Genomic DNA, 285,746 nt, shown 5'->3' with positions numbered 1-285,746 from the left:
ATATAGATGCAAAAAATTCTAAATAAAGCACTAACAAATTCATCAATATGGTAATATCATAACTGCCAGCATTTACTGTGCACCTCTGTTTAGAATTTGCCCGTGACCCCTCAGCTAGTAAGTGGTGGAACAGAAAGGCAGCTCAGGTCTGCCTGACTCCAGAGCCCAGGATGAGGATGCATTTGTGAGTTTGTTGAGAAGGTAATGATGGACCCATAAAGAAATCTACTGATATGGTACATCACATAAGTTGGTCAAAAGGGAACAGAAACAGACTCAAGAGTCTCTCATAAATAATAAAGTATTTGAAGGTGAAAGTCAATATTTATTATTTATTTTTAAAACTCCCCTAGTAACTTAGGAAAGAAAGAAATTTCATTGACATGATAAAATGTCTTCTGAAACAACACCTAGCATCATTTTTAATGTTGTCGGGTGCAAGACAAACCTGAGTAGTACTCCTCAACAGTGTCCCGAGAGGTCAATCTAGCCAATGTAATGAAGCAAGGTAAAGGGGTTACTACTGGAAAGGAGACACAGTTTTGGGCTGCAAACTAAATAACCTAGAAATCTGAGCATAATAATAAAAAAACAGACCTAAGGAGACAGCAGCAAGGATGTCCAGTAAAATACATAAAACTTCTAAAATAGCTTTCTAGTACAGGTAATAGTTGTGATTGGGTGAGGAAAAAGGTCATTCACCCTAGCAACCAAAAGTATAAACTACCTTGGAACAAAATTAACAGGAAGCATGCAGGACTTACATGAAGAAAACTAACTGCTAAGGTTTACAGAGGGACACAAAGAAAGTAAATAGACAGGTAAGCTATATTCCATGAGGGAAGACTTACTGCTTAAAAGATGTTAACCCTTCTTTAATCCATAAACTGAAATTAAATCTACAAAAATATTTTATTAACTAAAATATTTTAAAATTTATCTGGCATAAGTGAAATAATTATTTTTTAAAATTGAAAGAAGAATGTTGGGAGAAATTTTATTACCAGATAACTCGTATTATAAACCTATGTTAGAATAATATCGTACTGGCGGAGGACTAGATTAAGAATTTGCAAGCTTCATTGCTGAAGGAGAGAAGACTTAAGTTGCAGAAGTCCATAAAACTCTAAATGAGCGGTGTCAGATTTCCAAACCATATTCTTTTTAAAAAATTGTTCCATTACAGTTGTCTCCATTTTTCCCCCACGACTCTCCTCTGCCCTTCCCATTGCCCACCTCCTACATTCAACCCTCCCCCTCGTTGACTTTGTCCATGGGTCTTTTATACAGTTTCCTTGACCCTTCCCCTTCTCTCCCCCATTGTCCCCCTCCTCCCTCCCCTCTGGTCACTACCAAACCACATTCTTAACCAAAATGCAATACTGCCTTCTGAAAATATACACAGATACATCCACTAGTAAAAAGTCTGAGAAGCAAGTATACCAAAATGTTAATATTAGTTATCTGTAGTTATGATCTTTTCCCCTCTATACTTTTTTTGAATTTGACAAATACTCTACAGAGAACACGTATTGCTTTTATAATTGGACAGAAAGGACATTTCTAATATTTTCAGAAACCAAAGTTCCACTGCCCTGTCAGTGTGGGAATCTAGCCATGACCTTATTCTTGGACAGCATCAGTGGAGGGGCCTTGGGAATGCTCTTGGGCACAGCCGCAGAGGCATGTCATATATGGAAAGCTTCCATGAGGATGACCTCACCACTGGAACCCATTCAACATAAACCTTGCCTGCAAGAGCTGGCGGAGATCTTTGGCCAAAAACCTGGAGGGTGGAGGGCTGAGAAAGAGCTGACCCAAGGGGAACTGCTGGGCTTGGAACCTGAAGAAGTTCAGTGTGTCCATCTGGCCTTAGTCAGTCTCTTCTGTGATGAGTGCTAGGGAAGGATTACTTTTCCCCACCTCCATGTCCTCCAAAAAAGAACCCCCACACTGGCGCAGGGTTATTCCTTTTTCCCAGGCCTGAGGGAGAACATGAGATGTTACTGTCATTGGACAGTGGCAATGGGTTACTGGTGGGTGAAAGAAGTGGGAACACCACCTAGACTAAAATAAGAAGAGACCATTCTTAGATAATCCTAAATCATTCTCTGTAACTGGCTTCTCCATCCTTGGCAGCCATGTCTCTCCACTTCACCTTTAAAAAGCCAACAGCAACGTACCCAAGTACATTTCCACCAAAATAGGGTCCAGCCTTGGACAGCTCTGAAGTCCCCGGGCCCACCACACTTCAGCATCTGTGTCCACAGCTTCTCTCCCCTCTCATTACCAACTCTACAGGTAAAAAGTCCCCCACGAGTGCTGGGCATTGAAGGGCCGTAACAGGTCTCTAGTCAAAGACTGGCCTCACACTTATAAAAATTGGGGCAGTCGACTTGTGTGGAGCACTGAAGGAGGTACACTGCCTAGGTGCCATCCAGTGTTCGCCTCACGCAATCTCACCTCCCAGGACACATGCTGAAATGCCACTTCCGGAGTCTGCCCTCCTTGATGAATTCCCTTCTCAGCACGAGGTGTTATCAAAGTCATCTTTTTAAGACTGAAAAATGTCTGAACTCTAACTTTTATGAGGTCCTGTGTGGTCTTCTCCTATTTTGGTCTTTCACCTTCTTCACTGGACTTGTTCAAGGGTATCTGGGAATGTCTTCTTTCCTTTTTCAGGATATTTTCAGAGGGTGTGTAATTATAAATTGCATCTATTTTCATTCAGCGTTTTAAAAGTGTCATTCCACAGTGAAAAGTGGGCTATAAGTCTTATTGGTATTCTTTTGAAAGTAACATTTTCGCCCCAATACTTCAAAAATGTTCTTTTTAGTCCCTCCCCACACACACCCCACTTACCATAGTTCCAGTATGATATGCCTAGAATTGTTTTCTTTGTATTTATCCTATTATGATACAAGGTATTTTTTCTTTGTATTTATCCTATTTATGATTCAAGGTATTTCTTAAATCTGTAGCTTAATGTCTTTCATCAGTTTTGGAAACTTCTTGGCCATTATTTTTCAAATATTCTTTCTGTCCCATACTTTCTCTCTTCTCCTTCTGGGATTGCAGTTACAAACATTTTAGACTTTTTTTTCCATATTCCACACTTCTCTTTTGATATTTTTTATATTTTTCCAAAATATAAATTATCTGTGGTCTATTTTTATTGTTTTCTTTTTTCTCTTTCAGTCCTATTTTCTGGTTTTTCTGATAATTTTTAAATTAAATGCCAGATTTAATGGTCCCAAAATTTGTAAAGGCTCTTACTAGTATTATCTTCCTTCAGAGAGGATTTACTCTGACTTTGTCAGGTAGTTAGAGATCACCTTGTTCCAATCTGGAACTGAACTTATTCAAAGCTGAGCTCATTTCCTTTTAGAGCCTGTTGTATTTCTTGCTTGTCCTTGCTCCTGGAGCACATTTTTTAAAGGGACCTGTATCAGTCAGGGTTGTCTAGAGAAACTATATATATATATATATATATATATAGAGAGAGAGAGAGAGAGTGTGTGTGTGTGTGTGTGCGCCCAGCCAGCACGCGAGAGACCCAGGGAATAGTTGCCATTTGAGTCCAAAGGCAGTCTGTTGGCAGAATTCCCTCTTCTCCCAGGAAGATCAGTTCCTTTCTATCAAGGCCATCTACTCATTGTATGAGACCCACCCACACATCGAGGATAATTCATGCTGCTCAAAGTTCACTGATATAAAGGCGAATCACGGAAACATTAATATTTGACTGAATATTTGGATACTGAGGACTAGTTAAATTGACAATAAAATTAACCATCACAGGTCCTGGTGGAAAGCCTGGAATGTTCCCAGGGCTCCTCCACAGAGTGCTCTGAACTCCAGTATTTTTCTGCCCAGCCCCATACGTCTGCCAAATGTGCCATGAGCTTCTCAGTCTCTTACTTACTGCTTCTTGCTCAACTTCTTGGCCTCTGCCCTGTGCAGCATTAATATTGAAAGATGTTTCAAGAGGAAAATAGCTTAGAATGTCAGGTTACCCAAATGACTCTTCTCTCTCTAGAAACCTGGCCTCTCACATCCTCTCTACACGGGCGGTTCTCTGGTGCCTTCAAACACTTGTTTTCTCACATTTTATGCTAGAGGGGAGGTCATTGAGATGCTGGAAAGGCATTTTTATTAAATTAATTTAATTTAATTCCCAGTTAATAACTTAATACATCTAGAATAAAATTACACTTCCTTAATGTAAAAATAATGCATATTATATAGAATAATACTTAATGGGGACACACTACAGCAGGGTCTTCAGTGGGGTATTAAGAGAGGATGAGAACATGCCTCGGTACTATCTGTGTGACGAACAGAAGAGATGCCTGGGTCTCATCTCAGGTTTGTGAACTAGAAACTGGGAGGGTGGCAGGAGATGGGGTTACGAAGAATAATTAGATATAGTCTCATTAAAGACAAGGATGCCAACTATAAGGGTTCAACATCAAGCATTGTTCTAAAAGTTCTCAATAGTAACATAAAAATAAAATAAACAAATAAAAGGCAGAAATATTGTTTAAAATAAATATTATTCCCAGATGATGTTATCTACCTAGAAAGAAAAACATCAAACTGATGAGTTAGCAAGATGACTAGGTATGTGTGTATAATAATGTATTATACATTATGTATAATATATTATATACAAAATATAATAATATACATAATACATTGTGTACAATATATTATATTTTGTATATAATATATTATGCTATATCATATATACAATATATGATATTATACATTGTGCATATAATGTATATATTTTCTAATTGTCAGTAATCATAAAATATAACAAAAATGTTAATGTAGCAGCAACAAAAAATATAAAACCCTAATTTTAAAAAACCAGAACTGCGCAGGATCTACATGATGAAAACTTTGAAGTGTTACCGAGGAACTTAAGGTCTTAAACAAATGAAAAGACACAAGTGGAAAGTTGAACAATACAAGAATATGAACATTTTCTAAATTAGAATATAAATTTGAAGCAAATGCAATTGTGATCTAAATTTTTTCAGAGTATGTGATGACAGAATTCCACATAATGATTTTAAAGTTTGCCTGGAAGAATAAATGTGCAATAATAACCAAAAAATGTTGGAAAGAGAGTGATGGTGCAATATGTACTTCGGCAGATATTAAAACCTAGAGTTACATTTAAAATGGTGAGAATCTGCTGCTACAGAAGTAAACGGACAAATAAAGGAAGACAGCAGAGTATAAGAAGAGGGAATGTTTCAAATCATGGATAGAGTGTTGACTAACTTACAGGCAATGTTGGCTAATTAATGGATGGTGTTGGGAAGCAGCCCCTGAGGGAATAGAGAAGGGAGGAGAGTTTGATCCCTACCTCGTTGTTTAAAATACATTTAAAATACATTAGAATGCATGTCAGCTGAATTTCAATATAATATATTAAATTATCGAAGTGCCAGAATGACATGTAGGTGAGTATTTACATCATTATGAGTTGAGGAATGCTTTTCTAAAGATAACTATCATGAAGGACAGAGAGATGTTATTGTGATAAAAGGTAAAACCTTGTCAGAGCGGTGTTTACCTGGGGAGGAGAACTGACTGGGAGAGGTCACCTGAAAACCTGGCTTACGCTGTGGCTGTGTAGATATAAAGACTCATTACACAGTTAAATTTGTGTACTTTTCTCCCTCAATTTAAAAAAGTAAGTAAAACTTCTATTTGGGAAAAGATATTATGAAAATAAAATAAAAAGAAGTGACAAACTAGGAATAAATATTTGCAACATTTGTAACATACAAGAGGTTAATTACTATCTTACTATATAAAGAACTATTGTAAATCAATAAGAAAATATTAAGCACTCTAATAGAAATGCAAAAAGCCCAAACAGGCAGTTCACTAAAGAACAGATACAAATGAACAATAAGTAAGAAAAGATGCATAACGCATTAATAAACAAAGAAATGCAAACTAGAACCTAGTGCAGCACTGTTCTTATGTATTAGATTACAAAGATCAAAAAGGTTTGATGCTCTCTAGCTGGGTTGTAAGGAACTGAACGCTCCCGTACCTGAGTGGGAGAGTGGATTGGTTACTTCCTGGACATTTGGCTTAGCAAAATGATTTATAATTAAAAGGGCCATTCTACTTGACTAAGAAATTTCTCTTCTTGAAACCATCTAAGGAGATAATCCCAGATACACAGACATAAGTAAAAACATACTCATTACAGTATTGTCTACAATAGTGATAAATTGGAAACCACTCACCCAGCCAATCAGTAAGGGACTGGTTCAATTAATTGAAATATATGCAGCCAATACAATAAATCAAGCAAACCTACATTCGTGGGCACAGAAAAAAGAATTCTAACACATTTTAAGTGATAAAGTGGAATTTACTTACTTCTTCACACAGCAGATACTGAGTACCCATATGTGTCAGACCCCCTCCAGGTGTGGGGGACAGAGCAGAAAGCAAAAAGGAAAGAAATGACTGTTTCTGGAGCTGACATTCTAGTGACAAAGATGGGATAATAAAAATGAAGAGCCCTACTGGTTTGGAGAGAGCGGGTGACTCATGAGGGCACTTTTCTCTCCTTCTCTCCTTCCCTTCCTCTCTAAAGATAAATAAATAAAATATTTTTAAAAAATGAAGTAAATTGTGTAGTATATAAAGTAGTATTTACACTAAGATACCATTTTTTAAATATGTGTATGTATTGAAAAATGTCTGCAAAGGTTTTAGTTCATGGTGGTTATCTGGATGGTGAGGATATTTATTTTTTTATATATTTTATTGATTATGCCATTACAGTTGTCCCACTTCCCCCCTTCGTTCCCCTCCACCCTGCACACTCCCTCCCACCCACATCCCCCCCCTTTAGTTCATGTCCATGTGTCTTAAGTTCTTTTTTTTTTTGCATTGGTTAATTTGCATTAGATTTTATTTTATTTTATTTTTAAATTATTTTTTGAGTACAGTTTTCTGCCTTTTACTCCCTTCCCGGCTCACCCCCCGCCCCCGTGCTCCCCACTTCCCTCCGATTTCCACCCTTAAGTTCTTTAGCTTCTACATTTCCCATACTATTCTTACCCTCCCCCTATTTTCTACCTACCGTCTATGCTACTTGTTCTCTGTACCTTTTCCCCCTCTCTCCTCCTCCCACTCCCCTGTTGCTAACCCTGCATGTGATCTCCATTTCTGTGGTTCTGTTCCTGTTCTAGTGGGTTGCTTAGTTTGCTTTTTTTTTTCAGGTGTGGTTGATAACTATATGTTTGCTGTCTTTTTACTGTTCATGTTGTTCATGCCCTTTTTCTTAGATAAGTCCCTTTAACACTTCATATAATAAGGGCTGGATGAGGATGAACTTCTTTAACTTGACCTTATCTGAGAAGCACTCTATCTGCCCTTCCATTCTAAATGAAAGATTTGCTGGATAGAGCAATCTTGGATGTAGGTCCTTGTCTTTCATGACTTCAAATACTTCTTTCCAGCCCCTTCTTGCCTGTAAGGTCTCTTTTGAGAAATCCGCTGACGGTCTGATGGGAACTCCTTTGTAGGTGACTATCCTCTTATCTCTTGTTGTTTCTAAAATTCTCTCCTTCATTTTAACCTTGGATAATGTAATTATGATGTGCCTTGGTGTGTTCCTCCTTGGGTCCAACTTCTTTGGCACCCTCTGACTTCCTGGACTTCCTGGAAGTTTGTTTTCTTTGCCAGAACAGGGTAGTTCTCCTTTATTATTTGTTCAAATAACTTTTCCACTTGTTGTTCTTCCTCTTCTCTTTCTGGTACCTTTATAATTCAGATGTTGGAATGTTTGAAGATGTCCTGGCTGTTCCTAAGCCTCTTCTCATTTTTTTGAATTCTTGTTTCTTCGTCCTTTTCTGCTTGGTTGTTTCTTTCTTCCTTCTGGTCTGCTCCATTGATTTGAGTCCCAGTTTTCTTCCCATCACTATTGGTTCCCTGTGCATTTTCCTTCATTTCACTTAGTGTAGCCTTCATTTTTTAATCTAATTTGCGACCAAATTTAGCCAATTCTGTGAGCATCCCGATCACAAGTGCTTTGAACTATGCATCTGACAGGTTGGCTATCTCTGGAAGTATTGGCTCTGGGGCTTTGATTTGTTCTTGCATCTGAGTCCTTTTTTGTTTTTTGGTCTGGTCGTGCCTGTTAGGTAGTGAGGGTTGGAGCCTTAGGTGTTCACCAGGGCGGGGCGACTCAGCTGCTGGCATGTGACACTATATGTGGAGGAGGGGTCAGATAGGGAACAATGGTGCTTTCTCTGCTCTCTCTCAGATTTCTGTCCTCTCTGCCACTTCCCACAAGCAAACTGGGACCCTCTGGTGTTGGTTCCTGGGTGGGTGGGCTTGTGTATGTTCTAGGACCCTGTGGGTCTCTCTGACAGACTCTCCTGTGAGGCTGGGAGTCTCTCCTGGCACCTCGATCCCCACAAGTGTTTTTAATCGGTGCTTTTAGGCTTTATTTCTCAGCACTAAGGCCCTGGGTTGCATGGTCTGTCTTGTTGCCCATTTTTGCCTGGTTTATCTGTGTGCAAATGTGTGACTGCGGTCTGCCAGCTATCTTATGCACCTAACTGGGTCTTCTAATTGCTTCCCCACATTAGGGGTCTGCCAGCCACCACTTGCATGCCAACTGCCACTTTTTCCTGCCATGACCCTTCTCCGCTGGCTGCCAACTGTGCCCCTCTTACCAATCTGGATGAATGGTTGTTGGTCTTCTGCACAGTTCACCTTTCTGTCTGTTGGTTGTTTTTTTGTTTCTAAATTTTTGTTGTCCTTAATTTTGGTTGTGCAAGGAGGCACAGTGTGTCCACCTATGCCTCCATCTTGGCCAGAAGTGGATATTTATTCTTTACTTTACACTTTTTTTCTGAAATATTTTGAATGCATATTCCTTTTAAATCAGAAGAAAATAAATGAATTTCTATTTTGACAAAAATAAACTGACACATTTTTAAGTGTTTGAATAATTGATATATGCCATTTTCTTCTCTCAAAGAAATTAAAAGATCAACAACTGTCAAGTGGGAGAAATTTTCTTATATTAAAAAGAACTGTTTAAATGCAAATCGAAACCACAAGATGGAATAACAGAAACTCTCGTACATTGCTGAGGGAATGCAAATGGTACAAGCACTTTGGAAAATAGTCTGGAAATTTCTTATAAGACTAAATACACTCTCACCATATGATCCAGAAATTGCACTCCATGGTAGCAACTAAGATGCCCTTCAATAGGTGAAAAAAATGAATAAATTGTGCCACATTCAGATAATGGATTATTCAGCACTGAAAATAAAGGAGTTATCAAGCCATAAAAAAATGAAGAAAACTCCAATGCATATTACTAAGTGAAAGAAGTCAATCTGAAAAAACTATACATACTATACAATTCCAGTTATATGATGTTCTGGAAACATAAAATCTGTGGAGACAATGAAAGACCAGTGATTGCCTGGGGTTGCTGTGAGTGGAGAGGTGATGAATAGGTGGGGCAGAGAGGAATTCTAGAGCAGTGGAACCACCCCGTTGATACTATAACAATGGACAGAGGTGGCTGTACATTTGTCAGAACCTATGGAATGTCCAACACAAGAGTCAACCCTGGTGTGAACTATGGACTTCGGATGATACTGAGGGGTTGCTGCAGGTCTGCAGACTGTAAAACATGTGCCCCTCTGGTTGCGGAGCTTGATGCTGGGGGAGGCTGTGCGTCTGACGGCGGGGAGTAGGAGGCATATGGGAAATCTGCATTTTCTCCTCAGTTTTGCTAGAAACCTAAAACTATCTTAAAAAGTAAAACCTATCTAATTTTTTAAAACCACCTCATACCCATTAGAATGTCTACTATCAAAAAGAAGCAAAGAGAAAATAACAAGTGTTGGTAAGTTTGTAGAGAAATCGGGGCCATTGTGCCCATTGGCTGCGATGTAAAACAGTGCAGTCACTGTGGAAAACAGCGTGGGTGTCCGCAGAAAATTAGAAACAGAATTGCCACAAGATCCAGCAATTCCACTTTGGGGTATATACCTAAGAGAACTGAAAGCAGGGGCTCAAAGAAATGTCTGTACACCATGTTTATTGAGGCATCACTCACAATAGCCAGGACATGGGCACAACCCAAGGGTTCCTGATGGGTGAATAAGTGAGCAAAATGTGAGGTATACATGTAATGGAACGTTACTCACCCTTAAAAAGAAAATAATGTCTAAAGGGGGAAGTGGCACTATTGTTCAATGGGTACAGAGTATCAACTTTTTTATGCGCTGGATTTAGAATTTGAATTAAATGTATGGGACTGACATTGGTTAATAAAGTTATATAGGTGGCAAGTGTACAATTCTATAATACAGCATCTGTATATTGCATTGTGTGCCCACCAGAGTATCAATTTTCTATGATAAAAAATGTCTGGATATTGCACAGCTGAGTACACTTGACACTGTTAAACTGAACCCTTCAATGGTTGAGGTAGCAAATTTTATGTTACGTGTATTCTACTTTTTAAAAAAGAAGTGCTTGTCTAAGGATGTTAAGAAACAGACACCAGAATGGAAAGACATTTGATTAAACTTCAGTAACATGAATGCTACCAGACAAGATAGAAAAAGCAGTAGTTAAATCAGTGGGCTGGAATGGGGAAAGGGAGAATATTCACACCTTTGTCACAGGAAAAGGCTAAGAGGACCTCGAATGTGGTGTGCTGAGAATGCTTCTAACTCTACGAGGAAAGGGTAAACAAGCTAAGAGAAGAACGAACCAGCCACTCTCAGAGAATGACAACAAAAAAAGTTAATAAAAGCCAAACATGTCCACTCGAATTAGTTAGCAAATCATGTGAATTTTTAATTTTAAATAAGAAAATGCTAAGTGTCTTCTTTTGGATTAGAAACAGATTTAAAAGATAATTTAAATTTGGATAATTGGTGATGTTTCACATCATTCTTTCAGGCACAGAGAGAGACAGCTGAGCACTGTGGCTCAGTGGTCATCTATTTTCTTTTTCTTTTTTAAATATATCAGGTGTATTACTTTTACAATCAGGGAAAAAAATCTAAACAATGCTTAGGTGGTGAGTCATGAAAATCGACATGCTTCCAAATGTAATCAACACATTGGACACAACCAGGGACTAATTTGTCTGAAGGGTGTGAAGAATAAGGCAGCCACACATGTCGCCGGCAGAAGGGTAAACTCACACAACCTTTTTGGAGGACAGTTTGGCAGAGTTCCTACCAACATTTCAAATGTTCTCGCTTTAACAAACCATTTCACTTTAATTTACCATATAGATACACTCACATGCACAGAGGCACATGTAAGTTTTACGAATCGCGGCCATGTTTGCATAAGTAAAAAACTGGAAATGACCGAAGAACCTGTGAGTAGGATATTGGTTAAAGGATTCATGGTGTACCCCTATTGTGGAAAACTGTGGTTGGGATTTACAAAGTATATCAACTGATTTGGAAAAACATCCAAGAGTGTTGTTAAGAGAACATGGCAAGCTCTGGGACAGTTGTAAAAACATGTTATAATATGATCTCATTTTTATAAAGTTTTATATATATATATATGAAACATATAAAGTAATCAAAAAGTGATAGAAAAATCTGGAAGACTACACATCATACTGGTAGTCGTGGCCATCTCTGCACAGGCCTGTGTGGGAGTGCAGGAGACATTTGCTTTCTAAAATAAACATTTTCCTGTTCTTTAAATGTTTGCATTGATTTTTAAAACCAGGGGCGTGGTGGGGGGAGAAAGAAAGAAAGAAACATCAAAGGTGGTTTGCTCATATGAGAAAAAATAAGAGTACTCTGGCACCTGCCGTAAGCCTCCTCTCTGTCAAAGTCAGGGCGGACTCCTGCCCCCACGCGTTTCCCAGCAGGGGTGTCCAACCCGCGGGCTGTGGGGAGCACGCAGCCCAGGATGGCTATGAATGCAGCCCAACACCGAACCATACATTTACTTAAAACACTACGAGTTTTTTTTGTGATTATGTGTCACAGTGTATTTAATGTGTGGCTCAAGACAGCTCTTCTTCCAGTGTGGCCCAGAGACACCAAAACTTTGGACACCCCTGCCTAAGGGTTTCATTTTACTCAGACAGCCTTCCGTTCTGATCTCTAGGCTCTGTGGACCCCGAATGACAACCACCCCCCTTGGTTACAGGCTCTGCTGTTTTTCAGCTGATGGTACCGACCATGGTGTGAAAGTCCTCCTGGCCACAGAGTGGAATCATTAGAAGGCAGTGGAGCCGACGGCGACACAATGGCGGGAAATATACCCCTCTAGGTCCCTGACCAGGGCAAGAGAGACTGGCACCCTGTCCCCGCCCGCCTGAGGAGGGCTACTGTGGGGAGGGGACTCACGATCTGGGCACTAGCTCTTAGCAGCCTTGGCCAGTGCGGACTGACAGCACTCCGTCCCTGCTGGACAGCTCCCACCTCAGCGGCTGCGCAGGAGGCCCCCATCAACCACGGGAGGGCTCGTCCAAAGACCTGAGAGGCTCGGGAAAGCTTCCCAAGAGGCCTGGAGTTTCGGCTTAAGTCTAAGCACTCAGGGAAGTGGTCAAAAGATGAGGAAGCACCTGTCATGATAGCTACAGTGTCCCTTCTCTAAGGGGACGAGCACTAGCCCTCATGTAAAGCCTTCTCTAATCTTTCCTCTGGGCTCTCTCTGCACCGGGCACCCCTGACCTATACCTGCGCCCCCCTCAGCCCCAGTTAATGAGAAAGACACACCTGCACCAAGCCTTCTTTCCAGACACCCCAAACCAGCCAGAACTCCCATGCAGTGTCCCCAAACTGGGTGCAGCTGTGCGTGTCTGCCCGAGGGAAATGCCACCCATACCTGGGGAAGAAATCCTGTGTCCTGCTCATGGGCTGTCCCTCACGCAAGCTCCGCCCCTGACTGAGTCCGTAGGGTCCCAAGACACCTACAGCAGGTGTCCAGTGCATCTTTCTTCTGGCGAAGGGTAGATATTCTGGGCACCAGGGTGGGGCAGTTTTGTAAAACACAGATAGCTGAGACCTACAGACCCCCAGGACTTGGGGTTCAGTCCGTCCCAGTAAAGGCCTAAGAACCTGTGTTTCTGACACCGTCCCAGGTCATGTTGCTGCCTTCCAACCAATGGGCCTGGAGAACACACTTGGGGAACCACTGGGTTTGAAGATGGGACAGAGTCAGGAAGGCCGGTCAGGGAGCCGTGGTGGCTCCGAGCCAGACACAAGCAGAGCCTGAAGCAGGACAAGGCCAGCAGGGATGTACCAGAAGGGCCAGAAGGGAGGATGCAGAGCTGGAGGTGTTTCTACGTGGAGGGCCACCAAGAAAGCTGCCCGGGCGTTTGTGGAGCGTGAGGGGCAGCGAGGAGTCAGACTGACTCCAGGGTTCTAGCTTAAAGGGCCAAGGGGCAGGACTCCGAGGGTGGGAACCAGGGAGGCTCGCCCACAGTAACGGCAGGGCAGCGTTGTTTTGGAGCATCCTCTGTGTGGAGATGACCGCCGGACAGTCAGTAATTTTAGTCTGGGCTGGGCGAAGGGTATTGGGACTGTGGGAATGTGGAATTGAAGGTAGTTGCCATAGAGCTGGTAGCTGATGGAGTGAGAGAGGCGATAGCCACTCAGGAAGAGTACGTGAATTACAAAAAAAGAAAAAAAGCAAGAACTACAGGGCTGTGGAAAGTTCTACAGGCTTCTGAGTCTTGCTAGCTGTGCGTCAACCCTAAGGTAGCTCCCTTGGTCTGTAACTCCCTGTACTTAGGGGCTGGTAGAGGGAATCCGGAAAGGAAAAGTAGGAGGCAGTGAAGTTCCAGGGGCAGCTTAAGGTGTCCTAGGACCCCAAGTGAATTAGCCCAGGGCTTAGAAGCTTGCGTGAGGGGCAGCAGGTAAATAGGACACAGGGGATTTCTTTTCCAGGTGTGGATGGCATGTCCCTTCAGCTGTTAGCTGTCCTGGGCTTTCACCGGAGCAGGCGCAATTGCATCCACTGTGGGGACGCTGCACAGGTGCCCCAGGCTGACCCAGAACGGCAGGCTTCGGGGCCTGAGGAACGGAGGAATGGAGGGAGGAGGCCCGCTGCCATTCTTGGTATGGTTCTCTCTCCAGGAGCTGGGCTGCATCTAGCCTCACTCTGGGCAGCTTATAAGGCCTGGTGTGAGACTTGTTTATGTGAGTACAGCATAAAAGGAACAAATCCACCAGCACCAGGGGTGTTGCCACTCAAGTCCTTCTGCATACATTTTTCTAATGATAATTCACTCTACCCAGCCCCCCGTCCCCTCCCCCCAAGGCCGATTTATTGAAAAAAACACCTTATATGGTAATATTGCTAACACACCGTCAGCTGGCCTTTTTAGGGACTCTGTTTAAAGAAGATCCGCCTCTGGGGTTTTATATTGCTCTGGTACTTATGCCAAAGTCACACCAGCCCTCAGTCACTGGAAGAAGGACCTCTCGTACATTCGGTGAGTACAATACAGCTTCTGTGGGCTTTCTGCCTGGGGCTGCCTGGCCTCCTGGCTGCAGGAGGCGCCTCCATTGGCCTGGCCCCCGTGACGTGACGCTGGCCCAGGTCACACACGTCAAGGCCCTCAGTGGACAGCGCGGTGCCTGCAGGCACCCTGCTGCCTGTCAGGGACGGCCTTTCTGGCCAACGGGCACTCTGGGGCAAAAGCTTTCTGGGGCTAGGTGGGTGCTCCCTGCCCTGGTAACTGGGTGATGGGTGGGCTCTTACACCTGCTGCCTCTACTCATCCGCTGCCAGGAGCAGTGCGGATCTACACTCTCGCGTCCTTCATCACAGCTCCAAATGTCCGGGAGAGACTGTCTTAGGTGAGCAGGTCTTTTTAAAAAACCTGCTTCTTCTGAGGGTGTTTGAATCAAAGCTAACGATGGCCCCAGTGTCTGTGAGATGTATGAGCTGGGAATAAGAGAGTATTTTCTTCAGCCCTCTGTGGGTCACACTGGCAATGCAACATCTGATTTGTGCTTGGCCGAGGTGAACAGAAGCTTTTCTCAGGCCTTGAAGGCTCTGGGGTCATGGGGTGGAAAGTCAGGGGTGGGGTAGGAGCGAGTGCTCTGTGACATCAAGCAGATTGAAGGTTGGAGGGAACATAGGAGCCACTGCATTCACTCTGATGAGGACACTGGAGAAGTCGAGCAGCTTCTCCAAGCCACACGCCCAGCTGTGAAACTGCCTGCCAATGCCCCGCGCACACGCACGCATGGACGGACACGGGCGCACAAATAATTAAGAGTAAAATGAGACCAAGGGGCTGCAGGGAAGGACTCTGAGGTGGGGAACCCAGGAGGCTTGCCCGCACTGGTGGCAGGGCAGGCTCAGTGTCGGAGCATCCTCTGTGCGCTGATGTCCAATGAGCCATCGGTAATGTTAGCCTGGCAATTTCCACTCTGCGATCAGAGTCGCTGCCATCTCTTCATGGCTGAGGCAGGTGGTTTAGTGGTGCAGGCCTTGGGAGCAGACTGCCAGCTACCAAATTTACTAAGTGACCTCAATTTACTCTCCTGCAAAATGGGAGCGATAGTAATATTACCTACCTGGTAGCACTGTCGTGAGAATTAAATGAGATAATACATGTATAAAGTGCTCAGCTCAGTGCTGTGAGGGCCTGATGCCGATTGCTCAAACTTTAAAAATCACCTGGACCTCTGACTGGTGTGGCTTAGTTGGTTTGGCATCATCCCACAAAGCGAAAGGTTGCCAGTTCAATTCCCAGTCAGAGCATATTGTGGGTTCAGGGCACTTATAAGAGGCAACTGGTCGATATTTCTCTTTCATATCGATGTTTCCCTCCCTCTCCCTCCCTTCCTCTCTCTTTCTCTCTAAAACAAAACAAAAACACCTGGAGAGCTTGTTAAAACACAGACTGCCCTACACCCCCCCCCCCAGATTCTGATTCAGAGGGCTGGGGCAGGGCCCACTAATTTGCGTTCCTAAAAAGCTCCCAGGTGATGCTGAGGCTGCAGGTCTGATACCACAATTCCCTTAGGGAGGCCCTGAGTGCTTGCTTTTATTTATTTTTTTAACGGGTTTAGACTTCAAGGTTATCCGTTGGGCTGAAAAGAGAGCTTCCCACCTTGTGACAAAGAAGCAAGTGTGCTGGAGAAACTGTAATGAGCAGTGATTCTACATGTCAGGCCTGGGAAACCAAGATGGGCAGCGTGACATCCTGACCTTGAGGAGTGATCTTTCCCCTCCTGCCCCTTGTTCATTCCAACATTTACTGAGCATTTACTATGTGCAAGACACTGTCCTAGCTCCTTAGGGACAGTATAGGGGCTTCTTTAACCATTGGGAGAGGCAGAAAAACAGAAGAGAAGTATGGAGTAAATAATTACATAAAGGTCTCTAGGAGAAGCCTTTCACCCAGCCCAGGAGTTATCAGGGAAGGCTTCCTGGAGGAAGGGGTACCTGAGCTGGGTCCTGGAGTTGGGGTGGTGCAGGTAGAGAGGAAGCATGGTCTTTGGGATCCTTCAAGCAGCTAAACTCTACTGAATTGAGACTTCAAGTTGGGAAGCAGAGAGAGATAAGGACAGAGCGGTGGGCAGGGCTGGATTATCAGGGCTTTATACATTACGCTGAAGGACTGGGCAATGGGGGACTACAGAAAGGCGACAGCAAGAGATGTGCCTTTTGAAGGGTCTGCTCTGGAAGCTGTGAGGATAGGGAACTGGAACAGGGCAAGAGTGCAGGCCATGTGCAGTGGTCCGAGGGTGTCATGCAGGGTGGCATGCAGATAGAACTAAGACACCCTGGGGATTGGTTGGGAAGGAGGAGGGAGGAGTCAGGGTATGGGCTCCAGGGTGGGTGGTGCGTTTCACTGAGGGGCAGTCTGGGTTTAGAGGGCAGTCATGAGGGGGGCAGTCCTGGAGGTGGAGTCGAGGTGCCGGGGGCATGAGTTGCAGGTGCCCAACGGGAGCCCGGGAGAGGGTCTGGACTGAGCCAGGAGAGCAAACGAGAGGCCCGGGGAAAAGCCTGCAGAGCAGGTCCAAACAGCGGAATCCTGAGAACCAGAAATATCACTCACTAGTCGTTAAATTAAATGTAATTAGTATATATCAATGAAGCCCAGATGGCCCAAAGTTAGTTAGAGGTGCTGCTAGAGTTTTCCGCTGAAGGGATGTTTTTGGTGGAATGATTTCGCTCCGCCGGGCTTTTCGATCTTATGAGCGTATGTGTGTGCGTGTACATTATAATAGGCTCCTGCTGCTTACATGTTATTTAAAGTCTTCACCCCCAAATATTTCCCCAACTACTGTTTGAAGTCTCACCATCATAGAGGCCTTCCTTTTAGGGTTTAAACTTCCTGTTAATTACCAAAATGCCTTTGGAAACTGGCATAAATCCGACTTTCAAGCATCATGGATTTGTGAGGTGGCTCATTCAACTCCGTCCAATATTCAACAGACCTCATCCAGGGAGCAAGTTCCGGTGCAGACAAGCGGGAGAGATACAAGAATTATTTTTGCAGCCTTTTCCAACAGAGACTGACAAACTTTTCATGAAGAGGGCCTGATAGCAAACACATTAGGCTCTGTCAAAACCATTCTTGGGCCACGGGCCACACACAAACACTGATTTACAGCAGTTTGCTGACACTGATTTACAATGTATAAGTCACTTTCGTTTCCATTATTTTATTTGGTCCATCTGCTTGAGAGATAGATGTGAGGGTTTCCATTTCATAGTTGAGGGAACTGAAGGCCAGAGCAGGAAACACGGGCCTGGGCCGCGGCGGGGGAGCGTCTGAGGAGGGGAGAAGGGCGCAGAGAGGAAGGCGGAGGCGCCGCTGAGGCCAAACCCCTGGAGTGGCAGGGAGGGGATTTGAATGCCTCTCTCTTCGTAGTTGCCTAGAGGAGAGGGGCAGGAGATAAGTGAGCGGGCAAATTCTTTTTCTTTTTTAATTTTTATTTACTGATTTTAGAGAGAGAGAAACATCGTTTTGTTGTTGCACTTAGTTACACGTTCATTGCTTGCTTCCTGTATGTGCCCTGACGAGGGATCAAACCCGCGACCTTGGCGCACACTCTAACCAAAGGAGCTACCTAGCCCGGCCTAGCCAATTCTTCATGCTCATTCTGTGTTTGGGTTTTGGCCACCCTTGGGGAGGAGCGGGGAGCTGTGTTTCTAAGTTCGTGAAATCCTCAATGAAGCCCAGATGTAGTACATGCTGACAGAGCCAGAACGTTTCACTCAGCTCTCTGCCAGCGCGAAGCGGTTGTGACCCCGGGAGACCACAGTGCCTTTGGCTCTGGTTCAGCTGACATGCTCGAGTCTAGCCCCAAGTTACCAGCAGGCAGCTGAGGAGGGTGTCGAGTTTCTCCGACAGAGACATTCCAGGAGAGTCTGGCTGCGTTAAAACCCTTGTTCCCAGGGCAGCGTGGGGCCCCGCGGAGGCTCCAACTCCAGGCCGGCAGCCCTGACCCCGCCTTCGCCGCCTCCCTACTTTTTCATCTGGGTCTGCCTTGGAGAAAGTAGCTTTAAATCCACCCAAGTGCTGCAGAATGGCATTGCTGACAACTTTAAGTTGCTTTGTGGCTTGTCTCTGCTGCTGGGAAACAAGGTCCAACACTCTCTTTCTGTAGTGGGGGGGAGGCAGGAGGAGACAGAAGGGTTCACTGAAAAGCCAGACAGGCTTGACCTATAAATCACACGTGAGAGAGAGAAATGTTGAGGGGACCCCAGAGCAAGACAGCCACAGAGGTGTGGCCTTGCCTCTTGGCTACCTACTAGTTTTCAAGGTTGCTTTCCCCTCAAGGTGGACCCCTGCTAGAATGTGGAAACATTAACTGTTTGCCGAACAGCTTCTGTAGAGAAAACAGTCCCCGAGTGGCTTTAAATCAGGCCCATGTGACCACGTTGTTGTGATACTGGACTGTGGGAACCCGGGGACATCAGGGGAAGCACAGGCCAGGCCTGGGACCGGGGCACTCAGGTGGTGAGGTTGTCATCCAACATTCATTGAGCACCTACTGTGTGCAAAACACTGAAATAGAGGCAGGGGCTAGAAACATAAATGTAGACACAATCCTGGCATCGGAGGGGCCCAGAGAGTCAGAGAGAAACAAGAACACAGACCTTTCTGTCTCAGGGCATGTGCTGCCAGCAGCTCCAGAGAGACAGAGAAGCAGAAGCGAAAGCACCAAACATGGAGAAGTTATGAGGGTTTCACTGAGGTGGAGAGGAAGGTGCAAGTCCGGGCTGTGGGGTCCGCCAGCCCCGCCTCTGCCTGGCGAGGAGACGTTAGGTTACGTTCTTTCCCTCCGCAGAGACTTGGCTTCCAAATCTGTAAAGTGGAACTAAAGACACCTCCCTTCAGGGTTTTGAGAGGATTAAATAGATAATATATGTGAAGGGCCCCCGTTTTCTAATTAAGAATACTTTTATTTTTTAAAAAGGGAAAGAGAACATTTATTTTCCAAAAATGGAAACAGGAATACGCTGCCGGGTTTCACTTAACAAAGCAGCTGGGCCTCTCCCGTTGCATTGCATCTTCTGCTCTCTCTGTCGCATGGAGGCTTCTGGCAATTAGTTTACAAATCCGTTTATCATTCAATAACTTTTCAACATTAAAGTTGTTTCTCATCTTGGTGATTTTCCACAAAGCTGTGGTAAACTGGCTCCTGGCCAAATCGTTCTGCTTACCCACCAGTGCTTCCCAAGGGGAAGTCCCTGGACGTGTCTTTGTAGGGTCAAAAGACATGCACATTTTTCTATCAAAAGATACGCACAGTTGTTCATATGGAAAGTAGTACAATAACTAATAAATAATAACACAAGAATAAACTCTGGGTTTCACATACTCACAACTGTAAACCTCCTTTTGCCCACCCTGTACATGATACGCAAAAAAATACATGTTCATTTTAAGGCTTTGAATGGTGCTTACAAATTCCCCTTCTAAAAAACTGTACAATTTGACGCATCAGCAGTGAATACGAGCCACTTCCCCACGCGTTTCCCGTTACGGGCGTCCCCAGGCTCGGGACACGGCTCTCCAGCCAGAGGTGGGGTGAGCTTTCGCTGGGGCCACAGCACACTCCCGACTGTCAGCGGAGCACCAGGTCCTGCTCACAGAGGCTGAACAAGAGCGTTCACAGTTTGGTCATTTAGACTCACGGGCAGAACCTCATGTTTATCCCGTTAAATTTAATTGTACTGGACTTAGCTTATTTTCTCTGCTTTTTGAGATCTGCTTTGGATTTTGGTTCTCCCTTCCAACGTATTTAATACTACTCTCTCCTCAGTCTGTCTTATGTGGGAGTTATCAGCATGTGCTCTGTATTTTCATTGAGCTTATTTATTAAAATGTCACATAAAAAATAAATCAAGAGTAGGGCCTAAGACATATCACTGTCTCCAGGTTGATGTTGATCCATCAATTAACACATTTCAGTGACTAATTTAGGCTGCTACAAATATGCCTGATTGATTTACTGTTCAGCCCACTTGGCTTTATCAATAGGGATGTCACAGGAGACTTTGTCAGATGCCAAGATCCAGTGAAGGTCAGTGTCTTCCACCTTCTCCTGCCCCGTGGTCCTGAGAGAAAATGGAGGGCTGTTACTCTGAAGACATTGGCTCTTGGTGAACGATTACCAAATATAAGAAACCACGGCTTCTTTAAAATTGCCTCTTTAACAGTGCCTCTGGAAACCTAACTCACTTGCATATCAGGATTACCTGAGGTTTCAGAGATCTGCCTTTTTTTTCCTTTTTGAACATTAAACAACATTTGCCCATCTCCTATCTCCGACCGTCTCCTCACTTCTCCATTGTTCCCAGATGGTAGGAGGTTGGGGGAATCTTCTCCGCAATCCAGGAGCTGTTCAGACCCAGAGACAGGACTGTTCTGAGTAGCTAAGTGCTTTCCTTCAATCACCACTTCACCTCAGACCTTGATTCCTCTTACCAATGTTTGTCCTTCCTTTGTTCTGAAAACCTTTCTCCTTGACAGCCATTGATTCATTCATTCATCCATTTTGATAACAAACATTTAAGAGTCCACTCTGTGCCAGATATTATGTTCGGCACACTGAAGAATCACTGGGGAATAAGGCAGACCCAGCCTCTGTCCTTACACAGCTGTGCGTGAGCCAGCATACGCAGAGCTGAGCATTCCCCATGCAAGTTCAAGGTGCAGTGGGGCAAAGAGGAGGGGTCACTAACTAAGACCACTGGCCAGAGAGGCCTCATGAAAATGCAGTGTTAACACAGAGGTCTGACAGCTGACAGGAGTAGCAAACAGGTAGGGAGAGGATCTTCCAGACCTTGTGTGTTAAACTTCAGAAGAAAGAGGAAGTGACACAGTTCATTGAATGGGGCTGGGACCCTCCATATGTGAAAAGCATGAGACAGGGTGGGGGGTCAGATGAGCCTGGAGACACAGGCCGGGGCCAGACCCTGATGGGCCCCGTGGGCCAAGCTGAAGAGCTGAGACTCGATCTCCGTGGCCAGCAGAGTTTATAACGATGAACAGAGACAGAAGCAGAACTGGACTCAGTAGTCACAGTGGGCCTTTCCCCCAGTGTGCACAGTGCTTCAAACACAACAGGAAAGGGCTTCTTTTTAGTCTCAAATTTTTGTTAATAAGCTTCTGCCCAGTCTCTACTTAGCCCTTCTGACCTCATGTTCACGGGCCTGTGGCCAGGTCTCCTCTTTGCTTTGGTCATCGTCTTCACTGTCCATTTCAGCATATCGCCGTTGATGGGCCAAGGCCACAGGTTCCCATAGAGCCCATCTTCTTCCCCTCCTGCGGCCTCACATCCTGCATGAAGCTTGACTGGGGCTTCCTCTGCCACTACCACCTTCTCCTTCCACGCCTTGGGCCTCTTCCCTGGACTCCTGAAAGCTGGCCTTTCCGTCCCCTTAGCTAGGACCCTTCCCATTTCCATTCACACTTTCCCACCCAGCACTTCCCAGGCTAGAAGGCCATCTACTGTCTCCTGAGTGTCCTTTGCTTCTCTTTTGTCACTAAGTGCCAAAATGTTGTCAGAGGTTGTCTTTCAACCTCCCCCCCCAAAAAAAAGAAAACCTTCAACAGATGTTGGAAAAATGAATTCCCTCCTCACTCAGCAGCGGCCCCAGGTTCCCACCTGAAGCAGCAGCAGGGGCAGCGAGGCCCGTGCGGGTTAACTCGTCTCCTCTCCTCTCGGCTGCCCCCTCCGCCCCAGGGGAGCCCCTCCTGGCTCCCTGCTACACTTAGGATTGCATGCCATCCCCATACCTACTACATTTTTTCCTTAGTGCTATATTATGTTGATTTTAATTGTAAACTATTCATGAATAGAGTCTCCCTGTAAAAATTGGAAACACTCCAGCTGCGACCCAGAGCCTCCTCTCACAGCTCCTTCCCGCCTCCGGAGGTGATCACCAAAATCAGTCAGACTTTTTTCCAGGACTTTTTGCTGTGTTTATATCCATAAATAGAACACTGTGGAAAATACACAATCTTGGGGTTTGTTTGTTTGTTTTAAAAGAAGGTACAGAAATGGTTTTATGCTATACATTCTAGAATGGTTGAGAAATCTAGCCACGTTGACTCCATAAACATAGGCCTGGCTCTTCTCTTAACTTTAGGACAGTAACCATACTTTGGACTTTTGGGTAATTTCAAATTGTGTGTGTCTCCTAAGAGTGCCAGTTTCTCCATACTTTGGCCGACACCTCTTATAAAACTTGGAATCTTAACACTCTGATGGGTAAAAACGGTCTTCCTTCACTGCATTTCCCTGATAACTAGAGAGGCTGTGTGTCTTCTCACACAGTCGTTGGATGTTTGCATTTCCTGTTCTGACAGTTACATATTCATCATCTTTTTTTCTTTTGAGCCATTTACTTCTTCCTTGTTGACTTATGCGTTTTTTATATAAATCCTTTGTTATATATTTTGCACATTTTTTTAAACTCCTTTCCTGACCTTCCGGTCTTTTAAGATTCTCTCTGCTGGATTAGAGCTTTGTAGCCATTTCAGGTCTCAAGAGGCAGGCAAATGAGTTGCTAAAACTGCCATAACAAACTATCACAGACTGGGTGGCTTAAACAACGGAAATGTATTTTTTCACAGTTCTGGAGGCTAGAAGTCCCAGACCAAGGGTTTGGCAGGGTTGGTTTCTTCCGAAGCCTCTCTCCTGTCTACGACCATACCACCCTGAACGCGCCCGATCTAGTCTGAAGCCTCTCTCCTGGGCTTGTCCATGGCTACCTCCTGGCTCCTTCTTCACGTGTCTTCCCGCTGCACATCTCTGTCCCAATTTCCTCTTCTTATAAACACACCCACCCTATTGGACTAGTTACACTGGATAAATGGCCTCATTTTATTTGAATTACCTCTTTAAAGGCCCTATCCCCAAATACAGTCATCCTTCGGGTTACTGCAGGTTAGGATTTAAGCATATGAATGTGGGTGTATACAATTCAGTCCATACCAGCACAGCAGAGGGAAGAGGCCCAACTGCCAGGGTCTGGGAGGCTGGGTCCACACTTATGTCTCCTGAAACTGGGCGCTGGCTGCAGGTGGAGTCAGCTCTTAAGTCAGAAGACTGTCTCCAGCATGTTTTTGACAATTGGCTGACTAGTTCTCTTCTGCTCCAACCCCCAAGGTGCTCCAGCCCCCAGTTCCCTTGGCCACACTCACCATGTGTGAAGAGGAAACCACTGCACTTGTGTGTGACAATGGCTCTGGCCTGTGCAAGGCTGGCTTTGCAGGAGATGACGCCCCCCGAGCTGTTTTTCCTTCCATCGTGGGCCGCCCTCGCCACCAGGTGTGTGCTCATCTGGACACGAGGATTTGAGCTGCTAGGAATAAGCACAGCATTGTGGAGACAATGCTGAACTGTTTATGTGTGTGTGTGAGAGGGTATGAGTGTGTGTGTGAGTATAAGGGCATGCGTGTGTGTTGAGGGTAGGGTCCTCTCTTCCGATTAACTAACAGAGAAGGCCCCTTTAAATAGAAATACACAGAACCAAAACATCCATCAGACATCAATGATGGTGTTATATCTGGCTTAAGTCTTTGGGATTGCTAGGTTTGGAAGAAACCTTTACAAAATATATATGCAATTAAACGAGTCCCTTGCCTTTAAGCAATTTATACTCTGAAGATACACCCACAACTAATTTGAGATCATACATAGGCTGAACTAGAGGCAAAATATTTCACCAGGAGAGGGAGAGATTAAATCTGAATGGAGAGACAAAGGAAGGGGAAGACTTTGCAGGAAAAAGGCAGTTGAGGCTAAAGAGGATCTAAGCATTTGGAAAGAACAGCAGGAGCAAAGATTTGGGGGTTTAAAATGTGAGCATAGGGTGTATGAGGAGGGCAAGTATAAGGGGTGTGTGTGTGTGTGTGTGTGTGTGTGTGTGTGTGTGTGTGTGAAGTAAGCAGAGGAAGTGCATGGGGGGAGCCTGCTTTCTCTGTCTCAGAAAGTGACGTGGTCTTAGGTGAAAGAAGAGAGATAAGCCCACAAGATATCCTCCACTTTCTCTCCTTATCACATCTTTATTCAATGTTATCTGCCTCACCCTTATCTCCTGCTGTTCTGCTTCCTGGGGAAGGACAGTTTTCCTGTCTTCATCTTTCTTCAGAAACCCTCTGATGCATGAGTTCCGCTGAGGGGAGCCCTCAGCCAATTCACATCTCTCCTCCTTTGCGTTGCAGGGTGTAATGGTGGGAATGGGCCAGAAAGACAGCTACGTGGGCGATGAGGCTCAGAGCAAGCGAGGGATCCTGACTCTCAAATACCCCATTGAGCACGGCATCATCACCAACTGGGATGACATGGAGAAGGTATTGGTGAACTCCCCCTTTAACATGCTTATTTTAATGGCAATACATCATCGTGACCCTCATATCCCACAGTCCTCTGTGCCCTATCAGCTTAGAGGGCACAGAGGGCTGTGGGATAAAATGTTTTTATCTAAAAAAATGTTTTTTGCACACTTCTTTTCTTCCTGTCTGTCCCAATAGCCATATTCAGTCAAGATATTGCATAGTACTCTTGCACTGGCTTCGTAACCGATTTCCTTGTCTCCTGTCTCACTCACCCAGTCAATTCCCTACACTGCTGCACCGCTTATCTTTCCAGAAATAAATCAGATAACATCATTTACCTCCTCGAGAATCTTCAGTAGCTCCTCATGAGCCAACATCAGGTTCCGAACTTCCTGCCTGGCCTCTGAGTGTCCGGTCCTGCCTAGTTCCCAGCTTCATCCTTCCACAGGCCTCCTCTCAAGCCAGTGCTTATGCCTTCTTTCAGACGCTGCTGCTGCCCCGAGAGAGGCAAATAGCTTCTCTCCTTTTTGTTTTCTCTGCCAGGACCTCAGATAGGTGCATTGATGCTACATTAGAGTGATGGTTCCCTAATGAAAATTCTAAGTAAGAATCCATCGGGGTTTCTAGAAGCCTTTTTGTGTCAGAAAATGTGAGCAAGGGACAATTTTTAAATGGCAGTTTGCGATCAACAAAATCATGTGTGCAAAATGCTAATAGAGCCTTTTTAATATTCTTTTGATAAATTCTGCTGACAGTTGTCTGAGAGTGCTTGCTTTGCAATGATTGCCTTTTGAAATGTAATAGAGGCTTATTGAGCACACTGCCACTGGGAATAAAGAATGTTGATTTTAAATCTGTGGTTCAAAATACTCTTCTCTAAACCCTAGATTCAGGCACTCTGGATGTGAGATAAATAGGTAAAATAGAATAACGTTTGCTTCACACAGCAGAACCGTTAACAACACAGACACGAGTCAATGACAGGGAGATCTGGGAGCAAATTCTTCCCCCTAAGCCTTGTCTTCCTCATTTGTGGAGATAAAAGTAGTTTCCTCACTAGGTTGCTTTGTAGATTGAATTAGGTGAATATTTAGTATAATCTCAAGGCATGGAACATACTTAATGTTCAATAAATGGTATATACAACTTGTATATATCTAGCAATGTACAATTAAAAAATGTGACAATTCATAGTAGTAACTATATGAACTCTTCAAAGAAACCCCTAAAAATATATTATGTGCCTTAAAAGAAAAATGGAATAAGATAAAGCTGTCAAATCTTCTAAAATTAATTCATGGGCTCATTGCCGTTTCAATAAAAATCTGACAATTTTCAAATTGTATGCCTTTAAGGTACACAATTTGATGACTTGAATATATATATGTATATGTGTGTGTATACATGAATATATGTATATATGTACATATATATATTCAAGTATATATAGTGTACCAGTCACCACATTCAAGCTAATTAACATTCCTGTCACCTCACATAGTTATTTTCTGGTACTGAGAACAACTGATTTTACGTTCTTAGCAAATGTTAAGTATGTAGTGTAGCATTGTCACCTGCAGTTGCCAGGCTATGCATTAAGTCCCCAGAATTTATTTTCTCCTATATCACTGAGACGTTGCTCCCCTTGACCAGCCTCTTCACTGGTTCCCCAACCCCCCCCACCTCCCACTAACTCTTGTGCCATTTTATGCTCTGCTTCTATAAATTTAACTTCAAAAAAATCACAATTTTTAATTATGTAAAATAGCCATAAGGTACATTCAAAGAAAGAAATAAGACAAAATTTGTCAGAACAAAATGAATAAGAAAACTATGAGGACACTTGCCATATTCGATTATTAAAATATAGAGTTATAAAAATAAAAACAACTTGGTAGCAGCGCAAAGGAAAAGAGAAAATGCATGATAAATGAAATTTCTAATACCAGAAAAAGATTACTCAATGAATTATTCTGGGACAACTGATTACTTATCTGGAGGGTGAGGAATATTGTTTATTGCCCTTACCTCACACTATTCCACCAAACACGTATCAATTGAATATAAAAGTTAAATATAAAAATTCAAATATTAAAAGATACAATATAATAAGTGTATTTATCAAATTTCTAGTGAAAAAAGTCAGAGAGAAAAAGAATGATGAATGTGATTTCTTAAAAATTATAATTTCTGCCCTGACTAGTGTGGCTCAGTGGATTGAATGCTGGCCTATGAGTCAAAGGGTGGCTGGTTCGATTGCCAGTCAGGGCACATGCCTGGGTTGCAGGCCAGGTCCCCAGTAGGGGGCATACAAGAGTCAACAACACATTGATGTTTCTCTCCCTCTCTTCCTCCCTTCTCCTCTCTCTAAAAGTAAATAAATAAAATCTTTAAAAACAAAAACAAAAAATTATAATTTCTAGCCTGTAAAAAACAAAACCAAATTTTAAAATGCAAACAACAAAATCAAAAATTTTCACAAATGCATTGAAGATTTAATATAAATGGCTAGTGCAAATTGATGAATAAAGATACAAAGTATCCACCAAACAAAGGGTATAAACAGATAATTTCCCAAATAAAAATTATAAAAAAATGCAAATATGAAGAAATTTAAACTCTTTTGAAACAAAAAAAAGTCAAAGTGAAACTAGATATTATTTTTATCTATAAAATTATTTCATATTTTAAGAGCAAGAGCACTGAACACAGGTAAGGATGAGATGGGCACTTTCTTATTCTGGAATAAAGAGTAATTTAACCTCTTTGTTGGTAGTAAAAATCAGTAAGTTGTACAATTGCCGTACTCTTCGGCCCAGTAATCCACTGTTAAAATTCTTTTCTTTGGAAAACAATCTGAACAGAAAAAGGAAACTGTAACCTGCACAGAGATAGTTATCACAGGACTATTTATAAATAAAAATGGAAGAGATCACATAAATAGTAACATGAGTAAGTATATGATGATATATGCTGAAATATTATAGCGGATTAAAAATACATGTTCAATGGATAAAAAATTTTTACTATGAAAATATATTTATGTTATATTAACTAAAAAGTGGCAGGAAACAAAATTGAATATAAAAGTACAATAATAGTATTTTTTAGTCCTCACCTGAAGATATGCTTATTGATTTTAAGAGAGAGGAAGGGAGTGGGGCAGAGAGAGAAACATCAATTGGTTGCATTCCACATGCACCCTGACTGGGGATCAAACACACAACTTTTTGGTGTATGGGACAAGGCTGCAACCGACTGAGCCACCCAGCCAGGGCTAATAATATAATAAATAAATAAATAAATAAATAAATAAATAAATAAATGCAAGCATATGAAAATACATAGTAACAGGAATACGTTTGAAAATACATAAAAGTAAAAGATTAGGAAAAAGAAAAAAACCCAATGTTACCTGTTTATTATTTGGTAACTGAAACATGGGAGGTTTTTATTCGTCTTAAAATTTTTTTTGTCTAACTTTAACTTTATTAATATCTTTTTTAAACTAATTTATTAAAACACTCCAATAAAATGAAATGCAGATGTTGAGGTCCAACACTCAAAGAGTCTGAGTGATGGGTCTGGATGTGCCTCGGGACCTGCATCTGTAACAGTTATCTCAGGTGATGCTGACAGAAGGCACCTGGGGACCACATTTGAAGAAAAGCTGACATCATCACCTTATTCAGACTGTCTCTTCCTTGCTGTCGCTCGTGAAACTTCCACAGTCCAGGGCCTCTGCTTGTGCCATTTGCTCCTCCTTGGGTGCCCTTCTCAGCCTCTGCAAAATTCCTTCACCTTCAGGGCACGTCTAAATCCACCAGTGAATGAACTGCTTCTGACTCGTCTTCCGCTTAAAGTGCAGATGTCTTTGTGTATTGTCTTTTTCCCTGTCTTTCTCCCCTCCAGACTTTGGAACTAAGATCTAGGAGCCACGTCCGTTTCATATCTGCCCTTCTCACATTTAGCTCTGTCCTAACACAAAGCCAGGGATCCATAAATATGTGGGTGCCATGGAATCAAATGATCCTGTGCCCCACCTCTGAGATCACAGCAGTACATCTCTGACACTTTGCCAAATGCTGCTGAAATTAGAACAAACAAACAACAACAAAAAACACTCCTGTTTTGTGATCCTGGATCACTGAAGAGGGACCTGACTCAGGGGGAAGGAACGCTTTCCTTTAGAATGGTGGTCCTCCACTGGGGAGATTTTGCCTCCCAGAGAGCATTTGGCAAAATCTGGAGACATTTCCTGCCTGTCACAAGCTGGAGATCTGGTGGGTGGGGGCCGGGGATGCTGCTATGCATCCTGTAAAGCTCAGGTCAGCCCCCTGCAACAAGGGACTATCTAGCCTAAACTGTGCTGAGGTCAAGAAACCCTGCTCTAAACTACCAGCCAAATCAATAATACACATATACAGGGAAGGTTCAAGTGGGACTGTCCGTTTCCCCACCGGAGACAGCATACACTTAGTTGGGGCTTGAGAGGTGTGAGCAGAATTAAGGGCCCAGAAAGTGATGCTGAGGCACCCAACTACTAGCAGGAGAGGGAAGCTTTTACATACTTCATGTTGCAGGGGAACAATTTCACTAAAACTTTGTGAGAGCTGGGGTCCTGAGAGAGGGGCCACCAAACAGGAACAGCACTCAAGAAAGGCCAGACTATTTCCAGGAGAAACCCACTCACCTCTCTTCCTCCTCCCACTCTCCAGCCTCTTGCTGGTATCTTCTATCAGCCAAACATAGAAGCCAGAAGGCCAGGAACACAGATGTGACCGGCCTGGCCCCCCAGGGCACAAAGCTGGAGAGAGAAGGGAAGTTCAGACAGAAATAACACCTGAAGTAGAATAGTCCCAGTTCTGAGTCCTGTCTAGGGCCTCATTGAGAAGGAACATAACCTCTGACCTTCAGTCAGAAATTCCCAGGGCTGATAGTTCTCACCTGTGCCCTACTCCCCTCGCATGGGCATGCCAGCTGGGATTTTCTACCCACTGGGAGTCTGCTGGACTCATCCGACTTTTGTCCCAAACAGATCTGGCACCACTCCTTCTACAATGAGCTGCGGGTAGCACCAGAAGAGCACCCCACCCTGCTCACAGAGGCCCCCCTAAATCCCAAGGCGAACAGGGAGAAGATGACCCAGGTAAGCCAGGCTTGAGCACTGGCACAAGAATGCAACATGGATGCTCAGCCAGGTCCTTTCTCTCACTCATACATCAGTGTGACAGAATTTCTTTTGAGGACCTGTTATGTGCATAGTCCGTGCCAGGCCCTATGCAAGGAAGGAGGGGGGTGAACAGGCATATCTCCTGCCCTTAATAAGATTCCAAACTACTCTTTGGACCGAAAGGTGCTGCTGTTTCTGCCAGTCTAATTCTGCCTTGTCCTTTCAGATCATGTTTGAAACCTTCAATGTCCCTGCCATGTACGTCGCCATTCAGGCTGTGCTCTCCCTGTATGCTTCTGGCCGCACCACAGGTGGGCATCCATTCCCTTTCTGACTTCAGAGGTAGGAAGGAAAGAGGTTTCTGCTCAGAAGAATTAAAGGGACAGCCAAAGTCCAGGGAAAGCCTTGCTTTGGGACAACAAAAAGGAAGCCATGTGGTTGAAAGTACGCCTGGGACAGATGGAAAGAGTTCACATGAACAAACCGTGACTAGTACATTCATCAAGGGCCATTTCCCTCATAGTAGTCAGTCCTAGAGCTTATACACACCTTCCAACAACGGTGGAATGTTTCTGCTCAGGAAGCAGCAACAGCAAAAACTGTGATGGTGAATATGCAAGTACGTGTCCTTGGTATGGAAAGGTGCTCGGGAAAACAGAGGGAGCTTCAAAATAAAAGTTTTTAATTGGGACTTCACAGCTTCCATGCACATCATTGCAACATGTATTTTTTGTCTTTGTTTTTTACTAATATTCACTCATGTGTTCATAGATACGTCCATTCATTCATTCATCCATCCATCAATATTTTCCAATCCTGCCCACCATGTGCTGAGCACTGCACCACTGACAGGACAGACCCTGCCATTATGGAGCTAACAGACTAGTGAGGGAGAGACAACAGTAAAAGATCCTTTCACTGCAGGCGATAAGGACAGTAATAAGGAAGTACGGGGTATATATGGTTTTGCATCCTGTGCTTTGCATTTGATTTTGTTGTGAACATCATGTTGAATGGCCCCGTGGTAATATAACGATTGTATGATGATTCCATAACTTATTTATTTACTTTACCATTTGTCAATTGCTGGGCCTGTAGCTTGTCTCAATTTTTTTATTATAAAATATGCTATGATCAACATCTTTGTACAAGAGTAAGTTACTTGTCCCTGGATATTTATTTTACCTCTGCCCCTATAAAACCATCTTACTAGCTCTAATCATTTTTTATTTGATTCTCTTGGGTCTTTTAGGTAACAACCACATCATGTATAAATAATGATGATTCTGTTTCCTTTTGATAATAATACTTTTTATTTCCATTTTGTGTCTTATTGCATGGGCTAAAACACCCATGACTATACTAAATAATAATAATAAAATAATGGTATTATGTTTCCCCATCAATTGTGATGTAGTTGTAGGATCAAGAGAGATTTCTTATCAAGCTGACAAAGCTTATTTCCCTTTATAGTTTACTAAAACTTTTATTAGTAGAGAATGTTAATTTTTTTCAAATTGGCTGGTTTTATAGTCTCTTTAAGATCTAACATTCCACGTGCATGTACACATATGTTTTATACCTGAAAGATGTACAAATTATCCTGTCTCATTTAAAGAATGTGTACCTCAGATGCAAACTGACAAGTGTGCATCATCATGAAAGTGTTTCAAGTAGTGTGAGAAGAGGAGACATTTTACTCGCTTTCCAGTAGGGTGTAGTCTCATTTGGGAGAATCAATTGGTGTGTACAAAAATATGATTGATTATTCTGATGGAGAATGAATTTTCTCAGCTACTAAAGAAAATGTGGTAATTGAAGCTCATTGGTAAATGGTCCCAGAAAGAGATAGATGAGAGACAAGAAAGGTTTTCATAGGTCCTATCCCTCTGTCCATAGGCATTGTCCTGGATTCAGGGGATGGCGTCACCCACAATGTCCCCATCTATGAAGGTTATGCACTGCCTCACGCCATCATGCGCCTTGACCTGGCAGGCCGCGACCTCACAGACTACCTCATGAAGATCCTCACAGAGAGAGGCTACTCCTTTGTGACCACAGGTATCCAGCCCCTTTCCTGATTCTGAGCACAGCTCAAAGCACCAAATCTGTTCGAGGACCAGAAGTTCCAGGACTAATGAGAAGGCTGTGGCTCTGTATCCTCCAACTATCTTAGGGTAGGTGGGGAGGCCCTGGCCTAGGGCTGGGCCTCTGGACAAAACCAGAAAGTCAAGGTAACCGTGTTCAAGGAGGACTGTTCCTGAGCAATACAAGGCTTAGGCCTACTCATCCTAAGCAGCACTCAGCTGAGCTCTCTTCAAGTGCCTTTTCACAGCACCCCCTTCTTCCCGAGGGACCTGCTACCCCTGTCTTTGTCCATACCAGATAGGAGCTAGTTTTTAATAGTGCTGAATGGTAGTAAGATCTGGTTATGCATTTCATTAACAAGAGGCATTTATAATTTGTCTGAGGACACATAGAATACATAAGGTCTGAATATCTAAGGGGAAGGTATCATGCCTCAATGGTCACCCTGGGAAAGAGTATTAGGTAGGGGCCTTCCTGGATTCTGTGAGATCACAGCATATAAGCCTACATTGAGACTGGAAGTGTGTCCTGCCAGGCCCTCAGGAAGGCCTGCAGCGTGGTCAAGGCAGAGTGAAGACAGCAAGGAAAAAAGCCTATGCAATGTTTTACTTGGGAATCAAGACTATGACCTCCCACTTGAGGAACAGAATGAAAAAAATTAACATTCATCCTGGCTGGTGTGCCTCAGTGGGCTGAATGTCAGCCAAGAACCAAAGCGTTGCTGGTTCAATTCCCAATCTAGGGCACATGCCTGGGTTGCAGGCCAGTCCCCAGATGTGGGCACATGAGAGGCAACTGATCAATGTTTCTCTCTCTCTCTCTTCCTCCCTTCCCTTCTCTCTAAAAAATAAATAAAATATTTTTTAAAAGAGAGAATTAACTTTCATCCTAAGACTGAATCCAAAGAAGGAGGTTTTCATAGAGATCAAAATGGGACAACCAAACTAACAGAACTGCGTATCTACTCTCTGTCATTTCCACTCTTTTTAGCTGAACGAGAAATTGTGAGAGACATCAAGGAGAAGCTGTGCTATGTGGCCCTAGATTTTGAGAATGAAATGGCTACAGCAGCTTCCTCTTCCTCCCTGGAGAAGAGCTATGAGCTGCCAGATGGGCAGGTCATCACTATTGGCAATGAGCGCTTCCGCTGCCCTGAGACCCTCTTCCAGCCTTCCTTCATTGGTGAGGTGCTGCCCACAGTCCTGTCAATCAGGAGGGCGTGGGGCAGCAGGGTGGGTGGGCAAGGAGTGGAAAGAGAAACAACCCGAGTCATGCACAGGTTCATTGTTATATGTAGCCCATATTTCTCCAGGAAGAGACAAAAATATATAAACAACTAGATAAAATCTAATTTTAAATAAAAGAGTAAGGAAATCAAGATAAAGCAAGAGGGGTATATAATATGAAACTAAGAATGAGGTTAATAAACAAAACACTTCTTGGATTGGTCAGCATTTAGGTCATGTGGTTGAAGTTTATAGTAGTAAACAGGACAGGCTTGGGGGTCAGACCTGGTTTTAGGTCCTTACTCTGCCTCTTCAAGCCCTGTCATTTTGGACATGTGACCTTCTTTAACCCTCAGTTACCTGATTTGTAAAGTGGAAGTAATGATAGCACCTACTAAATAGTATTGCAACAAGAATTAGATAAGAGAATAACATGAGGACAACTCTTCCTTGAGGAGTGTATAAGGGCCTGTAAGCAAATGTTGATTTGCTATTTACTAGTGGTAAATAGCAAACTAGACAGAGTGCTATAGGCCTAAGAAACCAGGGAGGGCTTCTTAGGGAAAGTGAATATTTGAACAGAAATGTGAAGAATGAGTATCATTTTATTTTATAGTATCTGGGGATGGAAGAAGTGCAGAGTAGGGAACAGCATACAAAGGCACATAAGTGTGAAACGATTTGGGACATGATGAAAAAGTTCTCTGTGTGTGCACATGTGTGTATGTGTGTGCATGTATGTCATGTGTTTGCACACACAAGAAACTCGAGTGAATAGCTGGACCACAAAAAGAATGTGTGGTTAATCATATCAGCAATGAATAATCCCCTGAAAGCTTTTAAGCAGTGGTGTAGCAAGGTCAAATTTGCATTTTAGGGAGATTCTTCTTTCTATTGTGTGGAATTATATCACATGGACAAAAGACTGCAGGAGTGGGCCAGTAGGTAGTTTGGCATGTGGGAAGATCTTAGGTGGTTTGGCATGTGGGAAGACTTTAGTGCCAGGGTAAGGAAGTTAAATGTCAGCCTGTAGGCACCAGAGGACTATCAAAGATGATGTAATGGATCATCCACACAGTGGGATATTATCTGGCAATAAAAAAGAATGAAGTACTGACAATGCTATAACATGAATGAACCTTGAAAACATGCTAAGTGAAACAAGCCAGACAAAAAAGGCCACAGAGTACATGAGTCCATTTACATGAGATGTCCAGTGTAGGCAAAGCTATAGAGACAGAAAGCAGAGTAATGGTTGCCTAGAGCTGGGGTAGAGGTAAAGGGGGAAATAGGGAGTGTGCACTAATAAATACGGGGCTTCTTTTAGGGGTGTTGAAAATGTTCTAAAATTACATTGTGACAATAGTTGCACAGCTCTGTGGTTATACTAAAAACTTCTGTACACTTTTAAAGGGTGAACATTACAGCATGTGAATTATATCTCAAAAAAGCTGTGAAAAGAGATGATGCAATGCAAGTGGTCCTTTAGAAACATTCCTCAGGCACCAATGTGGAAGATCAATCAGAACAGAGGGAAACTAAAGGCAGGATGTTGACTAGTTACAGGGTCTGATCTTGTAACCCATTTGGGAGTTAATTAGGGTCTGAACTGGGATAGTTGCAACAACTGAAGGGTCACTTGAGGAGCTGAAGGCGCCGGTGTTTGTGAGGAATGGATGTTGATTATGTACTGTGATTTCTACTAGGCATGGAGTCCGCCGGAATTCATGAAACAACCTACAATTCCATCATGAAATGTGACATTGACATCCGCAAGGACCTATATGCCAACAATGTCCTCTCCGGGGGTACTACCATGTACCCTGGCATTGCTGACAGGATGCAGAAGGAGATTACAGCCCTGGCCCCCAGCACCATGAAGATCAAGGTGGGCCTTCACCCAGTTCCCTCCATCCTGTTCTTTGTACAGTGATCTGTCTACTTGTGAGATGCTCAGATTGGAGCTGATAGGCCTGTAGCTCAGCAGTCTCCTGGGTTCGGCATCATTCTGGTCTGGGACATTTTGCCTTGTGGAGTTACATCCCTTGGGTGTGGATGAGTCGGAAACACTCTTAGTATGAGCTGTCAAACATAGCCACCTGATATCATGTAAGAAGGGGGTGAAAGAATTTAGGGTGAAGAGAATATGGAGCTGGTCGAGGAGGAAATCAAGAGGAGAGGAATAGAGGGGAAGAAAAGAAGGAGGTGACACTACAGCTTCTTCAAACTTTAAAAAGGAGTTTGGTGTTACCCCAAAGGAGGGTGAAATTTTCAGAGAGATCAGGTCTGGCCATGGGGCAGGCTGTTGGTTCCAATTCATCAGGACATTCCTCGATTCCTGGGCAGTCTGTTGGCCCAGCTCAGCCACAGCCCTTTCTGAACTGCTTCTCACTAGGGTTTCTCACCTCGCAGGCCTTGGCAGAACAGGAGTCCACTTTTCTTACTGCTTCTACCAAGTCTCTGATCCTGAAGCAATCGATGACATAGTCCTTTTTCAGGGCTTCTAGAAACTTAGCTGCTAATGAGTTTAGAAAGAGTTGGGAATAGAATAGAGATAACAAATAGGTTGAAAGTTACAGAGTGTCACAATAAAGTTGTTCTCTGGGGAGTAGACCTGATCTGAGGAAGTATATTCTCTATGTCAGTATTCTAAGAACCTTCTTTGCTAAGGAAGGGCTGCCCCAGATTTTCCTTCTGCCTAGGAGGTTGTGCTCAGCACAGGGAAGCAAAGCAGGCCACCAGAGAACAGGTGAGAACCTACGGGCTTCTTCCTCACCTGAAGATACTGAAGCCTGCCACATGTGGCTTTTGACCAGAACTGTGTGTCAGGATACCACACCTAGCCTCACCCCCAGATTCCAGTTCATCAGGTCTGAGGTTGAGGTAGTGGTAGTCCCACAACCTACAATGACAAACGAACACCTGTGATTTGATGCATATCCCAATTTGTGAGCCACTGACCTGAGTTTAATAGTATTCTCCAGTCCTCAAGGAGTCTAGGATCTAATTAGTAGACATGATTGATCAAAGGGTGACTTAAATGAGAGGAGGGGAAAAGGCACTCCATGCAGGGGAAATAAAGTGAACAAAGGTGCTGGGGGTGGGTGGGGAGTCTCCATGTATCAGCATCCCAGCCAAATTGGACAGCAGGATTTGTGTAGGAGAATTACAGAAGAGGAAGCAAGGAATGTGAAAAAAAGGAATATAGGGTGGGGGTGGGGGGCTGAGATTGAGGACCTCTAGCCCAAGATAGCCCCGAGTTTTCTCACAACTAGAACTGCCCAGCAATAAAATGACTTACCTTCTTAGTGTCTGTGCCAGTCCTTCAGGTATCTATTCAAGGAGTGATGGGGTGGCTTTTGTCTGCCTAAACAAGATAATTTCTAAAGTCCTTTTCTATTCTGCAATTTCATGGCCTCTGTAAATTAAGAAATAGAGAGGGAGATTTTAAAGAGTCAAAATAATCTATTTAATTTCTGGATTGTTCTAGCACTGAATTCTTAGAGCCTTCAGAATCTAAGAAATTAGTTAAAGAATCTCAGTCCTGGATCTACTTTTAGGTGGAAGTCAAAGGTGTCTGACAGGACAAACAATTTCTAAAGGCTGAGCTCAGTGACAAGAATGAATAATGTATGCATGAGTTTAAGAACTTCTCAAATGCAAGTGGCTGTTGATAGATATAGCTCAAGACAGGGTCTGAGTAGACTGGCTCACACTCAGGAATGGAGGGAGTCCAACCTGAGCTGCTCATGCATGCAACTCCAGGCAAGAACAGTACAGTACTTTCCCTGTAGATGTTTGTATTAGTCAGCTATTGCTGAGTAACAAGCAACTATGAGATCATAGGGCACATAACAATTAGCATGTATTGCTCATGTACCTGCAGGTCCGTTGGAAGTCAGCTGATGTAGGTCAGGCTTGGTTAGTCAGCTCTGCAGATCAAATCAGCTCAGCTCAGGTCCATATCTCTCATTATGGGACCCAAGCTAAAGGTCCAGCAACTTCCAAAGGAAGTTCTTTTCATGAAGTTGGCAGAGGCACAAGAGAGTATGCCCAGCTGCATGCCTAAAGCACATTTCAAGCTCCTGTTTGGGTCACATCTGCTAACATTTCGTTGGTCAAAGCAAATGCAGAACTGAACCCCAAGTCACGTGGTGGAACACTACATTCTTCCTATGTGGGTGGGGGTAGTGAAGATTTGAGCAATCATCAAATCTATCACAAGTTTCACCCTGTTACTTTCTGACTGACCACGGAGTCTGTCCTTTTTCTGGGGCAGCCCAGTAGTGTGATGAGATGATTCCCAAGTCATCTGCCTATTCCCTTGGGGACTGATCCTTATTCACCACATTTGCTCTTTGCAGATTATTGCTCCCCCAGAGCGGAAGTACTCAGTCTGGATTGGAGGCTCCATCCTGGCCTCTCTCTCCACCTTCCAGCAGATGTGGATCAGCAAGCCAGAGTATGATGAGGCGGGGCCCTCCATTGTCCACAGGAAGTGCTTCTAAAGTCAGAACAGATTCTCTGGGGATCTCCTTGAGACTGCTATTACCAATCATGAAACATTAAAACCTGCAAGTTTTACTTCTCTGTGTGGAGCTCTTTCCCCCTCTCCACCCCATGCTGTGTCTCACACACAGTGTGAATGGCTTTTCACACCTTATTTCTAATCCACACGTAAACCTGTAAGATAGGTACTATTATTTTATTAACCCCATATTACAGATGAGGAAATTGAGGCTTAGAGAAGTTAAGGATTTATTGAAGATTACCCAGAACCAAGATTAAACTCCAAACGTACCTGACTCTAAACTTAGTATTCCTATTACTAACCTTGATTCCTTTTCCTTGAACATGAGTATAAGGCTAGATGATGGGGATGCTGGGGGTAAGAAACAAGGGCTCTCAGAGATGTGAGTCCTTGTACTCAAGGGTGATGTGCAGAGAATACAAATAGAAAGAGAAATAAACACAAGCTTATCAAGAAAGCAGTAGCACATTTAGAAAGATTAATTTTTTTCTACTCTTCGTATCCTCTTCCTTTTTCTTCCTCCTCTGGCTGTCTTTTCATAGCTTAGTTCTATTTTGGGGGCTTTGATCTGTTCTTTTACTTGGGATATATATATATATATTGTCTTTGTATGCCTATTACATTGTAAGGAGCAGAGCCTTAGGTATTCATCAGGGCAGGGCAACCCTCTTTGCTGCCTGGTGGTGTTACATGTGGGGGAGGTGTCAAAAAGGAAACAGTACTGCTTGCTCAGCTCTTGGCCAGCTTTCAGTCACTTCCCCTGCTACTCACAGCAAACTGGGCCCTTCTGGTGCTGATTCCCAGGTGGGTGGGTTTGTGTACATTCTAGGACCTTGTGGGTCTCTCCAATGAACTCTCCTGTGAGGCTGGGAGTTACTCCTGCCGCAACCCCCACAGGTTTTTACTGCTAGAGGTTTTGAGGCTTTATTTCTCAGAGCCAGAACCCTAGGTTGCAGGGTTTGTCTCTCTCCCCAGTTGTTCCTCCTGGTTATCCACATGCAAATGTGGGACTGCCTGTGGGACCACCCATCTGCTAGCCTCCTCCTTGTGCATTCTGTCTACCCTGGCTGCCCATCTCTGCCCCTCCCACCTGACTGAATGAGTGTTTCTTCTTTAATTCCTTGGTTATGGGACTTCCATACAGTTCTATTTTCTGGCAGTTCTGGTTATTTTTTGTTTTTAAATTTGTTGTTGTCCTTTTGGTTGTGCAAGGAGGCAAAATGTATCTACCTACACCTCCAGCTTGGCTGAAAATCTCCTTCTTCTCCTTCTCCTTCTCCTTCTTCCTCTTCCTCTTCCTCTCCCTCTCCCTCTCCCTCTCCCTCTCCCTCTCCCTCTCCCTCTCCCTCTCCCTCTCCCTCTCCCTCTCCCTCTCCCTCTCCCTCTCCCTCTCCCTCTCCCTCTCCCTCTCCCTCTCCCTCTCCCTCTCCTTCTTCTTCTTCTTCTTCTTCTTCTTCTTCTTCTTCTTCTTCTTCTTCTTCTTCTTCTTCTTCTCTCTGTCTCCCTCTCCCCATCCCCACCCCCTGACCTTGGTTAATTATGTTTAATGAATTTCACAAGTATTTACTAAATTTTTGGTAAATAAATCCATAATTACTGGGTAAGGCCACATGGAATTTATGTAGTACCCCACGAAGACGATTTCACAGTCTCACTGCATAAAGTGGAAGACAGACATATACATATAAGACAATGATTTGAGGTGAAACAGAAGCGCACACAAAATAATATGAGAAAATAAAGGATAGGGATAATGGCTAACATAGATTGAGTGTTTACAATATGGTAGGCACTAGATTAAGATCTTTACATGGATTTCCTCATTTAATCCTTACCACAGCCCTATGAGGAAGGAACTAGTATCATTCCCATTTTACAGCTACTTTACTAGTTAACTCTGTCACCTAGCTAGTTAATGGCAGAACTAGGTTCTCACTTCTGCCTGGTGTACTTTTCCCTCTCTCCACCTGTCCAAGTCCCATTTTGGATGCTCCTGAGCTGATCCCAACTGGTCTGTGAGCCGTCCCAGGAATACCTGTTTGGAGACAGTGGAGCCCAGTGGAGGGGCAGCTACCTCAACATCAGACATTCCTCCTCCACCATCTCTGCAATTTCCCTCTGGAGATGAGGGGGAGAAGGTTTTTGTTTTTTTTTCCACACACCCCTCCCCCCAGAGGATTTATTTGCATGTCTCAGGAAGGGCTTCCCAGAAACAGACTCTAAAATAAGGATCCTTGTGCAAGTGATTTATTGAGGAAGTACTTGAAGGGGAAACCCGTGAGCAGAGTGGAAGAGGCACGACAGGAAAGGGGAGGAAGCTCAGCAGGGGACCTCTCAGGCATTGTTTTAGCTGTCCCCAGTGAGCTCTGAAGGATAAGCCTAACTGCAAGCCAAGAGCTGGGATTTCACAGCCACCTGTCAGTGAAGGTACAACCTGGACATAAAGTCCCAGGCTTTCCTCCTGTGAAGGGAAAGAGCTCCAGTGGGCTTAAAACAGTCCTGCAAAAAAAGAGCTGCAGGCACCGGCTCTTGGGAGAGAAAGCACAGGGAAGAGGTTGGAGGGCACGGGCAGGCACACAGGGAGCCATGGAGATGCGGAGCACTGATCCTCCCTGCTGTAGAGGGGCACACTGGAATCTCCATACAGGAAAGAAGGGGAAGCTGACTGGACATGCCCTTCCCTCCTCCATCTGGTCTTGCCCCACTTCAAGAAGTACTTTATTATTTACTGGATTGGCTACAATAGCTTAAGAAGAGTGAAAATCCAACAGGAAGTCTACCAAAAATAAATAGAAGTTATGTCCTGGGCACTGAGGGCCCAGATGAAGGAGCCATTACCTATTATATAATGTCTATTGGGTGGTAGCTGTGTGGCATGCATTGTGTTAAAAAGCTGCCTGTGAATTATCTTTCCTAATCTTCACCCCTGGCTGTCTGAATCCAGAGCCCACACTCTTAATCACCTCCTTGTATATCTCTCTTTATGATGAGGTCTATCGGTCAGAGTTCATTCAGGGGGGTAGAGCCACCACACACATTGCAGAAATAAGGGAGTTATTAGAAATATGACTACTCAACTCTGGCTGGTGTGGTTCGGTGGATCGAGTCCTAGCCTGTGAAGCAAGAGGTTGCCAGTTTGATTCCCAGGCAAGGCATATGCCTGGGTTGTGGGCCAGGTCCCCAGTTGGGGTGCATGCAAGAGGTGTGAGAGGCAACTGATCCATGTTTCTCTTTTGCATTGATGTTTCCTTCTCTTTCTCCCTTCCCCTCTCTCCAAAAATAGATAAACAAATAAATAATCTGTAAAAAAAGAAATGAGACTACAAGGTGAGAGGAGCTGGGGAAGTACAGGTCGGGAGGGAATTGTGGGATGATTAGAGAGGAGTCACTAAAGTCTCGGGGACTAGCCGGGATCTATCTGCAGGCGCATCTGTCTGCCACAGCACCTCACAACAGAGATCTCCCAAGAGGAGTTGAGGAGGCTCCCATACACCTTCCAAATACCACTAGGTCCTCTTTTGGCCAACTCCAACTCACAGCCAGCCCTGTCAGGAGGGGGTTCTGTAAGTGTACTGCCTAGCCTCACCAACCTGAGTTAGCATAATCCAGTGTTAGGGTGGTCAGTGATGTGGGCTGTGAAAGAATTCACAAAGAGAAGAAAATGCAAAGAATAAGATTTTTATTCACTCTCCAAGAAAGGAGAGGGGCCAGGTGTGGAGTACACACCAGCACTGAGGGGTGGGGCTTCGAGCTTTTATTGGATTATAATTGGATTAAAAAGGGTGAGGAGGTTGATGTTGTGTAACCCCTGGGCTGTTAGGACATTGTAACAGGGGCTGCAGTTTATTCCAATGTTTTCTTTTACCTATGGCTATAGGGAACAGTTTGTTCTGTTCTTGCTTCCAGTTATTCCTAGTCCTGAGGACATAAGCTCAGAAGAGTAACATGGCAGTCATGTGTAACCAGGTCATAGGCCTGCTAGGCAAATGGTGCCACAATAGCAAATGGCTCTGGCTTTACCCTTTCATCCAGCACATCAGAATATCTTTAATGTAGATGACAATATAACCGACCAGACATCCAAGCAGCAGAGGAAAGTCAGGGTCACATTTTTAACATCTGCATAAGCATTTTTGTATATATTTGTCACAACAGCACTTACAACAGTATTTTACTTACAGTATTTTATTTGTCACAACGGCACTTACAACATTTGAAAATAATAATTTCTTCACAACTGTACTCCATGGACTAAGCAGAGTGCATGGTATGTAGTACTTGCTCAGTAAATATTAGATGAAGGAGTGGTACCGAATGGCTAGAGTTCTTGTAGGACAATCAGCTCTTACTCATAAACTCCTGCAGATATCTGACAATCCCTCGGGAGCAGGAAATGGGCCCGTTCCTCCAGGCAAGTGGGACATAATTCTGCTTACCGAGTTGCCACTTCTTTCTGACCTCTGGCCCTCAACTGAGGTGGGATGACAACACCCTGTTTACCACGACTAGGAGAAGCTGATCACCATCCTTTTTAGGTGTCTTCCTTGCTCACAATGATTCCTTTGTTTTTATTTTTAAAATATATATTTGATTGATTATGCCATTACAGTTGTCCCATTTCCCCACCTTCATTCTCTTCCACCCTGCACACCCCCTCCCACCCACATTCCCCGCCTTTAGTTCATGTTCATGTGTCGTAAGTTCTTTAGCTTCTACATTTTCCATACTATTCTTGCCCTCCCCCCATCTATTTTCTACCTGCCATCTATGCTACTTATTTTCTGTACTTTTCCCCCCTCTCTCCTCCTCCCACTCCTCTGTTGCTAACCCTCCATGTGATCTCCTTTTCTGTGGTTTTGTTCCTGTTCTAGTTGTTTGCTTTTGTTTTAGGTGTGCCTGTTAATAACTGTGAGTTTGCTGTCCTTTCACTGTTCATGTTTTTTATCTTCTTTTTCTTAGATAAGTCCCTTTAACATTTCATATAGTAAGGGCTTGGTGATGATGAACTCCTTGAGTTTGACCTTATCTGAGAAGTACTTTATGTGCCCTTCCTTCCACTCTAAATGAAAGCTTTGCTGGATAGAGCAATCTTGGATGTGGGTCCCTGCCTTTCATGACTTGGAATACTTCTTTCCAGCCCCTTCTTGCCTGTAAGGTCTCTTTTGAGAAATCCACTGACAGTCTGATGGAAACTCCTATGTAGGTAACTCTGTAGGTACCTCCTTTGTAGGTAACTCCTTTGTCTCCTTATCTCTTGCTGCTTCTAGGATTCTCCCCTTCATTTTTATCTTGGCTAATATAATAATGATGTGCCTTGGTGTGTTCCTCCTTGGGTCCACCTTCTTTGGGACTCTCTGAGCTTCCTGGACTTCCTGGAAGTCTATTTTCTTTGCCAGATTGGGGAAATTCTCCTTTATTATTTGTTCGAATAACTTTTCCACTTGTTGCTCTTCTTCTTCTCCTTCTGGTACCCCTATAATTTGTTTTTCTTTGGAACATTTAAAGATGTCCTGGAGCTTCCTAAGCCTCCCCTCATTTTTTTTTTTTTGAATTCTTGTTTCTTCATTCTTTTTTGTTTGGTTGTTTCTTTCTTCCTTCTGGTCTGCTCCATTGATTTGAGTCCCAGTTTTCTTCCCATCACTATTGGTTCCTCATGCATTTTTTTTTCATTTCACTTAGCGTAGCCTTCATTTTTTCATCTAATTTGTGACCAAAATCAACCAGGTCTGTGAATATCCTGATTACCAGTATTTTGAATTGTGCATCTGATAGGTTGGCTATTTCTTGGTCGCTTGTGGAGTTTTTGCTGTGGAGTTTTGATCTGTTCTTCCATTTGAGCCATTTTTTTTTTCATCTTTTTTCTCCTGTTATGTATGAGGGGTGGAGCCTCAGGTGTTCACCAGGACAGGGCAACCCAGTCACTGGGTTGTGACGCTATATGTAGGGGTGGGGTCAGAAAGGGAACAATGGCACTTGTTCCACTGTGAGATATCAGTCCCCTCCGCCACTTCCTCCAAGCAAACTGGGCCCTTCTGGTGCTGATTCCCATGTGGGTGGGCTTGTGTACATTTTAGGACCCTGTGTGTCTCTCCAACAGACTCTCCTGTGAGGCTAGGAGTCTCTTCCAGCACCTCAACCCCACAGCTGTTTTCACCCCGTGTTTTGAGGCTTTATTTCCCCGCTCTGGGGCCCAGGGTTGTGTGGTCTGTCTCGCTCCCCAGTTTGTAGTTTATCTGCACATGAATGTGGGACCGCCCGGTCAGCCAGCTGCCTTGCACACAGTGCCTTGCTTCACAATCGCCACCTCACTGGGTCTGCCCGTTGCCACCCCATGCCCTGGGTCTGCCAGCCATGCCATCCTGTGCACCCCGGGTGTCTTGTGTGCCCAGGGTGCCACCGCTTTTTGTGCTGTGATCCCTTTCCACGCAGTTGCCCGACTCCACCCTTCCTACCAGTCTGAATGAATGTGTCTATCTCTTAACTCCTTGGTTGTCTAACTTCTATACAGTTCTGGATGTTGTTTTGTTTCCAGATTGTTTTTGTCCTTATTTTGCTTGTGCAAGGAGGCACAGTGTGTCTACCTACACCTCCATCTTGCCTGGAAGTCCCCTTAATTTTTGTAAAGGTTTTATTTACGTTTAGAGAGAGGAAAAAGGAGGGAGAAAGAGAGGGAGAGAAACATCAATGTGAGAAACATCTATTGGTTGACTCTTTTATGCGCCCCCAACTGGGGACTGAACCTCAGTCCAGGCATGGGCACCAACCAGGAATCAACTGGGTGGCCTTTTGCTTTGCCGGATGACACCCAACAAACAGAGCCACATGGGTCAGGGAACAAAGATCCTTTTAATTGCCCTTCTTCCTCCCACATACAGGTGGGGACCTAACACTCCTGTTTGTTCCATGAGACCCTATCTCTTGGGCACAGCTGGGCCAATCAGTTTCTCTCTTCTGGGAATTTGGAATTAAGACCCAGAAAGATATTAAATTTTTATGTATGGTATGCCATAATAAAAGAAGCATAAAGAAATGAAGGGGAATAGAAGAATTACTACGAATATTGAGATAACTGACAGGCAGTTCAGGAAAAAAGCATTTTAGTTCCTTACTTTATAAAATACATAAAAAAATAAAGCTTTTAGAAGCAAGAAACAGAGGGAAAACATTCAGACAGGACTCATATGCAAAATATATAATGAACAATAACAGTGAGTAAAAGACAGTAGAAAAATAGGCACAGGATTTGAACAGGTCCTTCAAAACAGAGGTTACTAAAATGGTCAATAAACATACGAAAAGGTGTCTTCCTTCATTACTCATCAGGAAAATGTGAGATAAAACTATAAAAAGATATCATTATGTACAGCAGAATAAATAAAATGAAAAAACAAAAGCTGACAATACCAACTGTTGCTAAGAATGTGGAACCAGAGCATGCACTCAGTCATTGCTGGTAGCGCTGTCAACTGGTACAATCACTGTGGAACTATTTCTTATTTAGGAGGATTTACTAAAGTTGAGCACACAAATAGCCTATCACACAGCAATTATGCTCATAAGTATGTACCCAAGAAAACTATTTATATTTACCACAACCCATATTTAAGAATATTCATAGCAATGCTATTCATAATAACCCAAATCTAGAAACTCTCAAATGTCCCTCAATAGTAGAATGGATAAAAAACATTGTGGTAGAGAGACATCGTGAAATACTACCCAGCAATGAGAATGAATGAACTACAACTACAGGTTGATAACGTATAGAAATCTCACAGATATTACGTTGAATGAAATTAGTACTCACTACATAATTTCATTTATATAAGGACCAGGCAGAACTAACGTGTGCTGTTAGAACTCAGGCTATCTATTACCTTTGGGTGGGGGAGGGGTAGTAACTGGCTAGAAAACGAGTTGTGGGGATGCTGACAGTGCTCTATTTCTTGATCTGAATCCAGGTAACAAAGGTATGTGTAAAGTTTATGAGATTTTTCATTAAACTGCACTTACGATACAGGCTCTTTTCTTCACTACATACTATATACTTCACTAAAGTTTTTAAGAAATAGTAACTAAGGAGCCGGTTAGTTCCCTGTCTGCACATAAATCTGCTGACAACTTCCTCATGTAACCTTCAGAGAGACCCGAGGGCAATGAAGCAGTGAAAACATAGGGGCCCAGAGAGACTCTCCAACTTTTTTTGATGAATATTTTCCAAGTCTGGGTTTACATAGATTAAAAAAAATGTAAGTAGTAATTTTACACAGAGGTGGCTGTGGAAGGAGGAGTGAGGGATGGGACAGACTTCAGCGCTCCACCCAGGTTATCCTAAATAAATTTACGATCTATGTTTAAAATAATGTTTTTAATATATGTCACTTCAACCATTAATGTAAACATCAATACAGGAAAAAGGAGTTGATTCCCTGGTTGTGCTTGCTATGCAAACAGCTTCAAGACAGGTGTCCCAGCTACTCACCTCTCCCCACCCCTTCGCACCCAGGTGGCTGTTTCCTAAAAGCTCCCACCTCAGAGTGGTGCCTGAACAGGGGTTTGCCTGTTGCCTCTAGTGGTTTAAGCGTGAAAGGTGTAAACACCCCCTAACAACATGTCGTCAATCTGAGGTTGTTGAGACATTTGGGTGGGGCAGGAGAAAGCCAATCAGGGCCTCACCCAATGGCAGCAGCTCAGAAACGGCCCTGCTCCTCCGCAGAGCAGTTGTCCACCGACAGGACACCAGTTTCGTACACCAGCTTGTTAGTTTCCCTCTACCCAGACTCTTCCTTTTACAAACCCCGTTCAGAATCCCATCACTTCACACCCGCCCCGCTCCTCACCCCCGCTGTTGTTCACGCCCATAGAACCCAAGCTATCAAGTTTAAACCAGTTCCAGTCACATCCGAGCCTCCACCCACTTTATTCTAATGGCATTTTTGGCTACTGTGCAAATCGGTTGAGCTAACGTTTATTTATTCACTCAAGAGACAAAGTAGAAGGTGGATGTTATCGAATTCTTTTGTTGCTTTATTAAATAATGTGCCAGCACTGTGCTGCAGCATTGCAGGGAATGGGAAAAAGTTAATTTGTGTAATTTATCACTTTGCATCATTTTCTTACTTAAAACAGTCCAACGTTAATAAACACCAGACCACACACACCTGGGGGGAAAAATAGCTTGTTTGAAATTACAATCATTTTGTCTTTACTTATGAAAATTATTTTAAGTGAAAAAAATGCAAAGAGGATGGAATTATTATAATTTTTCTGAAATGTTATTTTCTAATGAGCAAATATACCAAGGTTAATTGCAAGTCCAGTTATCAGCAAACTTTTCCCTCATTCCAAACTAAACTTTCTCACAACGCTCGCCTACAAACAACGCGAGAACACAGAGGTTCCTTTGGCCCCACCTTCTCAGTCAGATCCACCCCACCCACTTCCTCCGTGACTATATCTGACGTCAGAGATGCGCCGAAGCGCGCGGGCGGCAGTAGCAGGAGCGGAAGTGCTCTCGGCGGAAAAGCTGGTTACGCGGTTCCCGGGTAGGATGGTCTCAGGCAGGCAGATTGTAAAGCTGCTGCGGGCGCTCTGCAGTTCCATGTCTCAGACCCACCTTGAGGGCATGCCCCTCTCCAGGGGCCTGCACGCGGGGCGCGAGCCCCGAAGGCTCTCCATCGAAGGCAACATTGGTAAGGGCCGGAAAGGGGCTGCCAAGCCTTGGCCACCGCTGAGCAGGTGTCTGAAAGGTTGGGAAAGGGAGCTGGGCCCGGAACCCCTCCCCTCTTCCCGCCTCCTTACCTCCTCCCCCGGTCTGATGCGGCGGGGCTGCTAGTCCTGAGTTGCCAGGGCAATTCACATCCCAAATGCCCTGTGGACCTCTGTCTCTTTGATATTTAGAACATCCTTCCTCACTGCTGCCCCACAGGGACGTAAGAGCCACGCAGTTTGTAGATGGGACAAGAGTTCAACTAGCCGGTAGGAATAGAGCTAAATGAAAGCGACAGGAAGCTCGAAGTAACTTCTTTGTTCGAGGGTTGTCAGATTTAGGAAAAAGCAAAACACAAAAGGATGCCTATTTAAAATAGGTCTTCACATAAGGAATAATTTCTTAGTGCAGTTGTGTGCCATGCAATATTTGGGGCACACGCTAAAAAAATTGTATGTAACTGGGTGTCCTCTATTTTATCTGGCTATTCCACCCTGAGAGAGTTCTTAACCTTCAGTCATTCGGGCACCACTTTAACTATTTTTGCCATGTTTCTATTAGTCTCACTGTAAATTATTAATGTTTTTCTTTAAAAGAAACTCACTTTTTAACCTTAAAAACATGTATTAAGTTAAAAACTGTTACAAGAGCATACAGAAACTCAGTATCTTAAAAAGTAGTTAAAAACCGAATGAAAGCAAAACATTTTGGTTTAATGTTACTAAATTCTGACTTAATACTTTTTTTACCTGTGAACTTACTGACACCTAGAAGAGGATTAACAGTGGTGTTCAGTGTGGAAGGCACACTAGCAGTAAACTGAGAATTTCTCCGTTTATTCATTCATCCAGTAACCCTTGAGCCATGTCTACATGCCAGCACTGTTGGTGGCCCAGAGGGTACAGCAGTGAACAGAACAAATACCTGTTCTCATGGAACTTAAGTAGGGGGAGACTGACAATGAACAACATAAATTAAGCAAAGTAAACCATATAATAGTAGTCATGAGTATGATGAAGAAAATTCAGAGATTGAGGAACGTTGCAATTTTAAGTAGGGTAATCAAGATAGTCAGGACTTTGAAAGTGACATTTGAGCCACACCCTGAAGAAGGTGAGGGAGTGAACCATGTGAATAACTGGGAGGAGAAGCTTCCAGGCAGAGAGAGGACTGAGTGCAAAGGCCCTGAGACAGAAAGTGTGTTCACGGAACAAGAGAGAAGCCATTGTGGCTGGAGTTCAGTGAGTAAGAGGGAGAGAGAGAGAAGGGAAGGGGTGGCCATACTGGATACAGGCTTTGTAGTCCTTGATGCGTTTTTATGCTGAGTAAGGTGGGAATCCTTTGGAAGGTTGGGATAGTCAAGTGATGTGATTTGACTTGTTATAAAAAGATCAGTCTGGCACATATGTTGAAGGTAGAAAGTGTCAGGAGGTTATTGAAATGGTGAGTTTCAGTGAGTTGGACCAGGGTGGTAATAGAGGAGGTGGTGAGAAGTGATTGGATTCTAGTTATGTTTTAAGGTAGGGCTAACTAGATTTGTTAACAGACAGACATGGAGTGAGATAGAGAGGGTTCAGTGCTGACTGCAGTCATTTTGGCCTGAGTAGCTTGAAAAATGGATTTTCTTCAGTGGAGGAGAATGGGAAGAACAGATTTGAGGCAGGGAGTGGTTTCAAGATTTTGTTTTTAGGCATGTCAGGATTTTGTATGATGGTTAGATATCTAAGTGGAGTTGTTGAATAGGCAGTTGGATATGTGAGCCTGGAGTTCAGAGTCTCCCCAGACTGGAGTTATAAATATAGTATATATTTACATCCAGGAGACCATGTGTGTTGATGGAAAGGACCAAGCCCTGGGTACACAAATGCTAAAGAGATTGGGGAGATGGGGAGGAACTAGCAAAAGACGCTGAGAAGGAATCCAGCCACTGAAAAAACAAAAGAGAATGATATCCTAGAAGTCAGCTGAACCTGTTTGAGGGAGGGAATCATCAACTGTGTGATGCTCCCTTAATGGAGCTCTTTGGTGAACTTGAACAATTTTTAGGAACAATAAAGGTGAAAGTCTGATTGGCTTAGGTTCAAGGAGAATGGGAAGTAAGGAATTGGAGACAGTGGGTTATGCAGTGGTTTGGAAGCTTTCTTAGGAAAGACATGGGTGGTAACTGAAATGGGAAGAGGGTTTCAGACCTTTTTTTTATTTTTGTAAGAAATTATATCATATTTGTAAGCTGGTGGAAATGGTCTGGTAGAGAGGGAGAAAATGGAGAGACAGGAGAGAGGAGAGAGTTGCTGGAGTGATGTTGGTAAGCAAGAAGGAATGGAGTCTATAGACCAAGCGGAGCAAGGCTGGTTTTAGTTGGAGGCACAGTTCATGTCTAATAATGGAGAGCATGGCAGATAAGTGAGTACTGACTTAAGTAGCTGTAGTGGGAACTTATAAAAGGTCTTTTGGTTGTGTATGTTTTCTCGGGGAAATGGGAAAGAGTGAGTGTGGGGAGCGTGGAAAGACATGAAGTATCCAGTGAGTGAAAGGGAGAAATGTAGAATTACTGGACAGCACTAAGGACCCATCTGGACTTTGTAGTCAAGAATTTAAAGTGGGACCAGTCACCTCGGCGATGTGTGTTTCTCTAGCCAGATCAGAAACATTGAAAGGAGAAGGGAGGGTCCTGCTACCTGCCTGATGGTGTTATCAAAGATGTTCTGTACTGTACTTTGAGAAATATGCCCTTAAAGGAAGCTTTACCTTAGAGCTCAGAGAGGTACAAAGTACTTCACAAAATAAGTGCTTCAGACAGGCCATCAGGTGAGGTGTGAGCTGCTGTCCCGATTTTCCTGACCTTTGCTTCTTAACATTTCCAGATTTCTATGCTTGCTCGCTCTTTCTTTCTTTCTTTCTTTCTTTCTTTCTTTCTTTCTTTCTTTCTTTCTTTCTTTCTTTTCTTTTCTTTTCTTTTCTTTTCTTTTCTTTTCTTTTCTTTTCTTTTCTTTCTTTCTTCCCTCCTTCCCTCCCTCCCTCCCTCCCTCCCTCCCTCCCTCCCTCCCCCCGCTCACTGAGTGTGTCCTAGGAAGGGGAACTCATGTGTAATACAACTCCTGTCCTTTAAGGAGCTCACAGGCAAGTGAAAGAAGCTAACCTCTAAACATGATTTCTATACCATGTGATGAGCGCTGTGTTTGGGCATGGAAACTTGGACTCTCAGGGGTAGGGATTCCCAGGGGGGAAAGAGGAAGGGTGTTCCAGGCATAGGAAGTAACCTTTGCCAAAGCAAAGCCTGAAGAAACATGTAGTTTTAATAACAGAGAAGTAGATGGATGGGCTTGGAGTTTAAAGGGCCTGTGAGAAGATGCCAGAACAAGAGGTTGGAAGGACAGGATTTGCCAGATGTTGAACTTCCTTATGGGCCATGCAAGGAGTTTTGCCTGTAGGCAGTGAGAGGCCACTGAAGACTTCAAGCGGGTATGTGCTGTGACTAGATTAATTTTAAAAAGAAAATCAGCTAGAGTGAGCAAATAGGAAGAAAGGTCCATAAAGCTGGCACTTTCTTTGCATGTCTTGTTTACTGTAGTACTCAGTGCCTTGCATGCAGTTGGTTGAATGATTAAATAAAAACAGTTTGGAGTAGATAGACTAGTTTTGTGGCTCTTAACAGTAGTTGGAGGGAGGAAAGATGCAGGCTTGCACGGGGGATTGGAATTGGAGAGGCAGAGAAGTAAGTGCTGGTTTGAGAGAGATTTTGAAGTAGGATTTTGACATTTGAAGATTTTGAAGTTTGAAGGCCTTGGTAGCCACTTGAAGGTGAGGGATAAAGAGGCATAGAAGATAGCAATGAGGTTTATACTTTGGACACTGACTCTGAAAACTGAGGATGGGAATAAAAGAAGAAGAAATCTGGGGAAGGAAGAGAGATATACAGGGTCCAGCAAAAATAATGCCCCCTGTTTCATTATAAACTCTTATTACAAAGTCATAAGCATGTAATTCTGTAACATAACAACATCACACTCAGTCACACCATATGATATTTTAGGTGAAATGTTCAAATTGCTGTCCATCTCATGCGAGACATTCGCATGCCCTACCAACCACACACAAGCAAGCCTTACTTCCGCTGAACCCTGTATTTTATATGAGATGCCTCTGAGACATACAGAGATAGGTGTTCTGAGGGAGGTTAGAATATGTGCCCAGGGTCAGGAGAGTTGGAAGCTGAGGTTTCATGTATGGAAGTTGACCATGGGGTAGTTGTCGAAGCCTTGGAAGTGACTGCAGTTGCCCAAGGAAAGTGACTAACATGTGGACTGGGATATCCTTTAATCTGGCGCTCTCTCTATTTCCTGTTACTCTCCATCATCCCACTCACTCTGATGACTCTCCCCAGGCAAAATTAGTCACTGCCTCCTCTGTATGCTCTCATAACATTTTGTACCCACAACTGCCTGTAGCACTTGAGTTCTGTTGAGATTGTTTGCAACATTTAACATCTTCCCTGGTCTGGCCACTTAGTGTCTTGTTCATCTTTCCGTCACCAGAACCTGCCCCCCTTCTTGACCCATTGTACTCATTCAGTGTTTACCAGATGCTTGAATCCTATGCTGTAATACCCATATGGAAGTTAGTCATTGGTACCCACAAAGGAAATATTTTAAACTGATAGTATAATCAAATGAGTTTTTTGGCTCTCTAATCACAGGTGGCATCATTAAACAAATCAGAATGAGAATACCCATTCAGGAAATGTGAACAGAGCAAGGCGAGCCCCTGCCCTAACTGAAGTTAGATATCTTTAGAGTGCCTTTTTAAAAATATTTTATCTATTTGTAGAGAGAGGAGAAGGGAGGAAGAAAGAGGGAGAGAAACGTCAATCGGTTGCATCTTGTATGCCCCCAACTGGGGACCTGGTTCGAAACCCAGACATGAGCCCTGACCGGGAATCCAACCGGCAGCCTTTCGGGTCCTAGGCCACACCAGCCAGGGCTGGAGTGGCTTTTCTTGTATTGTAGCGCTACTTCTCTACATCTTGCTATTTTGACCCTGCAGATGTGGATAGCAGCAGCTGGCTGGTAGAGCAGCATGTATAAAGGAACCGAGTCAGTGAGGTAACAACTAACGGCATTTAGCATGAGTCGTGAAGCAATAGGGTTGTGTGGTTAGGCCTATGGCTAGGTTGTAAGTGAAAAGCTTTATACCTAGACTTCCTTAAGATCTAAAAAATAAAATAGCCTATCTTTTTAAAGTATTTTATGATTACAAACCTAAATTGAAGAAAGGAGTGTTCTTTGAAATATTGTCAGAGAGTCATCTCAGGCTGTTCTTACTTTGATTTGAAAGATCCCACCAGGAAAGAGGAAGCTATTTTGTACTTTTGCAGTGTAGAGACTGGGACATAAAGCAGTGGAGAGTTTCTCTATAACATGTGTCCTCTGGCATTCAAGGTTAGTGATTTAAGACCACTAATACACATCTAACTTTATTGAGTATAAACAGTTGGGCAAAGAATCCAGGGGGTGGGGGAGTGACCAATTTATTCCAAACATCATGAATTGGAGTCTGCTGTGATCCAACTCATTCCATGCATCCATCGCCATTCTTTGTACCTGGCTAGATACTCAGGATGTAAAGAGAATAAAGTCAGTCTGTGTCTTCAAAAAGTGAGCTTCCAGCCTAGCCGGAGAGAGCGATGAGTCAACAACAATTACAGTGTAAAACCTTGGTAAACTAGAGCAGGCAGTAATTAACTTTGCCTAGAGATGAAGGAGGTGGAGACAGTTGGAGAAGGCGACAGTGAAAGGATGAATCAGCTAGTGGGCAGAGTGGAGGAGGCGGGCATTCCAGATCAGGAAGGGTTTCAGGGAGAATGGATGAGTTTGGGATGTACTCGGAAGCGGTGAGGAAGGGTGTTTTTTGTTTTTGTTTTTTGTAAACATAGTTTCCCATGAACAAGAATCAGGGCAAAAATGTACTAAGTTTCATTTCAGTTGCTGCATGATTTTTGAAAGTATTCCCAGAATGGCTATAGTCTCAGAGCCTATGTGATCCTGGGTACTTAGATTCAGGACTGAAGTATAAGTCCCTAAAGGGCAGGATCTCAGCCTGGTCCATCATTTTAGCTGTAGTACCTACCACTTAGTAGCTACATTTATTGATTGAATGACTGAGTGAATGAATGCAGCATCAAATGAAGTTGCTGAAATAAAGTTTGTAATTTTCTTTGAAGAATTTTTGTTTAAAGATAGACCGTTTTATATTTATGGCCATTGGTTTGTTTGTTTGTGTGTTTTGTATAAAGTTTCAGAAGTGGATTTTTCCTGTGTTTTTAATTTTGTCTTAGAGAAGAAAATGCTTGGAAGTGATATATTTAAGAGGCTCCCATGAGATACAGCTGTATTACACTTAAAGTAATAGATTATTTGGGTTGTTATATCAGATACTATCTTACTACTAGATTTTAGCATAATGTTTTTATAGCAGGTGTTGTAGTGCATAGAAAAATTTGTAGGAGGAAGAAACCATGATTTAGGAATAAGATGGACATTAACAATGGAACTCTTTGGTCCAGCAGGTAGATTGACAATTCCAGTGCTAATAAAAATCAACACGTTGAAGTAATGTACTCTCAAAAAGTCGCTCCCACCCCTTTTCAAGTCATGGTACATTAAGTAAGGTACAAGGATAGCCAAGGCCCCAAGGGAAAGTTTGATGCTGAGATCTGGTAACTCCCAAATTTTATGATATTAAAGAGTATAGTGAAAGGTAACAGTAAAGCTAGGGTATAATTAAATTGCAATAATAGTATCATAAGAAGCTGGTGCTTTGCATAGAGACCAAGTGAAGGAACTTGTCGGTTTGCCCAGTGTGACGTGGAGAGGAGTGGCTTCCAGTGGATGTGAGTGTTTTGGTCATGAGGAGGAGGCCAGCATTGCAGTGGAGAGCCAGCCAGCACCACCAGAAACGCCACTGGGAAGTCCCTGGGAACACTTTAGACACATTTATCTAAAAATCAAAACCCAAGCAGGAAGAAAAAAACTATTATGATGAGGTATCACAGCACTAAAAAGAAGTTATGCTGTATCTGGTTTTAATATAAACATGTAACTTCGATTTTTTAAAATTAGTATTTCACACGTGTGGACGGTGCCTGACACAGCCGAGTTCCATTGCAATGCAGTGGAAGAAACTCCGTGCTGTGGTAAATGACCCAGGTTCTCCAAGCCCCGCAGCAACACGGTTGGCACAACTCTTGGGACCTCCCACCACCACTTACTGCCATCCTTTGCTGAAGCCATGTTCTGATTACTAACCTGGCTTCCAGGAGCTTTGGAATGGGGAAGGGGTGCAGGGTGGAGGTGTTGCTCTGATGTGATTGTTCCAGTCATTGGAACTGTGTATTTCCCATTACATCTAGTTTGTTGGCATTCCGGGTTTTGTGTGTTTAAATGGCATGAGTCAGGTTCTGAAAGTCCCGACTGCTCTTAAATGAACTAACAGTGTATGACCTCACAGGTACAGATGGCACTCCCTATCCTGCGGGGCCCTTTCCATATGCAGTAGTTTCTGCAGTAATTGTTTTTCTTTTTTAATGGTTGTGTGCATGTCTTTTTTTTTTATTGATTTTAGAGAGAGAAAGCAAATGAGAAACATTGACTTGTTGTTCCACTTATTTACGCATTTATTGGTTGCTCCTTGTATGTGCCCTGACCAGGGATCAAACGTGCAACCTTGGCTGATGATGCACCAACCAAGTGTGCTACATGGCCAGGGCCATAATTGATTTTAATTTTTAATAATTTTAACAGTTATTCAGCATCACTCAGATAACAAGTACCTTCATCTTTTAATATTAAAATAGCTTTTCAGCTGATAGCAGGGAGCATGTTTTAGACTTAAATCAACAATATGCAATCTAAATATTGACCATCTTTCCCAGATATTTTTTTTAAAGATTTTATCCACTTATCTTTAGAGTGGAAAGGAAGGAGAGATAGAGAGAAAATCAATGTGTGGTTGCCTTTCATGAGTCCCCTGCTGGGAACTGGCCCACAATCCAGGCACATGCCCTGACTGGGAATCAAACCACTGTTGTTTGGTTCACAGGCCTCTGCTCAATCCACTGAGCTACACCAGTGGAGCTACACCTGGTGGAGCTACACCAGGGCTTAGCCAGATATTTTTAAATTTTTATTTTTAATATATTTTATTGATTATGCTATTACAGTTGTCCCATTTCCCCACCTTCATTCTCTTCCACCCTGCACACCCTCTCCCACCCACATTCCCCCCCTTTAGTTCATGTTCATGTGTCATAAGTTCTTTAGCTTCTACATTTTCCATACTATTCTTGCCCTCCCCCCGTCTATTTTCTACCTACTGTCAATGCTACTTATTTTCTGTACTTTTCCCCCCTCTCTCCTCCTCCCACTCCCCTGTTGCTAACCCTTCATGTGATCTTCATTTCTGTGGTTTTATTCCTGTTCTAGTTGTTTGCTTTTGTTTTAGGTGTGCCTGTTAATAACTGAGTTTGCTGTCCTTTCACTGTTCATGTTTTTTATCTTCTTTTTCTTAGATAAGTCCCTTTAACATTTCATATAGTAAGGGCTTGGTGATGATGAACTCCTTGAGTTTGACCTTATCTGAGAAGTACTTTATGTGCCCTTCCTTCCATTCTAAATGAAAGCTTTGCTGGATAGAGCAATCTTGGATGTAGGTCTTTGGATTTTATGACTTGGAATACTTCTTTCCAGCCTCTTCTTGCCTGCAAGGTCTCTTTTGAGAAATCCACTGACAGTCTGATGGGAACTCCTTTGTAGGTAACTGTCTCCTTATCTCGTGCTGCTTCTATAATTCTCTCCCTCATTTTAATCTTAGCTAATGTAATGATGATGTGCCTTGGTGTGTTCCTTCTTGGGTCTAACTTCTTTGGGACTCTCTGAGCTTCCTGGATTTCTTGGAAGTCTATTTCCTTTGCCAGATTGGAGAAGTTCTTTATTATTTGTTCAAATAAGTTTTCCACTTGTTGCTCTTCCTCTTCCCCTTCTGGTACCCCTCTAATTCAGATGTTGGAACATTTAAAGATGTCCTGGAGGTTCCTAAGCCTCTCCTCATTTTTTTGAATTGTTTCTTCATCCTTTCCTGTTTGGTCATTTTTTTCTTCCTTCTGGTCCACTCCCTTGATTTGAGTCGCAGTTTCCTTTTCATCACTATTGGTTTTCTGTGCATTTCCCTTTATTTCAATTAGTTTAGACTTCATTTGTTTCTCTAATTTGTGACTAAAATGAACCAGTTCTGTGAGCATCCTGATCACCAGTGTTTTGAACTGTGCATCTGATAGGTTGGCTGTCTCTTGGTCTATTAAAAGTATTGCCTCTGGGGCTTTGAGCTGTTCTTCTTGAGCCATAATGTTTTGGTCTGTTCACGCTTGTTACATATGAGGGGTGGAGCCTTAGGTGTTCACCAGGGCGGGCCAACCCAGGTCACTGGGTTGTGACGCTGTATGTGGGAGCAGGGTCAGAGAGGGGCAACAGCGTTTGTTCTGCTCTCTCTCCAATTCTGGTCCCCTCTGCTGCTTCTTGCAACCAAACCGGGGCCCCTGGTGCTGGCTCCCAGGTGTGTGGGCCTGTGCACCCTCCAGGACCCTGTCGGTCTCTCCAGCAAACTCTTTGTGAGCCTGGGAGCCTCTCCCGGCACCTAGAAGTTTTTCCAATTGGTGCTTTTAGGCTTTAATTGTCATTGCTGGAGCTCTAGCCTGTGCGGTCTGTCTCACTGCTCGCTCCTTCGCATGATTTATCTGCATGCGATTGTGTGACCGGGGTCAGCCAGCCGCCTTATGCCCTCACTGGGTCCACCTGTTGCCGCCCCACACCTGGAATCTGCCAACTGGCGCCGCCTGGGTCAGTCTGGCAGATCTTTCCTGCCCGACCCCGCTCCTCCAGCCGCTGACCCTGCTCCTCTTACCGGTGTGGATGAATGGTTTGTTTTTGTTGGACTTCTGTACAGTTCAACTTTCTGTGTTTTGGTTGCGTTTTTGTTACTAAAACTTTGTTGTCTTTAAACTTGGTTGTGCGAGGAGGCACAGTGTTTCCACCTACGCCTCCATCTTGGCCAGAAGTCCTTGCCAGATGTTTTAAACTAGGGGCTTCTCAGGGTGGGCAAGTATCTGATAATATACAAACTCAACCAACTTGTAATTGATGTTTTTCTCTCACATAGATCTTTGTCTCTGTCTGTCTGTTCCTTCCTCTCTCTCTAAAATCAATGAACACATCCTCAGGTGAGGGTTAAATTTTAAAAATTATAAAAATAAGTATGTACCAGGAGCACTTGGGGCATACTTTAAAAATGTGCATGCCAGAGGCCCAGCCCCAGAGATTGAGATCCTGTTAGGAAACCAACACTGAGATGAATGAAATAATCAAAACAATTACATGCTAAACAAATTGTAGGTCATTAATAAATATATCTTCTTTGATTCAACTGCCCAGTATGGTAGAAATTTGGTGTGAGTTAGAGAAGTCCTGAACTTATGGAAGAAGTGAGACCTTGGACTTGGTAGGGAAGAGGATTTAGACACAGGCCTAGTGGAGCCGGGAAAGGCGTTTAGTCAGTGGAGTGTGGGAAGAGCAGAGGCTGAGCACATGTGCAGAGACGCTCAGAAGTTTGGTGGAGTGGGAGTGAGAGATGAGCATGACTGTGCCAAATGCATAGATTCATGTTGTTTGTTCCTAGCCTGTGAGTTCAGAGAGGAGTTGGAGTGGTGTGTGAGAAATGTCACTTATTGGATGTGTGGGCCCTTCTGCTGAGACAACTCTTCACTCCTGATCAGGACCGTGAGTGGCTGATAAAATCGACTGGAAGCATGCCTTCCTCTCTTCTCTTGGTTCTATTGGGTTGGCCAAAAAGTCCATATGGTTGGTTTTTTCCAGAAAATAAAAGACACATTTTTCATGTTCACCAATAATTTTATTGATCTGGATATTCTGAGTATGTCAGCTATCTCCTGCGTGGTAGAACGCCGATTGTTCTCAATTACTGTCTCGATTTGATCTCTTTCAACTTTAGTTGGTCTTCCTGACCGTGGAGCATCATCAATGAGAAATCTCCAGCCCTAGCTGGTGTAGCTCAGTGGATTGAGCACAGGCCTGTGAAGTAAAGGGTCACTGGTTCGATTCCCAGTCAGGGCACATGCCTGGGTTGCAGGCCAGGTCCCCAGTAGGGGACACATGAAAGGCAACCACACATTGATGTTTCTCTCCCATTCTTTCTCCTTCCCTTCCCCGCTCTCTAAAAATAAATAAATAAAATATATATAAAAAAAGAAATCTCCAGCATGAAACTTCGCAAACCATTTTTTAAATATATTTTATTGATTATGCTATTACACTTGTCCCATTTTTTTTCTTTGCTTTATTCCCCTTTGCCCTACACTGTCCTTCCACCAGCATCCCCCCCCGCTTAGTTCATGTCCATGGGCCATACATATAAGTTCTTTGGCTTCTCCATTTCCTATACTATTCTTAACCTCCCCCTGTCTATTTTATGCCTACCAGTTATGCTTCTTATTCCCTGTACCTTTCTGCCCCCGTTCTCCCCCTCCCCGCTGATAGCCCTTCATGTGATCTCCATTTCTGTGACTCTGTTCCTGTTCTAGTTGTTTGCTTAGTTTTTTGTTTTTTAGGTTAGTTGTTGATACTTACGAGTTTATCATTTTACTGTTCATAGTTTGACACGTTCAAAGTCACAGCACCTTATCCATACACTGCACAGATCTTTTGCGTTTCACTTGTGTTTTTACTTTTCTTTAAATAACAAAGCATGATATGCCAAAACTGTTGCTTATTTTTTTCCATCTTCAATATTAAAATGGCTACACAAAAATTCACTGATTTTGATAAGTTTTTTTAAAAAAGAACCAAAGACACTGAAATAGAGAACAGGCTGACAGGGACCAGAGGGGGGAGGGGAGGGAATTTCAAGGGAAAAGGGGAAGAAGGGTTTATAGGAACAAATATAAAGGACACATGGACAAAAACTAAGGGGGGGTGGGCTGGGATGGGAGTAAAAGACAGAAAACTGTACTTGAACAACACAAAAAAATTTTAATTTAAAAAATTTATAAAAAGCAAGCTGATATGACAGGTGTCACAATAAAATCTAACAAAATTGTTTCGAATAAAATTAAAGACAGCTAAGTGCTACTAGAGCCATCTTATTGGAAAAAACAAACTCTTTGGCCAACCAAATATTTGGATTTATCCCAAGAGTAGAACTTATTTAAGAAAAATCAACTCCAATAGAGAAGATTGAGTTCCAAAAGTACTCTTAAGGTTTATTTTATTCTTTAAAAAAATTAAATTTTCTATAGAGGGGAAAGAGAGAGAGAAACATCGATGTGGTAGAGAAACCAGCTGCTTCTCGTACACTCCCCAACTGTAGGCAGGGACCAAATCTGCAACCCAGGCTTGTGCCCTTACTGGGAATTGAACTGGTGATGTTTTGCTTTGCGGGATGATGCCCAACCAACTGAGCCACTCTGGTCAGAGCATTCTTAAAGTTTATTTTTGATATTTAACAAAGGTAGGTTTCAGAGGGAACTAAAATTAATAATGTATTAAATGTTTTACTCATTCAGTCAGGTCATTGGCTGGGCTTTGGTTCCTGTCCTGGGGGACCCCTGTCTTGTACCTGGAGAAATATCATTACAATGGCAGTGATGGAGTCTTACCCAGAATGCCAGGTCAAGCATGAAGGAGGATTAGCTAATTGAATAGAGGTATCAGGGTCTGGAAAAGCTTCACATAGAAGGCATATCTAAACATTCTTTTTTTTATCCTCACCCAAGAACATTTTTTTCATTTTTTTTTTTTTTTTTTTTTAGAGAGAGAGGAAGGAAGGAAGAAAGAAATATCAATGCCAGAGAGAAGCATCGATTGGTTACCTCCCATATGTGTACATGCCCAGACTGGAGATCTTATGTGTGCACAGACCCGGGGCCCAGGAATCCTAAGCGCCTGGACCGGGGATCTCACATGCACAGACAAGTGAGTGAACCCAAAACTTAGGTATGTGCCCTGACCGGGAATCCTTTGGTTATGGGATGACGCTCCAACCAACTGAGCCATACCAGCCAGGGCCTGAGCAGATTCTTGAAGATTGAGTTGGAGTTGGCCAGCTGAGGAGAGGAAGTGTACCAGGAAATGGTAAAGTGTATGAACAGTCAGATTTGCAGCAGAAAACGTGGCATGATTGGAGTTGGAAGGAGTTTGGTCCAGAAGGAGCTCAGGATGCCTGAAATGAAGCTGAGGCCGGAGAGGTATATGTAGGGACTAGATCATAAAGTCTCGCAGGTTGTGTTAAAGGGTTGGGTTTTATTATGAAGGCAATGCAGAGCTGTCAGAGAGTTTTAAGCAATGTTGTTTTGTGTTCATTGTGGCTGCAGTATGAATGATGGATTGAAGAGGACAAGGGCAAAGTTGGAGAGGCAAGAGATGTTGAAAGGCTGGTCTTGAGCAGGAGGTGAGAATAGAAAAGGACAGATGCGGGGAATTTAAAAGGCAGGTACCAAAGCACGTGGTGGCCACTTGAGGTTTGGTAGAGGAGAGAGTTCTGACAGTGAGTAGATGGTGGGATATGGAAAACAGGTGGGGAAGATGGTGAGTTCATTTAAGGAATATATTGACGTTGAGGTGTTTGTGGGACATCCACGTGAGATGTCCAGTGGACTCTTGGAGAGTGAAGTCTGGAGCTCAGGGAGGTATGGGCTAGACAGTGGTGTAATGGGAAAAGATGACTTCAGTGTTGTGGTCCTAGGTTGACTTAATCTCCAAAGCATTTCTCAAAGCATCTGCTATTTTCTACACCTCTCCTATCACCTTGGTTCAGGCCACTATTGTCTTCTAACTGGTCTGTCTACTTCCATGATCTTTTAAAAATGAGATAGAAATTTGGCATTTCCCTGCATAAAACCCATCACCACTGACTTCCCAGTGTCCTTCCAGTAGATTCAGATTTCTTCCCATGACTACGAGGCCCTTCACCACCTCATCCCGGCTGCCTGCCTGCCTGCCTCTTCACACACATCTTGAGTCACACTTCTCCCTCACTGTAGTTGCACTGGCTTCTTCAAGGCCACACATAGACTTCTCTGTTTTATTGTGTACCTACTTCTTTCTCTTTTCCCACCTTTGTTCGTGCAGATATCTCTGCCTGGATTGCTGTCCCCTAGCCCTTGGCCTGGCTAACTAATCTTTCAGATTTTACCTCAGATATTTTTCAGAGGAGCCTTCCCTGACCTCCTAAGCAGTATTAGAGCCATCCTGCATTTTTCTTTTCTAGCACTTAACACAATTTGTTATAATTTCCTTCTGTGTTTGTTTAGTATCTATCTCGATATAAGCTGTGAGGGCAAAGTTGATCCTGTGTTTGTTTATCATTACACCCCCAGGGTCAGACAGTCCTAAGCATTTGGTCAGATTGTTAAATGAATGAAGGTCATTATCTATTGTGAAAAAGTTTCGATTTTTACACCATCACAGAATAAATAGGATTGTGATTCAAGCTTTACAACATATGTAGCTGATTTCATCTACTTTTGATATTCTATTACATTTTTAAAAAATATTCTTGTTATCCAAAGCCATTTTTGTCATTGCTTTTAGAGAAAGAGGAAGGGGGAGAGAAACATCAGTGTGTGAGAGAAACACTGATTGGCTGCCTTGTCTGCGCCCCAGCCTGCTGCCTGGGTATGTCCCCTGACCAGTAGTCAAACCCGAGGCCTTCTGGTCTGTGAGTTGACACTCCAGCCAACTGAACCACACCAGCCAGGGCTGGACTATTACATTTTTTTTACTATTGTTAAATACTCTTTGCCTCTGGGAGGTTGGGACATTAAAATTTCAGATCAAATCTTAGGCGTATTTTTCCTCCCTGTTGTGTACATTCACTAGGGTGACTCCAGGTAGCAGGGCCTGACCCATTGTCAGTCTTACAGTGGATATGACTGTTGCTGGGTTTGAAATTGTCAAAACTGATCATTGTCTCCATGAGTTGGGCAGGATAGCCGCCTTTTCCTTCAGCCCCGATTTGGGAAATGTCCCAACACATGCTGTTTGCATTGCAGCTGTGGGAAAGTCTACCTTTGTGAAGTTACTCGAGAAAACTTACCCCGAGTGGCACGTAGCTACAGAACCTGTAGCAACATGGCAGAACGTCCAGGCTGCTGGCACGCAAAAAGTAAGTTTTTAGTTGTGTGGGTACTTGGCAGGCATGAGCGAGTAAACTAATTGTAGTAGTCTGATTTTCTCTGAGGGGTGAGATAGCCCAGTTTCGTCTCCTTTTTAAAATACCTTCATTCCAGCACGCAGACCGCATATGGAAGAGAGAATATAACTTGTTTGAATATGTTTAGTGTTCATTTTTGTGGTTATTACATGTCTACATAAATGACTGCTTCTGTTCTGTGTGGTTTCTCAAAGCATGTCCAGCCATTCAGGCTTTGAAGATTAATTTTGTCATTCCTGCCTGTAAGTATATTAGTGAGGCTCACCATCAAGATCAACAGTTAATTAAAGTGATTTTAACTATTTATGAAGTCTTAAAAATTGGAAAGGACCTTAGAGAGCACCTTATCACACTTCGAGTCAATGCAGATGTAACTAACATTTATAAAGCACCTACTATGTACCAGGCACAATATTGTGTCGAGCACCGTACATTTCATTTATACATCATGGCTTAGACCTTCGTTGCAGGTCTGCTGCTTTGGGAAAGGCCGTGGGGCTGGTTTCAACACCAGCCACATCAGTATGCGTAAGGAAATACCAGTCTGGACATGAACTTTAGAGGTAGCCAAGGGAGCGGTAGCACCATGCCTCAGTTGCCACAGGCTCCTCCTCTAGCCAATGGGAGCATTCACTGAGTGGCTCATTCTGATTTTTAACAACTAATTATTAGAAAGTTCTTGTATGAACCACTTTGCATACCTGAGACTGACTCTGAGTCATTGGGTCAACTTTTGCTTCTTAAGCCTCCTAACTTTTCCATGTGGCAACTCTTCATAGTTAGTTGAAGGCAGTGATTTGCCTCTTTTTTTCCCCCCTTAAATCTTCTCTCTTTCAAGCCAAACACCATGTTCCTCCAGATTATTCTTTATTCTGAAGTTACTTTGTCCAGGTGAGCCCTAGTTTGTTAGTTTTCCACTGAAAGTCCACACATTGTTTGATACTTTGTCCTTTAAGAAATGAACCTTAATTCTCTCCTTTAGTGTGGGCCGGACTTAGTAATTTGCTTCTAATGACTAGAATGTGGCATGAATAACAGAGTGTGACTTTCTGCATAGACCAGAAGCAACATTATATCTTCAGTCTTGTTCTCTCCTGATCACTTTTGGCTCTGAGGATGCCAGCTACTCTGTGATGAAGCATCCCCTGCAGTGAAGAGGCCCACACAGCAAGCGTCCGAGTCCTGTGTGTTGTCATCACAAAGCTGACAACAGCTGTGTGAGTGAGTCTTCTTGGAAGTGGATCCTTATTCCTGGTCAGGTCTTCAGATGGCTGTACCCTCAGCCAACACCCTGACTGCAACCTCATGAGAAACCGTAGGCCGAACTGCCCAGCCAACCTGGGTCCCAAATGCCCTGCCTACAGAAACCGAGGTAGTGAGTGCTTTCAAGCCACTAAGTTTCGGCACAACTTGTTATGCAGCAGCAGGTAACTAATACTCCCATAATCCCATTATCCAGAGGTAAAATTAGATTACATTTTAGATTCTAATAGAATCAGATTAGATTCTAAATCTGTCCTTTTAGATTTTTTCCTACAGAGGAAAAAAATGTATATTTACATACACTTACATAAATGTATAAAACTTTACTCTCTTTAATCAAAAATGTGATTGTCACCTACACATCACTTTATATACAAGGTCATCCTTTCATAGTAATGTTTTTAATGGTGGCAGTATTATACTGCATAATATGATATACTCTCAGTTATCCAGCCTTTTATTTTAAATATTTAGTTTTTTTATTTCTCCCTATTACAAACAATGTTACAGTAGTTAATATCCTTGTAGCTACATTTTTAAAAAAGATTTTATTTATTTCTTTTTAGAGAGAGGGAAGAGAGGGAGAGAAACATCAGTGTGTGGTTGCGCCTCACGTACCTCCCACCAAGGACCTGGCCCACAACCCAGGCATGTGCCCTGACTGGGAATCAAACCAGCGACCCTTTGGTTCACAAGCTGGTGCTCAGTCCACTGAGCCACACCAGCCAGGGCTTTATTCTTTTTAATAGCTAAATTTTGTGCCTGTTTTTATTTTCTTATGATAATCTAGAACTGGAATTTTGATGTATAGAAATAATGCATCGTGTTAACATTTTTAATATAATTTCCAAATTGTTTTGTTCAGAGAAATTTTTCTTCCCATGCTTTCAGCAGCACTAGGTGTTCTTTTTCAGCTTTGCCAGTGGAGTGGCAAGAAAATGGTGTGTTGTTTTATTTTATGTTTATTTCTTTGATTGCCAGTGAACTGAATATCTTTTTATGTTTATCAGCCATTTATTACTATTCCTTAGTTTCAGTGTCTTCACTCTTTGTCATATACTGCTGGTACTTTCCCCAGTTCGTCATTTTTTAATCTTTGTAGATGATGTATTTTTCAATATAATACTTATAAAGTTTTTATGTACTCATATCTGTCTCTTCATAGTTGCTGCCTTTGTTAAAGTTTAAAAAGACCTCTCACAGACCCCGATTACAGAAATACGCACCTACATTTCTTTCTCTTGTTTTTATGGTTTCACTCTGTATGTTTATTTTTAAAGTTATACAAGTTTAGGGAGTGCCCTTCTTTTTGCTACTTGGAGTGCTGCCTGATTCATGATTGTCAATAAGGCCAGTTAGGTCTTCAAAAAACAACGAAATTTATAGGTGTCTAATTTATCCCAAGTAGTTTTTTTGCTTGTCCCAGTACCATTCTTTTTCTTTTTGAACTTTTTAAAACATTTTTATTTTATTTATTTTTAGAGAAAGGGGAAGGAAGGGAGAAAGAGAGAGAGAGAGAGAAACATCAATGTGTGGTTTCCTCTCACACGTCCTCCACTGGGGACCTGGCCTGCAACCCAGGCATGTGCCCCGACTGGGAATCGAACTGGAGACCCTTTGGTTCAAAGGCTGGCACTCAATTCACTGAGCCACACCAGCCAGGACTGTTTACTTGTCCCAGTACTATTCTTGCTTGGTTTATGCCTTAGTGGTTATACATTTTGTTGTTACTATGACGGCAATCTTTTTTCCCATCATCTTTTTCAATCTGGTTATTGCTATTTATTTTTTTGAATTAGTTAAATTTTGGGGGTGACATTTGTTAATAAGATAATATAGTCTTTTTTTTGAAGTATACATTTCCACAGTATATAATCTGTACATTGCATTGTGTGCCCACCACCCACAGTCAGTCATCTTCAGTCACCATATACTTGGCCTCCTTTACCTTTTACTACTCCCAGGTCACTTCCCTCCGGTAACCACCATACTGTTTTCTGTGTCTGTAAGTTTCAGTTTTATATCCCACATATGAGTGGACTCATGTAGTTCTTAGCTTTCTCTGACTCACTTAATTTCACTTAGCATAGTAATCTCAAGTTCCATCCGTGTTGCAAATGGCAGTATTTCGTCTTCTCTTATGGCTGAGTAGTATTCCATTGTGTATATGTACCACATCTTCTTTATCCAGTCCTCCACTGAAAATCCTCTACTGAAGGACACTCTCCATGGCTTGACCACTGTGAATGATGCTGCAGTGAACATAGAGGTGCATATATCTTTGAGAATAAATGTTTTTGAATTTTTCTAGTAGGTGCCCAGAAGAGAGATTGCCAGGTCATATAATTCTATTGTTAATTTTTTCAGGGACCTCAATCCTGTTTTCCATAGTGAACGAGGGCTCCTTTTTCTCCACAACCTCTCCCACTCTTGTCATTACCTGTCCTATTGATGACAGCCATTCTAACAGGTGTGTGGTGGTACCTCATTGTAGTTTTTATTTACATTTCCCTAAGAGCTAGTGAAATTCAGCATCTTTTCACATATCTGCTGGCCATTTGTATGTCTTCTTGGGAAAAGCGTCTGTTCACATCTTCTGCCCATTTTTTAATTGGACTGTTTGCTTGGTTTGGAGTGGTATGAGTTTTTTATGTATTTTGGATTTTAACCTCTTGTCAGAGCTGTTGCTTGCAAATATCTTCTCCCAATTGGTTGGTTACTTTTTTGTTTTGTTACAGGTTTCTTTTGCTGTGTAAAGCTTTTTAGTTTGATAAAGTCCCATTCCTTTATTTTTGCCTTTACTTCCCTTGCTTTTGTGGTCAAATTCATAAAATTCTCTCTTAGGACCAAGGTCCATAAGTTTAGTACTTATGTCTTTTATGTAATTTATTGTTTCAGATTTTATATTTAGGTCTTGGGTCCATTTTGAATAAATTTTTGTACATGGAGAAAAGCTGTATCTATCTAGTTTCATTCTTTTGCATGTGGCTTTCCAACTTTCCCAGCACCATTTATTGAAGAGGCTTTATTTTCTCCACTGTGTATTTCTGGCTCCTTTGTCAAAAATTATCTGCCCATATACATGTGGTTTTGTTTCTGCTGCATTCCTATTTACTAACAATGAAATTTCAGAAAGAGAATTGAAAAATACAATTCCTTTTGCAATTGCAACAAAAAGAATAAAATACCAAGGAATAAACTTAACCAAGGATGTGAAGGACCCATATAATGAAAACTATAAATTATTTTTATTAAAAGAGATTAAAAAAGACACAATGAAATGGAGAGATATTCCATGTTCGTGGATTGGAATAATCAACATAGTTAAAATGCCCACGTTACCCAAAGCAATGTGTAGAGTTAATGCAATCCTCATCCAAATCCCAATGATGTTTATAAAAAAAATTTTTTCAACCATCAAGTTTATATGGAGTCACAAAAGATCCCAAATTGCCAAAGTAATCCTCAGAAAAAAACAAAGCTGGAGGCTTCACACTACCTGCCTTCAAATTATAGTACAGAGAAACACTAATCAAAACAGCATGGTACTGGCAGAAAATCACACACAGACCAATGGAACAGGGTTATTATTATGTTAAAGGAAAGCAGTCAGTTGTCCTATTTGTGTAACAATTCTCATGTCAATTGTTTTTTGGGGTTTTTTGCTCTATTTGCTTACCTCTTCTATAATTTCTAATCATTTGTAAAGCTTTTCCAATATTCATCTCATTTCTTTTTTCTTGTTTCCTTTCATTGGGTAGAAGCTCCAGAACAATGTTAAATAATAGTGGTAGTCACCCTTATTTTGTTCTTTCTTCAGTCCAACTACCTGTACTGTATCAGTATTGTTCTAGGATTGTTGCCCATTTCAATAGACCACATGGAGGAGGATTTTTCTATTACTAGGATATTAACTTTTTTTAAATTAGAATCAGATGTTGAATTTTCATCACAAGTCTTTTTAACATCTAGCAAAATAACCATGGGGGTCTTCTTAACTCTGAGTCATAGATTTGATAATGGTGCCATTTTCCCATTTCTAGAATGAACTCTTTTGGTCTTAGTGCACTGTTCCATTAATTTACTAATATGTTGTTTGGAATTTTGCATATACATTTATAAGTTTCATTGGTATTAATATTTGTGTGTATAGTTTTTAACAGGTTTTACCATCAGGGTTATGAAAATATGAGAAGTTTTGCATCATTTTTAGCATAGGAATTATCTGTTCCTTGAAGGTATGACAGAAATCATTTTTTAAATGCCATGAATTCAGTATTGTTTGAAGGAAATAGTTATTGGACAACTGTTTATTTCTCAATCATTATTTATGGTGCTTTATTTTAACCTTCTGGAGTCAATTTTGCTTAAAAAACTTGCCTTGTATTGAGATTTTCACACTTAATCAAGTAAAATTAGTAGGTTTTCTTGAATACTTTAGACTCTTCCAGAATTATTTTTGTCTCATGCTGCATATTTGAATATTTTGAGGAGGAATAGATTTGATAGATTGTCTATTTGATGTTTTTTTTAAATTAATTTATTTATTTTTAGAGAGGGGAAGGGAGGGAGAAGGAGAGAGAAATATCAGTGTGTGGTTGCATCTCACATGGCCCCCACTGGGAACCTGACCCGCAACCTAGGCATGTGCCCAAACTGGGAATCGAATCTGTGACCCTTTGGTTTGCAGTCTGCACTCAATCCACTGAGCTACACCAGCCAGGGCTATTTGATGTTTTTAAAAGAGAACTAGTTAATAGATTTTATTTTTTATTCTGTGGAGGCTTGCATTATTTCTGCCTTTATTCATTTATTTCTCAGAATTTCTTTACATTTTTAAAGCTCTTAGGCTTGAATGATTAGTTTGTGTATACTTCCCCTTTTTTCTGCCTTAATAATAAAATCAATTGCAACTGGAAATTTTTTTCATGGGATAAGCTTTGGCCTTACCTTCTAGGTTTTGACATACAAGATTTTAACTGAAATTTCTAAAGAGTTTATAATTGTAGTTTTAATTTATTCTTTGCCCAAGAATTATGTTTAAAATATTTTGCATTTTCTGAGTAGATTTTGTGTGAGTGTTACTTTGCAATTCTAATTTTGTTATGGTTAGACATTGTGGCTTCTATAGTTTCTAACTGAGAGAACTTACTAAGACTTTCTTCATGGCTTATGTATGATCAGTTTTTTATATGATCAGTTTTGGTAAATGTGCCATGTGTTGTGTAGAGTATGTATTACTTGTAAGGTACAGAGTTTGATGTGACATATTTTGTCAATTCTAAGATGCCATTGATCATAAGGCACAATGAATTTAATAACCTTTCTATGGAATAATTAAAATATGTGTTAAGTTTAATTTAGTGAACATTGTAAGCTATATCCCAGTTTCAGATGTGTGCAAAAAAATGATTTAGAATTTTATTCTCCAAGTTCTCATTTCTGGGGTCTAATTTTTATTTTCAAATCTGAGAGAAATGTGTTATTTAAAGTTTTGTGTTTTTATTGTGTTTTGTCCATTTCTCCTTATATTATTATTATTTTTTTAAAGATTATTAATTAGGAGTAACCTTTTTTTAAAGATTTTTTAATTTATCTTTAGAGGGGGAAGGGAAGGAGAGAAGGAGAGAAACATCAGTGTGTGTTTGACCCTCATGAGTCCCCTGCTGGGAACTGGCCTGCAACCCAGGCCTGTGCCCTGACTGGAAATCGAACTGCGATCCTGTGGTTCGTAGGCCCGTGCTCAATCCACTGAGCTATACCAGCCAGGGCTTTCTCCTTATATTTTTAATTGTCTTTGCTCTATATTGATAATATTTCAATGCTTTAATATTCCATATAAAAAGGTTCATGACTTCTTTATGGAGTCTATTGGTTTATTAGTTTTTAAAACAACTCTCCTAGCAGTTAATGCCTTTTTCTTAGTACAGTTTTGCCACATGTGCCTTCTTTTTATTTGCATCTATTGGGTTGGCCAAAAAGCCCATTTATTTTCTTCCATAAGATAAATGACACATTTTTCATTTTCACCAATAACTTTATTGATTTGGAGATTTTGAGTATGTTAGCTATTTCCCACTATTGGCTTCTAGTGGCTAGAAGCCAGGCATGCTGCTAAACATCTTCCAGTGCATGAGATGGCCCCACAGCAAAGAATTATTTAGCTAAAATGGCAGTAGTACAAGAAACTTCGCAACTCACTTTTGACACATCTGTCAGTCACAGCACCTTCACCATACACTTCACAATTCTTTTAGTCTTTTATTGTATTTCAGTTGTATTTTTTACCATTCTTGAAATAATAAATCATAAATCACTGAAAATGTTGCGTGTTTTCTTCCATCTTCAATTTAAAATGATTGTACAAAAATTCATCAGTTTTGTTACTTTTATTAATGTGTATTTATTTTTTAATAATATATTTTATTTATTATGCCATTACAGTTTTCCCATTTCCCCCCCTTCATTCCCTTCCACCCTGCACACCCCCTCCCACCCACATTCCCCCCTTTAGTTCATGTCCATGTGTCATAAGTTCTTTAGCTTCTACATTTCCCACACTACTCTTGCCCTCCCCCCTATCTATTTTCTACCTGCCATCTATGCTACTTATTCTCTGTACCTTCTCCCCCCCTCTCCTCCTCCCACTCCCTTGTTGCTAACCCTCCATGTGATCTCCATTTCTGTGGTTCTGCTTCTGATCTAGCTGTCCTCTTACTTTGCTTTTGTTTTAGGTATGGTTGTTAATAACTGAGTTTGCTGTCCTTTCACTGTTCATCTTTTGTATCTTCTTTTTCTTAGATAAGTCCCTTTAACATTTCATATAGTAAGGGCTTGGTGATGATGAACTCCTTGAGTTTGACCTTATCTGAGAAGCACTTTATCTGCCCTTCCATTCTAAATGAAAGCTTTGCTGGATAGAGCAATCTTGGATGTAGGTCTTTGGATTTCATGACTTAGAATACTTCTTTCCAGCCCCTTCTTGCCTGCAAGGTCTCTTTTGAGAAATCAGCTGACAGTCTGTTGGAAACTCCTTTGTAGGTGGTGACTGTCCCCTTATCTCTTGCTGCTTCTAGAATTCTCTTCTTCATTTTAATCTTAGCTAATGTAATTATGATGTGCCTTGGTGTGTTCCTCCTTGGGTCCACCTTCTTTGGGGCTCTGAGCTTCCTGGACTTCCTGGAAGTCTATTTCCTTTGCCAGACTGGGGAAGTTCTCCTTTATTATTTGTTCAAATAAGTTTTCCACTTGTTGCTCTTCCTCTTCCCCTTCTGGTACCCCTCTAATTCAGATGTTGGAATGTTTAAAGACCTCCAGGACTGGAGGTTCCTAAGCTTCTCCTCATTTTTTTGAATTCTTGTTTCTTCATCCTTTTCTGTTTGGTCATTTTTTTTCTTCCTTCTGGTCCACTCCCTTGATTTGAGTCCCAGTTTCTTTTCCATCACTATTGGTTCCCTGTGCATTTTCCTTCCTTTCACTTAGTGTATAGCCTTCATTTGTTCCTCTAATTTGTGACCAAAATCAACCAGTTCTTGCAAGCATCCTGATCACCAGTGTTTTAAACTATGCATCTGATAGATTGACTCCCTCTTGGTCACTTAAAAGTATTGGCTCTGGGGCTTTGATTTGTTCTTCTGTTTGACCTGTAATTTTTTGGTCTGTTCGCACCTGTTACATATGAGGAGTGGAGCCTTAGGTGTTCACCAGGGTGGGGCAACCCAGTCACTGGGTTGTGACGCTGTATGTGGGGGTGGGGTCAGAGAGGGAGCAATGGTGCTTGCTCCGCTCTCTCAAATATCAGTCCCATTTGCCACTTCCCACAGGCAAATTGGCCCATTCTGATGCTGATTCCTGGGTGGGCGGGCTTGTGTACATTCTAGGATTCTGTGGGTCTCTCCAGGGAACTCTCCTGTGAGGCTGGGAGTTTCTCCCGGCAACTTTTCAATTGATGCCTTTAGGCTTATTTCCTGTCGCTGGGGCCCTGGGTTGCGCAGTCTGTCTCACTGCCCATTTTTGTCTTATTTATCTGCGAGCAAATGTGTGACCATGGTTAGCCAGCCACCTTGCGTGCTCTGCTCATTTCCTCCCTGCACCTGGAGTTTGCTAGCCCTGCACCACCGGCATGCCTGGGTCTGCCAGCCACAACCCCTCTCTGCTGGCCGCCACTCCAACCCTCTTACCACTCTGGATGAACAGTTGTCGGACTTCTGTACAGTTCAGTTTTCTGTTTGTTCTGGCTGTGTTTTTGTTTCTAAATCTTTGTCGTCCTTAATTTTGGTTGTGTGAGGAGGCACAGTATTTCCACCTATGCCTCCATCTCGGCTGAAAGTCCACAGTTTTTAAAAATGCACACTGAGGCCCTGGTTGGCGTGGCTCAGTGGAATGAGTGCCAGCTTCAACACCCTAGGGTTGCCAGTTCACTTCCCAGTAGGGGCACATGCCTGGGTTGCGGCCAAGTCCTCAGTGTGGGGCACATGAAAGGCAACCACAGATTGATGTTTCTCTCTCTCTCTCTTTCTCCCTCCCTTCCCCTCTCTCTAAAAATAAATAAATAAAATCTTTTTAACAAATGCACACTGAGGGTAAAGAAGGGGAAGGGTGAAGTCAAGGAACCAGTATAAAGGACCCATGGACAAAAATAACGGAGTGGGGGGAGTATTGAATGTGGGAGGTGGGGGGTGGATAGGGCAGGGGAGAGTGAGGAATGGGGACAACTGTAATTGAACGACAATTTTTTTAATAAAATAAAAAAACATTTAAAAAACGCACGCTGATGTGACAGCTATCACAATACAGTAACAGAATTGTATCAAGTGAAGTTAAAGACAGACTAAGCACTAGTAGAGCCATTGTATGGAAAAAACTAAACCAACTTTTTGGACAACCCAATACTTGGTGGATTTTTTTTGTCCCTTTGTCTTCAACTAATTTGTCATCTTGTTTTAGATTTTATTTTATTTTAGGTATTTCTTTTGTGAACAGGAGTTTTAGTTTTTATCCAGTCTTAAAGTTTGCCTTTCATGGGCATTTTTCTTTTTTATTATGATTATGTTTATTTATTCCTGCCACCTTATTTTGTGCTTCCATCTCCATCTTTTTCTTTTTGCTATATTTGAAGTTTTCTTTCATATTCCTCCACTTCATTTATATGGCAAATGCACTGTTTTGTTTTGTTTTTAATCCTCAACCAAGAAGAGATTTGAGAAAGAGAGAAACATCAATGTGAGATGGAAACAGGTCAGTCGCCCTGGGATCAAACCCACACCAAGGCTTGTGCCCGGGCTGCAAATGGAAGCAATGACCTTTCAGTTCATGGGGCAGCACCCACCCCACTGAGTCACAGCAGTCAGTGAAGCAAGTAAAAGAAAAACCAACCCTATCACTATATTATAATACATACTGGATCTTCTGACTTGCATGTCTTTTCATTTCCTTCATAATTTTTGGCCTTTTTTCCCCCTCTAAGTTTAGGGAGAATTTTAAAAATTCTGATATTTTTATTTTTTAAAGATTTTATTTATTTATGTTTAGAGAGGGGAAGGGAGAAAGAGAGGAAGAGAAACATCAGTGTGTGGTTTCAACTTGAGCGCCCCCTACTAGAGACCTGGCCCACAACCCAGCCATGTGCCCTGACTGGGACTGGAACTCACAACCCTTTGGTTTGTGGTCCGGCATTCAATCCACTGAGCCACACCAGCCAGGGCTAGGGAGAATTTCTGAAGCTGATACTCTGTATGATATTTAGTCATTAGGTTTACTGCAGTGTAGTTACTGTCTTCATTGGGTGTTTTGTTTTAGCAAATCTATTTTTTCCTCCTCTAAGAATGTTCTTTTCATATTGCTCCTTTTTTATGACTGCCTGCTTTTATCAATGTGGCACTCTTTTGAATCTCAATGAGAATCTTCTGTTTTTTTCCTGTTCCTGGCAACAGCTGTCTCCTAAGAGGTTGCTTGTCTTGAGCACACAGATTGGTCCTATCCTTTTGAATTGCTGAATATTTTTATATCCAATGATTATTCCTCTATTTGTTTATATGTTGGAAGTGATGTTTGCTTTTGTTCTATAGCTGAGATGTTTCTTTCAGAAATTGTGTAGGCCCCTGTGCAGTTTTTTGTTCTGGAACAGTCTCCTTTTGGTAGCCCAGAGCCTGTCGGTAGAGTAGCCTCCACTCAGTCCTCCTCGTCCATCTGTTGGCGCAGAGCCCCGCTCACTCCATGGACTGCCATGCAGGCTCAGAACTGTGCCACACAGCAGTCTCTAGGGACATCAGAGACTCCAGGTGATTCAGATTTGCCCCGCTGCTTCTGCCTCCAGCTCCTAGCTGGGGACCGTTTATGGGGCTGGTGTGTGTTTGTGGTTTGCAGTACTGGAAAGAGGGAAATCATTTTGTGGTCCCCTCTGCTCCATCTGTATTGCTCCTCCTGAAGCCTTCTGAAGGGTGAGACCCTTCTTTGGAATGTAGTGGTGGTGTTTAGCCAAACTGCACTACTTGTTGTTATCTAGCCTTGTTCCCCTCCTGTATCTTTGTCTCTACCTGAAATTTCCATCAGAAAATTGTACACATCAGGCCTTTCTGGTGGCGGCTCAGTGTATTGAGTGCCAACCTATGTACCAAAGGGTCACCTAGTCAAGGCGATTCCTAGCTAAGGCACATACCTGGATTGCCAGCCAGGTCCCCAGTGGGGGCAAGCAAGAGGCAACTACACATTGATGTTTCTTTCCCTGTCTTTCTCCTTTCCTTCCCCTCTCTATGAAAGTAAATGAATAAATAAGATCTTAACATTTTTTTTCACATATTATTCCATATAGCTTAATGCCACTTTTTTCCAGAAACGTCCTCAGGTTCCTTCCATCATAAATGAACAACCCTTCATCACATGTTCTTCCTTATGTCCTGGCTCTTTATATCCTTGTCTCACCCCCTTTCCTTTTGCATTCTGAGCTCCTTGAGTTTTGGAACCTGTCTTGCTCACCTTTATAGAGAAAAATAGTAGAATGAAGAAGTTAGAGGAAGGCAGGGTTGAGTACCCATTTAGTACCTACTCGCCATGAGACCTTGGGCAAGTAAGTTACTTAACCTTTCTGAGTGGATTTTCTCCTCAAGAAAATGGATGTAACAATTGCACCCACCTCATGAAGCTCTTTGGAAGATTAAATGAGATAACATAGCAAAGTGAACATTGAAATAAATCTTAGCTTTGTTTTCTGTACCCCTTGTAGCACTAGCTCACGTAGTGCCTCATTCACGTAGGCCTTCAGCTAATGGTGACCACTGAGTGCGGATCCAGAGTGCTTTCCGCAGAACTCACCGTCGCGCTGGGTCAGGGGCGCAAAGAGTCCAGGGCTCCGTGTCCCATACATGCTCCCACCCTGTGCTGAGTGAGTGGGTGATCAGATGCCTTTCTTTTTTTTAAATTTTATTTTATTTATCTTTAGAGAAGAAGGGAAGGAGAGAGAGAGAAACATCAATGTGTGGTTGCCTCTCGTGTGGTTGCCTCTCATGAGTCCCCTGCTGGGAACTGGCCTGCAACCCAGGCATGTTCCCTGACTGGGAATTGAACCTCGATCCTGTGGTTCGCAGGCCTGTACTCAATCCACTGAGCTATACCAGCCAGGGCTCCAGATGCCTTTCATAAAGTCTGTAGAATGGAGGAGGGTTTCGTTTGTTAAAAAAGTTGTAGCCCTTCTTTGAGAGAGGATTTTATTTGGTTGGTCAGATTTTCAAATAAACAATTGCTTTCTTGCCTGGGCTAAAGTTTTGTGAAGAAATAGCCACAAATGGAAGCCCAAAAGGGAGACAACATAGTGTTACAATGGAAAACGTTTTTTCCAAGTGGAGTTTTAGGTGGTTGTTGACTGTTAACTCCCCCTCGGACAGTTTCCACAAATCCATTAATAAGTAAGTAATATTCTATGTAGGGCCCTTCCTCTGCTCTTCTGTGGTACGCGACATATCATCTCCCTGTATCAGATTCTTGTCCAGTAAAGTAGGAAAATCTGTTCCCTGATTATGTAGCAGTGACTAAAGAAAATGATTGTGATTGCTTCTCTCCTTGATTCTTAAACCTGCAGGAGGGTGGGGAGAACGTAAACACAATGAAGTAAATATGTCTTCTAGGAAATTCTCTTCTTTTGTCATTTTTCTCTAGGCCTGCACTCCCCCAGATCCGGGGAACTTGCTGGATTTGATGTACCGGCAGCCAGCACGATGGTCCTACACATTCCAGACATTTTCTTTTATGACCCGCCTGAAAGTAGGGCTGGAGCCCTTCCCTGAGAAACTCTTAGAGGCCAAGAAAGCGGTACAGATCTTTGAGAGGTCTGTGTACAGTGACAGGTACGACCTTGAACCCACCACCAGTCAGAAGCCCTGTATTCAAGGCTGTAGGTTTTCTCTTCTTGCTCAGACCCTGCACCACTGTGGTCACTGAACATTGTACTTTTAAAAACTGTTTTCTTTTTTAAGACAACACTATACAGATTTATTCAGACTTACAATTCCACAGGATTATCACGTGTGTCAAGAAAGAAAATTATATTTTTCATAAACTAAATGCACTTAATTTCCCACATTGCCACTGATTATGCTTTCCTGTTCTTTTGTGGCACAGAGGCAAGCTGGTAAATGCCTAATAGAATCATTACATGCTAAAAGGCACAGAATGGACACTTACGAAGCAGTATACATGCTAGGAAACTGAATGAATTGGTGGTTGGTTATCACCTTGAAGAAGGTAGCAGATGGAACTAAAAATTTGTGTTTCTAAAATGATATGAGAGATATAGTCATCTTTATCTTTTATTATTCTTCAAGAAAGGCTTTCTAAGAAGAAATAGCACATCTGTGAAATTGGCTTCTATTTCGGATTTACCCTTCTTAATTTTTTAATCCTCCCCTGAGGACGTGTTCACTGACTTTAGAGAGAGGAAGGGTGCCAGAGAGAAACACTGGGCGGTTGTCTCCCACATGCACCGCAACTGGGGGTTGAACCCGCAAACTTTAAAGTGTGATGGTCTGTCTTAAATCTCCAGATGGAAAATGCTGCATTTCATTGTCCATTCACTTCTGAAGACACTAAGTTGGTTACCCATTGAATTCCAAGTTAGACAACCTAGTTCTGCTTCTTAGTGCTCCATAAAGCCTCCCAAAGGAAAGCCTCCAAAGGGAAAAATAAGAGTACGTTTGTAGATGTCATGTTACTTGTTTTAATGCCACCTAAAATCATGCAAGATACGAAAACAAATCCTGTGGGCTGTGCATCCCTTCTCTGTATTCCAAGAAAGCCTCCTCCTTATAAAAGCTAAATTTGTGAATTACCAATGGGTGGGCTCTAGATTTTGCTTCTTTTTCACTTGTTGGGTGTACTGCTTCCTATTTTCCTCTCCCCTTTCCAAAGCCATGTCCTCTGGACTAGGAAGATGAGTTACATAAAATCACCTAGGTTATTTGGAAATGTACTCACTGTTGGTCTTTTTATTTCCAGCCCACTAGTAGGGTAGGCATGTGAGAGGCCCCTCAGAAATCAAATTACTACTTCATTTAGAAGCTACAACATCTTACCATTTTCGTGGAAGACATAAGAATTGATTGCATTGTAGGCAGCTACAACATCCTAGAGGTTTTCTTCAGAGGGGGCATTTTTAAGACAGAAAGGATAACTAATTACACATTCTAATCCAGATGGTAATTTAGAACCTTTCCACCCTTTAAAGTTTGTTCATGTGTGCATTCGCTCAGCTCAGATACCTGGAGTGGCACCCATGTTCGGGTGGCAGGCAGGGCCCGGGGCTGCGACAGGAAACAAAACAGACCCAGTCTGTGCCTTCACAGTGACTGCAGTCTAACAGTGAACTCTGCGACTGCACATGTGCTCATGTGTTCTGTGTGTTCCAAAGGTGGAACTCGGCGATTTGGTCCAGTGGATGACAGAAACAAACCTGAATCTTCTCTGTCTGAGTTAAAGAAACAATAGCTTGTGGTTTTAGAGAGGGGCCCTGCCGCCTAGGTCCTTGCAGGGACTCCTTGCAGCCCCTGCATTTGATCTGGATCGCAGTGGTACCCTGCCCTCAGCATTCAGTGCCACAGCCTTCTGCTCCCACTCTCCCCGGCAGTCACCGCCAGCTTTGGAGAAATAAAGAAGTGCTCAGGACTGCAAGGGCTTTTTGTAGGGCTTATTAACAGATAATTAAGTTCTCTTTATAAGATGTTAATTTCCATGTTACCTATGACACAGCTGAAAACATTTTTTCAGGAATTGAGTGACAGAAGTCACCTCTTTTCTTTTTACCTTTAGCAGGCTATAGTTATACTATTCCAGCCTTGAAGAGTTGACCTCGGGAGCTCTCAGATTGGTGTCTTCATAGCCTAGCAGAGAAGGAGTTATAATGACTAAGACACCTTGAATACTGTGTGCCACCCACTCCTCTAAGTACTTGTAGTATGTACAATCCTCACATCAACTCTGAGTTAGGTTCTGCTGTTCTCTCTTTACACAGAGGAAGAAATGGGCCGAGTTTACTGACATGCCCATGGTGACACAACTGGTGAATTTTTGGGGCCAGGATCAGGTGCAGGATTGTGATTCTGCAGCCCATTCTCTTACACCACACAACCGCACAGTGTATGCTTCCTGAGCCGTTCGTACACAAGGATTTTGGATTTCATTTTCTCAGAAGTGGCCGGTTGCTGGGCATTGCCTTAGAGACTGGAATTCATTATTTAGGATGTAAATTGTGTTTTGTATCAAGATGTTTGAGGTTTGAAAGAGAATTCACCCTTCTGAAGCCATGGTCTTCTTTCCGATTTACCAGATGTTCCTTTAGTAGTAGAAGTAAGCTAGGGGCAAAGCCAGTTGGTTTTTAGATTTGGCTTATGTCTAGATTAGAGGCTCAGCAGACGAAGCAAGTAAATAAAGAGCTCATGTGCGCCGTGGAGGAAAGCCTGCGCTCTCGGTAATCCTGCAGGCGGGAGGACCGCGCTGCCTGCTCCACAGGCGATGCCGCCGACACGCAGCTCCTCTGTGCTCCTCAGCTAAACAGAGGGTGGCTCAGCAGCCTGGAGACTCAGAAGCCCTGTTTTAAAATAAAATGTGGTGGGTGCTTTATACTAGATTGGTTTTTGTTGAGGGGCTTGCTACAATTATAAAGAAATCTAAAAAGTTTGAGTGTACATGCACCTATGCTGTGTGTCTGAGTGGTTTCCAGCAGGAAAACTTGTTAGCAATCAATGATACAACGTGCTCTTTGGTGCCCCTTTTCTCCCAGCAGGTTAATCCATCTGGAGAGCTGTGTGGTTTTGGCCTCTCAAGTCCAGGTGCTATTTTCCATCTTAGTGTTGAACAAGGAGGGGAATATAGTTTAAAAATTCAGATTTCTTCAAAATTGATAAGGTACTAAAAGGGTTAAGTGATTTGAGTAGCCATGGAACAAGGTGGTTACTGATTTTCTGCTTCTTTGTCTCCTTTGCCCATTTCATTTCCCATTCTTCTTCCCTCCCCCCTCCCCGCACCCCCCTCTCCCCACTTACATTTCCAACCAGGTATATCTTTGCAAAGAGTCTTTTTGAAAATGGTGCCATCAATGACATGGAGTGGCATATCTATCAGGAATGGCATTCTTTTCTCCTTCAGGAGTTTGCCTGCCGGCTCCAGTTACACGGCTTCATCTACCTTCGGGCTACTCCCCAGGTAAAGCAGAACTGGAAGCCTCTGACTTGAGGGCCGGTTGAACCTTAAGAGGAGACGTTTCTCAAGCCCCTGATTTCCTGGTTGGAGAAATTAGACTGTGGGTATTATCTGGACCACAGAGAGCGGTAGTTGACACCCTCCCATTCTAGCATCGAGCACCCCATTTCCCACAGGCCTTCTGCAGCAGAGGGGCAAAAAAATTGTGCACAGAAAGGGTCCCTCTTGATGTACCAAAGCAAATTGGGTGTTCTTTCTATCACCCAGGGTTTACAGATTGGACCCTCTGACCAGGTAACCTATAGCCAATCACCTCAGCTTTTCCCTCCCCCTGTGGTTGTCTTAATAGTTTCCCGAATGGGGTGTGGGGAGCAAGAGGAGGGTTGCTTCATCTCATCCTGGCACTGCCCTGATTTATAGTCCTGTTTCGAACCTTGAGGATGCCACTGGTGAGGCAGCATGGACTACAGACATTGCTTTCCATGACTCTGACTTGGACCACAGAACCAGCCTAGCACAGATTCTGATAGGAGCACCAAAGTCTCTGGAGCCAGCAGTGGTCCTTGGTGTCTGCAGACTGGCAGTGACCCTGGGCAGTCCCTGGAAACCTTTTCCTGGAAGGGTTCTTACCTACTAAATCCAGTGGCTCAGACTAGTGGTGTCTAAGGGCTCTTCTGGAGTGGGATCCTGAGTCAAGGCAGGAGGTGTTTTTTGAGAGATGTGTTGCTCTAAGTCTTGAGATATATAGGTAATGTATAGTCAAATTCCAGATATACCACATGATCTTAGGAGGGAAAGCTCTCTCCAGATCAGAGGTCTTGCTTTTTAGAGAGAGAACTGAGCCTTGTAGACAGGAGGAAGCCTAAGGTCAGACTGAGTGGTGTCCAAAAACAGGTGGGAAAGCCCTGTCACAGAGGCCGGCAGGAGCCAGGGAGGAGAGGACCGGAAGGAAGGGCCTCGCCCTGAGAAGGCGTCAGCCAGGAGTGTGGCTGGGACCAGCTATTGGGGTCTTTGTATCAGGAGTTTCTGGAGGTTGTGAGGCAGAAACTAGATCATAGAAGGAAATAAGAAAAGGGTTCAACAGAAATAAATAGGATCTAAGGTTTAAAGTAAAACAACTAGAGATTCAGTGAGGCCACAGGGCTGAGAACCTTTAGTGAAAAGAAGCAAGCTGAAATGAGATGTATTCATTGCAAGTTGACTAGCTGGGTCACATCTGTATGACCTTTTCCAGTAGTCTTCATTGCCTGGGAGCATTAATAGAAGAGGCATAATAGGAAGGTGACGTACTGGGGTGGGGGGTAGAGATGGGGGTCAGTGATTAGGGGAAAGAAGACCCCTGCCAAAGAGGATGACTTAAAGCAGCTGAGTGTGGGGTTCAGGGTGAGAGGAAAGTCCTGGTCCCAAAAGGGCTCATGGCGTGGGCCATAGAGGAGTGCGAGGCAGTGGAGCTGGGCCTGACCAAAGACTGTAGTTGGAGTTTGAAGAGGTGCCGGGTTTCTGGTAGGAGTCCTGAGATGGCTGGTCGCAAGACGCATTGGATTGGAGGGCTGAGCATTAGAAGAACTGGGAGTGCTGACCTGACCTTTTCCAGAGGAACAACTTCCAGATATACCACATATAAAATCATTATCAACTCAGTGCCATGAAGGCAGTACTGGTGACAAGGAAGTGGGTGGACTGGTTCCTGAGAGCAGAACAGGGTGCATGGCTGGCTGCGGAGGCTTCGTTTCTGGTGACGTTGGAGTGGGACCCAGCAAGGAAAGCAGGAAAGGCTCGCTCACTCCTTTGTGCATTCAGATGGCTTTGCGATGCGGGGGCAACAATGATGACGGTGGTGGTGAATACTGTTACGGTGCTGGTGTGGCTGATGTGTCTTTTTGGAGAGACTAACTGAGGTATTTCAGCTGAGGGAAGTTGAGGGATTATTTCAACCTAATGATAGAAAAAGAAAAATAGTTTAATTTGTTTTGAGATTGGATGGAGATTTTTTAAAATATATTTTCTTTCTTTATTTTTTGAGAGAGGGGAAGGGAAGGAGAAAGAGTGGGAGAGAAACATCAGTGTGTGGTTGCCTCTCATGTGTCCCCTGCTGGGAACTGGCCTGCAACCCAGGCACGTGCCCTGACTGGGAATGGAACCGCGATACTCTGGTTCGCAGGCCCACGCTCAATCCACTGAGCTACACCAGCCAGGGCCTGGATGGAGATTTTGGTGCTGGTTTGATGGCATTAGAGCCTGGGACCCAGGAATCCTGATATCCTTTCCATGAAGGGAGCCTGACCTTCTGTGAGACTGAGAGGTAACTATATCCAAGAGAAGAGCAGAACAGAGGTGAAAACATCTGTGTAAAAAGCTGTGCATGTGACTGGTACTCCAGTGCAGAGCCCTGGTAAATACTGGTTCAGAGCACGTGAGATAGGCCTAAACTAAGTAGGACCCTCTGCTTCTTTCCATCTTTTCTCCCTGAAATTCTAAAAAGCAAGCAAGCCAACAATTACAAACATGAGAAGAGAAGTGACTGGGCCTCAGTCTCCCCACCCAAACCCGTGGACCCAGGAAGAGAGTGCAGCCGGCCAGTGTGCCTCCAAGAGCCAGGCCCTGCCTGGCAGTTTGCAGCATGGAGACAGCCTGCAGAAATGCCTGGGAACAAGCGGCCCCTGGGATTGGGCAGCACAGGGGCCAGGCCCACTAGCAGTCACCATCCAGTGGCTGTGTCATCCAAGCAGTCTGAGCAGCAGCTTTTTCTGAGGGGGGTGTGTGAGGGAAAGGGGGGCAGATGGGCAGAAGGGCCCCTCCCTTGGCATTTGCATATACACTGCCTTTCCTGTTTACATTCAGGTGTGTCCTCCCATTGAGGAAGAGGGACCAGACTAAAGTACTGTGTGCACAGGCTTCTTTTAAAAACAGTTTTGTAACCAGCCCAGTAAAGTGAGAATTATGCCCCATGCTCAAACTTCTGCAGGGAAGAAGTTTGCTCTGTTAAGCAAATTAGTAGTAAAAATGGAAGTATTAGCCTTTTTAATAGGAAAGACCTTAGCATCAATGTTTGCCTGCCAGTAATGAATGAATAAATATAGCTTTTATTAAAAGAATTGCTCTGCCCTTGGCATAATTGAAAACAGGAAGTCACATTTTTAAAAATAGACATTTTTATTAATCCTGGTAATATTTTTCTCTCAGAGAGGAAAATCAGGTAATTTTCTATGTTTAGAAATCCTGAAGCTTACCTTGCTTGCGGGAATGTAAATTGGTTGTCCTCTAAGGAGCAGTTTGGCAATATGTACTAGCAAGTACACAAACCTTTTTACCCATTAATTACGCTCTTTGGAATTTACTCCATAAATATGTTCCTACATGGGCAAAATGTCTCACGTGCAAGGCAGCATTGTTTGTAAGAGCAAATTAATGGAAACAACCCAAGTGGTCATCAGCAGGGACCAGCTGAATACATTGTGTCCCGTCCATGCACTGGAAATTCCAAAGACCTGACAAAGAGTAGGAAAGTACTTTACTGACATGTAACAATCTCCAAGGTGCATTGCTAAGTGAACAAACATTACGAACATAGTATATAGGAGGACACCTTTTATATGTGTGAATATGTTTTTTAAAAAGATGGGTGTGAATGTGTATGTGTAAAATGTTTCTGAAAGTATACAAAAAGTTAGTAATATTGGTTGGTTGTCAGTGGGGTGGAGACCTGGGCAGCTGGAAGTCAGGCGTGGAAAGCTGTGTGATCGCGGAGGGAAGGGCATAAGGGGGACACGTCCTGAGGCCGTCTACAGTAGGATGGGGATGGAGGGGCAGAAAGATAGAAGGAAAGAAGAAGAGACATGTTCACAGTGAAGGAAAGTAGAAATGAAAAAGATTTTTTTAAAGTAGGAGAAAAAGGAAAATGTATAGAGAGAGACTAAATCAGATATTAAAACATTGAATGAATATGTGTAACAAATACTTAATGACCTGCTACTCTGCCAGGCCAGGGCTCAGCCCTGAGCGGGATGGCCTCCTGGGTTCCCCTGTCGCTGTGCTGTTGGAGATGACAGGCCTCCCTCTGTCATCTGATGCAGCTAAAATGCCCCTGGTGGTCTGTGTGTGCGCAGGGCCTTCCCTAGGTCAAGGACTTCATCTGAGTTTGGGACAGTTATTGATAGAGGGGAGAGGGAGAGACCAGAAGAGATAAGTTCTAAAACTGTTAACATCCGTCTCTGTAATCAATGTGAAAAGTTGGACATAAGATCATAAATGAAATCTTTGTAAATGGCTTTATCTCCTTAGAAGAAGATAGAACAAGAGGGAAATAGCAGACTCTGTGCTTTGGGAATTTGGTGCACTATATTTGGGGATAAAGATTATGTTTGGGGATAAAATTTTTTCAGTGTTTGGAAGAGAGAACTCCTAAAATCAGTGGTTTAATCCACCTATTCTTCCAGGATAGATGACGTTGAATAATGAAATGTTTGCCACGCAGAGAGAGAAAGGAAGACAACCGAGACAAAGCAAACATTTGCAGCCAGAGTTTGGAGGTGTGAAAGAGCTTGGTCTGCCCTGAAGGCAGGCCGTCAGATCTGCCTAAAGCAGTGAGTCCAGGAGAGGGGCTAAGGAAATTGAGAGTGGGGACATGGGAGGGGTGGCGGGACTCTGGGAATGGCCTTGTGACAGGTAAAGAAGAAGGTGACATTCTCTGAGCCATCATACTTCAAACTTGTCTACCATGTGAAATCAGAAAGGAATTATGCACCCACAGAAGTAGGGAAGGAAGGAGAGTTAGTCCCAAACCTCACTGTTTTTACTTCTTTATCTTTGACCAAGGCAGATTTTGCATTTTCCTGCAGAGAATGTTTGCTGTGATCTGAAAAAGATGTTTGCAATTACGTACACTGTTGTAAATGTGATGCTACTCGTACTTCCTTGAACCCGGGGCGGTGGCTATGGGCAGTAAGGAGCCTGTGAAGTGTTTTAGGCAAGGAGAGTGAGGCCATTGTATTGGAGTCCTGTGGAAGGGTGGACTGAGCGGACGGACTGGGAGGAAAGAACAGCCTTTGTGGGAACTTGGCGTGCCTTACCTGGTGATCCTCACAGTGACCCGTGGTGAGTAGAGGGTGAGGAAAGGGAATCCCACAGAGATTGCACCACTGGTGTGCGGTGGAGAAAGGAATTGAATCCTGGACTCTCTGACCTTAAAGCCTGGGCCCTTTCCATACCCTTCACCATCTCCAGGAGGCAGAGAGCCAAAATGCTCTTGCTGTAGTTCAGGTGAGAATTGATAAGGACCTGACCAGGCCAGAGGTAAGAGAGAAGTAAGGAGAGATATGAAGGAGCATTCAGTGACATCCTGAAGAAAAAGGGAAAGGAGTAATTCCAGATTCCTGGGTAGATGATGTTTGCCCTTAACCTGTGATCGAATAAGAAAACAAGACCACAGAGGGGAAGTCAGGGCATACCGCAGCATCCAGGATAGACATTATGCGTGGGTCCCAGAGCCCCCCAAAACTGCATTGTAACAGGCAAGAATGAGCTCAGCAAGGCCTGGGGATTGTCTTTCAGGTTTGTCTGAAGAGACTACACCAGAGGGACAGGAAAGAAGAGGTAGGAATTGAGCTGGCGTATCTGGAGCAGCTTCATCATCAACACGAAGCCTGGCTTGTTCACAAGACCACCAAGTAAGCAGCGGAGAGAACAGCGGGCTGCTGTCCGCAGCCTGCCGCCGAAACCCAGGGAGTTCGACGTGCAGCCCCATGGGAAGGTTCAGAGTGTACGGGAAATGGTTGGAAATGTCAGGCACTTTCCACCTCAGAAGTTTAACACTGGGTATAATCTGTTTATGCCAAGAGACTTTGTTAGATTATATTTCCCCAGATTTCTGTTTTATAACATTCCACTGAGTTGAACATGGTGTTTGATGATGATTATACAATTGGCTCAGGTGAAAGGCTGAAAAATTTTAGAGAAATGAGGTCGACCCTGCTAGTTTTGGCCTTTCCTCCCTAGGCATGGCGTGCTCTCTGTTTAAATGTCCGGGGCTCTCGCCTTCGGGGTTAGTCTTAAGACTAAAGAGAAATTTTAGCCTTAGTCTTTCCAGCTAACTTTATTGAATTCTTATCTTCTGGTGATAGAATTTTGTTGCATCCTGGTCACAATTTAAAGCATGTGAACTTATTTTTTTATTGAGTTCATTGGGATGACATTAGTTAACAAAATTATACAGGCTTCAGGTGTACAGTTCTACAGGACACACCTGTAATTGTGTTGCGTCCCCACCACCCAAGTCAGATCTTCCACCACCATTCATGTTCCACTTTCCCTGCAGTGATCACCACACGATTGTCTGTGTCCGTGAGGTTTTTTCCTTTTTTTACTTAATCCCCTCAACCTTTTCGCCCAGCCTGGCATGAATTACTTTTTAATTGCTGTTTGCACACCATTTCATTGGGAAGCCGTGTGACTGTAGATCTGTGCTCTGAATCGCGAAGACGTGGTGAGCAGCATGTGGAGGGTGGCTCAGCTTCCTCTTTCTGTTCCCTAAATGGTCGGTCGTGCTCCTTGCAGGCTCCACTCCGAGGCTCTGCTGAACATTCCAGTGCTGGTGTTGGACGTCAACGATGATTTTTCTAAAGAAGTAACCAAACAAGAAGAACTCATGAGAAAGGTGGGGAGGACCTGAACTGCTTTCTAACAGTGTTCCTCTACTGCACTTTGATCGTTGCTTCGAACTAAACATAATGCCTCAGACTACATTTCACATTCCAAAGCCTTGGAACCTTGTAAAAGTTACAAATATAATCCCAATTTTTAAAGTATTTGGGGCCAATAATTGTTAAATAATTAACTTACAATATGTGCTTCCCAACTGACTTCCTCTTCTAAGGCCATCTAGAACTAGGAAATGGAGACTTCCAGGTTCTGGTCCCAGCTCTGCCCCTTGATACCACCTGACCCTGGGCAGGTCACGTTTCCTCTCCATGCCTGTTTTCCCTTCTCAAAAAACTCATGGGCTGCTTATGCATTGTGGATGGACTATTGTTTAGTCTGCAGACAATGTTATATTTAACTGTCGGGTTTTCTCTTTCCCACAGGTAAACGCCTTTGTAAATGGTTTGTAACCAACACCAGCGTGTTCTGGCTGTGCTGTGGGCTCGCTGACTCTCCAAAGGTAGAAAAGCACTGAGTGAACCACCTTCCCATCCTCACCCCCACCTCCTTGGACCCTCAGTGCTGACACCTCAGGACGTGGTTTCTGTTACTCTTAGACTTTGCCGTGGTCTTCTTTTGAATCTCAAAGTTTTCTACAATAAAGCTTATTATATAAGTTTTGCTCTTTTTGCTAATCTGGTTGTTCATTTATTTCAGCATGTATCTATCGGTGCCTGCTCTGAACTCCCCTCTAAACTAGCCAGGTGTGAAGAAGGGAAAGGAAGTAAGCGGTTCAGGGGTGGGTGGGTGCTCAAGTATGAGCCCCGGAGTTCGGAAGCTCCTGTATCTCTTCTCATCCATCACTCTTGGTACAGAGAATAGGTGGAGATTGAGACCTTGTCCTAGAGCTAAAGAACCCAGATAAAGGAAAGAAACAGAGAGGTGGGAGGGAACACATCGGGAGTGTAGACCTCTGCACCTGGCACTGTGGCCTGCTCCAAATACCTTCCCCAGTGAGTTCAGATGCCTTAATGGCATGAATCTGTTTATGCTGGACAGAAAGAAAAAGATTTTGTGCTGCACTTCAAGCTTCAAAAACAAGTTACTGTTAAGAGAGAAAAATGCCTGTCTTGATAAAATCAAATTGCTCCGTTGTAAGAAGCTTGCAGGCCCGTGAGTCGCTGGGAGCAGAACTCCGCCCGGAGCCCTTGACAGCTGCGCAGGCTCACAGGAGAAGGACCGAGCCTGGGACCCAGCCGGCCCCGGGACAAACCTGTGTCCTTCTGCTTGGGACTGTGGCTGTGACATTGGTTTCTTACAAATGGGATGTTTTGAAATAGCAGCACATCATTTCTTTTTCTACTTAAAAATTTTTAACGGCTTTTTTGAGAGATAATTTACATACCACATATGTTTAAAGTGAATGCTCAGTGGTTTTTAGTGTAGTCACAGGCGTGTGCAACCACAGCCACAGTCAGTTCCAAAAGGCTTCACCCGCCTGAGGAGAAATGCCATTGCCCATGCATCGACCCCGCCTCCCGGCCCCCAGCAGTCAGTCCCCGGGCACCCCAGGCCTGCCCGGGGCAGCCACCAGTCCACTTTCTGTCTCAACAGACGTACCTATTCTTGTCACTTTGTATAAATCGAATCACATCATATGTGGCCCTTTGTGACTGGCTTCTTTCATTTTCAAGGTTCATCTATGTTGTAATGTATCAGTACTTGATTCTTTTTTTTATAGCTAAATATTTCATTTTATGGGTATACCATATTTTATTTATTCATCCACTGATGGACATGTGGATTCCAATTTTTGGCTTTTATCAGTAACACTGCTCCGACAGTTAACATACACATTTTTGTGTGGCTGGATGTTTCCATTTTTCCTGAAGAATGGAATTACTGAGTCAAAGGAACTCCGTGCTAAACTTTTTCGGGAACTGCTAAATACTTCCGGGGGGCGGTACTGTTTTACATTCCCTCCAGCAATGCAGAGGGCTCCGTTTCCCTACGTCTCCGCCCTTGCCACCTGCCAGTCTAATTACGGCTGTCCCGGCAGGTGTGGAGCTGTAGGCCGCGGTGGTTTGCATTTACATCACCCTCATGGTGCACGACGTGGAGCATCCTTTCACGTGCTTACTGGTCACTTGTGCATCTTCCTTGGAAAAACGTCTGTTGAAATCCTTCGTCCACTTTCTAGTTCAGGTACTTGGCTTTTGTTGTGGAGTTGTGGGACCACTCTCTGTGTTCTGGATACACGTCCTTTTTAGAGACATCATTTCCAGGAGTCTCCCCCATTCGGTGGGTTGTATTTTCATTTTGCTAGTGTCCTTTACAGCACAAAAGTTTTTAATTTTGCTGCAGTCAAATTTATTTTGTCACTTGTCCTTTTGGGGTCATGTCTAAGGAAGTTTTGAATAGCCCGGGGTCACAGACATCTATATTTTCTTCTAAGAGTTGTATAATTTTAGCTCTTACATTAGGTCTGCGATACACTTGAAGTTAATTTTTGTGTGTGATGTAAGGAAGGGATCCAAATTCCTTGTTTCTACATCTAGTCATCCCAACACCATCTTTAGAAATATTAATCTTTTCTCTCATTGACTCATCTTGGCACCATGTTGAAAATCTGTCCCTCTTGTTCTTTTGTGTGTTCCCTGCTTCAGGCTTTGGACAAGACCAGGAATGTACAGGGTGTTAGGTATGTTTTAGAAACTCATTAATGTTGGTCCCTTAGCTTTAAGGAGACTTACCTGTCATTCCCATTTATGTTTCCAGGAACCGCTAATACTCCGAGTAAACTGAGAGCGAGAGCATTCAGCCCCACTCTTCGTTCATCTACTCCGTCATCAGCGAGTGTGAGTGCCTGCCATGTGCCAGAGACCACGGCGATAGCAGTGGACACAGCAGAAGGCAGACCTTGTCTTCTCCCAGAACTTCGTCATCTAATGGAGAAGGTGACAGGCGCGGAACAAATTATTACAGGGTGGCAAGCGTTTGAAAAGAAGTACAGGTGTGCAGTGGGGGCCTCAGAAGGGGCCAGTGGAATCCGGGACAGCTGTCCCGATGAAGGGGCTGAATTCTGGAGAGTGACTGGGCTAGTACTCAGGGAAGACGGGTGTGGGCCCGGGTCTTCCTGTGACAATGAGTCAGCCCAGCTTGTCAAAACCAGGTGAGGGCAGTGAGTTGAATGTAAGAACAGAGTCCTCTCCACGTTCTTCACTTACTTAGTCTTAAAGCCTGAAAACCTACACAGCCAGCATTTCTTTCCGTTTGTGAACATTTTAAAATGTAAATGTTCTCTGAGATAGTCAAAGCCACCAACAGTCTCACCTGGGTGAAATAATTTGCCATTTTTCAAATTGGTAGCCACGATGGTCTGGAGAACGAGAAAGTAAATACGTTCAGGAGGAGCAAGCAGTACTTGTGGACCTTAAGTTAAGTCTCAGGGGCAGGGTAGGCCTGGGAGGAGCACTGGGATGTGGACACGACCGCTGTGCCGTCGGGCCAGCCTGGGTGGCTGTCCTCACTCCTGGTTCAGGCTGTCCCCGGAGCCCAATAACTTGAATTAACACACAAAAATAGCCGCATATCCTTCCCACTTGCGATGTGTTAAACCTGCTCTTCTGGAACCAGAATATTGCCTTGATGGGTTTCTAACGTGGATTGAGGTCGTGAGAGTTCTTAGATTAAACTCTTAGTCTTTCAACATGAAGGGAGAAAGTGGCAGTTTCAGGTGAAAGAAGCTGTTACGTGCAAGTGCTAGATTCACAAGGAAAATGAAGCAAGGAAATAACATGCCTCAGACTTTACATTCCACAGACTGTTCCACAGACTGTTTAACCTCCATTAGTCCTCCCTTTGAAGAGCAGGTAGTTTAAATCTCTGCACCACTTTCTCAGCACGGACTTCTTCACAGTTCTGAGGGTCAGAACTCTGACGTGGTTCTCATTGGGCTGAAATCAAATTAGCAACAGGGCTAATTTCTGGAAGTTCTAAAGGAGAATCTGTTCCTTACCGTCTCTGTTTTCTAGAGGCTGTCCACGGTCCTTGGCCCGTGACCCCTTCCTCCGTCTTCAAAGCAACATTGCATCTCTGGCTTGCTTTCCGTGGTCATTTCCCTGGCCACAACCAACCAAGGTTCTCTGCTTCTAAGGGTCCACATGATTACACTGAATTTACCTACATAATCCAGAATACTCATCATACTCAGTGATGTCTATCTCAAGTCCCTTTTGCTATTAAGATAACATTCATGAGTGCCAGGGATTAGGGTATGGGTATCTTTGGGAGACTATTAGTTCTGCCTTCTGCTGATCTCAAACACTGTCATGGCCGGCACTATTAGCATGGGGCGAGGAGAGGACTTCTTCAAAAGTTGGAAATATTACGAAAATGAATCATTTGCAATAGCTGAGGGAGTCGTACAAAGACCACCTATATCTTTGCCCCAAACAGCCCGATACCACTAGGAACAAACCTGTAATCTGAAAATCAGATTTATTAACTCTTTGCAATAAAGGAGACCACACACCAAGGGGATATGCGGTGTCTCACCAAACAGGCAAAGAGAAAGTTACAGGATTTGGGGGAAGGACAGAGTTCAGGTAAGACTTCACAGCAGCAGCGCTTTGATGGGCTCATGGCAAAGCAGGAGTCAACCTCTGGTCTGAACCGAGCAGCAGACTCAGGTTAAGACAAACACGGAGCATTGTGTTCAGAGCCCAGTGTCTGAAGCTCTGAACCTGAGTTGCAAATCAAGTCTCCTTCTCTGTATCAAAGCGCCTTAGATCCTCCTGGCAACAGAAGGGTTTTTCATTTTTACTGATAAAATTTCAAACAACAAAGTTTCTGATGGTCTATCATTTTAGAGAAGAGGGTTTCCCCGTGAGTCAGAAAGTGGCAGTTGCGCAAGAGCGGGTGGTTCTGACACTTGAGCCTCGGCGCGCCCACCGGACGAATGTTGTTTCACGGCGACTTTGCACCTATGTCTGCCAGCCCAGCCTGGTGGATGCGTTTTTTCTCCATCCCCGCTAATTTTTACTTTCTCACCCACTTCAGTCATCTATATGTAGCCAGTTTTTTTTAACCTGTATCCTACCCACTATTCTCAGGTTATTTTGAAGCAAATCCCAGACAGGGAACGACTTTTAAAGCTAGAGCCATCCAGACCTGTGGCTCTCATCACTTGGATGTCCCTTCTGCTCAGTGGGTATGGAATGGGGCTCTCGTCCCACCCCCACCTCCACCAGCAAGGCCCGTTGCCCCTGCTGCTCCGTGTACCCGGGTATGAGAAGCCTTCGAGTCGTCATTGCCTCTTGTAGGCCCTTTCTCACCAAGTCCTGCCCGTTCATCTCTGAGATCTCCCGACTGTTCTCTGTGCCTCATTCATTTCTCCAGTTGGAGGGGCCCAAGTCCCACCTTCCCCACAGCCACCCTTGACGACCACCAGTCATCCTCTCTTTCCCAGTGCGTCCCAACTAAACCAAGTGCAGGCAAGGGCTGGGGTTGCTGTGCAGAAGCGGAGCGTCGTGGTCCCCCGCCCCACCCCTGCCCCAGAGGGCCGCCCTCGCCCTTCCTGGGCGGAGGTGGGAGAGTGGCCATACTTTTACAACCTCATCTCCCAACACTGGTTGCACAAAAACCATGGGGCGACCTAGGGTTCCAGAACACATCCTGTGTCTCCCGCGTGCTGGAACGCCTCGCTCTCTCCCTCTTGGCTGTGCCCCACCCTTTTACACTGGCAGAGCTGCTCGTTCTGTCGGCCCACGTCTCCCCGCCACACAGTCCCAGCGAGGCTCTCCCTGCCCCCACACAGCAGCTAGTCTTCGTGCTCCCGGCCACTCTGCCCTGTGCAACTGTGTCCATCTGTGTGTCAGACCCGAGTGAAGGTTTTCTGGAAACAGCCCTCCCCTCCTGGGCTTTGCCATTCTTGACCTGGACCATGTCTTGGTCCCTTAGCTCAGTGCCTGGCATCTACTGTTTATTGCCATTTAGTGAGTGCTTAATACAGACTTTGAAATAAATGAACGATGTAACTGGAGACGTGACCTGCCCTGTGGGAGGTCATCGGGTTTGTGAGCCCCATATCTCGATCGCCAGTTTGTGAAGTACTTTGTGTGAAGCACTATGAGGATATGAAAGAAAATGGCTGCCCAGACCCCACCTTCAAGTTGCCAAGGAAACGGATGATTATTGAATGCCTCCAGTGTGCCAGCTACCCTCCCGAACACTTTCAAAATGCTAATCAACCCTCACAATAACCCTATGAAGGGAGTTTAAGATCCCAAACTGAAGCTCAGAGAAGTTCAACCAAGTATTTTGAGGGTCCCTCGATAAGTGGCAGAACCAGAACTCGACCCCTGATCCGTTCTTACTCCAGAGTCTGTTCTCTGCACAACATCAAACCGCCTTGTGAGGGACACAAGACTAGACCTTCAGAAAGGGCAAACACGCATTTCTCTGGCCACCTCTCTAGAGTTATCAGCCCGCTGTGGTTTCCTGGGCAGGACAGCCGTCTAGCCGGCCAGCACTGCCGAGTGGGGCCCCCAGACCCCCAGAGGTGTCTGTCCCGCTGGGGCCCTGAGCAGGCACAGATTCCCTCTTCCTGGCAGCTGCACCTTCTAGGTGGTGAGCCCTTCCCAGTACTGGGCACTGGGGTATGTTTGGAAGCTTGGGGAAGGCTCTGGAATGCCTTAACAGATGCCTTCCCACCCCACCTCTGGGTCCAACCTAAATGTCCTTATCAAATAAATGGTCCTCCTAAAACGCTTTTAATCATGTTAACATCGGTATCTAGATGCAGAGTGGTATCCTGAATCGCTGCCTGGAATAGGAAAGGGGCATTAGTGCAAAAACGAGTTCAAGTCTGCAGTGTAGTTAATAGTGATGTACCAGTAACAGCATCTTCATTTTGACAAATATACCAGGTAACAAGGTGTTAGCATTAAGGGAAGCTCAATGAGGGATGTATGGGAACTCTGTACCATCTCTGCAACTTTTCTGTAAATCTAAAATTATTCCCCCAAAAGTTCATTTCTTTAAAAATGTTGGTTCCTCTTACAAGATGATGACCAGGCTCCTTAACTGAGCTTTCGAGGTCCTCCAACCTCACCTTCCCCGGCCCTTGAAAGGACCTGCTGTGCTCGCTACCTGGCTCCACTCACTGTTGTCTGAACAAGCTGTGCTCCCCTCGTTCCCATTCCCGCAGCTGCCTCAGCCACATACCCTGCTGAACTGATAAACTATTAAAGACTCGTTCCTGGGCCTTAACTGCAAAACAGAAGTAAGTTACCATGAACTTCATGAAGCTTAAGCTTCAGGGCCCGTTATTTGCAAGGCCCTAGAGGACCCACCATGGCCACTGTCGCAGAAAGTTCCTCATGGACCCAAGATTCGGGTAGGTCCTTGGCAGCCTGGACCACATGGCCCTAACTTGCCAAGTAGCTGTGAGGGAAATACAGCATCTGATTTTTCATCTTCACCATGGGAGGAGCTGGGTAAGTACCCAAACACAGGAGAGGGACTCGTTTGCCGGCTCACGACAAAGTAGCAGCTATTCACTGCAGGCGGGTTTTCTAGAACCAAGGCTTCCTCTGGGGACCATCGGGCTCAGATGACACTTGTGAAGCTCCAGCATGCTTTGGCTTGGAGGTTGCACAGTACAGACTATGCTCCTATATTTGATTTGCTAGACCAGGGTCATGCGGACTTCATCTCGTGCGAACTCACATTAAAACCCTTAACATGAAATGAGCCCATGGTACACCTTTGGGAGCAGCAATGGAAAACAGCAACCCTGGGGAAGCGGTAGTCTACCCTGCGGCTGGGGGTCTGCCCCATGGCAAGAAAATACTCAGTCTCTGGGAGAAGGCCCTGTGTTCTCTACGAGTGGTGGCCCCATCACTCCTCTGACTCCCCAGAGCATCTGGCTTCTCACTCATCTCCAACACCCAAGAAATCACCTGGGGCTAGCCACTTCCTCCTAATATTCCTCAGATGTCTCATCAGCCAGCACCCTCTTCAGGAAGCCTTAGCTGGCCCCCTCCCCAGCTGGGTTCCGTCCCTGCCTTCGTATCTCCTGTGGAGTGCCTTTTGCAGCTATCTTATTGTTGCTCTCAGCACGTAACATTAAAATGATCTATTTCATTTCAGAGCTTAGAATGTGTCTCCGCCCTCTTTGACTCTCCAGTGCCTGGCACACAGGAGTGAGCAACTCAGTAAATGTTAGACAAATGGAAAGAAAGAAGCAAAGAACAAAAGGAGAAGCAGGCTGAGCTTGAGAAGGCCCCCTTAGACTAAGCAATGAAATGTCCCCCACACCCTCACCCCTTTATGCTGCCAGCTACATAGTTGCTACTAAACTTGCCAAGTTCCAGGTCAGCCCCCAGCTGGGCTCTGAACAGCCTCTTTGCCTCGGCACTAGTGCCTCATGAGGAGGGACTTGCCCAAGTCAGAAGAAGCCTCAGGTGAAACTGCAACATCAGCCCTGGACTGCCCTCCTCTGACTTCTTTTATAAGAGAAAGCAATAAAGTCTGTCACTCTTTGGGATTTTATCATTATATACAACTGTCACTCTGAGGTTTTTGCAACATTCTCTTGTCTAGTATGGGGCCCTGCTTGCAAGACAACTGTGAGTCACATGACCTGTAACTGGGGCCCTGGGGAATGTTACTTAGCACGGGGGATGCCCTGCAGTTGATAGGCGGTTCCTGGGCCACCCATGCTGGCACGTGGCAGGAACAAGGAGAGGGGCAGGGAGAAGCTGTGCCACTTAGGGCAAGTCATCGGGCCTTTTTAGGTTCCTTGCTTTGAAAACAAGATGATCTTCAAGGTCCTTACAGTCTCGTGTCCAAAATATTCCCCTTATGAATGAAAAAGTGTTGTAGGATAGTGGAGGGCTTGGGTTTAGGCACCAGACCAACCTGGGTTCCAATCCTGACTGGGCCCCTCACCAATAGTACAACTTGGACAAGCTACTTCTCTTAGCTTCTGTTTTCTGCAAATCTAAAGGGGAAACTAACTTTGCACCTACTTTGCTTTGCAGGGGTTAGAAATAGTGCAGACAAACACATGGATACAAAGTAGCCACCCAATAAATGGAGCTGGCAGGTGTGTGGGAGTGAAAAGATTGGAGAGAATTGGGAAGTCCTTAGCAGAGAGGCTAGCTGAGCTGAGACTCAGAGGATGAGGCGAGGACTATGTTGGCAGGCAGAATGGTAGGACGTGCCAGACAGGTGAGCAGCATGGGCAAAGGAAGAAATACACTCGACACGGTGGAGAGCAGTGGGTTTGGTGCAGTCCCGAATGGGGGGAGACAACATGTCCCTAAGTGTGATACAAGATGGATTGTAACAGGTGCTTCTTCCAGCTAGGGGAGCATCATGGATCACATGGCATTCAAGCTGGGCATTAAATGATAGTAGGGTTTTCAGAGCAAAAATTGGGATGAAAGTGGCTTTGGAGTAAACACCATGGTCAGAAGCAGGGAGCTACAAAAGTGTGCTGTGCGTCTGGGGGAGGGGAGGCCGGAGGGCTGGAGGAGAGGGCAACAGCGGAGAAGGAATGCTCAAGTGTTTTAAATACAGCGCCCGGGCCCCTCTTCTCCGCAAGGCAAAGACAGCACAGGCTGGCCGAGCCTCCGTTGCTCATGCCGTCTCCTACCTAGGTAACTTCAGCACCTCTGCGAGGGCTCTGTCTGTGAGGCCACAGCCAGAGTTCCCCGGGGCTGAAAGGAGCCTTTGAGGTCCCCTTGGGGGCCCTGGCAAAGGGGCTGGTGAGGGACTTGTGTCCAGAAGGCGGAGGGCTGGGAGAGCAGGCAGGCAGGCAGGCAGGCATTCACTGCGGCTTCCTTCCCGCCCGGCCGCTGCTGGCTTCGAGCCCTGAACTTGACCTCACATGACCTGGTGTGTTCCCTTCCTTGAAACAGTTCCATTGCGAGGAGCAGTTGAGCTTCCCTTCCTCTTTGCTTTCTTCCTTCTTCAAAGCCAGGACTTTGTCTCAGACTGGCTTCTGCCACTCCCAAAGTCTCCCCATTACCTGAGCAGGACCCTGCCTCTCGGTTGCGTGCCAATGGGCATCTCCCATTAGCAGCCTGTTCTCCTTGCCTGTTGTCAGCCTTCATTGTTCTCCATTTAGAATTTGTGACTTTGAAAGTGCAAGATCATGGTATAGATAAAGACAAAAAGGCCAAGTGGGAGCTGTGAAGTGTTTTCCATGGGGCACAGCTTGAACAGCCCAAGAGTTCCAAGTATCAGGCCCATGCTCTCTACCCTGGCTGCTCGCTGCCTAACTCTGTACCCCCCAAACTTATTAGGTGTGGAGGTGTGGCCCTTGGCTACTTTGTAAGTCCAGATTAATGTCAGCGTCTTGAAATCCTTGTGTGAAAGAGTGAGTTGTTTCTGCCATTATCCTTGTTAACAACGCCATGCTGGGATGTTTCGCGGATTGAGTTGGCATGAAAAGTAGTTCCCCAAATGCCGGGATTTGCCAGTGTCGTTGATTCGTGTTGCCGTCGGAGACTATGTCTAGCATTAGCCCCATATGGGGAAGGATCTGCATGGTAGATACGTAAAGTATACGCAGCAGACTTATCAAAGAAAGGGGCTGATCTCTAGTCAATATACGAGTTAGCATTTACTAATCCCACATAGGCCGCTGTTGCTCAAAAACCTTTTCAGACTTACCTTTGGAGACAGTTTACGGGTCTCAGTAGCAGCCCAGGGTCTGTTCACATTCAATAAGGATACGTTCAACGCTGGGTCCCGGGTGCTATGCAGAGCGCCGGTAGCACACCGGGCAGCCAGCCAGACAGACAGACATACATCTTACCAGTGACCTCTTCACATTAAAAAAAAAAAAAGTGTTACCTAGGTTTGAATACAATCTTAATCATCAGGTTTGGTTCTGAAAGATATTTTGGATGCTTTATAAAATGAAGCTCCTCTTCAAAGGATAGAAAATGAATTCACTAATTGAAAATACTCAGAAAAACATGTAGCTTAGACAAAGACAATCTCAAAAAGAGGAATTCCCAAGACATTCTAAGCAGTGGTCACATAGCCTCCCAAGGAGACAACTTAGATAAGGATGTTTATTTTGTGATGCTGTTTTAAAGAAAAGGCGAGTTTTCCTGAGAACAAGGTTCTGGCTTCTGGAGGCCTGCCCCCTCTCAAAAAGCTGGATGACCAAATGGTCTAAACAAATCCAGACCTACTAGCCGCTGTCCACTGTTCTTGAGCCCCGTGGCTAAGGACAGCCCCAGGCACCCACATTTGACAGCACCTGCCTACACCACCTCCAGAAAATTACAAGACTGACACAGCTTAGAAACACACTCATTTATTTGCATGGGTTCCCACGTTGCCAAGGATATTTCATTGATCAAAAATAATTGCTATCATCTGAGTTTCCAGAGTCTAACAACATATTCGATATGCTGTCTGCTTCATACAGCACTTCCTCATTTTATCCTCTCTGTGAAGCCACACCGCAAGTCTTGCAGCAGGCATGAAACCTTCCCATTTTGTATGTAGACAAAGTAAGCTTCAGTTAAGTGACCTGCCTAAATCACACAAGTACAGAGGGTCGCTTATGGGGCTTGAAACGAGATCTTGCAGTTCCTCCTTCACCAGAGGACAGTCACTTCCGCTCCTTTAGTAATTCGTGCAAGTAGCGTTTCCCAGCCTGGCTGCACCTTAGACACCTGCCCCTCCCCGGCCTGGACACGATGGGATGTTGCCAAGGACCCATCCAGGCCCATCAACCGGAATCTCTGAGAGTGGGGCCTGCACATTTGGTTAGCAGTCGGGGCTTGCTTCTGTCTTAAGGACCTGCTTTAAGGCATGGATGTGCCATGTGTCCCAGAGATAGTAATTTCCTATTTCTTCATTATAGGACGAATAACACCTATTCATCGTAGAAACTTTAGAAAGAAGGTATAAAGAAGAAAACAAATATGGTCAAGAGATTCATTGTTAATCTTTTTATGTATTCTCTTCCAATCTCTGTGTGTATTTACATACAATTTTTTTAAAGATTTTATTTATTTATTTTTAGAGAGAGGAGAGGGGAAGGAGAGAGTTAAAGAAACATTAATGTGTGGTTGCCTCCCACGTGGCCCCCACTGAGGACCTGGCCTGCAACCCAGGCATGTGCCCTGACTGGGAATTGAACCAGTGACCCTTTGGTTCGCAGCCCACACACTCAATCCACTGAGCTACACCAGCCAGGGACATACAAATTTTTGATAATACAATATATACTGATTATTTTCTTTTGACTTCATATATTTCCCAGTGTTGCCAAATATTTTTCAAAAACATGATTTTATTTTAACTATATTTTATTGATTGTGCTATTGCAGTTGTCCCATTTTTTTCTCCTCTCCACCCTGCGCCCTGCTCCCACCAGCATTTCCCGTCCACCCCCCGCCCCCGCTTTAGTTCATGTCCATGGGTCATACAAATAAGTTCTTTGGCTTCTCCATTTCCTGTACTATTCTTGACCTCCCCCTGTCTCCTTTGTACCTAATATTTATGCTTCTTATTCCCTGTACCTTTTCCCACATTCCCTACCTCTCCCTCCCCGATGATAACCCTCCATGTGATCTTCATTTCTGTGATTCTGTTCCTGTTCTAGCAGTTTGCTTAGTTTTTCTTTTTGTTTTTCTTAGGTTCAGTTGTTGATAGTGGTGAGTTTGTTGTCATTTTACTGTTCATAACTTTGATCTATTTATTAGATAAGTCCCTTTAACATTTCATATATTAAGGGCTTGGTGATGATGAACTCCTTTAACTTGACCTTATCTGGGAAGCACTTTATCTGCCCTTCCATTCTAAATGAAAGCTTTGCTGGATAGAATAATCTTGGATGTAGGTCCTTGCCTTTCATGACTTGGAATACTTCTTTCCAGCCCCTTCTCAACTACAAGGTTTCTTTTGAGAAATCAGCTGATATAATCTTCTGGGAAGTCCTTTGTAGGTAACTGCCTACTTGTCTCTTGCTGCTTTTAAGATTCTCTCCTTAATTTTAATCTTGGGTAATGTAATTATCATGTGTCTTGGTGTGTTCCTCTTTGGGTCCAACTTCTTTGGGACTCTCTGGACTTCGTGGAAGTCTGTTTCTTTTGCCAGCTTGGGGAAGTTTGCCTTTGTTATTTTTTTCAAATCAGTTTTCCATTTCTTGCTCTTCCTCTTCTCTTTCTGGCACCTCTATGAACCAGATGTAGGCACATTTAACATTGCTATGGAGTTTCCTAACCTCTCCTCAGTTTTTTGAATTCTTGTTTTTTCATTCTGTTCTGGTTGAGTGTTTATTTCTTCCTTCTGCTCCAAATCATTGATTTGAGTCCTGAGTTCCTTCCCTTCCCTGTTGGTTCCCTGTACATTTCTCTTCATTTCACTTTGCATGGTCTTCACTTTTTCCTCCATTTTGTGACCATAGTCCACCAGTTCTGTGAGCATCCTGATTACCAGTGTTCTGAACTGTTCATCTGATAGGTTGGCTCTCTCTTTATTACTTAGCTCTATTTTTGGAGTTTTAATCTATTCTTTTATTTGGACCCTATGTTTCTGTCTCTGGCAAAGCCTTAGGTGTTCACCAGGGTGGGGCAACCCACGTTGCTGCGTTGTGGTGCTGTATGTGGGGGAGGGGTCTGAGAGGGAACAATGCTGTTTGCTCAGCTCTCAGCAGCTTTCAGTCACTTCCGCTGCTGACCAAAAGCACATTGGGCCCTTCTGGTGCTGATTTTCTGGGCGGGTGGTTTTGTGTACGTTCCAGGACCCTGTGGGTCTCTCCAACCAACTCTCCTGCGAGGCTGGGAGTTTCTCCTGCTGCCACAACCCCCTCAGGTTTTTACAGCCAGAGGTTTTAAGGCTTTATTTCCCTCTGCTGGAACCCTGGGTTTTGTGGTCTGTTTCACTCCCATTGTTCCTCGGGGTTTATCCACACACAAATGCGGGACTGCCAGCTGCTGTCTCACCCTCCAGCCACAGCCTCACTGCATGTCCTCTCCACCCCCACCAGTTTCCATCACTCCTACTGGTCTGGGTGGAGGTCTCTCCTTTAAGTCCTTGATTGCCGGGCTTCCATACAGTTCCGTTTTCTGGCCGTTCTGGTTGTTGTTTGTTTTTAAATTTGTTGTCCTTCTTTTGGTTGTACATGGAGGCACAGTGTGTCTATCTACCTACACCTCCATCTTGGCCAGAAGTCTTAGAAACACCATTTTAACATTAAGATAGAGACAATTTTGAAAGATATGATTCACGACAGTAACAGTGATGGTCAATGGAGTGCAGATTCTTTTTAGATTTTTCTTTTTGCTCATTTGAATATTTTTATTTTTCTATAATTAATCTGTATTTACTCTATAATTAAGTCACTGTAATTATAGCTGTATCATTTTCCAATGTGCTCATAGCCCATAAGTAAATCAGCCTTTAACGTTGGATATTCACGTTGTTTTCAGTTTTTTGTTGTCTTCAGGAACATCTTTGGGGCATTACTTTCCCAGAAGTGAAATTATGAGTCAGAGGGTACACACATCCTGAAGGTTTATTGGTGAACATTGCTAGATCACTTCCCAGAAGAACACATGAGTTTGTGATCCCGTCAGTGGCATATCTTGGGAAAGAGAATTGTCACAGATGGCAAAGTTGAACATTTTCCTTGTGAGCTATTGATTTACTATGATTATTAATGAGGTTGGACCTTTTATATCTTTATTGGTCACTTGTATTTCTTCTTTTGTGGATGTTCATGCCCCTTGCCTTTTTTCCCTGTCTTTTAGGTATTGGTCTTTTTTCTTACATATTAAGTATGGATATAACACTTTCCCTGTTCATTTGTTTTGTAGACATTGTCCCATTTTGGTTTGTCACTTACTTTGGTTTTTGACATCCAGAAGGGTTTCTTAATTTTAAATACCTTTAGATTAGATTACTTGGTCAGGTAAATAGTCACCAGCATTTTCTTCACAGTTCTCAATGAATACATGCTTGCTCATATAAGAGCAGTTTACGTGGGTACGTGGGGTTTTACATGGATACACTAGGAAACAGTCCATCTCCTTGTCCTGCAGGAACCTGACTTGGCTCTACAACACTTTGATAGAATACATCCTTGAACTACGCCACCTGATACTGATAACGTAAAAAACAAACAAACAAAAAACATGTTGGTAGTTCCCATGTACTTTGTAGAGCGAAACATTTTCAAGACAAACAATAAAGCAAAGCTCCCCACAGAAGATTGCCCCGCCCCCATACTATCAAAGCCCATTTCTGCTCTGTATTCAAAAAATCAGTTTTAGGGTGGGACCCCAGACCCCAGGTCGAGATTGTCCTTCAGCTCCAACCTGCCCTGGTCCCGTACCCTGGGGATAGACTTTGCCCCTGAGGAGGGCTGCTGTGGCAAGGTGATATTCGGGACAAACATATACTAAAAAATTATTTGCTGTTTCCCAGAGATTCAAATTTAACTGGGTGTCCTGTATTTTCCTTTGCTAAATCTGGTCGCCCTAATCCTGCATTTTCCGTTCCGTGTTATTGTTGGGGCTTACGTCCCAGAGGCAGGCACAGGAAGCAAGAGGCAGGCGGGCACCTCTGACGCGGCAGGGCAGGGCGCCCTCAGCGCCAAGGAGCAGCCTCCTCCCGGGGCCATAGAGATAGTTTTGAAAACTCCCACTCTACTGACTTTTCTACACAGATCAGCACATGCTTATAAATCCGAACTCTTTGCCAGGACTCATGGGGGCTGCCAGGCTTCATTGTTCTTTGTCCTCCTTTTTAAAAAAAAAATTTTTTTAGCAGCTGTGAGGCTCCTTTTGGGCCTCCCTCAGGTGCCCTTAGCCCACTGCACGTTCCTGTTTGAGTGACCAGTCTGTCCCCTGTGGCTTCTCTTTGCCTTCAACGCCCTATTTCCGGTCTTACAGTTTTTTGATTGACTATGAATAATTTCATTGTTTTCCAAAGCCTGGCTGTTTACATTCAAGTTGTATTGTGGTTTAAGATGCTGAGTGTCACATGCCTGTAGGTGTCGGCCCAGCTGTGCAACCATTAGGACAGTCCTGGGAACGGCAAGAAGACCGAGACTCCACCGGCAGCCTCTCCCTGGTTTAGAAGGTAACTAGAACAATGTTGGGAGTACAGTATATCTGCCCAGGAATGACGCTAGAGTGACCTCAAATGACTCGATCCGTTTGTGCAGGTGTTTCCAAAAACACCTCTCCTGGCTCAGGAGGGGGTTCCTGTGTCCTTTTTACCTCTGGCCTACTTATCCCCAGCCCCTGGAGGCTTCTAAAGCAGAGCTTCTCAGTCTTCAGGCTGCCTCTGAATCACCGGGACCTCTCGTTAAAATGCAGATTCTGATTCAATAGCTCTGGGGCCTGCTGAGTTTCTGCATGTCTACAAACTCTCAGTGGCACCACTGCTGCAAGGCTAGTGGTCACACTTGGAGACAAGAGGCTGAAACTTTTTTTTCCTGATTGCCTGCTGAATGGCCCAGGAGCCCAGCCTTTTTACTTCAGGGACTTTGGGTGGGATGGCCCAGAGCCCAGGAGGTCTGACTCAAAGGCAGTGTGATACACACCAAGGAGAAAGAGGGCACAGAGTGAGGGCAAGGAAGGTGGGCTGGCGTGGAGCAGGCTGGGGAGGGACAGGAAGCCTGAGAGCGGGGACAAGTTTAGGACAGTTCAGAGTGGAGCTGACAGGCCCTCGGGCTGACCGGACATGGGGAGGCTGAGCGGGGACTCTTTCTCAGTGCCGAGCCTCATCCTGGGGCCCTGGACATCTTCATCTCCAATTCCTTAGATGCCACAATGTCCCCACTGATTACCTGCATGCATTTTAACTCTGGTTGTCATGGATACATATGGCTAAATTATTGTAGACACTTTCTCTGTGAAGTAGGAAGAGGATCAGGGAATGGGGAGAGGGTGGAAGAATGGGATGGTTTGAATCCCTGCTCTATGCCAAGGTCTGAGATCGCACTTGGCCATAGTGAGGCTCGTTTGGTCTTCTGCAAAGGAGGGACGGTGAGCCCCATTGTTACAGACAGGAAGGAGGCCAGGAGAGGGAATTACTTCACCCACAGTCACAAACTAGTACATGGAGGAGCTGGAAACAGAGTCAGGGAATCCAGAGGGAGCAGCTCAGTGTGTGGGAGTGGGGGTGCACAGTGGCCAAGCAAGAAGAATGAGGTCTCTGATAGGGTCTTGAGGATTGGCCCCTGCACAGTGCAGTTTCTGCAGATGGGGCTTGATCCCCGTCCACAAAAGGATGCAAGGAAGGGGGAGCCTCCAGGATGAAAGGGGTTGATGTCAGGTTCAGATCTCAGATGGGACAAGCAGGGCTCTGCTCAGCAGAACGCAGGATGGGAGCAACACATGGAAACGAGGCAACATGACAGGACAGCTGAAGTGAAGCAGTCTTTTGGGGATGCTCAGCTCTTTCCATAAAGACTTTGCACTGCTCTGGATGGATTCTTAGGACTTGTGTAGTTTAAGGATTTCACCATTCAAAAACAACTTTTAAAATACTCACCCGAGGATATATTTATTGATTTTATAGAGGGGGTGAGGAGAGAGAGAAACATTAATGTGAGAAAGAAACTTTGATTAGTTGCCTCTCATACGCACCACAACCTGAAATTGAACCTGCAGTCTGGGTGTGTGCCCTGATCAGGGATTGAATCTGAAACCTGTTGCTGCACGGGAGGATGCTCCAACCAGCTGAGCCACCGGGCCGGGGCTCATCATTTTTATACCATACATATTTTCTCTTCATTCCTTTCCCTCCTCCTTCAACCCTTTTTCTGGCCCACAAGTTCCTTTAAAAAATGCTGACCTTGCCCTGGCTGGGTAGCTCAGTTGGTTAGAGAGTCATTCCAATAGGCCAAGGTTGCTGGTTTAGCCAAGTTTGCGGATTTGATCCTGGTTAGGGCACAAAACAAGAATCAAGCAATGAATGCATAAAAGAGTGGAACAGAAAAATCAATGTTTCTCTTTCTCTCTCTCCCTTCCTCCTCTCTCTCTAAATCTCTAAATAAAAAATAAAAAATGCTAACCTTGTTTGAGGATTGGATGCTAAAGTTTAGTCTAGGGGCAGATCATAGGGTCTGGGCCTGGCCAGGTTTCCCAGCTGAACCCCAGGCCCTGTGTGTGCTGCTTCCTGGGTCTCTCTGTGGGCATGTCCCACCAGTGCCTCCAAGGGACATGTCCTTGCTGGCCTTATTCAGCAACCTGCCTCTCTCCTGGGCCTCTTGGTACTCCTATCCATCCCGTTGCTCCTCCAGAAACCTCTTCCCTTCCCAGTCATTCAATCACCCCCCATCCTGTTTATTTGACTCCCTAAATCTCTCTGTAATATCTCTCTCCAACCCCACTTCCACTACCCTAGTGGAGACCACCATTTTTTCTCACCCGGGTTCCTATAACAGCCTTCCAGCTGGCCTCTCTGCCTCCATTTTCAGACCCTATTCTAATACATTCCCCCATACCACGGCCAGTGTGGAGCAAGATGTAGTCCCTGTCTACAGCACAGTAGATGGGACAGACCCAGGCACTCTTACCTTGTGATTGGCAGGCCCAGTCATCAAAGGCTTCCTGGAGTGTTGCCTGAGTTTAGCCAGGAAGGATAAGTGGCAGCGAATAGCAACAAGGCAGGAAGTGCTTCTACCAAAGACATGCTGCTTTAGGAGTTTGCTTTAGCAGGCAGGCCCCTAGTGACACATATATCCTGAGTCCTTTCCTTTGCTACATTCTTTCTCTACTTACAAATTAGTTTCTAAGTTTGCCCCACTGCCACTTACCCCTTCCACCATGCTCGCCTCAATTCAGATTTTTCACACTAGTCTAAATCTCCAAACTTGCTCTTTGATAAGGAATGACAAACTACTAGAGTAGAAATTTCAAGTACATGTTCCCAGGAGGGAGAAGAGCCCTGGAGATGGGCAGAACTGATGGCACTTACAGATACTTCAAATGCACACTTACATACCCACCTCCCATATACACATTCCCCGTGTGATAGTTATTAGTGCTGTTAGCCAGATGTTTTTGCCTTTCCCTCCAGGTACATGGGAGCATTGCATGTATTTATTGCATTTCCCTGTCCCCCCCACCCCACTCGTTTTGGCTCCTGAAATGAGAGCACAAGTGATATGTGTTAACTTCCAGGTAAGACTCTCAGTCAGTGCTCCGTCTGCCGCATCTGTGTTCCCTGCCGTCAGTGTTAAGTAGGCAGCTGTCCGTTCAGCAGCTCGAGTCCCTGAGTGGCTGTGAGAAACAGTTCCTGTTGACCCACAATAGACACATTAAAAAATATTTTATTTATTTATTTTCAGAGAGAGGGGAAAGGAGGGAGGGAGAGAAACATCAATGTGTGGTTGCCTCTCACGTGCTCTGCACAGGGGAACCTGGCCTGCAACCCAAGCATGTGCCCTGACTGGGAATCAAACGAGTGACCCTTTGGCTTGTAGGCTGGCACTCAGTCCACTGAGCCACACCAGCCAGGGCACAACAGACATATTTCATGATTGAGAAATAAAATTCTGTTATGTCAAAGCACTGAGATCTGGGGATTCTTTGTTACTACAGCTTGAACTGACACAACCAGCCAAATCAAGGTTTGGGGGCATCAAGGTGTTTATCCCTGTTGAATTTCCAGCAACCTGAGTTTCTGAGTCAATCAAAGTTCCTATCCTGCTCAGCCCGCTTAGATTAAAAGGTTTCTGGGAAATTTCATCTCTTTTGCTTTACAGTGGGGACTCTGGCATTCTCCTTGTAAGTTATATGGTCTAATTTAAACTTGATTCAAAACGAAGTCATAGAAACAGTAACACATGCAAGGCTTTACTGAGTTAGCAATTCACAAACAGAGTCTGATACCTCACACATGTGAAACTAACCAACCCACGTTCAAAAGCAGCCCACTATTGAATCTCTCTTTTACAAGAGCAAAATGCCATCTTCTGCCCCATACCAGCTCTGGAGTTGGGTAGGCTAATTTCAGAGGTCCTCATTCTGCCATTTTGTAGTGAAGGACCCTGGACAGATGACTTCTCGGAGTCCCAGTTCCCTTATCAGCAAAAATGGTGAAGATAATAATAATAATGATAAAAACTACATCATGGAAAGAAAAGGAGAGTAACATTTGGTGTATTAGCCTCTCTGTACAGACAGAATGATAATGTGTGTGGAAGTGCTTTGAACAGAAGTGCTACGAAAATATTACCTGATGATGTTTTAGCCGATATATGACTGAAGAAGCATCACATCACTAATCAAATAAACTTCCCGATGCCTTCAATCTTCACAACCAAGCCCAGGTGTGAACATTCGTGTCTATTCACATCTCTGCAAAATGTCCCATAGTACAAAGCGCATTCTTCAAATAGGACAAATTGCTCATTAGCTAAAGAGAAGGAGTGGGGTCAAGCATCTCTAGGTGGTTAGTGACATTCGATCATCTGCAGGCTCAGCAAACACCCAGCAGCTTTGGCTGCACGCGGTGACTTCCCCAGGGACCGCAGACGCTCGGACGATTTCTGTCCCCAGCCCTGTGCGGAACCCACCGCAGTTCACCAACGCAGCGGGAAGCCCTCCTTTTTCCCAGCCCCACCTCCGCCTCCACTCGGAGACTGCGAGCTCTGTCAACACTGTCTGGCCAGCAGTCCCGGCTTTCCCTGGCGACGGGATTTCCCTTTCTAGCCCTTGGGGCACCTGAGCCGCCAGATCCTTGACCTCACAGAAGCGATGGCCTAAAACTCACCGCCGCCCGGCCGCGATCAAAGGAACCTTCCGCAGCCTACGTGCTCTAAGCGCCTGGGGCCTGAGCCTGGCCGCCGCCTTGGTGCTGGACTTGCTTCGGGCCCGCTTCCTCTAGCCCAGTGTTTCTCAAACTTGAGCGTGCATCACCTGAAGGGCTTGTTAAAACAGATCGCTGAGCTACAACCCCGAGTTCCTGCTTGAGTAAGTTTAGCGTGGGGCCCGAGAACTTGCCTTTCTAACAAGTTCCCAGGTGTTGGTGATGCTGCGGTCCTGGGACCACACTTAGCGAACCACGCCGTCTCTGGCTTACTGCTGCTCACAGAAAGAAGCTTCATGGGCGCCCCCACGCCCGCTGCAGCCGCTCTCCTGCCCTCAGCGCCATACCCGTGCATAGGAGGCGGCACACCGCCCAAGGCAGGGTCGGAGAAGTCTGGATTTTATTTGGGGGCATCCTGATAGGTTTTGGGGGGTAAGAAGGCAGGGGAAAAAAAAAACCCTTGGAAACGGATGTCTCCTCCGTGTTACTAGGTTATTTCATTGACCTCCTAGGGTTACAAAGGTGAAAATACAGAGTCCCAGCCCCGCAGGAGCTCACAGTAACTGGGAGGGGGTGTGTGCAAACAATGACGGCGCCTGGATGATGCCTGTTCGAGGGTGGGAGCAACTAAACTTCTGTGGAGGGTGAGTGGGCGGGGCTCCGGAATCTGAGAAGCAGGGACAAGTTTCAAGGGAGAGCTGGCATTTATGGGGACACTTGGAGGGTGAGTGGGAATTTGACAGGTAGAAGAAGTAGCTGGGAGGGGGTGAAACGGGAAGAGTTTTCCCCAGACAGAAGGAAAGAGCAGTGAGACTGCCAAGGTGCAAAGTTCCAGGGGGAGAAGCAAGTAGGAAGACCTGACAGGCAGGTCTCGGGCCTGGGCCTGGTTTCCCTCCCGCCTCAGTGGCAGCCAGCTCCTTCCTTCTAATTGCTGACACCTTGTCAGATGCTGTCCCTCAGGAGCTGGTGTTCCCTGGGGATCTGTCCTGGCTGCCCTTTTCCTCTCATTCTCCTTGGCCACCCCTGATGAGCTCCTCCTTACCTGAGGTCTCACTGACAGGGGCCCATGTGTGTGTTCCAGCCCAGACGGTGCCCCTGAACTTCTCATTCACCTTTGCATTGATGTCCACAAGCATCTTTCTTCCTGTACTCTGTCTTGGTGAAAGAAACCAGCAGCCTCCCTGTTACCTAAGCCAGAGGATTATGTGAAAACACCCTCCATAGACAGTTGATGAAGAGTAAACTGGCATAGGAAATTGCTGGTACCACTCGCCAAGAAAGAATACAGGAGGAAAGATCCCAGGTTCAAATTTTGAGTCTACAACTTACTAGCCCAGTGACCTTGGGTAAGGTAAGTTACTTAATCTGTTTCCTTATCTATAAAATGGATTTAGTGATAGTACCTACCTCACAAAGGTTGTCCAATGGATTAAACAATAATTGACATTTATTAAGCCCTATGTTAAGTACTTTACTTGTGTTCTCTTGGAAGATGGTGACTACCTGGCCCAAGGTCACTCTGCTGGCCAGTGGCAAAGCCAGGTCTGGAACCCAGAGTTCTCTGGCTCCTAAGTCAGTGTCTTCACCTCATTGTCACACTGTCTCTCTCGAGATTGTATAACAAATAGGGAAATGCTTATGATGTAATGTTAGGTGAAAAGAGGACAGCAAATTGTATAATCAGTGCGAGGACAACCACTTTATCAAAAAAGGAAACTAATCTGCCCATAGAAAAAGCTAGAGAGAAATGCAGCAAATGGTCCAATACTGTATTGGGGTGATGTTCGTCTTCTAATTCTCTGAATTTTCTACATTTTATTTAATATAATTTCTATTAAAATAAATTTAAAACATCAAACAATTATAACATTAAAAACAATTACAAGTCCATGATCTGGTCTCATGTTTGATCGAAAATTACACTCTATTGGTTTCTCCTCAGTTCTAGACTTACTTCCCTGAATAGAAACTCTTCAGTTCTCTCCAAGTCCAGGGTAGGAAGTAGGTATTGCAGGCATGTTCACCGCGCACCCCACAGCCGACAACGCCGCCGCTGGAGCAGGCTGTCAAAATCAAGCATGCTAGAAGGGAAGCTCCAGACAGAACTCGAGCTTCTCCTACCACCTAGGGCTGTCTTGGACAGCGCTACTAGAGATCAGTAACATTTTTTTTTTCCTAAGTAGCCGGCCGAATGCTCTTTTTCCAGTTCTGGCTGACTTGTTAGCTTCAGCCTGGTGGGGACGCCTGCCAGGTACCTGGCTCTGTGAGCACCGCCCAAACTGGTCAGGCCAGTCCGCCCGAGGTTGTTTCTGCCAGGACTTGCCCGCGCGCGTGAGCGCGGGCGCGCGCGTATGTGTGTGTTTGTATGTGTGTGTGTGTGCGCGCGTGTGTGTTTTAGAGACCCACCCTTCTCCCCAGCAACCCAGGTAGGTGGAAGGCAGCTGCAGGCACTATCCTGGCAGTCAGGCCAGAGGGGTGGAGTTGAATTAATCTAACCTGGAATTTCAACTTGGCCTGAACAACAGGTGAGGGAGAAAAGCAACAGAGAGAAGGGGCTGTTTGGCAACTTGGAAATATTCTTGTGCCTTGCCCCTTGCCCCCTGGATGGAAAATATTTCGGGGTGACTTTTGAAAGTGTCTGCGCCTGGCTACAGGGCTTGGTTGCGCCATGGTCCCCTCCAAGCTGTCCGAGCCCCCCCTGAACGCTTGTCCTCCTCGGTTACCCTCCACGATGCGCCCGTTCCCCCTCCTCTGAGAGGCAGGGCGGGGGTATCGGATTAGTCTTTGTTTTCGACGCGAAAGAGCCGAGCGCCGCGTGGGGGAGGCTCTCGATGGCAGGGTCCTGGGGTCCGCCTGGGCAAGGCGCTCGGCCGTGACCCCCCCCGAAGGTGCCCCACAGCCGGCCCGCGCGCCCTCTGTCCCCGGGTAACCCCCTTTGCCGGCCAGGCGGACTCGGTACGCAAACGCGCGATGTCCCCCATTGTCCTGCCTCGAAATGAGCGAGCAGCAGTCGGGGGCGGGGGGTCAGTCGGGTGCGGAGCTCAGAGATCCCGAGGGTGCCGGGGTCGTCCCAGACTGCCGCGGCCCGCAGGGAGTGGCAGGAAGTGGGGATGTCGGGCCGGCTCCGAGAGGGCCTAGGCTCGGAGGTCTGAGTGCCCCACCCCGTGCGGCCCGCCTTGCCCGCCGGGGCTGCAGAAGCACCGGAGGGCGGGGGCAGCCACCTCACGGGGTGGCCGGGTCTAGGGAGGGCGGCCCGCGGGGGTGGGGAGGTTCTGCAGGTGCAAAGGCGCAGCGGTAGGGGACCCTGCCCCCACCCGCTGGTGGGTAGCCCGCTCCATCCCCTCCCCCTCCACGGGAACTCCCTCCTTCCAGCAGCCCCGGGCCCGGCTGAGGGGGCTGCCGCGAGGCCGGCGGGGCTCCGCGGGGCCGCACGTGCGCGCCCTCCCGGGCGGGGGAGTCCCCGGGCGAGCACGTGCCGCGGCGCGCGGGGGGCGGGGAGTCCCGCGGACGCCTTCATTGCTGCTGCTGCTGCCGCCGCGGCCGCCGCTGCCTCTTCCTTCCTCCTGAGCCGTCCCCTCCTCGGCCTGGGCGGGGGGCTCCGCGCGCCGAGCTCGGCTGGGCCAGGAGCTCCAGGAGGCGGGTGCCCCAGGCGGCGGCGGCGGCGGCGGCCGCGACGGTGGTGGCAGCAGCGCGGGCCGGGAAACTTTGCCCCTTTGTGCGCTCCGCCCCGGAGGCGGCGGGCAGGTCGGTGCAGTCGGTGCCTTTCCGGCTCCGGGGTGGGGGAGGGGCGGCGGGGAGGCGTGAGGGGCCCAGCCCCGGGGGAGGGGACGGCCCGGGGGCCGGCCATGGGGGGGCTGCTACTTTGTTTCGGGGGACGGGGCGGGAGTGCCACGGGTCACAGAGTAGCGGAGCCGGGCGGGGGCGGCGGGGCGGGGGCTGCGGAGCCGCCGGAGCCGAGCGGCCAAGGCCCCAGAACAAAGGAGCCAGAGCGGCGGCGCGCGCGCGGCCCGGGCCGAGCTGGAGCGCGCCCCCCTCCTTGCGCCCCCCTCTCTGCGCCCCCTTGGCTGAGCGGGCCGTCCTCCCCGACCGGGCTCGCGGGCGGGCGTGGGGGGCGCGGCCGGGAGGCCAGCGAGGGATACCCTAGGCGCGACCCCCGCCTCCAGGCTGTTCCCTTGCCGGGGGGGCGCCTGGGCAGCCCCGCCGAGTGCAGCTCTCATCAAACTTTATTTTGAAAGCTCTGCTCCACTGGGGAGGCCCCACCGACCTTCAGTGAGGGGTGTGTGTGTGAATTAGGTTGAAACTCTTCCAGGCCCATGGGGGTGGGACAGAGGGCAGCTTTTTTTATGCCACCTTGACCACCACCTTCAATTCATCGTCAACGTTCTCTTAATAATCCATTGGGTCCTCAGCCTCCTCCCTCAGGCAGGGAGTGGGTGCTTTTGTGCCTTGCCAAGGGGTTCTGAGCAGAACCTCATTGCACAAGCCCCTTCTTTTCCCCCATTTTCTCTTTTCCCAGCAGCAGGAAGAGGTTAACACGTGAAAGTTGTCCCTGAGCCCTGAGTGATGTGCTTCCCCTTTCTGTCTCTTTCAGGCAGCCTCGCCTTCATCATCCTGACCAGGGAGGAGAAATATCAAGAGAAACCCCTCACCCTGCTCTGTCCCCGTCACACACCTGCTCACCTCATGCCTGGGTCCCGGGTGGGTGAGGGTGAAGAGCCCACCCGGTCAAGATGATCCCTTCTCTGGGTGCTGCTGCTGCTGTCCTCCCCCAGACCCTGGGCCCCAGCAGGCGGGAGTGTGGCTCCCAACTGAGCCCTATCAGACTGCTGCAGAGGAGGTGAAGAGGCGCCCATCCCAGAGACTGGAGCTATTTGCCTTCACTTTGTAGACTTTTGACTGTTTTAGGAAAGAAGGACCTGTCTGTGGCCTTTGTAGCAGGCAGGAAGCTAGACTGTGGCTCAGCCCTGGCACCTATGCCCCCACTTCTGGCAGTGTCATGAGCCAGTTTCAGGTGCCCCTGGCAGTCCAGCCGGACCTGCCAGGCCTTTATGACTTCCCTCAGGGCCAGGTGATGGTAGGGGGCTTCCAGGAGTCTGGGCTTCCGATGCCTGGGAGTGAACCTCAATTCCGAGGGGGTGGAGATGGGCGAAAGAAACGAAAACGGTGTGGTACTTGTGAGCCCTGCCGGCGGCTGGAGAACTGTGGGGCATGCACCAGTTGTACCAACCGCCGCACGCACCAAATCTGCAAACTGCGCAAGTGTGAGGTGCTGAAGAAGAAAGTGGGGCTTCTCAAGGAGGTAAGCTGACTGGTGCTTGGCTACCCTGTCCCTTTCTTGAGGGTGCTGTATTCCCAGGGGTCTTGGTAAAGGCAGTTAAGCCCACCCATGCATTCTGAGCCTCTTGGTCCAACTTGGAGTGTTAGTGTCATTGGAAGCAGCCTTGGGCTCCTTTGCCAGGCTAATACTTTATAATAGAGGAATCGAGTCTCAGGGCTGGACCGTGATATCCAGCTTTATCTCTACAAGTTCCTTGTCTTGCTGGAGACCTCAGGTATTTCAAGGTCCCACCAGTGCTTGGTGTGGGGAAGTGATTGATGGTGTCAGGTAAGGGATGCAGGCTGATGGGGTTTAGAAAGAAAAATCTGGGGTGCTTTTATGCTGCCCTTGGTGGAGCGGGATATTTCTTTCTGTAAACCTTTTCTTGGTGCCATCGTTTTTCTCAGACAGCAGGAGAGCCAGGTGAAACTGCTTGGGAACTTAATGAGAAACCCAGGATTTGGGTTCCTCTGTAAGTGCTTCTTGAAGTCAAGACTGTTTATCTCTGTGTTTCAGGACCCGGCTCAGTCCCCTGATGTGTCAGAAGCACTCAGATACTAATTGAATGAATGAATGATGTGTTTTTGAGACACTGTCACCTCAGGGAGGAGTACTCTCTGTATTTGGAGTAGTGGGGTAGAGGGAGGGAAGGAGGAGTTGAGATGAGATCAGAGTAGGGAAGGGAAGAGGCATGGACCCCACATTGGCCATCCTTCCCTCCCACGAAGTGGGTGGCAGCCGCAACAGCGGAGAGTTGGCAGAAGTGGGGACGAGCAAAGCTGAGCAGCTTGGGAGGCATGGTGTCGAGCTGAGGTCGCTCCAAGCAGTGGAACTGACGCTGGACAGAGACGGAGGCCTGCGCTGTCTGCGGGGCTCCCGGACTCTGCCACCGATTTGCCCAGGGGATTAGGAAACTGGTCCTCTCTCTGGGCCTATCTTCTCTCTGGAGAAACGGAGGGGTTGTGCTTGATGGTCTTTGAAGCCCTTTCCAGCTGTTTGCCATTCTGCCTCTGAGGGTGAGGGCACCTGTGGCTTCGTGGACTTGGCTGGGGTTTCCTGATCGCTGGATACAGAGCTGTGCCCTGGGCTTGGGGGGGGGGGGTGGTGGTCCTGTGGCTAGGTAGAATGATGCAAGTGTTGGGCGGCAGAAATTGGGTGGTGTTGTGATGTATTTGCCCCCTCTCACCTTCTCCTGTCCACTCCTAGTGGAAGTAGAATATCATGGTCTGGGGATCACAGACTCGGGCCCTGTTTCCCCATCTCTGGTTAAAGCAGACATCTGGATCACATTTGCAGCTCCTGTCCCAGAGAAGTGTACAGCCCTTTCTGTTGCAGGCATTGTGGGGGCGTTGGCATCCCGCTGGGCCAGTGCCTCCTGGGTCATTGCTGAAAGGGGGGAGGGATCAGTGGTGAGTTTTGCTCCTGGGCGTGAGATACGGTGTTTTGGGGTGGGGAGAACCTGTCCAGTCTAGTTTGTAAAGCTGGGTTCCTTTGCTTCCTTCCTTCCAGCGTTCACCCCCTTCTCCACCCGTTGTCTGATTCCATTCCTCCCATAATTGAACCTGAGGGGTAGAGGGCTGAGCTTTCTAGGCTGGATGTTTCTGGAACCAGTGGCCCTTGTGAACCAGGTTGAAGTTATTCTTCAGCAGTGATGAGGCATACCTGAGCGAAAGGGACTGGAGCAAAGCCAGGGTCCTGTCATCCTTGTGTGTGAGCTGCCGTCCCGGCTGCTGGGTGGTCGTTGTTAAGATACCTGTGATCTGGGTTGGCGGAGGCTTGGAGACAGCCCTGCGGAGAGACGTACGCACTGCCATGGTCGGCTGCTCCTCCGGGCCCCCGGGGTCAGGGAAAGTGCAGCTGGTGGCCTGTGGGATCCCGGGACAGAAGGTCCACGTGATGGCCCATGACGGTGTCTCTCAGTTTCTGGAGAAATAATGGAAAGGAGACAATGAACTGAGCTTTTTTCTTAAAGTGAATTTTCTATGACGTAAAGAGAATTGCTTTATTTTAATAATAGCTCCTTTCTACTTCTTAATGTTTAAAACGTGCTGTTTTTTAAAAATTGAACTTATTGGAGTGACATTGGTTTCTTTTAGGAAATGAAGGTGTTGATAGAAAGTTGATTTTTTATTTTTTGAAGAAGTCTTAGCAAAGTACGAAAGGATAACTGGTATCTGTCTCCATAACTTTTTTCATCAGTCCGTGAAGGCTGGAGGCGTGGGAACCGCTGCCCGGGCGACAGTGCGTTCAGTGCACGCCCCTCCAGCAGAGCTGAGGCGCCTGGAGCCTCTGCCCGGGTGAAGGCGCTCCAGAGTCAGCGTTTGCCAGGGGACTGCTGGGACCTAAACCATTCTGTCTGAGCGGCCGGGTAGCAGAGGAACAAGTCCCGGGGCTGGGGAAGTTGGGAGAGGAGGAGATGCATTCCTGGCACCTGCGTTTTCTTTGGTTTCGGCTTAGGAATAGAACTTTAGAATTTGGCCCTGACTCCTCAGGTGGAACAAGACATGGGAGTCTCTTGGGAATCAGAGCATCTCCTTGCAGCCTTGCTCCCTGGGGTTTGTTTCCTCCTCTGGGTGCCCTTTCCTTCCTTCCGTCCTGTCTGTGCCTCCCCCGGCTTCCTCCGAGCTATCTGCTGACAGCTGCTCTGTATCATCCTGTAAGCAGCTAAGTATTATCGTGGGTTTCCCAGCTTCCTTCCCTGCTCCTCACTCTTTCCTCGGTGGAGCGGGTGGGTGGTGGTGCTGTGGAGCCCCTCGACTCACAAGGGAAGCTCAGCATGTTAAGGCTGGAGAGAGCTCCCAGGGGGGCCCTCCCACCAGGGGCGGGTGACTACCACTCTGGGCCCTGAAGTGCAGTAACACATCTAACAGGTTGGTGCATTCCTGTACCATAGTTGTCCTTCCTGGTTCCAGGAAGCGTTTAGGTCCCTGACTGATGCCCGAGGCTGTGCGACCGCCACGTTCTTGTTACCTGAGGGGTGGGCTGTAGCACAGGACAGCTGATCAGAAAAGTCCGATCTGGTGGATGTGGAGACACAGAGGTCTCGACCCAAAGGAAGCCCTGTGCTGCTCACTCTCCTGAGTATCAGTCTTCTCATTTGTCAGCTGTGGTAACCTTTCTTTCTGCAGGGCTGCTGTGAAAATTCAGATCAAGTATGCATAACGTCTGACACGTAGTAGGTACTCAGTGCTTGGTGACAAAATATCCCTAAAACATCTAGAAAAGAGTTCATCTTTACACACACACAGTTGTACATTAGTGAGGCTCTGGGTTGTGATTGTAAAGATGCAGTTCACCTTAAATGTTTATCTCAAGACATTCCCCAACATGCTCATATCAGAATCACGGGGCCAGGCAGAGGGAGGGAGGAGTTTGCCAGCCTCTTTGCTGGGGTGGAGGCTGGACAGCAGGAACAAGGAGCACTCTGGTCCTGGGCGGGACTTAAAAGTTGCTCACGGACAAGGGAAGTGAATGCCTGGTAGGGTGGGAGAACAACCCTTCGTGTGTGTACGTGGGGGGGGGGTTGTACTGGAAGATGTGTGCACGAGAGTGGAAGCACGACTGAGAACGTGATCAGTGAAAAGGGAAAGAAATTGGAATATATATTGTGTAAGACACTGTCTGACACTCAGCCAAGTGGCTGAAACAGCTCTCTGGGCCAGTTTTGAGACAAGATACCTTGCAATTAGGGATCGCTCAGCAGTATTAGAAGAGCGGGTGGATTCTTGCCTCACCTGCCATTAGACCTGTCTCCCCGAAGATAGAGGCTCTGAGGGGGGATTCTTTCAACCAACAAAGGGAGAGTTGGTGGGTGAAGTGGAAGTGATGAGACTTTAGAGAAAGGGACCCCATCTTAGGGTGGTGAGGCCGGAGGGAAGGCTGGGCTGGGCAAGAGAGGTGTTTGCCATAGACTTTACACAATTGTTTTTATATTGTTTTTTTTAATTTTATTTATTTTTAGAGAGAGGGGAAGGGAAGGAGAAAGAGTGGGAGAGAAACATCAATGTGTGGCGCCTCTGGTCCCCGCTGGGGATGCTGAACAGGCATGTGCCCTGACTGGGAATGCCGCTCTGGTTCGCCTTTATTGTTTTTCAAAAAAGTTTTTAACCCCATGGCCACAGGCTCTCAAAGGGAAGTTAACTAGAGGGCTAAGATTGCTCTTTAAAAAGGAAATGCTGAAGGCACAGTCCTGAATGGCGCCCTAAGGAGGAAGACGACGGTGGGAGAGGGGGAAGAGCTGAACCGGCTGCTTGGTGCTGCGTGGCTGTGGCCCGTTCCTCGGGCGGAAGAGGGTGTGTGACCCCGAAGGCAGATTCACGAGTGGTCTGAACAGGGGCAAGAGGAGAGTCAGGAACTGCAGTGACCAGAATATGCTGAAGCTGGTGGAAAATAGTCAAGACAATAAAAGCCTTTTATTACTCCCAGCAAGAATGAGAAGGAAGGGGTAGGCTTACAGCTTCAGGGAGCACAACCAATGAGTGGCACAGAGAGAGGAGTAGCCATTGGGCCCCGTCGTGTTGGGAGGTATAAACAGGGAAGAAGTGAAGCGAGCATGGCTGGGAAAGCACAGCCAGCCATCAGCCGGCATCCGAGTCACTCGCTCCGACCTAGTACCTTCAGACGTGCTTGTGGGGTGACATCCTCATGAATTATGATTGAAAGGGGGCAAAAGGCCAGAGCCAGGCAAAAAAATTCAATTTGTCAAAGAGGTTTTGAAAATTATAACTTTAACATCGATTTTTGATGGTTCTAGACCAGATTGTTAAAAGGGTGGTTTGTGAAACTCTAGAAAGGCAGGTGGTGAGCTTTGGGGGTCCCTGTGATTCTTCGCAAAGCAACGCAGTTGAACTAACATCTGCAAATAAATGACGGTATCTCCTGCCAGCTTCTTGGACAGATCAGAGGGCCAGTTTTTTATTTAAAATCATCCTGAAGAGATGGCACTGGTATAATTGCCCTGGTTCAGTCTTGTCTCCTCTCCTCTCCTGTCTCCTTTTCTTTCAAGAGAAACGTCAGTTTGCTGTTCCACTTGTTTATGCACTCACTGGTTGGTACTTGTGTGCCCTGGCACATTGGGCTGATGCTCGAACCGACTGGGCTACCCTGTCAGGGCCTCCTCCTTCAGCCTCCCCGCCACCCCCAGCCTGCGTTTATGTTATTTTTTCCATTTATTTATTTGGTTCAACCTTTTTATCAACCATATGGACCAGCGCTCCACCTGGGGCAGACCCACAGGGGCTGCGGCCCCCAGGTGTATCTGCTGTGTAGTTAGAGTGGATGTCCTTTCATGCACAGGAGAGCCGAGGGGATGGGCACCTTCCGGACTCTTCCACAAACTGCTTACCTGAGTCTTGGGGCACCTGAGTGGTTCACACCCGTACTCCTACTTTGCTAATCATTGGACCAGCACCTTAGACCCAGTGACATCACTTGCCCCCACCTTAGACCCAGTGAGCCAGGTTGCCCACTTTCACCAGACTGCTAGGTGGTCTGCGTGTCCACGAGCGTCTGAGGAGCTGGAGACTGGGAGAAGGGAGGGGGCTTGGAGAAGAGGACAGAAATAAGTCTTAATAAACAGGGAAAAGAACTGCAGTCGCTAACAAGGTTAAGGAGGGTGACCCAACCCATTTCTTTACCCTGTAGGCCAGGGAGACCAGAACCTCTTGAGACTTATTCCAGGTTTGTTGCTCTTCTGGAGTCCATCTTCTGCTAGTCTAGTGAGTCATCGGTAAACCCTCTAGGCACCTGTGAGTGCTCTGAAAAGGGCTCTCAGACATCTGCTGCTCAGGGGCCTGACTCAGGACATTGGAGACCCCTGGGGGACTAGCAGCTGATGGTGGTTGGGAAGAGGAAGGGTGTGTTCCTAGAGTCTGGAGGCGTATGCAGCTGAAGGCAGTTGTGCCTTCATCGGATGTAGGTAAGGGGTAGGTGTGTCAGATCTGTGGGTGGGTGGTGGGGGAGGGTGCGGGTGTTTAGATGAATAATAGATTAGGGATTAAGGAGACTGGGGCGGTGTGGGACAGTGGGCCCAACCAAACCCGATGGACTTTAATTAGGGTAAGTCCGAAGTCGCATACTTGCTTTAAAAAAACAGAAGGAATAAATGCAGAGCGCTGCCTTCCTAGCAGGTGAGAAGAGTTGAAACTCTAAAAGGAGTGCGTTGCTAGCCTGTGTTGAGGACATCTGTCAGAGGGGTCACATGAGAGGCAGTGGAAGGAGGCTGGCCTGTTCGGCTTGGGCACGGGTGGAGGAACGCAGCGCCCCTGGGGTGGAGGGCGGAGTCCGCGCGGTCAGGGAGGGGAATGTGCAGAACGTTTCTTAGTGGCTGGGAGTTGTAAGCAGGCACACTGAACTCCTGCTAGAAAAAAGAATCGTCTACCGTCTGTAGCTGTTCCAGAACCGAAGAGCCAGCCATACTCAGTGCGGCGCTTCCTGTGCAGAGGCGGGTGCCGAATGGCAGGGATGTGACGAGGACATCCTCTCAAGGGCGGAGGCTTCCACCCTTGGTATCTCTTGCTAAAACCATGTGAAGTGTACTGTCAAGGCTGTGTTCATAGTCCTCAGATAACTACACTGCAGAAGAAACATCTTTTAAGTCATGAAGTTTTTTCAGGCTCTAGACAATCTTAGACGTAGACCCAATCTCAGACCTAGGTTGGAATGGAATCTGTGAACTTCCTGCAAACTTCAGCTGAGTGCTGTGAGTGTCAGGGGCAGCTTTGCTCAGGGAAAAGGGCCCATGGTTTTTAGTAGATTCTCGAGAGCATTCCTGACCTCTCCGGATTTCACAAGCACGTTCTCCCTGAGCTGCCCAGTATGGTAGCCGTTAGCCACGTGTCACTGCATGGATGCAAATTAATTAAGCCATGACCAGTGTGGCTCTGTGGGTGGGGCGTCGTCCTGCGAAGTGAAAGGTGGCCAGTTCTATCCCGGGTCAGGGCACGTGCCTGGGTTGCAGGTTTGGTCCTGAGTCAGGTGCCTATGAGAGGCAACCAATCACTGTTCTTCTCTCACATCATATTTCTCTCCCTTTCTTTCTCCTTCCTTTCCCCTCTCTCTAAAAAATAAATAAGTAAATAAGTGCAAATTAATTTAAATTCAGTAACTGAGTCGCACTAGCTGCCTTTCAAGTGCTCAGCAGTGGCTTGTGAGTTCAACGTGCAGATGACATTTCTGGGCTGGGGAAATAGCCATCCTGGGTGACTGCTCTCAGAGAGATATTTTGGGTCAGGATTCCTGTCCCCACCCCAAGGTGAGTGGTGAGGGGTGTGGAAAGGGACAGTGGTTTCCTGGGTTCTAACCCACAGTGACGCTCACTGCTTCTCCTTGTGGGCATGGCCATGTTTTAATTATCTGCTGTGGGGAAGGAATAGCAGGAGAAGTGGGGTGTGGCTCTCCCCAGAGCAGAAAGGGGCGTCTCCCACCCACAGACTTGACCAGAGGCCCTGGTGAAACTAGACCTGTTTTGGTCCCAAAGGTACCTCTGCGCAGACCCTCCCGGAGTCGGTCGTCACCTCTGTGCCTTGGGCCTCATATTCTCGAAGCCGGAGAGGTGACCAGTGGAGTAGGAAGACCACGACAGGGGGCTCAGGCACTGTCACTAGTTCCCCACTCAGCTCCCCGTCACTTCTTTGCCACTCTCTTGTGGAGTGAGGCGGGACACTCGGGCTGCAACCTCCTCTCCTACCTTGAGCCCTGCTGCCGCCCTCTGCTGTTTTGGGAGGAGTTCTTGAGGGTTGAAGGCCTCTGCCAAGTGTCTGCAGGGCCTTTCTGCAGGGACACCTGGAGGTCTCACGCCCCTCTGTGGCCTTGTCCCCTGTGATTTGCATAAGAAATCTAGGTTTTCACTAGTCACCCAGGGAGGAAAAAAAGAAAGCCACAGCCCAGTGTGGGCCAACGGGCTGGCGGGCTGGCGTCTGGGCGGCTGCAGGTTCGGGGGCTGCCCGCTTGCCTCAGGCTGCACAAGCTGTGCGCCTGCCCCGCTCGCTCTGACCCACGCAAGTCCCAGCTCCACTGTGCCCCACATTCCTGCCCCCAGCCAGGGAGTTCGTGGGCAGATTAATGTACCTCCCATGGCTGGCAAAGCAGTAATTTCTAGATTCTCCGAGTGGAGGGGAAGTAACGCTGGGTAGAGTCATCTGGGGGTGTTTGCCAGCCTGCACGTGCCCGGTAGTGTCCCACTTCTCCCACAGACCGCCGGGAAGCTGCAGGAAGGGTGTGGAAATGCTGGGCCAAAAGCAGGTGACAAGCCACTGCGCTGGAGTCTGTCCTACTTCTAAACCACTCTTGTGAGGAGGACATTGAGTGACTCTCTCGTCTCATTTTTTTTTCCTGTCTTTTTATTGATTGCTGTGCCCTTTAAGGATAAGCTCTGAGTGCCCCAGTTCCCTTGAGGATGCTGGGAATGCCCCCGGAGCCCTAGAAGAGAGAGGGATGGCAGACTTTCACTGCGAAGGCGGGGTCCTGTTTGGACCGGGTTCCTGTGTGGGATGGGAGCCATCGGGAAGGGGAGAGCTCGTGCGGGGAGGACAGGGAGGAGAGACACCTTCCCGGAATGTTTTCTCTGTCCCAGGACCCACGCTACCCCTGGAATGTGCCGGGGGAGGGCAGCTCCTCTCTCTGGCGTTGCTCCAGTTTCCCAGGGCAGGACGTCATCTGCTTTAACTCGTAGACCTGCCAGTTGCTTTCCCAGCCTCATTCAGCAAGTCTCGCCTGGGACTGGCTGTGTGCAGGGCTGCGGCTGAGCTATGGGGAAAGAGGAGGCAGCATGTATTCTGCCCCTAATGAGCTCTCAGTCTGTGGAGGGAGATGAGCGTGGAAACAAATAATTACAGTGCAGTCTGTAGGGCTACCAGGGAGGGATGCCTCGAGGGCAGAGAGCAGCCTTCAGTCATCTTTGGGCCCAGAGAGCCCAGTGGGAAAGGGAAGGGACGTGTTGGGAGAGTTTCAGAGCAGTGATATGTGAAGGATGCAGTGGTGGGGTGGAGGGGGGAAGACAGGCACTTCCAGAAGGAGGAAGGCATCTCCGCGGAGCCTGAGATGCGCAGCGATGCTCCCCGAGTGCTTGAATGTCCAGTTACTGGTGGCGGGGGTGTGAAAGATCACAAGTCGCAGGGGACTGCCTGCAGATGTTCCTGGACCCTTCGGGTAGAAGGTAAGACCCTTTGTGTTAATTCCCCTCGGAAGTGTTCTAAGGCGCTGCTCCCAGGTTTCGAAACCACTCAGCATCCCCGTCCCACCTGTTAAGGGCCCCTTTACTTACTTGAGTTCTGGAACATTTGGTGGTCCCAGGCTGTTGAATGTGGGGTGGGGAGACCCTAATGAGATTCAGAGATCGCAAGACCTCGCAAGCCTCTAGAAGGGCATGGGGAGTACGGGCGGAGCCACACCTGCTACCTGTCACCCGCGGGGCCAGGGAGCGCTCTGCCTGTCGGTCCTGAGGCCTGCGGGCCCAGAGCCTGGCAGGCTCTGTCTCCGTGGGCATCGCCGGGTGCCCGGGTTCAGTCTGGTTCTGCTGTATCTCTAAGGAGGAGCACCTTTTCCTCTATTGCTGCTACTCTGCCTCCGCCGCCTCCTCCTCCTCATCCTCCTCCCTGAGATTGCTGTTGACACAGACTTCCGCTGCCGAAGCTAATTGTGAGGCCTGATCAGTGAATGAAGGCAAAGGCAGTTCCCATGACAACCGCAAAGAGTTTCAAATATAAGGCATGATGTGTGTGATGGGCTGCAATTACTTGGGTGGAAATTGATGCGTGGACACCAGGGACTTCAAACATAGGCTCTGGAGGTGGAGGGGGTGTTGGGTTTCTTTGGCAGGATCCTTTGTGTGATGAAGAAGGAAGGGAAGGAGGTCACAGACTCCCCCACACTCGATTCCAAGTGGCTTCGGTGTAGGAATGTTGGGCAAAACCCCACAGGGGCTTTGGAAAGGCAGGGCTCTGGCCATTCTGCTCGGAGAGGCAGGACGCCAGAGAGACAAATAGCTGTACCAAGTGTCCAGCGAGAAATATTAGAAGCGCTGTCAGCTGGCAGAGGACTGTGGTAACTCAAGAAGGCTTCCTGGAGGAAGGGGCTTGAACCAAGCTTTGAAATAAAGCTTTGTGGGGAGTGACCTCGTTCAGGACACAGCCATGGCCAGGGAGGAGAAGTCCATCTACCCACTGCCAACTCCAGGAGAGGTAGGTCGACGTGAACATCACAGGGCTGCACAGGGCGGCCCTGAATGTGCAGTCACGAGTGAGGGGGCTGCAGGAACCCTACTCGTTCTGTAGCTGTGTGACCTGGAGCAAGGTGCTTAGCCTCTCTGTACCTTAGTTTCTCCATCTGTAGAATGGACACGAATAACTCCTATGTCAGTTTATTTTGAGGGTGAAATGAGATGTGGTACATTTTACTCCAAATGCAGGGTCTGACATGGGTCAGTGCCTGGTCTGGGTCTGAATTGTTCCCATTCCCTGCTCTTTACCAGTCCGTCTGGGCTCTGGCCTGTGGGTGTCTGTGTCCTGGAGCTCCTCAGTCTTGGGGTATTTTGTGTGTTTGAGAGTGAGTGAATTTATTCACCTCTCCTGGTGGGGAGGACTGTGGCCCCATTCCTCCTGCCGGGAGGTCATGGTGGAAGGTGCATAGGCACCTCGGCCCCCATACCGAAAGGTCCCAAGTGCCTCTGGGTCCGTCACTGTGGAGCTCCAATGTAGAGGAGCAGATAGAGATGGGGCAGGGTCGGGTGTGGCCCCAGCAAGTGCCTTTGTGACTCCTTGGAGCCCCAGCATCCCTCAGATGCCTCAGAAAAGGCAGGGGACCGGGGTGGGACAGCGGTGGGTGCAGGTGGACTCCCTCAGGCACTGGGGGCTCCTCTTAGGGTATCTGCAGGGGGTGGGCCAGGAATTGTGGCTGAGGCAGGACTGAGTTATACCTCAGTGGGGGGCTGGTGAAGCAGAACGTCAGGGTGGCTCCTGTGGGCTGGTGAGGAAGATGTGGGCTGAGCTGAACAAGCTGCGACTCAGCTCCGGTTCAGCTGTGTCAGATCCTGCCCTCCCAGGAGAAGAGCGTCCCTCTGATTCCTGGGGACCTCAGAGAAAGCCGACCAGGAGAGTGGCCTCCGTATCGCCCAACCCCCTGCCTCTCCTCCCTCCTTGCGTAGAAACTCAGCTCAGCACATTCCAGCTCCGTGCAGAGCCTAGTAACTTGGGGAAGACAGGGCCCCCGCCCACGTGGGGAAGACTGCCGTGTAAATAAATAACTGAACTTGGCTGCGATTGGTGCTCTGGAAGAGGCCCTGCACTGCCCCGCTAAGGTCCTGGGAGAAGTAGGTGATGCTCGGAGAGGCTAGAGGAGCTGGAGGGTAGCAGAGGGAGGTGACTTTCAGGTTAAGCCCTGCTCCTTGCACCACGTTAAGGGGGGGATTGGGGAACCCAGGCAAGGCACAGTATCTCAAAGACGCCGATACTGTTCTCAGACCCATAGCTTAAAGGTAAGTGGCTGAGTTCGAGCGACCCCATCCCTCGTTGCATTTCCCTGGGCTCAGAGAACTGGGAGGGGGAAGCCTGGGTTGGAATTCTGGCCTGCCTGCCACTCAACAGCTGTGTGTTATGTGGGCAAGTAATCAACCTCTATCTCTAAGTCCGTTTCCCCAGAAGAGACAAGGTTGTGTGTGGAGTAATTCAAATGAGATGCTCCTACTGACATGGTTGGCACAGAGCCTGGTACCTAGCAGGGGCTTGATAAACTGTGGCGGCCGCAGCAGCAACAGTATTAATTGTACTGTCCAAGTGGTGTTAGTTGCTCTGTTCCAGTGGCGGCGGCGGGCTGTGTGGTGGGTGGGTGGGTCGGGCCAGGGTTTTGGGACCAGGATAAACGAGGAACTTCACTTGGCCTGGCAGAGTTAAGAGCTAAGGGGTGCAGAAGCCCATTTTTTCCATCTTGAGCCATTCCTCAGGAAACTGCTCCTTGCTGTGCCTGTCACCTGTCCTGGAGAGGAGCCTAGCGGTTCTGCCCTTTGTCCCCAGGGGTGATGAAGGCGTGGGCCCTGTGCCTGCTGGAACCTCCTTACAAGAGGTGAGCTGTGCTGTCTCTCCCGAGGCAGCTTCTGCCAGCTGACTAGCCCTTTTGGGACCCCAGCGTGGGACAGCTGTTGTGTGGGGCACATCACTGGCACAGGCTGTCACACATCCTGACTGGCTCTGAGTCACTTCTCTCTGGTCTCAGTTCTTCATCTGCGAGATGAGAAGCAGCACAGAATGACTTCTTCCAGAAACTAGGAGCAGCGGCAGCCAGCAGCACCCACACTGCAGGGGATGCGCTGCATTTCCCCACGGAGCCTTCACATCTGTGTGTGAGGTCACTGCTCTTGGTAGTTCCATTTTACCGATGAGCAGAGTGAGGCGAAGGTGCCACCACCAGGGCCCTGCAGCTAGGCTGTGGAGGAGCCAGGAACGCAACCAGATACGTGAGGCCCAGAGTCTGTGGCACCCCTTCCTGGGGGGCGGAGGCTCTGCGTGTTCACCAAAGAGGAGGGGGTGGGGTAGAGCAGGCTGTGCCTGTGCCAGGAATTAAATCCAGGAGTGGAGTACAGGGCCTTGCTCACCCCACTCTGTTTTCCTGCCCCTCACCGTCCTGGGTGGTGCAGCTTTCAGAGGCTCAGAGTCTGGAAACTGGAGGCCAGAGCCCTCGGGGTCTGGACCCACCTTCCCTCCTCAGCCTTTCCCAGAGCTTGTCGTAGGCGGGGGCTCCCGTGGCCCTTCTAGGAAACAGCATCCTGAAGGTGGCGGCGGCAGTGGTGGGGGTGTATTCAGGCAGGGATGAGTTGTCCCTGGGTGAGGTGTGGGTGTTACTCGTGCAGGGCGGGGAGTGGGGGCAGGCTGGCTTGGTGAGGCTTTGAGCGGTAGGCAGTGTGGGCTTCAGGAAGTCTATTTTCTGAGGTGGGAGCTGGAGGGAGGGAGAGTGGGGCTGCATGTGGTTAAAAACCTGGTCTTCGGAGCCAGACAGACCTGGCTTGGAGTCCCAGATCTGCTGTTTTCTGGCTGTGTCACCTTGGGTAAGTTACTTCACTTGGCTTGCCTTGTTTCTTCATCTGCAAAGTGGGGTAAAGAAAGGTTCCTATAGCCAAGACTTTATTTTTTTCTTTGAAGATTGCAGGGGTTGTTGCTCTTCACGCCGTTGTCATAGCACTGGCCTCGGGTGAGGCTGGTGTCCTGAGGTTAGACAGTGGTGGGAGGGGAAGTCCCACCAGAGGCTGCTGGACCCCGGGCATAGCCCGTCATTTGACCCTAGAAATGCAGAGGATGCCACTGGTATTATCTTCTGGGTCCTCTACTGGGAGGAGACGGGGTACCCTGGGATCCTCCGCCTGCCCGGGGCCGGCAGTGGGCCTGGGCCGCAGCAGTGCAGCCGACGCGGCCCGAGGCACCCTCAGCTGCGCCCCCGCCTCCCGCCTGGGCAGGTCCAGCCTCCGGCCGCCCTGCCCCCGCCCGGCCGGCCTCGGGGATTGGCTGGTGAGCGCGCCGCCCCCTGCACACCAGCCTCGCCGGCGGCAGGGAGGGGAGCCAAGCCGGCAGCTGGCCGCCGCCTCCTCTGCAGTGCCTCCCTCCGTGCGCTCCGGCGGGGATAATGGGAGGCCCGCCGGCCCATGCACCAGAGGAGGCCGGCCGAGGTAGAGCGCGCAGGGCAGGGAGGGACAGGCCAGCCCGGACGCAGGAGGAGGGGCAATGGCCTTCTGGATCTTGGGAGGGTGGAAAAAGGAGAAATGAAAATAAAAACACACTGGAAGGCGAATGAGCCTCTTCACCGCGCGTCTGGGCGGCAGCTGGAGGCAGGAAGATGGTCCCCGCTGTCCTTTCTTTCCGAGGAGGGCTCCCTCCCTCCCATCCTCCTGTTTCCCCTGCAGCGGTGCTGGGGGTACAGCAGAAGGACTTCGGGTCTCTCCGGCTGTCAGTCTGGCTCATCAGTTTCTCTGGCTTCTTTTGCAGGTGGAAATAAAGGCTTGTGAAGGAGCCCCGCCGTGGGGACAAGGGGCTGCTGTCAAGGTACCTTGTGTGTGTGTGTGTGTGTGTGTGTGTGTGTGTGTGTGTGAGAGAGAGAGAGAGAGAGAGAGAGAGCGAGCGCGAGCGAGCGCGCGCATGCACGGGAGCGCGGTGGGGGTGAAGTGTCTGACTGGATTGGATAAAAATAAAGGGTCTCCTCGGGTGATCCCTTAATCTCCCACTGTGTGTAGCAGCAGCTGAGGGGGAGGGGTGGCAGGGGTGTGGGCGGCCAATGAATTCTCAGGCCTGTGTGGGTTTTGTTTGGATTCTTTTTGCTTTCTCAGCTGGATGGTTTGGGTGCAGTTGGGACTGGATTTGTTGAACTGTGTGTGTGTGTGCCCGCTCGCGCGCGTTTTTAAGACATGCAACCCACTCTCCACCCTTGCCCCTGGAAATCTCTCGAGAATGTCCCTAGCACTGTTGGTTTGCATCCAATCTGCAGAAATCCCTGGGGGGGGGGTAGGCGGTAGAGGGGAGGGTAAATTGTGCTCCTGAGTCTGAAGCTGATAGGGTGTCATTAGTCATGGTGCTGTCACCATGGAGATGGCTGGAGGGGAGAGGGGGTGGTGGGGTGAGGATATTTTGGGTAGGGTGGGGGCTGATGCAACATCATGACTGAGAATCTGGCAGGCGGCTGCTGTTACTCTGTGGCTTGGTGTCTGGGGAACCAGGAAGGGAATGTTACCAGGTGAGTGGGAAGCTGGGAAGGGGTGCCAGGCTTCTTCTCCCTGTGGTTGTCTGAAGGTCAGGCCTGGGGTACTGGGGATTGGGCAGGGTCTGGTGGGGTGTCTGTCTTTACTAGGAAAGAAGGATAGTTCTCTCAGGCTGACAAGGACCAGGATCAGTAGGCTTCCTTGGGCTCTGCCCGATGAATTGTCAGGGCTGGGGACCCTCGGTGATTTTGGGATTACTCAGCAGTATCCTCTGCTGGCCCTGGGCAGAGAAGACAAAGCTGGAGGCAGCTCCGTGTGGCTGTCTGTCTAGTTCCAAGCACAGAGGCTGGGGAAGGCTGGGGACAGGTGGGCAGGGGCAGGACCAGATGGGACTTATTTTAGGAGGGAGGGAGCCCATTCTAGCCTATCTCAGCTCCACCTCCTCCTCGGGCCCCTGAGTCTGTGGAGAGCTGGGGGAATCTGGTTGCTTGGGTAGCAGGTGGATGAGCTGCTTCTGTCCCCAGACACTCCTCCTCCTGCTTCCTGGGAAAGCTGTGGGAAGCTCTGTGAGGTGCTGGAAGTCGCACTCTGCCACCTCACTGCCTGGGTGGGGACACTGGCAGGGAGGGGCTCTGCTTCCCTACGTGGGGTGGGGGCTCTTGGGTGAGGCGGCAGGGCGGATCAGAAGCTAGGGTGGTTCCTTGGCCTCCTTCCAAGGAACTAGAGGCAAGGACGATCTTGGGGGAGGGTAAAAATGTTGCTTCTGAAGCAGCTTCTGGGGTAAGGAGAAGAGCCAGAGGGCATTGGCTTCCCTGGGGAGCTGGGCATGCTTTGCTGAGGCTGGGAGGAGTGGGCGATCACCTGGGACCAGACCGTGAGAGGCCCCTGAGGCAAGCAGAGGGTGGTTGACACTGGCAGTGCTGTGGGTGGGAAGGAGAAAGCTGTGAGCTCACTCCACACGATCTTCTCGGGAGCAGAACCCCCAGTTCCACCTCCACTTCCTCCCCTGGCCTCCCACTGCTTACGGGGAAGCTGCAGTCACCAGGCGTCGTGCTTCTAAGGGCTGTGGGCATGGAGATCCTGGTGTGCACCTGCTCTGTCCCTGACCCTGGGGACAGCTGGACAAGGGGATGAGGACAGATGGACTCAGGGAGGCGGCAGCTCCCTCCCTCCTGTGTGTCTCCGGGGGCTCCTGGGCCAGAGCTTCCCTCTCTGCCAGGAGGAAGGGCTGCTGGCAGGTTTGTTTACTCCCTAAAGCACCCCCCTCCCTCGTGGTGGTTTCTCTTCAGCTCTTTCCGAGTGTGTTCTCCATTTCTCCCTGCCTGCGAATGTTCTGGCCCCGCAGCCCTGCTAGAAGCTTCCAGTGTAGTACCTTGACCCTTAATGTTGTGGGCATGTGTCGGGGCTACTTGAAAACCAAAGGAAGCCCTTCATCTTCTTCCTTCCTCCTGCTCAGAGTGGAGCCTGAGCTGTCTGTGTTTTTGCAGCTCTGAGGTGGTGTCTGTGCTTGCTTTTATTAAGTTCTCCGTGGGAGAATCACCACATCCTTTTGGCCTGCCGTGTGCACTGCCAGCAAGGACTAGAAACTGAGTCCCCTGTTCCTGGTGCCACACCAAGTTTTCTTGGGTGACCAGTTTGGTACAGTGTCCCACATACCCTGGATAAGGCAGTCTGGCCAGATCCACTTCCATCGGCAGGTCACGGTGTAGGAGGACATCAGGTGCATGAGTTCATTCTGAGTCTCTGGGGCAAAACAGGGGGGTCTCACAGTCTGTCCCCATGGGCCGGGTATAGGCGGGGGCATCCGGGGGTGAGTGGTATCCAGTAGCCAGTGGGAATATGCTCATCGACTGTGTGCCGAGTCCTGCCGGGGTTTCAAGAACATCCGCAACGTAGGGTGTGTGGAATGGAGCCTGGTGAACACAGGCTGGAACTCTGATGTCTGGTGTGTTGTATGTCTACCCACAATATGCGAAGGACCGAGCCAGAGCACACACTGTTGCTGTCACCTCCTCCTTGGCAGCCCGGACAGGAGTGAGAGCCCGGTGCCGTGAGCATCGTGCCGGCCGACGTTCAGGCCCCCACACTGCTCCCACGCGCTGCCCCACGGGAATCCTCAGTTGGCTGAAGATGGCTGGAGACTATTTTGGGACTCTGCCCAGGATCTCCACATTCTGTCTCTGGTTTTGACCACTGCAGAAATGCCCCATTGTTGACGATCTGTGCTCCTCGACTTTCCATACACCGTGGGTGGACTCCTGCTAGTTTCTTGCCTGCTTTGCTTGCTCTTCCCATTCGCCAATGCTTTGTGAGGGTCCGGCCGGAACTCTTTATCTCCGAGGTGCATTTACAAGCAGCTGTGAACTTGGGGAGATAGGGCAGAGCATGTCAGGCTAGAGTGGGAAATGAGCCAACCAGGATTTCCAGTTGAATTCGAGGAGAGGGAGGATGTCCCCAGTCATACCAAGAATGGGAGCAAGAGTCTCGGGGGCTCAGCCCCACCTGCTTGGTGACTCCCAACTCATTTTGAATGTCCTGGGAGACAGAAAGGACTTTCCGGGATAGGCAGGTGAGTGGGCCCCAGGGGGCCTTCCTGCAGGCTCCAGCGCCCACAGGGCTCCCTGCAGCCAGACATCTCTGCTGGAAACGGTCTTTGTGTTCTTGCCAGGTCCCCTCCCACGCCCCCCGAGGCTGCAGCAAATGGTTTGGCTGGCTGAGAGTGGGTTCAGGGAGTGTGGGAGGGGCGCTGGTTTGGCTCAGTTTTGGGGTCTCCCAGTCCCTCCAGTCCTCTTTCCCACCCTGACCTCTGGCCTTGTTTCCTCTCACACTTGAGAGTCTGGCAGTCAGCCTCGGGCCCCCCTTTGTTCCCAGCGTGTCTGCAGCGTCTGAGAGGAGGCGGCTTCCTCGTGGGTTAATTTAGGAAGCCTCTGCGCCGAGAGAGGACAGGGACGGCTCGGGCAGTTAGAGTCTGTAGACTGTCGTGCTGTCCAGGACTGCGACCCCATCCCCCCTCACTTCCTCTCCTTTCTTCCTCCCTTTGTCTTCCAACATTTGCTGAGCTTTTGCCACGTTCCAGATACAGTCCTGGGTCCTGAAAAATAAGAGAAATCATCATTATTTTATCTTTACAATATGGCACTGGAAGCAAGAGACGTTGACTAAATCACCTAAACTCAGCTCTGTGTGGGCAAACCAGTATCGGCAGTTTTTGTGTTTTTAAACGGTGAAGGCTTTTCACCTTTGTGTTTGGGGCTGTGAACGTGCATTCGGCAGCCCGCACACCGGACCCTCGGCCCCAGCCGAGCCCGGCTCTTTACCTTTGCTTTTCAGCACTGGCTCAGTGGACCTCAAGGGACTTTGAAGGGAGAATCAGCATGCCAGGCGTGTTTTCAGTAAGTTAGCATTTCTGCGATCTGGCAATTACAGATTAGGGTAGCGGGGTCAGAGGTGGAGCAGCTGGGAAGAGACAGAGCTCAGTTTTGAAAGGCGAGTGTTAGCTTTAGAAGCGTTGGATTTGTGATTCAGGTGGGGCTGGACAGAAACACGGTTCTGGGCGTCTTCCCTGGAACTCACAGTCACCTTCTGCCCGCTGTGCGTGCGAGCCCTCCAGCCTTGACTGCTTTGGCGGGCTCCCACGGAGCCCGCTGCCGGAGACGAGGAGAGTGAGGAAGTGCAGTTGTCCCACTTCTTCCCCTCCCCATTCCTAACTCTGCCGCGCTTGGGTTCTGTCATTAGTCATGCGGAGGTCACTTAATGTCCCTGGTCTCCAGTTTCCTCTGTCAAAGGAAGGGGTTGCCTTCCGAAGTTTATTTTTCTCAAACTAAATGTGGTAAATGTGGCAAAGGGCCAGGGTTTGTTTTTGGTTTTTTTTTTAATACTTTATTTCCAAAATGTTGCAAACCGATGCACAGTCCTACTTTGTACAAGTAGTTCGGCAGCTTGTGCTATGCATGGCTTGAAAGTTCAGCACCGGCCAGAATGGCCTATGAGCCGTTGGAGGCGGTGAGTCTGGTGAGCTTGCTCTCTCGCACGTCCATGCAGGTTCGGATCGCTGCGCTGGCCTCCGGAGGCCTGCCGTCAGCTCCTGTGTTTGTGGTGTGGGGGCTGGGGACAGTTGACGGGCCATGCCCTGGACAGGCGCGGCTTTTGAACTTCACTTCTGGGAGAGCAGAGGGTCTCTGTTTTGACCACTCTGGCCCTTTTTGTACATGCCCTGCCCTCCTGTACTGTCCCCCTTGGGGACAGAGCACCACTCAGAAGAGTAGAAATCTTGCCCTTTCAGAGATTCTCTCAGAGCCCCTCAAATGATTACTTGCATCTCAGCCTCCCTAGATAAAGATGCCTTCTGTTCTCATCTCTGCAAGTCTCAGATTATTCCGATGGAGGAGTGTCCGAATCTGCAGAGCCCCTCCTCCCAAGAGGCCGGACTGTGTGTGTGTAAACTCTGTGACGTAGAGGGAGGGGGCAGTTAAGGCGGAGGCAGGGTTTCCGGTAGATGCTGGATGGACTTGGGCCCTGCAAGATAACTGCAGCGCTGTTGCCTCAGGCAGAGCCCCTTGAGTGTGGCTTTGCCCGTTCATTCGGTGGCTGTCAGTGACACAGAAGTAGAGTCGATTCCTCCCAGGGCTGATCACAAGCTCTGCCCTGGTGTCTGTAAGATTAGACACCCCAGTATTTTTTGAGGGCATGAGTTTGGGCATCTTTTTTTCTACTTTATCCCAATTCTCTCCGCCCCCCCCTCCCCCTGCAAAGTTTTTTTCCACTGAGGGTCTGCTAAGATTAGCCCAAAAGATAAAAATACTGGTTTCCTTCTACTCATCATAGAGGAGCATGGGGCGGGGACTAAGGGGTAAGTAAGACAGTCTTGCCACAGAAATATTCCTTAAGAGGCAAACATCCCAAGGGCAGTAAGATTAGAGTCTGACTAAACCCTGGTCACCTCTTTGGCCTGGACCTCTTTCGCCCTTGGTGCTTAAGTAATTGGATTTCCCAGCCCCGCCCCCAAGCATTTTTCAGTGTAATCCTAACCTCCTGGGCTTTGGGAAGGAAACAAAGACATTGAAAGGGTACCAACTTGTCCCTGACGGGGAGCTCCCAAACTCCCTGCCCTGTGAACTGAGTTTTCCCTCTTTGCTTTCTCTGAAGCGTGATAACCCTCCCCACGAGCCTGCTCTCAGCCTGTGGGCCTTGGGTCCTAGCCCTGCTAAGCAGATGGTGTTTACAAAAGGAGCCAGTTCCTGCCAGTCCACCTTCCTGGACCTTGGGAAGGTCCATCTCTGATTCCTGCTGGCCACTGTGCAGAGCGGTGAAGAACCAGGGAGCTAGTACCTCCGGGCAGAGGCAGACACCCCGGAGGGATCGGGTTGAGAGCCCAGGCTGGATCCTCAGACGCTCTGTGCTGCACCTTCTCCCTTGAGTGGGACCCCGGGGCCAAGTCACTTCTCTGCTGGCTCGAACAAGCTCAGGCTGGGTGCAGAGGATGTCCCCTGACTACACCAGGCCCTGGGGAATCACTGGTGCCCTACATCCTGTGCTCCGGGGACACAGATGGATTTGCAGTAGAGCACTGGAGGCTGTGCCCGAGAGATGCCCCCCTCCTTTCCTATTTTCTGGCACCACGATTCCTCTCTCTTCTCTCTGTGTTCTCCATCCTAGGATACTCCTCACGGCCTCAGCCACCCTCACTCTTGCCCCTCTTGCTTTGTGCCCAGCCCTAAATCCTGCACTGAGCAGAGGGGGCCTCTGTGGGCACTGCTTTGTGGGGCGTAGTCCAGGGGCTCCTGTGTCAGAATCGCCCTGGAGCGTGTGAAGTGCTGCAGGGCTGCTGGGCGAAGGCAGCCGTCGGCTGGGGTCAGACCCATGGGCTCCCGTCCCAGAGCCCGGTAGAGCAGGCGCGGGATGAGGGTGGCGTGGGGGTCCCAGGGATTAGTGTTGGAAGCTCTGGGCGTTGGGCCTGGTGGCATCCCCTCCTCACGGGCCCCGCCTCTTGTTCCTGAGCCAGGTCCTACCTGATGATTGAGCTTTATGCTGACCTCCGTTCCGTGGCCTTTCTTCCCACTATTATTTGTCCTCGGTTTCCTGTTTTCTAGCTGTGGGTTCCCAGTGCTGTCATTTGGACCCTGGGTAGTGTTTAGGGCTTAACTCTGGGGCTGTGTGGTTGCAGTGGTGTATGTCTTGGGGTTGTCCTGGCAAGTGGTCCAGAGCAGCCCGAACACCCTCTGGGAGCCAGGGCCCAGGGTGCCGTGCCCAACTCCCGGGGAGCCCCTGCCCTCACTTTCCTCAGCCTGCCTCCTCCGTGTGAAGGGCATCGTTCCCACTGGGTCCCGGCCTTAGGTCTGGGGGAAGAGAGATGTGGGGGAGAGGACCTGGGTCGGAGCCAGGGCACTTCTGCCCTAAACACTAGCTCCCACCCCCACAGCCTCCACAGGATGGCCAGGGGCCGTGCATGCAGGCGCGCGAGCAAACACACGTGCGCGCACACACACACACACGCACACATGCACACACGTGCCTGCCTCAACTTGCTTAGAGTTTCCAGTGGCCAGTCCCTCTGGTTCAACTAGTTTAGTAGTTTTCAGTCCCACTGCATATTAGAATCATATGGGAGTTTTTAAAAAAGAAAATATCAATGCCTGGGCCCACGCCCCAGAGAAGCTGATGTAATTGGTCTGGAGTGGAGCCCAGGCCCCAGCATCTGTCAGAGCGCCCCAGGTGATTCGAATGTGCCCGCAGGGCTGAGAAGCCACTGCCCTCATCCAGTGAGGCTTCCCTGTGTCTCCCAGGCCCTGGGTTGCCCCAGAATTTTTTCCTTATCCATTGATAGTTTCAGTGATAATACAGAACCCGGAAAAATCAAGGCAATGAGATATCTCCAACAAAGCACTGTGTTGAATGTTCTGTTCTATGAGACTGGTCCATGAGTTCAGATTTATTAAAACCAGAATTTGAGGGAAACTCTGTAGCAGCTGACAGACACTCAGTATTCTCTCCATTTTTAATTATTTAAAAATGCCTTATTGAAGTACAGCATACACACAAAAAACACCCACTGTGTATAGCTTGGTGAGTTTTCCCAAAGTAAACACACGTGTGTGACCAGCACCTGGATCCAGAAGTGACCGCCCTCACCCCATTCCCATTGTCCTGAAGTTCTGTGGCCCTTGGGCAAATTCAGGTCAGGCTGTGTGTAATGCAGCCCCGGGTGCTGGCCCCGAGCCCGGAGGACCTTAGCTTGTCCTCCGATAGGAATGTCCTTCCTTCCACACGTGTGTGGGTGTTCCCGAGGCCGAGTGGGTTTTGCAGCCATTGGGCACGGGGCAGAGGAATCCTGCAAGCCCCCTCCCCGCTGTTAGCCAATTCCCTGTCACCTTAGTTCCTTTTCCGCCTGCGCCTTTAGGCTTGCTGGTCCTCTTGGCTAATCCAAACATCTGTTTCTTTCTTTTTTTTTTTTGGCTTTTTAGTCTCTTGAGTGTACAGATACTACAAGTTCTTTGGAAAAATTAGGAAGTAGAAAAAAATTAAAACAGAAGAGAAAAATTAGGAAGTAGAACTAGAAGGGGAGGAATTTACCCACAGTTTCGCAACCCTGTTCACCGCTGTGAACTGGAGCGCCCTCCAGACTCACTTCTCTGCGTGCCGGCACTCGTTCTGTGCTGTTCATAAAAACGGAGCCACGCCGCACTGGAGCCGCTCTTCCCTACGTAATGACTCGTCCTGATGCTGGTGGGGCACTTACCCAGTGCGGGGCGTGGAGAGGCAGGGTTTTCATTGTTCGATCCCTGAATTCCCGTGACAGCATGGTCCAAAGATGAAATTGCATTTTTTCTTTGCCTATTATTAAGATGAATTATATTCATACATGCTTTGAATATACCGTACTTGGTAATGGGGTATTTTTTTAAACATGCCGTTTAATTTGAACTATTTTTTTAAAGATTTTACTTATTTATTTTTAGAGAGGGGAAGGGAGGGAGGAAGAGGGAGAGAAAACATCAGTGTGTGGTTGCTTTTCACACACCCCCTACCGGGGACCTAGTCAGCAACCCAGCCATATGCCCTGACTGGGAACCGAACAGGCAATCCTTTGGTTTGCAGGCTGGCACTCCATCCACTGAGCCACACCAGCCAGGGCTAATTTGAACTGTTAATGTGGGAGTTTTGCATCTGCGTTCGTTAATGAGATTGACCTATGATTTTCATTGTTTCATTGAAACAGTGTCAACCTATGTTTCATTGTATGATTCTGTGTTTTCATTGTCAGGTGCTGGTATTACAGTAATAATAATTTCAAATAATGGATAGTGAAGATTTGATTCTTCCTTTATACTGTGGAACAATTTAAATAGTACAGTCTCAATAATAGTAGTCCTTAAAGATTTGAAAAAAATCTAGTGAAACTGAGCCTGGTGTCTTTTTGGAGGGGTGGGTCTTTGCAGTTTTCTGATTTGTTTTTCCTGTGGCTGTCGGTGTGCGACGTTTGCTTTGTGTTTCATGTGAAAGGGAGCTGCTTTCCAATTTATTAGCATAGTGTGTATATAGTCATCGCTTTGCAGTTCCCTTATCTGATTTTTTCCGCTTTCCTAATTTCTAATGTCGTTTATTAACTTTTCTCTTTTCCTTAATTATCTTTGCTAGAGTTTTATGTAACTTGAAAGTGTATAGATGTGTCAGCCGTGTTTTCTGTTTTTTAAAGCTTTAATTTCTGCTTTAGTGTTTATTGTCTTTTTCTTACGTCCATTTGATTTGTGCTTTTTCTAGATTCTCAGGTGGATCCTCAGGACACTGTCGTTTTTTTTTTCCTACTTTTTTCTTCTTTGATCACAGACACATTTAAAACTATGACTTTTTCTTGAAGTTCTGCTGTGCCCTCATTGTCCAGGGTTTGATATTGTATGTCTGCTAGAGCTTTTGGGGAGATGCTGGTGGCCTCCCTGCCGTATAAATGAATGCCAAGTCCTGATTCAGCCTGATCCCCTTCCTCCCAACTGGAGCCCCCTGGAGAATCCCTGTACTTTGACTGATAACAAGACCAGAGACTGCAGCACTCGGTTACTCTTACAGGCTCTGTCTCCAGACCCCTGTGTAGGGACCTTGTAATAGCTGACCAGCTTAGCAGCCGGGACCTGCAGAAACTTTTTTTTTAAACATAAATAAAGCAAAATCAGTTTGATTTATTGCTTAGGATCAGAGTATCTCCCAAGCCCAAGTGGAAGTTTTAATAGTATTTAGAAAAGCCTCACGCATTAGCACCAGAGGAAATGAAGCTAGAAGCTTAAAGGCAGCGGTGGGGGTGGGTGGGCATTCGGCTCAGATGGCCAGCTGAGCTGGTCTGGGTGCCAGGGTGGGTCTTCCTCCCTGCGTCTTTCATGCCCCTCTAGAAGATATGATCCAGTTGGTGCCCCTGAAGCTTGGAACAGTGTCCTAGGATGGAGAGGACAATAGAAGAGAGGGATCACAGTGCCAGGAAAACAGGGTGGGTGTCTCTCGGGCACAGCCTCCAGCGATCTCGGAAAAGTCATGTGTGTCCACCAGAGTGATCCCAGTGGGAGGCCATGCCCCGCGCCCCCCCCCCCGGGTTCGGCAGGGCCTGGTGTGGGGCGGGCACCCATCCCGAGCTTGTTCCAACCAGCAGAGAGGTGGCTCAGCCCAGGGGACCTGCTCAAGGGAGAATATGCAGCACCTTGGGGGATAGATTTTTTTTTTTACTCTCTGTTTTGACTCCATGAAGAGTGGCGAAGCCTGGGGTGGGGGTGGGAGGCTGGGGGAGCAGAGAAGGGGTGGATTTTGAGTTCAGCCTAGAAACCAGTAGCAATACTCATCATCTTTTTTCCCCCAAAAGAATGATAGAGAAGCTTTTGGACATTAAATAAAAGTAATACATACCTGTTTAAAGGAATAAAATAATATAAAAGTATATGAATTGAAAACTGGAAATCTCTATTTCTTCTCCATCCCAGTGTCGTCTCTACAAACAATTTATACATATCTTTCCACACTTTAAAATGACTGCCCCTCTTTCCCACGGAAAGGTGTGTGTGCCATTGGTTTTTATGTTATTCACTCATTAGTATGTGGGGGACTTCTCTCCACGGCAGTATGTCTGTCTTAACTTTTTAAATGGCTGTGGAGTCTGTCATTTTATAGGTTTATTTTCATTTGTTTCTTACTGATGGACATTTACACTTTCAATATTTTGCAACTATAAATGATGTGTGATTTACATATTTATAAATGTATTTTTGGTTATTTAAGCATTTGTATAGGACAGAATCATACAAATGGGATTTTAATTGACATTACCAAATTACCTTCCCAAAAGGTAATTTGATAATATTTGCTATCCCTCCTACACTGAATGAGGAATTACCAGTTTTTTAAAATTATATTTCGACTATACTATTACAGTTGTCCTGATTTCCCCGCTTTGCCCCCCCTCTCCCCAGCACCCCCACTCCCTCCGGCAGTCCCTACGTGTATAATGCCCTTGGGTCAAGCGTGTGGGTTCTTTGGCTACTCCATCTCCCACGCTGCACTCTACATCCGTGGCTGTTCTGTGGCTGCCTGTTTGTCCTTCCTCGTCCCCTCGCCTCGTCACTCAGTGTCCCACACCCTCCTCTCAGTTGGAATGACAGGTTTTTAACTTTGGCCAGTTTGGTAGGTAAAAAAGATATCTCTCATTATTTTAATTTATTTTATTAGTGAACTTCAGAATGTTTTAAATGTTAACCATTTCACATTTGTTCTGTGTGTATCACATATTCATTACTCACTTTTAATTACACTTTTTATTGAGCCGTAACCTTCTTATACATTATGAATATTAACCTCTGTTATATTTTGAAAAGATCGTGGCCTCTCATTTGTGTCTGTCATATGGAAATTTGATTTTTACACAATTGGAATTCATCGATATTTTGGCACCCAAGTTTTTACTTGATAGTTTTATTGATTTGGTGTAAGATAGAGATTGAGTTTTTCCCAAATAGAAGACCTGTTATGTCCAGTCTATTAGATATTTATTGTTTCCCAAATGGTTTGTAATTCTGCCTTATGCATTCTATACATATGCAGATATTCATGGATTTTTAGGGCCTGTCTTCAGTTCCATCGACTTGATTGTCTGATTCTATGTCAGGATTTCATTGTTTTAATTATTGCAGTTTTTATATAACAGTTTGGTTTTTTTAAAAACATCCTCAAAAACTCATTTTTTCCACAACATTCTTTTGGCTTTTCTTTTGCATTTCCTTTTCCAAATAAGCTTATAAACAACTTGTCAAGTTCTGTGAAAAATGTTTGGATTTTTCCATTGAAATCACATGGCATTTTATAGATTATTTGGAGCAGAATGGACAGCTTTATCATAAGCCTCCCCACCCAGGAAACAGGAAGCAGATCTTCCTGTGCATCTAGTCTTTCTGTGTGTCCATGAGAGACTTAAAGTTCTCTTCCTATGGCTCTTCCACATTTCTTGTTACATTTATTCCTGGGGTGTTGTAGGTTCGGTTGTTGCTGCAGTGACTGGGGTCTTCGCTGTTAAACTTCCTCACCTGTTACTGGAGGTGCATTAGAAATGCTCTGGTTTCTGCCAGCTGCTCCGCCAGGCCGTCTCTGGGCCCAGGCCGCCCCTCGCTCCCTCGGTCCCCGTATGTGTCGTCTGTACCTCCGAAGCAATACTTTAGGGCCTGGTGTGAGTTCCTCATTGATGAGGTGCTCGTCTTACTCACTTTCATTCCCCAGGACCTGGCACAAAGCCGAGCATGCAGTAAATCCTTTTAATAAATGCTGTGGAGTCAGATTGATGAGACAATGAGCTTCACCTCCCCAGTGCGACAGCCCGGGCCAGTGTGAGGACAGCATCTAGAGCAGCCCTGGCTCCAAGCCGGGGGACTGGGAGCCGGACAGAGGAGATGGGGCACCTGCCCTGCTCCCACAGTAAAAAGAAGGTCCTGGGCCACTTTCCCACAGGCAGGCATCAGGGAGTAGCCCTCTGATCTGATACCTTGTAATTACCCTGGGACTGACAGCCCACTTGTCATTAACCCTCATTAGTACTAACTAGTAGGGGAAGCAGCCTTGCTGGTTCCCAGACACCTGAAGGCAGCACAGAGTTACCTGAAGCCGCTCTGTGGGGATGAGGAGCCATCAAGTCTGAAGCACAGCTTGTAAAGGCCACTGGTGACCTTGGACTCCACGTCTGTGTGCCTGGTCTTCTTCCTCAAACGTAGTGGCTTTCTCTTTCTCCCTGATGTTTTCCAGAGTCTCTGGCCTCCCCAGCTCCCAAGTGATTTCTAGGTGAAGTTTATTCCTATCGATGTACTAATTCTCCTCATCGTGTTTACATTTTAAGCTTGCACTTGTAACTGGGGAATGAAAGACCCTATTTCTCGAAGGAGCTGTCCAGTGCAAGCCAGTGTGCCTTGTGCTCTGCGATCCTGCAGCTTCCTCTCTGTGTTGCCACAAGAGCTGGGATGGAGATGGAGATCTCTGCTGTCCTGGGAAGGCTGGGTCCACCAGAACCCATGAACAGGGGCCCCTCGTCTCTGGGCACGGGGGCTACAGACCTGGAGATGTGAGGGTCCCTGCTGCTCTTAGGCAGCGGGCAGGAGTCCTGCCCGAAAATTAAGTGGGGAAAGGGGACCAACTTTGCTTGTATTTGTGTAAAAGAAATACCAGTTAGAGGTGGGCCGTGCGCTGCTCCCAGGCACTCTGCCAGTCCTCCTGCGTCTGGTGCAGTGGGTCACCGGGTTGTGTTTGACTGTGACCACGAGCAGTTCCATTTAGCCTGCAGTCTGTGCTTCCCCTCCCCTTCAGTGCTCAGAGTGGCAGAGGAGATAGAAACACTTTCTCTGGCTCCTCTTCTAGTTTACATAAACCCACCAGAGAAACAGCCCAGCGAGGGTACACCCAAGAGGCTGAGCCCTCACCCTATCCATGTCTTACTCCCACTCCTAATGCCCACCTGGGGACGGACTCCGTGGGCCCTGCCTGCACAGTGCCAAGTCCTTGGGCCCCCATGGCAGCCGCAGCTGGATCTCTGCCAGCTCTGGGGGAGCCACCTTCTCAGGGTGCCCAGCAGACACTCTGACAGATGGACCTCTGTGATCCCATGGAGTTGTTCCAAATGACTTCTGCCGGAGCAGAGCGAGCTCTGGCAGTGAAGCTGCGATGCTGCACTGCTCAGGGCTTCAGCCCACCTGTTGGGGAAAGCCTTCCCCACCCCTGCCTCCCTGCCCACTTGTTCAGCAGGGAGCTGAACCGCTGACTGTTGGAGTGCACAGGGCTGGGCGGGTGGGTGGAAAGACATTTGTCTCCTGCCAGCCCGAACACCCTGACTTCACCCAGTTTCTGAAGCACTTGGTTTTCCCCTTTCCTGCGTTCACCCTCAGCCTCAGGGAGTTATTGGAGGAGAGCTGTCAAAGGGCGGCCCAGGGACAACCACAGACACACAGGACTGACCTCTGGGGCGGCACCTAGGAACGTGCGTCTGTGGCCAGCGCCCTGCAGGTGGTTCCTCTTCCTGCTGGAGTTGCAGAACTCTGTGGAGTAATGGGAAAGGGCTCTGCTTTCTCAGGTTCCCAGTGTTTGATGAGGACTGAAAAGGCATGCCTTTAAGGGCTGCCATGATTTGTGAGAAGGCCAGACTTTATGCAAACATTTGTGAAAAACCAGAGGAGACTAAGTGTCAAAGCTGTTAAATTTCAGATAAGCTGAAACTCTAGGAAATAAACTTTGTTGTTGTTGTGTATTACAAAGAATGCAAGTTCATTGCAGGAAAATCAGGAAGTTCATATAAGCAAATAGAGAAAATAAAACAGCCATAATTTTACCACTCAGAGAGAACTCCTAGTAATATCTTGGTCTTTTTACAATATTATATATATTTTAAATTTGAAAATGTCTATTCATTTTTCCACTGATTATAATACATGTTTATTATAAAAATGATTTGTTTTTAATTGGTATGAAATTGGTGTGAAATGTTTTGATTTTCAGATCTTTGCTGTGTTTAGTTGTGATCTGTATTTCTTTGTGAGTATATTTTGATTTGCTTTGCCTATGTTACTTTTGTGTGATTTTTCTTACAAATTCATGAAAGAGCTTCATATCTTAGTGGTATTAACTCTTTATACCTTGGCAAATATTACAAATATCTTTTAATTTTTTAATGTTTGTTTTGAGTTTTGACAATTTTTAATGTGTTTATACAGTCTAGTTTTTTAAACTATTTATTTTAATCCTCACCTGAGGACATGCTTAGAGGGGAAGGGAGGGGACCAGAGAGAGGGAGAGAAACATTAGTTGGTTGCCTCTCACATGTACCCTGACTGGGAACTGAACCTGCAACCTAGACATGTGCCTGACCAAGACCTTCTGGTTCATGAGATGATGCTCCAGCCAACTGAGCCACACTGGCCAGGGCTCAAATCTAGTTCTAATAGTTTATCAGGTTGATTTCTTTTGTTCGTTTGGCCAAACAAAACAGGTACTGCTTTTGTATATTTAAGAGATTGGACAGTTATAGGCCAGACCAGTGTGTCTCACATTTTAGTGTTCATTTAGAGCACCCAGGAATCTCTTGATAATACATTTTCCAATTCAGCAGGTCCAAGTGGGGCCTGAGATTCTGCATTTCTAATAAGCCCTGAGGTGATGTTGGTGCTGCTGGTCGTTTGGACCACATTGTAAGTAGTAAGAGGGCCAGAGTTTCCAAACATGGATGATCACAGAGGTACTTGGGGAGCGTTTGGAACACAGAGTTTTCTGGGTCATACCCCGGAGACGGCTGGCTGTGCAGCTGAATCCCAGCCTGGCTGCATCTGGCTGGATGACTTAGAGACGAAGCCTTGGCCCTTCTGAGCCCTCGGGTTCCTTGTCTAGAAAACGGAGGGACAGTGCTTACCTTAGGGGGGTCTGGGAGAATTAAAGGGAAGAATAAAACATCGGCATTTTCTGTGAGCTAGAAAAACAGTGTAGTATACAATTATTGGGCCTGGTGCCCTTCTGAGAGTTAGTTCTCTGACAGATTTCTACTTCTCTGGTGATTGATATTTTCAGTGTTTCTACTTCTTGAGTAAATGTTTCTAGAAGGCTGTTCTTTCATCCATATTTTAAAGTTTTTAGTACGAACTTCAAGTTTTATTTACTGGCAGTGGTATTTTCCCTTTTGCATTTCTAATACTGCTTATTTCTCTTTCTAAGATGCTCATCCTTGCCAGACACTTTACTGGATTGGTCTTTGGGGGGAGCCACCTCTTGGATTCCTGTATAAATACCACTGCGTTTTGTTTTAAATCAAGTATTTCTGTCTTTATCTCTACAGATTTCTCTTTCCTGCCTTTCTTAGTTTTTATTTTTTAGCTGTGTTGGAAAACTTCATTTTTTTCCTTCTTATTTAACAAAAGTTTTTTAGAAGCATGCTTTTTTTCTCTTTAATACTATTGTTTTCATCGATGTTAATCTTCAAATCTGTGTGACTTTTTTCCCACAGAAACAGCTCTATTTTTATACTCATATCAGTTTACATATTCATGATATTTAAAGTATGTACTTACCATAACAAGTACAACTAGCAGAAACAGATTGAAAATAAATGTAACTGTGATTGTTTTCCCCCTTGACCCTGGAGTGATTTAGGAGACTTAATTAGGATTTCCAGATGTCGTTTCTTTGGGTCAGAGAGGGCTCGGCCAGGTCATTCCAGGCTGTGATGCTGTGCTCCACGTGGGCCTGCGAGCTCTGGGGGAGCTTGTGCGCCGGCCTCACTGCAGCTTTGGGTCAGTCTTCTGGGGCGCGTGCAGTGCCCCCTGTGCCCTGTGCAGATGCAGGGCAGGGGTCTCGGTAGAAGAGCTGGGTGGTCCTTGTTCTGAGGCTCTGGGCTTCCCCTGGCAACAGCCAGCCTGGACACTGTCCAGATGGCCCCCTTCCTACTTGCCTGTTGCTCTTCCCTTCTTGTCCAGGGCCTGGGGTGGTGCCTGGGATTCACTGTCTCACGCCGGTTGCAAGAGCTGGGGTCCAGGGGAGAGCGGACTCTGGAGCCCGCCTGCGCCGCCCTTCCCTGCTCCTCATCTGCAGGCTGCAAATGCAGCTGAGGTTACTGTCTCTCAGCGACGGGAAGAGTCTCTCAGATCATCCAGTAACAGAACTCTTAAATTTTTGTCTTCATTTTGGCATAATTTCAGAGTTTCAGAAAAGTTGCAGGAATAGGACAAAGAATTCTCTCTATTAAGATTCCCAAATAGTAACATTTTATTACATTTGCTTTATTTTTTTTCTGTCTCGTTCTCTATAATTTTTTATTTGAACCATTTGAAAGTAGGTAGCAGACCTGATCCCTTCTGAATACTTGAGTGTGGACTTTTTTTTTAAAAAGTTTTTGTTTATTTTTAGAGAGAGAGAAAGGGAGGGAGAAAGAAAGGGAACGAAACATCAATGGGCTGCCTCTTGCACGCACCCCAACCAGGCACCTGGCCCACAGCCCAGGCGTGTGCCCTGACTGGGAATCAAACTGGCCACCTTTCCCTTTGCGGGGTGATGCTCAACCAAGTGATCCACGCCGGTCAGAGCTGAGTGTGGACTTTCTAAAATCACATAAATGCCCACCGTGCAACGATCAAAATCAGGAAGTTAACAGGCGTACACCACCACCACCACAGCCTTCATCTGCAGACCTCATGAACACTGACGGCACTGCTTGCAGACCTTATTCAGATTTTGCCTGTTGTCACAAGCGCTTTTGTGTTTACATGTATTCAGTACTCAGGCTTTTTGTCTCCTTTACTTCAGGGCAGAGCCTCCGTTTTTCCTGACATTTAAAAGTAATTGTGAAAAAGCAGGTGGCCAGGTGGCCCAGTTGGTTGGAGCGTTGTCCTGGTGCCACAAAAGGCTTGGTCCCCAGTCGGGACACATGCAGCAGGCAGCCGGCAATGTTTCTCTCTCACATTGGTGATGTTTTCTTTTCCCTCTCTCTCCCTGTCTCCTTTCCCCCATCCTCTCTCTGTAAAATCAATAAAAATATCCTTGAGTGGGAATATTTTAAAAAAGCAGATGAGTAATTTGAAGCACAGATAGGTAAAAAAAAATGGCTTGTCCAGGGCTGGGGCTGCGGACCTGGTCTCCCCGAAGCACTTTCCTAGTTACCCTCCTCTTCCCTCCGCCCCTCCTGGGGGAACACCTGGGGCCTCCAGGCCTGTCGGTCAGCCAAGTCCTCAGGCAGAGAGGTGGGGCACACCCAGTTCCCCAGGGGTCTGCTTTCTCTTGCCCGTCCCCTTTGCCCCTCTGTGCGCAATGCCTGGCCACAGCACCCCACCTCCACCCCTTCCCTCGCCGGTTAGGTGTTGGCCAGGGATCAAGGCCATCGCTGGGGAGAGAAGGACTTTAAAACTGGTCTAGCCACTGCCTCTCCCTTGAGAGCTCGGCTGAGGAACAAGGGTCACTGCTGTGGGTAGGGCAGGGCTGCTGCTTTCTGAGGAGTGACACACGTGCGGGTTGGGGGCGTGGGTGGTAACCCCCCTTGGCAGTTTTGGGGTTCGTGGCTGGGACTTGTTCTACTCAAGCCAGAAGTGGGAGCCCGTGATGTGTCCCTAGGCTGTGCCAGAGTAGGCAGGTCACCTGCTCACCTGCCCCAGGCCCTTCCCTGCAGCAGGTTCAGGAGTGGTCATTTGCGTCACAGCAGGGACACCGGAGAGGTAATTGGTGTCGGGTTATCTTGCAGCCTCCGCACCCTCTGGTATTGTGGGTATGAAGCACATGATTCTTTTTTTTTTTCCAACAAAATGATTTGCATGTATCTCTTTAAGGGTATGCTAATTGCTTAATACATATTCTTGTCTTTGTTGTTTTTATTTTACTGAAGCTCTTGTGAACTCCACTCTTCAACTTTTTTTTTTTTTTTTTTTTTAACTAATAAGCTCCTTTTGAACCAACCTATGATTCCTGTCTGACTCTGCTTAGTTCATCAGCCGGTTTGTGTCGGTGGTTCTTGGATTTAGGGACCTCCGGATTTAGGGACCCCCGCCTGTGCATGTCAGAGCTCATGGCCACGCCCACGCCCTGCCGTCCTGAGAGGTTGTCCCCATCAAAGCGCAGCCCGAAGTGGGAAGCCGTCTGCCCCCAGGGACTGGACCGCCAGCGCCTGCCCTGGGATAAGGGCTCTCCTGCTTTCACTTTCTCACTTTCACTTGAAACCCAGTGGAGGAACAGAGGGAGTGATAAACACTTGTGGTGGAGTTTCAGGGAAGAATTTTTCACTGACGTTCCTGTCACTCCTTGGGTCCTTCCCTCTCCACGTTTGGGGGAAGGAGGAGGGGTCCTGCCTGTTCGACTGCCCTTCCTTGAGCAGTTAAGTTTGTTTCTGCTTTTGTCTCAAGGCTTCTTACCAAGGTGGATGATAAGGGTTTACTCTAAATATTTTTTAAATTGAGATATAATTCATATAACATACAATTTACCCATTTAAAGTGTACAATTCAGTGGTTTTTAGTGTATTCACAGAGTTGTGCAACCGTCACCGCAATCAATTTTGGGACATTTCCACTGCTCCAAAAAAGAAATTCTACCCAGTAGCATTCACCCCTCCTTGTTGCCCCTGTCCCCTCAGCTTTAGGCAACCACTGATCTTTTTGTCTCTGTGGATTTGCCTTATCTGGCCATTTCATATAAATGGAATCACACACCATATGTAGCCTTTAGTGTCTGATTTCCTTCACTTAGCGTAATGTGTTCAGGTGCCTCTGCGTTGTAGCATGTACCAGTACTTCGTTCCTTTTTGTGGTTGCATAATATTCCTCTTCACAGGCAGACTCCAAACGTCTAAGTTGTCGCCCAAATGAGATGAAACCCTTGTGCTCATGTAATTAAAGCCCTGCCTGCTGTTACCCAGCTTGTTACCTCCAGTCTTTGGGGCTGGTAGACTCCCTCTATTCAGCCAGCCAGAGTGCTGACTTTCTGCCGAGTTTTCTCTGCCCTCCAGGGAATCAAATGCCGGAATAGACGTGGGGTAAAGAGGGAAGAAACCATCTCAGTAGTCACTGTGTGCTGTGACAATGTAGCAAAAAGTGACAGGAACTAGACATGCAGCCTCCGGGGCTATATGTGCGCCAGATACATACAGGAAAAGCATTGCAGCCATTAAAAATCAAACTCCTGAAGAAGAGTTGAGACTGTGGAAAATACTTAGGCTAGCGAAAGGGAAGAAGTTAGAATTTTCAAAAATCTGGAATAAGATAACTTTGATTGTGAAAATCTAATTTCAATAATAAAAGAATTCATACCCACCCCCCACCCCCCAAATATACTCAGTGATCCCAGTTTTGTAAAAGAAGTCTGTGCTGCATGGGACAGAAGCAGCACCAAGTATGAACTGCAGTCACCTCAGGAAAGAGACTCTTGTTTTTACTTCATTTTCCACTTTGCAGCAGTGAAACTTCCTGTTCTCCCAGCATCTTCTGTTGAGACAATTTTTTACGTTCCTTATTATTCTGTTCCGATGACTTTACTGTTTTGGGTCATCCACCAGGGTCTTCCCTGGCTGTCGTGAGCTTTCGTCTGCCTTTGATATTCTCTCAGTAACTACACAAAGGGCAGCTTCACTCCAAGGTCAACTCACAGTTCATATGAGATGCACTGAATTCATGGCATACTCAGCGCCACGGAGCACATAACATAGATTTACACTGCCGCACACATTTAGAGGTAGTGGCAGCGTGTACCCCAGAGGAGCCTGTTTTTGAATGGGACCCAGGACATTTAAATAACTGGAAAGTCTCTGTCCAAGAGGCAGGGACTGCTCACTCACTGGTGTAGTCCCAGTGCCTACAAGTGACACTCAGGTAGTAAATGCTCAATACCTGTTTGTTGAAGAAATAGATGAATGAATATGTATCTATCATATAATAAAGATGTAATTGCCATAATGTGCTGATAGCATCGGTAGATTCTGTGGGGCTTCTACAGCTATTCCACTTTTTTTTAAGTACCTTCCCTCTTCTGTCATTTGCAAGCACAGTTTTACACAGTTGTAAAAATCTTCATGTACAGTGAGGTATTCTGCTGTTTTTACTTCCCATATTGTCCAGCACTCTCCTTACTGTTTATAATTTGTTTTGACCATATAATGATATACTGAGTTGTATCGTTACTTACCAAACTGTTGCCCTCGTCCTGAGTTTTCCACTTTCATTAATGTGTCAAAAAAGAAATTTGAAGTGCGAATTTATAAACTTAAGTTTCTAGGAGCCTCACTGCGAGGCAGGAGTATCTTTATTGCCCTTGCTACGTTGGTCTATCCATTTGCTTACCTATTTACTTGTTTGTTTTTACTATCGAGCCAGAAGAGAAGATGGGAGTTGTGAATTAGCAGGCACCCTTGCCTGGGTGTTGGGGGGCATGGGTTCAGGCTCAGTGGATTGAATGTGTGTCCAGCAGTGGGGTGCTGGGGTGAACGCAAAGGGGGATGGCCAGTCCCCGAGCCATCTACTGCGATTGTCCCGGTAAGAAATAAGTGAGAAGAAAACAGAAAGAAAGCAGATCTGAAACACTATTGAGAGGAGCAGTCTGCATGCGGATGGGAGCATAAAGAGGGGGACATCAGAGGTGATGGCAGGGCATTCCCAGGACGCCCAGGGAAGGGGCGCAGGCACTAAGTCAGGTTTAGGCGTTGGGTTTAGTTGCACCTATGTAGGAAAGTGTCTGGTAGCTGGAGAGTTTGAGAAGCAGTCCGAGGGGACAGAGGCTTTGGGGCTACTGGTGCTGGCTGCTGAGCCGGGAGTTTTGGATGGGAGTGAGGTTGCCAGGCAAGCTGTGAGGGTGTGGGGGCGGGGGAGGAACTGGTGGTGGTGGTGACCAGCTCTGTTGAGGGGATGGATGGGGGGAAGGAGAGAATGGTGGAGGACCACAGTCCCATGGAGGGATGTGTGGGGAGGGCAGGAGAGTGGGGGTCTGCCACAGAGACGCTGAAGGGAAGATGGCGCCCATGGTCTTTCTTATCAACCCCGACCCTCAGGGAGGAGATATGGATGAGGAGGGGTCGAGGGGTCGGTTCCCTTGTTCTCCAACATTGCAGGCAAAACTTTGAGACGAACGTGTACAAGAACCCGAATTACTGGCATCTTTCAGTTTTCTGGACTAACAGACCAGCAGGGACTGTGGGTAATGAGACTTTACACTGAGATACGTTGTGTGATTTTTCCAGGGGCTTAGAATAAATAGAATTATACACACACTCCCTGATTGGCTACCTTCTGGACAGCACAAGGCTTCCCTAAATGGCAGTTTCCCCCTTTTCCATTCTCTAGCCTACTGAATGAAATTGGTTCTATGACTGATGGGTGAAGGCTGCCCTCCCCCAAAATTTCTTTTTCTCTATATTTTTGGGTAGTGGCTTAAAGATTTCCTTTTGAATGAAAAAAATTAATGTTTCATTTCTTTGAATGAAAGAAATTTAAGTCTTGAGTCCTTGAGAAGGGAGTGCATGTAGCAAACTCACTTGCCAGGGGTCCAAGCAAGAGGCTGAGATCCATAGTCACTGAGTCGCCTGTGAATGTAGGAGCTTATTCTCCAGAAGATGAGAACCCTGGCCCGTGGGAGGCCGTGGACGTGCAGCATCAACTCTGACGTTAGATTCAGTCTTCACCACTTGCTAATTATGTGCCTTCCAGTATGTCACACACTCCAAGTTAACCTCTCCCTGCTTCATTTGTTGACTCACTGAAATAGATGTTGATTTGTTGGAAGAATTGAAAGTTATACATAAACAAAGAAGTGCCTACTTAATGCGTAGTTCCAGAGTTTATCACCCAGCACTCAAAACTGTTAGCCCCTGTCCTTTGCACGCACCTGACCGGCCAGTGGGTTATGTGGGTTTGGAGGACTTTTAGGGAGAGTGCATGGGACTGTTAGTCAAGGTCAGTGGACTTGACATTGGCAGTGTTTCCCTTTCATATCCTTAGCTTTTTAGACTTTGGGGTAGGAAATGAGTGCTGAGAACTGGGTTTGAGCCTGCGTGGGCGGAGCTGAGGGAAACTCCACCCTCGCGGGGACCGGCTGGGGCTTTTCTGGCGGAGAGAGGAGACGTGCACTGCGTGGTCTGGGCCCTGTTCTGAGCGAGCCCTGCTAGACTGGGGCGGGTGTATGTTTACAAGTGTGTGTGTGCGCGCAAACGCGCGTGTGTATGCGTGCGTGTGTTAGGGAGTCAGGGCTCTCGCTGTCTGGCTGAGGAGCCGTGTCAGCGTCCTGACCCGCTTCTCGTGTGCTGGCGGCTTTGGAGGCAGCTGCTGCTGCTTGCGCCAGGCCTCAGATGTGGTCGGCTCAATTTCCTCCCGCTGGCCTCGGGCCGCCAGCGCCGGCTGCTTGGGGCAGGGGCTTCCGTCAGAGCGCTGGCTGCTGCTCCGGGCGCAGCTCTAGGGGCTGGAGGGGGAAGCCTGCAAGCGGCCTGCTGCTCGGCTTCCCCCACCCCCACCCTTCCTGCCACGGCTGCCTTAGGGGAGGGCCAAGCTGCGGCGGGAGGGGGTTCTGCGTGGGTCGGAGTTGGAGGGTTTTACTTTGGAGTCCAGCAAGTTACAGAGAACTTTCAAGGCGGGGTAGGGGGATGGATTTTAGTCTCAGCACCCCACTTTGACCAGACCCTGTCTTCCCTCCCAGTGTGTGGCTCGTTTTGTAGAATTGTTCTTGCTTTCCGCGTATGTGTGATTATGTGTGTGTGTGTGTCTTGTAACAACTCTGTAGCAACAGAAATAGCAAGAAAGAAAATTTACCCAAAATTCCTTTGCCTGAGCACGCATAGTTTGTGGATGTTTCAGGTGTGTTGTAGGTACTCTTAACCCCCTCCATAAAAATGTAACACCTACAGTAAGTTCTGGAGATGATGAACAACAGAATGTCCTCATTCTCTGCCATCGAAGATGAGTCCTGTTGACACATCTGAAAATTTCCCCTCAGTGCGTGTGTGTGCATTGTTAATGGAATTGAGTTCTTAAATTGGGCAACATTTTGAATCCTCTTTTTTCCTCACTTCAAACAGTATGAACACTTCCCCTGTCATAAAAATCCTTAGCATGTATTTATGAGTACAAATGTTCTTGAGTTTCATTTTTGTATTTAAGACAGTTCTCTATTTACGTGTTCTTTCTTTGTAAGTTTAAGCAGTTCTACACCTAGTGATAAAGTATAATGTATTGTAATTTTTCTTATATGTAATTTGAAACATGTATTTATTTGACATAGTATTTTATAGGCAGGCATCCTCATTTTATAGTACTTTGCTTTACTGAGCTTCATAGATGTTGCATGTTTGATTTTTTTTTTAAACAAATCGAAGGCAAGATTCTCCACCATCAAAAAGATTATGACTTACTTTATTGCAGTGGTCTGGACCCAAATCTGCAATATCTCCTGCATGTGCTTGTACGTTAAACAGATGAAGCATAATAATAAGCACATGTAAGTTCTCTGCCCAAGTTAAGAACTAGAATGTTGCCAACCTAACTGGAACTACCTGGGTGTCTTCCCCAACCCTGTGTGTGTGTGTGTCTTTGTCACCTTCAGAGATCACCTCCACCTTGACTTTTGTCACTCCCTTCCTCCACAAAACAAGGAAAATCTCAAGCGAGTTTGAAATGTTTTAATCTCATACGATAACATTTATCTTTTTTAAAGGATTGAATTGGTAGACTCTAAACTGTTGAAGCTTGCTATTTTATTTTATTTATTTTTACTGAGTGTAGTTTCTGAGATTCACTCATGTTCCTGTGGTTCATTCATTCGCACTTCTGTAAAATATTCCGCGTGGCTGGTGGGCACACAGAATATTTGTGCAGTGTGGATTTTATGCATCGCGCTGCCCTGAACATTTTGTCTCCTGAGACACATGCGTAAAGTCTCTCCACAGGTGGGGTCACGGAGGCCTTGGGTACCGGGCAGCACCGCGAGACCTCCCCAGAGTGTTCGCTCTATTGTGCCTTCTGCCAGGGGTGTATCAGAAAGTGTTTCTGCTGAACAACACCAGCACTCGGTGTTCATCCAAAAAGCCCTTTTATGGTGCTTTTTACCACACTGTGGGCCTGGTATTGTTGTAAGTGTTCTTCATATATTAGCTCGTTTAATTCTCGTTGGCATTAGGTACTGTTATTAACCCCCCCATTTACAGATGAGGAAGTAAAGCACAGAGAGGTTAATTGTTAACCACACATTTACAGATGAAGAAGTAAGGCACATGAGGTTAAGTAACTTGCCCAAGGTCACAGCTAGTAAGTGGCAAGGGCAAGATTTGAACTAAGCATTCTTGTTCTTAAATTCTATGTACTGGATATACCAAGAAATGTAATTATATTACCTAAGATTAAAGATAAGGAGAGAATCTTAAAAGCAGCAAGAGAAAAGGAGGCAGTTACTTACAAAGGAGTTCCCATCAGACTGTCAGCTGATTTCTCAAAAGAAACCTTGCAGGCAAGAAAGGGCTGGAAAGAAGTATTCCAAGTCATGAAAGGCAAGGATCTACATCCAAGATTGCTCTGTCCAGCAAAGTTATAATTTAGAATGGAAGGGCAGATAAAGTGCTTCCCAGATAAGGGAATTCATCACCACCAAGCCCTTATTATATGAAATGTTAAAGGGACTTATCTAAGAAAAAGATCAAAACTATGAACGGTAAAATGACAACAAACTCACAACTATCAACAACCAAACATAAAAAAGAAAAACAAACTTAAGCAAACAGCTAGAGCAGGAACAGAGTCACAGAAATAGAGATCACGTGGAGGGTTATCAGCGGGGAGGGGCAGAGGGGAGAATGGAGGAAAAGGTACAGGGAATAAGAAGCATAAATGGTAGGTACAAAGTAGACAGGGGGACGTTAAGAATAGTATGGAAAATGGAAAAGCCAAAGCACTTATATGTACAAAGCATGGATGTGAACTAAGGTGGGGGAATGTTGGTGGGAGGGTGGTTCAGGGCAGAGGGAATAAAGGGGAGAAAAAAATGGGACAACTGTAATAGCATAATCAGTAAAATATACTTTAAAAATTCTATATACTGGATATAAATGGAACTCACAGTGGTTTTATTTTGTATTTCTCTGATTACTAATGAAGTATTTTTTCACATTTTTTCCCATTCTCTTTTCATGAACTATCATAACACTTTAAAACCATTCCCCTATTGTAGGGTGCCTAAGTTACTTGTGATTCTTTACTGTTAATACTTCTGGGAAAATCTTTAGCATGTGTAACTTTTTTATTTCTTCTCTCGTCTTACATATTTTATTTCCATTTCCTGCAATAAGATTAATAGTAGTACTTAGTGGTTTAAAATGGCCATGCCCTTCTGGATTGCTGTTTGTTCTTGGGAACGTTACTCAACCTTTCTGTGCCGTGTCCTCAGCAGTGCAGTTAAGTCTCTCCCTTGGAGGAGTTTGTGATGATTGGCGGAGATGAATGAGTGTGCAGTGATTAGCATGATATTCAGTACATTACAGGAGTGTTCCATCAGAATTACGTGGAGACTTTTCTTAGTTCCTGCTGCTCTTTTCCTTTCTTCCCTGAAGCCACATTAATTACTGTGGGGTCAGAGAGCATGAACAGTCACAGCCCCGTGCTTCTGCCAGATAGGATGACCTCAGGGAATTTGGCTGCGGTTCAGCTTTTTTCCTGAGCATCACCCCAGTGGTTGAGAGATCTGCTCTGTCTCTCCATTTTGTAGTAGGAAAGTGTCTTACTGCTGTGCACATGGTAACCACAAGAACCAGTACCTCACCTCGCCTGACACAAGGATACACAAGATGGTCTTGGTCTCGAGAAGTTAGACATAACACTCCGAGATTTGCTGCTTGCAGAGAGAGTTTGGTTGTGGAGAGTGCAGTCACAGGACCGGGCTAGACAGTGTACACACACACACACACACACACACTCTCACACTCACAAAAAACTGGCCGGTGTGCACATTCTCTCAAAGGTTTCCCTAAAAGACTCTTTCCTAACTCGTTTTTTTTTCATGAATAAATCCCAAGAGGGGAGCTCTTCTTAGGATGTGAATAACTGATGAAATCTGGACGGAATGCGCAGTAAATACAACCCGTGTTGGAGGAGTGGGGCTGTCCACTTGGGGCCAGGAGGGAGGGGGGAATTTGCGTGGAGGTGGACACTGAGCTCCAGGACTGGGGCGAAGGGTGGAGCTGGAAAGTCCAATCCCTTGGCCAACAGCGGGAGAAACGGAACAGCTGAGCTGGTGGTGCTGGTGGCCGGGAAGGCACTGGGTGGGGTTTACGGGCCAGCTGGGGGAGCAGCCCTCGCTATCTCGGAGGCCTTGGAGAAGCCACTCTTGGAGATTCCACTGGGGAGGATGTGCCCCTCATTGGCCTGCTTCCTGGCCACTGGGAGGTTGACTGCAGACTTTTCATCCTGGATAATAATGCTTTCTGGGACCTGCTTCTTCTAAAAACGGTGCGGGTCTGCTGAGGGTGGGCAGAAGGACCCTGGGGACTCTGTGCTCTTCCAACTTCCCCTTTCCCAGAGGCCCTGAGAAGGTTTGGTCAGTGAGGACTTTGCTGTCTCGAGATAAGTAGTCTTTATCTGCACACATCCCTTCCGTTGCTCTTTCATAGAGGATTGTTGATCCGATTTTGATGGGTTGACCCTGAGAGCTGGGAAAGCCTTGGAAACCACAGTGTGTTTCTGCGCCTCTCATTGTGTTATGGACCAAATGAGGTGTCTGGGGGGTGGGTTCCACCAGCCTTGCCCGTGGAGTCAGCCCCCTGCGACGGTGGGGAGGCAGGCTGCTGTGGAGCACCCGCAGGTGTGGGGGAGGGGCAGCGGCGGGAATCTGGGAGCACAAGAAGGGGGTTGGCTGTAGAGCGGATGGGACCTTGGAGTGGGCAGGGTACAGGGACAGACTCCAACGGAGGTTCCTGGACCCCCAGAGAAGACCTGGAGCCCTCCGAAGGTGAGGCTTGTGCCTGGGGGGTGGGGACGCTCGCTGCATGCACACGTCAGGTGTTGGCGAAGTAGGGTGGGAGCCAGGTCTCTTCTGGGGTCGGAAAAGAGCATTTACCCTGCACCCTGCCCGGCTTCCAGTACCAAACCCCCGCCGCCCCCAGATGAGGGAGCATACCCCCAGCCTGGGCCAGACCAAGCCTGGGATGGGCCAGAGCCCTCTGGAGACACCACGAGGCAGGAAAGAGGCCTGGTTACGGCTGGGTGTGGGGGTCAGTGAGGGCCGGGCAGGGCTTCGTGCCTGGGAGGTGGCTGTAAGGAGGACCAGAGCTGACACCTGTAATGAGCCCGTCTGTGGGCGGGGCTGGTTCGTTTCAGGATCAGTTGTCAGGTTTCCCATCCCTTGTGGCAAAGGCATTCCTGATGGCATTGGTGACGTTCAGACTTCCCCTGTGGGAGCACTGTGACGGTGCCGTGACAGAGGACACCGCTGACTGCCCAGGGCTTCTGTGGGTGGTCCTCTCAAAATTGAGGGCGATGATGAGGCTGGTAGCGGGTCTGGGGAGGAAGCAGCGGCAGTTCTTGTTAGACACGCTGAACGCTCTCTGCAGCACTCTCTGCGAGGCCCTGAGGTGTGGTGGGGGCCTGGCGCCCCCAGGAGCCCAGCGTGTAGTTGGTAATGCACCTGAAGGAGAAGGTCCCCGCGGAAGGCGTGCAGAGCTGGCTGTGGGGGACTTCACCGGAGTGGGCCGATTCCGTTCCTGGTCTCGCCCCGGGCATTTAATCATTTGTCTCCAGAACCACGCGTTACTCCAGACTCCCTGCTCTGGCCTTCTTCGTTCAGGCCCTTGTTGTCTGTGTCTCAACAGTGGCACTACCTCTCAAATGGCCTTCAAGCCACCAGCCTCAAACTCCGCAGTCCTCGCCCTGCTGGGACACTGGGTGCCCCACCTGAAATGTAAATGTGCTCTGCTGCGTTCATGCTGTGAGCCGCACACCTGCACTCCCCACGCTTGGCCCCCAACCACTTACCCCTCTCCATTCATTCTGCCAGGCCTTCTTATGAGTCCCTGCCTTCGCAATGCTAGTCCCTGCATCTGGAATTCCTCCTCCCTCCCCCTCCTCCAAAGCACCCGCCCATCTTTCAGAAGCCTCATTCTGGAGGTGAAACCTTTCTTAACACATGCCTTCACCTACCCAGAGAGAAGTGACCCCTCCCCGCTGGATAAACTGTTTTCACTGCACTGATAGCCCTTCAGGGGCATGTGTGTGTTTGTAGGTCTGTTTCTTGCCTTTTACCTTATAAACTTCTTGATGTTTCTAAAATAAACAATCTGGTCTATCGTTGGGTCAGCAGCCTCTGCAGAATTTTAGGGGCATAAACAATAGAGATTTTATTGTGCTCCCAGAGCCTGCAGATCCCAAAGTCAGGAAGGACACAGCGTGGGTAGCTCGTCTCTGCTCCTTGGTGGTTAAGGCATCAGCTGGGAAGGCTCAAAAGCTAGAAGTGACTACTGCACGACTGGGTGGAATCCTCACGGACCTTCTTCACTCACACGGTTGACAGGTGACGCCAGCTGTTGGCCGGGGCCTCAGCTGGGCACCTACACACGGCCCTCCCGTGTGACCTGGGTTTCCTCACAGCGTGGTGTCTGGGCTCCAAGAGAAAGTGTCTCCAGAGAACCGGGCAGGAGCTGTACTTACAGCCTTGTGCAATCTAGCTTTTAAAGCCACGTGGTGTCACTTCCACCTCTGTCACAAGCCCACCTGGATTCAAGGGGAGGGAAGAGGGGTTGCGGTGGCCATCTTTGGAGAAGAAAATCTATCGCAGGTGCTCAGACCTGGGTCCGTGCACATGGCGTTCTGAAAATACGAAGGCGGAGCGAGGAAGAGTTAGGAAGTTGGTGGCTGGGAGTCTTGAGGGAGGGCGACATAGATCAATAACAGAGATGGCAGGGTGGAGAAAATATGGTGTGTGTGTGCATGCACGTGGATGATAGGGAAAGGGGCTTGGGTGCATAGAGTTGCTTAAAGGAGCCACTGTCAGGTTAGAAAGTTTAAAAAGGTGCACGCACCCCAAGGCCCAAATTAGGAGAGCAAGAATAGAAAGGGAGGAGATGGGACCGAGAGGCATCGTGTTTAGAGTTGCTTGGATCTGGGGACTGGGTGTGCCGGAACGGTGTGCATGATGTTTGAGTGGGGGACATTGGTGAGTGTAGGAACACTGGCAAAAAAAGAAGAGTTGGAGCTGGAGCCGTGGAGCCGTGGAGGTGGGGAGGGGAAACTCAGTTCCGTTTTAGATGAGCTGACTCCTGTTCCAGGCGTGCGGGTTAGCTGGAGGTCAGCTGAGAGGTTCAGACAAAGGGCGGACACTGAGGAGCATCCTCAGACTGTGGTGGTGGCTGGAGCCCAGAGGGGACTGATCACTGAGGAAGAAACTGTGGAGGGTGTTAGTGTTGGGGCGCGTCTGTGCCAAACTTCGAAAGGGCCTAAAACTGCCCCTTCCTCTTCCTCTAGCATTGTCCTGCCCACCTGTCAACCACCACCAAATAACTGCTTGGTTTTCCTTTCGCCATCTCCGTTTTTTAAACAGAAGTGAGAGGGGGAGAATCAGAGAGAGAGAGAAACGTCATTGTGGGGTTGTCTCGCATGCACCTCCTACCAGGGATCCAGCCTGCAATGCAGGCATGTGCCCCAAACTGGGAATCAAACTGGCGACCCTTTGCTTCACAGGCTGGTGCTTAATCCACTGATCCACACCAGCCAAGGCCAGTGCATTTTTTAGTATTCTTAAGTATTAAAACTCTTCCCCAAATTAAGTCAAAGTTCTTCTCTCTCAAGCTTTACCCTTTTTCTAATTCCATTTTTTTAGCACCACTCAAAATGAATTGAATTCTTTCCCCAAATAACGGACCTTCAGATGTTTAAAGATCTTGAGTTTTGTCTTCTTCGGAACCAAAGGGACCTGTTCCTGCTGTGGTTTTAAACTGTTCGGCTTGCTGCCTGCTGTGCCCCCTCCGAGGGTGCAGCCCCACAGAGAGCCCACATTTTGGGTGGAGCCCGCCTGGGCGGGGCAGGGTGGTTGCGCCCTGTGGTGCAGTGCCTGCTCCAGTCAGGTCTGTGTCTGGCTGCCGGCTGGGGTGCATTAGTGTGCCGTGAGATGCAGCCTTCAAGAAAGAGGGAGGGAAGAAGGGGTTCCTTAATTTACTGAGGAGAAAGACTATTTTGCAGAGTCGTCATACATGTGCAGTAGATCCTGGTATAAAATGTATTTCTCACTGTGGATTGTAGTAAAAAAGTTTGTGAAAACCCTGGGTTGTAAGACCCTTTAAAGCTGCCAAGTCACCTCACGTTGGGTGCCCCATCACAGTCTTCTGCCCCTCCCGAATCCTAAAACATCTCTATGTGTGCGCTAGTCATAACGTCACCTTTACTCATAGTCATTGTTCTGTGCCTCTTCCATCTCTGACTTGCACAGGTGTGGTTTGGAGCCTAGTCTCGGACCCTATTTACCCTGTTAGATTTTTTTTTTCTCTCCAGCTTATTGACCTTTTGGGCTTGGTCCTATCTCTTAACTTAGGTTTATCCCTCCCGTTTTTGGCAAACGTGCCTTTGCTATCCTTATTTTGTGACCGTTTTTGGACAGGGCAGTTCTGAGGTCAGAGCTCCATGGCAGGCTCCCCCCGGCTGACGCACCTCTCGTGCTGCGGGTGAGGGTGCTCGGCCAGTGCTGAGCCACCTGCCCAGCCTGTGCTTCTCTGTGCCTTGCCCTCCAGGGGATCATGGCCGACCCTGTGAAACCTGAGTGTCTGCAAGCCCCAGTTACAAATCCCAGTGCAGTGCCCACAAGGGCTTGGCAGGTAACACAGATGAGCAAAGTGATCATTAATTCAGGCATTTGATAAATGATCCCTGAGCCCTGGCCCTGGTTTCAGGAAGTCAGTGCAGAATATGGTGAAGCTGGGTGTGAGCTGGAGCGGCAGGCAGCGCGGCCAGGCAGAAGTGCAGACTGTGGGGAAAATCCGAGTTTCGTGTGAAATTTGATTTTTTAATGTTGGCAAAACAAGCAAATAAAACTAGCACTGTACAAGTTTCCCCCACTGTCTGAAAGTAGAGTGTTTCGTTAAAACCTGTTGTAAGCTGAAACGGCATACAGTGTAGAATTACCATTAATTTATATGGAAAAATTTTTGAGCATTCCCAGCTCTAATAAATAAACTATCATATACTAAATATACTGAATTATGTCCAGTTTTTTAGAAAAAAATTCATTTATTTTTAGAGAGAGGGGAAGGGAGGGAGAAAGAGAGGGAGAGGAACATCAGTTGGTTACCTCTTGCACGCCCCCAGCTGGGGACCTGGCCCGCACCCCAGGCATGTGCCCTGACTGGGAATCACACCAGCAACCTTTTCTGTTCACAGGCTGGCACTCAGGCCACTGAGCCACACCAGCCAGTGCTAAGTCCAGTGTTGTACCGAGCATGACACACACCCTTATGAGCTCTGTTAAGCTTTTCTGATACCTTAGGACATATCTTGCTGAGGGATGCACAAAGTAAATCTAGATAAACCACATAGATGCTCACAGATAGGGTTCAAAGTTATGGCAGCTTGATGCTGAGATTCTGCATGTAGATCCTGGGGCAGGAGCTTGGCGGTACCACCCCTGCTGCTCGGGGTACACGCTGCTTCTCTGATGCCTCGCTGCCAAACAAACACTGAAAGCTGTTTTCACTTTTTGCTTTTTCTTGTAAAAGTTAAAATCCTCTGTGGTTTTCTTTTAGTTAAGCAAAAACAAGTACTAATGTCGATCTTTCATAAAAACAGTGGCATAACGTGAACTTTCAAAAAGCAGGGGATACCTGTATAGACCAAACAAAACAGATCTGTGGCAGATTTGGCCCGCAGCCCTTGAATTTGCAATCTGTCAGCCAGGATATCTCCTCATCTCCTGCTCCAATAAACCACGAGACATAAAGCAGTAAGATTAGTTGGACATTAATGGGTTGATGGCCTTCACGGAGCCTGCCTCCTGTAGATCCTTTTGTTACCCACTTGGGAATCTTACCTGGGGCTGTTCTTGCTCAGTGTCCTGAAAGTTGAGACAGCATTTGTCCTTTACCCACATACTGGTACCTTCCCCTGGTGGCAGGTTTCCTCAAGGGTCACCAGCAAGTGTGAGGAATGCATGAGTGGGCTTCCCTGGCCAGGAAACTGGAAGTTCGCCTTTCTTAAAGCCTCCCACCCATCCTGGTTTCACTTCCTTCACACCTGTGTCCACTCTTCCCTTTCTTCTTCTTCTTCTTTTTTTTTTTTTGTCTGAATAACACTTTCCTTTCCAGGGAATTGAGAGGCCCCAGAGTGGGTATAGCTCTTCCTTATCCTTATTGACACACTAAAAATAACTTTTCCAATCCTTTTTGTTATCTCGATCATTTTGGGGAAGCCTCAGTTCGTGTAGCATTGTTCTTCCATGGCACTGTTTTTGTGAATTCTCACTTCCCTCCCAGGTTTCTTGTTTGTGTGTGCTCATTTTGGCTTTCATCCATGAGCAGGCAATCACCTTGGATTTTGTAGCCTTGGCAGCCACATTAATTTAGGTTTCTAAGACCGAAGGACGGGAGTACTGGGTGATCAGCCACATTTCCTAAAGGAAAGGTATTTGTTCCTAGTCTTCCACCGGGGCTGGGGAGAGGCTGACGTGTTCCGTGGCCATTGTGGGGTGGGAAGCCTTTCACTGGGCTGAGGGTGTGTTTCTGCGGCAGCAACAGGCAGGAGGCACCGAAATCAGGAGGATTTGAATGCTGCCTTAAAGGAACCACCAACTAGTGGGGAAGTCAGCTGCTTGAAAAATAATAGCGGCATGTGATAGGTGCTAACAGAGACATCTCTCAGGTGCCACGGGAACCTGGGGAAAGAGCCACAGGTAGTTCCCCAACCAGGTTGGGGAGGAGGTGACGTTATGGGATAAGCCAGAGTAACCTCAGAGAGGCTGGGAAAGGCATTCCAGACAATGAGAATTGCATTGGCAAGGCTCAGAAAAGCATGTTGGAGAAGCACAAAGGGCCTTTGGGTTCACAGTTGGCGCAGCGAAGAGGACGGGGTGGAACCGCGGGCTGGGCCTCTGCCACCGGGCTGATCCCAGATCTCAGCTTCTCCACACCACTTCGGGATGGGCGGGAGGCTTCGTGGTGGTCGTAGTCGACAGACCGGGGACTTGCGTCATGTCGGTCATTTGTTCAATACACTTACATTCTACCTGAGGGACTAACTTCTTTTTTTAACTTTTTATTGCAATAAAAAATTTAAAACTTACAAAAAAGTTGCAGGAAGAGTACCTGGGACTCCCACGAACCCTGTTTTTTTTACATTTTGTCTAACTTGCTTTTCCATATATGTGGATGTGGATGCACAGTCACTGGCTGCATAGTGACATTTCGGTTGACAGCAGACTGCGTGCGTGACGGTGGTCTACCGGGAGCCTAGTGTGTAGGGGCTGTGGCATCTAGGTTTGTGTAAGCACACACTGCCATGTTCGCACGATGACGGCATCGCCTAACGACACATTTCTCAGAATGTGTCCTGTCATTAAATGGCGCGTGGCTGTGATTTTTCCGAACCATTTGCGATTAAGCTGGAGATGACAGTGAACCTTCACCCTGCAGGCTTGTGTGTGTGTTTACGTAGCCGTCGTGCGAGGATCCAAGTGAAGAAGACGAGGTGGGCACAGTATGATTTTATCCACAGCCATATTCAGATTTCATCCTGGTCCCCAGGGTGTGCTTTATAGCCGTTTCTCCCCAGTCCCAGGTCTAACCCATGAGCATGCATTTTGCTGTCCTGTCTCCTTAGTCTTGTGTAAGTTGGGAGAGAGGTTTGTCTTTCTTATCTTTGAAATTGGTGAAGGGGACAACCCAGGTGCCTTTTAGTATGCCCTCAGTTTGGGTTTATCTGATGTTTTCTCGTGATTGGGTTCAGGTTATGGGTTTCAGCTAGAGTTCTGTGTGACTGGTATTACCTCCTTCACCATGTAGCGTGTGAAGAGACACACGCTGTTGGTTTTTCCCAACATCTGGGATGATGATAATGTGGATCATTCGGTAAAGGTGGTGTCTCCCAGATTTCTGCACTGTGGAGTTACTGTTGCAATTAAGTAACTTTTGAAGACATGTTTTGAGACATGTTTGCATCCTGTGCCTTATCAAGCTTTCTCCTGCTAGTTGTACTTCCACTGACTTTCTAAATCCCTCATTTCTTCTATGTATTTTTAAAATTGCTGTATTCTACTGTAAGGAAGAGCTTTTCTTCCTAGAGAGATGAATCTTGCAAGCTCAATTCTGCATCTTTGTATTAGCTTTAAGCTTGCTGGACCAGCCCTGCGCCCCACCCCCACCCCCCTTTGCCACGCTGTGTGCTTTGGTGGACGTTGGCTTCCTGGGCTTGGGGAGGGGCCTGGACCTTCTTCCCGGTGCCAACGGGCTTGTCATCAACAAGACCGGCTCAGCATGAGGCAGAACACATGCTGCGTCAGATCATTTGGGTTTCCCTCAGGCCCGGGACGGGGACTGCCGTCCTGTCCCAGACTCTGCGCCCAAGCTGGCTTAAGTGAGGACAGCAGTGGGTAAAGGAAAGAACTGTGGCTTTCTTCCCACTGTGAAGCTGTGGCTGACCCCTGTCCTGGCTAAATGTGTTAATCAAATCTAGTCTGCGCACGCATTTTACACTAATGGCTCATTATTACTTGGTTTGCTTGGGTAGCTTTCTTTGTCTTCTAACACACCCACAATGTCAACATGGTCCTGGTGTCACCTCAGTCATTGTGAGGTCAGGGCCTTTCTGTGTGTCCTTAATAAATGGTTAGTCCCAGGGGACCCTTGTCAGTGTGATTGGTCTAAGTTTCCAAAGCGTCTGACCAGCCAGCCATCAGAGTTTTGCACTAGGAGCTCTTCAAGTCCTGCCTTCCATTGCTGCCGACACGGCTGGCTGGGCAAGGAGATGTGGGAGGATGAGCCAAGTGCAGGCTCTATCAGAGTCGGAGAGGGTTTGCCCGGAAACCAGGGGTGCATCTTATAGTGCAAGGCAGGACAAGCTTTTCAAATGTTATGGCTCATCTTTTTCCTTTTCTCTCTCTCTCTCTCTCCAGACAGGCTCAGAGCTCAGCCCAGTTGATGGACCTGTTCCAGGTCAGATGGACTCAGGGCCAGTGTACCATGGGGACTCAAGGCAGCTAAGCACCTCAGGGGCGCCGGTCAATGGTGCTAGAGAACCCGCTGGACCCAGCCTGCTGGGGGCTGGGGGTCCTTGGCGAGTAGACCAGAAGCCCGACTGGGACGCTGCCCCAGGCCCAGCTCACACTGCTCGCCTGGAAGATGCTCACGATCTGGTGGCCTTTTCGGCTGTGGCCGAAGCTGTGTCCTCTTATGGGGCCCTTAGCACCCGGCTCTATGAAACCTTCAACCGTGAGATGAGTCGCGAGGCTGGGAGCAACAGCAGGGGACCCCCGTCAGGGCCTGAGAGCTGCTCTGCCGGCAGCGAAGACCTCGACACACTGCAGACGGCCCTGGCCCTGGCCCGGCATGGCATGAAACCACCCAACTGCAACTGCGATGGCCCGGAGTGCCCTGACTACCTCGAGTGGCTGGAGGGGAAGATCAAGTCTGTGGTCGTGGAGGGAGGGGAGCAACGGCCCAGGCTCCCAGGGACTCTGCCTCCTAGCGAGGCTGGCCTCCCAGCACCAAGCACCAGGCCGCTCCTCAGCTCCGAAGTCCCCCAGATACCTCCCCCGCCCCCAGAGGGCCTGCCTCTGTCCCAGAATGCCCTGAGTATCGCCAAGGAAAAAAACATCAGCCTGCAGACCGCCATCGCCATCGAAGCCCTCACGCAGCTCTCTTCCACCCTGCCCCAGCCTTCTCACTCCACCTCCCAGGCTTCTTGTCCCCTTCCTGAGGCCTTGTCCCCTCCTGCCCCTTTTAGATCTCCCCAGTCCTACCTCCGGGCCCCCTCGTGGCCTGTGGTTCCCCCTGAAGAGCCCCCATCCTTTGTTCCTGAGAGCCCAGCCTTCCCCCCAGCCACGCCTAGAACAGAGTTTCCTGAAGCCTGGGGCACCGACACCCCACCAGCAACTCCCCGTAGCTCTTGGCCCATGCCCCGCCCAAGCCCTGACCCCATGGCCGAACTGGAGCAGTTGTTGGGCAATGCCAGTGATTACATCCAGTCAGTATTCAAGCGGCCCGAGTCCCTGCCCACCAAGCCCAAAGTCAAGGTTGAGGCACCTTCTTCCTCCCCAGCCCCCGCTCCAGCCCCATCCCCAGCCCCCATCCTCCAGAGGGAGGCTTCCACACCAGCCTTGGAGCCCAGCACCCACCAGAAGGCCCAGGCCGCCCTGCAGCAGCACCTCCACCACAAGCGCAGTCTCTTCCTGGACCAGGCCCACGATGCCTCCTTCCCCGGTCCCACGGAGCCTCCTGCCCCCGGCTGGTGGGCACCGTCAAGCTCACCTGTCCCACGGCCTCTGGACAGACCACCCAAGGAGAAGAAGAAGAAGCCCCTGACACCAGCTGGAGGTCCCCTGACAGCAGAGAAAGCCACTCCTGGGATCAAGCCCACCGTCCGGAAGCCCGTTCAGATCAAGAAGTCTAGGCCACGGGAGGCACAGCCTCTCTTCCCACCTCTGCGGCAAATCATCCTGGAAGGGCTGCGGCCCCCGGCCACTGAGGATGCGCAGGCACATCCACCTGCCCCTGTCCCTGCCTCACAGGGCTCTGCTGTCCCCCTGCCCCCAGAACCTTCTCTTGCGCTATTTGCACCTAGTCCCTCTGGGGACAGCCTGCTGCCCCCTACTCAGGAAATGAGGTCCCCCAGCCCCATGGCAACCCTGCAGCCAGGCTCTGCTGGCCCTCTCCCCCCCGCCGAGGACAAGCTGGAAGAGCTTATCCGGCAGTTCGAAGCCGAATTTGGGGATAGCTTTGGGCTTCCTGGCCCCCCGTCTGTGCCCATTCAGGACCCTGAGAGCCAGCCAACATGTCTCCCAGCCCCCGAGAGCCCTTTTGCTACCCGCTCCCCTAAGCAGATCAAGATCGAGTCTTCGGGGGCTGTGACTGTGCTCTCAACCACCTGCTTCCATTCAGAGGAGGGAGGCCAGGAGGCCACGCCCACCAAGGCTGAGAACCCGCTCACACCCACCCTCAGTGGTTTTCTGGAGTCACCTCTTAAGTACCTGGATACACCCACCAAGAGTCTGCTGGACACACCTGCCAAGAGAGCCCAGGCCGAGTTCCCCACCTGCGACTGTGTTGGTAATTGCTCCTGGGTGTCAGGGAAGGGCAAAGGGATGTGGCCCAGTGGGCTCAGCCTCCTAGGGCTCTGTCTTTTATCTGGCAAATAGTTACTGTGTGCCAGCCACCACTCTGGGGTCTGGGGACACAGAAATGAGCTCACAGGCCAATGGAAAAAGACATGGAAGGAAATTGACAATGATGCTTTGTGGTGTGTGGCATGTCGGTAGAAGTGGGCAGAGGTGCTGTTACACAGATTGAGGTAAAGGCTTCCTGGAGGCCTTCCTGTGGGAGGTGGTGCTTGTGCTAAGGCCTGAGCTTGTTGGCTGTGAGACTGCTCTTGGTCTGGGGGTAGCAGGAGGGGAGGATGAACAAAAGGTGGCTTGAGAGGTAGGCAGGGGCCGGATCTCTCAGGGCCCAGCGAGCTGAGGTTGGGAGTTTGACTCTATCTCGTAGGTGATAGTGAGTTTCTCAGGATTTTGAAGCAAGTAATGACCTTATGCTTCTGAAAGACTCTTGTGGCCTGTGGTGGAGAGGAAGGATTGGTGGGGGACCTGTAAGAAAGGTATTTTGAGTCCAGGAAGCAACCACAAGGGTCCGGATGGAAAGAGTGAGTGGGTGTGAAGGCCTCTGAGGAGGAGGGAGGGTAGGATGACGGCCACTCGGGTCTGCACCCTGACGGTGGCAGTCATTGAGAACACGGGCTTGGAAGAGAGGCGATGATTTCTGTTTGGACAAACTGGGTTTGCAGGGGCTGAGAGACTGGAATCTGGGTTAGGGGCTGGGGCGTAGTTGGTGTCCAGGTGGTGGGTGAGGGCACTGAGGAGTTGGGTCCATTTCTTGCCTTCCAGACTAGATGCAGTCCTGGGCCTGTGAGGCCCGCCCCTGTGGATGTTCTGTCTGGGGCAGGCGGTGGGGCGGGGTGGGGTGCAGGTCTCGGGTTGCACCTGATGCAGTGGCCCCGGGCACACTTTGGACTCCAGCTCCCTGGTATTTATGGAGTGTTCCCTAAAAGATGTGTTCCTGATGTTGACCAAAAAACATGTTGATGCTGGTAATGAGCATGTTGAATTTTTGATATTTTATGATACACAGGTTCTATGAAAAAGGCTATCCTCTCTGCTTGTAAAATACATTGGTAGCAGGTCCACTGTGTGATTTGTCGAGACATTGTGTCCCAGTCGATGGAGAGGAGGAGCTGGGCTGCCTGCCCAGTCCAGCCACCCCAGACTCCTGGGGGTGCAGGGCAGAGGATCAGTGACAAGCAGTCACTCGAGGAGCAAGGAAGAGTTGGCCCCAGGGCTTCTTTCTGGGGACGCACAGATGTACAGGGTCCTGCCGGCGCTCACAAACATGCAGGATGGTGGTTCCCACTGGAGACCGACCCTGGGTCTGACTAACGGTATGGTTTCGAGGCTGTTACTTCCCAGCGTTTGGGAGAGGCTCTCTCTGACCACAGGAGCTGGGCTCCCAGTGCCTCTTCCCCCTTCTGTGTCTGATGTGTCTGTCCCACCCGACTTGGGTTTAGCGCGTTGGTAGGTGTGCCTGCCTCTCCTAGTAGGAAGTATCTGCACCTAGTGCTTTGGACATTAATCCTTAACAGATATTTTAATTGTTGGATTCAATTATATAGACACTGTATTTGATCAAAGTAGTCTTTTTAAATTTGAATTCTTTTTTTTTTTTTGCTTTTTAAAATTTAATTATTGTTCAAGTACAGTTTTCTGTCTTACTCCCAGCCCACCCCACCCCCCGTGCTCCCCACCTCCCTCCCATTTCCACCCCTGTTAGTTGTTGTCCATGTGTCATTTATACTAGTTGCTGTAAATCCTTCCCCTTCTCCCCTGAAATTCCCTCCCCTCTCCCCTCTGGTCACTGTCAGCCTGTTCTATATTTCAGTGTCTTTGGTTATGTTTTGCTTGCTTGTTTATTTTGTTGTTTAGGTTCCTGTTAAGGGTGAGATCATATGGTATTTGTCTTTCACCGCCTGGCTTATTTCACTCAGCATAATGCTTTCCAGTTCCATCCATGCTGTTGCAAAGAGCAGGAGCTCCTTCTTTCTTTCTGCTGCATAGAATTGCATTGTGTAAATGTACCATAGTTTTTGGGTCCATTCATTTACTGATGGGCACCTAGGTTGCTTCCAACTCTTGGCTATTGTAAATTGTGCTGCTATGAACATTGGGATACATAGGTTCTTTTGGATTGGTGTTTCAGGATTCTTAGGATATAATCCTAACAGTGGAATTGCTGGGTCAAGAGGCATATTCATTTTTAGTTTTCTTAGAAAATTCCGTAGTGTTTTCCGTAACGGTTGTACCAGACTGCAATCTCACCAACAGTGAACTAGGGTCCCCTTTTCCCCACAACCTCTTCAACATTTGTTGTTGGTTGCTTTGTTTATGATGGTCATTCTCACCAGTGTAAAGTGGTATCTCATTGTGGTTTTAATTTGCATCTCTCTGATAGCTAGTGATATTGAGCATCTTTTCATGTGTCTCTGGATCCTCTGTATGTCCTCCTTGGAGAAGTGTCTGTTCAAGTCCTTTGCCCATTTTTTAATTGGGTTGCTTGTCTTCTTAGAGTGGAGTCGTGTGAGTTCTTTGTATATTTGGAGATTAAATCTTTGTCCGAGGTATCATTGGCAAATATGTTTTCCCATACAGTTGGTTCTCTTTTTATTTTAATACTGTTTTCTTTAGCCATGCAGAAGCTTTTTATTTTGATGAGATCCCATTTGTTTATTCTTTCCTTTATATTCCTTGTTCTAGGGGACATATCAGTAAAAATGTTGCTGCGTGAAATATCTGAGATTTTCTTGCCGATGTTTTCCTCTAGAACTTTAATAGTGTCACGGCTTATACTTAAGTCTTTTATCCACTTTGAATTTATATTGGTGTATGGTATAAGTTTGTGCTCAAGTTTCATTTTTTTGCATGTAGCTGTCCGGTTCTCCCAACACCATTTGTTGAAGAGGCTATCTTCACTCCATTTTATGTTACTGCCCCCTTTGTTGAATATTGACTGTAGAGAGTTGGGTTCATTTCTGGGCTCTCTGTTCTGATCCACTGGTCTATGTGCCTGTTTTTATGCCAGTACCAGGCTGTTTTGATTACAGTGGCCTTGTAATACAGTTTGATATCAGGTATTGTGGTCCCTCCTACTTTGTTCTTCTTTCTTAAAATTGCAGCTGCTATTCGGGGTCATTTATGGTCCCATATAAATTTTTGAAGTGTTTTTCCTATGTCTGTGAAATATGCTATTGGTACTTTAATAGGTATTGCATTGAATCTGTGAATTTCTTTGGGTAGTATGGACATTTTGATGATGTTAATTCTTCCAATCCATGAACAAGGTATATGTTTCCATTTGTTTGTGTCTTCCTTGATTTCTTTCTTCAGGGCTGTGTAGTTTTCTGTATACAGGTCTTTTACCTCCTTGGTTAGGTTTATTCCCAGATATTTTATTTTTGTTTTTGCTATATGGAATGGGATTTTTTCCTTGATTTCTGCTTCTGCTGTTTCGTTGTTGGTATACAAAAATGCCTTTGATTTCTGGATATTGACTTTGTCAAATATTAATTGACTGTAGAGAGTTGGGTTTATTTCTGGGCTGTCTGTTCTGTTCCATTGGTCTGTGTGCCTGTTTTTATGCCAGTACCAGGCTGTTTTGATTACAGTGGCCTTGTAATACAGTTTGATATCAGGTATTGTGATCCCTCCTACTTTGTTCTTTTTTCTCAAAAGTGCAGTTGCTATTCGGGCTCATTTCTGGTTCCATATAAATTTTTGAAGTGTTTGTTCTATGTCTGTAAAATATGCCATTGGTACTTTAATAGGTATTGCATTGAATCTGTAAATTGCTTTGGGTAGTATGGACATTTTGATGATGTTAATTCTTCCAATCCATGAACATGGTATATGTTTCCATTTGTTTGTGTTTTCCTTGATTTCTTTCTTCAGTGTTGTGTAGTTTTCTGTATACAGGTCTTTTACCACCTTGGTTAGGTTTATTCCCAGATATTTTATAAAATTTGAATTCCAATTCCATCATTTCCTCATGTATAAAATAAAAATGATAATAGTACCCCCTTCCCCAGGGTGTTGTGAAGAGAAAATTAGTTAATATGTGTGAAGCACTTAGAATCTTAGAGAACATTGTACGCATTCTGAAACTGTTCACCATTTTCGAGCCTGTTGAATAAGGCAGCAACAGGCCTTATATTGCAACAGGCCTTGCAATAAGGCAAGAAAAAGAAGTAAAAATATATTGGGTTGGCCAAAAAGCCCCTTTTTTCTGTAAAATAGAAGACATTTTTCATTTTCACCAATTACTTCATTGTTTTGGATATTTTGAGTATGTCGGCTATCTTCCGCTATTGACATCTAGTGGGTAGAGGCCAGGGGTGCTGCTAAACATCTTCCACTGCATGAGACAGCCCCACAGCAAAGAATTATTTGGACAAAATGTCAGTAGTACCAAGAAACTGCACAAACCACTCTTGACGTGTTCAGTCCATTACAGCACCTTCTCCATACACTGCTTGCATTTCAGTTGCACTTTTACATTTCTTGAAATAATAAAGAATAATACACTAAAAATGTTGCTCGCGTTCTTCCATTTTCAATATTAAAATGGCTGCACAGAAATTCACCAATTTTGGTAAGCTTTTTTATGCTGCATGCTGATTGGATGGCTGTCACAACACAGTCTAACAAAATTGTTTTGAATGAACTTAAAGACAACTAAGCACTACCAGAGCCATCGTACTGAAAAAACTAAACAAACTTTTTGGCCAACCCAACACTATAAAGGAAGAAAAGTGCTGGCTGTTGGTTGATTCATCAGTTGTTTATTGATTACATCGCTCTGTGCCAGGGAAATAGTTCATCTCTGAAGGACTTTGTGGTTTGTTTGAAGAGACAATATAAACAATAAGATACTCAGTCACCCATTCAACAGGTGTCTGCCAGGTGCGTGTGCTGTCACATGGCCGTGGCCTGAACTAGAAGAGCACTCTGAAGCACCAGGCTTGGTTGTAATTATGGAGGGTAATGTTTTGTTCAGAGTCTTGAAAAATGCAGTAAACACAGATGGGGAGAGACAAGAAGGGGGCCCCTGCGGACTGAGGAATGCGTGAGCACAGTGTCAGGGTAGCGAGGAGCAAGCCAGCAGGAGGTAAGACCGTAGCACAGGGGTAGACGTGAACCCTCAGCGTTCTCTTGTGTTCCTTGGACCAGAGGCCGCCATCCCACCCTGAGATGACAGGTCTCAGCTTGGAAGCTAGTGGGCAAAAGTGCAGGCAGTAGGCTGTCGGCATCAGAGAAACCCGGCAGCAGCAATTCTGGCAGCTGTTGCCTTGGCAGCTGGGGAAGCAGATAAGGGGAGTGGAGATTCCCACTGCCGGTCATGTCCAGTACTGCACAAAGAATTAGAACCAAACCTACCTTGTGAAAAAATATAGAGAAAAGACTAGAAGGAAATACACCAACAGTGGTCAGACTATTGGTAACTTTCCTCTCATTGGTATATTGAATTTTCTGAAGTTAAATATGTGTACCTTATAACCAGGAAATATTTTTGAAACTACATCCTAGAGATAGCATGGAAGATGGATTGGTAAAAGGGGATAATCTTTTTTAAAATTTTTAAGTATATTTTATTGATTATGCTATTACAGTTGTCCCATTTTTCTTCTCCCCTTTATCCCCCTCCCCCCTTTATCCCTCCTCCCTCCAGCATTACCCCCACTTAGTTCATGTCCATGGGTCATACATATAAGTTCTCTGGCTTCTCCATTTCCTGTACTATTCTTAATTTCCCCCATCTATTTTCTACCTACCATTTATGCTTCTTATTCCCTATAACTGTTGCCCCATTCTCTGCCCCCTCCTTGCTGATAACCCTCCACATGATCTCCATTTCTGTGATTCTGTTCCTGTTCTAATTGTTTGCTTAGTTTGTTTGGTTTTTTTTTTTTTGGTTGTTTGATAGTTGTGAGTTTATCATTTACTGTTTATAGTTTTGATCTCATTTTCTTAGATAAGTTCCTTTAACATTTCATATAATAAAGGTTTAGTGGTGATGAACTCCTTTAACTTGACCTTATCTGGGAAGCACTTTATCTGCCCTTCTATTCTAAATGAAAGCTTTGCTGGACAGAGCAATCTTGGATGTAGGTCCTTGCCTTTCATGACTTTGAATACTTCTTTCCAGCCCCTTGCCTTCAAGGTTTCTGTTGAGAAATCAGCTAATAGTCTTATGGGAACTCCTCTGTAGGTAACTGTCTCCTTGTCTCTTGCTGCTTTTAAGACTCTCTTCTTATCTTTAATTTTGGGTAATGTAATTATGATGTGCCTTGGTGTATTCCTCCTTGGGTTCAACTTCTTTGGGCCTGAGCTTCCTGGACTTGCATGTCTATTTCCTTTGCCAGATTGGGAAAGTTTTTCTTCATTATTTTTTCAAATAGGTTTTCAATTTCTTAGTCTTCCTCTTCTCCTTCTGGCACCCCTATGATTCAAATGTTAGAATGTTTAAAGTTGTCCCAGAGGTTCCTAAGCCTGTCCTCATTTTTTTTGAATTCTTGTTTCTTCATTCTGTTCCAGTTGAATGTCTATTTCTTCCTTTTGCTCCAAATCGTTGATTTGAGTCCTGATTTCCTTTCCTTCACTTTTGGTTCTCTGTACATTTTTCTTTATTTCACTTTGCATAGCCTTCACTTTTTCCTTTATTTTGCAACCATACTCAACCATTTCTGTGAGCATCCTGATTACCAGTGTTTTGAACTCTGCATCTGATAGGTTGGCTATCTCCTCGTCACTTAGTTTGTTTTCTGCAGTTTTGATCTGTTCTTAATTTGGGCCATATTTCTTTGTCTCCATGCACCTTTTACATTGTAAGGGGTGGAGCCTTAGGTATTCGCCTGGGTGGGGCAACCCACTTCGCTGCATTGTGGTGCAGTCTGGATGAATGTTTCTTTAACTCTTAGGTTGTTGGACTTCTATGCAGTTTGAATTTCTGGCAGTTCTGGTTGTTTTCTGTTTTAAATTGGTTGTTGTCCTTCTTTTGGTTGTGTGAGGATGCAAAGCATATGTACCTATGCCTCCATCTTGGCCAGAAGAAGGGTGATAATCTTGTTGCAAGAGACCAATTAGGAAGATGAGGATGACGATGATGGTGGCGGTAGTGGTCATGATAATAACAACATAATAAAACCTTGTCCTGTTCCAGGCATGGTGCCAAATACTTTACAGTCACCATCCATTCAAGTCTCATAACATCCATATGAGGAGGGTGCTGTTGGTACTGTAGTTCCAGCTTCATGATGAAGAAAGTAAAGTTGGATTAAGTCATTTACTCAGGCCATGAAGCTAGCAAATGGTGGAAGTGAGACTTGGACCTAGGCAGTTGGACGTTTAACCATGTCATATAGTGACTGAGATGGTTTAGTTGAGACGTGAGTCCTAACTTCAACAGCGGTATTAGGAACGAAGAAGGCCGAAGAAGAAGGGATTCACTTAGAAACAGCTCCCAGAGGTGCTGGGGTTCGTGTTAGGGAAAGTCATTGTATTTTCCACCAATGTCTGGTCCCCACGTCTAGACAGATGCGTCCATTAGCTGGTATGGCAGAATTGCCCTTGCGAACTTGGGCTCAGGACAAAGGTTGGGAATAAAGCGCTTACTCCGGGACTCATGTCAGACGGGAGCCCTCTTCTCTTCTGGAAACTCGTGCCTCAGCGGTGCCAGGCAGGTTGCTGAGCAGCGCCAGGATGCAGGTTGCCTGCCAGTGTGAGGAAGCATTTTTGTAGAAGTGACGGTGAAATACGGAGACGCCTTTAAGGGCTCACAATAAATGATTGATATGTACTGTAAAAACTTTATAAAAGCATAAAAATGTTTTCTAGCAAAAGAAACATAATATTCAAGGTCTCTGGTGATTTTTGCCAAATACGCAGTTTTGACCAATATGGGCATCACCAGGTAACCAAAAACCCAAGCTCCAAGAGCATTGTTTTATCCTTGTATCTTGAGACCATGGGTTTGTGAAGGAATGGATGGGATTCATATGGATTCGCTCTGTGAATCTGGAAATACTAGAATTAAAGGCACCCTTTGAAGCTTTTAAGAAATAAATTTAAGAGTCATGAAAGGAAGTGCCTCACTTCAGAAGTGAGTATCATATGGACAAGTTTGGGAAAAGCAAGCACATGTCGATGTTCCGTATTGAATTACTGGGAGGCGAGGGTACTGATACGGTTCTGAGGCACACACTGGAGACCCTGCTAACCACCCCTTCCCCGTCCCGTAACACAGCCACCGTCAGAGGCAGGGCAGTGGGTGCAGGGCCGTTGGCTGGGCCCTTTTGTGTTTTATCTACTCTCGGAAGTGGGGAAATTCACAGAGCCAGTTTAGGACAGGGAATGGGTCCAGACGACATTTTAGTGGGAAAAGCATCCTTCGAAATCATCTGCTTATCATCGTATAGATAAGGGAATAGGTCTGTGTTTACTTTTAGGTCTTGTCCTGATATCTCTGAGGCAGCGTCACCAGCAGCTGTAAGCAGATTTAGGAGATAGTGGCCTGGGGGTTGCCTTCAGAGAAATGCTGTATTTTTACGCAGTTGATCGACCTGCCCTAAAAGACTAGCCAAAAACCAATACAAGAAAACTATCTCCTTCACTTGGAATGTGATGAAAGTTTGGCCGAGAGAGGAGTGTCATCCTGCAGACGTGGCTGACAACAGGACCCACTGGGTTGGTCACCTCAGTATGGTCGCGGTCTGAAAGGGGGACACAGAGACTCATCTCTGTTTACAAGCGTGTAAGGTCTATTTCCTGCAGTTTCTGTGAGAATGTATTTCTACCCTTGCATTCAATTTGAGATAAAGTGGAATTTCATTGTTTAATTTTTTAAAAATGACAATGGGGTATTTGGACACCATTATAAATGTGGGATCTGACTCTGGGTAGGAGGGTATTAGAGAGACCTTCCTGGAGGAGGTAAATCTGATCTGAGTTTTAAAGGATAAGTAGAAGTTTCAAGAGGGAGATGGTGGTAGAGTGTTCCAGGCAAAGGCACATAGAGATATGGAAGCGAGAAAACACAGGGAAATTCAAGTCATTCCGGTGTAACCGGTGTGTTAGATGAAAGACTGGGAGTGGCCGAAGGGGAAAGTTTCAGGGTAAGCGGGGATGGTACCAAAGGCAGAAAAACCAGTTTGCAAGTTCAGGCAAGAAATAATAGGTGCCAGAACCAAAAAGGACAATGAGCAGGAGGGAGGGAAGGAGAAGGGTTGAAAAGAGACAGAATCAGAAAATGAATGAATTGGTTCAGTGACCAGCTGGAGTAAGGAAGCAGTCACAGGTGACTTCTGAGGTTCCAGGTGGGGTGACTGGGTGGGATGGTGGTGCCGCTCGCCAAGATTTGAAATACTGGGAGGGAAGCAAGTTTGGACATGTGGACTCTGAGGTGTCTGGAGGTGTGCGTCTGGCTGCCTCTGTGAATTGGAGGTTCTTCAAGACAACTGATGGTAGCCGAAGTTTCGATTGGAGCCATTTCACCAGGCTGATGTGTAGATCGAGAAGAGAGCTGAAGTGCAGGATACTGCCATTCGAGGGAGAGAATCTGGAACAGGAGGCCGTGGAGGAGGCGTGGGAGAGATGTGGAAAGCAGCTGAGGAGAGGATAGGTTAAGGAACCAGCAGGCAGTTTGGGAACTTGAGAGGGCCGACAGCACCAGAGCTGAAGAAGGGTCAAGATTTAAGGCTGGATTCTTCTTTGTTCTACATTATTTATTATACATAAATGTGCTCTAGTCTTTTGAATTAAATCCCAGGTTCCTTAAAAATAGGGACTGAATATTACGTTTCTAAAGCAGCTACACCGGTGCTGAGCATATGGTGAGTTCTCCCATATAGGGTGGGGCAGAAGTAGGTTTCGTGTTGTGAATGCACAAAACACATACTTTATTCTTGTGCTACCACATAATTATTATTTTCCAGACAAACGACTTTATACCTATTTTTTACTCCACCCTGTGTTTTTTGGCCAACTGGTCAACCTTATTTGATATCTGCATTTAAAACTCTACAAAGACATCAGATTGGTTTAGGCATGATCCCCTTACTTTTAATCTTTGTCCCCAGTGAATATGCCCATCATTATAAAGGTATTTCCGCCTACTACTGGCAGGCCCAATATGCTACCCGTGAACGAACCTGGGTAGGACGCAGTCCCCTCCCATCCCCCTACGTGGATGTGTGACTGCCAGGAGCACTGGGCCAGCAGAGTCACTGACAGCCGTGGAGGTTATGTAAGCTTAAGCTGTTTGGCTGCAAGTCCACTAACATTACATCATGAAACTGAGGCATCATATTGGATTGTTTGGAAAAAAGAGGATAGTCACGATAAAACCCTTCTGTGATCTTGACACCTATGTGTTAGTTATATGCCAGTTATCAACTGCTTCTCTGTGTCAGTGTCATAGAGAAGAAATTCTCAGCCTACGTCTAGGCCTGGCATGAGGGCTCCCCCGGGGAAGTGCGGGGACCCCATTCTCTGTGTAGAAAGAGGGAAAGGTGGAAGGTTTGTCCAGAAATGAAGGTCGCTTTTTCTGTTAGACAGTAAGGAGTGGTTTCTCGTGTTCTGTATCTCTTGCTAAAAGCAGAAAGGATACATTTCATTTTCTCCCCAGCCTAGTGCAGAAGTGGAACAGAGCATATTTTCTGTTTTAATGAGTTTAAAATTAAGGGCACAGGGCAAAGAAAAGCACCTAGAGCCCCATACCAAGCGTTTGTCAAAAACTGGACTCTTCTCTCCTGAGCGCTACCCCAGAGCTTTCTATTACGTATTTGGGGCGGCCGGGGGGAGGGGACCTCTCTTCTGCTTTCACTGCTCAAAGCGGGACGCGAAACAGATTTTTCTTTTCTTTTTATTTTATTTTATTGTTGCTCAAGAACAATTGTCTACCTCCCCCCCCCCACACACACACACACTGTAGAGTGGTTTCCTTGCTCTGTCACTTCACCTCTTTGGAGAAGGAAGAACTATTATACTAGGGACTAAAAGGAAAAATGATGAATTAACAGCCAGATAGTTAAATGTTCCTTTCCTGAAATTTGGTGAAAGAAACAAACAAACAAAAAATTCATCCACTGAAATTTGGAAATAGCCTCACATTTCAAGGGCTCTCTGCCAGTTTAAGGTCAGTTTGAATTAAAATAAAGCGTGACACGTGGTATACAACTCCCAGTACTGAGAAACACAATAGTGGAGGCTCAGAGGGACTCCACAGCTGGAAGAGATGGGCCGGAGACCACCCATCTAGAAGGCATGCTCTTTGGAAGAATCAGGATTGCAAACAGGCCCTCTTTTCCTCTTTGCTCCAGCCTCTGATGGGGGGGATAAGGTGTGGGGCAAGGGCAGTTGGCTGGAGAGGGGGGAAACCATATCCTGGGAGCTAGCTTTGTAACCGAGGGCCCACGGCACCACAGGCCATTGCACAGAGAGAAATAATTGCTGAACCACCCAACAGAAATCCTGCAAACCATGGGGCTTTGTTTTACCTTGATGCCTTATCAGAATGACCAGCTCGCTCCCAAATGAGGAAATAAACCAGAGTCCTAACATGAGGACAGAGCACAACCCAGCCCTCAACACACAAATGCAGGGGCGTTGGCCTCCACAGACAGAAAGCATGGAGACGCGGTTTCCTAGTTACAGCTGTCCACAGCCAGCCCCAAGTCCTCCCTTCCCCCCTCAGGCAGCTGAACTTTTGAACTAATCTTTGAAACCTCTATGACATCCAATTCTCTAGCCTGATTTCTAAGAGAAGAATTTGAGCAGTGTCCAGGTAGAGAGGAGTGTGGAGATTCTACTTATCCTATTTTTGAGCAAATGAGTCTAGACCAGTGGCTTTCCATTGGGGGCTATTTTAAAACCCCTTTCTCCCCAGAGGACACTGGACAATGTCAGAACATTTTTCACTGTCACAACCAGTGTGGTTCTACTGGCATCTAGTGGGTAGAGCTAGGGATGCGGTTAAGCCTTCAACAATGCACAACAGGTCAGCCCTTGCAATGAAGAATCATCCAGTCCAAAATGTCAGTGTGGAGCAGGAGAAATCCTGGTGATAAATTTCCTCCGTTAAAAGATTAATAAGGAAATAAACACAAAAATTCAGCATGCATCCCATTCAAATGCTGAGGGGCAAGTAGAGGGATTAATATAACATTTAAAATGAAGGCTAACATTAGAAAATAAGAGTTTGAACAACTTATTTATACAACTTCAAGGAAGTAGAATGGGATGTTCACAGTAAGGCCAGAAATGAGTGCTGGGGTGCTAGAATGAAGTTACAGAGAAGTCACAAGGGGTATGGACTGGATTCCAGAAGAAGCAGGACCTTGAACAGAGCATTTGCAACTGTCCAGAAGCTGCAAGAAGCAGAATCAGAATTACAAAAACAGCAAATCGGGGAGGACGAGAGGCAGGCTGGAAAAAGCACTCCAAAACAGGAAAAGAAAATAGAAATGAGCGTCATTAGAGTGGAGGTAAGTGAAGGCAGCAGAGAGGGCGCTGCACGCAGATTCAGTCTGTGCAAATGTCGGGATCGTTCATGGGTTCCCAGCAAAGAGCACAGAACACACCAAACAGAGGCAAGAGTCAACGAATAAAAAAAAATTTGTAAAATGAAAAATTGACAAATAATGACCCTGTTGAAATTACTGAAATTCAAGAATGAAGAAGTGCCTACAAATAAATTAATTAAAAAATTAGGTCGGTCACACATACTTGGTTTTTCAAACTTTTTTTACCTTAAAAAATATTTTCTAAAAGCATTCTTTTCATTGAAATGTGCGAAGATATTTAATACACATATGTGATGGTATGTAAATCTTAAGCACACAGCTCAGTATGGTTTACAAAAGGCTCGAACTTGTGTGACCATACCTAGATCAAGAAACAACCTCACCAGCCCCTCAGAAGCTCCCTCGGGCCCCTGCCCAGTCACAGCACCTGACCTCCTCAAGCACACTCCGGCCTGAGGACCAAATCTGGCCCACATCTGTGAAGCAGGAGATGATTTTTAAAAATCAAAAGAAAAATACCTCAACACTCACGAAAATTATATGCAGTCCAAATTTCAGTGCCCGTGAGTTTTACTGAAACAGCCGCACTCACTTATTGTAGCCTTATCTGTGGCTGTGGTTGTGGTTGTGTTGCCTCGGCAAGGATGTGCGGTTGCCACAGGGACTGCGTGCCCTGCAAAGCTGAATGGCTGCCATCCGGCCCTTAACATAGAAAGCTTGCTGACCCCTGTCCTGAGGTAGCTACTGTTCTAACTTCTAACATTGATCAGTTTTGCCTGTCCCTGAACTTCTTATGTATGGAATCGTGTCTGTGTACCTACTTTTGCACGTTCTGTCCTCTCTTGTTCAGGGTTGCGTTTGTGACATTCAGCTGTGTGTGCAGTGGTACTCGTAGATCACTCATTCTCATTGCTGTGCGGTATTGTATTTTATGACTATACCATCATTTATCCATAAGATGGTGTATTGTGCTTTGGAGTGTTTCCAGTTTGGGGTTCTTCTGAATTGTGCTGATGTAAAAGGCTCTTATGTAAATCTCTTGGTCCATGTGTATCTACACTTACATGTCTCTGTAGGGCAAATACCTAGGGTGGAAATTGTGTGTTCAGTTTTAGTGGGGACTGTCCATTTTCCCAGTGGTCATAACCGATGGACTGCCATCAGCACTGCCCCACACCCTCACCAGCAGGTGACACAAAGGAACAGTCCTTCTGCCCTGGTGGTAGGGGTTTAATCCCATCTCTTGTGGTTTTAATTTACATTTCCCTGATGACCAAAGAGGTTCAGCAGCTTCTTGTATGCCCTTTTTTGCAGAGTGCCCGTTCAGGTCATTTGCCCATTTCTCTTTTGTATTTCTATCTTTTTCTTAGTGTTTGGTAAGTGTTTTGTAGTTATTCTAGATAGGAGTACTTTTTGGATAAATGTATTGCAGTTCTCAGAATACTGAGATAAAAAGTTTGACCTAAAATTTTCTATCCAGTAAAGTTGATGGTCACATGTAAAGTCTTCCTAAAAACATTTCCAAATATGGGAGAACTCAAATTTCCTGGAGGTGAATCAAGTAAGTAGCAGGTTGGGGATGCCGTGGTATGAACTTCACCAAGAAGGTTAATAAACCTTATCGCACTATGGGAAAACAGAAATCTATTGGTCACTGATTCAGAGCATCATATATAATGTATGCAGTATCTGTTGTAAATATATGAAATGGGGATATGTACAAAAATTAGGATAATTAAACTTATGTATTTTATAAATAGGCATACCTGGTTATAAGTCCGGTTTCTTTCCATAGAATATCTTCTCTCTTATACAGACCCATGATTAATACATATAGTGTATTAGGAAAAGGGATGTATTAAAGGAAACGATACTTATGTACTACTCCTTGGGCTGCCTTGTAACCTGCTAAAAAGGAGCGCATGCCTTTGGTTTTGTGTGGCTGCCGGGGCTGTGTCTGCCCTTTGTGTGTCACGGCCTTCCCCGGAGAAACGGACTGTTTTGTTCCCAGGTTGGCTTGGTTTCGGATTTTCATACCTTTTTCCTAGCTGCCGGGATGGAGTTGCCAAGGTTCAGCTTGCATCTTCTCCCTGAAAATCTCCTTTCCCTGCCCTTAACTATGTAAGTTTTGAGTTTTGCTGGTTTGGGGCACGAGGTAGTTCCCAAAAGCTACATTATGTTCTAGTTCCAGTGTAAGACCCTGTAGTCAATCCATTATTTTGACTTTTCTCCAGACAATAGACACTGGAATAGAGCCCAGAAGTTCTGGCACGTCCTTATGTTTCGTTTTCTGTGTGCCGTGTAGTATCCCAGTGCCTATAAAAAGCCTTCAGAGCACTGCTTCCAACATACACAGTCTTGCATTCTCTTTCCTCGTCCCCCTCGGTCTCCTTCCCTCCCCCACTTCACGTGCTTCCTTCTGTAATTGTCTCGTTCAAAATAGTGTCTATTTGGAGCAAGTCATTTTTAATCCCCTAGTTGAAAATATGTATTCATGAAATATTTAAGCAGATAGGTTGAACTGTACTGGGTACCTTATGTGTCATAATAGACCATTCTAAATGTAGTGTGGAGACTTCAGTCTAACTGCTTTAAGGACCCCGAGGGTTGCAGTGACCTGACTGTAGCCACACAGTTTGTGTGGCAGGGTCTGGACAGCAGCAGCCTGTTGAGTTTGTGCTGTGCACCCAACTCTGCACTCAGACCTGGGAAAGGCATGAGGGTTAGAGGCCAGGAAGGTAAGTCATCACCGTTGCCCAGGCCTTGCAAAATCCACGTTCATTCTCTTGTTCCAGGTTAACAGTTAAAAGGAACTGTGATATGCACGTCGGTATTTTTGTTGTATGCAAGGAGCTCTGGGAATCCAGAGGGAGAAAGAACCTCGGAGGCCCAGTAGGGTTTCACAGAAAAGGAGGCATTGAAACTAGGCCTTGAAAGATGAGTTTTCCAAAGAGAGACATAAAGGAAGACATTTTGCTGTCAATGAGAAAACATTTTAAAGGCAGAGGGTGTTGCCTGGTTGTGTGGAAGGAGCTGTGTGGCCGAGGCTGGGAGCCTTAGGGACTGTGCCCTGGAATCTGGGTTCTGCCGTCTGTTTAGGGTGGAGTCCTCCCTGGGGAGTGATGCAGTCAGAATTCTGTTTGCAGGAGTATACAAGGTGCTGCTGGATAGGGTGACCTGGGGGGACTGTGACCAGCTAAGAGACCATGAGAGTAATTCAGACCCAGGACGTTAGGGGGCGATGAAGAGCCTCCGTGAGCAGAAGCCCTGAGTGGTAGGCAACTTCCGTCAGTTCACTGGGCTGCACACACCATTGCTGAACTTGCTCTTATACTTATCATTAGTGCGTGTGATGGCATATACACCTTCATACTTGCGTATGTGCATATATGGTGATATATGTGTGGTTGTGTATACGCTAACTAGCATGTTATACATGCTATACTGACGCTTGTTTCTCACTTAAAATACTTGGAGGTCATTTTTTTATCATTGAATCTGGAGCCACCTGGTGCCTTTTGATAACTGCTTAGTGTTTTATTATACAGATGCGCCATAATGAACTTAGGACACATAATGAATGTATTATGATGGACATTTAGATGTCAGATATGGTGTCATTACAAATGATGCAGTGAGCGTTCTGGTGTGTATGTATTTTGCACGTGTGAAAGTATATCCAAATTCCTAGAAATAAATTCCTGGAAGGATCTGACATTTCTTTGAAATTGCTGAGTCAAATGGATCGGGCAGTTGTACTTTCACTAGATTGCTAAACTACTTTCCACGCTGCCTGTTTCCCGGTGCCCTCGCCGGCAGAAGGGGTCATCAGACTCTGGTGGTGACTCGTCTGAAAGGTCAAACTGGCGCCTCCACGTGCGTCTAAGCTGTTTTCACCTCCCTGCAGAAGAACCGCTTGTATCCTGTTCTCATTTTTCTTTCTTTTTTTAAATTTTATTGATTATGCCATTACATTTGTTCTATTTCCCTTCATTCCCCTCCACCCTGCACACCCCTCCCCCACCATTCCCCCTTTAGTTCATGAACACGTGTCTCAAGTTCTTTAGATTCTGTATTTCCCCTACTATTCTTACCCTCTCCCCTATCTATTTTCTATCTATGGTCTATGCTACTTATTTTCTGTACCTTCTCCCCCCTTCTCCTCCTCCCACTCCCCTGTTGCTAACCCTTCATGTGATCTTCATTTCTATGGTTTTGCTCCTGATCTAGCTGTCCTCTTAGTTTGCTTTTGTTTTAGGTGTGGTTGTTAATAACTGTGAGTTTGCTATCCTTTCACTGTTCATCTTTTTTATCTTCTTTTTTTTTTTAGATAAGTCCCTTTAACATTTCATATCATAAGGGCTTGGTGATGATGAACTCCTTGAACTTGATCTTATCTGAGAAGCACTTTATCTGTCCTTCCATTCTAAATGAGAGCTTTGCTGGATAGGGCAATCTTGGTTGTAGGTCTTTGGTTTTCATGACTTGGAATACTTCTTTCCAGCCCCTTCTTGCCTGCAAGGTCTCTTTTGAGAAATCTGGTGACAGTCTGATGGGAACTCCTTTGTAGGTGACTGTCCCCTTCTCTCTTGCTGCTTCTAGGATTCTCTCCTTCATTTTAATCTTGGATAATGTAATGATGATGTGTCGTGGTGTGTTCCTTCTTGGGTCCAACTTCTTTGGGACTCTGAGCTTCCTGGATTTCCTGGAAGTCTATTTCCTTTGCCAGAATGGGGAAATTCTCCTTTATTATTTGTTCAAATAAGCTTTCCATTGGTGGCTGTTCCTCTTCCCCTTCTGGTGGCTGATAATTTGGATGTTGGAGCATTTAAAGATGTCCTGGAGGTTCCTAAGCCTCTCCTCATTTGTTTGAATTCTTGTTTCTTCATATTTTTCTGTTTGGTCATTTTTTTCTTCCTTCTGGTCCACTCCCTTGATCTGAGTCCCAGTTTCCTTTCCATCACTATTGCTTTCCTGTGCATTTCCTTTCATTTCAATTAGTTTAGCCTTCATATGTTCCTCTAATGTGTGGCTAAAATCAACCAGTTCTGTGAGCATCCTGATCACCAGTGTTTTGAATTCTGCCTCTGATAGGTTGGCAATTTCTTGTTCACTTAGATTTATCAGCTCTGGGGCTTTGAGCTGTTCTTCTTGAGCCATAATGTTTTGATCTGTTTGCGCCTGTTACGTTTGAGGAGAGGCGCCTTAGATGTTCACCAGGGCGGGGCCGCCCAGGTCCTGGGTTGTGATGCTGTATGTGGGAGCAGGGTCAGAGAGGGAGCAATTGCGGTCCTTTCTGCTCCCTCCCACCTGGTCCGCCTCACCGCTCGCCTGTCCCCCCCACCCACCCCGCCTGTTTATCTGTGTGCAAATGTGTGACTGTGGTCAGCCTGCCACCTTGTGCTGGGGCCTGTGTGGTCTGTCTCAATGCTCGTCCCTTCACTGGTTTATCTGTGCGCAAATGCATGACTGCAGTCAGCCAGCCACCCTGCGCCTTCACTGGGTTGCCCTTCGCTATCCCACACCCAGGATCCGCATCCTTGGCTGTGTTCCGCTGCTGGCTCCACCCCTCTCACCGGTTTAGCTGAGTGGTTCGTTGTTATCAGACTTCGTGTTGTTTGATTTTCTGTGGCTTGGCTGCGTTTATTGTTGCTAAAACTTTGTTGTTTTTAGATATGGTTGTGTGAGAAGGCAAAGTGTTTTCACCTACGCCTCCATCTTGGCGGAAGTCATGTAATCTTGTTCTCATTTTTCTGTTGTGTTGCTGACCTTATTGAGCTGTGGGAGCTCTTGATATAGTAGGAAAATTAGACTTGTCTGGTGTGAGGTTCAGCTATTTCCTCTTGGTGTGCTATTTGTCTTTTGGCTTGACTTTCAGTAGTAATTAACTACAAAACTTTCTTCAGTTAACTCTGTCAGGGTTTTTTGCTGAATATGTGTGTCTTCTGAATTTCACGTTATATGTAGAGGTCTTACCACTTTATGACTATTTCATTGTTTTTCCTTCCAGATATTTGTATAGTTTATTTTTTGTATTTAAAGCTTTCGACCATTTGAAATGTATTTGGGGATAGGTATGTGTTAAGTATGGATCAAACTTTCTCCCCAGTTGTCCCAACACCACGTGTTAAAAAAAAATTAATCGGGCCTGTCACAGGAAGTGCCATAAGGTACCTTCTTACCTGTGAGCCTTTCCTGCCCAGCCGGACAATACACTTTGTAAGGGCCCCATCAGTTCTGTGCTGTCTCGTTTCCCCTATAAAGTTGAGCATCATGTTCTGCATAGCATAGGTACATTAATGTTTTTTTACATGTTAAAAGTTGTGAATTCCAGTACACAGAACATTCACCTACTGTTTAATGAAAATTTATAAGATAAACACTCGTGTAACCACCATGTCAACCAAGAAATAGACATTCCCAATTTCCCTGATACCCTGTATTCTCTTATAAACACGGTCCTCTCCCACCCCACAGGGGTGACCATTTTCTCCACTTGTGACAGCAGTCTCTTTGTTTTCTTTAAGGTTGAACCGTCTGAAATTGCCATTTTTTGTAGGGACAAAATTGCTGACTGTCTGCAATTCTATATTTCATCCTAGTGAGTTGAGCACCCGTGGATCTCTGAGCAGTGCCGTTCAGCTGAGCCTGTTTTGATGTTACTTCACAGTGTAGTAGCATTAATTACATTCACAATACGGTGCAACCATCACCACTTTCTCCGTTCAAAACCTTCTCATCATCCTGAACAGAAACTCTGCACCATTAAGTAGTGACTCCACTCCCCCCACTCCTCCCAGGCCCTGATGAGCTCTCATTTTCATCTCAGTCAGTGCGCCTATTCCAGGCAGTTCGTGTAAGTGGGATCCTGCAGTGCTTGTCCTTTTGTGTCTGGCTTATTTCACTTAGCCGAATGTTTTCAAGGTTCACCCATGTCGTAGCAGGTGCCAGACTTTATTCGTTTTTGCGGTGGACTAACACTGTACGGCTGGAGCGCAGCCTCCTCTTCATCTGTTGATGGACACCCGGGTCGTTTTCACCTGTGGCTTGTGAATAGTGCCGCTGTGGACGCGGGCGTGCAGGGACTGTTGAGTCCTTGTTTTCAGGACATTTGTGTGGATGTGTGGAGTGGAGTTGTTGGCTGACCCCTGGTCTAGAATATGTATGATGTTAAACTAAATTCCAGTGTAGTTGGACTGCAGTCTTGACAACACGTGGTTTTATTTTTAATTTTTTAAAAGATTTTTATTTATTTATTCATTCATTCATTTATTTATTTAGAGGGGAAGGGAGGGAGAAAAAAGAGAGAGACATCAGTGTGTGGTTGCCTCTCATGCACCTCCTACTGGGGACCTGGCCTGCAACCCAGGCATGTTCCGTGGCTGGGAATTGAATCAGCGACCCTTTGGTTCACAGGCTGGCATTCAACCTACTGAGCCACACCAGCCGGTGCACATGATTTTTATTATACTTAAAAATTTTTGCCAATTTGTGTAATGGTCTTTCATTTAATTTGTATTTCCTGATTTCTAATGGAGTTGAATACATTGTCACGTGTTTATAAGCCATTTGAATTTCCTGTTTTGTACGGTGCCCACTAATTTTCCTATTGGTTTGCCCTTCCAAGTGAATGTTGAGGAACTGTTGTCTCCAATTAATGTTTACTCTGTGTTTCTGCAGAACAAATAGTGGAGAAAGATGAAGGTCCGTATTACACCCACCTGGGATCTGGCCCCACGGTAGCCTCTATCCGGGAACTCATGGAGGAGCGGTGAGTGATGCGCAGATGTCCGAGGAGAAATGCACAAGTCGTTAACAGAACGTGGACTTGAAACACCTCTCAGTTTCACTGCCCTGTGCTAGACAACATACAGAAAGGCATAGTGATATTCAGACTGTGGAAGGTTGAACGTGGGACTCGCCTATTACTTCTGAGTCTCTTTCTCTCTGTAGGTCTGTCCTCCATCCATCCCCCTTTCCCCTTTTCCTCTCTCTTTTTCTTGAAATATTTCTTATTGAAGCAATGTGGTTAAGTGGTTGAATGTCCTGTAGAGTTCCGCATGGCCTGCATTGTGCTGCTAGCTTTCCTGTAGTGTGTTCAACATGGTCTCTGCCCTACATCCTATCAGTTGGTAGTTAGATGTAAAGGCTTGATGAGAAACATTGTTTTTTCTTTTTTTCTTTTTTTTCAAAACTACTTTATAGGTGATACTTTGTACATTCAACTAGGAGGAATGTATTGTCTCATCTCCAGCCAGTGGTTGCCTCCTGAGTCCTTTTGACATGGTCCTGGGAGTCTGGCTTTCTTGATTTCTCAGGTGACAAGATGTTCTCGACTTACATTGTACCTTTATCCAAGAAGTCCTGGTTCTGTTTATTGTGGGGAAAAAGCATTTAGAAAACAGACTCTGGGAGCAGGGCGTTCTCACTGCCACTGGGGTATTCACTGTTTCTGGACCACTTCGGTGAAAGAGCAAAGATGTGTGTGTGTGTGTCAGTTTTGATTTTTGTTACTGTTTAGTGATTTAAATACATTGGGAGTTTATATTGACACTTCTAATTCAAACACAAGGCTATAGGATTTTTACTTAATAGCCCTCTCTTATTCTTTCTTAAGCAGTTTGTATGGGTAGAGACTTTAAAATGTGTACACATGTCCACAGCAGGCATTAAATGCTATGTGTTCTGGTGTATGGAGAGTACAGTAGTGATTGAGAGCATGTGGACGCTGAAGCTGCACTGAGGCCCAGTCAGTCCCGGCCTACCTACCCCCCGACTGCCGGGCCCCTCAGGTTCTCTGACTCAGCTTCTTATCTGCGGACTGGAGGGAGAGACGTGCACACACTGTAGAGAGTTGTGAGGACAAACTGAACTGGTCGCATGGAAAACACGCCGCGTTTACTAGTAACTACTACACAGGGGGTGTCTACCTCACATACCCGTGTACTGGCTGCATTATTTTATAATAAGCAATAGTATTTTAATAGTAAAGGCAAAGGTTATGTAGACAGACATAAACATGTTTGTTCATACATATACATACATGTGTGGAAGGCTGAGTGGCTCTGAGTTTCCACAAATTTGGGAGCCTGATTTTGTCTGAGTTGGGGAGCCAGACTAATCCTTTCATTAATAGAGCAGGGAACATAATTTTTAACTGAGTAACTCAGAGCATCCCTGAATGAATAAAAGGTAAGGTGGATGGAGGACAGTGATCTGCCGTAATCACTCTTCATTGCCCTGTACCGTCTGGAAACATTTATATTCAAGCAGAAAAGCAGTTGATCAGAGACACCCAGGCTGTGAATTGGGGCCTGGCTGAAGGGGCACCTCTGTCTGAGTCAGCAAGAATGAAACGTACTGAGAACAGCTGTGTGTCGTACACACACGTCTTTGTGTCGCGGTTTCAAGGTCAGGAGGGGCATCACTTTGGCCACTGACTTTTGGACGGAATTCTCACACTGTCTGAGGGCTGTCAGGGGGTCAGATGCACAGAGTTCATTCTGGGATACTGTGTGTGCATGTGTGTGTGTGCGTGTTTCTGTCGTAATTTTATGAGGCTTCTAGATAGCTGTTTAAACAACTTTTAGTTACAGAAGACTGTTTTCAAACAAGGATTAAGAGATAGTGATAACAGTTGAGATTTCCTCTCTCTTTTCCTCATTGCTTTAAAAATAACGGCCAAGTATAGATTCTTCAGAAACTGATCCAAGGGAGGAGTTTCTCTCAAGACCAGGAAATCTTGTGTTTTTCCTCAGTAACGGATTTATTTTTATCTTGAGGACCTTGTAGATCATGTAACAGATTGTGTTTGCGTCTTTATGTTGGCTGCTGGTAAGCGAGAGCCAGATTTGTGTGCCCCATTAGGAGGAACGTCATTTCTCATCTTTGGCCCGTGGGAGCCTGTTCAGGTTCACTCCTGAGTCCTTTTGACAGGACCCCCAGGAGCCTCCATTAGCTTCCTGATTTCTCACGTGATGAATATTCCAGGTTCGTCTCAAAAACACATGCGAGACCCACTGTCTGCCTTTTGTGCACCAACTTCAAAAGGTGGAAAACGTCTGTGTCCACCTTTACTCTGGTGCCACTGCCTGCTATTTTTATCATCTAGATGTGTCTTCAAATTCTTTTGGGAACCAGAATGGGACTGAACAGTTGACGATGAAAAGAACCCGGCTGGGGGTCTAGTTTGTAGATGAGTCGGGCTGCCCCTTTCCCTAGACCTTCCCTTCCTCTGCAGGGCCACGCCTCCTTCAGGAGGTGGCCAGAGCTGGAGGGGAAGCAAACGAAATCAAGGAGACACCGGTGCTTTTAATTTACCTGGTAAAGATGTGGAGGAAGGAGGGGGAGTCAAAAGGGAGCCCTAAAATATCATCCCCGTTTAGTAAGTGTTCATCCCTCCCAGCGACCCAGCCCCTCATTGCCCCTGATGGTTGGAGCCAGCTGTTCCAACGTGTCTGAGAATGAAGTGCTGCTCAGAGAGCCCTGTGGCCTCTGGTGGGAAGAGGATTGATTCTCTGCAGGCGAGGAGTTCATTCAAGGTTCAATCTGGAAATGAAGAGCCAGCACTATTCCTCTGAGTGTGGGGGAGCTGGCCTCAGTGTGATGGAAGCACTAACCCCGAAGAAGCACCGGTGTAGGTCAGTGGTTCTCGGACTTGAGTGTGCTTCCGTCTCCTAGAGGGCTTGGGAAGGCACAGCCTGTGGCCCCCAGCCCCGCGTCTGTGACCCTGGACTGTGCCCTTCCTCCCCCCGTGTGTAGGCGATGCCGGTCCTGCCCCCACCCTGGAAGAACCACTGGCTGGGATGATCAGGTTGCCCTTGGGGATGAGGTTTCAGCCCATTCTTGCAGACTTAGTTTAGGGTCTAGGAATTCATTCCACATTCTAAAAAAGCCTCTTAATGGTAGGGCAGAAAGTAAGACATTTAAGAAAAAAGAAATCTAGAGTCAGTTGGTTATCTTTATATACCGAGACAGTTCTGATTTTTAAAAAAAAGTGTCTAGCCAATCATTCAGTGCTTGGCCCTTTTATTTGCTCTGGAATATGAAGCTCACTACAGGAAGCTTTTCTCGCAAGGGCGGGATGGTGCGGCAGGTCCTAGCCAGGAAGCCCGAGTCAGTGTCCTCAGCTCACCCTGCTGTGGGGAACACGATATCCTGTTCCTTCCGCTGCGAGCAGTGTGGTCGGCTCCGGCTCTTCCTCCAGCAGCGACCCCAGCACTCACCGGGCACCCAGCTTCTGCCCTCATGGGCCGCTTCTTGATAAATCTTGTTGAATCGAACGTTTTCCGGGACCCAGACAAAAGCAGCACTATCTAGTCTTGTTCTCTGGAGCCAGACCACGCTGTGTGAACTCCCCAGAGTGCTGTCCGCAAGCACATTCTATACGGGACTCACATAGCCTTAGAATTTTAATGTGGTAATTATCAGAAACAGTTTTCACCTCCTCGCTGAGGCCTGAGTGAAATAGAGAACTCAGAGAAACCTTAGAGCAGCATTTTTTAAATATTAGTTCTCTTTTCCAATTACAAAAACAAAACATGTCTGTAAGAGGCCTTTTCAAAAAAGTTGAGAGTGAATAAAACTCTCTAGCAATTTGCCTTCCCAGAAGAAACTTTTAAAAAAGCAAAGCTTACCTTTTTGTAAGCAAGTTTTTTGTAAGCATTTACAAAGACCTACAAATGATATAAAGAAATGTCGAGCCAAGTGGGATCAGCCATACTGTGCCCACGTGTGCAGCTGCGGGCCCCCCCCAATCTCGTCCCTGTCAGCACGCGTAACCGTCACATCCTTTCGGATGGCCGCACGGCCTGCCTTGTGCGGAAATGCGTTGCACTCTATGCAGCCAGCCCTGTGCTGGACACTCACGTTGTTCCTGATGTTTCTGTTACTGGTGCGGCAATAAGTGTCTTGTTCCTAATCTTGGTGTGTTCACACAGTCACTGCAGGTGCAGTGGAGTGAGACGGAGCGTGTATATAACTGTGCATGTGTGTCAGCAACATGTATGACCGTAGTAGCTGTGATAACATCACCCTCTATTAAATGGTCTATTAAAATAGTATGCTGAGACCAAAATTGGATTCACTACAGAAATCCAAGGATAGTTGGATTCAGAAAGTCTGTTAAAATAGCATTCCATGTTAATGGACCAAAGGAGAAAAACCATTCCGTTATCTCTCTCCTTAGATGCTAAAAATGTTTTTGATAAAAATAACCAATTTTTTAAGTGTTAAAAAATTGGTTACATTTATTGGGGTGAGACTGGTTAATAAAGGTAATCAATTCTTGATTAAAAATCCTTAGAACAAGAGATCCTTTCAGAGTGAGGAAGCCTCTCTCTATCCCAAAGTCCGTGAGCTTCACTGAAGCTCAGTGCTGAACAGCTGGGGGCATTTCCGGGACAGTCAGGAAATAAGCCAGTGAGCCTGCCAGCACTTCCGCAGCACTGGTCAGCATGGAGACAAGAGGCGGAAATAGAGGCATAGAGAGTTAAAAAGGAGATGGTGGCAACTGACCACTGTTTGTGGGTAATATGATACTGTACCTGAAAGTAAGAAGCTATTAAAATCCAGATAACTCAGTAAGATGACTGTTTACATTATTAAGAATAATTAACGTTTGTTGGACTCTCCCCTTATGCCAAGAACTTCAAAGCATTTTAAATAATGCACTCCACGTGGATTCCCTCATTTGATCTTTTTTCTAAGCCTAGAAGGAAGAAGTCATTTTTATCTCCATTGTACAGATGAGGAAACTGAGGCTTGGAAAAGTTCAGTCACGTGGCCACAGTCTTTGTAGTGAGAAAGTCCCTGGGCCGGCACACCAGCCCAGTCTGACCTCCAGGGCTGCACGTCAGGCGTCCTTCCCGCCAGGGAGTGGGGTGGCCTTGAGCAGGCCAGTTCAGCTCTGAGGCCATAGTCTCATCACCTCTGACGGTGCTTTGGTCAATTAGCCGCTCTCAGGATCCCTGGGCATGCGCACGTGTAGGTGGGCCAAGGCAGACGCCTGAGTGGGAACTGTCTGAGGGGATCTTGGAGCCAGTCCGTGCTTCGTAGAGTCACTTCTACCTGACCACAGCTGTCCTGGTCATGTTCACATGTCAGTTGTGGATTGTTGAAAGAGAACAGTAAGGATTTCCTCATGTATTTTCTTTGTTCAATTGAATTTATAAATAGCTAGCCCTCAGGGCAACTCAGCTGACAGGGCTAAACACAAATGCCTGGTTTGCCTACCTTCCTAGAGGCTCAGAGCCAATAATCAGGGACATTCTGCTGGACCTCTCCCTGGGACAGAGCCGGGCCAGGTGCACCAGAGGCTGTGTGGGAACCTGGAAGTGGCCACTGTGTTCCCAGGAGCTCTTAGCACAGAATAAACATTCACACCTCTCTCTCTCTTCTCTGTTGCCCCCACAGTAACTAGAAACCCGCAGAGGCTTGCCTTCTTACTGTAAGTTGCTCTCCTTTGGGTTCCTCTGAGCGAAGGGTGCTTCTGTCTCCCTCTCCAGGTATGGAGAGAAGGGGAAAGCCATCCGGATCGAGAAGGTCATCTACACGGGGAAGGAGGGGAAGAGCTCACGCGGCTGCCCCATCGCCAAGTGGGTGAGTGCTGTGACCCCGCAGCCCAGGCTGTGCCTCACTGTCCAGGGCTGGGCTGTGGGGCGGAAGTAGACGTGTTTCTTTCCAGGGAACCTTGGAACTGGCCTCTGGTGTGTGGTTACAGTCCTTTTCCCCCAGCCTCAGCTACTTGACCTCCTTTTACTTAAATGCCAGCCCCTGGCATTCTAGGCTGGCCTAGGAAGTGCTCTAGCTGTTGTACTCGGCTCACACCGTCCCCTCGTTCGAGGCTGGAGATGGCATCTAACCGGAGTCCGGGCCCCTCTGTGGCCAATTACAAACAGACTGCTCTGCTCCCTCTGTGTGCCCGGAGTGTCTAGCGGCGCTGTTTGGAGTGGGGTAGGTCAGGCAGGGGCAGGGGCAGCCTTGCTTCTGAGCCACTGTGTCTTATGAGGCAGCCTGGGTGTCTCAGCAGGGAGATGTCAGTGACTCAGACCCCAATTTCACCCAGAGTTTTCTGACCCTTACACTTCCAGTCCACAAAGAGTTTTTTAGGACCACTGCAATGTGAGCAGTGGCAGCGAGGTTGTTGGGTGGCTGTGAGCCCCACGCTGTCCTGGGTGCCTGGGAGAGGGACATGCAGGGAAAATGGAAAGCCCTTTCCCTCTGTTCATCTGCTTATGATGTTGAGACACACGAAATAAAATCGCAGAGACGTGAATAATCGAGGCTGAACTTGGAGAGGCAGACTTGGTGCTGTGGCGTTGAGGGGCAGGGACACGGGTGGTGGGAGGAGCACTGGGCCAGGTTTCCCAGTGAATGTGGACGTGTGCGGGGCCGTGAGGACAGGGCCACAGCCGACGGGTGAGGAGGGAGCGGAGGCGTTTCCGGTGAGGAGACTCGTGTGGGCAGGAAGGCACTGTGAACACACACGGCTCACTTGAAGTGAGGGACGGTGGTCAATGAGCCCATCTGTGCACATGCCTGTCCCTGTCTGGTGTTTACCCCCTTCCTTTGCATCTTTGTATTTAATGAAGGCTCAAAGCAGGGACTCGTGGCCCAGAGGTGTGTTTTGTTTAGCACGGAGGAGGAGATTCTGACACACGCTAGATAGAGCAGGGGTGAACCTCGAAGACATCATGCTACATGAAATCAGCCGGTCGTAAAAGGACACGTATTACATGATTCCGCTTATGTGAGGACCCAGAATAGTTAAACTCATGGGGTGAAAAGGTAGGAGGGTAGTTACCAAGGGCTGTGGGTGGGAGAGATTGGAGAGTGAGTGTTTAATGACAGTGGAGCTTCTGTTTTGGAAGATGGGAGAGTTCTGGCGACGGCTGCACAGCAGTGTGAATGGAATGTACTCACTGCCTCTGAACTGTACACTTAGAAATGGCTAAAATGGTAAATTTTATATCACAAATTTTTTACCACAATAAAAAAAATCAGATGTGGTGCTCCTATCTTTTTAAGAGGAGACTGCATGTAATAATCTGGATTTCTATTTTTTTTTCTTGCAAAATTGCTAGAGATAGCTACATCGGGCTGGAATTCCCTATAAGCAGTGGTTGATGAAGAGGAGGCTCTGCTTCCTCCTTTGGAAGATGCAAGTGCTTTTGCTTTGCCACGGTCCTCGCCACTCCCTAGTCTTCCTACATCTGGCCCATTTTCCTCATTTATGTCGCCTTCCTGGATGCCCCTTCCACACGGACATACTCACGACCAAGTCTGTGTTCAGCACAGACGTCTGCTGTCCTCCTGCTGGAAATAGGCACTCGGGTGTTGCAGAGGCCTCAGCCCTGCGTGTGCCGGTACCAACACAGACGTGCGCTCCTACAGCACAAAATGTGGACGTCCCTTGGGACTTTTCCCTGTCCCCCAGTTCCTGTATTCAGGTGGTCCCCAAATCACCTCTCTCCCAGATGTCTCTGGAATTCACTCCTTTTCCTGTTTTATTCCCCACTGCCCTAGTTCAGGACTTTGTGCTTGTGTTGTGTCTGGTCTCCCAGGCTCCCCCCTGCCAGCCATCTGTCCCCCCCATTTCTGTAGCATGAAGCTCTTTACATAAGCCCCCTGCTTATTGTCCTGGGAACCCCTCCTTGAGTCCTTGTTCCTCAGTCTGCCGCTCAGAGTCCTTCCCAGGCTCCCCTTTTATCCACACCTGCATCTTAGTCGGTCACAGGATGACACGGGGTCCTTTGGGGAGACTCAGCCCCCTCTTCTCCACTAGCAGGACCCTGTGCCTTGACCTCCTGTTTTGGGAGACAGGACAGTGCTTCAGGGGTGAGTGAAGACCGAGGGGAGGACTGGGGAGGGAGTGGCCAGACCCTGAGGAGCAGAGAGCATAGGGCTCCAGGCCCTTGCTCTTGAGTCAGCAGCCAGATTGGGATATAGCTCACATACTGTTGGCCTTTGCAAAGTATATAATTCAGTGGGTTTTACTATATTAACATTATTAAATTTTAAAAGCTGTATTGAAATAGGTAAAACATAAGATTTGCCATTCTAACCATTTTTACGGCTACAGTTCGGTGGCACAGCTGTGTGTACATGGTGACACAGTCTGCCCTGCAGCTGCCGTCGTCCCCGCACTGCTGCTCTGTCACCGTAGGGCACTCCCCTCCCTCCCCCCTCACACCTGGCAACTCCCTTCTGCTCTCTCTGCGAACTCGCCTCTTCTAGGTGCCTCATGGAAGTGGAGCCACGCAACATTCGCCCTCCAGTGTCTGGCTTCTTTCACTTAGTGTAACGTTCTCAGGGTTCGCCCACGCTGTGGCATGTGTCGGAATTTTGTCCCTCTTTAAGACCACTGCTGTCCCGTCATCCGGACATGCAGCATCGCGTTTCCCATTCACCAGCTGCTGGGCACTGGGCTGTGTCTGTCTCGGGCTGGTGCACGTGCAGCTGCTCGGAAGCCGGGCCACAAGCACCTGCTGGGTCCCTCGGCGATACTCCCAGGAGTGGAATTGACGACATAGGTGGTGGTTGTATGTCTGGCTCTTTGAGGAATGGCCAAGAACTGTTTTCCACAGCACCGAGGTCCTTGCTTTTTAACCAGCAGCAGGCCGGTGTGCAGCATTGTGTCTCCCAGTGTTTCAGGATGACATAAAATTCTCCTAATGTATTTCGGTGTACAGTTTTAGCTCCGTATTTGTATTCCTAAGTCTACCTAAGTCATTAATAACTTAGTTTTTGTAATGGTTATTTTCTTCTTAAAAAAGTAACTTTTGTGTTTTTCATTCCCTAATTATAACAGTGTCAGCCTCTGTGGTCGTGACACCCTCAGGACACTGCCCGAAAGACCTGCCCCCCACCCTACGTGGCCAGCAGTGGGGAGGGGGGTGGGCATCCTGAGCAGAGGAGCGTGGGTGCCTGGCTCCTGGTGGTTGACGGCGCCCGCCCCACCCACATCCCCGCAGGTGATCCGCAGGCACACGCTGGAGGAGAAGCTGCTCTGCCTGGTGCGGCACCGGGCAGGCCACCACTGCCAGAACGCCGTGATCGTCATCCTCATCCTGGCCTGGGAGGGCATCCCCCGCAGCCTCGGCGACACCCTTTACCAGGAGCTCACCGACACCCTCCGGAAGTACGGGAACCCCACCAGCCGGAGATGTGGCCTCAACGACGAGTACGTGGGCAGGGCCCTGAGCAGTAGAGGCAGGGACTCTGGGCAACTCTGGGGAAAGCGCTGGGCCCATCCAGGGCCCTGTTTGCCTGGGGTGAAAGAATGTTTCCCTCTGGGCCCCCGCCTGGGCTCTGGTCCTGGCCGGGGAGGGTCTGTCGACGTGGCTCAGCTTTGCTCTTGTGCCCGATCAAATCTGAGACTCTCATGGTAGTAACAAATGTGAAAAAGTGTGTAAGTGCCCCACTGATGCAGGGCATTGATGATATTCACAAAACCTGCCCTGAGAGGTTTTTCTTTTTATTTCATATTTTAAATTAAGGTATTTTTACTTACAATAAAATTTATCATTTGAGGGACACAGTTAGCAGAGTTTTGACAAATGTTTACAGTCATGTAGCCATGACCATCACAATCAAGACACAGAATCGTTCTGTCATCCAAAAAACTCCCTCATGCCCCTCTGTAGACAGCCCCCCCCGCCAGCAGCCACCAGTCTCGTTTCCTGTCCCCACGGGTTTGCCTTTTCAAGACTCTTGCATGAATGGACCCACACAGTGTAGCCTTTGCAGTCTGTCTGCTGTCCCTGAGCACCGTGTTCCCAAACTTCGCCTGTGGGTGTGCATCAGCAGCCGGTCCCTTTTCACTGCTGAGTAGTACTCCACTGCAGGGCTGTGTTGCCGTTTGTCCATTGCGCCTGTTAAGGAGCACTTGGGTGGTTTCTGGATTTTATTAAGGGTCGAGTTGTAGCATCAGCGTTTGTTTAAAGCCTGCCAGCACCCAGCATGTTTGAACCCTGTGGTGCATGTGCTTCCCCTGGCTGTGTGGTCTGCATTAGAGCCAGTGAGGATATTAGAGTTCAGGCAAAGCATGAACCTTACAGGGTTTTTGCTTCAAACAACCCATGTGCTTCTCCCAGCAACAGACTCTCAGACCTCCAGGCTCAGGATTGGGAACAGAACAGGCTACAGAGAGCTGCCTCTCTACCCAGGGGAATTTGAGACAGGACTTGCGGGTGGGGAAGGATGTGGTCCCAGCCACTGGGAGTCCAGTGGATGCCAGGCCTCAGCAGGGCCTACCTCTGAGGGAGGATGAAGATTCTAGAACAAAGAAATGGACCTACACCTAACACGTGGTGTGTGTTGCAGCCGGACCTGCGCTTGCCAAGGCAAAGACCCCAACACCTGTGGTGCCTCCTTCTCCTTTGGTTGTTCCTGGAGCATGTACTTCAACGGCTGCAAATACGCTCGGAGCAAGACGCCTCGCAAGTTCCGCCTCGCCGGGGACAACCCGAAAGAGGTGAGGAGCCCCCAGGGAGCAGCAGGTCCCTCCCACTCACCCTGTCATGGCTCGTGTCTCTGAGTGTCCTGTGGGGCTAACACACCACAGCTCCGATGTACAGAAAATGGAGCTTGCTTTATTTTTGCTAACTGACCTTATCTTGCTGTGAAATAAGGTGGTGTGAGAGATGTGTGGAGAGGTGCAATGAGTGAAAAATTAGGCTTCCCGATTACAAGTGCTTTAGACTTCTCCAGTTTAAAACCATCTCTTTAAAGTAAGTATTCAAATTTCTCATTGGAATTTGATCCTTTTAAAAGGTAATTTCTTTCCTTCATTCTTCTCTTTCTGGGTCTGGGAGGTGTCAGGAGGAGGGCCCCTGGTCCTTGGCCCATCCGCCGGGCCAGTGCCCGACCTCCCGAGGTGTCCCCCCTCCTGTCTGGTAGCTGGGAAGGTGCCTCTGTGTGGTTGTCCCGTCCTCTCCTTCCCAGGGGCCTGGCCCACTCCCTGGGCTGCCGTCCACAAGGTGCGGCTTCTAGGTCTGAGGCCTCCTCCCTGTGGTCTCCTCATCGAAGGCCAGGCCTCCTGCCCGACCCAGGGACAGTGGGACAGTAGGCCCCTGGGTCAGCACTGCTGGCCGTGCTCAGGCTGCGGCAACCAGGAGCACTGGGTCCAGCCACCTCCCACTCTGCCGCCACCCATCGGGCTGCCAATGAAATGAAGGCCACCCTAGAGGTGGTCTCCACTTGGAGTTCCAGATGCAAAGAAGGCACAGGCCTGTGTCGGCTCAGCCACTTCCCTCCGGCCTCCCTGCCTCTCCCCTGCCTGAGCCCCTGCGGGGTGGCCAGCCAGGTCCCTTTGCTGGGTTCCAGGCAGCATCCTGAGCTCAGCCACCGTGTCTCAGCTCTCCAAGCCCATGGGACCAGAGGGGCTGCCCGTTTTCCACCTGCAGGGACTTCCCTGGAGCACATTTTTCTGCACCACAAATAAACGTCTATGCTCGGATGTCCAGCTTCGCTTCTCAGAAATAAAAGGGAGCATTTTATAATTTAGAGCCCTTTTCTCCCTCAAAGCCTGGCTGTTAGACTCTTGTCTGATAGCCTGGCTTGACCCTGGAGTTTTGTTAAGGACAGTATCTGCTCTCCCTGAAAGCAGCAAATGCTGTTGCTTCGGTGCATGCAGGAGCCTCAGGGCCACCAAGAGGTAGGAATCACCAGGAGTGAAAATGCATTGGTTTAATTTCTCACAAATACTTCCCTTGTTCCATCAGCTACTGTGTCCTTGGCGCTTATGAAGTGCGGGGTTGCTCCGCCCAGCACCTCACAGGTGTCTCAGTTAACTTCACAATGCCCTCTTGACCTGTCCTGCGTGCATCGCTCCTTACTTTCCAGGGGAGGATGTGGCTTGCCCAAGGCCATATGGCAGTAACGGTGAAGCCAAGGTTTAAGGAGGCCTGTTTATCCCCAGAGCTTATGCACCTTGCCTTGTGCTGTGCTGGCTTCAGGCCCATGGTGCTGGTGGCCGCATCGGAGTGGCAGCCATTGCTATAATCTTATGAACTTGGTTCTTTTTTTCTTCCCTCTTTCTCCTTTCTTCCCTGAAAAGTCTTCATACCTTCTCTGGAAACGCTTTCAAGGTCCACTAGGAGAACCTACAACCCTACTCGCTGCCCTTGGAGGGCGAGAGGTTGGCTGTGGACATCTGAAATGTAGCTGGGGGCTGCCGCTTCGCTCAGGACAGCCTTGCCCATTGGAGCATTCTGTGATGATGGAAATGTTGTTCCCTGCTGTCTAGTACAGCAGCCACAAGAGCCACATATGGCTGTTGGGCATTTGAAATGTGGCTGGTGCAGCAAAGGAAGTGATTTTTAATTTTATTTAATTTTCATTAAAATTCGTGTTTATTTCAGTAGGCACACATGGCTTGTGACTAACACATGCAGTCGTGCCAGGTAGAGAGGATGGAGCTTTGAAATCTGTGTGCCTGGCTCAGGACAGGCTCTGGGCCTGGCTAACTACGGAACTTCTCGTGTGGACCTCGACCATACCGCTCAGCCGGTGCTTACCTGTCTCTGACACGGGAAGGAGGATCCACTCACAGCTCACGCCTTTGTGTGCTGCGGTGCCACCCTGGCCCAGGCTGTGGAGCACTCGCAGGCAGGAGCCGTTCTTAGGCGTCCTGGGCTGAAAGAACAGCAGCTTAGTGGTCAGGGATGACCACCGGTGGCTTTCCTGGTGCGCTTGTGTCTCCAACTCTAAAACAGACGTAGCACTCCATACCCCACACAGGAGGGCACTGTAGCGACATCTGGTGGCACCTTGCCTCCTGTCTCCCTGGTGGAAGCCCGGCCGCGGCGGTTCCGGAGTGGTGGCTGGTTTCCAGCGAGTAGATCTGGCCAGTCGGGCGGCTCTGGACGTGCGACTGCTCTTGTCTCCACAGGAAGAAGTGCTCCGGAAGAGTTTCCAGGACCTGGCCACCGAAGTCGCTCCCCTGTACAAGCGGCTGGCCCCCCAGGCCTACCAGAACCAGGTACTGAGTCCTGGGCCTTCCTCTGCCCACATATCAGCACCATCTCTGCCCAGGATCCCCAGGGTGGGGAACGGTGGTGGTGGGGGGGTTTGAGCTCCTTACAGGAAAGGCCCAGCCGGAGGTGGAGCAGTGATGTGATTTGTTTATAAGACCCCCTTTTTCACACCACACCAACTGCATCCCAGTCCATCTCTCCTGCATCCCTGGTTTTCAGCCCCCTCCACCACCTCTGGTCTGGTTTTCACTGGCGAGGCTTGAGTTTCCCTCCCCTGGCACTCGCACCTACGCACCTCTAACGTGGGGTGTGGAGCACTCAAAGTGAGAGCCGTTTTTTTGTGTCTGAGTGGCACATCAAGTTCCCCTCCAGAGGAGGCGAGGGGGTTTGAGGTAACCCGGGAGGAAGTGATTCCTGCAGGGGCGTCAGCCAGAAAACCTCCATCCCGCAGGCCAAAGGCAAGGCAACCGTGGTCCTTAACTGCCCCTCCCCAGGACCTGGCCTACCCAGGTCCACCATCGGGGCCACTTACCTCAGGTCACGTGAGCAGCTCTCCCTGGTCGTCCACACAGGTGACCAATGAGGAAATAGCGATTGACTGCCGCCTGGGGCTAAAGGAAGGACGGCCCTTCTCGGGGGTCACGGCCTGCATGGACTTCTGTGCCCACGCCCACAAGGACCAGCATAACCTCTACAATGGCTGCACAGTGGTAAGGAAGCCTTTGTCCTGTTACAGCCTCACCCACGGGACCTCCCTGGAATGGGCCGACTAGTCTGTGTAGACTGATGGGCTCGAGCAGGGAGGGACCTAGAGACAGATTCTCAAACACTGGGACTGCCCTGCCAGACTGCCTGCTCCTGCCCACCTTTCTGAGAAAACGCTCACCTGCCCTGGCTGTGGCTCAGTGGATTGAGTGCCAGCCTGTGAATCAGAAGGTTGCTGGTTCGATTCCCAGTCAGGGTACATGCCTGGGTTGTGGGCCAGGTCCCCAGCAGAGGGTGCATGAGAGGTAGCCACACGTTGATGTTTCTCTCCCTCTCTTTCTCCCTCCCTTCCCCTCTCTAAAAAATAAATAAATACAGTCTTTTTTTAAAAAAGAAGAAACCCTCACCAGATCCAGGCACAGGCTTGCCTTGTTCTCCGTGATTAAGTGAATGCTGCGGAAATCAGCCCCGTAGACATGGAGGCCCCGGTTGTCTGAACTGTGGTTCCAGGCCTCTGAACACTTGACTTAAATCCAGATACCCCCCTCGATTCCTTCATTGACCAAATGTTTGCTGTGCCCAGGTACAGCTTTAGGTGCCAGGGCATAACATGTAGAGTCCTTCCTGTATATGTGGTCTGATCTACTGTCTGTCTGGTAGAGAGGAAGGCGGGCAGAGGGTGGAGTGATAGGAGATATTTTAGAGGCAGCGAGGCCTCTGTGTGGAGGGGCACCTGAGCTAAGATGTGAGTGAAGTGAGAGAGCAGAGATCCATATGTGTGGGGGCGAGGTGCTCCAGGCAGAAGGACCAGCACAGGCCGAGCCTTGGGGGTGCGGGTAGAGGGGCAGGCAGGGACCAGGGCGCAGGGAGCCCAGGAGGTCCGGCGGGGCTGGGGGTTGTGCTCTAAGTGTGGTGGGAAGTCCCTGGAGCTTCCCATCTTCAGCTGTGAGGAGTAAGATCTCATTTATAAAGTTAGACATGTTCTCTTGCTCCTGCAGATGGAGAATAAAGTGTGTGAGGTTGGGGGAGGGGAGAGCGGGAGGCTGGCACGGTTGTCTAGGCTGGAGGGGACAGGGCTGGGCAGGAGTGACGGTGGGAGGTGGGGTAAGTAGACAGGTCTTGGATGATTTGGAAGACAGGGCTGGGAGGGTTTGCTGACGGACTGGCTGTGGGGTGAGAAGGCATACGGAGGGACCGCTGCAAGGTTTGTAGCACAGGCAACTGAGTGAGTGTTGGTGTTAAACACTGAGATGTAGAATCATGGGGGAACACCAGTTTGGGGGTGAAAAATAAAGAATTCTGTTTTGAGATGGCTTGCTAGATGTCCGGGTGGGATAGGGAGGGGAGAGGAAGAATCTGGAGAAACGAAGTCGGGACTGGAGAGCATGTAGTTAGTTCATGGTTAGAGCCCCAAGGTTAGATGCAGTCAGCAGGAGAGTGATTGGACAGGGAGGGTTTGGGCTTGTGCGGGACACCCTCAGAGGGATGAGGCCAACTCTCTCCTCTGCATTTTAACTAGGTCCTGGGCACACAGGGCTCCCGGGGAGCTGGGGAAGAGGCAGGGCCACCGGCATGTTCATCCAAAAGGGTCCCTAGATCTGGTGCAGCTTGCGGCCCTGTGGAGATTGATGGCCCAGCCCTAGCATTTCATTTCTCCACCTTGCCTTCCTTCTCCGCCTTGTCTTCCTTCTCCATGTCCAAGGCCAAGAAGCAGGATGGGGCAGGCTCCTGTCTACACTCTACTGTGGGGTTTCCAGCTGAAATAGAAAGGGAGGGCGCTCCAGGATCCAGGAAGGCGGGGTGCGGGGTGTGTGGAGGACAGGGCACCAGGAGAAAGGAGCACAGGAGGGAGGTTATTGGGATCTCGGAGCTTCTAGAGTTGGGAGCAAAAGAAAGGAAACTTTTCAAAATGAATAGTATATTTTACTAATTGAACAACTATTTGTCGTAAAAACATTTAAATAACATAAGAAAGTATAAATAAAGTAAGAGTTGCCTGAGTCCCATGTTAGCATTTTAATGAACATTTATTCAGACACCTGAACGTGCACGTACAGCTATCTAAACTTCACACAGATGGGCTCCCTCACCTCCCTCCCTTCCCCCTCTCTAAGTATAGATAAGTAAATAAGTAAATCTAAAAAAAAAAAAAATTATGTATAAATTGAGCCCTAGCTAGTGTGGCTCAATTGGTTGGAGCAAATTGAAAGGTCCCAGGTTTGCTTCCCAGTCAGGGCACATGCCTAGGTTGTAGGTTCAATCCCCAGTCAGGGCACATGCCTAGGTTGTAGGTTCAATCCCCAGTCAGGGCACAAATGAGAGACAACCGATCAATGTTGAAAGAATTGTGTACAAATTGAAATGTCTGTGTACTTACCCTCAAAACAACCAATAAAATCTTAATTATGAAAGAAAAAAAGAGTAAATTTGAGGGGGGAAAAAAATCACACTGTGTTAGTAATCAGAGAAATGCAAACCATGGAGACACATTCTGATAATGCATAAAAAGTTTTTAAGAAATTGTTGGCAGAATTATTAAAAAGTATAGGAATGTTGAAACACACATTCTGCCAATATGGGTTAAACGCTGATGAAAATTACTTTGGGTAGTTTAGCAACATGTGGCAGTTCTGCTCCACAGTGTTTAGTCTAAGGAATTAAGTGTCTTAAAAATTTTAGCCAAAGGATAAGGTATTATTTATGATATGGAAAAATTGGAAGCAAGTTTAAATGGTAATGGAGGATTAAATAAATGAATGCATTGGTACAGTAGAATCAGCTCTTACATCATCCCGAAGGAGAATATTTACTGTATTTTTGGCATGAAGTTATAGAACTACATGAATAATATGAAAGTGCTTACAGTGGTTATATCTGGGTGGTGGGATTAGAGAAATAATTTCTATTTCCTTTTTGCTGGCCTAAGTTTTCTGCAACCAGCACAAGCAGTTTTTAATAAAAGGGAAAAATATTTTAAGAGCCAAGGGAGGCCGAGTATTCAGGGCACAGAGGACAGTAAGGGGAGGTCGGAGGCCGGGAGGTTCAGCACAGGGCAGGGGCGGGGGCGTTTTGCTGGCCTGGAGGGAGGCAGAGCACGTCTCCCAGCCCTGAGCTGGCCCCCTGCCAGCCAATCATCTCATCCCCTCTCAGCCTTACTAAGATCGCATGAGACAGTGTGAATGGACGTGCTTTGAAAGCTGCAGAGCAGACTAAATGTTGGTGGTACTGTTACTCTGAGAACCAAGAAAGAGGAACTTTGTAGACACTGCAGGAGGTAACAGGGAGCATTAGGGCTGAGTGGACGGCTGGTGTGGGGGCTGCGGTGGGCACTGCGTCACCGCTGGTGGGTGCTCAGCCCCTCCTCCCAGCACTGGGCTCCCCCAACGCCGTGCCCCTCCCTCTCCGCCCGGACAGGTCTGCACCCTGACCAAGGAAGACAATCGCTGCGTGGGCAAGATCCCGGAGGACGAGCAGTTGCACGTGCTGCCCCTGTACAAGATGGCCACCACGGATGAGTTCGGCAGCGAGGAGAACCAGAACGCCAAGGTGGGCAGCGGGGCCATCCAGGTGCTCACTGCCTTCCCCCGTGAGGTCCGGCGCCTGCCAGAACCGGCAAAGTCCTGCCGCCAGCGGCAGCTGGAAGCCAGGAGGGCAGCAGCTGAGAAGAAGAAGATTCAGAAGGAGAAGCTAAGCACCCCAGAGAAGATCAAGCAGGAGGCCCTGGAGCTGGCCGGCATCTCCACTGACTCAGGTGTGTGGGGAGCAGGCATCCACCGGGGCAGCGTTGGTGCTGTTGGGTGATGATGGGCCTGGACAGCTCCCTCACCATCCCCCTTCCTGCCTCAGGATCACATTCCAGACAGCACAGTGCTGGGCGCCTCTCAGCCCCCTGGACCATCCCGTTTTCTTAACTTTGTCAGTTGGGTGGCAGCCCAGGTCCCACGACATCAGACCTAGTGGGAGATGTCTGGGGAGCCAATGCCAGGGGATTGGCTTATGTTCCCAAAGAAGAGCTGGGTTTCCCCTCCAGCTTGCCTGCTTCCTCCCTGAGAGACTGTGGAGGGTCCCGTGGCTTCAGGCACATGGGCTGCAGTGGGGCAGCAGAGTGGGCCAGCTCTCCCTTCTGGCCCTTGTCCCTGCAGTAGCCAGCAGGCGGGGAGGTGCTTCAGTGAAGACTTGTGCATTCACGGGGGGTCGGGGGTGGAGTGATGCAGAGGGCGCTGTGGGCTCTGGGAGCCACTTCTCCCAGGGCTGCAGCAGGTCTGGGTGGGGCTGTGATGAGTAGCACCCAGAGCAAGTCCAGCCTCACCTGCAGAGGGAACCTCTGCGAGAGGGGAGGTTCCGTCCCCAGTCCCCCTCCCCAGGGCCTTGGCCGGCTGTGGTTCTATCTGCTTCTTCTCTGCCTTGCCTCCTGTTCTCCCCAGGCCTGTCTCTGAAGGGTGGCTTGTCCCAGCAGAGCCTGAAGCCCTCACTCAAGGTGGAGCCACAGAACCATTTCAGCTCCTTCAAGTATAGCAGCAACACGGTGGTGGAGAGCTACTCGGTGCTGGGCAGCTGCCGGCCTTCCGACCCCTACAGCATGAACAGCGTGTACTCCTACCACTCCTACTATGCACAGCCCAGCCTGGCTTCCGTCAATGGCTTCCACTCCAAGTACGCTCTTCCGTCATTCAGCTACTACAGCTTTCCATCCAGCAACCCCGTCTTCCCTTCTCAGTTCCTGGGGCCTGGCACCTGGGGGCACAGTGGCAGCAGCTGCAGTTTCGAGAAGAAGCCAGACCTCCATGCTCTGCACAACAGCCTGAGCCCGGCCTACGGTGGTGCTGAGTTTGCCGAGCTGCCTGGCCAGGCTGTTCCCACGGACACCCACCACCCCACTCCTCACCACCAGCAGCCTGCTTATCCAGGCCCCAAGGAGTATCTGCTTCCCAAGGCCCCCCAGATCCACCCAGCATCCAGGGACCCCTCTCCCTTCCCACAGAGCTCCAATTGCTACAACAGATCCATCAAACAAGAGCCGGTAGACCCACTGGCCCAGGCTGAATCTATAACCAGAGACCCTGGTAAGATGGGCAAAACACCTTTGCCCGAGGCATCTCAGAATGGGGGACACAATCACCTATGGGGACAGTACTCAGGAGGCCCAAGCATGTCCCCCAAGAGGACTAACAGTGTGGGTGGCAGCTGGGGTATGTTCCCTCCAGGGGAGAGCCCTGCCATCGTCCCCGATAAGATCAGTTCTTTTGGAGCCGGCTGCCTGACCCCTTCCCCCTTCCCGGATAGCCAGTGGGGGCTGTTCCCTGGCGAGGGGCAGCAGCCGGCTTCCCAGCCTGGAGGACGGCTGCGAGGCAAACCGTGGAGCCCCTGCAAGTTTGGGAACAGCACGTCAGCCTTGGCTGGGCCCAGCCTGACTGAGAAGCCATGGGGGGTGGGGGCAGGGGATTTCAACTCTGCCCTCAAAGGTGGTCCTGGGCTCCAAGACAAGTTGTGGAGCCCCCTGAAAGGGGAGGAAGGACGGATTTCAACCCCAGGGGCAAGCCCGCTGGACAAAGCCTGGCAGTCCTTTGGCATGCCCCTGGGCTCCACTGAGAAGCTGTTCGGGGCCCTGAAGTCCGAGGAGAAGCTGTGGGATCCCTTCGGCCTGGAGGAGGGGACAGCCGAGGAGCCCCCCGACAAGGGGGTCGTGAAGGAGGAGAAGGGCAGTGTGGAGGAGGAGGAGGAGGAGCTGTGGTCCGACAGTGAACACAACTTCCTGGATGAGAACATCGGTGGCGTGGCCGTGGCCCCCGCCCACGGCTCCATCCTCATCGAGTGTGCCCGACGGGAACTGCACGCCACCACCCCCCTCAAGAAGCCCAACCGCTGCCACCCCACCCGCATCTCGCTGGTCTTCTACCAGCACAAGAACCTCAACCAGCCCAACCACGGGCTGGCCCTCTGGGAGGCCAAGATGAAGCAGCTGGCAGAGAGGGCGCGGCAGCGGCAGGAGGAGGCTGCCCGGCTGGGCCTGGGCCAGCAGGAGGCCAAGCTGTACGGGAAGAAGCGCAAGTGGGGGGGTGCCGTGGTCACCGAGCCCCAGCATAAGGAGAAGGGGATTGTCCCTACCCGGCAGGCGCTGGCTGTGCCCACAGACTCAGCGGTCACCGTGTCCTCCTACGCCTACACGAAGGTCACTGGTCCCTACAGCCGCTGGATCTAGGTGCCAGGGTGCCAGCGTACCTCAGCATCGGGCCTGGCCCGGGCTGCCTCTGTGGTGCTTTTGCCCTCACACCTGGGGGCGGGTTGGGGGTGCAGAAGTCTTTTTATCTATATATACATATATAGATACACATATATATGTATTTATGGTCCAAACCTCAGAACTGACCCGCCCCTCCCTTCCCCCACTTCCCCAGCACTTTGAAGAAGAAGCTACGGCTGTCGGGTGATTTTTTTCGGGAATTTAATATTTATATCTCCACATTGGCTTTTTCCTCCCTTGTCAGGGGGGACTTTTATTTTCTCTTGTTTTTAAAACTCTATCCTTGTATATCACAATAATGGAAAGAAAGTTTATAGTGTCCTTTCACAAAGGAGTAGTTTTAAATTCCATTTAAAAATGTGTATTTATTGGATTTTTTAAAAGCGACAATAGTAATGGTAAAGGATGGTCAGGATAGGCCGGAAGTGCTCATTCCTGCCCAGTCTGGCTGGGCCCGGTGAGCCTGGCCCTCTTGGGAGCTGACGAGGTTCTCTCAGCCACCTGCCCCTCATGAGCCAAGTGCAGATTGTAGCTACCCAGTCCATCCCTCTGGACAGAAACGCCCTCCCTTCGGGGGAGGGAGCCCTCAGGACGGCTTCTGTCCTCTCCAGTAGGATGGAAGAATCTGTGGAACAACATCTGGGGTCCCTTTTCCAGGCACCAGCTTGGTGTTGTGGGGAGGGGGCAGGTGCACCCCAGGCCAGGCACCTGAGAGGCTGGCGTAGATTTCCCCAGAAACCAGGTTGGAAGTAGACAGCTTCAAGCTTGCTAGTCTCCACACTGAATCCTCTCTGTCTGTTATTTATCAAGTCACATGATGTCATGGTTCCCTAGGCAGCACCTTGTGATGGAGCTGGAGTTGAGAGGCTCTTAGGAGCCTTTTTCCACCAAGTCAACAAGCCAATGAGTAATACTGGGCTGAAGGAATTTGTCTTATTGGCAGTTTTTTTAAAAAACGCCCCAAAGTCCATGCTGATACTGAAAAAGGGCTACTGTATCTTTAAAAACAAGAAGCTGAACCCAAGCTGTGAAAAGCCAGCACTGCCGTGTGTGCAGGGCGCTGTGCAGAGCCTGGTGCTGTAGTATTGTGCTGGGATTTCCTTGACTTAAGGGCAGGGCTCATCCTGCAGGAGCTCAGCACACCAGTGTAACAGCAGTTAACGCATCTCTCCCTGTTCCTGGATCTTCCCATTGGATAATGGTGCATGCCTCACCCCCAGCCCACCCCCTCCATGCTATCACTTGGGGGGCGGGCCTACACTTACCAATTTAAAAATGCAAGAGTCAAACGTTTTCAGCTGGTAGCTATGATTTTTCCTCCCTAATTGGTGCCATTTCTCTATTCGGTCATTTTCTCCTTTCCTTCCTCCCCTCTTCACCCACTTCAACACACGCGTTCGAAAATTCTGGTGCATTCGTTCAGTTCTTTGAAATAAGAATGTGGTGCTTAATTTTCACAACGTTGTTGAGAGAGCTTGGGCCCGACAGGTGGGAGCAGCATTCATGGACAGCAAGTCACACTTCTTGGCGTGTTTGTTTTTCCTGTGGTGTTCGCAGCGATGATGTCAGCGTGGATGTGTGGTGAGTGGGAGGCTTCATCAGGACACGTGGAGGGGGATGTGGCCACTCAGTGAGTGACCACCGAGCCCTGAGATAAATGTCAGATATTTATGGAGCAGTTTTACTCAGATGTGGGTCTTCCTAAAACGAGTTTAACAATCAGACGACGATGCTGAAGGCAAGTTCCTGAGCTTCCAGGTGCCTTGTGTAGGAGCTGAGAGCCGCCCGCTGGGTGTTGCCGCAGCAGCCCAGGAGCACTGGCGGAGGGTGCTGTGAGAGTCCTGAGCATGCGTGTGGTCTGGTTTTAACTGTAAATAGGGAAAGATTTTTTTAAGCACTTTTGCCTAGATTTAAACAGCAACTTGAAAAAATAAAGTATGTTTTAACATGTAATTGTGGGAGAAATTGTAAATAGTAGCTGAATATTTAACGTGCTTTGTCTATCCTTCACTTTTACCATATTCTGTAAAGTTGCATTTATTTTACAGGACAAAAATGAAATATTATTGCTTTTGAAATAAATACCCAAGAGCTTATCAGGATTTAGAATTATTCAGAACCCAGAATTATAGGAAAACCTCTGACCTTCAGTGTGACAAGCTAAAGGAAGCAGAGTCTTTAACGAGCATGCTAATTTTCTAGTTTTGAGGAGAAGTTGGGTCCTTTAAGTGCTATTTTGCTTATCGCATCAGTACTTTTATGCAGGTCTCATTTGACTCCGTGCTTAGGTAGATACGGGGGTGCCTTGAAAACTTCATTTTAAATGATCTTAAGCAAGAGATATGATATTTTACAAAACATTTGGAGAATGTGACCGTCTGTATGGCGCGGGAAAGCCCCAGGTTGGCTGTTGGTTTGGAAGGTCCCGAGTGTAACCCAGGCGATTCTGATACTTGGCATGTGTGAGTCTTCCTGATGTGTGGTAGGTATACTCTTTCCCTCGTCGCCCTCTGGTAGCAAAGCCATTAGATAAAAAGAGAATCCAATACGAGCTCAAAGCATGTGGTATCTCCCCTCCAACCCCCCCACCCCCCAAGCTCAAACAGCCTTCGGTGCATAAATTTCTAGATTAGCAGACAGGCTGCTGAGAGGTGAGTCAGAGGCAGTCTCCATGGGTCCCAGCCCCTCAGAATGGTGTTCCAGAAATGAGGTGGTGCCGTTGCCACGCTCAAACCCATGCTGATTTGTACACACTACATGTATAACCTACCTCAAATCTCAGTCATTAAAATTAGCATGCTTTAGACGTATATTTAAAAAGTAACTATGCACAGCTCTTTATCCCCCCCCCTTGCTGCTGAAGGTTTCTTAAAGAGAAAAAAAATCAAATTTTTATTTTTTACTGGCACTATCATTTTTTAAGTCCTAAAGATGATTAAGACATTTTTATCATGAGAAGAAAAATAAAGCCATTGCAACTAAAGAACCTAACAGCATGACCAAGTTTTAAGAGTAGTATTATAGCAACTGAAAACAACTCAGAGTCTTCGAGTCATCTCCCCGTGTGCCCCTCCGCAGACACCATCCACATGCAGCGCTGACGATTGGTTCCTCTCTCTCTCTTTCTCTTTGTTTTCCCTGCCTTTTGCGTGCAAGGGAAGTGCTTGCAAAGTTCTGTGCTAAGAGATTTTTAAAATAAAAAGTGCTCCTTGGCAGGTTCTCACAAAATAACTGGTGCTAGCTTAAGAAACCATTATCTAACCATCGGAAATCTTGACTCAAGGTGTTTCATGGATTTTTGAGGTGTTTTGTTTCCTTCGTCGTTCGGTTTGTGTTTTGGCAGGGCCTCAGTTTCCCACTCGGCTCCTTGGGCACCGCTTTGCCTTCTCACTGAGATGACACTGGCGTGCGTGCGTGAAAAGCAGTCGAACCCTGTCCCCGCCTGGTCCTTCCACCAGCCTCTCGTGGGTACCTTACTGTGCAGAGCAAGGGTTTTTCAAAGTGCTAGAGCCAGGAAAGGAGTGGCAGCACTTCACCATGTCATACTTGGCAGTGGGAGGTGTGTGAGGATGGACGGTTGATGATGGGTAGCTGGTAGCCTGATTTCACGGAGAGGAATCTGGCCAGACTTTGGGCCGGTTGGCCCCGCCAGGTCTCACACCCAGGCAAAGCTGGTGGACAATTCAAATGACATCCCTGACGTGCCTCGACCAACCTCTTTCCTTTTGTCCCTGGAGTGAAGTGCGTTTCATGGACTAGGAAGCGTTTTCATGAATTGAAACAGTCTAAATCAAATGGTGCTATGGTGTTTTAATGTGACTGTCCTCGATCCTGTTCCTGCTGAGGTGCTATTGAGGTTCTGAAACCACAACCAACCAAAAACAAGGTGGGCTCCAGTCTCTCTCGGCTTTTTCTCCCCTCCCTATTTTGGTGCTGTCTCCTTAGACCCCTGTTGACCATGCCGTCACCTGCTCTGAGCAGTATTTCTGTTTTATTGTTCCTGCCTTGGTGGCCAAACGCAGAAAGGCAAGCCACAAAGGCAGCCAGCTCCCTGACTGCGAACGGGAGTGGGCTCCCTGGCTTGGCTGGTGCTCTGGTTTCCTATCTGTCCTCTCAGGCCTAACAAGAAAGGAAAGGGTGAAGGGCTTGCTTCCCCCGCCCTCTTCTCAGAGGAAGGGGAGTCAGGTTCTCCTGCCTCTTCTAACATGGCAGGCATTCTCCTAGTCAAGGACACACGTTCTCCTGCAGCCCGGGGTGCCAAGTAGACCTCTCCGAAGTCCCAAAGGTGCTCTGCACGCCAAGGTGGACCACGGGATCTGCCTCCTCACCCGGCACTGGCCAGAGCCGTGGTGACAGGGGCTCCTTCCTTGGCTCCTCACAGCCTTTGCCCCAGTGTTGCTTCCACCCCTCATTGGTAACCCCTCATGTTCAAACTAAAGGAAGGAGCTTTCTTTGCTCCCTCAATGCCACTGAGGCTGCTTTTTAGTTGGTGCTATTCTAAATTTCTTCTTGGGTCCACAGAAGTTGATGTTTTAAAAACTCAACAGGAAGCTCCATTTTGTCATCCACTGTCACAATAATTTTTTTAAATACCTCAAAAACAGGATATCATAACAACTTCAGTAAGGTAGATTCTGTGAGGGTCTGATACCTGCAGCTTGTCCATTTGATGATGTACTTGGCCTTGAAGAATTTGAGGTCACTTTATTTTTCCATTCTTCAGCAAATGGCAGACCACCTTCAGGAAGGAGCATGGTTGACTTTATTTCATTTTCTTCTTAAGTTTTGCTCTTCAAGAAAATGTGAATTTCCTGTGCCCATCTCATTGAGCCTTTGCAGTCATTGTTGCTGTCATTTGAAATGACTCCCACAAAACCTAGTTTGATTAGCCAGCGGCATCTACAGTAGGACGTGGCTAATTTCAACATACCCTGGACCAAAATGAACACTTCTTGAGGTGCGTACTCCCAGCATAGGTTATACAGTCCCACACTCACACCTGCAAAGTTGGTTCCTACGTGTGAGGCCGGCTTGGCACGCCCAGCCCCTCTTCCCGCAGAGCTGCCCACTAGAGCAAAGCAATAGGCTTCTCCCCTGAGCAGAGACTGCAGCATAGCAATGCAAGGTCTAACGTTGCTTTTTGCCTAAGAGTCAGTGAGTGATTTGGCCTCCTTACTCGCTTGCTTCTATTCTGATATCAGGGATGCTTTTTGTAGCGGTATTATTTGCTCTCTTTTCTCATTTTGACTGCCCGTCATTCAGGGATAACTTGTCACTGTTCGCGTGGGGATTTAAAAAAATGCCATTTGACTCATTTGAACATCCAAATTTTCTTGGTTCCAAAAGGGTTTTTTTAAATTTTCTTTCGAGGGGAAAAAGGAGGAGAAAAACAGGAGTGATGGTGTTTCTGTTTCATGTACTCCAATTTAAAAAGAAACAAGGGCAGGCCGTATTTTGGCATATAAATGCATCAGATTTAATCTCAAACCCCTGTAGCTTTTTGATGTGTTTTTTTCCTTCTCTCTTTGAATTCCTGTTTGGTTACTTGGCTTCCAATGGAGGTGAACTTAACAACCATACTTGAATATTCCGTCTTGACTTTGTAACTGTGGCTACTTGAAATGAAGTTTATCTGGGGTTGATGGATGAATGGTAGATTTTTGCAATGTCTCAAGGCAATAGGATGTGTATTATTAAACTGTAGATATTCTTAGTACAGTAAATTTATGCTGATAATTTTATTTTGTATAATTTTTACCTTTTTGTTAATATTTTTCTTCCCACTTTATTGGTTTGCCTCCTGAGCTACGCCTCCTTACCCTCCCTTCTCCCCCAGTGTTTCAGTAAGTTTAATTTAGGGTGCCTAGAAATTGCAAGTATGTATCCTTTTTTTGATTTGTATTTTATTATAATTTACACAAACAGCTGGGTTTGTGAACTGTATTACTCCTGGTATCTTTAAAATATTGTGGGTGTTTTAATAAATTTTATATTTATTTTTTGCACTCAAATTCAGTGTGGGTCCTTCTTTCCGCGCCTCCCCATTCGAAGCAGGCCCTGACTAGGGTATGGAAGCCTCACTAGGCGGCTCTCACGCTGTAGATTGTAGATGCACAGACGAAGCCCTTCCAAGTAACAGCAGTGATTAAGCCTGTCCTTGTCCTGTTCTGCCACCTGCAAACAGTAATGTTCAGAGGCTATCAGCTGTTAAAACAGGCCATAAAAAGGGAAATACAGGTGGCCTTTTTCTCTGGTTTCTCCTTTTGCTTCCTTTCCCTTTTATCTTTGTTCCCTTTTTTCTTTTTTTTTTTTTTTTCATTCAATTTGGAGACCAGTGTCCCCCTGCCCCCCAATTAAAGTTGTTCACTTCTGTTATGTTTGCTGAAGAATCACTAATCCTGTTCCAGGCTGATGGCCTGAACCCATGTCTGGTAGGGAGGGCCAAAACGGGGACTAGTGTCTGCTGTCCTCGAGGCAGGGAGCTTTCCCACAGGTCCCATGCTGGGGGCTGACAAGAGGACCAGGTATTTGGAGTGTGGCAGGTAACAGATGCCCTTGGTTCACATTGCCAAGTGGTGGCTGCTCTCGGAAAGGGACTGTAAATCAAGGGAAGCAAGAGAGAGGATACTGGGAAGGGGGAACCACCCCCTCCTGCTTGAAACATGGAGCTGAAGCGGATTCAGCATCTCAGAGACAAGCAACCCAGCCATCCATGGAGACCTCAGCATTCTTTCCAGTTGATGCCAACATCCTGTTAGGTCACTAGACAGGAGAGCGCCTCTCTGAAGGCATCGGAGTCAAAAACCCTACAATCCAAATGGGGCGCCGGACCACAGGTTCCAAGGCTTTCATCTGCATCCCGTTTCCCTGGCAACGGGACCCCTGGAAATGCCTGGGCACATGTGGCTATCCCAGATCCTCATACACGTGTGCATGTTTTCCAAAAGTGGGGTCACGCTGTGTTTGGTAAACTCTCCACTCAACACCTTTGAGCTGAAAGAGTCCCAGGCCTGTCTCTATCCCCAGGGCCCAAGGTGAGGACCAGGAGGTTCCTGCTTCTGCAGATGTAGACTCACTACTGGGTAACTATAAACATGCTTTTTTCTCTTATAGAAGCTCCATGTTAAATACAGAAAAACTAGAAGATTGGAGTTTTAAAATGTTTCTGATTCCCACTACAAGAGAACCACATGTTGCTTGCAAACATTTTCTGTGTAAATATAACCATATGTGTACATACATTTTAAAATGGAATAATACTTTGTTGTAACCTTTTCTCACTAAATATGTTTAAATACCAGCTTTGGCTGGTGTAGCTCAGTGGATTGAGTACAGGCCTGTGAAGCAAAGGGTCGCCGGTTCGATACCCAGTCAGGGCACATGCCTGGGTTGCAGGCCAGTTCCCAGTAGAGGACACATGAGAGGCAACCACACACTGTTGTTTCTCTCCCACTCTTTCTCCTTCCCCTCTCTCTAAAAATAAATAAAATATTTAAAAAAATAAATATGTTTAAATACCAGCGATGCAGAACTACACTGTTTTAAAGAGCTGCCTAGTGTTCCAGTGTATGGATATGGAAGCATTCGGTCATCCATAATATTACCGAACTCTGAAATCCCAACTTGTTGCAATTATAAATTGAACCAACCCAAATCTGCCTCCATCAAAGTGCCACCCACCGAATTTCTTCCTACTCTAAAAAACATACTGATTAACCCTTTGGCCACATGATCACGTCCTTAACTCCCCAAACCTGGTGACACGGCCCCAGACCCTATCCGACCCCACCCCTGCTCCCCTGTCATTAACACCCAGAGCACCTTATATTGGGGTTTCTAGAAATGAACGCTTTGTTCTGGCCTAAGCCAAGCACAGAAACACCAAGGAGTCCCACGATGCGGACAGGCCATTTTTACAAACACGCCAAGTTTTCACTTTTTAAGCAGCTGAATCATGCTGATGGCTGATGGGCTCAGTGGGAAGGACGGGGCTCCCTTGCTCCCCAAATGTGTGATGTGAGGTGAGCCATTTCATCTGCAATGTTTCTTTGTTTACAGAGCAGGCTAATGAAAGCACAAGAGATTGATGATAAAAAACCCAAAACACACTTCGGTGAACGTACCAGGTATTCAGAACATGGCAGGTAATAGATGCTGTCATTACTCATGACAGACAAAACTTTAGGGCACCGAGTGTCCGAGATTAGTCATGAACTACATAGTGACCTCTTAGGTGAGCTGCTGCCAAGGCAGGCCCCCCAAACCCAGCCTTTATGCACTTCATCTTGTTTGTAATTCTACACACAGCACTTGAAGTTTAGCCATCTTAAACGGACTGTTTGACTCATCCCCTCTCCTATTTCGAATCTTAATTGTGTCATCATTGGTTTTCCCTACCGAGCCCGACAGCCTTATCTCAGGGTCTTTGGCTGATGCTCTCATAGGCTTAACCTCGGAGGGCTATTAGTCATCTTTATGTCTCCCATGAACTCAGAAAATAATCTTACACCCATCATCCTGTAAGAGGAAATGCATCCTTTCATACCCCCGGGGCGTGGTGGTTCTAGTGAAAACACATCAACACCTATAACCCAGGGCACATTTGTCAGAGCCAGGAGCACCATAGAAGACATGAGGACCACACACACAGAACAACATCACACCTCGACAAAATCTTGGTCCTTCCAACCCCACCCCCACGCCTACCTCCGGAAGCCTTGGCAGATACCTCCTCTGCCCTGCCAAGAAGCCCAATGCCAGGCTGTGAGTTGCCCTATTTCCCTTCCCTACACTTCAAACATTTCATCGTTTTCCTTCACACACACTGAGCCTTACTCCTCCCGGCTACCTGCCTCCCACCCCCTTGTTTTCTCTTGGTTTACACCCTTTGCTTCTCCTTTGGAATGGGCTTCATCCACTGTCCGCGTTCTGCAGCCCCTCCCCCTCACTGCACTCAGGTCCCCAGGGCCCAATCCTGCTGTGAGGCCCTCCTGCTCACCCCTTTCCCACCCCTTCCTTTTGAGACCACGTTCTGCAGGTGTGGACAACCTCCTGGCTTCCACTTCCTCACCACTCACTCACCTGCACCCTTGTCTCTCCAGAAAGGGCTGTCTTCCAGGCCAAGCATCCTGTTCTCACTGACTCCCCTCCCCAGAGGCCTTGACTCTCTGGACCCCTAAACCCACCACTCCTGGGATGTACCACCAGTAGCACTGCATTGTCCCAGGGCCCTAAACCCTTTGCCCCTCTTGTGGCCCCTTTGTGCATTTTTGTCCTTTAAATACAGATGCCCCCAAGAGAATCAGCTCCATCTTCGCCATGGCCTATAAGCTTCCTCTCAGAGGCCTCGCTCAGCCATGAGGCTTCAACTATGACCCCAGTGCTGACGATTTCCAAAACCGTGTCTAGCCCTGACCTCCTGCATGTGTTCCGGCTGCTAGATAGTTCTGGGTGGCTGTGTGACAGGTCACAGTCCTAACACCTCACACTGACTCCTTAACTCTCTGCCAAATTTCCCTCTGGCCTCTGATGGCCTGGTCATTCTCCTGGTCACATCCCGACACCTGCCGAGTCTGGATTCTATCCCCTCCACGTCTTCAATCCCGCTTTCCTTGCCACTATTGTTAGCAATCCACACTGCGAGTCTGGGCAGGCGCCACTCATGCAGACCACCATGTGGGCTTTCATCATTGGCGTCGACTCCTCCCCCTGAGCAGGAACCCCTGAAGCTGGGGGCCTCTCACATAGACCTGAAAATGAGACCTTTCAGAAAAATTAAGTGACTTGCCAAAACCATCCAGCTAGGATGTGGCAGAACCTACACTCAGATGTGGCTGTGCCTGATGCCAAAGCCCATGTCCTGTCCAAACATACCCATTTCTTCAGCATCTTAGTGCCATGTCCCTGAGGGACGCACATTGGCCTCACTAGCAGGAATCTACCCACAAGCAGAGGTCAGGGCATGGCCAGCGGCCCAGCAGTCTACAGACACCAGAGGCACCAGTTACAACAGGGTGGGTGGGCAGAGAGACCTGTGCTCTTTGGAGCTTTTTCAAGAGCCATAGGTATTTGAAGTCTGCATTCTAGTCCCCATTTGATCTCCCTGCCCATCTCTCCAAAGCCAGTTTCTCCTCGTCCAGACAGTCTTCCTACAGATCAGACAGGATGATACTCTGTCGCTGTACCTCTCCTCATTTGCTCCCCGTTTGGCTACAACTCTCAGGATAAGGCATGCCATTTTAACTTTGTCACAGGGCCCCCAGCTTGGACCTCTAGTACCACTACAGGCTGCTTGGTATCTTTCTCTGATTACCTTAATGTCCCACCCCCCCAAGTGGCTTCTCAAATATGAAGTGGCTTTCCAGCTAATGGTAGTTCAAGTAATGCCACCGAGAACTCACTCTTTTTACTTATTTTTTATTTTTTTAAAGATTTTATTTATTTTTAGAGAGAGGGGAAGTGAGGGAAGTAGAGAGGGAGAGAAACATTGATGGGTTGCCTCTCGCACACCCCCAACCTAGGACCTGGCCTGCAACCTAGACATGTGCCCTGACCGGGATTTGAACCTGCAGCCTTTCACTTTGCAGGACCACACCCAATCCACTGAGCCATGCAGCTAAGGGCAAGAATTTCCTTTAACATCTATTAAAATATTCACATAAACTATAAAGCAAGTCCAAATAAATTATCAATAAGAATTAAAAAACTGGACTTCCGCCAAGATGGAGGCATAGGTGGATGTGCCGTGCCTTCTCACACAACCAAGTTTAGAGACAACTAAATATTAGCAACAGAAAACACAGCCAGAACACAGAAAATTGAACTTTTTGGAAGTCTGTTAACAACAAATTCTTCAGCCTGACTGGTAAGGGGCGAAACCAGCAGCTGGTAGAGCGGGGTTGCACAGGAAAACTCGGTCAGACGGACTCAGGTGTGCGGAATCCAGGCGCAGGGTTGGACCTAGTGAGTGACCGAGCGAGCGACCGACCGAGCGAGCGACCGACCGAGCGAGCGACCCACCGAGCGAGCGACCCACCGAGCGAGCGACCCACCGAGCGAGCGACCGAGCGAGCGAGCGAGCGACCTCGGGGAAACAGCAAGGGAGCAGGGCTGCGGGTTGACTGTGGTCGCGCATTTGTGCGCGGGCGGACGGGTGAGGGAGTGGGTAATTGGACTGGGACCCAGCGGTCCCGAGGCAAGTGGCAGGGAGGGCACCGCCATTTCCTGGCTCTAACCCCACCTCCACTTACAGCGTCAGAACCCAGCGACTCTGGGTGGCCCGGCCCAGGTAAACCACCTAAGGTTCTGCTCCTCACCCAGCAGCACAAAACAGCAGAGGGTACCGCCATTTCCCCACTCTGACCACGCCCCCACGTATAGCGTCACAACCCAGCGACCTGGGAGTCCAAGGCTCCGCTCCTCACACTTAAAGGGCCCGAACAGACCAAAAATGGCTCAAGAAGATCTCAAAGCCCCAGAGCCTATAAATCTAAGCGATGAAGAAATAGCAAAACTCTCAGACGCACAGTTTAAAACACTGGTCATCAGGATCCTCACAGAACTGGTTGATTATAGCCACAAATTAGACAAATATATGAAGGCGAAACTAATTGAAATGAATGGAATTGCACAGGAAACCAATAGCAATGAAAAGGAAACTGGGACTCAAATCAATGGAGTGGACCAGAAGAAAGCAAATAATGACCAAACAGAAAAGAGTCAAGAAGCAAGAATTCAAAGAAATGAGGAGAGTCTTAGCAACCTCCAAGACATCTTTAAATGCTCCAACATCCGAATTATAGGGGTACCAGAAGGGGGAAAGGCACAGCCACCAGTGGAAAACTTATTTGAACAAATAATAAAGGAGAATTTCCCCAAGCTGGCAAAGGAAATAGACTTCCAGGAAATCCAGGAAGCTCAGAGAGTCCCAAAGAAGTTGGACCCAAGAAGGAACACACCAAGGCACATCATAATTACATTAGCCAAAATTAAAATGAAGGAGAGAATCCTAGAAGCAGCAAGAGATAAGGGTACAGTCACCTACAAAGGAGTCCCCATCAGACTGTCAGCAGATTTCTCAAAAGAGACCTTACAGGCAAGAAGAGGCTGGAAAGAGGTATTCCAAGTCATGAAAACCAAAGACCTACAACCAAAATTGCTCTATCCAGCAAAACTTTCATTTAGAATGGAAGGACAAATAAAGTGCTTCTCAGATAAGATCAAATTCAAGGAGTTCATCATCACCAAGCCCTTATTATATGAAATGTTAAAGGGACTTATCTAAGAAAAAGAAGTTAAAGAAACATGAACAGTGAAAGGACAGCAAACTTCACAGTTATTAACAACCACACCTAAAACAAAAGCAAACTAAAAGGACAGCTAGATCAGGAGTGGAAACATAGAAATGAAGATCTCAAGGAGGGTTAGCAACAGGGGAGTGGGAGGAGGAGAAGGGGGGAGAAGGTACAGAAAATAAGTAGCATAGACAGTAGATAGAAAATAGATGGGGGGGCAAGAATAGCATGGGAAATATAGAATCTAAAGAACTTGAGACACATGGTCATAAACTAAAGGGGGGTAATGGTGGGGACAAGGGAGGTAGGGTGGAGGGGAATGAAGAGGGGAATAGAACAACTGTAACAGCATAATCAATAAAAAAATTAAAAACAAAAACAAACAAAAAAGAATTAAAAAACTCAACAAGATTTTACTCAAAGAAGTGTGAATGAATAAGAAGCCAAGGTGTCTGACACCAAAAAGAACCTTTTACTGCATAATGAACAGCTAACATTAAGAATCCAAAGACTAGCAATGAGTCCTTTGCAAAAAGAAGTTAGACATCAATTGCAATTTATTTTCAAAAAGATTAGAGAGAACATCTCACCTACTCAACAAAAGTGGGATTACTAGATAGCAGACTAAGTGGTATCTATGCCAAAAGCACAATTAATGTGCAGGGAACAGAATAACCAAAGAAGGTCAGGAAACAGCTATTTAACATGAAAGAATAGATAGGGAACTGCACGAGGCCAAAAAAGACCATGGGACCAGAGCACTGAAATGCCTCTTGAGAATACTGGGGATTCCCAGTACAGGACATGAATAAATGGTTCTGAATTAGTAATAAAAGTGTATGGGGGGAAAATGTTAGACTGAGGTCAGATGAGAATGGATACCTCCCAGGTACTGTAGGCTGTGGTCCATTCCATCAAGAAGGGAGAGTCCTGGAAATTATCTTTCTCCTAATGGGCTAGGAAAGGATTTCTGCAAACACATCGGGACTCTTCAGCCATGTTCTCATTTGGAACCCTGAGTGAAAGCTCAGCCCCCGTGGCCCGCAGCTCTCAGATCCACTCACTCCACAACCAACACCAAGTGCCCTGCTCTCAGCGGATGCTGCGCTGGGCACGGGGACCAGGCCCAGGCATCAGGCAATTAAGAGCAGAGGACCAGGCTAAAAGTCAGCTGGTTGTTTTTATTATTGTTATTTTTATTATCATTATTATTATCGCTATGGCACTGGCAATTCTAAACAACACCATTGCTAAAGGAATACATGAAATAAATAAATACTATGGTGCAAAAAAGGAATAGCGAATTGACACACTTTTTGTTTTTAAATTAATAAACTTTATTTTAAAAGTTTTTCTTTATAGAAAAACTGAGCAGTATGTAGAGAGTTCCTACGTACCCACCTCAACCTCCCCAATTTCCCCTATTATTAACATCCTGTATTAGTGCACTACATTTGTTATGATTGAAAAGCCAATATTGATACCAAATTATAAACTAAAGTCTATACTTTACATTGGGATCACCCTTCGTATTGTACATCCTATGGGTTTTAACGACTATACAATGACATGTATCCACCAGTACAGTATCACATAGAGTAATTTCACCACCCCAAACCCTCTGTGCTCCAATTATTCATCTCGTCCTCCCCTCCAACCCTTGGGAACCACTGATCCTTTTACACAGTCTCCATAGTTCTGCCTTTTCCAGAATGTCACAGTTAAAATCACACAGTATGTAGCTTTTCAGATTGGCTTTCTTCAATTAACAACGTGCATTTATGTTACCTCTATGTGTTTTCATGGATTGATAGCTCATTTCTTTTTATCACTAGAATTAACACTTAAATTGCATTAACATGTGTTTCGTAAAAGGAAGGAAGAGAGGGGTTTCTGTGGACGCCCAGGGCGCAGTGCGTCCTACAGACAGAGCTGTCAGCACCAAGCCTGAGAAGCCGGTCCTGGCCCAGGTGAGGAGTGGGAGAAAAGGGGAGGTGAGGAGAAGATGGGGCAGGGAGGGTAATCAAAGGGGAAGGGGAGGGACCTGATGGGATCTGTGTTTTGACAGCGTCACTCTGGCTGCTGGGTCAGCGGTAGGGAGTGCTGCCCGAGAACAGGAAATGTTAAGGCCGAGAGCAGCCAGGAGCCCCAAAGCCCGGTCTCTGTTTTTCGCAGGGTGCCTACACACAGACTGCTTCCTTGGGCAGGCAAACTTGTTTCAGTCTAAATTATAACAATTGCTTCAGTTACCATTTAACAACAATATGTGCGTCCTTCAGAGTAGCACATTTTTAAATGACTTCCTCTTTAATAAACATTATATTCTGTGGGCAAATTAATTCCAAGTCACCCCCTGTCATGTGGACTTGGCCACATGCTTTTCAAAAAATTATTTCTGTCGTTTGGTTTAAAGTGGGGTTTTCCCTTAGCTTTGTTTACTTAGCAATTTTTTTATTGTAAAATGTACATCCTGTAAAATTTACTATTTTAACTATTCACTACTTTACAATTCAGTGGCACCAAGTACATGCACATGGCACAATCACAGCCATCCACCTCCAGAACATTTTTTCATCGACCCCAACAAAAACTCCGCACCTTAAACACCAACTCTCCTCCTCTCTTCCCGCCCCCCAACAACCATCTTCCTTCTTTCTGTCTCTATGTGTTTGATGACTTCTATACTTCATGTAAGTGAAATTGTACCGTGATAGGCAGTTAGACATGAACAGAGCAAGAATGATGGGCTAGGTACAGAAGGCACCTGGGGCTCTCAGCAAGGGACAAACAAGGGACAAACTGGGAAAACAAGAACCTTGCCCCCAGGGTAACTTTTTCTCCCCTAGCACATCGCTGGTCAGGTGGTTTGGACCCTCTGACCTTTCCTCTCTAGGGATAACATCTAGGTCTCAGCTGTGTTTTAGCTCCAGGCCCAGAAAAGCAGCAAAAACAGATAAGCAACACCCTCAGGATCAGTGCATTGACTAATGACCCCCTGCCCCAGCATTGACCCACTGATCAGCGGAGACTATAATGCATCCATTGTTGTTCAAAGTACTGATAGCTCCTTTCTTTTTATTGCCGTGCCCTATTCTGTCCTGTGGCCAGAACGATTTGTTTATTCCTCTCCCAGTTCATGGACCTTTGGATTGCTTCCAGGTGACTGCACTTTACTTTTATATGTTAACAATATAAATCAGAAATAATTCCTCATTGGTTTATAGAGCTCCTTCTTATTCTCTTCCCTCCACTATTTTTTATTGTGATTTTTTATTTTACATTATTTTATGTTTTTATTACCACTTGTCCTCCTTACACCACCCCTGCAAGCACCTCACTGTTGTCCATGTCCATGAGTCCTTTTTTCTTTTTTCCCACCAGTTTTAGCAACTTTTTCAAGTAACAGCTTTGGGGGGGATATAATGCATAAAGCATAAAATTCACCATTTTAAAGTGTACAATTCAATGATTTGTAGTATCTTCATAAAATTGTGCATGAATCAACACTTTATAATTCCAAAATATTCTCCTCACCCCCATTAGCAGTCACGCCCTATCCCTAACCTTAGCTACTTCCTTTGTCTGAGGATTCGCATGTTTTGGGCATTTCCTGCAAATGGGATAATACAATACGTTGCCTTTATTGTATGGCTTCTTTCACTGGACATGATATTTGCAAGGTTTATCCACATTGTAGCATGTACCAGTGCTTCATTCCCACTTACAGCCTTATGCATTTTATTGTATGAATGTACCACATTTTGTTTGCCCATTCAGCAGGTGGTGGACTTTTGGATACTTTCCACTTTTGGCTGTTATGAACAAAGCTTTGAATATTCATGTACAAGTTTTTGTGTAGACACACGTTTGCCCTTCTCTTGGGTAGATACCTAGGAGTGAAATTGCTGAGTCCTGTGGTAACTCCATGTTTAACCTGTCAAGAACTCAGACTTTCCAAAGAGGGCTGCTCCACCAGCATGTGTGTGAGTTCCAGTTTCTGCATATTCCCTCCAGACTTCTGACTGTTCATGTCTTGATTCTGGCAATACTAGCAGTTGTGAAATGCTCATTGTGGTTTTGCTACTCATTCTTAATGAGTAGATCATGTGCGTTTTGGCCATTTGCATATTTCTTTGGTGAAATATGTAGTCAAATATTTAAGTTTTTTAAGAGTTTATTTATTTTTACAGAGAGGGGAAGGGAAGGATAAAGAGGGAGAGAAACAGCAATGTGTGGTTGCCTGTCACATGCCCCGTGCTGGGGTAGGAGACCTCGCCGGCAACCCAGGCATGTGCCCTGACTGGGAATCGAACCTGTGACCCTTTGGTTCACAGTGCTGCCGGCGCTCAATCCCCTGAGCCACACCAGCCAGGGCTGTAGTCAAATATTTTACCTAGAAGCCTGAGCGCCAGCACCCATGAAGCCTGAGTTGAAGCTGGCACCCAGAGTTGAAGCTGGCAGCGGAGGGGGGCGGCGGGCCTATGGGGAGAGCAGCGCTGCAGGCCGGGGGCGGGTCATCACCACCTGACCGCAGGTGAAGCTCAGGACCATGATTTTGACCTACCAGAGCCACGAGAACTTAATTTCTTTTTAACCTTTAATTCAGTTCCAAGGGCTCCACGGGTTTGTCAAAATTGCCCAAAACAATCCCGTCAATGCAGTGCACACATTTAACTTCTATTTGTCAAATGTGGGTAGAGACGACCGGCAGGGCAGCCCTGACTGCATCCCGCTCAGGTCCGCCGGCTCTGGGGCGCCCCCGCCCGGCCGCCCGGGGTTTATACGGGATGGAGCCGCGCTCTGTGCCTGCGTCGGCCGGCCGGAAGAAGGATGACCCGGGCGGAGGGGGAAGCCCGCCACCGGAGCACGAAGGTTATCGAACCGGAGGACCGTGTGTGGGGAAGGATGCAAATTCGGAAGCACCTCGGGCTGTTTCAGACGCGGTGCCTGAGTGGAAAGGGCGGCCCCCGTACCTCCTGAGAACGCTGGCGGCAGTTCCTCAGCGGCCCACGCGGACATGGCCCAGCCCGGAAGTCCTGCCGGAAGCCTGGCCCCGGAAGGCGGCGCCCAGCGCTCAGACACTGCTCGCTCGGAGCGACTCGCCGCAGGTCTGACCCCGAGGGCCTCCCGTGAACCGTGAAGGCTACGAGGGACCGATAGGGGGTCGTCAGGGCCGGTGCGGCCATTCGGAGTTTTCTCAGGAAAACTAAACGCATCTCGGCCACTCGGAGTGTCCTGTAGAGACGCTGCATCTTCTCAGAAACAGCTTTTGGATTCGGATTTCACTCATCCTTGAATGAGTAGAATAGCCCGAGCCCTGGCCAGGTGGAGCGTCATGCCCGCACGGCAGAAGGTTGCGGGTTCAGTTCCTGATCTGGGCGAGAGGGAGCGGGGTGCGAACGGAAGACCACTGACGCGTGTTTCTCTCTCGTATCCATGTTCGCCCCCCCCCCGCATCATCATCATCATCATCATCATGTCCTTAGGTTTGGGTTAAAAAAAAAAACAAAAAAAAACACCCTCCAATATCTTACCTGACAGACAGAGCTCCACCAACACTAAATGGCCCTGTCAATCCCGGCGGTGAAGACTCTGCCGCGACCTCCCGCCGCCCCGCAGCTGCTGCCCTCCCCACCTGCCCAGCTCCGATCTCCTCAGACTGTACCTTCTCACTTCAGAAGGCCTTCAGAAACACTTCAGAAGGCCAGGGGACTCAAGACATACGTGTGTGTGCTTTAAATTCATTTATTTTTAGAGAGAGGAGAGGGCAGGGAGAAAGGGAGAGAAACATCAGGGTGTGGTTGCTTCTCACGTGCCCCCCACTGGGAACTGGCCTGCAACCCAGGCATGTGCCCTGACTGGGAATCTAACCGGTGACCCCCTAGTTCACAGGCTATGCTCAATCCACTGGGACACACCAGTCAGGGCAAGACAGATCTGTTTTTGTCAAAACAGTAGTATCTGTGCAGTCCAGCAAGACAAATATACATCTGGGACTTCTCTGGAAACCTTATGCTCTAATTCAGTCCTAAGCCTGTGGGAGAAAACCATTCAGTGTCTCACCAAAAGTCTAAAAAGAAGTATGAAAACATGAGGAAAAGGACCAAATAAAGAAATATGACACAGAGATGATTGAGGAAGAGGAAGAGGACCTTAAAAGAGTTGAGGGAACTGCCAAGCTGAGCAACTCCAGTCTGAATTCCAGAGAAGGAGTCAGAGGGTCACGCTGCCTCCACAGTGCCCTCTTCAACAATTGCACTCCCAGAGCGTTTGATAAAATATATTCTCGTCTCCTATGAGCAATGCCAGAATTACGAGGATGACTTTAATGCAGAGTATGATGAGTATAGGGCTTTGCACACCAGAATAGACTGTAGCTAAATTTATCAAACCACATGCACAATGAAAGTGTCTTTTTCCAGGATCAAAGAGGATCAGGATGCTCATGAAGAAGTCTTACAAAAGTCTCAGAAGATCAAGCAGCCTCATCCCACTTGCCGTGAAGTTATTGCCTACATGAAATGTATATTCAAAGATTTTTTTCTTCATCCTGGATGCCAGGAATATGAAAAAGAGCACATATATTTAACCATAACATACTGTGATTCATCAAACAGCAGAAACTTTCATTTCATGGAGTTTATCTATTGACATTGATTTAAACTATCATTTTATCATGTGGGAGCATAAGTTATGTAGAAAATATAAGGATTTGAGGGGGAGTGGTGGGAGGGAATGAGAGAGAGGGAGAAAGAGAGGAAGAGAAACATCAGTGGGTTGCCTCTCATATACACCCACACAGAGGGAGCAGGACCAAACCAAAACCCAGGCAAGTGCCCTGACCAGAATCAAAGAGCCAGCATTTTCGGGTACAGGATGTTGCTCCAAGCAACTGTAACACACTGGCTGGGGCACAAAGGGTTTGTTTGTTTGTTATTTGTTATTATTCGATTCAACCTATGAACCTAGGAACAAAGTTCCTTCTAGAAAATTGTACTGGAAAACCTTCCTGAATTAAGGTTACTATCAATACATACACCTGTGGACATGAGCCCTTGTTTCATATGGCAAATGTATTCCACAGGAGGAATCTACACCTGTCACTTCTGCCACTGTCTATACCATATGTTACATCTCTAAAATTTTGGTTAAAGTTTTAAACATAAAATTTTATTATTGAGGTTAATTATCCAATGATGGTATTCCATTCGTGTTTAGCTTTGGCTTAACATATTTTGTAATATCGCCCACTTCTACCAGGAAGAGGGCAAGGAGGTTGGGCGGGTGCGTCTAGTTTAGGGGTGGCTGAGAGAGAAAGGAATGAGGAGGTAGAGGGCGATCAGGTTTGAAGCACCAGGAGAAGAAGATGCCCAGCAGCAGCCCCGGAGTTACCACCAGCTGTCTGGAACAGTCCACGGGCCGCTTCGCTTCTCACAGGAGAGGGCCTCTAGAACTTCCAGGTTCCTCCCCAGGGTGCTCCGAGCCCGGGGCGCTGCATCCCATGACTGGCTGGGCTTCTTTCCCCGGTTGCTCCATCCCTGGGCCCGGGATCCAGGCTCCTTCCCGAGGTGGTCTATTCCCGGGCCTGGCGGGTGGCCTCTCGGTGGCGGTTCAGTGCGGGAACCCGGTCCCGGGTCGCGAGCTGCCGGAGTGTTGGCAGCCGATGTCCACACTCCGTCTGTCCCCCTCCCGGGCCTGTGCGCGCCACGCGAACCATGTTCACTTCTGGAGTTTGGGCGAATATCCTGGTCATTTACAAATTAAAGCACCCAGGGCGCGGGGTGCTGGTTCCTCCGGCCGTTTTTCGGAAGAGCGACGGGGAGGAGGGACCGCTGATGAGACTCCTGCGGAGGCCTCGAGGAGTGCGGGAGGCGGAGGGATGGGCCGCGGCCGCCCCCAGTGCCCTTCCCGCCCTCTGCGCTCGTACTGGCCCACGGAGCTCCGGAGTCAGGCGGACTTCGGAAAACACACAGTGGGAAATTGGTATTCTTGAGAAATGCGTTACATTCGTCAGTCACGGAAAACACCGAGAGTGAACACTGCTATGCAAGGCGACTCGGGAATCTTTCGAAGAAACACCAACCTAATAGAAACTCGGAGGAAGAATACGGGAATACATCGTGTAAAGTTTGTTTTAACACCCTGGGCGCAAAATGAGCAACCACACTGGGCAGCATGATCTCATCTTCGAGAACTTGACCTCACAGATCACTGTGGAGTTAGCGGTCTCTGATCAGGGCCTGAGCAGGAGTGGACATTGTTCTTTCATGGGGCACAAGGCACCACCCATGCGGGAAGCACCTTAAATCGAGCAAAAGAAGGCTTGAGAGGGATTACAAAAGCCTAACAAAGCACGGCAGTATTTTCAGAAAACGTTGCTGACATGAGTGTTTTTATTTTTAATTTTTTTAAATTTATTTTTTATTGATTATGCCATTACAGTTGTTCTATTCCCCTCCTTCATTCCCCTCCACCCTACCCCCCTCGTCCCCACCATTACCCCCCCTTTAGTTTATGACCATGTGTCTCAAGTTCTTTAGATTCTATATTTCCCATACTATTCTTGCCCCCCCATCTATTTTCTATCTGTCTATGCTACTTATTTTCTGTACCTTCTCCCCCTTCTCCTCCTCCCACTCCCCTGTTGCTAACCCTCCATGTGATCTTCATTTCCATGGTTCTGCTCCTGATCTAGCTGCCCTTTTAGTTTGCTTTTGTTTTAGGTGTGGTTGTTAATAACTGTGAGTTTGCTGTCCTTTCACTGTTCATGTTTTTTTTAACTTCTTTTTCTTAGGTAAGTCCCTTTAACATTTCATATAATAAGGGCTTGAATGTTTTTAAAAGTAGATGTCGGAAAGCCATACCGACAAGCTCAGAAATGTCTCCATTGGCAGAGGACAGCAAAGGGAATTACTCCTAAATTCTTAAAGACATTCCACCATGAGCTGCATAACTATTATCATCTTCATATTGCCAACATCTTTCAGAAAATGTAAGATATGGAGGGAAGGAGAATAGTGAGACCTGGAGTATCAGTGGACACACGCAGGGATGATCAACAGGCAGTAGCAATCAATGGAAGTGGTTGATGGAATAGTGAAGGCAACTAAGTCAATAATCAGAAAAATGTCACAGCTGGTAATAGAACATTTGGAGTCACAATTTGAGGCTTCTTGAAGACATCTGAGGATGACACACAGCCAGTCCAATAACCTTCTTTCAAATTCCAGAGAAGGCAAACCAGAAGTCAAAACTCATAGTAAATCCAAAGCAAAGCTATCTTTCATAAAAATAAATGTCTCCCAAACCAAAAAAGGAAATCCTTTGCTTCGATGCAAACCCCAAATTCACTGCTTCAAAAGACCAAAGTCTAGGGGTGTCACACCAGAGGACTGCAGCAATCTTCCACCTCAACAAAGAAGGAAGAAGCTATAACAGAAAGCCGACGAATTAAATAATTTTCCTTGGCTGGTTTAACTGTAATCAAGTTTCTCTTGCTAATATGGAGTTTTACATTGAAAGCTGAAACAGCTTACATTGTAACTGTGTCATTTGACATCTGATAAACAATTATTTTGGCAGCATTATAAATAACCAAAAAATGTTGGGTTCTACTTTCTAAGCATTATTTCTGAATCAAAAATATAGCCTAATGGAGGTACAGAAGATTGCATTCTCTTATGTACATATGCCTGTCATAAATTGAAATAGGTTGGAATGTTACATTTGTAACTTAATAAATTGAATTATGCCAGTGTGTTAAATTTTACCATTATTTATTTATAGAAAATTATGAAAATAAAATCTCACCCTTTTTGAGTAAAGAAGTATTTAGGAAAATACTTACATTAAACATTTGTAATCTTCCTTAAATGTGGTTAAGATCATGTGTACTTTATCATGATTAAGCCTATCATGTCTATTTAATACCACGCAACCAATTGAAACCTGGAAAATTTGGTCAATTAACTTGTTCATTTTTATATATGATACCAGTTGATCTTTCCACCAAAATGACACAGTAGATCAAATGTTCTAATGCTGTACAAATGCACCTATAATGCATTATAGATGCATTTATACAGTGTATGCCTACTTCTCAGTCATCTTGGTTCTGTATTAGCTGGAGGTTTTGTGACAAGAGAAACTGTGTTCGGCTCACACTTCCCTATGCTGAGCTATAACTAGAATGCAGTAAGATAGTAACTACCATAACAGAGACACAAAACTCTTCATTTTGCTTTCAAAGGGTAGATTTTTAAATTGTTGGCATCTTTTAACACCTAAATTTTGAGCTTGCTGGAATTTTTTATAAAATTTATTTATTTTAGACAGGGGAAGGGAGGGAGAAAGAGAGGGAGAGAAACATCAATGTTCAGTTTCCTCTCATGAGCTCCTTGTTGGGGATCTGGCCTGCAACTCTGACATGTGGCCTGACTGGGAATCAAACACGTGACCCTTTGGTTCACAGGCTGGTGTTCAATCCACTGAGCCACACCAGCCAGGGCTGGAATTTTTTAAAAGCAGTAAATGTAAAGATTCACTTCAAAAAATAATATGATTAATTTTGGCCAGAATAAAATAAAATGTTCTCACAATCTTTAAAGAAAACTGGCCACATGAATGGGCAGCTACCAGTGTTTAATCTTACCCAGTAATGAGATCTACCCATAGATCTTGGAGAACCCACTCTAAGTAGGTCAGAAGGAGGGCTGCAGTTTGAGACTTTCCTTTTTAAAAAAAAGTTTTGCTTTGGAAAAAAACATGTGTTCCTATCCTTCCTACTTTTAGAAAGGAAAATTACGTCCTGGCCTCTGCATGTGGGCTCATTTCATAAGCTGAGATGAGAGAGTCACATGGGGCAGGCGGGAGTCACACTTGCCGCTCTGGATGGTAGTGAATCGAGGTTCCAGCAGTGAGTTAGTTCGCACTTACTAGGGTTACCGCAGTGAACCGTAGCAGACTTTCGTTAATGACAGCCTGACTTACAACTGTAACTTTTTAAATGTTGAAATTAAAATTTCTTTTTATTAAAATTATTATGCCCTCACTGACATGATACTGATAAATCTGCTTATCTTGATCCAGACCTCTTCAGCTTGGGGTGGGGAAGTCAGTCCTCACCTCTAAGTATTGTAACAAGAAAATCAACCCTGGCTGGTGTGTCTCAGTGGATTGAACACCAGCCTGCGAACCAAAGGGTGGCAGGTTCAATTCCCAGTCAGGACACATGCCTAGCCTAGGTTGTTGGCCAGGTCCCCAGTAAGGGGTGCACGAGAGTCAACCACACGTTGATGTTTCTCTCCCTCCCTTCCCTTCTCTCTAAAAGGTAAATAAAATCTTTTTTTTTAAAAGAAAAAAACAGCTGACCCTTAAGCCAAGGGGATTTTTTAGAGACCCATAAATGCTTCCTACCCCTCACTTTCAGCACTAGTAAATTACCGCTTTAGGCATTTAACCTAATGAACAGGAGAATGAAATTACTAAAATCTGACTTTCCTATCCCTGACTGGTGTGGCTCAGCTGGTTGGGCATCCTCCCACAAAGCAAAAGGTCAATGGTTTGATTCCTGGTCGGGGACATGCCTGGATTGCGGGTCCAGTCCCTGGTCCGTGCATGTACTAGAGGCAACCAATCAATGTTTCATGTTGACATTTCTCTCCCTTTCTCCCTCCCTTTCCCTCTCTCTAAAGAGAAATAAATAAAATATTTTTAAAAAATAAAATAAAATCTGACCTTCCTATGTCAGATGATGAACTAATTTTCAAACTATTAACTGTCAGAGGAAAGCAAACTAAACTCCCCAAGAGCCTAGAATAGAGAGAGTCAACAGTAGCTTCTGAAAACCTGCCTTCAAAAACATCCTGCTCTCTCAACTTTTTTCTTCAGACTTGCACAAATTTGATTCAGAAAATAGTTCAGTTGGTTTGTTATTGAGCAAGGAGTGTGCATGGGGCAGGGTTGTGTGCACAAATTTATAATCATTATTTTAAGTCATAAGTCTCAGCATGGAGAACAGATGAAGATGTGGAACATTGACTAAACAGTTTAAGACATTTCGTAGTTTTAGTTCTTCTAGTCAATGTCTGAAGTACTAGCAAAAGTACTGAAACAATTTCCAAAGCATCAGGAATTTCCATTTCCACCCAAAGTATTTGTTTTCTTCCAACATTTCTCTGTTAAATAAAAGAAGCAAAATTTCCACTTGCGTATGAAGTTTTTTCCCTTTATTTTACAGGTTGATAGTAACACACTCCTGGGTCAAAAACGCATGTGTAGAAGCCTTTTCTTCCTAACCTTGTTTATAAATCTACTGAAGCTCTCCAGCCAATGCCCCCTTGATGCTCATCCTGTTGGAGGAAAACTGCCATTTCATGGTGTCCATAACCCAGGCAGTTGTTTGATTTTTAATAACGCCAATGCACTTCTTTGGTGTGGTGTCTAAGATGTGATTATTTAAAGTTTACCAAAATGTTTTAGGATAGCGTAACTTTCCATTGGCTGACTGGATTGTGACTTCTTCCGTGGTCTTGATTTTTTTAAAGAGTGCTTTCTGTTGAACACGTCCATAGAGAATGTATTTTTATGTCCTGCTACTTAACAGTTAAAGAGTCATCCAAATTCAGGACATCTTGAGAAACCGTCATGGCCAAGAGGAGCCTAAGGAACCATGACTACTAATGTAATATGGTATTGTAGAGGAGAGACCTGGCAGAAGACATTAGGGGAAAACTAAGGAAATCAGAATAAACAAAACAACAGGCTTTAATTCACAATACTGTGTCAGCACTCATTAATTGTTAACAAAAGTACCATGGTAGTGTAAGTTGCCTTTATTTATTCAGCTATTTATTCATAAGAGAGAAGGGAAGAGAGAAAGAGGAGAGAAACATCCTCCCATGGCTCCCCCTCGCCCGGCTGGGGACCAAACGTACAACCCAGGCATGTTCCCTGATGGAGAATCAAACTGGAGACCTTTCACTTTGTGGCCCAACCAACTGAGCCACACTGGCCAGGGAAGTAGAATAGGCCTTTAACAGGGGAAACTAGGTATGGAGTGTAGAGGAATTCTATACCATCTTCTCAATTTTCTGTCAATCTAAAACTTCCAAAAAGTTACAGAAAGTTATATAAACTGTTCTAAAAATAGCTTATAAGATTAAAAACTAAAGTTATTATTTGAACTTCAGTTGTTTAAACTTTTTACTCTTTCATCCATTTGTTTAGATGCTTTTTCTGCTCCCTAACAACCTTTTGTTTTCGTGGCTGCTGGGGAGTCTTGCTGGGTGGCACACTTGACCAGGTGTAGACACTTGGGTTCTGAATCCATGCATTTGAGTGAAGGTCACTGTGTTTGTCTCTTTTTATTCTTATTCTAAAAGAGTATGTCTAGCACCCTAGCCAGCTTGGCTTAGTTGGTTGGGTGATGTCAGTGAACCCAAAGGTCGCCAGTTTGATTCCAGGTCAGGGCACATGCCTGGGTTGCTGGTTCAGTCCAGGCCTGGGCGTTTACGGAAGGCAACCGATCTATGTCTCTCTTTCTCAGTGGCTGTTTCTCTCCCTCTCTTTCTCCCTCCCTTCTCCACACACCCCCTCAAAAAAAAAAAAAAGAATGTGTGTGGCATCTTTTAACTGTACCTTTTCATCTGCTTCTCCAAAAAATGTTGTATCTGTCTCAAAAAAAATTAAAGTGCAGGACTTCCGCCAAGATGGAGGTTTAGGTGGATGTGCCGTGCCTCCTCACACAACCAAGTTTAGGGACAACTAAATATTAGCATCAGAAAACACAACCAGAACACGGAAAACTGAACTTTTCGGAAGTCCGCTAACAACAAATTCTTCGGCCCGACCGGTAAGGGGCGAAACCGGCGTCGGGTGAGGAGTTGCAAAGGAGGGCTCGGTCGGACCCGGGCGAGGAATCCAGACGCGAGAATCCAGTCGCACGGGTTCCAAACCCAGGATTGGACCTAGTGAGCGACTGAGCGGCCCACCGGGTGAGCGACTACGGAGGAGTCAGTGGGGAGGCGGTGGCAGCGAGTTGACTGTGGTTGCCTGGTTGCGCGCGGGTGAGGGAGTGAGCGCTTGGACCGGCAGCGGCTGCAGCAGTGGCGCCATTTCCCCGCTCTGACCACGCCCCCACATACAGCGTCACAACCCAGCGACCTGGGAATCCAAGGCGCCGTTCCTCCCACTTAAAGGGCCAGAACAGACCAAAAATGTCGCAGGGAGACCTCAAAGCCCCAGAGATAAATCTAAGTGACGAAGAAATAGCAAATCTCTCAGACGCACAGTTTAAAACACTGGTCATCAGCTTCCTCACAGATCTGGTGGACTATAGCCACAAATTAGAGAAACATATGAAGGCTAAATTAAGGGAAATGAATGGAATTCCACAGGAAAACCATAGAGATGAAAAAAAAACTGGGACTCAAATCAATGGAGTGGACCAGAAGGAAGAAGAAAAAAATCATCAAACAGAAAGGAATGAAGAAATAAGAATTCAGAAAAATGAGGAGAAGCTTAGGAACCTCCAGAACATCTATAAACGCTCCAATATCCGAATTATAGGGGTACCAGAAGGGGGAAAGACACAACCACCAGTGGAAAAACTATTTGAACAAATAATAAAAGAAAATTTCCCCAATCTGGCAAAGGAAATAGACTTCCAAGAAATCCAAGAAGCTCAGAGAGTACCAAAAAAGTTGGACTCAAGAAGAAACACACCAAGGCATATCATAATTACATTAGCCAAAATTAAAATGAAGGAAAGAATCCTGGAAGCAGCAAGAGGTAAGGGGACAATCACCTACAAAGGAGTCCCCATCAGGCTGTCAGCAGATTTCTCAAAAGAGACCTTACAGGCAAGAAGGGGCTGGAAAGAAATATTCCAAGTCATGAAATCTAAAGACCTACAACCAAGATTGCTCTACCCAGCAAAACTTTCATTTAGAACGGAAGGACAGATAAGGTGCTTCTCAGATAAGACCAAATTCAAGGAGTTCATCATCACCAAGCCCTTATTATATGAAATGTTAAAGGGACTTATCTAAGAAAAAGAAGTTAAAGAAACATGAACAGTGAAAGGACAACAAACTCACAGTTATTAACAACCACACCTAAAACGAAAGCAAACTAAAAGGACAGCTAGATCAGGAGTGGAAACATAGAAATGAAGATCTCAAGGAGGGTTAGCAACAGGGGAGTGGGAGGAGGAGACAGGGGGAGAAGGTACAGAAAACAAGTAGCATAGACAGTAGATAGAAAATAGATGGGGGGGGGGCAAGAATAGTATGGGAAATATAGAACCTAAAGGACTTGAGACACATGGACATAAACTAAAGGGGGGTAATGGTGGGGTTGGGGGGGGCAGGGTGGAGGGGAATGAAGGGGGGAATAGAACAACTGTAACAGCATAATCAATTCAAAAAAAATAAATAAATTTATTTTAAAAAAGTGCATAAAGTGCATAAAAGTGCACAGTAACATGGTATCTTAACACAACCTATAAGATCAATATCCTGAAATGAGGTGCCTGACTATAATTAATCCTGCCAGCTTTATTAGATAAAGGCAAACATAAAAGGTGTCAAAAGTCCAGATCATTCGGCAAGTTGAGCCCCCTCTGGCGGGTCCCAGGGGAAGTGTTCTAAGAGGTGTGGTGTGGCTTGGGGTTAAGACACGCGCAGGTAGAGAAAGCCAGCTCTGCTGCCACAGGCCAAGAGGTTCGGATATGCACTGTCTTAGAGTCTTCTGGAAAAAGCTCTGGGGAGAAACGTGGTAGGCGGAGGGGGGAACCGGGCCTGCTCTGCTTCAGATGCTCCCAGGAGCTGGTCAAAGTGGGTACCACAGATCAGCAGGCCTGTTTTTGCCCAGGTGAGGTCGGGGGACTCAGCTGGCAGTGGTGCTCTCCCACACTTTACCCTGTGGAACCAAGGGAGTCTGGGCAGGTCCCCCAGACAGGTGGTAGGTAAAGGTGAGCAGGCAAACTGCCACATGTGCTGCAGCTCCCTGGAAGGACAAGCGGGTGCACTGGGCAGACCTCATTGGAGTACCCCTCATGACATCTCCCAGGCAGCTCTTTGCTTCTCCTTACCTGTTGATTCCCTCCATTTTCCTGATTTGAATGTCCAGCTTTGTTTGCCCTGAGCTCTGCACTGGCCCTCAGAAGGTCTGTGGCCTGGCTATCCCTGGGTCACCCTTTTCAGTTTGGATCCCCAAGAAAGGGAATAGGATCTATTGACTCCTTGCCACCAGATGTGTCTGGTGGGGCATGGCGGCCCCAGGTCCTCTCCCAGCTTGCAGGCCAGCCTGCCCCATGACTGCTAGCTGGGTGGTCTAGTCAGGGGTGAGAGGGGCCTTGCAGGAACCCATGGAAGGAAGTGGGCCTGAGGGAGAGCTGTGGCCGGGGCAGTTCCCCTTAGACTGACTTGCCTAGTCAGCAAGCACCTACCTCAGGACTCTGAATTTTCCACTGGAAAACCGTACACTGTTTTTAAAGACGCTTAGCTCAGAAAATATATCATCTTTCATAGTTCAGCAGTTTCCACAAGAGCACTTAATCAAAAAGCTAGGAGTTGGCTGTATCAGATGCAATGTTATACTCTGGCTACTATGATGAACAATTTCTTTCTTAATCGACTAAAAAGAAACACTGATTCTTCTTCCAACTTTCCTTTTAATTTTGGGGGAAGAACAGCTTGGGCGGGGGGGCACTTTAAAGTCTTCTTGTTGCCAGACTTGGGTGCAGACATGCAGAACTGACAGGATTGCCACATTTCGGTGGGCCTGCCGAGTCCCCTGGAGAGGGGTTGGGGTGAAGCAGAGGGGAGAGTACCAGTTTCCCAGGTGGCCCCAGACTCCTAGGAGGCTTGCTAGGCCACATCATCTTTTCTCCAGTCGAGAACACCTGTTGCTTTGTTCCAGACTCTTCTTTGGAGAACAGAAGCCTTACTTCTTTTGGCAACTGCCCCTCCCTTCATTCCAGTGGAGAGAGGCTGCAGTGACTGCACATCTCCTAAACGCCAGTCGATTAGTCCAGGGTGGCTTCTGATTCAAGAGGGGCGGACCAGAGGCCTTTCCTGGCATTCTTTGAACTGGAACTTGGAAGGAAAGTATGCCCTTCTCATGGCCTGGACATTAAGATAAGTAAATTAATATTTGGTGTCAGGTATGTACTGGAAATATCAAAGCACACTTTGTAAAGTGTATGATCGTCTAACCACTATAGTATACACCTGAACTAATACAAAATAATGCTGAATGTAAACTGTAATTGAACAATACAATTTAAAATATATACAAAAATTAAGAGCTACTGACAATCACAGCTACATGGTGGAAGTCAGTACACAATGAGAGGTAATAATGCTGAGCCAGAGAGCAGCAGACAAGAGACACAGAGGCCTGGTGGCATCACTGTTCCTGACATTTAGCTGTACCTGTCCTTTCTGCAGCTTGGCCCTTCAACCCTCACTTCAGTAGGCGAAATGCCCCAGTGCTCCCAGGGATGCACGAGGGTGTCAGTTTTCTATCACTGCCAGAATCAGTGCACCACTGCCCGTGCTTCTTGGCGTCACTTCTCCCAGTTCTAAGTCCAGGGCAGATCTGTCTGATTGGATGGGACTAGACCATCTCTGCCTGTGCCTTACTTTCAAGGGAGCTTTTAGAAAAGCAAGATGTTTCAGCTGCTGTTGGGGGGAGGTGGGCCCCACTTCCCACCAAGGTGCAAAGGGTGGGGGGTCTTCAAACACAGGAGAAAGACCATGATCCAGGCAGTCCCACATCCTCAGACCACTCCAGGGAGTAAGAAACCAAGGGTGCAACACCATCTTGTAAGAAGTGCAGAGAGGAAAGGAAAGACAGTGGTAAACTATGGGAACAGAAAAACCAAAGGATCCTTTCTTTTCTCTTTGGTAAGATTAAGGGGCCTGGATAAGGAAGTCTCGTGATAAGACAAAAGTAGCTAGCACTCCATTCTGCCTCCATTCTGCAGCAGAATGGGACTGTCCAAGATGAGACCACTGTGGACAAAAGGACATTGCTTCTGAAATAAAGGAACTAGAAGCATTACTAATGACTCTTCGAAAGACTCAGATGTCTGTTGCTTTTAATTAACATCTAAATAGATAACATATTCTTGATAATTATAATATGGCAATGTCTATGAACATAATAAATCTTTTGGCAAATGCCTAGGAAACATTGGTCAAGTTCATCCAAGGTTGTAAGCAGCAGTATCTCTGCAGCCGAGGCACGGTCAGCGTTTGGGGACAGAGGTAAATATCCGCAATCCATGCATTCCTTTGATTTCCTCTTTCAGGGCCTAAATAAGTAAAAGAGCACCATCATTTCTTTTGTATTTGACACTGATTATAACAAGTCCCTCTGAAAGTATCTTTATATAGCTCTATACCTGTAGAAGACTTTGCACACACATTTTGTTTAAGCAGTTTTCCCATTTTTGGAAAACAATATATTTAAATTAGTTTTTGAATCAGCATCTAACCTGGCTGGAAAGTAAAAAAGGCACAGAAAGTCACAGTGACGTCTCCCCACCACACCTGTCCTCCACCCCCACCCCCACCCCCAAACAGAGAACTGCCGCTGGTTTCTGTGTCTTTGCAAGGATTTTAAAATGCATATTCAAGCTCATATGAATATATAGTCTACCTCACACTACCTTTCAAAAATAAAAATGGCAGCACTTTAAACATAGTGTTCCACACTTTGCGCCCCCCAACCCCAACCACTGGAGACCCTTCTGTGTCAGGCATAAAGAGCCCCGTCCTTGTTTGCGTCAGCACAGTGTCCCACTGTATGGATCGGTCATAACCTTTCAGGCCACCCCTAATGATGAACTCTGAGGCTGTTTTGCATGCTTTGCTGTTTTGAACAACAAACAGCTATTCTTTAAATCCACACTATTTAGCACAAATGACCCAATTTTACTTTAAAAAATAAAGTTGGAAAATAATTATAAGACTTGTTTAAGGCTACAAACAGTGTCAGGGCACAAACCTGAATGAGCACCACAGTCAGATGGACATCATTTCTCTGCTGTGCCAAGAGAGGAGCTACAGGACCCAAGGGAGGCACGGACCACTGGAGTTAGTAATCAGCGCAGAGGGAGACTCAAAGTCCTTTACATCAGATCCAAATCTGATCATCACAGTGGGGTGGACATTTTTCTTCCATTCTGTCCAACAATCTCTTTTCTCCTGGGGAATGTTCCTTTAACTGTGTACTGCTGGTGGGACTATCAACCGGCCCAGTATTGAGGGAGCCTTGGCCCAGCCTGACTGGTGCAGGTGTGGCACATGATCCAAAATGGGCCAATCGAAATCTCCCCTGGGATTTTTTAGAATAGTGACTTCTCTCATGGGTCACTATATTGGAATAATGTCAATTGGAGGCAGCTGGGGGCCACACTGCCCACCAAGAACCAAAAGCCCATCTCCAGGAGGAGAAAATGAAGCTGATACACAGAAGGCAAAAGTTTAGAGAGGATAGGAAAAAGTGCAAGCAAATGAACTTGTTTAAGACTCTGAATCTAGATATGCTAGAAACCAGATAACAAAGGGGCCAATTCATTCCCTTTGTTTGCTTATGTTAGTTTTAACCTGCTCTCTGTCACTTACAAGTAAAAGAATCCAAACACATGTGGTCAGGTTTATCTAATAAAGAGAGATAACCTAGTCCTCTCCTCTTCTTAGCTAAAAAAGAAATAGAGAGTTTACCTCTTGTCCAAAGTCAGCAAGTGACTAACAGATAAGACCTGAACCTGGATATCCTGATGTCCTGGCCATGTGTCTCCTTTGGGTTCCTGTCCAGCTCTGATGCTGGGAGCTGCTGTTGTGTTGGGAGCCAGTGAGCTGCCCCACCCTCTCCATGCTCACATCCAAGCCTCCTCAACTCTACAGACAAGCAGAAATGCCCCCAGAGAGAACCTCACGTCATCTCTGGGGGAAAGGCACACAGCTCCCTGGGCCACATGCTCTCTGCTTTCTGCAGGCACAGAATGCTTCCTAGAGGCTGTCCCTGTGTCTAGGTCAAGGCTACAATCCCTGAAGCCTGCATGGCTAGGTGAGGGTGCAGTCACATCTTCACACAAAAGCCTTGACCCCTTGTGCCCTAAGTGACACCTTCTCCCAGCTCTCTGGCAGCCCTCTCAGGGCTCCCCAGCACAATTCACAGATCTTACAGCTACAGAGGGCCTCTGGGTCAGTTTACAGTTGAGAAAACTGAGGCCCTGGAGGGAAAATAAATTGGCCAAAGTCCCACAGTTTATAAGATGGAGCTTGGGTAAACATTTTTCAGCAACCGCTATGCCCACAGCATTATTCTGGAAGCTGGGGGCACAAATAAAAAGTCTTGGGAAAACGATGAGAAAGGGAAGGGAAGTAATACAAATGCACCAGAAATGGTGGTGACAGCCGCTGCCAGACCCCCAGCCAGCTCAGGACTGCAGTGGCTGTTCCCAAGAGGGAGTGTCTGCTACTGCACTGGCCATCATCTGCAGAGGAGGCAGCCCAGGAGCTGGCAGCTGGGAGTGGAATGGACAGAAAGGGACAGGGCATCAGGCCCAGGAGTGCAAGGTGAGAAAAGGATGGGAACACATCACAATTCACCAGGAAAAGCCTGGCTTCAAGTTAGGTGCACAAGAGGGCAGGCTAAGACAGGCTGCATGCACACTGAAGAGCTCTGAGCTGGGGAGACACAGACAGAGGCGCCCTTGGAGGGGGAGGGAGGGAGGTGATGGGCACCAGACAGGAAAGAGACCAAGAAGGGAAGAGGGCAATTATTTACCAAGTGCCTTCCACATGCCAGCATGAGGCTGGGCACCTGTGGTCAATACCTCATGAGATCTTTGCCAAAGAAGAACGGAGGCTCGGGTCCCGCTGAGGAGCAGAGGGCCAAGTTGGTGCTTACTCCTCTCCCTATAGCTGCTCCCCAGGATGGGAATAGGATGGATGGGGAAGAAACGCCGGTCATCCTGGCATCCCTGGGGCCTGGCCCAAAGCAAATGCCAGTGACTATTTCAGAAGAGAAGGCTGATGAACTGTGGGATCTGGGAGAGGCTGGGCCACAAGCCAGTGAGGTCCCAGAGGGACAGTGAGCTCACTACTGAGGGTGGCAGGGCCCGCCCCCTGCCCCCCTACCCCCCACGGGCCATCAAGCAGGGGCCAGTCTGGAGGAGCGAAGTGGCTGCTCTTCCACCCCAGACCGCCCTGACCACCAGCACACCTTCGGGCCATTGGTGCCCACAGGCAAAGTGAAGAGTTGGGCTCCGCAATGATCCAAACAGAGATTCAGAAGGGCCCATCCCACACAGGGGTGATAGGGCCAAGGGACAGAAGTGTCCAGGATTCGAGGCAGAAAATGCTGGAGTCAGAGGGAGGAAGGCATTTATGCCTGCCAAGCAGGTAGGGAGGCGGCAATTGAGCTGGGCAGAGAGGAAGGGCACCCTGCAAGAGGTCTGATCTGGGCAAAGATCCGGATGCACAGAGACCAAGGGGCAGGGGCTAAGGGAGGGTGCGTGCCAAGGCAGGCGGGGAAGGCCTCAACAGCAACCTGTACACCTGAACTTGATGCATAAGGGGTCACAGAGGGAATCTCATGACCAAAACTGTGCTTTGCAAAAGTTAAACTAGTTCACAATGTTCAAAATCTTCTAGAATGATGTCAAGACCACTATTAATTCCAAGGAAAATAAGCATAGATAATAAATAAACTTGGCCTCGTGTGGTTAAATCTAATGTTTCCGACCCCTACTGTCTGTCAGTGGGTCTGGGGCAGCTGGGACAATTCTCAACCATGCTGGGCCTCAATTTACCCATCTGTAAAGCAGTCCTAAAGAGAGGCTAAAAACATACTCAAATCTACAAAAATACATCTTTTAGTACTCTTACACTTGTTCTCAATTTTGAATAAAAGTCATGTCATATTTGCCCACAATCGCATTCCGGACTGTTTTTCTCAGGTCCTAAGCCCCATTTGCGTAGCTGCAGTACCGCATGATGCTTGCCCAGGACTGCAAGTAAAATGCCATTGCCACTCAGCAGGCCCTTCCGGACGGAGGGGGCAGAGGAGCATGTTTGCCTCTACTCACCTGGTTTACCATCTGGTGCTGCTGGACAGTCCTCTTCTCCTTAAATTCTTCTGATTCAATTTGAATTTCATACATTGCCCCACAGCCTCCTGAAATAAATGCAATTTGAAAGCATTTCAATTATTAAGTTAGGGTACCCACAGGCCCACATGTCCGTGAAGTCCCATATCACCTCCAGAAGCTCTAAATACTACCAATCAGCAGAAAGTTGCTAAGACTGTTAGAAAAAGGTCATGGCTTACGGCCTGGCCACACACTCCCCCTGGCAGGCTGCCCGCATCCAGAGAGTGTTCCTCCTTGTGCAAGGCAGTTGCACCTCCCAGGATTATTACTTGTGAGATAGGAAAGATAAGGAACAAAGTATGGAAAACAGCAAATGTAGGTTTTCCTAGTATTTCCTTTCATTAAGACAACAAATGCCACGGAGGAGGGTGGGAGGGACTGAATTTCAGTGTTCCACCTTCAAAAAATACTAGCAATCTTTTAAAGTACAGAAATAGACAAGCCATGGCTGGTGTGGCTCAGTGGATTGAGTGCCAACCTGTGAACCAAAGGGCTGCCAGTTTGAGTCCCAGTTAGAGCACAGGCCTAGATTGTGGGCCAGGTCCCTGGTAAGGGGCGCACGAGAGGCAACCACACATTGAGGTTTCTCTCCCTCTCTTTCTCCCTCCCTTCCCTAAAAATCAATAAATGAAATCTTTTTTTTTAAAATATTAAATTGTATTTAGTTACTTTTCAAGTACATTTTTTTTTATCTATTTCTCCCATCCCACCCCACCCCCCAATGAAATCTTTTTAAAAAAATACACAAAAATTTGGTCTGAAAATTGTGTAATACTATCAGAAAGCAAAGAAAGGAACAAGGAAGTGTGAGAGAGACAGGGACATAGCATCACACTAAAAACCGCAGACACATGCGTCCCGGGGGGGCTGGGCTCTCCCAGCACCTCCTGCTCTAGAAACAGCCCTGCGTGCTTCATCCAGGGTTTCTGCAGGGAGACAGAGGTTGGGGTGGACTCATCTGCCCCCTGACCAAGCTTTGTCTCCACATGGCAGGAGAGCTGGTGAGATGACTAATGAGAAACCTGCTGCTCTAGTGTGAAATGACCTGGGCAAGAAAGAATATCCCCTGTGCTGCTAACCCCAGGCCAGTGCTCCGTTATGTTCCTCGTATGAGTTCTAGGAAGCCAAGCTTTGGTTAAACCAGGTTCCCAGCCTCAGTTCCCTTTCTGTATTCAGTCCATGGCTGGGAAGAGTCAGACAGGAAGCCAAGTTCCAACTCCGCCCAACTTGGGCCCGGAGGCAGGTACAGGCCTAGTAACATCCAGGCCCCAGCATTGCTCTGAGTGCTCACCCCACCTACCGTTCCAAAGGATCTTTAGATTGACTGATTTTGTCTAGTTTTCAGAATAAAAACTTTTTTTCTTTAATTCTCATCCAAGGACATTTTTTCATTGCTTTTTATTTTATTTTAAAATATATTTTATTGATTATGTTTTTACAGTTGTCCCAATTTTCCCCCTTTTGTCCCCCTCCACCATGTACCCCCATTCTCTCCGACAATCCCTGCACCTCTTAGTTCACGCCCATGGGCCATGCATATAAGTTTTTTGGCTTCTCCATTTCCCATAGTGTTCTTAACTTCCCCCTGCCTATTTTCTACCTACCATCTATGCTACTTATTCTCTGTACCTTTTCCCCCTCTTTCCCCCCCTCACTCCCCCACTGATAACCCTCCATGTGATCTCCATTTCTGTGGTTCTGTTCCTGTTCTAGTGGGTTGCTTAGTTTCTTTTTCTTTTTGTTTTAGGTGTGGTTGTTAATAATTGTGAGTTTGTTGTCATTTCACTGTTCATATTTTTTACCTTCTTTTTCTTAAATAAGTCCCTTTTACATTTCATATAATAAGGGCTGGATGATGATGAACTCCTTGAACTCGACCTTATTTGGGAAGCACTTTATCTGCCCTTCCATTTGGATAGAGCAATCTTGGATGTAGGTCCTTGCCTTTCATGACTTTGAATACTTCTTTCCAGCCCTTCTTGCCTGTAGGTCTCTTTTGAGAAATCTGCTGACAGTCAGATGGGAACTCCTTTGTAGGTAACCACCTCCTTGTCTCTTGCTGCTTTTAAGTTCTCTCCTTATCTTTAATCTTGGGTAATGTCATTATGATGTGCCTTGGTGTGTTCCTCCTTGAGTCCATCTTCTTTGGGACTCTCTGAGCTTCCTGGATTTCCTGGAAGTCTGTTTCCTTTGCCAGATTGGGGAAGTTCTCCTCTGTTGAAATAACTTTTCCACTTGTTGTTCTTCCTCTTCCCCTTCTGGTACCCCTATAATTTGGAATATTGGAACATTTAAAAATGTCCTGGAGGTTCCTAAGCCTCTCCTCATTTTTTTTTAAATTCTTGTTTGTTCATTCTTTTCTGTTTGGTTGTTTCTTTCTTCCTTCTAGTCCACTCCATTGATTTGAGTCCCAGTTTTCTTCCCATCGCTATTGGTTCCCTGTGCACATTCCTTCATTTCACTTAGCATAGCCTTCATTTTTTCCATCTAATTTGCGACCAAAATCAACCAATTCTGTGAGCATCCTGATCACGTGTTTTGAATTGTGCATCTGATAGGTTGGCTATCTCTTGGCCCCTTAAAAGTATTGGCTCTGGGGCTTTGATCTGTTCTTCTGTTTGAGCATTTTTTTTTGGGGGGGGGTCTTGGCACACCTGTTACATAGTGAGGGGCAGAGCTTTAGGTATTCACCAGGGCGGGCAACCCACGTCACTGCGTTGTGATGCTGTATGTGGGGGACAGGTCCGAGAGGGAACAATGGCACTTGCTCCACCCTCTGACAGTTTTCAGTCACTACCTCAGCTACCCACAATCAAATTGGGCCCTTCTGGTACTGATTCCCAGGTGGGTGGGTTTGTGTATGTTCTAGGACCCTGGGGGCCTCTCCAATGAAGTCTCCTGTGATGCTGGGAGTTTCTCCCGCTCCCACCTCAACCCGCACAGGTGTTTTCAATCAGAGGTTTGAGGCTTTATTTCCCCATGCTAGAACCCTGGGTTATGCGGACTGTCTTGCTCCCCAGTTGTTCCTCCTGGTTTATCTGCACACAAACGTGGAACTGCCCAGTGCGCTAGCTGCTGCCATGCCAGGTCCGTCAGCCACCTCCTTGCCTGCCAGCTTCCGCCTTGCGGTGAGTCCTCTCCACCTGGCTGCCTATCTCTGCCCCTCCTACTGATCTGGATGAATGTTTTTTCTTTAACTCTCTGGTTGTCAGACTTCCATACAGTTTGATTTTCTGTCTGTTCTGGTTTTTTTTTCTTTTAAATTTGTTGTTGTCCTTTTGGTTGTGTGAGAAGACACAGTGTATCTACCTACACCTCCATTTTGGCTGAAAGTTGGTAGATCTGCTTTGACTCTGTCTTAGTAGTGTAGCCTATTGTAGAAAAGCGCACCTGTGAGTTGTATGGGACAGAGCCTTAGGTAATCACCAGGGCAAGGCAGCCTGTGTCACTGCTCTATCACCCCATGTGTGGGGGAGGGCTCACAAGGGGACAATGCCACTGCCTGGCCTCTGCAGTTTTGCCCAGGAGGAAGCTGTCTCCCAGCACTTGCCCTGTTGCTGAATTCCAGAGAGGATAGGTCTGCAAGAGTCCTAAGTCCAATGAGGGCCCTTTAAGAAGAGTCTCTTGAGAATCCTGCAGTTTCTTCCACTGCCCAAATCCCACTGGTTTTTACAGAGCCAGTACTTATGGGGTGTTAGCTTCTTGGTGCTGGAACCCGGGGCTGGGTGGTCTGGTCTGGAGCTGGGATCCCTCACTCCTGAGGTGTCCCTCTCTATTTTTACCCACCACACATGGATGCGGCCTACGTCCGCAACTCTGTGCCACTCCGTGTATCCGTACCTCCCCACCTTGCCACACCTCTCCGCACATCTCCGTCTCCACCCTCCGACCCGTATGGATCAACGGGGCTTCTTTAAATCCTTGGTTGTTGGACTTCCTTGTAGCTCAAATTTCTGACAATTCTCGGTGAAATTTGTTTTGTAGTCTAGTTGTAATTTCTGCTATAGATGTGCAAGAAGGCGAGATGTATTTACCTATGCCTCCATCTTGACTGGTCCTGGAAAGCTTTTTTAAAACATGAAGTACAAAGAACAAAGAGGTAGTGGTGCTGGGGGACCACACCAGAGCAGTCCCACGTCATTACTTTTTAGAGAGAGGAAAGGAGAGAGGGAGAGAGGGGCATTGAGAGTTGCCTCCCACACTCGTCCAAACCAGGGACAGAATCTGCAACCCAGGTTGTGCCCTGACAGGGAATTGAACCTGCAACATTTTAGTTATGAGATGACACTCCAACCAACTGAGCCACACCAACAAGGGTATCCTTTTTAAAAAATTATTATTGATTTTTAAGAGAGGAACAGGGGGAGTGGGGGGGAGAGGGAAACATTGATTTGTTCCATTTATCTACGTGTTCATTGGTCGATTCTTGTTATGTGCCCTGACCAGGGATTGAACCCACAGCCTTGGCATAGATTGGCATTGGTTAAGTGTTATCAGGACAACACTTAACTGAGCTACTGGCCAGGTCAAAAAAAATACTTTCTCTCAATCCTTATAAATGTTATGTCCTCAGAAAAACCTGTGAGCCAGCATTGTGGCAAAGCAGAGTGGCAAAGCCACATCTGGGTGTGGGCGGTCAAGGGCACACCCACTGCCCATGGGTGTGTCTTGAAAAAGTGCCCTATCCTCCCTGTCCTGTGGGTGCAGAAGGTGATTGCTCAGCCCTCTCCTAACACACAGCCAGCCTGAGCTGCGAGGTGCCAGGGGCCATCTGAGAAAGGCAGGGTCTGGTTGGGGCAGAGTCTGCCCTGGGTCCTGGTTCCAGTTCTGTCGCCTCCTCCCTGCGAGGGACTGGGTAAGGTTCCTCAGCCTCCCTGGGCTCATCTCGTGGGAAAAGTGAGGCAGTTACTTTCCTCAAAGGGACAAACTCCTCCTGGGGTCCACTCCAGGTCTGACAGTCAAGGGTATCAGAAGAATGTGGGGAAATTTCCACAAAGCCCACGTCACATTCAAATGAAAGACAGTGGACCAGAGCCAAGGGGTGACTGAGAGGGACCTGGTCCCCACAGTTTCCCTTGATGTATCTGTATCCCCACAGATGTATCCACATCTGCCCAAAAGCCACGTATACTGAGAAGTGATCAAATTCCCTCTAAGCCGTCCCCCAACCCTGTCCTCTGCCCCTCCAAAAGGCAAAATCCTACCACACTCTGTGAGAAGATGAAAGAAAAGCTTACCTGAAATGTCAGTGACTTTGATGGTTGTAGCTTGAGGAAAGTTTTTTTTGAGAATTTGGGTTACTTTGAGCTCCCCCTCAGTCTGCGAGGCAAACATCCGCTGGGCACAGTGAAGAAGAGGAATCTGCCCCGGAAGAGAGGAGTCATGGCTGAGCAAGATGACGCTGCCCCCAGTGTCATTGGGGTAGTGTCAGGAGTAGTGTGGTGTCAGATGCCCACTTAAGGTCCACAGGATGCAGAATAAACTTTCTTGGGGTGGAGGTAGGAGTGATTGTAAATAACTCACTGTGACTCTAGAGACAAGGCTCCAAACCCAACTTAATAGATGTTTAACTTGTCATGATAATGCCGTGAGATACTATCGTGATGCCAGTTTTATAGGTGAGAAAACAGGCATTAAGTAATATGCCCAAGGCTGGATCCATTAGGGAAATGCAGAGCGGGGAGAGGCCAGGCAGCTGGGCCCTGCTAACCCTACATGTACCTGACCATACACTCAGTGATGGGGCCAAGTACCCCCCACCCTTTAGGTCTGATTAACATTCCAGTCTCTGCAGTGGGATATGACCTTGTGACCTACTGCTCAATAAGCCAGCAACCCTTTGCTACATGAACAAATTCTCACTCAAGAGAAGCAGCAGAATTCTATTAAATGACATGAAGGAGAAATATTTTTAGATTGCTTACCATTGGCAACCACTGTTTTTAGTCTCCCTTTTCAGAAAAGTACCAACCCAGTCAAGGGGCTGCTGACCTGATTTTCTGCCCTCCACCCCACCCCTAATGGCTACCGCGGGGAGCCAGTGCTTCTGAGGGGAACATATCTCAACCCTTAGGGGGTGAAGAGCAGAAAATCAGGTCAGCAGCCCCTTGATTGGGTTGGTACTTTTCTGAAAAGGGAGACTAAAAACAGCATGGCAGGCCCTGAATGTCAGGCTGAAGATTTTGGACATAGGCATCTTGGTGTCAAAGTAACCTGCACCAAGCAGTGCCTTTTGAAGCTAGTCAGGAAAGATGCCCAAATGGGAGTAGCACCAGCTTGGGTTCTGACTGGAGGAGGATGGCAGGTAGGAAAACACCAGCACTGTTTATCAAGGGCTGGTGCTAAAGGTACCTCCCCTCCATCGGTCCAGCTCATCATTAAGCCTTTCCTGATGGCCCAGAGCAGGGTCCTGTGTTACAGAATCTCAGAGCACCTCCTGTAAAATGACCTGGGCACTGGTTCTCTCACCAACAGCTCTGAAAGGCCAAGACTGAGGCTGTCGGGTTACTGCTGCCTTCCAGAGCTGCGCCCAAGGCAGGCCCTCAGCGGACATGGGTGACAAATGGATGGGTGGATGGATGAATGAGCAGGGGAAGAGCCACAATTCAGGACATGCCTACTCAGTGGTGGCAAATAAGCATGGGAGGCAGCTGATTTGGACTTAGACTCTGTGAAGGGAAACAAACTTGATGTTGTAGACCTGGTTAAAAATGGGGGGTGGGGTGGGGTGGGGCCTCTTCTGAGGAAAGTGGCTTCGGAGGCAGAGGGAGGGAATGATCAGGTGGCAGGCAGAAGGGTAACACTAAGGAGTTGGGGGGAAGGGTTTGTTAGCACTGCAGATTTCTTGGCAGAAGCCTGTCCTTCATCTTAGCAGATCTGTGGGCAGCGGCCTATAATCAGGCAATCCCCAGACGTCGCTGGTCCACTCAAAAAGCCACCTGCAGAACTTCTTCCTGGAGGCAGGTCTAAGACCAGCAGGGGAGAAGGCAGAATAAGAGAGGAAAGGGAAAGAAGTGGATGAAATGAGGAAAGGGTGAATCAGAAAGGCGGGGAGAAAACTAGGAGAGCGCGTAGTGAGTGCCCTCTGCTGGGCTTCGACTCCGGGTGCGTGGGATTTTCGGCGGGCCAAGGTCAACGAGGCCGGAGCACGCTCCCACAGTCCAAACCCCATCACACTGCCCGGCACCCACGCTGTGACCCTAGGGTGGCTAGGATGCCTATGTCTTCAGCTCCCAAGATCAACACTGGCTGCCCGTGCCGGCTGTATTATGGTTGTCTAGGCGTCTGTTTCCCCCGGCCGACCTCCACCCGGCTCGGGAGGACCCCTGGAGCACCAGGGCCTGACACTTCTCCCAATCCGGTTTTCCGGGCCCACTGAATGAACAAACCAACTAGTGAATGAATGAATGACAGAAATGACTCGGAGCCCGCTGCCCCGGCCCCACAGGCCCTCCGCAGTCCCCGCCCCGGGGCGTGCTCACCCCGAGGGTCCGGCGGAGCAAAAGCGCTGCCGCGGCCGGGTTCCATGCCGCCATGCCCAGCTGACAACACCCGCTACCTGAGGTCGCGGCGTCTCCCAAAAGGCGCGGAGCCCGGGACAGAAAGCCGTCTCGGTGGGCAAGGCCGCCCCCTGCCGCCCGGAGGCCGCGGGCCTCCCATCCCACCCCAGCGCCAGGCCAGGTCAGTGCCCCAGGGACGCGCCACTTGGAACACGCAGCACCGCCCTCCCGCGGCCGCGGCCCCACCCCAGCTTACACGGCGCTTCGACAACCTCCCCCCAGCCTCGTTCCACCAGCAGGTCCCTAGCCCTCAGCCTAGAAACACCACTCAGGTACCCCCGGTTCGGACTCACCTTCAGCCTAGTGCCCCTCTGCCCTAGGCTCAACTTCACTGCCCACTCCCTAACCACCCCCCCAACCTGGCTTCTCAGTTGAGGAGCTTGGTTTTCTTCCTCCAGAAAAGCGGAACCGCGGGACAACTTTGAGCAGGGATGTCGTTTTCAGGTTCGCGTTTTAGAAAGGTCAGGGTGGCTCCTGCGAGGGGCAGGAATTGGGGCCGAGGACCGAGGTTCTCAGTCCAGATGAGTGAGACTCGAGGCTGAACTAGAGTAGCGACAGCAGAGATGGGAGGAGTTAATTGAGATATTTGAGAGGTGAATGGTATACAAGGACTGGGTTGGGGGTGAGAAAGATGTCTGGGATGACTCCCAGATGTCTGGCTTGAACAACGAAATGGATGGAGGAGGGACAGTTTGGGCATGAAGCGGAGCGACAGACTCAGCTCTGGACTTGCCTGGTATACAGTGCCTGCATGACACGGCCCACCAGAGGCGTGGGCCCCACAGGCCGTGGAGTCCCAAGAATGTAGTGGAAGCTGACGCCAGGTGTGATTGTCAGCAAAAACTGTATGGCCTCTGGAGTACATCAGACAGAGGTCAAGGGGAAAATTCTACCAAGCTCTTTCCCTCTCTAGCTGTATTTGTGTGCAGTACGTGGTCTGTTATATCCTGTAGCCTTTACCAGCTCTTTTTCCTATTTAATTCCGCCTATCCAAGCAATAATCTTCAGTGTTTCAAATGGACAGGTTGGTCAGACATACAGTTGTTGTGTTTGTGCTTTTTAAAAAAATTTTTTTTGTTGATTATGCTGTTACAGTTGTTCTATTCCCCCTTTCATTCCCCTCCACCCTACCCCCTCCCGTCCCCACCATTACCCCCCTTTAGTTTATGACCATGTGTCTCAAGTCCTTTAGATTCTATATTTCCCATGCTATTCTTGCCCCCCCCTTCTATTTTCTATCTACTGTCTATGATACTTATTTTCTGTACCTTCTCTCCCCTTCTCCTCCTCCCACTCCCCTATTGCTAACCCTCCTTGATATCTTCATTTCTATGTTTCCACTCCTGATCTAGCTGTCCTTTTAGTTTGCTTTCGTTTTAGGTGTGGTTGTTAATAACTGTGAGTTTGTTGTCCTTTCACTGTTCATGTTTCTTTAACTTCTTTTTCTTAGATAAGTCCCTTTAACATTTCATATAATAAGGGCTTGGTGATGATGAACTCCTTGAATTTGTTTGTGCTTTTTTAAAAGAGTTTATTTTTAGAGAGAGGAAGGGAGGGAGTCAAAGAGAGAGAGAGGCACAAACATCAATGTGCGAGAGAAACATCGGATGGGTTGCTTCTTGTGTACCCCAAACTGAGGGTGGACCCACAACTCAGGCATGAACCCTGACCCGGAACCAAGTGGCAACCTTTGGGTTTGCGGGAGGGCGCCCAACCCACTGAGCCACACCAGTCAGAGCTACAGTTCTCTGAAATCCTCAGCTAAATATACCCATTCATTCCAGTATTGAGTGAGTCCTAGGTCATGGCTCTCACTGAATTCTTCTTTGAATTACCGTAAATAGCCTCTCACATTTTTTGTTGACTGCTTAAAAATTATGCTTGAGGGATTAAAGAGGTTTTTTTTTCCCCACTAATGTCAATGATATAATTAAAACTGCCAAAAATATTTTATCTATTAGTGTAGTGGTGAACCACCCCTTCGCTACTTAAACCATGTAGTTCAGATGAGGCGTGATCGCTAGACCCAGGTCCTGCCCACAAGACACAGGAATTAGTTTAGGGTTGGTCCCAATGAGATGGTTTAGGGAGTTTTATAGAACTAAAAAAAAGATCGTTTCCAGCTGCATTGCTAAACTGGTAGGAAGCCTCCTGCTGGCGGCAGTCTTTACAACCCCCTGGGCAGAGCCACTTTGGAAATGAAAGCAGACACAGAAGAAAGCAGAGCTGAGAGGAGACAAATGTGAAATTGCTTGTGCAACTGGAAGCCAGTGGTGCCAGATATGAGCACTAATCATTTTAGTTGGTTAACTTAAAAATAAAAAGAACTTTCAAAATCAGAGGCAAACAAGTGTTTATTTGAGATCAGTAAGAATAGGTATTTGGGAACCATTAATTCGGGCAGAAGCCCACAAATAATGTTCTGATTAGGCAACAGAGGTGGTGGGTATGAGAAAGGAAAGAACAATTACATCATTAGAAGGAAAGCATCTCTATTGGTGCAGATATCATAGTGATGTTACTTTTAAAGTGTTTTTAATCTTCAGTCCAGTAGTCATAACAACTTTTTGTTATCTTTGCAAACAGTTGGGAACACAGTTGCTTAGACCCAACCCAAAAGTTATACTCCAAGTTTTGAGTTACAAGCCATGCAAGGCGGTTCCTCTGGTGTGGCAGGAACAGCTCCCTTTTAAAGTGTCTCTGTTTATATTATTGTTTACATTTGGTTTGTCACTTGTAACTAAGAGACCCATGTTTTTTAACAATTGCTCACATTATCTGTTATCTTGGACTGCTGACACCTGCCCTCGTCCCCTCCCCCACCATTTCTGCACTGCCAGCACAGCCATCTGAGATGAAACTCTGTTCATTATTTGCTTAGAATCCTTCAGACCTCCCTTCACCTACAGGCAAATACCTCCCACCACCTACAGGCAAATGCCCTACTTCTTTCATATGACTTACCTCCTTTCAAACTGAAATCCATTCTTCACTAGTAATGACTGCTTGTACTTCCCTGTACAAGCTATGCTGCAAATTTGGTTATCATTTACCCATCTTTTAAGCAAGCCCAAGCCTTCTCTTCTGCAGGAAGCCACCTCTAACTGCCCCTCAGTAAACTAAGGGCCCTCAACTTGTGTTATAACTTTTATTGCACATATGGCCCTTTAGTAAGTACTATGTGTTTCCCCCACTGGCCTATAAGCTCCATGACAGGATCTTGTTTTATTCGTATGATTAGTGGCCCAGGATGGTGTGAGACAGAAAGTGCACGCACCGTAATTACTGAACAGAACCAATAGAGACTTGACAGTTCTAGTTCCACTGTGAACCTGAATCTTTTCAGAAAAGAATTTGTAGAACAATCTCACCAATCTTGGTCTCCCAGATTAATTCCAATTTAACAGTTTAAGAATGATTTTATGACAGAAGTCAATAGAAAGCCAGTTTTCCCCGAAGGCATTAAAGGACTATAATACCTTTAGTCCCAGGTCTGTCTCTTCTGGATTTTACTTTTTCCCCCTGAACTTGAGATTCTCTTATCTTTACTTGTGTGGGTCCATGACCTGTCCCAGCTTTCATAGCTACATTTACACCTGAACTAACTGCAGAAAACACCTTAGGTGGGATCTATTTGAATACATCTCTCATACCTTATCAGTAAAAAAAACTAATTGCAGCCATTTTACTGAGCCTCCTAGCATTTGCCAACACACAGAATTTTTAAAAATGCCACTTAGAGGAACAGACCTACCTCACTATGAACTAGCTATTTGAAGTCTGAGTTTTCGTGACACTGAAGAACAGTGAAAAAGTTCTAACATACATCTCAATTGCCGACCTCTTCCCCAGGTTGCTATAAGGATTAAATGAGCTTACTAAAGAACTCCCCCTAAAACAGGTAGGTTGCTTTAAGGGATATTCAAAGTGCTACTCAGCCATGAGACAAGGGGCTTGACCTCAGAATCTGAATCAATTTTACTTCCTTCATTTAGCAAACATGCCACAAAAAAATGTCAGGTGAACTGAACAGTGTGCTTGGATACTTACAATTCTGGTGAAAACCCCTTATCTTCTCACAGAACAGTAACAAAAAGCTCACAGAGCAGCAGTCAGTCCAAGCTTTTGGACCACCCAGATCTTTTAAACAATTTTGCTATCAGCTCTGAACCCTTAAGTAAAACCCAGACACTTTTCCCCAGTGTCTCTTACAGCCAGGGCTGAGGTATGTGATCTAGGAACTGTCAATCAAAGGCATCCACGTCAGTTTCTGATTAGGAAGTCACACAAAAGACACCAGCTAAAATCCTTCCTTCTGGTCAGGACTCACACATGTAGCTTTTGGGAGGATCCCACAGTCTGACATCTACTGGTCAGCCATAGGAGTGCAGGCAGTAGTGTCAGCCCTGCAGCAAGTGGTTTAGAGGAGGCCCAAGACATGGTTTAGAACATCATTTCTGGTTGTGAAGCTTTGAAGCCTGACTCTGACCCTTCCAAAGATTATTTGGGTTATTCTACTACTTGAAATAACATTCAAATTTAGCCATTAGACACCCACACAAACATTTTTTGTGGTCAATTTTAGGACTAATAAAAAACCTATCCAATTGCCTTTAAGATGTAATATTCATCTTAAAAGTAATGAGTGTTAACCCCTATTATTTAGCCACATTAAGTTTTTAATTTTAACTTCACTCAAAAAACGTCAAAAAAATTCCAGCACTGCTATTTTGAATAGACCTAAAATCAGTTCTAATATTTCTCCAATACTGAAAAATGACTCTCTGGGGGGGAGGGGGGTTTTCTTTCAGATACTGCTGAGCACTGAGTTCCAACGTCAGAAAATGAAGGAGTCTGGTCTCTCCTCTTCCCTTTTCTCAATCTCACGGCCGGGAAAGTGTAAGGGGTCAAGAGCTTGGAGACTAATTTTTTTCCCTGGGATGGGTTTTAGCCACTGTACCCTTTCTTCTAAGAGTTAAGAAAACATTTTAACTAACTACTAAATGATAAGCAAAGACAACCTTGTACAGAAGCTGCAAAATTATCAAGTTTCACAAATAAGCGTACTGAGACACATACTTTAGTCATTTCTTTCAATACATTTTATTCTGATGAAGTTACAAAAGTAGATACAAAATATCTTTTTGTAAAGTACAGTCAACTGACTTAGAAAAATAGATAAAGCCCCTAAAGGTTTAAAAATACAACATAAATTTTCATGTAAAGAACATTTAAAAATATTTTGATGATAACCAAGACTAACTTATGCAAGCTATTTTTCTATGTAGACCAAACACAGAATGTTCTGTAATCTATAGCACACTGGCAATCCATTTGGATTTACAGAATACTTGTTTGGAATAGGATCTGATGAGAGAAAACCCAAGTGAATTTCAATGCAGTTATTTCAATAAAATTACTGCTATCACATATAATATTCCCCCAGTCTTTTACAGTCTGAAATAGCAAAATAATGCAAAAAGACAGGAGACTGAGGGACTACTATTTTCCCAGAATTCTACAATAGTAAATCCACTTAATGAGCAGGTATCAGGAGGAAGTAATGTCCCTGTAGAAGGCGCTCGGTGTGATGGCCCAGCCAGCATTTTTTAGCTACAGACAAGAGGCGGCCTCTTCTAACCAGACAGAGGTTAACACCAGTGCCATGACTGGGGCTGCTTGGAGACAAATTTCTAGGACTTATACACTCTTTGGGCCTGGTTTATTTATGCTTCTGAGGTAATAATGTTAAGTTTAGAAGCTCTACTTCTAGCATAACCTCACTGCTCAGAGAAAAGGCCGACAGTATAGTCAGGAAACCTCAGCAATTTGTGCAAAGGCTGAAATCACCACCGGGACTGTTCCTCTGACCTCACACACTGAGGCAGTTTCCTTTCGTTGTTATCAGAGTCATGTGACTACTGATTTGCATTTCTTGAGCAAGGAGCCACAGGAGCTAGAGCTCTCCAAGTCTACAAAGGAAATACTGTGTTAGCTTGTGGCCCCCTAAAATCACTTTTATCAGTCCGGAGAAGAATAAAGGATACATTTGGCTATCAATACAAAAACTAGTATGCACATCACTGTCCAAAAGTCTTTTTAAAGGCCTGGAAATAGAAGCACCAAAGGATTAACTGCATAATTTACAAAGCACTCTCCACCCCACTGTCACCAGGCAGGAGGAGCAGAGCAGACACTGAGAGATGACTAGTGATGAAGAAGGTCAGGGTAGGGCGGTTGTCAAACGGGCAAACCCCAGGCACAGGGGATACATCAAGAGAGGAGTCAGGCTGATTTCTTCCAACTCTCATCAAAAGTTGGCCCTCCAGTCTGGAAGGGGCCATCCTCTCCCCATTCCTCCAGCTCTCCTGCCCTTGCCTCCCTGGCTTTGGATGTAAACAAATGCTAACACTGAAGTTCAGATGCATTGTTGGTTAAACCAGATTAGCATGGGAACCTGACAATGTTTTTATTTTTTTAAAAAGGACATTCTGAGTCTCAAATTACCATAATTTTATTTGTGTCATTAGTAAGCTGCCTTTATACTATTCTAACGTGACCTATCTTTGGTTCATTTGGGGCTGGGTCATGAAGAGAAGGAGGATTCCTATCACTGAAAATAAATGGAGAAAAGCGAGAACCCTTTTGTTTGAGAATATTAGAGATGATAATGAAAGCACAACCCTGGTTGAGAAATCTAATTTCATTCCTTGCAGGCTTAATTAAAGCCAATGAGAGAGGAAGTAACATTCTCAGTGGCATCTTAAGAGACCTGCTTTCTTGTTTGTAAATGATTAACATGAACATACCGACGACCTGACAGGGCACCTTTGAACAAACTTAAAACATGGATTATGAAATGTCTTATAGAGGGCTTTTCTCTTTTTTTTGTAAGTGATTATCCCACTTTTTTATTCCTGAAATGACATATGATTTCAGCCTAATAAGATGAAATGTTTGTTTACTTTAAAATTCTGTATATATTTGATAATTTGCTGAAACCGAGTTATTGCAAAAGTGGCATTTCTAAGGAACTCTCTCCTTTACGCTCTAGTCCGGAAAAATAAAAATAAACAACAAAAACCCTATCAAAACTAACTTTTGCCAAATCCACTGAGACATTGGCGAGTACTTTGCAAAAGACACAACTCTGAAACAGGATGATGAGCTTAAAGTGATGCCAGTCTGGCAAGTCTTCAGTGTGCCTGGGCCGCAATGTATTTAAACTGTCAGTGTTTGCTGAATCCTAAAAACCTGATGAAAATCAGATCTGTTCCTCATTAACAGGATTCTTTTTATCTGATTAGAAAAAGAATAATTTCAAGTTTTGATACAAAAACAACACAGGATAAAACCCCTATGGGGGCTCAATTCATCCTGATATTAACAGAATGAAAAAAATTTTTTTACTTATTCCTCCCATGTTGTCTCATTTAAACGTGTGCACACACACATATGCACACACACAAGAATAGGTAACACATAAAACTTTAAGCTGTGTTATAAAATGTGTATACCTTTCAAGTTCTTTTTATTGTGGTTTTCCTTAAGTTTAATCCTTATTGGGATAAAGTTGGTGCATTTCTATAGTACTCTTCACTAAGTCTCAAGCCACAATAAAAACATACAGAAGTAATTATTTAAAAAAGGAAACTCCAAACAAAGCAGTGGAGTACTTTCTTCCGTTCTCCTAGCCAGATTCTCAAGGCCTCTGAAAGACAACGTGAATGAAAATAGTGGTTTGAGACCTAAATTTGTCATAATTTTTTGGAAGTTCGTTTTTTCCAAGCAAAAGATACACATTCAAATTAATCTGAATGTTTTTTAAAAATCTACAAGACCATCCTTAGATGCTTAAAAAAATTAATTCTGATGCACACCCCTAAACATTTTAGATAGGTTCATGTGAACAAAATCCCCAACAGATTAAAAAATAAAGTCATTTTAGAAATAACTGTGGTTACTCCCATACATATCATAATGATTTAAATCACAATCATGGACTTTGAAAAAATATACATATTTGCATTATCGATAAAAACACCAGCATACAACTTCAAGCTACGATGTTATTCAAAGGGACACAAATGTTACATATCTTAAGGAAACTTGAAAATGCCTCTTCTATTTGTAAAATAAAAGCATAATAAAACTAATCTGAGTTTTGAGGAAGTTTTTTGTGGAAACCTACTAATAAATTATTGGTGGAAATTCTTAGTATCCATTATGCTATAACCTGAAATGGACGAAATCATTTTCTTCAGTAAAACTGCAGATTAATCACCACATATTAAAACCAAATGTGACTCAGTGACAGTAACAGGAGTGGTCACACAGTGCTTCAGATTCAGCTGTGTCCTGAATTTCTCACTCTGCCGGTATTAGGCCAACCTACCTTTGGGACAATTTTATCAGTAGACACAGACAATAGGTCTTTTTATCATGTTTTCAGGAAGTCTGCATCATTAGTCTCTAACAGATAGCAATGAGATAGCTCTAACAGTAGATGAAGCAAGAGGGTAACTGTGCTCTAGGAGAAACATTTATCTGTCTTTTGATCCAAGCTTTTCAATTAATTCCTGAAGAGGTGCCAACTCACGCCTATCAATCAGATTAAACTCCTAGAAAGAGAAGAAAAATAAAATTTTAAAATAGATCTAAAATTAAAACTATGTAAATGTCATTCAGAGAAGATATTGCCAACCCTAGTTTTCTGAAATCCAAAAGAATGATGAAATGGTCTCTGTGACCATTTTTTACTCCCTTTTAAAATATAGGGGACTTACTAAAGAAGCAACTGTACATAACAGCATGATGTTCACTGTGTAAAACATTAAAATCAAAGCTAAGTGTGTCCGCATTTACACAGAAATCATCTGAAAACTAGAGCGAATCTTTGGCGGTGGCCACCTCTGGGGCAGCAGACCTTTCCCCTTCAAGCACCTACAGCTGCGGCTGCACTGGGGGGTCTACGCCAGCAACACTCTCGGAAGGAAAACAGACAAGAGCACACAGGACGATCTCCTTGGTGTGATTCACAGCATTGTAATACTCAACATCTACTACAAAGTTATGGTTTTTCCACAAAAAATAATATCTAGACATGTTTACAGTTTGTAAACAATGAAAATAAATCTTTCATTAGTTATATTGGGTTAGCCAGTTATATTGGGTTAGCCAAAAAATCCATTATGTTTTTCTGTATAAAGGCTCCAGTAGCCCTCAGTTGTCTTTAATTTCATTTGAAACAGTTGTTAGATTGTACTGTGACAGCTGTCATATCAGGGTACATTAAAAAAAAGCAACTTGGCAAAACTGGTGCATTTTTATGCAGTCATTTAAATTGAAGATAGAAGAAGACACACAACATTTTTAGTGTATTATCCTTTATTTCAAGAACGGTAAAAGTGCAACTGAAATGCAAGAAAAGATTTGTGCAGTGTATGGAAAAGTTGCTGTGACTGATCCAACACAATGAGTAGTTTGCAAAGTTTCTTGGTACTGTTGACATTTTGGCCAAATGATTCTTTGCTGTGGGGCTCTTATGTATTGGAAGATTAGTTTAGCAGCACCCCTGGCCTCTACCTACTGGAAGTCAATAGCAGAAGAGAGCCAACATACTCAAAATGTCCTAATCAATAAAGTTATTGGTGAAAATGAAAAAACGTGTCTTTTATTTTGCAGAATAAATGTAACAGACTTTTTGGCCAACCCAACAGAATTATATATCTATAAAGTAAGGCTAAAGAGGCACCAATCCTTGATATCCTTTTCAAACAATGTGAATTGTAGTGATACTTTAAAAGTTTCAATTCCAACCAAGAGCCCATAAGGAAACAAATCACATTTCTGAAGGCGGTAGGCTTTTTTAAAGTTTCTAGCTGCTGTCATCATAAGATTTGGCCTTAGGGGGGACTTTTGAAAACTGAACCCAAGACAGCAGGTAAACAAGTTCTTCCAAGTCTCTCTTTCAGGCATAAACATCTCAGGAAACAATCCAACTTCAGACATTTTTCATAGTGTCCCTCTACCCAGCAGTGGCGGAACAGAAGGGTATGGACAAGCTTGCCTGAATTTCTGGTGTTCTGTCATATCCTACCCAGAGACCTGGGCAGTCAGAGGCGGAAGGCCAAAAATGGAGGCGGAGGCGATGCTTTCTATGCCGCTATGCACATCAAGGAAATAAAACAATGTGGCAAAGAGAAAAGAGAATCCTGCTTAAACTTACCTTTATGTCTATAAATAAGACTCTATTTATAGCAATAAATTGCTCTTTATTAAAAGTTACCAAGCTAAGTATGTCCAAGCCAAAGGACACAGAAATCAACATGGTTCAATTTACCTGAACAAAGAAAATAAAGTGCTTAAAGGAGGTGTTGAGGTGAGCCTCCTCTTGCAGCTGCATCACGGAATCAAAGTGCTGGTGATAAATGTGGGCATACACCCTGAAGAGACGCTTTAGAATGGTCTTTGCCACAGACATAAAGTTTTTGGGAAATGGGACACCTGTAACATAAATATATAATGTCAAATATACATATATATTCATTAGTCTTCATCAACTGAACTGTGGAAAGTTTAAATACAGCCATGAGCAACTTCAACAAACTCACATTCACAAATACAAGTCTACTGCCATATATTTTTTAAAAGACAAGGGAAAAAGAATCCCAAACCTAAGTATAAGAGACATATTCACATACCACACTTTTTCTGACTGTCTTAGAATAGCAGGCACAGGTACCAGAAGTTATATATAAGATGCTACTGAATCAAAGTTAAAATAAAACTAATTTTAGCTGTTTAACATAGAAGAGTTTCTTCCTAAGATTAAATGCAAGAATAGGCATTTTGACTGTAAACAGAAATTTTTACTTTGTGTAACCTGTAACTCTAAAAAAAATATTGTACACACTCAACTAGGACTGGAAACTCTCCTAACCAAAAGAAAAAAAAGGCACTCTTCACATCATCATAATCTACTGTTTACAAATAGTTTATCTTCTGAATTACTCTGAAGAGATGGTTTTCTTAAACGAGAAGTTACAAACTTTTTGTTTTATTTTTTTAAATTGCTATTTTCATTTTTCTGTAGTTTAAGAGGGGGACAGACTTCCTAAAAAGGGAAGAAGAGCATGTCCCTATTTTTCGAAGAAAGTAAACACCTCCTTAGAAAGAACTGGGGCTGGTAATGTCTCTCTGAGCAGTGCAGGTAGGGATGCAACTGGTTACTTCCTGAGAACTTTGGTCAGTTAGAAGGTAGGGAGAGAAGAAAAACAATACAACTGACACTAAGTGCAGTGAATAAACACGTAAGAATGAATGTATCTACTTCCAAAATAACCTAGATTAGCTGCCCTTAAAGGTCTGTTCTACAACATTACTCTTAAAACATTTTCTTTCTTTAATCTTTCAGAGGCCAAAAGATAAAACACTTTCTCTTTTCCTACATTTTACTTCTCAGTTAGTCCTTCATAGCTTGAAATTTAGTATATTTTGCTTTCATAAACTGATTTTTGTGAGGGATCCCTCCTCTCCCCAGTCCTGGTTAACAATTTGCTCTTTCAAACATTATTCTGGAGTTCATGGGCATGTTTTTGTGAAATGGGGCTTGTATTTGTGTAGTGAAAAGATGGATTGTTATGTTAAACTCCTTTTCTCTCAGGATTTACAAATGGGCATCTTGCTAATAAAAGGAACAGTAATAACTTGGATATCTATTTTAAAAATGAATAAATTTCACCTAATATGAATATATAATTGACATAAGTAAGATGTAGACAACAGCTTAATGAGAGCAGAAAGAATTCTAGAACAGTAGAATAAATCATTGATGAATGGGAAGCTGAGAAAAGAGAATTAAGTCAAAAGTATTCTGTATCTTCCATAAGAGAAAAAACTTTAATGAATAAAGAAATATAATTTGTTTTAATCTAAGTACCTTCCAAGCTGAATTTAACAAAAATTTCAATTACAGTAAATATACAACATCGAATCTATGAAAAAGGAAATAAAATGCTTAATAATAGAATGAAAAAACTGACCAATAGCAAACAGTCCAAGTGTAACATGATACAACTTTTTCTCCTGAAAAATAAATCTTTCATTAGACTTCAAAAAGGAATCTGCTATGGTCTGAATATATGTGTCAGCAACCCATGTGCACCCCACCTCCACTCCCCCTACTCCCCCAAATCCGTATGTGGACATCCTAACCCCCCTGTGTGGTGTCATTAGTAGGCGGAGCTTTTGGGAGGTGACTAGATCATGAGGGCAGACTACTCTGAATGGGATTAATGCCCTTATAAAAAGAGGTCCTAGGACTTCCAGCCAAGATGGAGGTGTAGGCAGATAGATATACTGTGCCTTCTCGCACAACCAAAATAAAAACAAACAAAAAATTGGAATAAAAAAAAGAACCAGTACTGACAGAAAATTGAACTGTATGGAAGTCCCACAACCAAGGAGTTGAAGATGAAGCATTCATTCAGACCGGTAGGAGGGATGAAGTTGGGTGGCCTGGTGGAGAGAACTCGTGGCAAAGCAGCAGCTGGCAGACGCAGCCAGGTGGCGGATTGTGGAGGGGCTTGGCCCATAAGGCAGCTAGCGGACTGGGTGGTCCCACATTCGTGTGCAGAGAAGCCAGGTGAAGCTGGGGAGCAAGACAGACCACGCCACCCAGGGTCCCAGCATGGGGAAATAAAGCCTCAAAACACCAACTGAAAACACCAGTGGGGGTTGAGGTTCCGGGAGAGACTCTCAAGCCTCACAGAAAAGTTCATTGGAGAGACCCACAGGGTCCTAGAATGTATACAAGCCCACCCATGTGGGAATCAGCACCAGAAGGACCCAGTTTGCTTGGGGGAAGCAGCGGAAGTGACTGAAATCCAGCAGAGAGCGGAGCAAGTGCCACTGTTCCCTCTCAGACCCCGCCCCCACATACAGCATCACATTCCAGCGACTAACCAGCTGGGTTGTCCTGCCCTAGTGAACACCTAAGGTTCCACCCCTCACTATGTAACAAGCACATCAAGACCAAAAAAAAAAAAAGGCCCAAACGAAAGAACAGATCAAAGCTCCAGAAAAAATACAACTAAGCCACGAAGAGATAGCCAACCTATCAGATGCACAGTTCAAAACACTGGTGATCAGGATGCTCACAGAACTGGTTGAATTTGGTCACAAATTAGAGGAACATATGAAAGCTATGCTAAGTGGAATGAAGGAAAATGCACAGGGAACCAATAGTGATGGGAAGAAAACTGGGACTCAAATCAAGGGAGTGGACCAGAAGAAAGAAAGAAATAACCAAAGAGAAAAGAATGAAGAAACGAGAATTCAAAACAATAAGGAGAGGCTTAGGAATCTCCAGGACATCTTTAAATGTTCCAACATCCAAATTATACAGTTACCAGAAGGAGAAGAGGAAGAACAAGTGGAAAAGTCATCTGAACAAATAATGATGGAAAACTTCTCCAATCTGGCAAAGGAAACAGACTTCCAGAGAAGTCCAGAAAGCTCAGAGAGTCCCAAAGAAGGTGGACCCAAGGAGGAACACACCAAGGCACATCATAATTACACTAGCCAAGATTAAAATGAAGGGAGAGAATCCTAGAAGCAGCAAGAGATAAGGAGACAGTCACCTACAAAGGAGTGCCCATCTGACTGTCAGCTGATTTCTCAAAAGAGACCTTGCAGGCAAGAAGGGGCTGGAAAGAAGTATTCCAAGTCATAAAAGGCAAGAACCTACACCCAAGATGACTCTATCCAGCAAAGCTTTCATTTAGAATGGAAGGGCAGATAAAGTGCTTCATCATCCAGCCCTTATTATGTAAAACGTTAAAGGAACTTATCTAAGAAAAAGAAGGTAAAAAACATGTACAGTAAAATGACAGCAAACTCCCAATTATTAACAACCACACCTAAAACAAAAAGAAAAACATGGCCCTGGCTGGTTTAGCTCAGTGGATTGAGCACGGGCCTGCAAACCGAAAGATTGTGGTTTGATTCCCCTTCAGGTCACATGCCTGGGTTGCAGGCCAGTTCCCAGCAGGGGCCAGCTCCCAGCAGGGGATGCACAAGAAGCAACCATACATTGATATTTCTCCCCCTCTCTCCTTCCCTTCCCTTCTAAAGATAAATTTAAAAATTTAGAAAAAAGAAAAACAAACTAAGCAAACAAGTAGAACAGGATCAGAATCACAGAAATGGAGATCACATAGAGGGTTATCAACAGGGGAGTGGGAGGGGGAGTAGAGGGGGAAAAGGTACAGAGAATAAGTAGCGTAGATAGTAGGTACAAAATAGACAGGGGGAGGGCAAGAATAGTATGGGAAATGTAGAAGCCAAAGTTATAAGTATGACACATGGACATGAACTAAATGGGGGGAATGTGGGTGGGAGGGGGTGTGCAGGGTGGAGGGAAGTAAAGGGGTGAAAATGGGACAACTGTAATAGCATCGTCAATAAAATATATTTAAAAAAAAAAAAGAAGTCCCAGAGGGTTACCCTTCCACTATGTGAGGACAAGGTAAGAGGCTGGCAATCTGCAGCCCAGCAGTAAACCTTCCGCAGAACCCAAACATGCTGGCACCCTGAATGCAGAGTTACACCCTTTAGAACCTCAAGAAATAAAGTTCTCTCATTTGTTTATATGCCACCCACTCTGGCATTTTATTACAGCAGCCCAAACAGACAAGACAGAAGCCAACAATATGTTGTTCATAAGACAGACACCCTTACACTAAAAATGACAAGGATCAATCCCATCAATAAATACTAATTCCAAAATTTTACTCAAAATATCAGCAAATAAAAAATACTCTTCCACAAGAACAGAGAAAAAAAATAATGGAGAAAACTGTATGGCTATCAACCACACATACTGGAAAAATATCTGATAAAACTCTACAACCATACACCTAACAAAAAAAAATTGACACACCTCTAACCAAATGAAAGATTCCTGCTCAATGCTAAATACTGGAAGCACTCATAAAGGGAAACAAGGAAAGGATGTCTGCCATTATCACCATTAGTCAGCACTGTTCTGGAAGTACTAGTTGGTAAGTACAATTAGGTAAGAGTTACACAAGAAGTATACATCAGCAAAAAGAGGCAAGATTACTATTATTTTAATGTAATAGAAATGTATATTTTTTAAATGAGAGAAAACCAACCCAAAACAGAAACATTCGAAATCTGATGGTCAATCATAAAATTTATATAAAAATCAACAGCTTTTCTACATATTAAACACTAACCAATTGGAAACCAACTATCTACAAAAAAACATTAAATGTGTAGGAATAAACTTAAGAAACTTGAAGGATTAGCAAGAAGTATAGAATTTTACAAGAGAAAATAACATGAGATGTGAAAAATGAAGAAATATACTTTGCTCTTGCATAGGCAAATTCAGTATTGTCAAGAGAACAAGAATCCTATATTAATCTACAAATTGAATGAAATGGTAATAAAAATCTCACAAAGACTTGGGTTTTGCTTTTTTTTTAACCTTGAACAAATGATTCTAAGTTGTTTGGAAGAACAAATATCCCCAAATAGTCATGAATATCCTGAAAAAGAAGAGCAAGGAAGAGAGCCCTACAAGATGTTCAGCTATGTGGCCATGGTTAATGAACACAGTGTGAATTTCTGTGGGCATGCATAGAGATTAAAAGACTCTAAACTATGTGGCAAACTTGGTAATCTGGGGACAAAACACACATGCATTTGATAAACAGCACTGGGCAAACTGACTAGCATTTATAATTGGGGAAAAAAAAAGGAAATAGTGAGAAAAAAATTCCTGACAGAACAAAGATTTAAATGTGAAAACAAAACCACGAAAGTACTCAATTAAGGAGGGTTAGCAACAGGGGAGTAGGAGGAGGAGAATGGGGGAGAAGGTACAGAAAATAAGTAGCATAGACAGTAGATAGAAAATAGATGGGGGGCAAGAATAGTATGGGAAATATAAAATCTAAAGGACTTGAGACACATGGTCATAAACTAAAGGGGGGGTAGGGTGGAGAAGAATGAAGGGGGGGAATAGAACAACTGTAACAGCATAATCAATAAAAAAATAAAAAAAAGAAAAGAAAACACAAATATTTTTATAATAGTGAAGTAGGGGAACCCTTTCTAATCATTGATTAAATCCAGGTGTAAAGCCCTGGCTGGTGTAGCCCAGCAGACTGAGCACAGGCCTGGAAACCAAAGGGTCACCAGTTCGATTCCCAGTCAGGGCACATGCCTGGGTTGTGGGCCAGGTCCCCAGTAGGGGGCATGCAAGAGGCAACCACACACTGATGTTTCTCTCCTTCTCTTTCTCCTTCCCTAATTCTCTAAAACCCAGATGTCATTAAAGAAAAAATTAATAAGACAAAATAAGAAAGTTATATATATATAATAGCAATAGCAAAAACACTTCATGAATACAATAAGACAAAAGGCAACCAACCTGGGGAAAAACACATACATTTATGATAAAAAGCTAATAGCCTTAACATACAAAGGAATGAGGAAAGGATAGAAAAAAAATACACAACAATTAGTAAAACAATAAAATGCTCAATCTCATCTGTTGGGAGCCGACCAGCAGCCGTCCCTTGACACAACTGGGACGGATGAGATGCATCTGCACAGCAGAGGCAGCTGTGGCTGGATTTCCGGTCTCTCTCTCCTTGCATGTTTGTCTTTGTGATTAATAGGTGGTGGGAGTTTTAGACACCTGCATCTCAGGGTCAATGATCCGCATAATTCCAATGAAGTTGTACAAAATAATTTCTTGGCCAGAGAACAAAGTCCCTCCTAATGAAGTAGCCCCCGAATATCTAAACGTTGATGGAGTAACAGCCCCTCCCCTACCTTGGACAGGAATATGTATAATTAGAAGTAGACAGGCAAAGAAACAGAAGAAGCTGGTTAGCTATTACAAACGAAGCACGTAGAAACAATTACCAAGGAGTCAGAGTCCATATTACACAAAGAAACATTTCAGACAGAAAGATAGCTACATTAGACATCACAAAGGCCTTATAATAAATTTCCTATAACCTCTGCTCAGTCTAGCATACCCTTTTGCCCCATGCCAAATTCTAAGAACTAATAAACAATAAGACATTCAAACTCTACACATAGAGCTATTTCAAATTGTCTGATTAATGACTCTCCTGGTCAAAACAACCTTTGTTTAACATAACTGAAACTATGCAAATTCTCGTACTTTTCCTAGTTACCTCTGTATTGGTTTTTTCTGCTTAACTGATCACACCATGCACCTGTTCCTTTAATGTTATGTAACCATCTCTATAAAAATAAAGTCTAAATCAAACTCTGAGAGTTTGGTCAGACCCACAGAGGCTGGCTGTTCTCCGGCATTTAGACACCCATGTCTGACTCTTCATTTGTCACTTGCGCCGTCCATCCTTCAGGAACCCTGAACCCTGCGAAGGCTGGACCCTGGCACTCATCAATATCTTAAAAATGTAGCTTAAAACAAATTTACTTACCCGTATTATAAAAATTAAAAAATGATTAACAATAAGTATTAGTAAAGAAACAGACAAAAACATGTCTGGAAGGAGTATACATTAATAATCCTTTGAGAGAGAAATGTGGTAGTCCCTGTCACTTTTTTTTAAAAAGTAATAGAGTGTTAAAAAGCACACATTTATCATTTAAAAAGAAAAATAGTTCTACAACATTAACTCACCAATCTTAGAAGGAAAAAGAGTTTCATCATCAAGTTGATCTTGAACCCAAGTCATCAAGTAGTCAATGTATTTTGGTGCAGAACATTTGATTGGCTTTTTAATATTAGTACCATCTGCCCAATGATATTCATATCTGAAGAGGAAAAGGTATTACTGATAAAGTTTTCACATTAACAAATGTGTAAATTATAATCAAAGTAGGTTTACACTTTGTCAACAGAAGTTATATATATATCTTTTTTTAAAAGATTTATTTATTTATTTTTAGAGAGAGCAGAAGGCAGGAAGAGAGGGAAAGAAACATTAATGTGTGGTTGCCTCTCCCATGCCCCCTACTGGGGACCTGGCCCTCAGCTCAGGCATGTGCCCTGACTGGGAATCAAACTGGCGACACTTTGATTTGCAGAGCAACACTCAACCACTGAGCCACATACCAGCTAGAGCAGAAGTTATATACTATCTTTAGTAAATTACTTAAATTTCTATTGAAGATTACTGAGAGTTTCCTATAAAATTATTCTGAAATGTGACAGCTATGATTGAAAGAAGAAGAGAAGATAATGTGACAGCTGGCAGGTCCAGAATATAGAACAGCCCTGGGAAAAATAAAATAATTTCCTTCCTGTCTGTTAGGCAGAGGGTACTGAGGACTGGGGACGGAGCTGATGAATCACCACATTCTGAGATCCTTGGCCACCAGGTTATCACCAATAGGTCAAGATTATAAAACCCTGTTTCTTGGAGAGGGTATTACAGAAAACATCCTTGAGTATGCATTTTTTGCACCCTCACCTTTGCAGAGCTAGAATGATTAACAAGGCTTACACAAAACTTCACTGTGTAAAGCACTGAAGCCATAGATAAGTTTAATTTTCCTATTTATTTTATTTAAATTTCTTTTAAGGAAGCTTGAGAGCTAAAACTTAACACAAAATCAAAACATTCCCCCTAAAATACTGTAATAAAAATATGACTATGAACTCATTGGGGACCTATTTATCCTTTATACCTGTAGCAAATTTAGAAAAGACAGTTTTTTCCCAAGACAGTTATTTCCCAAGAGGTAAATAAATATCTTGATATAATCTATCATCACATAACAGCATGTACTATAGTGAAAAGACTGGAAGGAAACACTTAAATCATACGTTATCACACTTTGAAAAATTATGAGTAACAAAGAGTTCCATCTCTTTCTCAATATTTTTTGAAATTTATTATAGGTGAAATTTTAAAACCTAGTATCTTTAAGTCAGATAACTAAAGCAGCACAATTTGGAAGTAATTAACACCAAATAAGTACAAGAAAAAAGAATCAAATATGAAAGAGTCAACCAAAAACTTGATTTTGCTTTGGCTGGTGTTGCTCAGTGGATTGAGCACTGCCCTGTGAACCAAAGGACTGTGAACCTAGGCACATGCCTAGGTTGCAGGCCAGGTCCCCAGTTGGGGGCACTCAAGAGGCAACCACACACTGATGTTTCTTTTCCCCCTCCCTTCTTCTCTCTCGAAAAATAAATAAAATCTTAAACAAATAAACAAGCAAACTTGATTTCAAGAAATTAACTTAAAAACTAGAAACAGAACCATAATGTTAATAAAATTCTAATTTTTTTCTGTTATTCCTCCAATTCAACATTCACCTTACTATAATGCAATTACAAAACCAAACACTAAATACCAAATGGTAAAGTATTTAATAATAACTAAAAGCTTATAGGTATTTAAGAACTCATAAAACTGAACTGCTTTAACACAAGCAGACAAAAAAAACAAAAAAGCATTATTTAATTTCTATCAGTTAGTGGTTAGCTTTATTTAGTAGTCCACACACCTACATAAAAAGGGGTAATATGTACCTTGGACCTGCAGACATGACTGGACAGCTTGCTTCAGTGCAGAATTCTGTGATAGTTCCATATAACATGTTGATTTGGTTGAAGAAATCCACAGCTGGCAAGATAATAGCAGAATTGTATTAAACTATGTATGTAAACACAACAAAACATCAGACCTCTCAGTTGAAAAAAGTAGACAATGTGCTCCAATTCTTGGGAAATCCAACAATCCAGGATACTGTAAATTCTCTTTATAAGTTGTCACATCCAAGTAAACTTTTAACATTCATGTTTGATGTACTAAGATTTTAACCAGCATATGACAGCAAAAAAATAAAAATCAGGCACAATTCCAACTTAATGGTGACTATTAGGTCATTAGCATACACGATTTGGTTATATCCAAGGGAATGAAAAAAGTCATAGTTTCTATTCACGTGGACCAGACAATATCATTTGTTAGAAAAGTGTTGTGGAATATATTGTGAGGCAGAAGGTACATTGGCTGTTATTAACAAACATTTAAAAAATCTAATTCATTATTAAAAAAAATTGAGGCTATGCATATTGAGGGCATAAAAAAGACACAGGATAATGTCTCTTGACCTGGATTCTCCAGCTAACAGAAGGAACAAATTACAAGAAATGAATAATACAACATATAAGAAGGTAGTTATACAAAGGCCAACACCTAAGTGCCCGAGTTCAGAGCAAAGGCAACACATTAAACAGATGAGCTTGTCAGGGAGTACTTTCTAAAGAAGCTTCAGCTAGATCTGCAAAATAATGGAAGAGGAATGCGGTGAGTAAAACAACTTAACTGACTGAAACATACTCTGTACAAAGAGAATCCCATAGGCCTTAAAACCACACAAGTTTTTAAAAATGTTTTAGTTCCCTGTCTAAAGGAGTACCTAAAAACCCACTAGGGCTTTTCCAAGTTTCTTAAAAAACATATTAAAGGAACTTTGTACAAAACTCCCTCACTGACAAACCTTCCTCTTAAATTAGTCATGTTTCTAAGAAAGCAATACTTAGGCACTGAATATTCTTTCAAATCAAGGAGTACACCCAGATTGTATGCTAGTTTATTGGTCTAAAACAGCGATCTTCAGCCAGTGTGTGCCACAAGAATTTTTAAAACGTGCAATAATTGACTATTTAGTGAAGGCACTGACCTCTTTTCCCTTAGATTATCTAATTAAAAAATGACAACAGCCAACACAACAACAGCTATCTGGTATGAACCAATCAAAATTATAGCAATTCTTTATTTTGTCAGGGCGGCAAGAAATAAATGTTTTTGGTGTACTGCAGAATTTTAGTAATTAGTTTGTGTGCCATGAGATGAAAAAGGTTAAAAAAAATCACTGATCTAAAGCAAGTGCTCTCTAAATGTGCTCCAGGGATTCCCTGTTTCGGGGGGGTCTGTGGGGGCCACTTTAACTGCCCATCTCACTCCCCCAGGAAGCACCCTGGAGTTACCCAGAGGCTCCATGACGTGTGACATCGCCACAGCCTGAAGGCAGAAGCAGAAGTCAGAATCCAGCTGTCTCCTATTAGCTGGACATTAAATAATATTTGCAAAGATGTGAAACAATGCCACACTTCTCACTAAAATTTATTTTTAAAAAGTCATTATTAAAATATGTATTAACATGCAATGGATTTATTACTGTTATTTTTAGATGAATCTAAAAATGAGCAATATTTAAAATTTCTAACACTGTATCACTAGTTATAATTTACAAAATAAAAACTTTTTAGGATTCTCAATAATTTTTAAAAATATTTTATTTATTTTTAGAGAGATGGGAAAGGAAGAAGAAAGACAGCGAGAGAAACATCAACCAGCTGCCTCTCGCACACCCCCAACCAGGAACTGACCAGCAACCCCTGGGTTCTCAGGCTGGTGCTCAACCCACTGAGCAGCACCAGCCAGGGCTGGGGTTCTCAATAATTTCTGAAGAACAAGGGGATCCTGAAACCAAAAGGACTGAAAACAGCTCATCTAGAACACTAAGTCGCAGAGAAAAATCTAAGGCTGAAGAAGGCCAATGAACACCTTTAAAATAAAAGATGGTAATGTGAATAAGGTTTTAAAAAGAGGGGATCTTTTCTAATATGTAATAGTCCACATGCTCACATATCAAGAAATAAAGAAATATACAGTGAAAATATCTAAATTCCAACTACTACAAATCCCCCCACACACACAGGTTACTCTATTAATTTTTTTCTGTACCCTGCCCTCTAAGTTTCTTCGTCCTGTCTTACACAGAAAGTAGTGTTGTGCACTTCTGCACTTTGTTTTTTTTAGTGACATGAATAATGGCTTTTTAATGAGTTGAAAAAATAAATTTTTCTTAATGTGGCTACTAGAAAATTTTTAATTACACTTGTATCTTACTTTTTTAAAAGATTTTTTAACGATTTTATGTATTTACTTTTAGAGAAAGGGGAAGGGAGGGACAAGGAGAGGGAGAGAAACATCGATGTGCAAGAGACACCCTGATCTGTTGCCTCTTGCATGCCTCCAACTGGGGACCTGAACCGCAACCCAGGCACGTGCCCTGACTGGGAATCAAACCAGCAACCTTTTTTTGGTGTGCGGGCTGGCACTCAATCCACTGAACCATAACAGCCAGGGCTTCTTTTTTTAAGGTTTAAAAAAAAAACCACCTGTTTTTTTTTTTTATTGGTTTTAGAGAAAGAGAGAAGAAGGAGGGGGTGAGAGGAGGGAGTGAGATGAGGAGGGGGTGGGGGTGGGGAGAAGTATCAATTTGTTTGTTATTCCACTTATTTATGCATTCACTGGTTGCTTCTTGTAGGTACTCTGACCTGAGACTGAACCCACAACCTTGGTGTGTATCTGATGATGATGATACTCTAAGCAACTGAGCTATTATGTCAGGACCAGAAATGATACACTCTGAATATTCAAATCTCTAGCCTCAGCATATTCTTCTATGCCTTGCCCTCTTCACTTTCTTGAACTCAAGAGTGACTTTCAACTCATGGTTTCCCACCATTTTCTTCCAATCTCTCAATTTCCTACGACAACTCTTAAATCACAACAAATAAGTGACCGTGGTGGACTTTTCTTTCTACGTGATAGGCAGATTGAGAGCTTCTGGGAGCAGAAGCACAACTATATAGATGGATTCCCTAACAAAGTCATGTTCCATCACAGGTAGATTCTTTGCATTTAACAATCTTTTATTTGATAAATGGAGCTGACCTTACTCAGCTCCATTCTCTCCAGAAATTACCCTATAACACTTATCATTTCTCCTTAGGTCTCTCTGCTCAACCACAAAAGCTATAACCAAGAGCTTAGTGTTTCTTTATAGATAGATAATCTATTATATTATAACCCTTACATACCTGCAAAATGAAATTCATTAAGAAAGATTTTAGCAAAACCTTCCTATAAACCAGAAAAGCTTAATGTTACTAAAAACTTACTGTTAACAGCAATCCATTCATTGAGATCCTCTCCCTCTGGCAACATAACAGCTTGTCTCAGATTTCCACTTCCTAGAGTTGCTTCTGCATGTTTTAAGAGTTCATACTGATGAGACCCTTCAGGAATATTCTTCTTTGGTTTGAATGTTTTAGAAGAGCGGCTGCTACTGTTATGTTAAAAGAAAAAACATCAATTTTAGGACCAGAAGCAAAATGGAATAATTAATGGCATAACATAAACTGCCCTGTAAAGTAAAACATATTCCCTGAAAAGTGCCAGGATTTGCAGGGGGAAGGGGGGAAGTGGGGGGTGGTGATGATCACAATAAAAAGAATGCTTTAAATTTCTTTCCTCATGTAGCAGTCTGGGATAATAAAAAGGGCCCTTGAACCAAAAGAAAAAACAACCCCTAGATTTTAGTCCCTGATCTGCCATTATCTCTCTCTTTTTTTTAATATTTTATTTATCTTTAGAGGGGGAGGGAAGGAGAGAGGGAGAGAAACCAATGTATGGTTGCCTTTTCATGCGTCCCCTGCTGGGAACTGGCCTGCAGGGAACTGGTCTGCAACCCAGGCATGTGCCCTGACTGGGAATCGAACTGCAATTGTCTGGTTCGCAGGTCCGCGCTCAATCCACTGAGCTACACCAGCTAGGGCCTTGCCATTATCTCTTGATTGCTTGAGAAACCTAACCTTCTGCCCTCAATTTCCACCTACACAAAATGGTGCTGGGAGGGAAGTAGCCCTAAGGTTCCATCCAATAGCTCAAAAAAACAGCATCTATATCAAAACATCTAGGATGCCATCAAAGCAAACCACAGCAAAAGTGACTTTTTTTTTGAGGCTTTTAACAGGAAAAATAAATGAGAGACAACTGGTTATTGGGGAAAAAAACTTTATTCCTCTCTTTATACACCATCCACAAGGAGTCTTCTTAACATGTCACAAAAACCAGAAACCTTAAATAGATGGACTTCAACTCACAACGATTAAAACTTCAGTAACAGCCCTCACTGGTGTGGCTCAGTGGATTAACTACCACCTGCAAACCTACAGGTCACTGGTGTAATTCCCAGTCAGGGCACATGCCTGGGTTGCAGGCCAGGTCTCCAATTGGAGGCGACTGATTGATGTACCTCTTGCACACTGATGTTTCTCTCCCTGTCTTTCTCCTTCCCTTCCCCTCTCTCTAAAAGTAAAATAAATAAAATCTTTTAAAAAAATAAAAGAAACTTTCAGTAACAGAGCAAAAAGACAAGTAAAAAAAAGTACTTGCAACATATATTACAAAGGATAAACTGGATAATAATGGGCTTCTTCTATACAGGCTAAGGAGATAAATAGGCAATACGGAAGGAAAAATACAATGATTAATGAACATCTGAAAAGCTGTTTAACTAAAGTAAGATATATTCTTCCCTAAACTGAGTGTCAAAAGTTAAAACAATTAACATTAGGTGTGGTGAAGGTGAAAGTGTTTCTGAGAGGGCAATATGGCGGTTACCTTAATACCAAAATGTTCCTCCATCTACCCCTTCCACTTCTGAGTATCTGTTACATACAGGTAAGGATGTGTTTTCCAAGGTTATTTTTTAAAAATAAACTTTTTATTTAGGAGGACAATTGTATTTTTATGACTTCAGTATCATTACTAAGAAAATGGTTTACCTTACAACGTACTATCTCCTTTTTTTATGGGAATGCATTCCTGTCATAACATTCTGCATTCTTTTTATTTCTTTTTTAAACATTTTAAATGTTGTTCAAGTACAGTTTTCTACCTTTTACTCCCATCCTAGCCCCCCATCCAAGATCATTTTTAATAATGAAAAATCTAGAAACAATCCTAAGGCTTACTGAAAGAATGATTAAATAAATTATGATATATCCACAAACCGGAGTATTGTAGTTAAGATAAACAAGATACAAGAACAAGATAGAGCTACATGTGTTTACATGAGAAGATCTCAAGACATGGTTAAAACAAAACCAAATGGATAGCAGGAGCTCATTTCTGTATTTTGTTTATACTATTACAGTTATCCTAGTTTTTTCCCCCTTTCCCCCACTCCAACTAGTCCCCCCTCCCTCAGGCAATCCCCACACCCCTTGTCCATGTCTATGGGTCATACATATATGTTCTTTGGCTACTCTATTCCCTATGCTTTACATCCCCATAATTATCCTGTAACTACAACTGTACTTCTTAATCCCTTCACCTTTAGGAGCCCATTTTATAAATACACAAAGTATTAAGAAAGGATACACATCAAACTGATACTGGTGATTACTTCTAAAAAAAGAAAAAGAATAGAACTGGGGGCTTTTACTTTACCTCCGTAATTTGAATTTTAAGTAAGACTGATTAAAAAGTAAAATCAAATATGGGCAATTTTTGACGTGGCAAATACCTACATTTAAATGAGAAATACTAAATAACAAAGAATAGCCTTTTACAGATAGAAAACTGTGAATGACAGGAAGTTAAATATGGAAAAGATGAAATGATGGCTCAATATTCAAATATGATCTTCGTCTAAATTAAGACTTGTGTTCAAATGACACCATCAAGACAGTGAAAACAATCCACAAAATGGGAGAAAATATTTGTAAATCATAGATGTGACAGTGACTTATATCAGGGATAAAGAATTATTACAACTCAAAAACATAAAGAGAAATAATCTGAATTAAAAATGGCCAAAGGCTGTGAATTATAATTAAAAACAAATTTTTTTAATGGTCAGAAGATTGACATAGACATTACTCCAAAAAATACATATATACAAATAGCCAATAAGTACACGCACGAAAGGATGCTCCACCTTCTTAGTTATTAGGAAAATGAGAACTGACATCAACTACCATTTTACATCCACTTAAGATGGTTATAATCCAAAAGACAACAAGGGCTAGTGAGAGTGTAGGGAAAATGAAATTCATTCAACGCTAGTGGGAAAGCAAAATGGTCCAGTGCTTTGAAAAGTTTGGCAATTCCCTCAAAAGATTAAACATGGTTTCCATGTAACTGAGTAATTCCACTCCTACGCATAATACCCAAGAGAAATGAACACATACATTCAACACAAAAAATTTGTACTACATAAAAGTTCAGAGCAGCATTATTCATAAAACCAAAAAGTGTAAAGTCAAATATCCATCAGCAAAACAAAGTTCAGAAGAAATACACAGCCTCTCACATTTACGTTCAAAGACCAACTAAACAACGTGCATACACAAACCGCTAAATAAACATTAACTCATAAAAAGACTTGAAGGATGGGAGAGATGGTTCTAGCAAAATAGCTATTTGCAATTAAAACATAAACCATACAGACTTTCTGACACGGTAATCATACTTTGGAGCTTATACCCTAAAAAAAAAGGAGGGAAAAAGCGATTTGGATAAAGATATTCTCAGTAGTACTAATTTAAATTTGTAAGTAGCAAAGAATTCAGATTTCTCACAATAAGGGACTAGATTAACTCTAGTTATGAAACACTATGTAATTTTAAATTAATAAAAATGTCAAGTGTGTGGGTAATGTCCGTAACTGAAAATGTATTTAATACATTATATATATAATCACACAACATATATTTAAGTAGTATACTACGTGAACATCGCTATCTGAGAATACTAAATAAGGTGCTAGAGCAATGCTTCTCAAACTGCAGCACTCCACGTTTTCCTGCGGCGGCATTTTTCCGCGGGGGTAACAGTACTGACGATAATTAAAACTGGGCAAACGGTGCAGTAAAAAGCTAAGCCAGCAGGAATCATTACATGAAGGCTCCAGCCTGGAGAGAAACTGGAAGGCCCTGGCCGCGCCCCCAGGTAGCCCCTGCGCCCTCGGGGGAGTTGGGGCGGAAAGTTTGGAGGCGCTACGGCCCTCGGGGCCTTCTCGCTGTTTCCTTTGCGTCGACTTCTCGCTCCATTTCCTTTGCGTCGACTTTTCATCTCCATCTACCTCGGCCCACATCCTATCCTCCCCCGTAGCCGCAAACCGGGGCAAAACTAAAGCCACCCTATTCAACCCCAGGGCTGACCCTAGCCTCAGCCGTCGGCTCGCCCCTCCCCGCCCTCCGCCCTCAGAGCTGAGCCCTGAACCCCTCGGCCCGACTGCACTCACAAGAGGAAGCTCATCTTCTATCCTCAGGCAGGAGGGGAGGGGCCGCTGGCCCCTGCCGCAGTTAGGTTTCCGAGCCCACACGGGAACAGTGAGGTAGCGTTCGGTTCTCAACGCGCCAACAGCCGCCGTTGCTCCGAGCCAGGGTCGAGAGGCTATAACCGACGCAAAAAGCCGAGCCCACCTTGTTCGCCTCCCCCAGCCTAGCAAAACCGAAATGCGGAACCAGCACAATCTCGCGAGAGAAGCTTCCCTTTGCCCTACCCAGCCCCCCAGCCTAAGGGTAAACGGCTGGCCCCTTTTAGCCCCACCCTCGTTTACAGCTCACCCAATCATCATCCTGCAGGCCGGGACTTCCTTCCCTGGGAGGCGGGGTCGGATTGCGGTTCTAGGCCCCCTGGAGTGTCTGGCCAAGTATTTTGTTCCAGCGTGTTGCTCTAGGCGTGCGTTACCTGGGTGGCAAGAGACCTCTATGAATGCCGCAATTTTAGAAAATTTAATTTGATTTTAAAATTGAGATGTAATTCACATAGCATGAAAGTCACCCTTTTAAAATGTACGCTTCAATGGTGTTTTTCACAGAACTGTGCAGCCATCACTATTCAATTTTAAGAGTATTTTCGTCACACAAAAAAAGCGGTACCCTTTAGCAGTCCTCCCTGTTTTCAACACCAGGCAGCAATACTTCTCTTTATAAGTATTTGCCTAATCTGGGCATTTGATATAAGTGGCATTACATGTAATGTTTCCAAGATTCATTTATGTTGTAGCATATGTCAGTACTTAATGCTTCTGTATAGATGAATAATATTTCATTGTATGAATATACCTTACTTTGTTTATCCATCCATGTACTTTTGGACATTTCCTTTTCTACTTTTTAACTATGATGAATAATGTTACTAGGAACATTCCTGTATGGGTTTTTATGTGAACAAATGTGTTTATTTCTCTTGAGTATACTTGTATAAGAGTGGCTGGTTCACAAGGGGAAGCAGAGATTGCCACCCCAAAATATTCCTTTCACAATACTGATTTTTTTTACCTGGTTATTTTCAAGAAACAAAAGACCCAGAAAGAACCTTTAACCTTCACCCTAATTGCCCCTAAAAGAAGTTAGATAGAGGACCTGCTCCAGAAAGTGAGCTATTACTGAAACCAGAAAAAAAAAACCCAAACAAACTGGCGTTCCTGCTGCCTGTCACAAACCAAACCCAATAAGCAGAGACAAGGATTGAATCTTTATTGGCACTTTATTCAGATGGCCGGCAATCTGAGAAGATGGAGGTTTCATACCCCAAAGAGCCGGCTTAAGTTCCATTTGAAAATGGCCCTTTTATAAGGAGAACGAAGTGTAAGTAAGAGGTTTGGAATTCAGAGAAAAATTAATTAGATTAAAAAAAAAAACCCTGCAGTATTCTTGCCCTGGGTGGTGGTCATCTCACTCTGGAGCACAACGGCTCAGATACCATCTTGAATTGCTTGCAGTCCTCCCGAGGCACAAAGGTGGAACTGCTAATGGTCTTCTGGAGTCAAAGTGGATCATACTGAAAACTGCCTGGAAAAATAGCTTTAACATATGCATTACCTACTAGGTTTATAACTATTTACCTTAAACTAAAATTTTCCAGCTCTTGAGTTCCCTATCATTACTACACATAACTATAGTTTAATATGAATTAAATATGACAGGGAGGAACCTAGTAAGACCCTCTGATTAAATTCCTCTCTGTGTCCCATTGTTACATTTATTTACCACCCATTTGCTTTTTCATCACACCCCGTTTGCCCTCAAGAGAGCATATAAGCCTTAACTGCCGATCTGTCCATCAGTCCTATATTCTTTTTTTTAAGACTTTATTTGTTCATTATCAGACAGAGGGGAAAGGAGGGAGAAGAGAGGGAGAGAAACATTAATGTGTGGTTGCCTTTTGTGTGCCCACAACCAGGGACCTGGACTGCAAGCCAGGCATGTGCCCTGACTGGGAACCAAACCAGTGACCCTTTGCTTTGCAGTCCAGTGCTCCACTGAGCCACACCAGCCAGGGCCCAGTCCTATATTCTTAAGAAACCCCCATATGTGCATACATATTAAATTTTATCATTTTATCCTGTCACTCTGTTTCATGTTAATTAGATTATTAGTCCTGTCAGAAAAGAATTTAGAAAGGTAGAAGGAAAATATTTTTCCCTCGCCACACTTATATTGTAACTGCGTTTAACTTTTTGAGGAACTGTCAGACTGTTTTCCAAATCACCTGTAGCATTTTATATTCCCACTGGCAAATGTCTGAGGATTTTTATGTTTTCACATTGTCAATAATATTTGATATTATCTTTTTGATTATAGTCATCCTAGTGGGTATGAAGTGGTATCTCATTGTGATTTCAATTTGCATTTCCTTGTTGGCTGATGCTGATAATCTTTTCATGTGTTTATTGGCTATTTGAAACTAATTTATTTTTATTCTACTTTCAAGTTAACTGAGGACCGCAAAAGAACCATTCAACAACTCAAAAGGGCTTTTGGTCCAATAACAGGTTTTATTCAGTCTCCATAACATCACTGTCCCTTTGTTCTTCAGCATCCGTAAGTCCAGATTCTGCACCCTACTCACCCTCCCACAAAAATCTTTTCTCACCAGCTCTCTAGTGTCTTAGTTTATAAATCCCACGAGCATATTTTAGTCATTATTTTACTTACCATTTAGTTTTCTCTGGCCCATCCTACCAGATTCCCCATTTGATGACAGTGATTTCATTTCTTCATGAGCCTCTTTGTCACTCCCCATCATCTGGCTTCTAAATGACGGCCGTGGGGATACAGAGAAGGGGAGACCATAGCTGAATCTGTGGTAATAGTCTACTTTAGCTAGATATTTTTGGTGGCAAATGACGGAAATCTACACTGTTCATATTTCCATCAGACCTATCTTACATTTTCTCTCCCACTAGAGTGTAAAATTTCTTTGGGGGGCAGAGGTATAGATATGCCCAGTGCTCAGCATAGTGCACCAAGCCTGGTGCACAGATACTACTCAATAAATGCTCATTGAATAAACAGCGGTATAGACTGGAGGTCTGAGTCTAACAGAGGAGATTGATACAGAAATAAGTGGTAATTAGTACAATATTACCAGTACTGATAAGCTAAAAAGTGGAGCAATTCTTGACTTTTTATGACTTGACCTTTAATTTTCTGGATTTCTAGCTTCGTTGCTCAAGACAGTATTCTGGACAAACAGTGCCTCGCTGTTTCCCCTGGACCTTCCTGGGTCCACACGCCTGTTCTTCCAACTCTTTCTGCCTGGAGTGCCTCAACCTCCACATCACATTCTGTTTTTCAAGGTCCAGCCAGAAATCCTCTTTCTTTCCTCTGACCTCTTGTAGCCCCTTTTCTATATCCTTCTTACAATGTATAATTACAGTTCAAATTTTTTAAAAGTAGTACTTATATACTAAACAGTTGTTGTGTTAGGAGGTAGAAATTTGAGGGTTTATGTTCTCTTCTACTTTTCTAAATATTCCATTTTTTCTCTAGTAAGCAGATACTCATATTATTTTCAAACACTTTTTTTTTTAAGAGAAGCAAGATAGAATAGTGACTAAAAAGCTTATATTTTAGAGGTGACAGTTTGGACTGAACCCTGCTGGTGCTATTCAATAACCATATGACCTTGATTATTTTCATAACCTTTTGCTTCAGTTTTCTCCTCTGTAAAGTGGGGTGGGCAATCTCACAGGGTTGTGAGGATTAAGTGAAAGGTAAAGAACTCACTTAGTTCTTAGAACATAGAGACACTCAATCAACATTTGCTATTTAAAAAGAAAGACATTTTGACATGTGTTACCACCTCTAGGTGGTAACCAACGTCCTGAGAGAACCCCCTGACTGTTTATCTCTGTTTTTTTACATGTGCCTGCTATGCTGTCTTATATCAGAGTGGATATTCAGCAAATATTCGCTAAATGATTGCAGTTGGATATTTGGCTAAATGTTATTTTACACCAATTTTTTAAAACTGATGCAGTCTCTTGATTTCAAAAGTTTCGAGTATCTTGGGAAGTAGTTGTATCTGTTTCCCCAGAGAATACTTTCTCTCTCTCTCTCTCTCTCTCTCTCTCTCTCTCCCTCTCTCTCTCTCTCCCCCACCCCCACTCCTGCCCCTTGAGTTTCCCCAGGTGAGAACAATCTTTCATCATATGGCAGTGAAATGACCAGACACAGCAGTACATATTTTTGGGAGAGATGGAAAGTGCCTAGATACTGCCCCAAAGACTTTCACAGGAAGCCATGTGGGAAAACCATCTGGGAAATATAGAGATATTATATCACTAAGATACTGAAGTTAGAGCCACAGGGAAAGTCCTGTGTTGGTTTGGTACCCTTGGCTTAGAAGAAAGGATGTAGCCATTAAATGCTAGAGCAGTGGTTTACACTAGAAACCAAATCTATGTGTCTTGGATACCTAAGTGTTTTCTATGAGAAATTTTTATGTGGTGTTTTCAGTTTGTAATACATAATTCCTCTCACATACAATTATTTCAGGCTGTGTGATCTAATAGAAATATAATGTATAATTTAAATTTTTCTAGTACATATGCTTTTTACAGGCCCGCACTCAATCCATTGAGCTATACCAGCCAGGGCTACATATGCTTTTTAAAAACAAGAATAAACAAAACCCAAAATCCCCGATGAAGTTAATCTTGATAATATATTTTATTTAGTCTAATACTGTATATCCAAAATAATGTGATTTTTAACAAGGACTCAGTTTAAATTTTTTAAATGAGATATTTTACTTTTTTCATTCTAAGTCATCAACATATGACGTGAATTAAATCTACAGCTCAATTTGGACTAGTTACATTTCAAGTATTCAGTAGACACATTTGACTAGTGGCTGCCCTAGTGGACAGTACAGCTCTGGATCATGCGTATGATCTTCTTATAAACACAGTTTCAGTATCGTGGGGCCATTAACACATGCTCTTGTTGGTACCGAAGGGCCAACTCATTGCTATCCAACGACACATTAACAGCAACATACAATGTGAAAATGATGTAGTAGCACCAAGTGGCAGTCACACGACACCAGGAAAGGAAAAGGAAAACTGTGGGAGAATCAAGTCACGGGTCAGCAAATGGTGATACAGGATGCCTCGACCAGCGCGGCTAGATCGGTCAGGTCCAGGAGAAGGTGACAGGGAATTGAGAAGTAAAGAGACAGAGTCAAAGCAGGCTCACGTGGAGTCCCTTCTCTACATCCCAGAGAAGGGACTCTGGGATGCAGAGAAGGGACCTGTTTGTTGGTGAAGTCAGGCTGTATATATTGAGCCAGCTTTGAAGCAGAGCATGAGAAAGACAAACTGCAAGGCTAGGTACATTTTTTTTAAGAACATTTGCTGCTCCTTCTTGGTACAGTGATATAGCAAGCAGCCAAGTCATTCTTTTCTTACAACAATCTATCAGGCAGTCTTCTGTGACCTAGGGCAGCTGTGCTGAACCTGAGGCCTGCTTCCAACTCCCTTAGCACGCATTGTCCTGCGTGGCTCTCCACACAGGCTGCCCGGCACAAAAGAAAATCATGTTGCAAGTGATTTTATTTCATCCAAAAATCACCTCTTATTAAATAATGACCTTATTTTGATTTTAACCATTGTAGTTTTGATGGTGTTTAATTTATAACTATGTGTGATTTGATAAAAGCTATAAACAAGGATATTAATAGATTTGTACTTTTATAATCATATATATTACTTAAATAATGTAATTATCATAAAATATTCCCAGACAGCAGGGGGGAGAAAGAACTCATGAAAGTCCCCTCCCCTCTCAATGGCGTTGCGCTTCCAGTTGCAGAGTCACCGAGGCCATGTGTCAGGAAAACCTTTCAGGACAGCAAGGTTGGGGGGGGGGGGGGGGGCGGGCCTTGGGGATTTTGGAAAATCCTAGATCAATATTTGCACAAGCTATTAATTAAGATAAGACGACAGAGAGAGAGAGAGAAACAGAGAGAATGCTCATGCTAACTGTTGCAGGGAAATTTGATCCCTCTTGGACGTGGCCTGTGGTTTACAAAGACGGGGAAGGTTTTACTCTCTCCTCAGATCAGCTGGTCAGAGAGCTGTCTACACACCATCTGGTCACAGCACATGCTTAAAAGCAGAAGCTAAGTAGCAAATTATAAAGTCACCAGTACCGACTTCCCTGAACCACTGCCATCCTCCACCCGGTTCCCCCCACACCCACTCTTCACACAGTTCCTCTTTCCAGCTCCCTGAGCAGCATTTGCAACCTTGCATTTTCATTCTGTGTAAATGACTTACCTCATCATTTGCAAAGCTCCAACTCTGCCCTAATAATCATGCCCAGGGAGGGCCTCTTCCCACCGTGGTCACAGTAAAGTTTCTGCCCGTCCCAGCTAGGTAGTCGGCGCTCTCTGGGGCAGCTAGTGTTTCAGACATTATCACAAGTGGGTGAAAAAAAGATAGTAAAGTTGCTAAACTGTCCTTTCTGTTATCTCAGGACTCAGGTCAAAGATTATGAAGGAGAAATACCAATTTCCAATCAGACATTGAAAACTCACTCAGCAAAGAAGCCATATGGAAGTTTCCACTTCAGTCTTAAGTCTGAGGTCAGACCTCTTATCAGTCATATATGTTGGCGAATAAAATACAGGGCCCTCCTGGAGCTTACATTCAGCTGGAGAAGATAGATATTAGTCAATTACACTTAAGTGCTAGGAGAAAAATCACAGAATGCATTAAGAATATTTAGAAAGTGTAACAGGCAGGAGAGACCCCAGAGCCTGGGGAGTCTTAGGAGATGTTATTCAGGCCAAGACCGTAGAAGATGAGTTAACTGAGTGAAGAAAGGAAAGATGTTCCGCTCAGAGTCAACACCACGTGCAAAGGTTTCAAAGCAGGTAAGAGTTTACTATGATCAAGGAACTGAAAGAAGCCAATGTGATGAGAATGTGATAGGCCAGGGGGAAGGGAAGGGGACTGAAACTGGCCACCAAAAATCTTGGCTTTTATTTGAAGCAAGGTGGCCAGCCATCGAATAATTTTCAGGAGAAGGACAATGACATCTATACTTCAAAACACTGAATCAGTTAAGTTGCAACTACAGCTATTGTAGTTGTCTGGTCAGGAGAAGGAGTTGATCTGGACTAGATCAATGGAGAGAAATAGATGGAATTGACATCTACTCTGGAACAAGAATATACAGGTCTCAATGATGAGCTGGATATGAGCCAAGGCCGAATCCCGTGTTTTTGGAGCAATCGTCATCCTGGGAGCTGGTTGTTTCCAATGACTGAGACAGAAAAGCAGCTTTGGGGGTAGATCAGTTCTGCTTTAAATGCATTAACTCGGAGATGTCGATAATACAGATATATAAAGATCTGGAGCTCAGAGAAGAGACCGGGACAGAGATAAATTTTAGAGCCGTCGCCATACAGCTGTGTCCAGGCACGGCAGTGGGTGAAATAGCTGAGGTGAGGGAAGAGAATCACAGGTGCCGGGGGAGCCTTACTGACCCCTGATATTGAAAGGCCACATCAAGGAGAATATTCTGGCAGAGGAGGTTGAGAAAGAACAGTCAGATAAAAGCAAGAGCAGAGTGTTGAAGAACAAGAGAGGTCAGCTCTGCGAAATGATCCTCAGAGTTCCAGGAAGATGAGGCCTGAGGGAAAGTTCCAAAAGTGGTGACTATGGGGAAATCTCCCCACAGCTTTCTCATCTTCACGCGCCACTGCAGTGATTCAGAGAGAGAAGCCTTGTAAATGCTGTGGGTGTGGGGGGAGGGGGTTCAGGTGGGAACAAGATGTACCGATGAAAACCTTTGTCACCTGGGTGTGTCCTGCGGCCTCCTCTGAAATTGTCCTCTTGAGTGAGACATGGTGACAAAAGTTTAGGTCATATGGCCTTCAGCCATGTATGACCCAAACGACCCTACAACCCTAGAGTTTTTAATGCCTTTCTCTTCTTTTTTTTTTTTGCTATTTTCCTTTGCTATCTTAACTCTGTGAACTTACTACCTGTGCGCCTAGAACGAGTTATTTAAATGCTTTATGCCTCAATCTCCTCATCTGTAAAACAAGGATACTAATAGAACAGATCAGAGGATTGAATGATACGTGTAAAATATTCAAAACAGTGCCTAGTATATTTGGCTATTATTTACAACTCAGAAAACAAAGTTTGTACTATTGACTTCTTTACTCTTAAAGTTCAAGAACTGGTGTGTGTGTGTGTGTGTGTGTGTGTGTGTTAAACAAAACACATGAATTGCTTTTAGAGTAAGAAAAAGAGGCATGGCCCTCTCTGGCTGGATGTTTCAGAGACTGGGCTGTCTGGCCCTAGTGCTGTCTGCTTTAGTGGTATTGAAATAGAAGGCAAGTTGACCAAGAATTAGAATGTTCTGAGATGAGAGAAGTTCAGGGAATGTGGAATGGATGGGCACGCCTCGGGCTGGCCTCGCGTGAAAGCAGCATCATGGTCCAGATGTCAATATTAATTTCCCTAGGGAGGGATCCTAGGGTGTGATCATGGAGGCTATGGGTTATCGATTGGAAAAGAAACACATCAATATTTTCCCAACTATATTGGCTACCATGTTGCATGAAAACTAATTATAAACTCCAGATTATGAGGGGTGAAACTTCGGTGCCAGGCATAATTCTTCCTTCGAAAGCGCTCTGAGATAATACATGTTTCTAGATTTCTTCAGGTTAGTCAGTTAAAATGGAAGTTTGACCACTGGTGGAATGGGCTGGAGTTCATAAACTCTGTGGTTCCTCCCAGACATGGAACACGGTTGTAGCTGAACTGCCAGCCCTGTGGGTCCCACCACCATTGCCTCTTCTACCCAATCGTTATTTCTCACCCATTTGTGGAGTTCTAAGTGATGTTGCCTATGCGTGGTCTAGTCTCCTCCCCATCAGTCTATAAAACAGGGAGGCCCACATCAAGTGGAAGGTAGGGGCAAGACTTTCAATTCCCACCCGCCTGGGGGTGGAGCCTGCCTCATCTTGTTGGGTGAGTAACTTCAGGCACTTGGCCTAGTCTCTGAGTCTCAGTTCTTTCAGCTCAAGTGGGGAACATGATACCTACCTCACATGGTTGGTGAGATTAAAGAAGACAGTGTTGAATCCAGTGCCTGGAACAGAATAAATGCTCAATAAACGGTAACTAATATTAAAAGCCTGGGCTCTGGAGCCAGCCTGTCTGGGTTCAATCTCTGCCCTTCCCCTTACTAGCTTTGTGACCTCTGATCCATTTCTTAAACAGCTTGTGCCTCATTTCCCCCATTTATAAGATGGGTATAATAGTAGCATTTACCTCATGAACTTATTGTGAGAATTAAATAGGATTATATACACAAGTGCTTAAAACAATGACACATCGTAAGTGTTCAGTAAAGCTTAACTATCATTAAAAAGATAATAAGTAGAAGTTTGGTCACTCACATGCTTTGTGCTTGCATTATTGAGAAGTTATGCGACATGAATTATGTTGGTTGAATTAGCCCACATCATATTGGGAGAGATAAACAGGTGCACAAATAATATTAGGCTATATTTCTGAGGGCTGAAATAGGAGTATTCTTACACGCTATGACAGCCCAGAGGAGAGGGCAGTTCATTCTGCCTATTTGTATAGTGTTGGAACAAAATTACCATTTTGCCAGTGTGTGGTCCTGATACTCCTTTATGTGTCAATGAAACATCGGGGCCAGTTAATGTGGAGGCCTAGAGGCAAAACTTTTAAGTCAGAAAATCTGCTGATGCAGCCTTAAGGAATGAGTAGCAGTGGCTCTGGAGAAAAGAGAGAGGTGGGCGACCAAGCACTGGGCAGAAGTACAGGATACGCTCAGTGGAGGCAGAGGGCAGGGAGAGCAGGCGGCAGGCCAGTTGGCCCTGGGCATCTTCACCCTACAGAATTTGCGCTAAAAATTGCACCATAAAGTATTGTTGTTTAACGAATGATTTTTCAATATAATACTGTGAGAACATAGAAGCAAATCCTTTTGTTAAGCATGTTAAAAAAATATAAAGCAATGTTCTCATGGTTTCATTCCTGAGAGTTCACATTTTGTAAGAACAGAATTTTCAGTTTTGTGAAGTGGTAAGAGCGTTATGCATCTGGTAAGAAGGTTATGCATCTTAAAATTTGGTCCTGTCTGCTTTCTTTTCCTCTGTAGGACACGCTCTGGCCCTATTCAGCCTTTCTATATGCTTCTTGAGGGTTTCTTTTTCTTAGTTTATTTATTTTTTTGTTCCCTGTATGTCTACCTTATTCCCAAGCACCATGAGGCAGAAATCTTACTGATCTGTTTTTTAAATTTTTGATATAATTTCAGACATACAGAAAAATTGCAGGGAAAGTTCAGAGAATGCTTGTATATTCTTCATTCAATTACCCAGTCGTTAATGTGTTACATCTGCCATATGCTTCATCAGTTTCTCTTTATGTATATACATTGTTATGGATTAAATTGTGTCCCCAATTCACACGGTGAAGCTATTCCCTAGGACCTTAGAATGTGTCTGTATTTGGAAATAGAGCCTATAAAGTTAAAATAAGGTGTTAAGAGTGGTTCCTAATCCAATCCGACTGGTGTCCTTATAAAAGAGAAGATTAAGACATACAGAGAAGGACACTACAGGTGTGCTGTCACAGAGAAAAGGCCACCAAGAGGGCAGCCAAAAGTCAAGGAGAGAAGCCTCCAGAGAAACCAAACCTGCCAATCCTTGGTCTTGGGTTTCAGCCTCCAGATCTTGGAGAAAATAAATTTCTGTTGTGTAAGCCAGACAACATGTACTATTTTGTTATGGCAGCCTTAACAAAGTAGTAATTATATTTATTAATTATATTATTTTATATTATATTATAATGTTAATGATAATTTTGGAAACATTTGAGAGTAAGTTGCAGATACGATGCCCCTTCATTGCTAAAAGTAAGTACATTTGCTTCTATAACCAAAAGTTGAATAGTTAAATCAGGAAATTAACACTGATATATTTCTATTAACTGATCTACAGACCTCATTAATATTTTGCTAATTATTCAATAATGTCCTTTATAGCCAAATAAAGAGAAGAATGAAAGAAGAAAAAATTATGGTTCAGAAACCACGCATTACATTTAGTTGTCATGTCTAGACTCCTTTAACCTAGAACAGCTCCTCATTCTTTGTCTTTCAAAAGGACAATTTGATATTTTCAAAAAGTACAGACTACTTGTCTTGCAGAATGTCTCTCGTTTGGGCTGGTTTGATATTTTCTTGTGACTAGATTAAGGTCTACTAGTATATCCCCAAATTTCAGAATTCAGGGCTTTTTCCTGGGCTGTTTTCATATTTCAGGTCTATCATCTCTCCTGTCAAGTTATAAATGAAAGACCAGTAACATTTTTTTAGGGGACTCAATGAATTAGGAAAATCATTCGAGAGTTACGAAGTGATGTGTCCTCCTCAGTGCATCTTCTTTGGGGGGCAGACATACGACATGTCTGTCCCCATTACTGGTGGTGGTCACTTTGATCACTTGTTTAGGGTGAAAACTGTAGGTTTCTCTACTGCAAATTTACTCCTGCTATTAAAAAGAATTTTATGGAAGAGAGAGTTTGAGACTA

At 45.9% G+C, this 285,746-nt stretch overlaps 5 protein-coding genes, 1 long non-coding RNA gene and 1 pseudogene across 21 annotated transcripts; 4 read left to right on the top strand and 3 right to left on the bottom strand.

Moving 5' to 3' along the window:
• Positions 1-14,432: 14,432 nt before the first annotated feature.
• On the top strand, positions 14,433-38,199 carry ACTG2 (actin gamma 2, smooth muscle). Its single transcript, XM_037130864.2, has 9 exons — positions 14,433-14,503; positions 23,660-23,821; positions 24,718-24,846; positions 29,870-29,980; positions 30,231-30,315; positions 31,904-32,065; positions 33,083-33,274; positions 35,025-35,206; positions 37,683-38,199. The coding sequence occupies exons 2-9, from the start codon at positions 23,696-23,698 to the stop codon at positions 37,824-37,826; spliced, it is 1,131 nt and encodes a 376-aa protein (XP_036986759.1). The 5' UTR covers positions 14,433-14,503; positions 23,660-23,695; the 3' UTR covers positions 37,827-38,199.
• Positions 17,695-37,411, bottom strand: LOC119038381 (uncharacterized). Of its 6 annotated transcripts, XR_008391215.1 has the most exons (6): positions 37,199-37,411; positions 36,620-36,736; positions 35,724-35,836; positions 29,525-29,638; positions 23,695-23,852; positions 17,979-20,600 (listed from the first exon to the last, which is right to left on the bottom strand). It is a non-coding gene; the product is annotated as an uncharacterized LOC119038381 (long non-coding RNA). The 6 variants fall into 6 exon arrangements; XR_005080413.2 differs by lacking the exon at positions 29,525-29,638; XR_005080414.2 differs by lacking the exon at positions 35,724-35,836.
• Positions 38,200-47,315: 9,116 nt separating the features above from the next.
• On the top strand, positions 47,316-87,098 carry DGUOK (deoxyguanosine kinase). Of its 5 annotated transcripts, none has more exons than XM_037130883.2 (7): positions 47,316-47,541; positions 62,674-62,786; positions 76,248-76,435; positions 79,637-79,784; positions 85,332-85,447; positions 86,334-86,433; positions 86,861-87,098. In XM_037130883.2, the coding sequence occupies exons 1-7, from the start codon at positions 47,319-47,321 to the stop codon at positions 86,885-86,887; spliced, it is 915 nt and encodes a 304-aa protein (XP_036986778.2). In that variant the 5' UTR covers positions 47,316-47,318; the 3' UTR covers positions 86,888-87,098. The 5 variants fall into 5 exon arrangements, with proteins under 5 accessions (XP_036986778.2, XP_053519363.1, XP_053519362.1 ...); XM_053663389.1 differs by lacking the exon at positions 62,674-62,786 and adding an exon at positions 60,433-60,595 and having other exon boundaries at positions 47,456-47,541; XM_053663388.1 differs by lacking the exons at positions 86,334-86,433; positions 86,861-87,098 and adding an exon at positions 84,256-84,364 and having other exon boundaries at positions 85,332-85,422.
• Positions 87,099-109,726: 22,628 nt separating this feature from the next.
• Positions 109,727-210,912, top strand: TET3 (tet methylcytosine dioxygenase 3). 5 transcript variants are annotated; one of them, XM_053663386.1, is made up of 12 exons: positions 109,727-109,747; positions 111,814-112,521; positions 126,504-126,560; positions 162,275-164,426; positions 184,675-184,765; positions 190,500-190,593; positions 193,968-194,176; positions 195,319-195,469; positions 197,888-197,977; positions 198,545-198,682; positions 202,092-202,428; positions 203,102-210,912. In XM_053663386.1, the coding sequence occupies exons 2-12, from the start codon at positions 112,219-112,221 to the stop codon at positions 204,874-204,876; spliced, it is 5,397 nt and encodes a 1,798-aa protein (XP_053519361.1). In that variant the 5' UTR covers positions 109,727-109,747; positions 111,814-112,218; the 3' UTR covers positions 204,877-210,912. The 5 variants fall into 5 exon arrangements, with proteins under 5 accessions (XP_053519361.1, XP_036986811.2, XP_053519360.1 ...); XM_037130916.2 differs by lacking the exon at positions 109,727-109,747 and adding an exon at positions 110,883-110,966; XM_053663385.1 differs by lacking the exon at positions 109,727-109,747 and adding an exon at positions 111,216-111,498.
• Positions 210,913-222,987: 12,075 nt separating this feature from the next.
• LOC119038391 (RNA polymerase II elongation factor ELL2-like) lies at positions 222,988-223,893 on the top strand (annotated as a pseudogene).
• Positions 223,894-233,885: 9,992 nt separating this feature from the next.
• Positions 233,886-247,015, bottom strand: BOLA3 (bolA family member 3). Of its 3 annotated transcripts, none has more exons than XM_053663364.1 (4): positions 246,864-247,012; positions 244,620-244,743; positions 239,320-239,408; positions 233,886-234,340 (listed from the first exon to the last, which is right to left on the bottom strand). In XM_053663364.1, exons 1-4 carry the CDS (start codon positions 246,915-246,917, stop codon positions 234,263-234,265), a joined length of 345 nt encoding a protein of 114 aa, XP_053519339.1. In that variant the 5' UTR covers positions 246,918-247,012; the 3' UTR covers positions 233,886-234,262. The 3 variants fall into 3 exon arrangements, with proteins under 3 accessions (XP_053519339.1, XP_036986800.2, XP_036986801.2); XM_037130905.2 differs by lacking the exon at positions 233,886-234,340 and adding an exon at positions 235,301-235,533 and having other exon boundaries at positions 246,864-246,988; XM_037130906.2 differs by lacking the exons at positions 233,886-234,340; positions 239,320-239,408 and adding an exon at positions 235,301-235,533 and having other exon boundaries at positions 246,864-247,015.
• A 5,647-nt stretch (positions 247,016-252,662) lies between these two features.
• Positions 252,663-274,342, bottom strand: MOB1A (MOB kinase activator 1A). Its single transcript, XM_037130869.2, has 6 exons — positions 274,101-274,342; positions 269,968-270,134; positions 266,521-266,614; positions 264,661-264,794; positions 257,284-257,447; positions 252,663-255,562 (listed from the first exon to the last, which is right to left on the bottom strand). The coding sequence occupies exons 1-6, from the start codon at positions 274,112-274,114 to the stop codon at positions 255,485-255,487; spliced, it is 651 nt and encodes a 216-aa protein (XP_036986764.1). The 5' UTR covers positions 274,115-274,342; the 3' UTR covers positions 252,663-255,484.
• Between the last annotated feature and the right edge of the window lie 11,404 nt (positions 274,343-285,746).

The sequence above is a fragment of the Artibeus jamaicensis genome, unplaced genomic scaffold, assembly GCF_021234435.1.
Source record: "Artibeus jamaicensis isolate MK-2021 breed Jamaican fruit bat unplaced genomic scaffold, CSHL_Jam_final contig_3174, whole genome shotgun sequence".
NCBI lineage: Eukaryota > Metazoa > Chordata > Mammalia > Chiroptera > Phyllostomidae > Artibeus > Artibeus jamaicensis.
This window is presented reverse-complemented; position numbering and strand designations above follow the sequence as displayed.

Bases quoted from the DNA above. Each gene is read 5' to 3' on its own strand.
- TET3 (XM_053663386.1), top strand. From the start codon at position 112,219: ATGAGCCAGTTTCAGGTGCCCCTGGCAGTCCAGCCGGACCTGCCAGGC. The intron at 126,561-162,274 runs GTACCTTGTGTG...CTCTCTCTCCAG, and splicing joins GACAAGGGGCTGCTGTCAAG to ACAGGCTCAGAGCTCAGCCC. The intron at 198,683-202,091 runs GTAAGGAAGCCT...CCGCCCGGACAG, and splicing joins TCTACAATGGCTGCACAGTG to GTCTGCACCCTGACCAAGGA.
- DGUOK (XM_037130883.2), top strand. From the start codon at position 47,319: ATGCGCCGAAGCGCGCGGGCGGCAGTAGCAGGAGCGGAAGTGCTCTCG. The intron at 47,542-62,673 runs GTAAGGGCCGGA...TTTGCATTGCAG, and splicing joins CTCCATCGAAGGCAACATTG to CTGTGGGAAAGTCTACCTTT. The intron at 62,787-76,247 runs GTAAGTTTTTAG...ATTTTTCTCTAG, and splicing joins AGGCTGCTGGCACGCAAAAA to GCCTGCACTCCCCCAGATCC.
- MOB1A (XM_037130869.2), bottom strand. The intron at 266,615-269,967 runs GTAAGTTTTTAG...TTATCTTGCCAG, and splicing joins TGAATGGATTGCTGTTAACA to CTGTGGATTTCTTCAACCAA. The intron at 255,563-257,283 runs GTAAATTGAACC...TTCTCTTTCTAG, and splicing joins ACTTTATTTTCTTTGTTCAG to GAGTTTAATCTGATTGATAG.
- ACTG2 (XM_037130864.2), top strand. From the start codon at position 23,696: ATGTGTGAAGAGGAAACCACTGCACTTGTGTGTGACAATGGCTCTGGC. The intron at 24,847-29,869 runs GTATTGGTGAAC...TGTCCCAAACAG, and splicing joins ACTGGGATGACATGGAGAAG to ATCTGGCACCACTCCTTCTA. The intron at 32,066-33,082 runs GTATCCAGCCCC...CACTCTTTTTAG, and splicing joins CTACTCCTTTGTGACCACAG to CTGAACGAGAAATTGTGAGA.
- BOLA3 (XM_053663364.1), bottom strand. From the start codon at position 246,917: ATGGCGGCATGGAACCCGGCCGCGGCAGCGCTTTTGCTCCGCCGGACC. The intron at 244,744-246,863 runs GTGAGCACGCCC...CTTCCGGGGCAG, and splicing joins TGCTCCGCCGGACCCTCGGG to ATTCCTCTTCTTCACTGTGC. The intron at 239,409-244,619 runs GTAAGCTTTTCT...CATTTATTTCAG, and splicing joins CAAAGTCACTGACATTTCAG to GAGGCTGTGGGGCAATGTAT.